The 228,897-nt window shown below is 42.5% G+C and overlaps 19 protein-coding genes across 25 annotated transcripts; 8 read left to right on the forward strand and 11 right to left on the reverse strand.

The window, feature by feature from the left end:
- Window positions 1-28,409: 28,409 nt before the first annotated feature.
- Window positions 28,410-49,347, forward strand: LOC121625175 (double C2-like domain-containing protein alpha). Its single transcript, XM_041963246.1, has 11 exons — window positions 28,410-28,441; window positions 32,439-32,806; window positions 33,837-33,916; window positions 34,984-35,058; window positions 35,348-35,457; window positions 38,511-38,637; window positions 40,361-40,420; window positions 44,611-44,810; window positions 46,524-46,605; window positions 46,913-47,009; window positions 49,211-49,347. Exons 1-11 carry the CDS (start codon window positions 28,410-28,412, stop codon window positions 49,345-49,347), a joined length of 1,368 nt encoding a protein of 455 aa, XP_041819180.1.
- Window positions 49,348-58,990: 9,643 nt separating this feature from the next.
- On the reverse strand, window positions 58,991-63,014 carry prrt2 (proline-rich transmembrane protein 2). Its single transcript, XM_041963297.1, has 5 exons — window positions 62,927-63,014; window positions 60,843-61,128; window positions 60,334-60,629; window positions 60,124-60,253; window positions 58,991-59,133 (listed from the first exon to the last, which is right to left on the reverse strand). Exons 2-5 carry the CDS (start codon window positions 61,063-61,065, stop codon window positions 59,117-59,119), a joined length of 666 nt encoding a protein of 221 aa, XP_041819231.1. The 5' UTR covers window positions 61,066-61,128; window positions 62,927-63,014; the 3' UTR covers window positions 58,991-59,116.
- A 613-nt stretch (window positions 63,015-63,627) lies between these two features.
- kif22 (kinesin family member 22) lies at window positions 63,628-71,539 on the reverse strand. 2 transcript variants are annotated; one of them, XM_041963201.1, is made up of 13 exons: window positions 71,282-71,539; window positions 69,874-70,083; window positions 69,644-69,771; window positions 69,179-69,330; window positions 68,574-68,783; window positions 67,695-68,091; window positions 67,051-67,171; window positions 66,539-66,659; window positions 66,115-66,286; window positions 65,455-65,549; window positions 64,958-65,158; window positions 64,810-64,869; window positions 63,628-63,802 (listed from the first exon to the last, which is right to left on the reverse strand). In XM_041963201.1, the coding sequence occupies exons 1-13, from the start codon at window positions 71,341-71,343 to the stop codon at window positions 63,773-63,775; spliced, it is 1,959 nt and encodes a 652-aa protein (XP_041819135.1). In that variant the 5' UTR covers window positions 71,344-71,539; the 3' UTR covers window positions 63,628-63,772. The 2 variants fall into 2 exon arrangements, with proteins under 2 accessions (XP_041819135.1, XP_041819137.1); XM_041963203.1 differs by lacking the exon at window positions 71,282-71,539 and adding an exon at window positions 70,413-70,538.
- On the forward strand, window positions 70,890-73,616 carry pagr1 (PAXIP1 associated glutamate-rich protein 1). The gene is made up of 5 exons (XM_041963204.1): window positions 70,890-71,068; window positions 71,341-71,550; window positions 72,218-72,551; window positions 72,642-72,730; window positions 72,833-73,616. The coding sequence occupies exons 2-5, from the start codon at window positions 71,382-71,384 to the stop codon at window positions 73,066-73,068; spliced, it is 828 nt and encodes a 275-aa protein (XP_041819138.1). The 5' UTR covers window positions 70,890-71,068; window positions 71,341-71,381; the 3' UTR covers window positions 73,069-73,616.
- A 2,378-nt stretch (window positions 73,617-75,994) lies between these two features.
- Window positions 75,995-82,210, reverse strand: tlcd3bb (TLC domain containing 3Bb). The gene is made up of 7 exons (XM_041962578.1): window positions 81,810-82,210; window positions 80,161-80,363; window positions 79,750-79,833; window positions 79,009-79,234; window positions 77,951-78,046; window positions 76,456-76,565; window positions 75,995-76,295 (listed from the first exon to the last, which is right to left on the reverse strand). Exons 2-7 carry the CDS (start codon window positions 80,283-80,285, stop codon window positions 76,028-76,030), a joined length of 909 nt encoding a protein of 302 aa, XP_041818512.1. The 5' UTR covers window positions 80,286-80,363; window positions 81,810-82,210; the 3' UTR covers window positions 75,995-76,027.
- A 2,315-nt stretch (window positions 82,211-84,525) lies between these two features.
- On the reverse strand, window positions 84,526-92,735 carry mazb (MYC-associated zinc finger protein b (purine-binding transcription factor)). 2 transcript variants are annotated; one of them, XM_041962990.1, is made up of 7 exons: window positions 91,710-92,735; window positions 91,359-91,509; window positions 89,805-90,229; window positions 88,993-89,240; window positions 88,354-88,417; window positions 87,671-87,842; window positions 84,526-86,850 (listed from the first exon to the last, which is right to left on the reverse strand). In XM_041962990.1, the coding sequence occupies exons 1-7, from the start codon at window positions 91,740-91,742 to the stop codon at window positions 86,507-86,509; spliced, it is 1,437 nt and encodes a 478-aa protein (XP_041818924.1). In that variant the 5' UTR covers window positions 91,743-92,735; the 3' UTR covers window positions 84,526-86,506. The 2 variants fall into 2 exon arrangements, with proteins under 2 accessions (XP_041818924.1, XP_041818925.1); XM_041962991.1 differs by having other exon boundaries at window positions 90,123-90,229; window positions 91,710-92,731.
- Window positions 92,736-96,214: 3,479 nt separating this feature from the next.
- Window positions 96,215-122,780, reverse strand: taok2b (TAO kinase 2b). 2 transcript variants are annotated; one of them, XM_041962474.1, is made up of 20 exons: window positions 122,239-122,780; window positions 117,678-117,818; window positions 116,417-116,488; window positions 116,211-116,312; window positions 114,633-114,678; window positions 114,452-114,548; window positions 114,059-114,172; window positions 112,483-112,574; window positions 112,218-112,311; window positions 111,524-111,605; window positions 110,520-110,687; window positions 108,921-109,127; window positions 107,471-107,682; window positions 107,076-107,253; window positions 106,866-106,994; window positions 106,545-106,748; window positions 105,823-106,062; window positions 100,285-100,497; window positions 97,836-98,018; window positions 96,215-97,178 (listed from the first exon to the last, which is right to left on the reverse strand). In XM_041962474.1, exons 2-20 carry the CDS (start codon window positions 117,807-117,809, stop codon window positions 96,255-96,257), a joined length of 3,489 nt encoding a protein of 1,162 aa, XP_041818408.1. In that variant the 5' UTR covers window positions 117,810-117,818; window positions 122,239-122,780; the 3' UTR covers window positions 96,215-96,254. The 2 variants fall into 2 exon arrangements, with proteins under 2 accessions (XP_041818408.1, XP_041818407.1); XM_041962473.1 differs by lacking the exons at window positions 96,215-97,178; window positions 97,836-98,018; window positions 100,285-100,497 and having other exon boundaries at window positions 101,871-106,062.
- A 3,056-nt stretch (window positions 122,781-125,836) lies between these two features.
- On the forward strand, window positions 125,837-128,445 carry cabp5a (calcium binding protein 5a). Its single transcript, XM_041962863.1, has 7 exons — window positions 125,837-126,033; window positions 126,437-126,486; window positions 126,814-126,844; window positions 127,033-127,176; window positions 127,335-127,444; window positions 127,564-127,711; window positions 127,864-128,445. The coding sequence occupies exons 2-7, from the start codon at window positions 126,439-126,441 to the stop codon at window positions 127,890-127,892; spliced, it is 510 nt and encodes a 169-aa protein (XP_041818797.1). The 5' UTR covers window positions 125,837-126,033; window positions 126,437-126,438; the 3' UTR covers window positions 127,893-128,445.
- Window positions 128,446-131,841: 3,396 nt separating this feature from the next.
- Window positions 131,842-135,958, forward strand: nif3l1 (NIF3 NGG1 interacting factor 3-like 1 (S. cerevisiae)). 2 transcript variants are annotated; one of them, XM_041963036.1, is made up of 7 exons: window positions 131,842-131,941; window positions 132,673-133,259; window positions 133,436-133,592; window positions 134,613-134,736; window positions 135,033-135,171; window positions 135,396-135,479; window positions 135,574-135,958. In XM_041963036.1, exons 2-7 carry the CDS (start codon window positions 132,683-132,685, stop codon window positions 135,756-135,758), a joined length of 1,266 nt encoding a protein of 421 aa, XP_041818970.1. In that variant the 5' UTR covers window positions 131,842-131,941; window positions 132,673-132,682; the 3' UTR covers window positions 135,759-135,958. The 2 variants fall into 2 exon arrangements, with proteins under 2 accessions (XP_041818970.1, XP_041818971.1); XM_041963037.1 differs by having other exon boundaries at window positions 131,854-131,929.
- Window positions 135,959-139,395: 3,437 nt separating this feature from the next.
- Window positions 139,396-143,697, forward strand: tbx6 (T-box transcription factor 6). Its single transcript, XM_041963256.1, is given in 9 exon segments — window positions 139,396-139,465; window positions 140,179-140,392; window positions 140,767-141,034; window positions 141,127-141,270; window positions 141,495-141,565; window positions 141,650-141,708; window positions 141,833-142,127; window positions 142,496-143,645; window positions 143,647-143,697. Coding segments are annotated over 9 exon segments (2,322 nt in total).
- Window positions 143,698-145,729: 2,032 nt separating this feature from the next.
- On the forward strand, window positions 145,730-149,779 carry prodh2 (proline dehydrogenase 2). The gene is made up of 10 exons (XM_041963307.1): window positions 145,730-145,981; window positions 146,620-146,810; window positions 147,003-147,129; window positions 147,613-147,684; window positions 147,838-147,918; window positions 148,071-148,214; window positions 148,363-148,529; window positions 148,688-148,798; window positions 149,224-149,312; window positions 149,601-149,779. Exons 1-10 carry the CDS (start codon window positions 145,751-145,753, stop codon window positions 149,777-149,779), a joined length of 1,392 nt encoding a protein of 463 aa, XP_041819241.1. The 5' UTR covers window positions 145,730-145,750.
- A 1,208-nt stretch (window positions 149,780-150,987) lies between these two features.
- Window positions 150,988-160,934, reverse strand: eif3c (eukaryotic translation initiation factor 3, subunit C). Of its 2 annotated transcripts, none has more exons than XM_041962610.1 (23): window positions 160,811-160,934; window positions 159,684-159,801; window positions 159,537-159,602; window positions 159,239-159,428; window positions 158,954-159,079; window positions 158,611-158,662; window positions 158,016-158,140; window positions 157,767-157,897; window positions 157,103-157,253; window positions 156,703-156,806; window positions 156,069-156,210; window positions 155,667-155,792; window positions 155,440-155,533; window positions 155,136-155,323; window positions 154,721-154,945; window positions 154,447-154,638; window positions 153,373-153,544; window positions 153,120-153,279; window positions 152,834-152,899; window positions 152,622-152,709; window positions 152,321-152,486; window positions 152,107-152,148; window positions 150,988-151,421 (listed from the first exon to the last, which is right to left on the reverse strand). In XM_041962610.1, the coding sequence occupies exons 2-23, from the start codon at window positions 159,779-159,781 to the stop codon at window positions 151,342-151,344; spliced, it is 2,784 nt and encodes a 927-aa protein (XP_041818544.1). In that variant the 5' UTR covers window positions 159,782-159,801; window positions 160,811-160,934; the 3' UTR covers window positions 150,988-151,341. The 2 variants fall into 2 exon arrangements, with proteins under 2 accessions (XP_041818544.1, XP_041818545.1); XM_041962611.1 differs by having other exon boundaries at window positions 160,815-160,930.
- Window positions 160,935-161,131: 197 nt separating this feature from the next.
- Window positions 161,132-167,688, reverse strand: LOC121624963 (mucin-5AC-like). Its single transcript, XM_041962955.1, has 9 exons — window positions 167,553-167,688; window positions 164,181-166,986; window positions 163,928-163,973; window positions 163,630-163,767; window positions 163,093-163,182; window positions 162,874-162,999; window positions 162,617-162,739; window positions 162,065-162,136; window positions 161,132-161,692 (listed from the first exon to the last, which is right to left on the reverse strand). The coding sequence occupies exons 2-9, from the start codon at window positions 166,845-166,847 to the stop codon at window positions 161,655-161,657; spliced, it is 3,300 nt and encodes a 1,099-aa protein (XP_041818889.1). The 5' UTR covers window positions 166,848-166,986; window positions 167,553-167,688; the 3' UTR covers window positions 161,132-161,654.
- Window positions 167,689-168,552: 864 nt separating this feature from the next.
- si:ch211-136m16.8 lies at window positions 168,553-174,823 on the reverse strand. Its single transcript, XM_041963452.1, has 6 exons — window positions 174,549-174,823; window positions 169,513-173,181; window positions 169,221-169,416; window positions 169,041-169,120; window positions 168,870-168,961; window positions 168,553-168,772 (listed from the first exon to the last, which is right to left on the reverse strand). Exons 1-6 carry the CDS (start codon window positions 174,600-174,602, stop codon window positions 168,712-168,714), a joined length of 4,152 nt encoding a protein of 1,383 aa, XP_041819386.1. The 5' UTR covers window positions 174,603-174,823; the 3' UTR covers window positions 168,553-168,711.
- A 1,597-nt stretch (window positions 174,824-176,420) lies between these two features.
- On the reverse strand, window positions 176,421-184,781 carry si:ch211-180a12.2. The gene is made up of 11 exons (XM_041963453.1): window positions 184,730-184,781; window positions 183,055-183,381; window positions 182,643-182,936; window positions 182,159-182,464; window positions 181,849-181,959; window positions 181,148-181,309; window positions 178,965-179,195; window positions 178,464-178,793; window positions 178,029-178,376; window positions 176,757-177,032; window positions 176,421-176,652 (listed from the first exon to the last, which is right to left on the reverse strand). Exons 1-11 carry the CDS (start codon window positions 184,779-184,781, stop codon window positions 176,621-176,623), a joined length of 2,469 nt encoding a protein of 822 aa, XP_041819387.1. The 3' UTR covers window positions 176,421-176,620.
- A 2,433-nt stretch (window positions 184,782-187,214) lies between these two features.
- zgc:123217 (uncharacterized protein LOC641414 homolog) lies at window positions 187,215-192,816 on the forward strand. Its single transcript, XM_041962773.1, has 6 exons — window positions 187,215-187,305; window positions 188,619-188,633; window positions 188,816-188,984; window positions 191,275-191,543; window positions 191,743-191,891; window positions 192,028-192,816. The coding sequence occupies exons 1-6, from the start codon at window positions 187,251-187,253 to the stop codon at window positions 192,346-192,348; spliced, it is 978 nt and encodes a 325-aa protein (XP_041818707.1). The 5' UTR covers window positions 187,215-187,250; the 3' UTR covers window positions 192,349-192,816.
- A 1,403-nt stretch (window positions 192,817-194,219) lies between these two features.
- Window positions 194,220-198,134, reverse strand: aldoab (aldolase a, fructose-bisphosphate, b). Its single transcript, XM_041962211.1, has 7 exons — window positions 198,038-198,134; window positions 196,682-196,800; window positions 196,138-196,404; window positions 195,878-196,038; window positions 195,200-195,458; window positions 194,831-195,030; window positions 194,220-194,660 (listed from the first exon to the last, which is right to left on the reverse strand). Exons 2-7 carry the CDS (start codon window positions 196,791-196,793, stop codon window positions 194,568-194,570), a joined length of 1,092 nt encoding a protein of 363 aa, XP_041818145.1. The 5' UTR covers window positions 196,794-196,800; window positions 198,038-198,134; the 3' UTR covers window positions 194,220-194,567.
- Window positions 198,135-200,148: 2,014 nt separating this feature from the next.
- Window positions 200,149-214,023, forward strand: LOC121624448 (integrin alpha-M-like). The gene is made up of 30 exons (XM_041962091.1): window positions 200,149-200,312; window positions 202,406-202,508; window positions 202,698-202,795; window positions 203,272-203,342; window positions 203,525-203,639; window positions 203,757-203,884; window positions 204,130-204,272; window positions 205,148-205,298; window positions 206,281-206,431; window positions 206,802-206,875; window positions 207,011-207,131; window positions 207,643-207,779; window positions 207,904-208,050; window positions 208,151-208,363; window positions 208,519-208,652; window positions 208,818-208,960; window positions 209,047-209,201; window positions 209,409-209,534; window positions 209,854-209,927; window positions 210,221-210,362; window positions 210,474-210,572; window positions 210,665-210,744; window positions 210,847-210,933; window positions 211,037-211,106; window positions 211,212-211,310; window positions 211,458-211,538; window positions 212,045-212,155; window positions 212,331-212,444; window positions 212,524-212,634; window positions 212,745-214,023. Exons 1-30 carry the CDS (start codon window positions 200,276-200,278, stop codon window positions 212,841-212,843), a joined length of 3,414 nt encoding a protein of 1,137 aa, XP_041818025.1. The 5' UTR covers window positions 200,149-200,275; the 3' UTR covers window positions 212,844-214,023.
- On the reverse strand, window positions 213,531-226,538 carry LOC121624447. 2 transcript variants are annotated; one of them, XM_041962089.1, is made up of 28 exons: window positions 226,382-226,538; window positions 226,002-226,270; window positions 225,762-225,907; window positions 225,358-225,673; window positions 224,453-224,615; window positions 224,073-224,341; window positions 223,833-223,978; window positions 223,429-223,744; window positions 222,570-222,732; window positions 222,190-222,458; window positions 221,950-222,095; window positions 221,549-221,861; window positions 220,644-220,806; window positions 220,264-220,532; window positions 220,024-220,169; window positions 219,620-219,935; window positions 218,750-218,912; window positions 218,370-218,638; window positions 218,130-218,275; window positions 217,729-218,041; window positions 216,398-216,560; window positions 216,013-216,281; window positions 215,773-215,918; window positions 215,387-215,684; window positions 215,082-215,253; window positions 214,741-215,000; window positions 214,510-214,607; window positions 213,531-214,390 (listed from the first exon to the last, which is right to left on the reverse strand). In XM_041962089.1, exons 1-28 carry the CDS (start codon window positions 226,405-226,407, stop codon window positions 214,133-214,135), a joined length of 5,991 nt encoding a protein of 1,996 aa, XP_041818023.1. In that variant the 5' UTR covers window positions 226,408-226,538; the 3' UTR covers window positions 213,531-214,132. The 2 variants fall into 2 exon arrangements, with proteins under 2 accessions (XP_041818023.1, XP_041818024.1); XM_041962090.1 differs by lacking the exons at window positions 221,549-221,861; window positions 221,950-222,095; window positions 222,190-222,458; window positions 222,570-222,732 and having other exon boundaries at window positions 226,382-226,513.
- Window positions 226,539-228,897: the final 2,359 nt, after the last annotated feature.

Below are 228,897 nucleotides of genomic sequence, written 5' to 3' on the forward strand. Positions count from 1 at the left end.
ACTGGCCATTTCCATCCATGAATGAGCAGTTGAACATGTACATGTATCACTCGCTGTCACTGCCAACAGTACATTTCATTGTGTATATTATTTATTTCCTCACCATTCTTTGTATATATTGCTCATTTTTATGTTTTTGTACTATGAAACTTATAGTACAAAAACTTTGGATTCTTGGATTTCAGGAGGTCCAGGAAGACGGATCAGACCCCCTTCTTATGGAAGGAGAAGTGGTGGAGTGTGTGGACGGGCCGTCCACACCACATCTGACGTCTCCTGGTCCATGAACACCTCCCGCCTGGTGAAGAAGGCACAACAAAGGCTCTTCTTCCTCAGGAAACTGAAACGGGCTGGACTCTCCTCTCGGTTGCTCGTCAATTTCTGCAGGGCCACAATTGAAAGCATCCTCTGCCTTAATGTGACAGTGTGGTATGGCAGCTGCACGGCACAGGAGAGGAAACAACTGGCACGGGTGGTTAAAACTGCACAGGGCATCGTGGGCCGCCCCCTTCCTGACCTAGACTCTATATATGAAGGCAGGGTCAGGAAGAGAGCAAGATCCATCGCCACGGACCCCATCCGGCCCAAAGACTGTTTGTACCGCTTCCATCAGGAAAACGGTACAGGAACATCCGCACCACCACTAACAGACAGAGGGACAGCTTCTTCCCCAGAGCTGTTAGAGCTATCACCCCCAGCAGCCCCTCACTGGAGTGAGAGACTGTGAGAACTGTGAACTTTTACACCTGCACCTCCACCTCCACCTCCACCTGCACCTTCTGTGTACTTAACATTTAAACATTTGAACTGTAGTGATCATAATTTAGTGGCATTTGCTAGAAGAACTAAAATGCCAAAGCCAGGTCAGAAGGTAATTGTAGATAGATCCTACAAGAACTTTGATCAGATTAAATTCAGAGAGGAGGTAAGTGGGCTCTGTTGGTCAGAAGTTTTAATGGAAACCAATCCAGACTTAGCACTGATGAAGTTCAATAATATTTTAATGAAAGTGGTAGAGAAACATGCGCCAATAGAGAAGTTTACAGTCAGAATTATCAGTACACCATGGTTAGGCAATGAATTAAAAGAATATAGGACAGAACGAAATCCAGCTAAATTAATAGCTAATAGATCTAATTTTAAATCAGACTGGCAAGTGTACTGTAAATTAAGAAATTTTGGAACCAAATTAAATAGAAAGAAAAAGAAAGAATATTATGAAAGTCGTCCTATAAGTCTACTGCCTGTGCTAAGTAAAATAATGGAGACTGTGGTCTGTGAACAAATTAGAACTTATTTTTCCTTAAATAATTTAACCACAGATTACCAACATGCATATAGGGAAGGGCACTCCACAGCGACTGCCCTAACTCAGATGACAGATGATTGGTTAATGGATATAGGACAACAGAAATTAATAGGAGCAGTTTTGTTGGCTTTCACAGCAGCTTTTGATGTTAGTGATTATGAATTATTAATTAAAAAGCTGGAATGCTATAGGTTCTCACAATCAGCAATATTATGGTTGAAAAGTTATTTAACAAACAACAGGTTTATTTCAATGGTAGTTATTCTGATGAGAGGGAGGTCAGCTGTGGAGTGCCTCAAGGGAGCTGCTTGGGGCCATATAATTTTCACAAACGATTTACCACTTATATTAAATAAAGCCACTTTATCAATGTATGCAGATGATTCTACAATTTGGCTGTCAGCACCTAAATGCTTTAAAACGTAGATAATTTTGTCAGCTCGAAATGACCCTCGGCAAATTTTGATATCTCTTACAGTTTTCGAGCTATGACCATCTGAAGGCCGACGTAAGACGTGAACAACTGCGAAGACTTTCCCATAAGAAATGAATGGGGAATTTCCTCAAATTTCAGCCTTTTTCAATTGTCCGCTGCTTCGCCATACTTTCTCCTAGAGACTTCATTCAAACTTTAAAACGTAGATAATTTTGTCGGCTCAAACACACACACACACACACATGCACGCACATACAGGTAGCTTGATTACAGAGATACACACACACACAGAAGACTTAATGTGATTACAGCTCCCTAATCATTGCTCAGTGAAAGATGATCATGTCTATGTTGACAGAGATGGTTCCCCCGGCAGTAGCCCCCTATGTCCCTTTCAAAATTCCCCAGAGGGAAAATGCTTAATCACAAACAATAATATTTATTATAATTATTATTGTTTGTGATGAAGCATTTTATGAACAATTATTTTTGCAGTTTTGTTATTATTAATTTTAGTCGATTTTTGACTCACAGTAACTGAATTAAATAAACCTGACATTTATGTTATTTCATTTTATTTTGCTTTATTTCATTTTATTTTATTTATTCATTTGTTTAATTGTTCTCCTACAGTACAACTAACTATAGGAGGAACTGGCTGACCATAGAGTATCCTGTATCAATTCTAGGATCCAATATCTCACTGTAGAAGCCAGTCTTCAGTGATGATTTCTCATTTTTTTAACATTTAAATCGTTTGCTGTCCTCTCCGTCATCGTCCTGCCTTGACCTCTTCCTTGAGCACCCCTGGCCATGGGTCTCCCTCCTCCTGGCCTCATCAGTCTCTTCCACAGCACTGGCATCCTCAGCCACATCAGGATTGCAACTACTACGAGCAAGATTGTGACTAGTTGTGGCCATAACAGTGTCAACAGTTGCTGTCAGGAAACTCCTAAAACTGTCTTGATTTTTTTCTGCTGCTTCTCTCATCTTCATCTACATCAGCATCTCTATATTGTTTTCTGGACCGTTTCCTGGATGGACCAGGCAGAGGGTCTTCATCTGCAGCTTCAGCACTTGCACCTGCATGTCTGACTGGACTTTTTACAGTATTCCTGTATTGTCCTGTATAATTATCTTCACAGTCAGTGCTGTCAGTGTCACTGTCAGAGGAGCAGTCAAACTTCGACCATCTGAATCGTTTGCTGCTTCCATCATCTTCATCTTCATCTGCATCTGTGTCATGCTTTCTTGGCTGTTTCCTGGGTGGACCAGGCAGAGGGTCTTTGTCTGCAGCTTCAGCACTTGCACCTGCATGTCTGACTGGACAATTTGCAGTATTCCTGTATTGTCCTGTGTTATTTTCTGTACAGTCAGTGCTGTCAGTGTCACTGTCAGAGAAGCGGTGAGACTCCCACCATCTGAATCGTTTGCTGCTTCCCTCATCTTCATCTGCATCTCTGTCATGCTTTCTTGGCCGTTTCCTGGGTGGACCAGGCAGAGGGTCTTCATCTGCAGCTTCAGCACTAGGACCTGCATGTCTGACTGGACTTTTTACAGTATTCCTGTATTGTCCTGTATTATTATCTTCACAGTCAGTGCTGTCAGTGTCACTGTCAGAGGAGCAGTCAAACTTCGACTGTCTGAATTGTTTGCTGCTTCCCTCATCTTCATCTTCATCTGCATCTGTAAAATGCTGTCTTGGCCGTTTCCTGGATGGACCAGGCAGAGGGTCTTCACTGGCACCTGCATGTCTGACTGGACAATTTACAGTATTTCTGTATTGTCTTGGATTATTATCTTCACAGTCAGTGCAGTCAGTGTCACTGTCAGAGGAGCAGTCAAACTTCGACCATCTGAATCGTTTGCTGCTTCCATCATCTTCATCTTCATCTGCATCTGTGTCATGCTTTCTTGGCTGTTTCCTGGGTGGACCAGGTAGAGGGTCTTCGTCTGCAGCTTCAGCACTTGCACCTGCATGTCTGACTGGACTTTTTACAGTATTCCTGTATTGTCCTGTATAATTATCTTCACAGTAAGTGCTGTCAGTGTCACTGTCAGAGGAGCAGTCAAACTTCGACTGTCTGAATTGTTTGCTGCTTCCCTCATCTTCATCTTCATCTGCATCTGGAAAATGCTGTCTTGGCCGTTTCCTGGGTGGAGCAGGCAGAGGGTCTTCGTATGCAGCTTCAGCACTTGCACCTGCATGTCTGACTGGACTTTTTACAGTATTCCTGTATTGTCCTGTGTTATTTTCTGTACAGTCAGTGCTGTCAGTGTCACTGTCAGAGAAGCGGTGAGACTCCCACCATCTGAATCGTTTGCTGCTTCCCTCATCTTCATCTGCATCTCTGTCATGCTTTCTTGGCCGTTTCCTGGGTGGACCAGGTAGAGGGTCTTCATCTGCAGCTTCAGCACTAGCACCTGCATGTCTGACTGGACTTTTTACAGTATTCCTGTATTGTCCTGTGTTATTTTCTGTACAGTCAGTGCTGTCAGTGTCACTGTCAGAGAAGCGGTGAGACTCCCACCATCTGAATCGTTTGCTGCTTCCCTCATCTTCATCTGCATCTCTGTCATGCTTTCTTGGCCGTTTCCTGGGTGGACCAGGTAGAGGGTCTTCATCTGCAGCTTCAGCACTAGGACCTGCATGTCTGACTGGACTTTTTACAGTATTCCTGTATTGTCCTGTATAATTATCTTCACAGTAAGTGCTGTCAGTGTCACTGTCAGAGGAGCAGTCAAACTTCGACTGTCTGAATTGTTTGCTGCTTCCCTCATCTTCATCTTCATCTGCATCTGGAAAATGCTGTCTTGGCCGTTTCCTGGGTGGAGCAGGCAGAGGGTCTTCGTATGCAGCTTCAGCACTTGCACCTGCATGTCTGACTGGACTTTTTACAGTATTCCTGTATTGTCCTGTGTTATTTTCTGTACAGTCAGTGCTGTCAGTGTCACTGTCAGAGAAGCGGTCAGACTCCCACCATCTGAATCGTTTGCTGCTTCCCTCATCTTCATCTGCATCTCTGTCATGCTTTCTTGGCCGTTTCCTGGGTGGACCAGGTAGAGGGTCTTCATCTGCAGCTTCAGCACTAGCACCTGCATGTCTGACTGGACTTTTTACAGTATTCCTGTATTGTCCTGTGTTATTTTCTGTACAGTCAGTGCTGTCAGTGTCACTGTCAGAGAAGCGGTGAGACTCCCACCATCTGAATCGTTTGCTGCTTCCCTCATCTTCATCTGCATCTCTGTCATGCTTTCTTGGCCGTTTCCTGGGTGGACCAGGTAGAGGGTCTTCATCTGCAGCTTCAGCACTAGCACCTGCATGTCTGACTGGACTTTTTACAGTATTCCTGTATTGTCCTGTATTATTATCTTCACAGTAAGTGCTGTCAGTGTCGCTGTCAGAGGAGCAGTCAAACTTCGACTGTCTGAATTGTTTGCTGCTTCCCTCATCTTCATCTTCATCTGCATCTGTAAAATGCTGTCTTGGCCGTTTCCTGGATGGACCAGGCAGAGGGTCTTCACTGGCACCTGCATGTCTGACTGGACAATTTACAGTATTTCTGTATTGTCTTGGATTATTATCTTCATAGTCAATGCTCTCATTGTCACTGTCAGAGGAGCACTTAAACTCCCAGCATCTGCTTCTCTTGTCAGTGTCCTGTTCATCCTTCTCTCTCGACGTTGTCCTGGATCCTCCAGGCAGGGGGTCGTCTTCTTCTATTCCCTCTATTACCTGGTTGACTCCATCAGCAACTTCAAGTTCAGCACTAGCAACACGACCAGCACCAGCGACTTGTGCATTTTCATAGTCATTAAACATAACATTGTCATTGTCAATGTTGACAACGTTGTCAATGTCTATATTGTCATCTAAATTGTTGTGGAGCCCGTAATTGTTGTCGAGATTGTCAGCATTGTCGAGGTTGCCATTGTTTTCATCGTTGCCATTGTTTTCATTGTTTTCATCGTTATTGTCATGGTTTACATTGTGGTTACCATTCTCCAATGCTTCTTGGGGCTGAAAATCAATAAAAATACCACCATCATTCATTTCATCAGCCATTAAAAGTTCCATCCAGGCAACATGCCAAGGATCAGGTCCCTCCATTGGTGGCTCATTAATGTTGTAAAAATCAATGAGTCGAAACCACTCGTTTCCACCATTGTGATATCCATCTCCGTTTCCATCCATTTGAACTAATTATGCTTAAAACTAACAATATCAAAAAATCGTCCTGTAATGTGTTTTAACGCTTGCTCTGTTTTGATGTGTATAGTTAGTAAATGTAGAATTCATTGGCTCCAGTCTAATGACATCAGAATAGAGTGCTTTGATCTCACATAGATCAAAGCCAGTGATGAAGATCAAAGGACTCTGTTATGTTGTCATAGTGACACCTGCACCTATCAGATAATTGGTCCTTATAATATTGCTACTAGTACTACTTGCAAACTAAGATGGCGCCGCATGAGTGGCAGCCTAATGAAGGAACTCCGACCTTTCTTCTCTGTTTAAGTGTTTCTCGTCTTTTTTCCTTCACTAGTCTCGGTCGATCGCACGTTCTTCCGGATGTACAACTGGTGAGACTAGTGATTTGCTTTGTACTCTTTTGTGGACTTTAAAAACGACATCAGGTGACCCATTCAGCCACGGATCCAATGTTTACACTCGGGACCAGCTGTTAGCACTGGTAACACCGGCATAGTTTTTGCATAGTTCTGCCGTCTGTTATTAAAAAAGTCATTAAAAATATCAGTCAGTGGAAGTCCATTAGGCACAGTAGGTGGTGACTTTATTTCGCTAACTTTCATCATGATTCAATTGTCAAATTCATTCGTTAACAAAAACAAAACATTATATAAAAACACAATATAACCAATTTTACAATGAAAGGGAGCCACTTAATATTTACTTTACAATGTAAAACATGATCAAAATGAGGTAGCTACCTCCATGAGATCATGCAGAGGTCTTACCTGTTTGAACCATGTTTTTATATTTCAATTTAATTGATTGCACCTAAATGAAATAAATTAATAGGCAACCATTCAAGCAGTTTTGCCCTGTAATATTATTGTGATTTCAAAGGACTACATTTGTACTCACGCATTGACCCCAGCAGCAATGTTCTCCCACGCCGTCTCCCTCTCCTTCGCAGCTGCAGCGGTGTTGGACTTCCTAAAAACGTGTTCATATTCGCTGTATGTGCGCATTAAAATGTCTAATTTCCAGTGGCGTGAAGTAGGCAGCCTTCCGCTTCCCCGTTGCCATGGTGACTCCTCAAATCGGGGTTCCATTGATGCTGTCTTTTTATAGTTGTGGTGCACGCCCTAAACTCGAGGTGAACCTACTCTGAGTTAATCAAACTAACTCAAATCTGCTGTTGTGGAATCGAAAACTCAGAGTTTCTTATCTCAGAGTAGATCAACTCAGAGTTCAGGGTTACACTCAGAGTTTGTTGAAACTGCTTTGTGAAACGGACCCCAGTTCGTTCGATTACGTCACAACACTGGTCACTATGACAACATTACAGAGTCCTTTGATCTTCATCACTGGCTTTGCTCTATGTGAGATCAAAGCACTCTATTTTGATGGCATTAGACTGAAGCCATTAAATGGAGCTACATTTACTTACTACACACATCAAATCAGAGCAAGCGTTAAAACATATCACGTATTAAGTTTTCCTTACATATTTAGTTTTAAATTTATTTAATTCAAATGGATCATAATGGAGATGGACGTCACAATCGTGAAAACCGGCTGTTTCGAGCCGTCAGTTTTCAAAGAGGTAATGCGCCACCAGGAGAGGGACCTCGCCCTTGGTATGTTGCCTGGATAGAATTTCTTGTCGCACATGGAATGGATGAGTTCGTTGGTGCTGCTTTATTGAATTTACACCGAGCAATAGAGAATGATAACGACAATGAAAACCCTGCCGACAATGACAACCATGACAATAACGATGAAAACAATGGCAACCTCGACAACGCTGACAATCTCGACAACAATTATGGAATCAACAACAATGTAGATGACAGTGTTGACATTGACAACGCTGTCAACATTGACAATCACACTGTTAACATTGACAACAATGAAAATGCACAAGTTGCTGGTGCTGGTCGTGTTGCTAGTGCTGAACTTGATGTTGCTGATGGAGTCAACCAGGTAATAGAGGGAATAGAAGAAGAAGACCCCCTGCCTGGAGGATGCAGGACAACGTCGAGAGAGGAGGATGAACAGGACACTGACGAGAGATGCAGATGGTGGGAGTTTAACTGCTCCTCTGACAGTGACACTGAGAGCACTGACTATGAAGATAATAATACAAGACAATACAGAAATACTGTAAATAGACCAGTCAGATGTACTGGTGCCAGTGAAGACCCTCTGCCTGGTCCATCCTGGAAATGGTCAGGACAACACGATAGAGATGAAGATGAGGGAAGCAGCACTCAATTCAGATGGTACAACCTTTACTGCTTCCCTGACAGCAATACTGACAGCACTGACTGTGAAGATAATAATACAGGACAATACAGGAAGATTGTATATTGTCCAGTCAGACATGCAGGTGCTAGTGCTGAAGCTGCAGACAAAGACCCTCTGCCTGCTCCACCCAGGAAACGGCCAAGAAAGCATGATAGAGATGCAGATGAAGATGAGGGAAGCAGAAAACGATTCAGACAGTCAGAGTCTGACCGCTTCTCTGACTGTGACAATGCCAGCACTGACTGTAAAGAAAAGAATACAGGACAATACAGGAATACTGCAAATTGTCCAGTCAGACATGCAGGTGCCAGTGCTGAAGCTGCGGATGAAGACCCTCTGCCTGGTCCATCCAGGAAATGGTCAGGACAACATGATAGAGATGAAGATGAGGGAAGCAGCTTGCAATTCAGATGGTACAAACTTTACTGCTTCCCTGACAGTGACACTGACAGCACTGACTGTGAAGATAATAATTCAGGACAATACAGGAAGATTGTATATTGTCCAGTCAGACATGCAGGTGCTAGTGCTGAAGCTGCAGATGAAGACCCTCTGCCTGCTCCACCCAGGAAACGGTCAAGAAAGCATGATAGAGATGCAGATGAAGATGAGGGAAGCAGCAAAGAATTCAAATGGTGGGAGTTTGACTGCTCCTCTGACAGTGACACTGACAGCACTGACTGTGAAGACGATAATACAAGACAATACAGGAATACTGTAAATAGTCCAGTCAGAAATGCAGGTGCTAGTGCTGAAGCTGCAGACAGAGACCCTCTGCCTGGTCCACCCAGGAAACGGCCAAGAAAGCATGATAGAGATGCAGATGAAGATGAGGGAAGCAGAAAACGATTCAGACAGTCAGAGTCTGACCGCTTCTCTGACTGTGACAATGCCAGCACTGACTGTAAAGAAAAGAATACAGGACAATACAGGAATACTGCAAATTGTCCAGTCAGACATGCAGGTGCCAGTGCTGAAGCTGCGGATGAAGACCCTCTGCCTGGTCCATCCAGGAAATGGTCAGGACAACATGATAGAGAAGAAGATGAGGGAAGCAGCTTGCAATTCAGATGGTACAAACTTTACTGCTTCCCTGACAGTGACACTGACAGCACTGACTGTGAAGATAATAATTCAGGACAATACAGGAAGATTGTATATTGTCCAGTCAGACATGCAGGTGCTAGTGCTGAAGCTGCAGACAAAGACCCTCTGCCTGCTCCACCCAGGAAACGGTCAAGAAAGCATGATAGAGATGCAGATGAAGATGAGGGAAGCAGCAAAGAATTCAAATGGTGGGAGTTTGACTGCTCCTCTGACAGTGACACTGACAGCACTGACTGTGAAGACAATAATACAAGACAATACAGGAATACTGTAAATAGTCCAGTCAGAAATGCAGGTGCAAGTGCTGAAGCTGCAGACAGAGACCCTCTGCCTGGTCCACCCAGGAAACGGCCAAGAAAGCATGATAGAGATGCAGATGAAGATGAGGGAAGCAGAAAACGATTCAGACAGTCAGAGTCTGACCGCTTCTCTGACTGTGACAATGCCAGCACTGACTGTAAAGAAAAGAATACAGGACAATACAGGAATACTGTAGATTGTCTAGTCAGACATGCAGGTGCAAGTGCTGAAACTGCAGACAGAGACCCTCTGCCTGGTCCACCCAGGAAACGGCCAAGAAAGCATGGTAGAGATGCAGTGGAGGATGAGGGAGGCAGCAAAGAATTCAAATGGTGGGAGTTTGACTGCTCCTCTGACAGTGACACTGACAGCACTGACTGTGAAGACAATAATACAAGACAATACAGGAATACTGTAAATAGTCCAGTCAGAAATGCAGGTGCAAGTGCTGAAGCTGCAGACAAAGACCTTCTGCCTGGTCCACCCAGGAAACGGCCAAGAAAGCATGATAGAGATGCAGATGAAGATGAGGGAAGCAGAAAACGATTCAGACAGTCAGAGTCTGACCGCTTCTCTGACTGTGACAATGCCAGCACTGACTGTAAAGAAAAGAATACAGGACAATACAGGAATACTGCAAATTGTCCAGTCAGACATGCAGGTGCCCGTGCTGAAGCTGCGGATGAAGACCCTCTGCCTGGTCCATCCAGGAAATGGTCAGGACAACATGATAGAGATGAAGATGAGGGAAGCAGCTTGCAATTCAGATGGTACACACTTTACTGCTTCCCTGACAGTGACACTGACAGCACTGACTGTGAAGATAATAATTCAGGACAATACAGGAAGATTGTATATTGTCCAGTCAGACATGCAGGTGCTAGTGCTGAAGCTGCAGATGAAGACCCTCTACCTGGTCCACCCAGGAAACGGTCAAGAAAGCATGATAGAGATGCAGATGAAGATGAGGGAAGCAGCAAAGAATTCAAATGGTGGGAGTTTGACTGCTCCTCTGACAGTGACACTGACAACACTGACTGTGAAGATAATAATACAGGAATACTGTAAAAAGTCCAGTCCGACATCTGCAGATGAAATCCCTCCCTGGTCCATCCAGGAAACGGCCAAGACAGCATGATAGAGATGCAGATGAAGGTGAAGACGAGACAAGCAGCAGCAAAAAATCAAGATGGTGTTATGAGTTTCCTGAAAGCAACTCTGACACCGTTACGTCCACAACTAGTCACAATCTTGCTCATAGTAGTTGCAATCTTGATATGGCTGAGGATGCAAGTGCTGTGGAAGAGACTAAGGAGGAAGTCCCATGGCCAGGGTGCTCGAGGAAGAGGTCAAGGGAAGACGGTGAAGGAGAGGACAGCAAAACAAGCAAAGGATTTAAATGTTAAAAAAAATGAGAAATCATCAATGAAGACTGACTTCTACAGTGAGATATTGGATCCTAGAATTGATACAGAATACTCTATGGTCAGCCAGTTCCTCCTATAGTTGTACTGTAGGGGAACAATTAAACAAATAAATAAATACAATACAATAAAATGAAATAACACAAATGTCAGTTTCATTTAATTCAGTTACTGTAAATCAAAAATAGACTAAAAATAATAATAACAAAACTGCAATAATAATTTGGTCATAAAATGCTTCATCACAAACAATAATAATTATAATAAATATTAATGGTTAAACAGAATTAGTCACTGTATTTAATAATCATAAATTGGTAATAGTAATAATGATAATATGTTGTTGGAATAATTACAATAATACTAATAATGAAAATAATTTTAAAAAAGCTAAAACTGAACTTGCCTGCTCATTGTCACTGCTTCAGAATCCAAAGTACTTTAGCATGTCAAACAAGTCCATTTTATAAACCTTTCGGACTATGAAGTATTTTTTTAAAAAAGTAACAGGAAAAGCCTCGGAAACCGTCTCATGGATGCATTTTGTAAACCACATCTCTGTAGATCAGGGGTGGGCAATTCATTTTTGCAAGGGGCCACAGGAGAAACCTGAATTGTGTCAGAGGACCACACCAACATTTTTCATTGTAAAATGCACTAAATTATACATTTTGAATAGCTGGTACTGGTAATCGGTAGAATAAAAATAACCTGTAAATATTTATATAAACAGGCAATGTGAAATTGTGGTGTATAGGTCAAATAATACTCCCAAATTACCCATTTTCCTCCAAAAGTGCAACAAACTGTTATTTAATGCTCTCGCTCTGATGAAGTTAACTATTTTAGTTAAAGCATCAACAACATGGTTCATTTTTAAACACTTCCCAATGTATAATACAATGCAAAAATGTCAATTTCTGCACAGGGTTCATTTCTGTCACTTTATCCAACATTCTCTTCAAAAGTCCAACATTGCTCCCCGTCAGACTTGTCCAAACATGCATTTACCTTTTTGAACAAGTATTACAACAAATAACGTTTCAGACACAAAACCCTGAAATATCCCCAGGTATGGATCTCGTTCTCCTTGTCTGACAGCGAGCTAACTTAGCGTCTATCTCCCTCTTCAGCAGGCTTGGAAAAGAACGTTAACAGCGCAGCCCCGCTGCCAACTAGAGGACGTTACCAACAAGCGTTGTCAACTGCTGTAAAGTGTCGAAAAATAATACCTCAAATGCATACATATGCATATATATATATATATATATATATATATATATATAAAAAGACTCAGCCTGACGATTGGTGTCTGATTACACAGTAAAATGGGAAACCCATTATTTTGATGACTTATTAAATCCTCATTTTATCCGCACTTATTTGTAAATACACAAAATCCTATATATTTAATACTCAGTAGATTACATTATTTATTCAAATGAACTTTTTAAACTTGCACATAACATGTGAATATTTTTATGAATTTCTAGGGAATACAGATTTTTTTTAGACAGCACTTTTTTAAGTGGGTTACATACACATCTTCAAAATCTTTAATTTAGACGGAATAATGCTGTTAATTTTAGATTTTATGGGTTTTGACTGTTGCTATTTGACAGTTGTTTACCGTAATTTCTACAGACTTTTTTTTACAGCGTAGGTCACTATTTTGGGCTCATTCACTGTCTTACAGAGAGTTAGATGGTAAGCTCAATACCACTCATGTCTGTACGCTCAATATGAAGCTACAACCAGTAACCAGTTATCTTAGCAAAGCATAAATACTCTATCCAAAGGTAACAAAATCCACCTTCCAGCACCTTTAAGCTTGCTGAAATAAAATCAATACTAAGTAGACCAAAAAATTAAAATAGACAAAAATTTTCAAATTGCCTGAATTCAAATCTAATATCTCATCTCATAAATCTGAAATGCAAAATCTGCTATCATTCAGGAGCCTGCATATTTAATATTGGGGACTGGCGATCTCAATTTGACATCTTGGGATGATCGGTTTGTTTCAGTTCCTGGCCTGATGGCCCATGAACCCAGATGTCAAGAGCAGTAGTTGAACATCCATGTCTTGGGCAAAGTCATATCATCCACATATTTGTAGTGGGTTGTTAAAACTGTGCTAAGACGACAGGCCCGAGTATGGTTTCCTGCAGAACTTGAGATACTCCCTGTCAGACAGATGTCCCCGTTGGTGTACTTTCTGACAACGGTCAATCTTGAAACTACAGACCAATGGAAACAGGCCCCAATCCCACTTCTAGATCAAGGAGACTCTGTGCTGCCACGGTGTGATCCACAGCATCAAAGGCCTTGAAAAAATGAGTTATAGTGTTAAGTGTGTGCACTAAGATGGCCTGGAAATCATCAGTATTGTTTACAATGAATCTGGGGTTTGCCATCAAGACAGTTGGCAGCATAGCATGGATTCATGGTCTATTACTCACTACACTTGCTTTGAAAAGGTTTTATTGTGATGTCTTCAGAATTTCTAAATCCAAGCAAATGGGATCAGCAGTCCTAATCTAGTACTAATTGTTCCCCTTACACCCTCTTGTCGTCACCATGACATGCTAGTTGACATGTTATATTTCGTTTGTTCAGTGTTTACAGATAACAAAGCTGTTCTCAGTGGCTACTGGCTCTAGCTACATCTTGACCTTATGGGCATGTTGCATCTTCTCACCGCACTCTGAAAGCGAATGTTTCCTGAATTGTTCAACAGGCTATTCATAGCCACTGAAAACAGGAGTGTGCTTGATTGCACATTTTCAAATTTGTTTATCCATTCACTTATAATGTTCTTCTTTGTTGTTTGGATTTGCCCAACATTTCATTTGAAATACTGAGCAATAATCTTTTGTTTTCTTGCATGTGTAAGTACCTCCATTTAACCCATAAATTAGGTCTAAAGACTAGAATTTTAAATACTGTTCAATGGGATTGAACAAAGTTAGTCAAAACATAAATAGTGTTACTACTATTGCACAGAATAATAAAATATACAAAACAGTAAATGATATATAATATTGCACAAAAAGTAAAAGGAAATATGAAGTATTGCACAAAAAGTATGAATATGAGCGTAATTTGTCAAACAACAACACAGTCTGATGTTAAGTGGTGCTGGAGTTGAATAATCTGACAGCTGATGAAATGAAGGACCTGCGGTAGCGTTCCCTCTTACACACTGCGGATTGGATTTGTGTTTTGCAAAAGATGGACCTCATACATGGATGTTGCGCAGGATTAAACCCACTCAGGTGTCTCATCTGTGTGGAATGTTAGACAAAAAACTTGGTGAAGGAAATCCTTTGTGTAGAATATACAGTAGTATCTCACTGATGTATAAGTTGCTTTAAAATATGCCTTTTTAAAAGGGAAAACAGCCGGGAATGACTGACATATTTCACACACAGTGCAGGCTGTACCCACTGCACAGAAGGACTCTGCATATGCTTTACACTCCCCTGGAATCCAGATACGATCTTTGCATGTTTGACATGTAAAAACAGATTCAGATTCATATGAAGACCATCATTCCAACAGAGGACAAGCTGCAGTGTCAGCAAGCATTCATCCCTGTTCACATGTTGTAGCAGTCCTCCATTCTTTGGTACTCGCTGTCATTTCCCTTTTCCCAATTCATTTTAGCTGAATCAAAACCCCTCTGAGTTGATTTGAGAGTTATTCAGATCATCAGTTGCGCAGGGTGTTGAGACTTTCTCCTTAATAATGACTGAGAGCAGTTTAGTGCATTCCCCTCTTGGCCAATCAGGGTCAGGCAATGCCCTTTAATTATGGGAAACTGAACACCCATGTCATCCACATCCTTTCTTGACTTACTGCAGACCTCATCTTCCCAGATATGTCGCTGTGTTTAGCTTTTTTAAATTGAGGGTGACTTTTAGCACTCTGGAGCCCAGTTTGACTTAAAGCATTAAGTCAGCATTAGCATTAGCAAGGTAGCATTAGCAATAGTTAAATGGTAGCATCGGTACTGGCCACTACCTGGAGCATCTCTGGGTCAGTTGAACGTGGTGGTGCTGTTCGGATTGTGTAGGAGCAGTGTGAACTGGAACTAGGGGGGGTGACTCTGGGACGCCGGAGTTCACTGCCTAACCTCCTGGAGGTGTAGTGGGACTAAGTAGGCGAAACACTGTTGAAGGGAGGTTTCCACCTGATGACCCCCAGAGACGTGCTAGGAATCACTGCTCTTTGGCAGGTATAGAGGCAGATTAGAGCTCCAAGGTTCTTCACTGAGAATGAATCCTCTTTTTGAGCACAAGTATCTTGTGTTTAAATTAACTAAAAGTTAGAAAAACACCAGGTTACCTGCATTAGGGCAAATTTTAGTGCTGCTCGTGCAAGAGTTTGGCTTGCCTAACAACAGCCTGGCGCCTGCAGGCTTTGTTTTGTTTACTTTTCTCTCTATTTCATTTGGGGAACTTTAAAGGGAGTTAAAGGGAAAACAATAATTAATTTCCCTTATTATTGAGGAGGCATCTGTTCATTATTACTGATGAGGCAATTGTAAATGCAGCTGTGAGATTTGCACCTCCCAGTAAATATTTGTTCTATTTACATGTGGCTGGGAACTGGTTCTCAGGCTTCTTCCAAATCAGCTGGATTCTGGGGAATCAGTACTGCCACAGTGTCCTCAAGCGAGACACGACTGTTTTGTGTCTCATCCAGTGCTCTAACCTAAAGGTGGAGGGAGACACATGCAAAGAGAATTCTCCTCCAGGGATCAATAAAGCATTACATTACATTAGAATCAAGTTTTGAATCCTCGATCAAGCTTCAGATGGCTCTAGGATCTTCCCTCCACAGGGGGGCATAGTTTCACTACAGCACACAAACAACAGTGGCTTTGAAAGAGACTTGATGATTGATGCTGGCAGCTGGTGGATGCTGACGCCAGACAGTGATTCCCAATGGCTGATACGTAGGGTCAGTCTTTGTTACCAGACGATTATCATCAAAGAAGAGTGCAGAATGTGGAGGGAGCTGAGGTATCAGGAGACAGGTGGCCTGGAGGCTATTTGTCACATGAGTTGTCAGGGGCCATAAATGCAGATGACAAGCTGGGCCGGAGAGAGGCATAGTGGTGAAACAAATGGTCCATGTACAGATATGCCTGGGCACACAGCAGAGCTGCCTCACTATCACTATTGTTGCAGCTGAGGGACCTTGCTGCATTGTGAACACGTGTGTCTGAGTATGTGCACTTAGAGAGAAGAGGAGAAAACATATGACTGCATCAGTAATGTCAAACAGACCTCACACAGAGGCTGTTGACTACTGAATCTCACTCCAGATTCCACAGAGCCATAGTGATGCGCTGCACACAGCACCCGACATTAGAGAAATGGTTAGACATTTTATGAAACAAGCTTATTTCTTACTTAGAGTTAGATGAGAAGATTCATGGCACACTCAGATATCTCTCCAATGAATATACAGCGACAGACCAGCAGCTGGGGAAATAGGGTAGCCTGACTCTGTGAAAAGGTAAAAAGAAATCCACCTACCAGGACCTCTAAAGATGAAGAATTAACACATTATATCTTTTGTTTAGTCTGTACAAAAAGTGTTAAGTGTGAAAATTACACATTACACACACATGTGTTGTGACAGATTACAGATTACAGAATACAGTGGCTGTCAAGTTGTCACTGAGGCTGAAGAAAGAAATAGCCCAGCACATAACTTCCTGTAAAACCACAGCTTGGTGATTTTGCACTTCAGCTATTGAAAATAAACTAGATGTAACTTCTTAATTAGTGAAATTTAGACATGCAGGTAGGTGACCACACCTGCTGGTTCCAGTTATTATGCATAACTAAGCTAACTGTAGCCTTATAGTTAATAGACAGATATGAAATATGTAGCAATCTTCTCATCGACTGTAATTCTTGTCAAGACAGCAAATGAGTGTGTTTCCCAAAATATCAAAATAATTGCAATGAGTGTGTCATTTACTTGAAAACAAAAGTGCTATTATGGATAGTTAGGGTTTATAATCACACCTCCACAAAAGACCATTACCTTAAAAGCTGCATGAATTTTATATGCATGTATTTCCTCACTCCTGAAAGTGCTTGGGAGTGAGCTGGAAAGAGGATAATGAAGAAACCCATTATGCTGGTGCATACAAAACCAAACAGCATTAAAGATATCCCCCATTCGCCACTGCTAATTATCTAGCCAGAGACATTTCTGCTCATGTGATTATAATGTTTTTTAAATTGCTCCCCTTGGCATGGTTGAGCTCCAGTATGCAGCACTGCTTCTCCACTAGGGTGGTTAGTTTAGTTCTGCTTGGCGATAGGCACAAGGTATAGTAGGCTTGACTGAGCTTGACAAACTTGCTCCCAGGTTGCCTCTCAGGGATGAGGGATGGAGTGGGAGAGCATAGCACATGGGTGCCAGGGTGATGTGTTGGCAGCCTCAACTGCCTAAAAGGAGAATCGACAATGGGGCTTTGCTTTCCCTTATTCCTATCGGATAAGACACTCTGTCGCTTTTTCAACAGGTTTTTCCTTACACATTGACCAATTCCGAAAACATCATCAATTTATCTAGTTTTGATTAAAATCTGATAATCGATTCACCATTTTAGTCATTTTTTAGGCAGAAATCCCAAACATTCTCATGTTCTTGCTTCTTTGTCTTTGATGGTCTTCTTCATCATATGATAGCAAACTGAATATGTTGAGGCTTTGGTCTGTTGGTCGGACAAAACAAGGAATTTGAAAACATAAGTGTGGAATCTGGGGAATTATGCTGTGCATTTGCCTTATTTTCTGGCATTTAAAGAACAAATGACTATTTAATCGCGAAGAAGAAAATAATTAGCAGATGAATTTATAAAGAAAATAATCGCTGTATAGACTAGCAATTACAGTGTTCACATTTGAGAGCTGGAGGCTGAGAACTTTTCCTTCTGAAGATGACAAAGGTGATTAATCGAATTAGATGCAGGGAGCTTTTTTTCTGTAGACTGGTTGACTAATTCTTTCAGCTCTAATTTCCTTCGGGATTGTATACCATAACTGCTGTAGCACTGTGTTGCCATTCCTTTTTTTTTGTCTTTATTCATTTTATTCCGCTGTTAGTGACAATGTCCAGTGTGCTTTTGATATTGAGGCTGTTATGTCTTGCTATGTTTCTATTTGTATTTGAAAAATTACTAAAATATCTCAGAAAAAATGCAAAGTAATCGTTAGTTGCAGCCCTTTGGATAAAAAATATTGTTTTCATTATCCCTCATTCCTATTCCTCCCTTCTGCTGTCAGAACATACTGGAAAAGGAAATGGAGGAGACCCCTTGTCATCTCTGTTCTGCTCTTCATCTAACGTCTTGACCCCTCTTTGTAAAACTGCTCATCAGAAATTGCATCAGTGTTGACTGTTGGGTCCCATGATGGTTGAAAGAGATGGTCAGGGGAGGAACCCTTGCAACCTCTTCACCCGGCAACCCTATCCACACTTTCACCCCAACCCCACCCGTGGCGGGCCATGATACCCGAGTGCTATTACAAGTTCCAGTGTTGCCTAGCAACTGGCTGGCGGATTACAATTGGGCTGTACATGGTGGAGATTTAACACTGTGTAAGGGGGTGTCAGCATGTGCATACGTGTGTGTGCATGTATTTGTGTGTTTATGTCGGTGAAGGGAACTTCACTGTGTGTGTGTGTGTGTGTGTGTGTGTGTGTGTGTGTGTGTGTGTGCATATGTGAATGACTGGCGTTAGTGTGTATGGATGTGTCATCGGTAGAACCGTTTCCTCTGCAGCTTCTAAGCAATATACTGTATTGCAAACTTGACCTCAGAGTGGTGATTATAGCATTGTGCATCACCAAGTGTCTACCCTGTAAACCTCTGGACATACACAATTTCACTGCTGCTGGGATAGCAGGATGATTTCATTGACGATAAGCATTAAAGCAGAAGTTTGATATTTTGGGAAAAGCATGTATTTGGTTTCACTCCCATATTTGTCTGAATACGAAGCTACAGCCAGGAGACAGTTATCTTAGCTTTGCAACAAGACTGGAACTGCTGAAGCAACTCACCTGGGTCTGTCCAACACTAATAAATAAATAAAAAAAACTGAAAATATTGAATAAATATTAAAGCTGAGACTCCAGGAAGTTACTGGTCCCAGCCAAGAAATAGTCCGGCACATAGCCCCTATGGAACAATGACTTTTCGTTTTTGTGTTGTTTTGTACAGATTAAACAAACCAGATATATTGTTTAATTAGTGAGATTTAGAGGTTCTAACAGGAGGATGTTGGAAAGTTTGTGCGACTCTAACCAAATGCTGGCTGATATTTAACAGACCAATGGGAGAGTGGTATCAACCTACTCATCTGACTTTCATTTTCCTCAAAACGTTGAACCGTTCTCTCAAGCCGTTTTTCTCACATCTGCCCAGCAATGAACTTTTGTTTTCAGGTCCTTCAACTGCCTTCTTATTCTGACATAAATCTTAATTTGTTAGAGCGTAGCTCTTAATGTCAGTCGGGCTCAGAGATTTGTCCTGCGAGCTTTGCGGTGAAAGCATAAGTGCACTACAGGATAATGAAAGGTCACTCTTGAAGGTAATGTTCCAGGCATCACTTGACTTGGCTGTCATCTGACAGACCTAATCCAGTTGTTTTCAAACAGTCGTTACTCCACAGATTGGAAAATGTTTCACATTAAATAACAGTAAATACTTTCCCCCGACAGAGGCTGATATTTTCCCCAATAAATCCTGAATCTTTGAGGAATTTCTGAAGTGTCCCTGATGTGTAAAATCAATAGAGCTCAACAGAGCCAGAATACCTTCAGTCTCCTCAGTGATACATTTTCTAGGTGATGTGATCATTTGCTGTTTTCTGGTGAAGCCTTTTATCCACTTTTTCAGGAGATAAGAAAAGACAATTTAATTTCTCTGAAACGATCACAATAACTCTCTGCATCAGAAACGCTTATCTGACAGCCCATCTCTTCTTGTTCCAGTCCCTCCATGTTCGTCCTTCATGCCGCTCTGATTCCCTTTTATCGTTTTTTTTGCCACCTCTCCTTCTGTAATCTTTCTGTCTCTTCTTCATAATTCATAAACGCTGCACTTTTCAAACACTTTCAACAGTTTTGCTGTTACAGCCTCAAGCGTATGTCATGTAATAAAGCAGCCAAATAATTAGAAAAAAAACAGAACATCTCATGTCAAAATAACATTTTGTTTATGTTTATTAATTAGGTTTGACATAATAAGGGCCTTGTTTCATGCGTGCTACCCGACAGCCTGTCTGTCACTGTCTAAAGTTAGCGTTTGTCTGATATTTCCATATGAAATTCATCTCATCTGATAACGCCCTCTGATTACAGCTTCAAACTGAAATCTCTTTAAATCCTGAGTCCCTTGTTATCTCAATTCATACAAATGAACTCAGACATAAACGTTTTTTTAATCTCCAGATGAAAATTGCAAGTTGGTGACGTTGGTTGAAACTACAGCCATGTGCCATGTGAAAGTCATGTAAAATGAGATGTCACACTGGTATAAGCATACATGTGGTTATAGCTGTGACGTATATTTCATACTGCTTAAAAGATGATAAAACCTTGTGCGTGGCTTCTTATTATCTATATGTTTTGAATCAGTTCTCACTTTTGTAAGTGAGAAGTGAGTTTGTAAGTTTTCTTCAAGCTGTATCAATGTAAAATGATACAGCTTGAAGTGCAGACTGTCTCAGTTTGAGAGGCTATTTGGTAATGGCAGAAAGCCACTTGTCATATAAAATATTCAATAAAACAGTCATTTTTCTTTTACAGCCAAACACCCTCCTGTACAGTGACTTTATGAAGACTGCAAACCAACATCAGACTGAAAAAATCTTCTTATTTGAATGCCCTTTCAAGCGTTTGTGCATACCATCATACTTTTAATAGAATTCAGTTTTGGATGTGGCTGGCTGCACATCACCTGAGGCTGTGTGTCTGCACTTTTTTTGGGGGGGGCGGCAAGTCGATGCCATGCTCCCGTTTTCAGGGAGCATTTCAGCAGTTTACACTTTAGCTCAGATTTTGACATTGCTGACATAACAGCTTGTCAGCTTGTGTTTTGTGAGTGAATGTATGCATGCTGTGCAATATTTAAATGATGCAGGACTTTAAAAACTTAAGAAATATATGAATATTATGACTGATGAGCTACATACTTTATAATGATACCATAATTTGTAATTTCATAGTTTTTATCATAACCACAGGGACTAAATTAGCTTTAACCAGCACTAACTCTACAACTGCGGCTCGAGGGCATTTGTGATAAAAACGTCTATGCCTTGGTTGAAATCAGCACCAACATGATTATATATTTTTTAAAATGTATATTAAGGATTGGAGAGATGGTTCAGTTAAGGTTTTTTTATCAATTAACTGCTTTTTGCTCTACTTCTCTTCTGAGTAGTTCATACATCCATTTTAAACTGAATCCAGATGTTTTAAGTAACACACACACACATACACAAAACACACACACACCGTTCTGGCCGTCAGTGAACCAGAGAAGCAATAACAGCCAGAGTTGAACAGAAAGACCTCGTTCTCTTCTTCCATGTGAAAATCGAGCCAATTGCAACAGATATTGCAGATGAGTAATAGAATTCTGAACACATCAGTATGCCGCTTCAGTGGATTATTTACAGCTCAGTCACCTCAAATCAAGGAAATTAGTCTGAATGTGAATGTATGCACTCCAAATGGTTCAAGAACAGCTATCATCTTACTTTGAATACGCCATGGCTGTGCATTTTAGGCTAATTTTTAGTGAACTGGTGTGGTTTTAAAATTAGTACTGTTGCATTGCAAGATTATAAGCAGCTGCCACTAGGTAGCTGGCTGGTTCAATCACCACAACTGAACCTGCAGAAGGGAGTCAGCTAATGCTAGCTGAGAATTGACTAAGCCTGTGTTGGAATGAATTCTAAAGTTAGGCTAACTAGCTAGGCTAACTAGCTTGTTGCATGCAATAATACTGTAGGGCTGGCAACCCACAGTAATTTGCTAACAGCTGATAGCTAGCGCTACATGGAGAAAGGAAGAATGCTTGTATCGTGACGTGATGCAGTTGGTAGTGTTCCAGAGATGCTGGCCCTTAAATGTCAGGCAACCCAGTGGCAGACTCCAGCATGCACACAGTCAGGATGCATTTATGGTAGACATGAGTTTAAACCCTTTTCTAGCGTGCAGGGCAGTCTGTATAGCACTGCATCACGTTTTAGCCAGTGGAAGGGCACCCAAGAGGGCATTGCATCACGTTTTCTTGCACATTGGGCCACCATAGAGGGCATGTTATCATAATCTATCTGGTGGGTTTTGAGCTTCAGGTTGGGAACCACTGATACACTGTAAGTAGAAAGGAAACTCACAAACTGACTCCAGAACAATGTTTCCTGGTGACACTTCCAAAAGAGTCTGGCAATGTAATGACTGAACTCCAATCTTCATGTAAGGTCAGAAACCAGGGGAGGGGGCTTTCTTATCTTGCACTTGATTTTATTCTCAGGCAGAGGAATCTGTGCAGTGCATACACATCACATACATAAACCACATTACTACACACACCCACATCCCTTTATCAGGAGCAAACATAAGTACACCGACACACAAACATGCGTCATGTGTGGATGTGCACATTAGGCTGCAGGGTTGATAAGCTGCTGCACACTCATCTGCACATGTCACAGTCAGTCATGAACTCATGTAAACTTGTTCCCTGCCCTCCACGGCTGTTACAGCTGCTTGTCTCCATATGGCAACCAAGGCCACTCGCTGAATGACTCTGCAGTCGAACATTGCCGCCTGTCTATCACCACGCAACGTGTTTTCCTCGAGACAAACTGAAACAGCTTTAAGATACTGTATGTTTGACGTTTCGCTCCTGTCCTTCCTGCACCTGCAGGAGTGGACATCTGATAATGTCTCCCTTAGTCAGAGTCTGTCTTGTCGCTGGATGGTAAGCTCCATAGGAGATGGAGTTGGAAAAATAGAAAAGGTTACTGGCACAGCACAGGATGATTTGCAGTGAGAAAAGGCACATCTTATATGCAGTAATATACTGTAATATGAAGCTCATTTCATCAGTTCGGAGAAGCACATGCTTGAGGCTAGCATTTTCTGCTGTTTTCCTTTATGGTTTCACTCTCTCTTGACTGGACTTGTAAAGTAATAAAATAAATGTTTGTGTATGTTTTGCCTCAAGACTTTGTCATCTAATTACTGGATAATCCATAAAGATCCAAAGGTAGCAAAGCCAGTTCTGTAGGCAGCCGGGACTGTGAATTCTCTGGCGGTTATCCCTATCTACTTACATAGTGACTGGATCGTCTCAAGCGATAACATTTATTTGAAGTGTTTTGGGTTGAACGACTCGTTAATCTTTCAGGGAGTCGTCAGCAATCCACTTTCCTCGGGCTTATTAATTATTCTGCAGATATGGGCCGTGCAAAGAAATAAAATGAATGAACACTACACAAACACTAGCTTTAGACTGAAGATTTTAATTCCCATGTCCTCCCCTTTTCCAGACACCCTTCCCTCCTCTGCAACTTTAATCTTTGTTTTTTGGGTGCAGTTTCCTCTCCTATCTGTCACTCTCTGTTCCCTTGTGCTCCTGGCATCACAACAGCTGCTGTATTTATTTCTTCACTGTTGCTATCAGGCTCTTTCCTTTTCAGTTCGAACATAAAGGCATGCTAGAATTTCCATTTCACACATTTATGGGCCGGTGAATCATGCTATGTATCAGCGTAGCTCATCTCAATGAGTGATAAAAAAGAAGAAGCAATGCGAGAGAGTGCAGTGGGAAGCTTGAGTCTTTTTTTTCAGTTGGTACACAATGTCCTTCACATGGCTGAGAGTCAGACAAAAGAGGACCTTGGATTTCTCTGATTGCTTCTGTTACTCCGCTCGCCTGTGTTTGGCAGACATGCAGTGTAATATGTTTATGTGCCAGAGCACAACTATAACGCGTGGTTTGGTTGTCGCTCATTACCCACTGTTCCTAAGGTGGCAAGTCAGTCAACCATTCCTGACCACGTGGTCAAATGACTGCTCTCATAAACAGATTCACCATGCAGTCAGTCAAACATCTAGCTGAGGAGCATCAGGTTGTAATTACCATGGCACTGAGCAACATAGGCAAATGAACACAAGTAGTTCGTGTTTTAATGATTTCATTTACTTACTTGTGAACGTGAAGCCGCATTCGGAATATCCACTCTGAGGAAAAGTTGCAGTGCAGGCAGAGGTCAAGCTCATCTCGTAGGCTCTGAAAACTTCACTAAATGAGTTTTCATTTCCTGCAGGTGTTGCGAATGCAGCACAGGCTGACCATCTTCATGGTGTTGTAATGTTTCTCTGCCAATGCATCACAAAGGAAAAAACTGCCAGAAGGGTGAATGATGAATGAAAGGATGTTTGCTGCCTTTTCATCTTTATTAGTTAACGTTAGCTACACCATAGGTGTAGTGCTCCACCAGCATTACACCTATGGCGTTATCTTCTTAGTAGTGGAGATGCAGTTATCCCCTATATGCAATCTATGTTTGGATAATATAAAAAGCAAAGAAAACACAGTATCTACAAACAAAAGTTTTCTTGTTCATTTGAAGTCATGGGCTAGTTTGATGGTTTAATCTTTAATCAAAGATTAGTGTGTGCTTTAACTGTAGATTAACAATGTGAAATCAGTGGAATTTTTCCAGAGTGAGAATGGCAAAACAGCAGTTGCTACTCTGCTTAGCTAGGCTAGTTAGCATTTAGCAGGACTGACTGATGTTACTTTTTAATTCCTGTTAGACTATGATTAGATTTAGCAACCGTTTGTGCTAACAAACTAAATTAGTAAGTTGTTGGGGCACCACAGTTGATTGTTCAGTTCCTGGAAGAATAAAATGGTAAATTAGCTACAGCCAAACCATTTTAAATGCTAGCAAAACTGCTAATTCTGGCTAGCAGTCACTACAGTTTGGTTGTAACCTCTGTTTTGTATTTCATTTGAATTTTTCATGCTGTTTTCCCCTAAAATGACACATTCTATACTAAAATAAAATCATTTCCATGTTTGTTTGTTTTTTTTCTGACCATAACTTTCTTGTGTTTTGGCTTGGTAGTAGCTTTGCATAGCAACACCAAATAGTGGGGTGTAGGTTTCACTTCAAGATTCAGCCTGAAATATATTAAGGGAAGTTATAAACATCAAACACTTCAATTCATGCATCCTTGTGATTTTTTATTAGACAATTTGTGCCTTTTCTGCATCAGTTTATCGAGGAAATAGACTAATGCAGAAACACAAAAGTCAGGCGTCTAATATCACCCAATAATTCCTCATTTCGGACCTCCTCCTTTTTCCACCTGGCAGGCTCCTCCATAGTTATCAACCACGCATAGCTGCTTCCTCTGCTTCTGTTTCATGGCACATTGCAGCCATTGCTTTTGAGACTGCACACTGCCACCACCTACTTTACCGGAGGCATTGTTGCACCTATAAGTCGCAGTCTAGCGGTTTGTCAAAAAAAGTCCTTGGGCTACCGTAATGTTTTTATTGAGCAGGACAAATGCATGTTTTTCTGTGTGATTTGTGCATCCTGAGCGAGCATCTTTTTTATGTCTTGTATGTTTGTATTTCTAAACCTGTTCATTGGTTTAAGAACATTGTTTCAAAAGAATGCAGTTGCATGTATGAAATAGGCAAAATCATAAAAGAGAAATATATAATATTACATCATACCACCATATATGTATTGTTTTAACAGAATGCATAAATTGTCTAGTTGTTCAATGTAAGTGAATCCCATTTTATAACTGAGAAAACATTTCTGCCTGTGTTTGTCATCTGCCTGTAACCAGGCCAACTGGCTCGCTGATGTCATTTGTTCTTGTCAGAGCCATTGTGGACTCTGTTGTGGTCAGCTGTTTTCACTGTAGCACTAGCACCCATCCCCAACATAATCGGTGTGGAGAGAGCACGTAACGACTATGCATTTATAATGAGGAGATTTTCTGTTCTCATAAACAGAAGGCAGGCGGGTAGAGATATGACAAGAAGGAGAAGGGAAGAGGGAGGGACGTGGAATCGAGCCCACAAAGGTGAAATAGGGATTGAAAGGTCTTTTGACTGAGTTGGCAGAGAGGGGTGGCTTTAAATTTCATTGTGTGTGTGTGTGTGTGTGTGTGTGTGGATGTGTGATTGGGGAAATGTGTGTCGCATGAGCTGTTTGCATCGAGGAGTGGGAGTCATTCTCCTCTGGAGGCTTTTATTCGTTATATTGCTGTGTTAATGCATCCATGCATGTCTGTGCCATGGCATCAATTTAATAGAAACAGAACATACAGTACATGAGGGTGTGTGTGTGTGTGTGTGTGACAGAACTAGAGTGAGAGGAAGGACTGGAGAGGGAACATGAGATAGCAAAGAAGGGAGACATGAAGAACACCATGGAACAAAAGACAATTTTTGAAGATAACACAAACAAAAAAAGCACCAGTAGGTCTATTCAACAGCCTGTGCTGTGTGACAGCTTCCTGGCTCCTCTTTTTGATAGACGGAGAGTTTCGGAGAGTATGGACATGACACTGAAAGAAAGAAGCAAGGGAAAAAAATTGAGAGGGACAAGTCAGAGAAAAAGCGACAGAGACACAGAGAGAACACCAATTTTGTCCCTTCAATAGACACAAGGGGGAAATAGCATGTTTCCCCTTGTCTATCACTGACTCGAGAACCATTAGCTTAATTATATGGAGGAACTGAGACTGAAGAGACTGTGTGAGAGAGAGACAGAGAGATTTAGACACAGTGTATTAGTTTGGAATTAACATGGACAGAACGATGGAGAGATTTAATGAGATGTCTTTTTTTTATATACCCTTGAAATGAACACAGATCTCACACAGAACAGGCCTGCACAATGAATTATTATAGTTAAGGTTAAACATGTAACATGGTTCAGGATCATTTCAGCATTTGGCGAAATGTGCGTATTCCCTCTTCATAAGAGTGACATGAGATGGTTGGTTCCACTCTCATGCATTAAGTATGGCACTAGAGCCAGGAAGTGATTAGCTGAGTTTATCATAAAGCCCTGGAGCGTGGGGCCTGGCTCTGCCTACAACTGAAAAATACTGGCTTATGAACACATCATTTCTCATTACCTCATTTCTAAATCCCTATGTTAACATAAAGGTAAAAATGTGACTACTTCCTGCAATGACACTGAACGTTATCATTCGTTGTATATCATGATTGCAGGCTGTCCAATATGGCCTTCATTTGTAGGGATACTGGGCTTTTAAAGCGGTAATGGGCTGGTACTCTTTCTAGATGAACGACAGGCACAGCCACAGAGCAGTGGTCTCTTTTTTGGGCTTCATCTCTATACATTTGTTTGCCTGTCAATGGCGTCATATCCCCTCTAGCCCCCCTAGTTGCTATAACTTCTAGAGAAACACAAGATGATACATCAGAGAGTGATGAAGGAAGCAAATGAACACGCTTGCCTGCCACTCTACTACTGTTTGTATTTCTCAGTCGTGATGGAGCAAAATTATTTATTTTCACCAGCAATGGTGAGCGTCTAACAATGAAGACAGCAGCTCCCATGATTCCACGGTACTTTACGATGTCGCCAAGCGCCGTCGTTTGACTGAGAGACCTCTAGCAGCTCCCCATGCGATTAAATTACCTGAATTGATGCCACTTGTGTAAATATTTTTGTAAATGGTCGATTGTACTTTGCCGTGTCAAGCAATGCTTGTTCATAGGGTAAATCCATTGTCGGTTGGGATTTGCTGACGTGAAGAAAAAAAATAGAGACCATCAGCTTTGTCCATTGTGGTTCAATTTGAGTCTTCAAGGAATGAATGCAAGTCAATGCAGCGTCCTCCCCAGTGACAAAAACAAGTGAGTGTGTGTGGGGGGATGGTGGGGGGAGTGAGGCGAAACAGTCACATGCACAACAGAATGTCAAGGAATAACTCCCTGCTGCCTCCCGCTCTCTTCCTTTTGACTCCCTCCATCCTCCCCCTCCTCCTCCAGCATGCCGCTCTCCTCTCTCTTCCCCTCTGCTCCTCATTTTCATCTCAACTTGAACTATTCGTGCATTTAATTTTTAATGATATGCGTAGAGCTCACTCTGTCCCTCTCTCTCTCTCTCTCCCCCTCTCTCTCTCTCTCTCTCTCTCTAGTTTTTGCTCCTCTCTTCGCCACCTGTTAGTTAGTCTCCCTCTCCTCTCCGCGCTGGAATCCCCTCTTTTTTTATGTGGAGTTTCACACTTGCACTATCAGTGAGGTAAGTCAGCATCTTTATTCTTTTATTCTGAAATGCAGACAGGTTGGAATGTTAATTTTGTGATCTATGTGATCTCATTTCTCTGCATGCCATGCACCTTTATATTTCACACCTCCTCTTTTAAAAATATTTTCCTTCCTTCACCCTCACCACATCATCATGTCTTCACTTTTCTCGCCTCTGTGTGTTTTCTTTGCTAACCGCATTAGAGAAATAAAAACTAATGCAGCAAAGCCCAGACTGAGAGACAAACACATTTATCCTGCACTGTTCTCGCACGGCGAGCAGGTGCAACATGTGGCAGCCTGCTTTCCAGTCTTTTTTACCTCATCCGTCACTTTTCTTTTACACCTTCCACCACACACTGACACATGAGACACACATGCTGTCACTCACACACTTTGAAGTTTACTCATCCCTGGCTGTCTGAAAATAACTTGACTCTAATTGACAAGTGCTTCTGTCACTGTGGTTAGCTATAAATGATGCTGACTGTCAAGCTCTAATGAGTAGCTACAATGTGCGGCACTGTACTATACCATCTGCCTGTCAGCCAGCAGCTTGTTATTTAAAGGTGAACGGAGCCCGCCGCAGGGGCCCATTGTATGTAGGACACAAGAGAAGAAGAAGAAGAAAACCAGTTGCAAGATAGGGAGAGAGAGAGACCCTCACATAACTACAGGTGGAATAACAGTGTCTGAGAAAGATTGACGGAGTGATAATGACTGAGTAAAGGGGGGCGGGGTGAAGAGAAGAGGTGGATTATTAAAGTGGAGATGAGAAGATAGAGGTGGGGGATTGAGGGAGAGTGCATCCATGCTGTGATGTGACTCTAATTTAAAGTGAAGGAGCTGAAAGAGGAGGAGGGGAGGTCGCATGTTGCACAGAGATATTCCTGACTGCCGGCTTCTGGCAGCTCCGTTCCTCCCTCTCAGAGCTAGAAACATATGTAACCATACAAATGTATGTAGAAGGGGGCCATGCATGATATACTGCGTACTGCATTTGGTTGCATAACCAACAGCCACAGGGCTACTGTGCGTAGCTGCTGTGGACATGTTGGGCCATTATCTTGTAGCTTCTAGGAATTATGCGAAGTTGTCCGGCCATGTGCTCCAAGGCTGAGAGTCATGTGTGTAAACGAGGTTTAGCGCATGAAAAATCAGTGAAGTGCGAGGGGGAATCTGTACCTTGTTGTTTCGAGCGTGCATTGCCACAAGTCTCAGCAACGAGATGATGATGAAAAGAGGAGATGAGAGAGATTCCAACTGGCAGCGTGAGCGCGATCAATCATGATCTCGCTGTGAGCTTCTGCTTCCCGGCGAGCTGCGAGCCGCCAGGCCTCCCAGGCTGTACGTGTGCTGCTGGTGATGGTGGTGGCGGTGCTGGTGATGGTGCTCCGGCTGCTCCAGCTTACGGCCACCTCTGCCAGGACTGCGAGGCGACTGACTGCACACATTATATCCACAGACACTTGCTCACAAGCCTGCAACAGCTGCCTGGTGTGTGTGTGCGTGTGTGTCTGTCTGTGTGTGTGTGTGTGTGTGTGTGTGTGTATGTGTAGGGATGGATTAATGATCTGATGAAAGTGTATCTGTGCGTATGTTTGCTGGCATGCTTGTGTGAATGTATTGATATATTTGTGTGTGGGTGTGTGTGTGTGCTTTGAGGGATTATGTATTATTCATAGGAACAATCATGGTTATCTCCTCATCCGTGTTAATTAATCTTTTAATCAATTCTGGCCCAAAATCATCATCGTCACAGGGAGTTTCATTAACTTGTTTTCACCTTCTCCTTAATGTCTCGCAATCTACTTAATTTTCGATTATTGCTTTTTTATTGTTGTGCCAGGCTGAAGTGATTTATGGCGCGGTTCATCTTCTCTCTACATTCATCCACCTCACAAGAATCATGGTGTCTTGTCTTGAGGTGCGGGAGTCTGAGATTATCTCTGTGCTTCTTAATTGAGCAGTGATGAACTCTGACCTGTTCTCCAGCTTCAGGAATCATTAGTTTTGCTATTGTGGTCCTGAATGGCACCAAAATGGCTGCTGCTGATTTTCCAAAGGCAAGATGTCCATCATGTTCCACTCCAGAGCCAGTGGTCTGTCAGAGCCCCTTTCAGTTGAATGAGTGGAGGAAGTTCGCAGGCTGGCACACAGCAGCGTGTTTGGAAAGTTTGTTTCATCTCCAGCCAAGGCAAAGCTGGATGAGCCGTGCTGTGTATCGCCTACTGTTGTGCTCACAGCAGAGAGGCTGGACCACACATGACAAATGACCCTCACTGCCTGTATTCTGCTGAAGGTCAGCAGTCAGAGGCAACAGTTCCAGAGCCAGGGCTTCATCAGTCATATCGACTTCATCCCGATGACTGAAGGGCCTGAAATTAATCTGTTTACAGGTTTTGACCCCACAAGCAGAAGTAGGGCAAAATGAGGAATAATTATAGTTCTGAAAAACTTTATATTTACAGTCATTGGAGGAGCAGGTGGGCTAAAATCTACATTCATCATAGAGTAATGGCTTGACATTTTGAGAAGCCTAATACCGCTCTCATGTCTGTACGGTAAACATGAAGCTGCGGCCAGTTAGCTTAGCTTAGCATGAAGACTGGAAACAGGGGGAAACAGCTAGCCGGGCTCTGTCTAACGACAAGGAAATCCACATCCACAACATTAAATCTCACTAATTAACATGCCACGTCTCACGTGTTTTTAGCCTTACTCATACCACTTACATGTGGGACTATTTCTAGACCGGCGCAGTAACTTGATTAGTGTGCTGTAATAACCTGTCAGACATTCACGAGGTGGCGATCGTCTCATCTAACCCATGGCAAGAATGCAGATAAGTGTATGTTGAACTATTGTGGATTCAGGTTTGAGATCATCCACTCTTCTAATGATTGAATAAGGATCATCATAATACTCAGTCCTGATTCTCCATTTACTTCTGTTTGTGGTGATTAATTCCAGGCCTTTCCGTCACCCGAATAATGTCAATATGGCCGCTATCCCCAAGTACTTATTTAAACTTCTCTCTCTGAGTCCTGAGATTCACTCCATTTTGACATTTCTAAACTTCACAGACGGTCAATTTAGGGGAAAGTACAAATATTCACAGAGCAAATATTCACTTCTCAGTTTCAATCGATTAATGCAAAGAGAGCAGAAGGGGGGGATTTGTTCAGCATTGAGGACAGAACGCCCCCTCAAGGCCTGCTGTCTTTAGAAAACAAAAGCTGTGAGATGTTTGTAATCCACCCCCCTCTTTTTATTTCGGGAAGACAGCAGCCACATCAGCCTTGTGGTCAACTCCACTCCCTGCTGCCACAACTTTATGTAATCATCAGGACTCTTGTCTCCAGCTGAGTGTACTGAAGAGGCTCCAGCCTGTGACGACTTCACTCCATAATTACCTATCTGTTATGGAGGATTGTTAAGCACTTTAGATAAAATGCGTGCCTTGGTGGCTCACATGCGATGCAATTTCATCGAGGATGATTAGGATTCGGGGGAGGCCCCTATTGTCAATTATCCTTTATCCTCCCTGATAGGCTTGAGTTTATTCAGATGTATTCAATTGAAATGCAAATTTGTGCCCATCCTCTGCTGTATTTTGTCATCTTATGAGTAATGTCTTTCTTTTTAAGAGTTCTAATTATGTTGAAGGAGGTTTCACTATGAAAGCAGATAAATGCTTCCTATCACAAGTTCCTCTTCTTATGGCAAATGAGACACTCCGATTATGTTGATGATATCTCACACATGGCCAACACAGGAAAAGATCTTATTTATGAGGAACCACCTTACGAAGCTCACCTTGTTCTGCTTGGAATAGGTGAAATTGAGAACAGCAGCTCATATCTGCAGATTAGTGTCTTTGCAGTGGCTCGCTCTGGATGAATGCTTTCCGAAATTCAACTGTTGCTGAAAAGTAATGTGATTTAACTTTGCAGCTCTCTACTCATCTATCGCTGTCTCTTTCCCTCTAGCCCTATGACTGTGCGAAAAGGAAAACGCTTAGCCATCTCCATCCAGGAGCACATGGCCATCGACGTGTGTCCAGGCCCCATCCGCCCCATCCGTCAAATCTCTGCCTACTTCCCTCGCCTATCGCCCACTTCCTCCTTCTCCGAGCCGCTCTCGCCCAATCAGGTTGCAGCTCCCACTGCGCTCAGCCCCAGCAGCGCAGGTCAAGGTGGAGGGGCCGTCGGAGGAGGAGGAGGAGGAGAAGGAGGAGGGAGCAGCAGCCTGTTATCACCGCTGTTACCAGGGGCGGCGGGCGGAGGGGGCTCACTGTCGGCCATGAGTAGCATGGACACCTCCATCGAGATCGACAGCTGTGACAGTGATGATAACAGTGAGTCACCTCAAAGTCATGACTCGGTTTCACGAAAGCTGCTTGAGCCGTAGAATTCAAATGAACTCATCACAGGCGTGGATTCGGAAGAAGACAACAAGAACGTTTCAGAGAAAACAAAACAACCTCTGAAATGACATATATCGCTGGCAGATTTTCCAATCTGTCGCTAACTAGCGCAAGCTAACGCTAACACTGAAACCAGAGATGGTTCAGAAACGAGAAGGCAAACTTAGGAGTCATTTCCTGTGTCTGTGTCACATGGGTGACATGGGGTCACGTTATATTTGTTTTGAATCTAGTGTATTATTGTGTTCTTAATGTGTTGGTTTTAAAAATGCCCAGTGGGGATGGTGAAGAGAGGCGACCGCGCCCACGTAGGAGACAGGAGGTGTAGGTACACCATTTCATACCATTGACGCATCTTGTAATCTAAGATAAAATTTAATACTTTGGTCCAAATCTCTGCCAAACTGATCATAAAAGGAAATAGTCCAATATTCTGGAAATTATTGCTTACTAAATTATTGATTGATTGATCCCACTCACATGTCTGTGCATTGCATATGAAACTGTAGGTCAGCACAGAGACTCAAAACAATGGTAAACAGCTAGCCTAGCCAGATTTCACTAATTAACATGTCACATATTTGTTCAGTCTGTGAACGTTGTGACACGTGGTTTCGACTCTGTGCGGGACTATTTCTCGGCAGGCAAAGTCATTCCCTGCAGTCTTATGATTAAACAAGATAATGTGTGGAGAAAGCTTTAGACGTGCTGGTTTAGCTGTTTCACCCAGTTTGCTGTCTATGCTAAGCTAAGCTAACCAGAAGCTGGCATTACAGCCTTATATTTATCACACATATATAAAGTGTATATATATATATGAATGATTTCAACCAACTCTCAGCATAGTGAGTTATATGAGATCTAATGGAGTACATATGGGTGAGTGCAGACACATCCCTCATGTTTGTATTCCTTCCTGCCATAATTCCCTCTCTCTCTTCTTTCATCAACTGCTTTCCAGCCTCTTTGGGGACGTTAGAGTTCGACCTACTGTATGAGAGAGCCACCAGCTCCCTACGCTGCACAGTCCTGAGAGCGAAGGTAAATACTGTCCTCTGTAAACTCCATTAAAGCCAGATTCATGTATCCAGCCTGTGACACAAAACGCTGCAGCCTGTCAATCAAAGAACAACTCCTGTTTTTAGTCGTGCTATCACCGTGGCTCTGGTGATGGCAATGTCTGTCGGTCCGGCTCTTTAACCCACGCTGTAATATCTCAACAAATATTGGACGGAGCGCCATAACATTTTTTACTTACTAAATTTAATTGACTTTCAGGCCACCATGAGGTTGACAAATGTCAGCTATTGTTCTTTATGTTAAGAGCTAATTAGCAAACTTGGCAACATTATACCTACTACATCAACACGTTAGCATTGTCTTTGTCAGCATGTTAGCATGCTGACGTTAGCATGCACCTCTAAGCGCCATATTGCCTCAGTACAGCCTCAGAGAGCTGCTAGCACAGCTCTAGACTCTTTTCGCCTTTTGCTTTGCAACTCAATTAAATGGCTGCTAAAAGTTTTGTAAATGGGTGCAATCAGCACTTTAAAATAAAAGCGTGCTGTGGTTATGGGTCAGAGAGACTTGCACACTGGTATTTACTGTGACAACATCAAAATGAAGAATTGCACCTGTTCAGGTAAACTTTACATGAAAATTAGTCCCCCATCTGAAGTCACCTCTGTTCAATATATATTCTGCCATTCTGCAATACTTACAGCAGAAACACAGCTGGACAGCTTTTCTTTGTTTCATTAATTAAAGGTCTGAAGTTACACAGACTCAAGGCAAATATATATTACATCTTTTCAGTTCTCATCCTCAATTTTTTCATTGTTTTTAAAATGGGCAGTATGTGCTCTGCATTGGATCACTGGTTAACTGAAACTATATGTCAAATTAAAAGCCCCCCTACATCTTCCCTACCTCTGTACTTTAGATACAATTTGGAAATGAACCCTGAACCTCTCAGTTTGGTAACTGTTTTTTTGTTTGTTTGTTTGTTTGTTTTGTTTTGTTTTACAGGTGTTGGCAGCTTATAAAATGTTCTCCACCAATTAATTAATATCCCCCTCTTATATCCTCTCTCTCTCTGTCTGTGTTAGGGTCTGAAGCCGATGGATTTCAATGGTTTGGCTGATCCTTATGTCAAGCTGCACCTGCTGCCGGGCGCCTGCAAGGTCGGATTTTACTACCAGAACATGGTTATGTCCCTGCATTTTTCTACAACTTAAAAGCCTTTCAGTAACCTGTTGCTCAGGACTTTTGAGTGCATATTTAAGTCTGGGTATAATTTTGAGCTGCAATATGAAAGTACAGGCGCAGACCAGTAAATCTGCACGAAAATAAAATGACCTTCTTGCCAGGAAGAAATTGTTTTTCCTGTTGAGGTTGTTTGCTGTTTGCAGCTCTGAGAAAAAGCTTTGAGTTACATTATTATTTTCCCCTCCTCTCTGCTTTGATGCACAGGCTAATAAATTGAAAACCAAGACTGTTCGCAACACGCTGAACCCTGTGTGGAACGAGACGCTCACCTACTGTGGAATCACAGAGGAAGACATGTACCGCAAAACACTCCGGTAAACGTTTGCTGTAGAAGCTTTCTTGCTATTTCTGTCTCCATCACTTCCTGCCTCTCTGTTCTGTCTTGCCCATCCGAAAGCCGGCTCTTGCTTACAAAGGATTTCTTATCATCTATCTCAATCACAGAATCTTTTGCTTTCGGTTTATAGGCCTTTATCCTATCTCTGTCTCACTTCCCTCTCTCTTCCTACCTCCGCTGATGCTTGATCCCTTGTCACCTCGCCTTCGTTCCTCCCTGTCCTCACATCTCTCCTGTCCGCGAGGATCAGACTCCTTCTCGGGGTGGTCTCTCTTGGTCTTTCTTTCCATCTTTCTCCCTGCCTTTCCCTCTGTTCAAGTTGCAGTGACAGATTGAGGTCAGACTAAGCACCGCGGGGTGTTTTAATTTCATTGACCCCCTCCAGAGGTGACAAAAGCTGCGAATTGTCTCTGCCTGTGACTAAAAGTTTGCCACGACACATGTGGGAGTGGGATTTAAATAGGATCGACGGTTGATGTCTCAGGGGAAATTAGAAAAACTGGCCCTACAACTGGCCTCCGACACTATATTAATTCAGCACATGAGTTTAAAGATCAGGAAGCAGGAAGTTTAACCTGCTGAAAGGTGTAAACATGTCAATGTTTGAATTCTGTTCTTTTATTCAGAGACTGAATTTAATCGCTTTTTTACATCTGGATAAATCTTTATTATGTAAAAGATTCTATTCAAGGGCTGTTAGGGCACATTTTTTAAAGGATTTATCCAACCCAAACCAGTTTAACATCATTTATAAACAGCTACTGTAGATATGCTTGCATTTCTGAGTCTTTTTTTTCTTGTTGTGTGCAGAGAGTAATAGTGAAATGCAGGGCTCCTTCCATTGTGTGTACATGGTTTAACAGCAGAAAATATTTCAGCTATCTCAAATATCAGCAGTCCTTTCAGTCCCTTATAAATTGACTGAAAGGATTTCTTGCCAGACTTGAAATTAATTCTCGAATGCCAACACTTCCAATATAGGAATAAATCCATCACAGACAAGGGAGGTTTTCTGATTTCCTCTCTGAGAGCAGCTTCATTCGACCAGAAATCCAGAAGATTGCGACCACAAGCTATGCCACATTTTGAAAAAGGGCAGTTCATACTTTTTGCAACCTGGAAAAACTGCAGCTCTAATCGAGTTTGCTTCCAACTTCAAACCAGCGTTGACAAAGTGCAGCAAATTTTCTGACAGATCGGTTTCAGAAAATACGACTCACAGCTTGCAGTTGTGTATTTATATGGCTGTGTGATGACAGGAAGTCATGATTTACAATCCTTTTTTATGGCTTTAGTTAATTCACAATCATCTGTACGCTACTGGCCATTTGGCTTTAGCACAGCAAGCACCAGAGTCTCTGGAAGTTCATTCCTGCCATGAAAAGAAAAGCAAAATAGATAAAAAAAGCTTTTTCTGCTAGGAAAAAAAAGTTAGCCATGATGGTCATATATAATCTTGGTAAGTCTTAAAAATTCAATATTTGAGTTAGAGTCAAAACTGAGATCAAAATTATGGCTAGTCAACATTATGTCGTATGTCACGGTGTTGAGTTACCATGAGTATCTTCACTTTATAATGTCTAACTTTTCTTTTTTTCTGGCAGTAATGAGCTTCCATGAGAGCCAGTACAAAAGGTGTCATTATCCACCTGCCCTGCAGCAGCAGAAAGGCCTGTAATGGACTCTTCATACAGCATCAGAACATTTTTACATGACTGACATGGACATTTAAGCTGGTGAAAGCATGTGTGATTAGATTATCACACCGCTTTTTGATATAGAAGGAAATGTGAGCTGTCATAGTCGCAGTAAAATGTGTACATTACCGCATACTGTTTAACTGCAGCCTTGTATCTGTTTCACATAATGACTCTGCACTTCACACTTGACTCTTTGACCTATTGTATGCTCACTCACCGCTCCATCCTCAAGCCCTTTGGATCAGATGTCTGTTACTCATCCATGTATCGCACCATCTTTCCCCTCTCAGCTCAGACTGACTTCATCTCTCTTTATTCTCCTCTTCAATTGTGAAGGGTCCCGGCATCCCTTTGGATAATAAGTTACTAGCCTAGAAATTACCTCTGGGGGAATGCCAGCACATATCTGGTATCCACAGGCAACTGGCCCCTTGCACCATCTACATTTCTCCAATACCATGTTTTATTATGGGGAACTGAAAGCAGAAGGTGACTGTGGTGTTTCATTCCTGCAGTAATGAATTTAGTTAGAAGTTGAATGAAACAACAGGCCAAGAGGCAGCATATTGGACCTCTGACAGATTGCATTCGGAGTTTTCTTTTTCTTGCATGTCTTGCATTCACATTTACATAAAACACAGAAAAAGGCAATCGCACTGGATTTCAGCCAGCTCGTAGCATACTGATTTTTCGCCCCTGCCTATAGACATTCATATACACATGCATGACTCCTCTCACACGCAGATTTAAATAAATTTGCACGTTTTTATCTCTCCCTTTCACCCGTGTCACCCCATCCCTCTGCAGCTTTTATACGCAGCCCCCCTCCATTTCCTTCACTCCTCTCTGCTGCTCGCAGCCACTTATGCATTTCAGCTGCGTGTGTGGCAGGTGTAAAAGTTTTGCCAGACGCATAAATATGGATTGCCTAGCATGATGCACTTTCACACTAAATTGCCACAGGAGGGAAAATGGTAATTCCTTGCACAATGCTCGTACACAGATGCTGGGTTTGTACGTAGGCGTTTTTTCTAACTGTGTGCTCTTTAATTCAGGTCAGGTTTATGTCAACAACTTCCCTCCCCCATTATAAAGTTGCCACAACATTAGGAATAATTAAATGAGTGATAAAATGTACATTTGCTTGACTGCCTCCGTCCCTCACACACACACAAGTAAATTACATCTTTCTACTTACATTTTCTAGCTCTGTCTCAGCCTCATTAATCAGCATCCTTTATTCTTATTCATGTTTGCCTCACTTCCCATCGCTGTCTCTTGCTTTTTCTCATTTGTACCTCCCCCTCCCTTTTCTGCCTCTCACTCCCAGGGTGTCTGTGTGCGACGAAGACAAGCTGACACATAATGAGTTCATCGGGGAGTCGCGGGTGGCCCTCCGCCGCGTGAAGCCTGACCAGACCAAACACTTTAACATCTGTCTGGAGCATCCACCTCCTGTGAGAAGAAGAGAGGGGCGGCAGAAAGAGCTAAAGGGAGGATAGGAAAGAGAGACTAAAAGGAAGGAAAATGAGTGTGTATTAGAGAGATATTTGACTGGAGGGTACGGTAATATTCAATATATTAAGGCTTCCTGTCTGGCTCACAACTTCATTTTTAAAAAAAGATGTGGTGAAAAATACAGAGGGATGGGGGGCTGAGCTGAAGATGGAAGGCTCCCTGCCTCCCTGGTTTACGTGCCAACAGGGAGGTGTTAAAATGTCGATACTTAGTAGACATAACTATCCACTCCAGTGATGACCACACACCTGGGCCTCATACAAAACGCCAGCGTGTCCGTGCCATCACTGCAGCATCGTTGGCAGAAGTGTAGAACAAATGCTGGAGAGTAAGCATGATATCTGAGAGTAAGCAGCAAACAAATAAACACATAATCGTAAACATTTAAAGCAAGAATCCCCTTTATTAGGGTTGTAAGAAAGAAATGTGCTGAGGCAGGCGCTTTACAGTGAAACAGTCTACTTTATTGTTGAAGATGACAATAACACTAAAGATGAAAAGCACATTTAGAACAGAGAACTTGGATAGAAATTGAATTATAAATAGTAAATAAGAACAAATACAGCACACTTGTAACTCAAATAAAACTATTTGCAGTTACATAACATGGCCAAAAGTATGTGGACGCTGGAGCATAACACCCAGATGTGGTTGCTGAACACGCCATTCCCAAACTCCCAAACCATGGGCATTAATCTGGCTCTTCTAGGACGACTTTCTACCAGATTTTAAAGCCTGGCTGAAGGGATTTGCTCACATTCAGCCACAAGCATTAATCAGGTCACTGCTGTTCAGCGATAAGGCCTGGCTGGTAGTTGACGTTCAGGTTTAAAAGGTTTTTGGATGGGGTTGAGGTCAAGGCTCTGTGCAAACCAGTCAAGATCCTCCACACCAAACTGGAAAAACATGTTATGTCTCTCACTGCCATCTTGAAACAGGAAAGGGCCTTCCACAAACTGGGGCCAAGTGTTTTAAGTACACGGTTGTATAAAAGACCTTTGCATGATATCTACCATAAAGATTTCCCTTTCTTCGAACTAAGGGCAGCCCCAGACCAAAACTACCCAAAGGACAGTGGAGTCAATTAGCCTACTGACATACAGCAACTGAGACTGTTCTTCCATGAGAAGAAGTATTAGGTAAACAGAGGAGTGAGTATGGCATCTGTTCTTAGAGCTCACAAATAGCTTTTTGTGCAGGCTAAATGTCATCTGGGTGACACATGGGAAAAGGGTGCATAGAGATTGGGAGAATAAAGGGGAGGGGGGCATCAATAGACAGAGAGCGCAAGTGAGAGAGATGAGAAACAAATGGATTAAAAAATAAAAGTGGTGGAGAGTGGGGGGCATGTGAAAAGGGGTGGGAGGGTGCTGGGTTTTTGTTCTTTATGAGCTGGAAAGGGCTGTTGGTATTAGATTGGTCCTCTGAGGCTGGTGGCCACTCTGCGATCAAACACTGAAGCCCCCCCTGTCATCCTGCGAACCAGACGCTGGGTCAGGCCTGTCATTTTCAAAGTGGTTTCACCCTTTGCCTCGATACATACATCCTTCGTCTCCATCCTTTGCTCCTCTAACCTGCTTCTGCAGCTTTTCTGTCAGTCATATCCCCTTATTATTATTATTTTTTGTCTTCTTCTCCTCTTTTTGCCTTCTCTGCCTCCAGCTGCCTTCACCGACTGCAATGAGCACAGCCCTGAGAGGAATCTCCTGCTACCTGAGAGAGGTGACCACATGACTCTTCTGTTCTGGTCAATATGACCCTCCATCTGTCTGTCTGTGCGTCCTTATAGTCCATCTTTCAACCTGGCTGAGTTTTGTTCCCCTTGACTGATATGAGACGCTATGTCTGACTCCAAAATAATATCATGAAAATTTGAGCATAAACCTTTTATTATTTTAAGATTGCTATCAGTTTTCATGCTCTGGCCTGCATATTCTTGTGGAAAACAAAGTATGAGTCATCTTCGTTCTTCATCTAACATTTATCCGAGCAAAATGTTTTACTGTTTACATCTAACAAGTGAAATGAATCAGATCAAATGTCACATCTTATTTGAGATATATCCTTAATTTTAGCCGGACTTGCAGGTTAAGATGTCTTTATTAATATTCAAATTTATTTATTTAAATTTATTAAAATAATTACAATTTAAAGGTCAACTGTGTAGGATTTAGGGGGATCTATTGGCAGATATGTGATATAATATTCATAGTTACGTTTTCATTCAATTGCCTGGAAAAGTGTTTTCATTACCTTAGACTGAGCTCTTTATATCTACAGAGGGAGCCGGTCCCCCTCCACCATGTTGGACTGCCATGTTAGCCCAGAAAGCACAAACCAAGCATTGACTCCAGAAGGGGCCTTATGCCCATTTAACAGGGAGTGAGAGGAGGGGGTTTCTCACCGCTAGATGCCACTAAATCCTACACACTGGTTCTTTAAAGCAGTGACCACAAATTGTGTGTATTTATCACTACAGACTATTTTACAAACCCTTTGAATGCAAGTTTTCCACTTTTCCAGACATCTGTTAGTTTTCCATTCCTTTCCATAAGACATGGCAATCAATTAGCAGTCTCTCTTGACTCGTCTAATCCATTGAGCCACCATTAATTTATTGGTGTGACTTAATTAAATTGCAGTACATTTCCAACTATACTGTGGTAAAACTGGGTTATTGAGTTTGTATCATGGAATTAAATGAACATTAATGGCTGCTAATGGCTTTTACGAAAAAAGGGAAAATGCATGTCAATATCTAAACCTTTACAGTTTACATTAAAGTGAAACTGTGTAACTTTCATGAACAGCAGCCACTGTGGCAAAAGTGACAATTACATGAGAGATGAGTCATAAAGTTTGTGATCTGACTCCATAATGTCATTATTACAGCAGCATGTATCTTAAGTTTGCTAACATTAGCAAATGAATGTCTGGCATATTGGCCTAAAGAAAGACAAGGGCGACTGATCCAGTGTCAAAGTGGATTCATTGGCCAATCATTACAACTGTGTCTCTTTTTCACATGTTTGTTCGTGTGTGTGTGTGTGTGTGTGTGTGTGTGTGTGTGTGTGTGTGTGCTACTGGTCATACCAGACCGAATAAGTGTAGCAAGGCTGTTTTGTATTGCCTCTAAATTCAACCTTTAATTTCTGATATTATATTATATATATATTATATATGATATAATGCTATTTTTTTCTTCTGCAGGTTACAGAAATGTAAAGCATACATGATTTCTAGTAAACACAAGTCTGGTGGTCTGGTCCATGATCCAGTCTCAGAGCTGCTGCATGGCCCAGTTGTTTCAGACGCAGTAATGATTTTAGAGCCAATCCTCTCATCACATATTGGGTAAATTAATGAAGGGGGTCAAACCAAAAGGCAGATGTAATGCTTTGACCCCACTGACATAACTGGAGTAAAACAGCTGCCTCTGTATTTCTCACCATAGTCAATGTTGTTTAATGGGTCTGCTGTTCATCTTGCAAGTCCTCTAGCCTTGCGAATCCACCCACAAATGAATCTCCTTCTCATCTTCATCTGTCACTGTGTGTAGCTGGCTCCACATTGACGCCTGTTTATTTCCACCTCCCTAATGAGTTGCTCTCTATTGATCTGTGAAGGTCTGAGTTGTTTCAATACCAGATACCTGGTGCAAATTATCCTCACTAATTGCAAGTTTTAAAGTCTCTTACTCAGTCAGAACAGATGGTGAACCGCCTGCTGGCAGTAGTGATGATTCCCCCCCAAAAAAAGAAGGAAAAACAACATACAGACAAGGAGAGTAGAAAAATAAGGAAGAGAGAATTAGGAGAAAGGAAGGGGGCAAGCTGTTGAGACAATTAAAGAAAGGGAGGGAGGAGCATGGAGGAGTGCGGGGTGTGTGGCATATTGATCTTCCTGGCTGTGTCCACCTCACGCCTGAAGATAAGACTTAATGAGAGATGGAGAGATAAAAAGGACAGGAGAGACATTTAGTGAAAGATATAGTGGAGGATTGATGGAATCCGCTTCACATTAAAATTACATTAGAGGCAATAAAACCAAACCTTTTCCATTTTCTGTGGTGGAACATCAAATGTAGCACAATGCAGCTGCAGCGTTGAAAGGCCTGAAATAGCAAACGTGCATCTTTCCTATAAATAACGTACATGTATTGGTGCTGCTGGCGATGAGGGTGAGTCATGGTCCTGTGAGAACATCATCTTCCCCTTCCTCACCCTCTGCTGCTGCTTCCTCGCTTTCTTTCATCTGTCACTTTGAATCTACGCTGTTGTTCGGCTAGTTGTCAAATGCTGTGGTAACAGTTTGATGTCCATGGAAAATACTCAAGCCACGAGCAACAAAGTGCATTAATGCGACTTTAAGGTTAGTCCGAGACGTCGGACCAGCTGCACACCTGACAGCGTCGGCGGTAGCTGGGTTTGTTTCTGAGCTGCAGCAGATGAGCTTAGAGGAAAGTCACTGAGCTCTTTAGGTGTGTCTGCTTATGAGAGAAAGAGGAGAGATGAACTATATTACAGCGAAGGACACGAAGCCCATTTCAAAAGATAGACCACGTAACTACTGAAAGAAGATATTATGAATTTTTCTTCTCACAAATAGAAGGTTGAATCTTTATACAATAAAATTCACCCTTGCTCAGTTCAGTGCACTCAAGTTTTGAAGCTACAGCCTTACTTGTTCTGGTGTGACTGTAGTGTTTAACCTTTAGATAGATATTGCCGTATAATGGAGTTGGGCGATATGTTTACATTTTCCAGTCGGCCACCTCCGTTTATATTTAGGTCTAAATAAACTCCCAAAATGTGTAGAAAGGAAATATTCCTACACCTAATTTCCTTATAAAACAGAAATAAATCAATAAAACACACTTTATGCTAATTTGAAAGAAACAAAATAAAAAACCCAAAAACCATAATGGAGTTCCACTCTTCCAGCAATCACCAGCTCTGGTTTGGTTGAAATAAAACCTTAATTCACCCGCTTAGGTGTGAAAATATTCATACAATATACATACATGCGGTCAGTAACGATTGAAATAAAGAAAGTATATAACCTTGACGTTTAGGTTTTAGGTCTCCAATTTGGCAGTAACAGTTGGATTCAGTCTGGTTCTTGAAAAGGTCTGGGTCTTACAGACATGGTGGGCTTCATCTGGAATCGTGTTGTTAGTCTAAAAGAACTTCACTGTCAAAGTGTCAGTAGTCACTGTTGGTCAGTGCAAGTTAAATGTACTTGCTTTGATTTCTGCTGTGCTGCTGTAGGAATATCTGCACTACATTATTTTCAGTATTCACTCTCCTTTTCGCTCTATTTTCCTTGTTAAGGGAAATATCGGGCTCTTTAGCTGCTAAATGCATGTATAGGTTTGTCTGGGTGCCTGTGTGTGTAGTAAAGCTCTAATCAGAGTGTGAGGATGAATTTCACCCCGGGGGAATTAATAAAGGAAGTCTTTTTGTGAATGTTGTTTGTCATTTGGGCTGAGCAGGTAGCGTGCACTGGGTTTATCAGAGCTTTTTCACTGAAAACAGCTGCCTGCTGCATCTGGAAATGACACTAACATGAGCTGAGGGTGAGCCAAAATGCTAAAGTTTGGGGCCATAAAACCAAACCAATGAGCTTTTAAAAGCGCTGAAGTGCAGAGTTTGATCGTAATTCTGAGAGGGTTCGTCGCTACGAGTGACCCCTTTTACATTACACAGTCTTTTGATCCAATGGTAGTAAAAAAACATCAATTACAGCAGCTTTAAAGAACTTGAACACTGTTGCCTTTTTCATCAGCCCATCTGATGCATCATCTTCAGAATCCTTTATAACACTGAGCCTCAAATCACTAATCTACAAATGCAGCTCACACACCCCCTTCCTGATTTCTCCCTATCTCTCGTATCCCCTCATCCTCTCAGTGGGAGACGGAGCAGCAGAGAAGTCTAGAGGAGAGAGGCCGTTTGCTGCTCTGCCTGCAGTACCTCCCCCCGGCCACTGACGGCGATGTGAAGGGCGAGGCCAAGGAGCGGGCTCGTGGCGGGCTTTGTGTGGGCGTCAAGCGCTGCGCCCATCTGGCAGCCATGGACGTCAACGGCTACTCAGACCCCTACGTTAAAACGTAAGGATGACATCAAACCACTAACTGTGTGCCACCGCCTATTTGATTAAATAAAATTGAATAATGTTGCTATGTGAACAAAATGATTTTTGGCCTCAGTCGTTTTTACATTTAAAATAATTAACCCAGGACATTTCACGACCCTCATTTCCACACAACCTATCCATCTCCCTCGCCACCTTAATATCTGTGTTTGGTTTTCACTGGCTGTGACCTTACATATATTGGCCCCATGAATCACCTTCTGTCCCCAATCATGAGTGATAGATGGCCTGAGTTAACCCCGCATAAGCTGATGGTGACCAATAAGGGGGGGGTTTCACGCAAGTGGATGCAACCGTGAACTGCATCGCTCATACGTCAAGATAATGATAATTCCGTGTGTGTGTGTATTGACAGCCTTCAAAATGGACTGAAAGGCGGCGACATGATCTAATGTTATGGGCGTGCTGTATCATGGAGGAGACAGAGTTGGCTGCTATTGTTAGTGTCATAGAGGTCGTTTGGAGTTTCATTACTCACGATGAAAGAAAAGCAATACTGTGTGTGTCGCCGTGTGTGTGTTTGTGTGTGGCAGGCAGGGCAAGAAGGTCCCTGGGTTGAATGATGCCCCCCGACAGAGAATGGACAAATGAGCTCTAAAATCCCCCTCTTTTCCACTCAGCGCTCTCCTGAGTGCTGGCTCTGGCTTTGAGGTTGTTTGTGGAATGAGTAAGACACTAAACAACCTGTCATCACACACATTCGTGCAAGCCGATCTCCCTTCTCCTTTCCCCGCCATGCCTAAAACTCAAGTTTTCTCCCTCCGTCTTCGCGCCCACATCATCCCTCACACATCCACGAGAATACACCGTGCACCTCGTTCCATTTCGGATGCATGCTCACATCTTCGCCCTTTGGCGGCAGCTTTTTCCCAGATGCTTTGTTGTGTCTGAGAGCGTGTGGGAACATACGCTCTCCGAGCTGTGGGTGGTGGGTGGAAAGCAAATGTGAAGAGAGATTTTGCCACGCTCCTTCCAGCTGGCTTAAAAATATCCTGAGAATTTAATGACACCCAGAGAAGGGATGCTGAGCTTTTTCAATCTGTGCTGTGTTGGTGAAGGAATCACTGCTCTGTCCTCACACTCGGCTAGTTTGACAAATAATAAATCAAAACTTTCAGGTGATTGTTATTGTGTTATAAATATGCAGCTGGCTATCTTAGCTTAGCATAGACACTAAAACCATGGGAAAACAGGCAGCCTGGCTCTGTCCAGAGGTCAGGTTTTAGGCTAGTTTTGTTACCTTTAGACAGATCCAAGCTAGTTGTTTCCCCTTGTTTCCAGTCTTTATGCTAAGCTAAGCTAACAAGCTGCTGGCTATAGCTTTGTATTTACCATGGAGATATGACTATCTGCAAGACAGCAAATAAGTGTATTTCCCAAAATATTGAACTGTTTCTTTAAGTAAATGCTTTTTCTGAATGCTTCATCAGTAAAGATGTCACTAAGAATGAAGTGAGAGTGAAAGGACAGCAAAAAAATCCATTATTGACAGAAATTCCTGAGGGACCATAATGATTTTCTCTACGCATGAACTTACTCTGACCTTAATGTAGTCATCACTGGCATTTGCAGTAATTGTACCATTAGTGCTTTACAGCAATATATTCCTTTTCAGCAGTGCTCTGACCTGTGAGTGATAATGTAATGGCATCACGTTCCTCTGTCTCAGGTACCTCAAGCCAGACGTTCATAAGAAATCCAAGCACAAAACAGCGGTCATAAAAAAGACTCTCAACCCGGAGTTTAATGAGGTACACACTAATGTATGTGTTTGCGTACGTGCATGTGCATAACTGTGGGTGTGAGAAACTCGCTCACAATGTGTGAATGTAAAGATGCAGCTCATTTAGAGCATCCTCCCCCAGGGACGCTACACTGCATGCAAAGTTTCTGCAACAGTTTTTGCTAGACAGCAATTACTGTTTGCGTATCATTATCCGCTGCCTCATTAGTGTGTAGCATGGAGGCTTATAGAGGAAAAGCAACATGTGTGTTAGGTGTGATCTCCTGACCTTTGCTCTCAACCACTCATCCCTCTCCCTATTTGTTTTCACACAGGAGTTCTTCTATGAAATCACCTTCTCGGAGTTAGCCACCAAGACGCTGGAGGTCACAGTGTGGGACTACGACCTGGGAAAGTCCAATGACTTCATTGGTGAGGCGACACAACAAACACGCTGGCAGCTAATCTTTTCCTGCTGGTGCTTTCTGGCATTAATGATGAGCTGGCTGGCTAGTTTATCAGCAGTCTAATAATGTTGTACCCATGGCAGATGTTGCTAAAGATATTTTAGGATGTTCTCCAGTATCTGCTATGATCCGAGTGCAGCACTGTGTGTAATTTGCAGGGTTTGGTTGCCAAAAGGGTGCCAGTGACATTTTGGCTGAAAACGTGCTTTATACTATACTTGCTCTGAGAGTGGGAGTAAGTAATTACTTCTTTATCGTTGTTTTCAACAAATTCTACTGAAGATGTAAATCTTTAAAAACAGGTCACATAAATATAGCTTCATTCCTGAAACAGCTGGGTACCATAGTTTTTTTTTTCTAACTTTACTCACGAGGATATAATGCATTCGTTGGGGACTATTTTCTGCTGTGTGTTCATACATATGTTGTGCTCTAGTGAGTATTTCTAGCTCTAGGTAATGCCCAGGTTCATGTTTGTCATCCCTGGACTGAGAGTTCTGGTCGGAGCGGCTGTAAATCACCTCGGCACTATTTTCAAACTGGCCTCCTTCGGTCTGGGAGGCTGCGTTTGGTCCCGGTTGAGCCCCATGTTCACTGTAAGGTTGCTGAGCCTGGTTCTGTCGTCCCCAGTGTAAACACCAACAATCGCCTGGTGCTCTCTGTTGGGGCAGACTCCAGGCAGCTAATAGGGCCATTAACTGCACAGCTAACTAAGCTAACTATCTGAGGGCAGTAGCTGCAGGCAAATATAGCTACAGCAGGTAGCAACAGTATAGTGAGCAGCAGTTAGTGATTACTCTGGTGATGTGCTGCCCCTATTTGTTTGGAGTGACCTTTGACAGAAGGCCAATTTTTACGGATTGTAAATCAGTTACATTTGAAAAAAGTGACTTATTATCCATCACCCAGGTGGATTTTTAATGACAGTCTTTTCGACAGTTTTAAGCTCACTCTGATGGTCAAACGAGCTTATTTGTATTATTAGACACAGCCAGAATCACATAAACTAAACTGAAAAACTGCTATTCGACACCTTAACATATATTAAAGTTGACTTTTGCTTTTGCAATGAAAGGGAAATAACATTTTAAGCTCTCTAAGCTCGATTTCATTTGAAACTAAAATTGATTTCTGCATGTAAGTAATTGCTCTAACAAATCAAGCAAACAATTAATGCAATTACTGATAATGAAGCAGTATAGCTGAAAACAAAATAACACAATGTGGAAGATTTTCTATAGACCAGGAAGGTGTAGCTTGAAGCTACAGTTAATTACGCCTACTCTTACATGAAACACCGGTTTATATTACAGTGGCATGCAAACCCCTCCCCACAGTCATTGTCAGGAAAGGCCAAGTGATGCAAATCAAAGACCTTTATAGATACCGTGACTCCTCAAACCTTCTCCCAACAATCAGCAGTCCTGGACTCCTCTAGGCAGGAGAAGGCTAAAAAAAAAAGATAGCAAAGCGTTCTCAAAAGTGGTTTCCTCAGTTTGGAATGAAGATGTCTGTTAACAGGAAAGGTGGAGGTCAAGCTGAAGTCTGGACAACTGAGAGAATGGCTTGTTGGATTGTTAGAAAGGCAAATCAAAACCCCTGTCCGGCTGCAAAAGACCATGAAGATTTATCAGACTCCTCTACAGCGGTGCACTGCTCACCACAAAATACAGTGTCAGACATTTGCAAAGGAGCATCACAGCAGGCCTGATGCATTTTGGAAAGGCCACAATTAAGTTATGCTATGAGGAAAAAGGCTGCAGAGTTTGATGAAAAGAAAAACTCTCCGACTGTCAAGCACAGAGGTGGATCGATCATGCTTTGAGCTTGTGTTGCAGCCAGCAGCACGGGGAACACTTCGCTGGTAGGGGGAGGGGGAGAATGGATTCAATTAAATACCAGCAAGTTCTGCATCAAGCACCACACCGCAAACACACCTCAAAATCCACAATGGTCTACCTCAAAAGGTGCAAGCTGAAGGTTTTGCAGTGGCTGTCACAGTTCCCGGTACCCAAACGTTTGCATGCAACTGTGTAGTATTATCTATTTGTTCATCTGCAGAGTGTCGACAGTTCCTCGCAACAAATGTTACATAAATTTACCTCTTCATTTTTACATCAGTCTCCAGGTTATGCTGACTTTGTTTTTCGTCTGTGCACTGGTTAGGGGGTGTGTCCCTAGGGTGTCACTCACAGGGGGACACTCTGCAGCACTGGATAGACTGTCTGAAGAACAAGGGCAAGAAGGTGGAGCGCTGGCACACGCTGACCAACGAGCTGCCCGGATCCACGCTGCAGGAATGAACTGATCCTCATCCACTGTGCTGACACTGGAGGGACTGACCTGAAGACTCGGGATGACAGACGTTTCATCGCATGCTCGAGGGATTTTCTGCATGACCACGAAGGATTCATATCCGACTGACTTTGTGTCATAAATGAGACCATAATTCGCAACAACACACCCAAAGGGGGTCACATTCAGAGATCAATGCTCCAATCTTGGATCTAAATAGACTTGATGCAAATTTGGGAAACCGTCCACACCACAAAGCTGACAGTAGGAGAATTTTCATAATCATATTCATAGAGCTCTACGTCCCCTTTGTGGATTTAATGTCAATCTAAATGCTCCCCTGTGCTGCTCAAATACTTGTCAGATCCCAATCAACAAGAGAAATTGAATTCCTGCGGAAGGAGAATATAATGAGGGAGAAAGTTGAATTATGTCAGGTTTGCTGGCTCTCATTATGTTCGGCCTGCTCTTTTCATTGACTGCTGGCATTAAAAGTCCTCCATTATGACCACCAGTCTCACAGTGCGCATACCTCTCCCTCGCAATAATGTTTTACCTAATGCTTCCGAAGATTTCCAAGTGGTCTTAATACTGTCAGACGTTTTGTAACTATTGATCTGATTGCCATTGGATTGCCAGCACACAGCACAATCTAATAAGATGATTGGTTCTTCCAAGTTGATGGTTTGTGTCAAATACTTGCATGTTTGGTGTCTATGGAGCAAACTAAATATGAGCCAGGCTCTGCAGCAGGATGAAATATTCATCATTGTGTTGTCCCCAATTCTCCTGAGGTGTTTTGCTCTGATTAACTGAAGAGATTTTCTTTTTTTTAATTCAAGAGTGACAGTTTTTTTGTTGTTCACAGTTGTTTAATGTGTCAGCTCTGATATGACTCTGTCAGTTTCTTGTTGATGACACGTTGATGAACCTGATTTTACGTCACAATCCTGAATCTGTATCGGAGAGAGCAGAGATGTAATTAACAGAAGATTCAGGGCAGATCGATCTGTGGAGAGCTGTGCGTTGTCACACGGTGATTCAAACCATCAGCCTTTGTTGCATATCTAAATTACAAATAATGAATGGTGTATAGAGCACGGTGTTGTCTGATAACTCTCCATGGCTGCTGCTGTACTATGGATTGCATTAACCAAAATGCAGGTTTTGTCTGTGCTGGGTCTCGTGGTAAAAGAGGCATGCTGAAAACACCACTGGTGTTCATATGTAAATATATATTGTGTTCACTTGCTTTGGATGTTTGTCTTTTGGAACTTAAAGTGTGCATGATTGTTTCTTTTTTTTCATAAAACATTAATATTGATTGATGGTGTGCATCCCTGAATTTCTTGTCTGCTCAGTGGCCTCGTTGAATCTCTAATGTTTACGAACGGCTCAGTGGCATTTCAATAAAGCCAATACTGCCACCCAGCCTCCAGGATGTGCAACTGCAACCTCGTCCCTGACAGCCACGTGGGCAGAGGGGATCCAGCAGGTGTGTCCAAGGAGCACAGAGGCACAGGTGCAAGAACATCAACACAAGCGTTGGTGTTGGTTTAACACTTAAGACTCTCACTCTTGTGGAAACATGACAACGTCTGATCCTGTGATGGCCTGTGATTGGTCACGTTAAAATAAAGGCTTTTTACCTGCAAACAATATATGGAAGCCAAAAAATAGCTGTAATTTAATCCTTACTGAACAACAAATATTGAAATTTGCATCCCTCTCAGTTTAGAGCATTGAAATATTTTACTATCTTCACTGATGTGGTATGAATTAACCTCTGTGAAAATTTCAGTAGGTCAAGTGGTGCAATTTCACAGAGATCTATTTTATTGCCATCCTTGAATGTTCTATCGATTTTAGCACCCTTTATTAAACTTTATACTTGTTCCATTTGGCAGGGAGGTCAGAGGTCAGCATTAGCATCAGGACATCGGGATGTTTTTGATAAACACACTGCTGCCCAGTGCCCCAGATCATGTATCATGCTGTGAGGCTTACCGCAAGCTGACCTAGGGTCTGACTCAGAAGCAGAGTCGTGGACTCAGGGACGGAGGCCCAGTCTACATTTTAAATAGAAGAAAAAAACAGGAAGTTCTTTGCAGCTGCATAGTTTCTGATTATTGTGCATTTTCTCGTGCATCCTGAGTGGGAAAGGGGCTCTTTGTGAAATCAGAGACGGCGACTACGGTTTCATCTTAGTCACTGTTTGTTCCTCCCTGTGCTCTTGGATAGACTGACAAACACCATCGATGTCTGTCCTCTGCAGGTCCTGTCAGAGGACTTACACTGTCTTAATGTTGGTGATGCTCCTGAATATTATTACTAATACAACCAAACCAAAGCTAGATGACAGTGTCACTCAGTTGCTTTGTTCTAAGTATCCATCCAGCTCTGGTGATCCTCTGACTTCTCCTCTAGCGCCATCATGAGGTTGACATTTGTGGTTTTGAGTGACATGTCTTCAGCTGCTGCATAGATTTCCATGAAATTTGGCACAGACATCCGTGTGCTTGTCAGGACAATCTGAGATAACTTTGGCTATCACTTTTCATGCTTTATGAACAAATCATTTAAAAAAATTCAGCCTCAGCTCTACAGTCTTTACTGCTAATTAGCGAATGTTAGCATACTTAACTATGATTGTGAGCATGTTAGCATTTAGCTCAAAGCTCTACTGTGCCTAAGAACAGCCTGATAGAGTTGCTAGCAGGGCTGTAAACTCAAGTCTACAATTCTTACATTTACGTCTTAAAATCCACACATAGCAAATGCAGAGATGCTAAAACAGGGGTTATACACACACTCTCTGGCTGACACTTGTGCACTTTGTGAAGTAATTTTGAAAGAGTTTGTGCAAACACAGATACAGAACATTGCAACAGTCCAGGTCCAAATGTAATAAAAAGATGAATGAGTCTTTGCACATTAAAAAAAATCTAATTTTATGAAGCTGCAGGAAGGAGGACTGGACTGCTGATTTTCTTCGAACACACCTTCTAGTGATGCAGACAGACTCTTAACACAGCCCTTAAAAAATAATAGTAGTTATTTCTGCTCTGGGAGGATTAATCTAAAATCCAGTGGTTTAGCAGATTTGATGAAACCACAAACATTTATTTAAACCCAGGCTGTATCCTTTCTGCAGGGACCAACGCCAGCACTACTGCTGAGTGCAAAAACACATAAGTTGATAGTGATGAAAGATACCGGTTGCACACCACGTCACAGAATAATGAACTTCCGCACCAGCCATCTGGCTGTCTGATGCCCTGAAGTGGTTTTGATTCTAATAAGCTGAAAAAGCTGAAGTAAGCTTTGCACGGTCATTGCATAACAATAGAACTGGCAGCATAATACAGCAGTCAGTGCAAGAAAAGGCTGCTGGTGGGATGCCACTGAAGATAAACAGAGGAATGTAGATGCAACAGCAAGGTCCTCTTTGATGATGCAAACAAACTACGAGCCTTTACAGAAATATTCTAGTGGTATTTCACCACAGAGGGAAAGAGCCATGAATCCCCCCTGTGATGATGAGTGGGTTTCATTTAATAACGAGCACTGCCACCCAGCCAGGACTGTGATGAAAAGCTAGCAGCTTGCAGAGGACGCTGATGTGTGGCAGTGGGGCTGTGCACTAATAATGGGCCAAACATGAGCCTGAAGCTCACATCACATTTCAATTAAGCTTCATGCAGATATCAGAGAGGTACTCAATTATAACCCAGTTAAGTAGTGGATTTATGAATAGATTTGCATGGATTGCCTAAATTGCCCCTCAGTGGGCAAGGTTTAGCCGTGCCTCAAAAAATGTCTTCAAACAATGAAATAACCAGCCTTTACCAGTGCTTTAAAGCTTCTTCTTGGGGCCAGAGAGAGAACATTTACCCAGCTGACGACACACAAAAAAAGGGACATTAGGGAGAACAGTGCAACAGGTTCCTTTCCTTGCCAAAATTGTGCTGCATGTTCAAGGTTAACACTTGACAGCTCTGTGGCCAAAAAAATGGTAACATGCAGCTCTAGCAATGCAGACAAATTTTGTGCATGTATCCAAATGTAGGAAAAACAAGCAGAGAACTTAGATTTAAAATCAATAAACACAGAAGTGCTTTCTGCAATGCTGATCCTAAATCTGCTGCTGCAAGACCCTTTGCAGATGGCACTCTGTTTCTGTTTGGCATTCTGTGGTACTGACATGATGATTCTAGTCATCGTGGTGGAAATGTAGATCAAATTTTACAGAATTCAGATATATCATCTACTTTAAAAGTCAAATTGGAGTAATTTAGGAGACAACATGCCACATTCAGAGCACGTTTTATGAAGGTTAGAACAGCTTTAAGTAGTCAAGCTCTTTATTTTACACCTCTCAGGTCTCAGGTCTGTCTTGTAAAACAGATAATGTATCAAAATGTTGTAAAGGTGAAATAATATTCAAAAATAAATTGTGACATTTTGCAATTGTGACATATGCAGCTTTCATCGGGTATATGGATAAGCAACTGTTCTTAATAAATGAAATATAAGAATAGAATACTTTTCAGTCACCTGCCCAACTGACCTAATTTTTGTGATTGTATGATTTATTTAGCAGCCTGGTCTGTGTATAAGCAGCTACTGTGATGCTGGTGGAGGGTAAACGGTAGTCAGATGAAGACTGATGGGTTTACATGTACACATGAGGAAAACAAATGATATGTATATGATATAATACAATATATATATGCATATATTATATGAAAACATGTGAGCCAAAGAAGATTAATGAAAACCATATTACACAGCAAGCACATAACACGTGAAGTGAAAATCAGCAGTCAACAGCTGGCCTTTTACACAGAAGGCATGTAGGAAAATCTCAGGTGTAAAAGATAAAATGAACGAGGGCTGAATTCCATTTAGCTGCTTCAGTTTCAGGGTCCTAGTGTTGTGCATGCTGGCTCACTGTCTACGTTTACATGCACAAAACTCCGGGTTTTTGCCCTGATTCCAAAACAGACTATGCCTACTGAACTGTTTACACGGCTAATGCAAATGAATATTCCACTAATATTCACATTTAGAAGAAAAGAAACGGTTGCTATCCAAGTGTTTCCGACCAGCAACATGGACTTATTTTGGGCATGTGTCTCTACACCAGCCCTGAGCGCAGTCAATGCGTCGCATTGCATTTACTGCAACAGCAGTAAAAACCCCAACTGAGATGCATATTGTGAATGTGCTGCATAGATGTTCAAAGAAAGCTCATAAAACCCAAATAATATCACATATTTCACATGTCTTAATTGGAAAATGCTCCATTCAGAATGAGGCCTAATTCCGAATAACCAATGGGGATATGCTGTTTACACGAGCCGTATCAAATTCAGATTATTGTCACATTCAGAATAATAGTGGAACGTTAGTGTGTGTCACTGTTGTGACTTACTGGGGCACTTGATTAGATCAGAGCCATCAATAATGTTATTCGCCAAACCTGTGCTTTGACTGAGTGAAAAAGACCAATCTGCAACAGGCATTTTACCTGAATTCATAGCAGAAAAAGCACTGATGTAACACAAGATTAATTATGGCTCCATTCCTTTTCGGTTTATTACTACGCTCTGCCACTAAGCTGATTCAAAACACATTCCTGGAACTGAAGCGGCTAAATTGAATCCAGCTGTATTTAAAGTTATTACACCTGTGCTTTTTCCTGCATGCTGTGAAAAGGACTACTGCGAACGCATCACACAGTTTTGAGAGTTTTTTGATAACAAACTTGTCAGTAAAAGTTACTGCCACTGGAAAAAATCAGTGGGTTTTTATAACTCACTGTGCTGATGAGGAGTGAACGAGTCTCTGATAGCGGAGCGGTAACTGTGTTTACCAGAGAGCTGTTTGTGCACACAGCCCAGTGGAGTCCCTGTCAAAGTGAGCCTTTAATTCAGACCTGCTCCTTCATGTGGAAACTGTCACTGTGTGAAAAACCGCTTGAGTTTCAATAACAGCTAATCCCTCTCTTCAAATGGAAAAACCCACAATCCATCCAAGCATTAATTCACACTCCTAACGATTTCCTTTCAGCCCTTCTCTCCCCAGATGAAGCAGGCACCAATAGAGCAGCATGGCCACGGGTCGGTATGTCTCATTACGCTGCTACTTGCTATGCAGACTGACAGGATGATCATGATGCATCCAAACGCTGCCAAGTTGACTCGCGGCCTCAGTGTTTATGTGCCCCAGCTGGATAATCCCTGACCCACTTACTGCATCTGGATGTGACACTGTCTGATATGCTGATCCCCGGCCGAGCCGCTCTCCACTGTATACCTCCTGTTAAATTAGCTGAGCACAAAGAAAAATACCTTCCGCTGTCAAAATGTTAACATTGGGGAGGGGGGAATTTGCTGTTGTCAGACGTTGTGAGCGCTGTTATGTTTCTGCTACTGCGGTTGATTTTTTTTCACCGTGAGCTCTGGAAGCTCCCCTTTAAGCAAATACTTCTATACTTTTATAATAAAAGTGTGATATAGTCATGTTTAATTTGTCAGTACAGCATTTTATGTGAGCTTTAATATCTTATATCCATTATTACAGCAGAGCACTCACTTCACTGGATCTATTTATCCTTCATCAAGCCTGCGATGTTGCTTTTATTATAATTTCCACAAAATATATTTAAATATAGCTTCTGGACCCCACTGTGATGATAAATTAGGACGGCAACTAATGATTATTGTCAGTTTTGATTAATCTGCTGACTCTCGACTTTTCTGAGTTACTCCGTGACTCATTTGGTCTGCAAAATGTCAGAAAACATTTGACATTTGAGGGGTTTCTTGTAGCCATGCTGGCAAAATTTGTTAAAAGAAAAAAAAATATCAATCTGTATAAAACTTTGGTTTATGAGCAAAGACCTGCAAACTAATGAATACCTTGAGCCTCAGCTGCACTTTGTGTTGAGCACTAATTAGCAAATTGTAGCATGCTATCATGATAAACATTCTAACCATTTGACATCAGCATCAATGTGAGCATGTTAGCAATTAGCTCCGAGCACTGCTGTGTCTGAGCACAGCCTCACTGAGCCTCTCGGATGGCTGTACACTCTCAGTCCTCTTCATTGATATAAATCAATTTTAACTGCTGCAAATATCCTCTCTTGACTAATCGTTGCAATGCCAGTTGAAATAAATGGTGTGACGTTGTTATCAGGTGGACCAACATGCCACAGTATAACAAAACAACCTTTAAAGGTTCATCACTGTCAGTCTGGATGCAAAAATCCACCAGAAAAAGGGCACTTTTCCGCTTTATGATATTCCAAAAGAAACTGCTCTTGTTCATAATTATGAAAGCCTGCTGTAACAGCCTCTTTAAGGGTTTAAAAAACCTCAGAGGAAATAACGAGGCCTGTGTCGCTTTGATTTCGCTGAAGTCATCTGAGGCTCTAGCTCTCATTACAGCCGATCACATGGCGTATTTCCTCGGCCTGCGGCCTCTCCCTTCGGCAGTTCGCTCTTCCTGCTGTCTCCGCTCCACTGCCTGACAACAGCATGCGCTTTCCGTCCCTGCAGCTTGCACACTATCACAGTACGGACGACTACATTAGTACTTGCCTGCATTTATTTATTTATCTTTTAGCTCTCATTTGCAAAACCCAGTCTCTCCTCAGTGGCTAAGCTCTCTGGACATCTCTCACTTTCTGACACTTGCTCTCTCCCACAGAAACAAAACCTCTTTAATCTCCACCGCTGCTCTTTATCGCTTCGACACGACAATGAAAACACGTTGCATGCATTGTGTCTTTATTATGAATGTGCTGCAGAAGTATAATATTCCAAGTGCCAGCTTATCTTCTATCATCATACATTAATGAAAATGCACAACATGCCAATAACCACAAAGAGTATAGAAGCCCGGTGGTAATACAATGACTGTCGTGAGACAGTTTCTGTGCCTACATTAGATCATAGCTATTTAATGCTAACTCATATCAACTAGAGAAGAAGTATCACAATATTGAGATTTATATCTGCAGAATACACCAACTGTTGATTACAATTAAATGTACATATTAAGTACTAACAGAGGAAGAAATGCCATATTAATCATTACAGAAACTTGTCTGCAGGAGTGAACTCATGATGAGAAACCGTGGCGTTTCTGTACATGTTTCAAAATCCAGGATATAATAAATAAGGAGAGTTTGATCCTTTCTTGATGAAACGCAGTTGTTTCAGATCACAGTGAGAATCACAGGTAGATAAAGATTAGAGGTTAGTAAAGGATACACAGGAAATGTAATAATAATAATAATAATAATAAGCCAGATATTAAAATTACTTCTATTCATATCTCATACCCATAAAACCATGGTCCCCTGAACCAGTTTTACAAATGAATCATCAGAAGACAGCAGCCTACTGTGCATGATAACATAATGGCCGTATATTAAGGTGTTCATTGCTGCGTTAAGGGTATTGTCAAGGGTCAAAAAGGCCAGAATCTGTCTGGTTTGAAAGCACAGGCTCCCTGTGGGTGCACACTGAGGCTCCAGCCACAACTTTGACTGCAATCACAAGCTATTTGATTTGTTAACCAAATAGTGATGCCCATATGCACACAATACTACCGCCATCCATCAACTGTGGCACAGCACTTTAAGAGCATCCCATTACGAAATTGTTTTTCTGTTTCAAAGTGATGTTTTACAAACATTATCAAAAGATAGGTTATAGATGACGTAGCATAATTAGCTTCACTGTAAAATGAATGTCTTAAGTATCTTGCTACAGTGTTTTTTGTTTTGTGAACATGGACCCTTTCCCCCGGCTCACAGTGGTCAGTGGTGTTGAGAGGATAAACAGTAAAGGTGCAGCAGAGTAAAAACACTTTTGATGTCCCTCTCTACAACAGCAATTCTGTGTTGGGTCTTCACAAAGCCAGAAACTTTCATTCTCAATTCTTTTTTTTTGGCACGTATTTTTCCTTGCAGTGATGACTTTGCCTTCTGCGCGAGACTTTCCATAATCCCTTCCATTTTAGCACCCGTAGCTAGTCCTTGGTAAGCCTCTTTGCCACCCGTATGCTCACTCTCAAACACAAGATGCACGACAGGAAGTCATGAGAACCACACAGAGGAGAGTCTGCGACGAAGAGGACACACAGCAGTTCAAAGTGTTTCTTCTCTGCGAGGGAACTGGGTGAATTTCTGCTCTGCGGTTCCGATGCAGCACAAATCCCAGAGCCTCGCCACGTGTCCGGGGGGATTTAATGGCAGGCCGAAACTCTGATGCTGTCCCGCCGTCGCTGCGATGAAGGATGGACTTTTTGTTGCTGACGCTGGGAGGCAATCCAGCCCGTTTCACGTTCTGTAACCACCTCCACGGGTCCCCTCACTTTCCAGTCCACCTTGTCTGAGTCAGCTCCGCGGGTGAGGACGGGATTCTCGAAGAGTTTGTGTCTTTGTCAAGAATCGTTCTGAATGTGTTGACCAGAATACGAAGGGGCTGATTAGACTGTCGACTCCCTTCTCCATCTAACATCAGATGGACAAACCCACCCCCCACCCTCCCACCCCACACTCAGAGCAGCATCACTTGCATATTTTATTTTCTTCCATTAGCAAAAAGGGATTTATATGGATTACAGAAATATAAGTAAGCGCTGTATATCAGGTGCATATTTGTCACACATCCAGGTAATGACTAGGCGGTAAAGACGGTGGTGCAGGTGCGGGCCAGACGGTCAGTTGCCTTATCCAGTTTCATCCTGGGATGAAACTCAGGTTTTCACATTTACTAAAAAAGAAAAGGAAGCATATTAGTTGAAGCTATATATTCCGGCAACTTAATATGGATGTATAAACTTTCACAGACCACAGAGGACAGTTAAATAATGAGAAAAACAAAGATTGCTGAGTCCCAGAGCCCTTAAACTCAACTTGTGTGTACAATTGCTCTTCCAGTCATTAAGTTAATTGGGACATCTCTTGGCTTAATGAGAGCCAACTGTGTGCAGGCAAAAACAAAGTACAGATAAGTATCTGCTTGAACTGCAGGGAAAAGGCGAGGCATCATTTAACTGAATGACCCTTCATGCTCATATTTAAATATGAGACAAATGAGCCACTAAAAAGTAATAATCACTGATCTGTTATCAGAATCCCTTTATTCGCCAGGTGCAATAAATGTACATTTATTTGGCTTGTGAGCACGTCAACAACTCACTAACATACATATATGTATACAAACGGTACAAGGACAACAAGACTTCACATTTTGTACAAGCAAACAGGGCAAGGCGTACAACAGACAGCAGACTACACTTCACGTATCACTCTGCAGATACACACACAGCAGTCTGGGGCATGCAGTCGGTTACAGCTGGCGGCTGGAGGCCACCCATGCAAATGGAAAAACATGTCATAAAATGTAGATCTGACTGATGCAAATGTGATTAATATGTTCTGATCTCTGTGTCGCAGTGATGTAGTCCCTAAAGTGCGGCAGTGTACGAAGACGCGTGCAGGCGTTCTAACTGGTGCAATAGTATGCAAACATGGATGGTAAGAATATCAGTGATTACAGTCAGATTGTGCTAACAGAGCTAAATATTATATTGTGATGGAGTAAACAGTGACAGTAGCAGGTTTTTTTTCTTTTTTGGAGGCAGAAGGATTGAAGAAAAGCAAAAAGGAGGAGTTCAGGGGCACGAATCAGCTGTGCACAGCTACACAGGGGGTAAAAAGGGTGAGGTTAGGGTTTAAAGGTCAGATTTGGGACACTCACTGGCCAGGTTGACAATGCAGGCGATGATAATGACCGTCCCTCCTACTAGTGACACCATGGAGAGCATCTTGGCCACACGACCCAGGCGCACGGCGCCGTCCAGGTTCCCCTGCTCGAGACTGTTCTTGGACTGAAGGAGAAGATTGAACCATCAGTTAGATTGGATTTGACACAAAGGCAAATTCAAAAACAAACAAAAAGCTCATCTACCATGATGGAGTAGACAAATCCCACAATGTTGATAGGCCAGACAGGGCAGAAGCAGGCCAGCACGGACAGGAGGAGGTAGTCTTTAACTTTGGTACGGTCCAAAGGAGGGTTGGTGGCGATGCTAGAGTGGCGAGAAAGCGACGGCCTGGGTGAGAAGGCGGTGTAGCCGATGGAGCTTGCCCTGCTCCCCTTCCTGGTTTTGCCGTGATGGGGGTAAGAGATGGAGTGCTGTCTTCTGGGAGGAGAGGAGATAACTGGGGAGGTGCTCTCTGCAGGCGCCGGGTGGATCCCGTTACCTACGCATGAGGGGCGAAAAGGATGGGCAGATGTTTGAAACACTGGTAAAGGGGAATGTGTGTGCACTCTCCCAGGAGTGCTTTCGTGCTCTGGAATCTGGCTTGCCCTGCGTGAGCTGACTAAGCAGCTGTTTCACCCCCACCCCCCACCCCCAAACACACACACTCCACCCACCCTGCTGCCTTAATATGAGGTCAAACTCAGTCACTTACTGTTCTTCAGCTTCTCGTTGATGACTATGACTAGCTCTCCTTTGGATTTGCTGCGGGGGGGCCTTGTGCCGGCCGGGCTGCTGCAGATGAGTTGTTCACCTCTGACTGGTAGGCAGGGTTCAGAAATGGGGGCTTGGCTCGACAGAGAGCCCTCCTGGTCCAGCAGCGATGGTTGTTCCTCCCCTGGCCAAATGGTGGGACATGGCATCATGTTCACAGCCATGCTGACATCAAAATGAAGCCTCTGTTCGCGGTCCAGTCCTGTGTGTATGGCCTGCAGTTACACCTGGGGGCAGAAAATAGTTTCAACAAGAAGCTGCTCACTCCAGTTGGCTTAGGGACTGTCCAGAAATTATTCACATGGGCTGAAAAAGGAGTGGATTGTGTATTTTTTCATTTTGCTAACAAGGGGTTGTAACGCCCCTCTTATTGTCTTAGATGTAACATGCAATTTGCTGATATTGGAGGCTGATAAAGCTCACCTGGGCCCTTAGGCTATACAGCTGGGATCTACCCTGCATCTTTGTCTTTTGGTTTGTGTTAACCTTAATTTTATAAATTATTTTTGTTTTATGTAAAACCTCTTACATGGACATCATCCTACTCGTCAGATTCCCTAAGCCAGCATGTGACAGGATACTCTAACGGAGAACTTTAACTTTATCTGTGTAACTTTTTTTTCTCCCCTCAAAGTTGCATTCTAAAGAAAAATGTAAAAGATCAAATATTTATATCAAAAATTCTGCCTACGCCATGATAGAAAAGGTGTGTTTTGCCTTATGAGGATGACAATCATGTATCTTCGACATTATTAGTGATTTAACTTGTGATTTTCAAACATGTCATAGAAAGAGAGTTAGCTCTTAGAGCAAAAATAAAAAAAATGGCTTGAGCAAATTAAGTTAAATTGGTGAACCAGGGTCCCAAACATCATTTTGCCAGCGGCTAATTCCATTCCTATTGTTTGATTTGGATGCTATGTGAAAATTATTAGTCCATTAAAGGGAAATTTCACCTATTTTACACGCCAACGTCTGTTTACAGCTCTTGTGAGTACTTCTGCATGCTAACATATTTTATATAGCGCATTTAGTGGCTCCAAATGGAGACACGCTAAATCTACGTTAGCTGCTGCTAGCATAACACACCAGAACCTCTGACAGAACTGTTGGTGCATTGTGGGTAATGGAGGCACCAGGTTTTAAAGGAGGAAGAGGTGAATGTGTGTCATAAAAATGCTGTATTAATTTCTTTTAAATTGTCCATTACAGCATTTCCAAAAACTCTTGTTTTGTAATGTTGTTATTTACAGACACTGGAGGGTGTTGCCTTTTTCTCAGCCCCCGCTTCTCACTCTAATAACTTTCGTACACTCCCTGAATATAGTCGATTTATAGAGTTTAGATCCGGGCTCAATATCACGCTAAACCGCTTTATAATCCCCTCTGACTTCAGATAACATTTATCCTTTCCCTTTTTATCATCACTCCTCGTGTCACGTTGAATTGTTCATAGTCTCGAGGTAAACACAAGAAGAACACGCACACGCATGTCCTGCTGTACATCAGGCCTCAAAGCTCATATTAAAATAGCAGAGCGGTTGTATCAGGTAACAAACGAGAGAGAGAGAAAGCAGGTCACAATGACATGAGGAGTACAAAGGCACGGCTGATGGAGGCAGGTTGCTTTGAAACGATAGTAGCGGCCATGCAGGTGCGCGCAGAGCATTATTTCATCATGTGTACACAGGCTGGCATATGGTCGCCGGTTGATGGGCACAGAACAAAAGGTAAAAGGACAGAGCAGAAAAAGGGACGAGGACAAAGGAAAAACACTCGGATAGACGAGCGAAGGAGGAGGAAGAGGAGGAGGAGGAGGGTGGCTGCTTATTAATTAGCCTGCTGCTGCTTGATTTGGATTCAGTGGATGTGGGCTGCTACATCGCGATGATAAGCAGGGGGGAAAAAAACCACATGCACCTCGCGTTGGATGCTTGCATTTGAAGTGTAACACGGATCACTTAGCATGTTACACCGACACACAGGTTGAGAAGAAAGGTGGGAATGAAGATAAATGAAACTGACCTTTTCTGTTTATTTGTTTTAATTCCAGCGACTGTCTCAACGCAGCCGGAGCGTCCCTAGCTTTGGCATCCTGGTAACGTTATGTTCAGGTGCAAAACAAAGAAATTAAATTAAGAAATAAAAATTCAGCATCAGACGCGACCGAACATCTCAAACGCAGCCACGGAGCATTTGCAAACGTGCGCGGTTTTTGTGTAAAATCCGAGAATATCCTACAAGGAAGGTGGAGACACGGCGGGGTTGTTGTAGCGCCTGCTTCCAGCGCAGTGTGCTGGGATGGATGGGGAGTCTCCTGGATGGCAGGGCGGATCAGGGAGGAGGGGTGTGTGTGAAATGAAAAGTGAAATCAACCAGACTACGTGATGTGAGAGGAAGAGGAGGAGGAGGAGGGAAGGGGATGCTGGATTATAGCATCCTCCTCTTCTGTAAAAAAAAAAAAGAAGCTTCCAACACTGAATATTTAACCAGTGTTGCTGCATCACAGCAGTCTGTGATTAGGGGTGTCCTCCTGTCTCCACCATGCAGAGGACAAGAGTTCACAGACGAGCACGATTTGGTTTTCAAACCAGAAAAGGCGATAACTACTCCGCAGAGACTGCGATTGATCAGAGAAACGATTCGGGGTAGGCGACATTCAGAGCCATATGTGAAACGTGTGCCAGATTCATTTATGTTCATGAAATAAACACTCACACATGCAATGACATCTGAGACGTTTATTTAAAAAAAAGCAATAGTGCGCCATCAGCTGGAACAGAGAGGTAATTACAAAAATATCATAAAACAAAGCAAAAATGACAAAAAGCTTCTGAGTGAATATTACACATGGGATTCAACAAAAAAAAATCATTTCCCCATGGCACTCAAGATGTTTGCCTGAAAAAAATCAAGAAAAGAAACAAACATTAGGACTGAGCAAAAGCAAGATCATTCGTAAAGCTGCATAATAAGATTTACTGATGCCCCAGAGGGGACAATATGTGTAGATAAACAGAGAAAGCAAAAAATAAATTATAGGAGGTATGTCAAACTAAAATAAGAATAGAAGTCAATATAGAAACTATACAAGAGCAACTGAAGACAGAATTATGAGGTAAAGGAACAGTGATGTGATGAATGGCAGCAGTCAGCAAGTCTAGTATGTGTAGGTGTTTATACACTAATGAAAATATACTTATGAATATAATATTTCACTTCTGACAAAAGATCCCTCTAAATCTTACATACTGGGCCTTTAATATAGAAATATAATACAGTCAATATTGTAATAAGACAATCATAATGTAGTATAATATAATACAGTAGAATCTGGTATAGGTTACAAGATACAGTTTAACCTGAAATGTAGTAATATAGAGTGACAATATATATAATAGTACAGCAGTGTAACAGAATATCAAACTTGGTGTTGTATCAGTATAGTATAATATAACTACAGAATAATATATCAACATATAACAAAATATATAAATCAAATGAAATAATAGTGTGTTAATACCAGAAATCCTCTCTAATTTATTAATATGAAATACAGTCTAATGACATGTCAGCAGCTTTTTGAGGCTATACTGAGGCACAACAGGGCTTTAAGCTGAACATGAACATTTTTTAGCATTTGTAAATGTTTACAGTGTTCACAATCTTAGTATGCCAACACTTGTTACTTAGAACAAACCTTTAAGTACAGGTGAGGCTAATGGGAATGTCATTGGCTTTGCAGGTGTTTAGTCATAAATCTAAGATTTTTTTAACCAAATGGTGGCACTATATGAAAAGTCAGGGATCACTAAACATATTACAATTCATTCTTTGGAAGAAATGGGTGTCTGTACCAAATTTCATGGTTACAAAAATACACAAATATTTCAGAGGACTTGGCTTACCGTCATAAAGGAGGAAAATCTCTTTTCTGTCATACCCTCAACTTTTTTTAGATCATCCAACTGCAAAATAACAAATCAGACATAAAGTCACCATGAGGAAATAAAATCTATGCCTATCAAATGCTGAAAAGACATCTTCCCTACCAACCTTTGTGAAGTGACCATTGATTTCCCTCCAGCCAAGGATGAGCTTTGCCTTCTTGTCGCCAATCTGCTGCAGACCCTTCAGCTCTTTGAGGGAGCCCGAATTGAGAACCTGTAGGATTTTCTGTCTGGACAGCTGTAGCACTGATGTGTCCAGTTGGGACTCCCAACCATTTTCCATTAGGTTCTCTTTACCATCTGGAGGCTGAGAGAGAAGAGATAGATACAGTACAAAGACCGTCTTTACAAATTTACAATAGGTTTTTTGCACAATTATAGAAAACATAATACATGAAAATCTATTTTTAAATGTCAACATTTATTTGTCTACATTGGCCTGGAAAGGAAGTTAATTTTGACCTAATAAATCTGAGACTTGCAGAGTCTGCAAGTCAAAAAAAACAAATTGAAGCTAATGCACTACGTCAGCTACTTCCTGATGCTTCCAATTCTGCAGATATGTCAAGCTAAGCACAGCACAGCACGGGCTCGGATGCTGACCTCAACCTGGTCTGAAAGCTTCTTCTCTTTCTTCTTGACGCAGACAGACTGTTTCTTGACCACTGCAAGCTGCTGAAGAGGCTGGAGCTGCGACACTGATTAGGAAGAAACCATGTACACAATTAATGTTAAATTCATTTAATGCTACACATTAGAGCACAATCTGTTTAACAAGGAAATATTCACACCAAGGGGTGATGAAACACGAATTCTGAAACCAAATTTTGAGATTAAACAGTCTGAATCTCATATTTTTTTCAAAGCCAAATGTATGAGACAGGTACCAAGGACAGTAATCTGGCTCACTCTCCGAGCTGCTGTACGGCATAAAAATAATTCCTCCTCATCGTCATTTGATACATTCTCTGGCTCCTAAATAGTGGACAAAGGTCTTGTATCAACTTGCAGCACATCAATAGCTCCAGTGATTAAACATGACAGAATTATTGAGTGACATGAAAAACAGTTTTTCCAAGTTTTTTCCAGTTTTTCCAAAAACACAAGTTTCTCCAAGGTCAATGTCCTCATATAGCACTTCCTCATTCAAAGTAAATTTGAAGATAGTAGTATCCGACACGTTCACAGTCTTAATATGGTGGTTCTCTGCATAAATTCATTTAGTTACAGACGCACCTATGAACTCTATCGTTTCTGACTGACCTTGAAGGGGTTGGACCACAGCCTGCTGCTTATTGGGTTTTGTGGCAGCTGACTGTTTTTTGAGCAGAGGTGCTGTGTTATTCTTGAAGTCAGGCTCCTGTTTGGCACTGGACTTTTCTCCAGCCAATAGCATGGCCTTGTTCTCGAACTCCTTTTGCTTCTCTTTGAGCTCCTGTGTGGGGGCAAGGAGGGGAAGAGCGATCAAACAGCCACGAAGAAGCAAGCTGATCAATCAGTATTAAGATCTGATGGTATCAGCGTGTGGTAAATCACACACTGATGGAAGAGACAAATGTTGCACCAGATGCAGATATAGATGTTCAAAAACCCATATTACAAGCAAGATTTCACATAACACCCACCCCCCACCCCGATATTTCCATCAGTCACCCAGATGTAGGTGTGTGTTATCTGGATGCTGTACCTGGATCTCCTTGCGAGACTGAGCCACATATTTCAGCATGCTAAGTCTATCTTTGTCCTGGCAGCTCAACATTAGCTTCTCCAGGGCTATTAATCTGTCCATCACTGATGGTTCTGACACACTGAAAGAGACAAACAAATCAAGACTGAGAAATAGTAGATAGAGCGGGTGCTGGTGTGGTCAGGGGCTCTGAAATGCACTAGGAAGTCAAAAGGTTGTCACAAGTTGCCAAGATTCATAACTCAGGCTTAAACACCTAATAACAGATGGCAAGAAAGCTTTGCTTGTATCTCTCCTAAAGAGATCCCAGTAGACACAGCAGCTGTAGCCAATGGGAGCACTGCACAGAGAATTGCTTACAGCACAAGCTATAAAATCCTGGCTCAAACTGCTTTGAGGCTTTGGTCTAAGTTGCTGTTGTATGGATTGAATTTGATGTGGTAACAGTCAAACATAACAGTTCTGATTAGCTAGACAAATAAGTCTGCATGTGGGTGTGTGTGGTCTTTAACCTGTGAAAATGTGTGGAGGGTGAGGAGCCGTCTTGTTCGGTTTTCTTCTCATCTTTCTGCCTCTTCTTCTGTGGCTCGGTGCCAGACCCCCGCGCCTCGTGGTCTTCTCTGGGCCGCTTCACTGGAGATGAAGGCAGAAGGGAAATTAACAGTTTAGTATTCCATGCACTCCGGCAACACTGTTTGTGGGCTTCTCTAGAGTGTAAAGCAATTCAGACGAAGATGGCACAGCATCACTCAAGGCTGCACTGCAGTGCCAAAATTAAAGCCGAGGGAAGAACAGCATCAGGAATGTGTTTGAGACAAAGCTTTAGGAGACAAAAATGCAGCAAAAGAGCAAACTTTTAAATTCAGAAAAGGAGATTCATCATGTCAACAAACACCTGGCTGTTTATCAGATTTTGGGATGTTCTGAGATGGGTGCCCCCTATTGGCCTTAGATCAAACTGTCAGAGCATCCTCTTCTTTGCCTATTCTTTGTCTTTCTACACTTAGAAGCCCTCTGAAAGGGGAAAAAGTGCATTTCTCAGGTGCCCCGGGAGCTCACTCCACCAGGGCACCTTACAGTGGTAAGGACAAATACAGCAGAAATGACAAAAATAAACAAAAAAATGTCAGTGCATTTCTCTCTCATTTTCACTCACCTGGCAGCACAGGTACAGCCATAGTTTCACGGGTAAAGGGCTTGTTCACAATGAGCTTGGATTTGGCAGCAAAGTTGAGTGCACTAAAGGTATCAAAATAGTATTTGTATTCGGGCGCAATATTGGTGATCATGACGGAGTGTGCCGAGCCGCCTAGAGAGTCCTGTAGCAGCCGTGTGAGTTTACTGTCTCTGTATGGCACGCGGCCAGTTGTGCCGGAGTTAAGAGAGTCCACCACTTTACTGAGTGTGAAGAGAGACAGGTTGATGGCACCACTCTCTTTCAGACGGATGCCCTGGTTGCCAGTGCGGCGGTTGTCCTCAGATCCAGCCAGGTCTACCAAGTACAACTTGCCTGTCTGTTGTCTGTGGGGCAGGGAGCGCTGAGTCCGCACAACCTAGAGCATTGATAAGATAAAGATTTGAGAAGGAACAATGACACAAAGGTCAAACATGATGGAAAAACAGGGGAGGGAGGAGAAGAGAAATGAAAGGTTAGATGAGACAGGGAAGGAGGCTCACATTTATGATAAAGTGACACATTATGTATTCAGTGAAACACAATATAGGAAGTAAGAATGTAAAAAAGGATACAGTTAGGCAAAGGACAACTGACACCAGTGTTTCTCTCTTAGAATAGTCCTGGAAAGCCCAGAGGTTGCTAGCAGGAGTGTTGCAAGAGAGAATTGATTTTAGCACCAGCTACCAAATCCTGGCCTACCGCTCAGAGGCCACGACCTGTTTAAGATGCTGTTTGACTGTCCACTGACACCCATGCACAGTTCCACCAGTTCAATGAACAAAGCAGAGCAACTCTCAAAGAGAAATATAAGTGAACAAATAGTCTTTTCCCATGAGCTTATCAAGCTATGCATCAAACCTTGATGAGGAGGACAGCGTGACTGCGGCTGGAGCGCTGGTTTAGTTTGGTAGAAGCTGTAGTACGATTGAGGCTGGCGGGGACAAAATGTTTGTCAAAATCTGAGAAGGATGAGATGGTTGTGTGAGTGAGGCCAGGGATGAGGATGTTCTTGTCCTTGTCCTCTCTGATTGGCAAATCCTGGGAGTTTGGCGATAGAAGATCGAGTACCTGAGAGAAAGACGGAAGGAAGTGTTGATGGATGGCACGACGTCAGACATATGAATGATGGATGCTTGAATGGCCCAGTGGTACAATGTAGGGGGATCTATTGGCAGAATAGGGCAGAAGTGGAACATAATATTCATAATTATGTTTGCATCATTATAGAATCGCCTGAAAATAAGAATTGTTGTGTTTTGGTAACCTTGGAACAAGATCTTTATATCAAGTGGGTCTTCTCAACGGTACAAGTTCTAAAATGGGCTCAAATTCTGAACCACTGGCAACAATCTTGTTTCACTCTTTCACTACATTAGACTATTTCACTTTCTAGGCCATGTACAGAAAACAAGACAGAAACTACTGGCTCATGCCATTCTTTGTACACAGGCAATCATTCATACCTTCTCATTGTAAATTTCTAAATAAGACATGCCAGTGCTGTAGTCCCATCCCTCATTCTCATCCTTAGCTTTGACCAGATTGAAGACCTCGCGAACAGCTCGGGGAATCACACCTGGCTGATCTGAGCTGCCCAACATGGTGTGGGTTTTGCCTATAAAAAAGGGTGTTGCGAGTTAGTGGGGAAAAAATTTTAGGAAATTAAGCAAACTATATACGAATGGAGTGAACTTTAAGAGTAAACCATTATAAGAGGACATAAAGAGTGCTTGACAAAACAGATGAATTTAAAGTATTTTGACTGGGGAATTCAGAATATAAAATGGTAAAAGCTAATACAACCTAAGCTTATCTAAAAACCCACTGTTAATATCACATGCATTCATACCTCTGTGCCTTGATTACTGTCTTTTAATATTCAACCGAGTATGCAAGTTACAAGTGAACAAATGCAATATAAGACATACCAGCTCCTGTTGGTCCATAGGCAAAGACACTGGCATTCTGTCCATTCAGTACATGTGGGAGAATGGGCTTCACTGACGAGAGGAAAACCTCTTGCTGAGTCGTTTGCTCACCATGAAAAGCATCAAAGCTGAAAGAACATCACTCTTAGAATTTATTGTTGAATAATAATTAGAGACATTAACAATACACTCAGAGGTGAAAACAGTTAAGTCACACTGAGAACACTGACTGGTATTTGACTGTCTCTGTGGCGTTCCTCCAGTTCACTATTTCCAGGTTTTGAGAGTCCAGGCCTCTTACACACGGTCCCTCATCTTTATCATCTTGAACGCCCATACATGGTCGCAGACGAACCGCGACCCGAACCCTGGTCGTCTTCTTGTTTCCGCCATCTGACAACGCCACACGCTGAGCCATGTTTGACCTTTTTAAAAAACGGCTGGATAATAACATGAACCAAGTTAGCAAAACATAACTTAACGTCACGCTGGCATTACCTGTGGAAAATGGCAGTTAAATAATGCAGATAATTCACAAACGCCTTAGTTAGATTTCAATTAAATGCCGATTCCCCTTAAACAAAGCACGGCAGTATTGAGCAAAGTTTTTCTCTATTAACTAACTTTATGACTTTCGTCGGCTAATAACAAGCTAACCTGCTAAGGTTAGTTAACGGCCATCACCTGACTTTAGATTGCGTCAACGTTAACTTAACCTTGCTTCTTACTCATTTACCAACTGTGTTACTAACGTTTGGTAAGTTCTTACCTTTATTCTTTGCGGTTTCCTTGAATAAAACCTTTATGACGCTCCAAGTTTCAGTTTTAGCAACATACCGAGCACCGTCTTTTAACAATGGCGGTCGACAAAACGAAGTATCTAACCGAACACTTTTCAAATGAAGAGCACTGTAACAGGAAACGGCCATCAGCCAATCAGAAACACTGGCGCCTCATTGACGTCTGCCGTCCTTATTTTCTAAGATTTAACTGTGCCACGAATATAATAGTCGACGCTATACTACAGAGGCATATGTGTACACCATTTAATATAAAAAAGTAACGTGAACAGTGAAGTAAAATATGCTTTATTAAAACATCGCTCAGCATGCTTGCAGCCCTATACGCGGTTGCGCTCTGCACAGGAAGTCGTGACAAAGTAGATCTCAACTGCACGCAACGTAACTGCTGTCGACTCATCGCGCCGTGGATGGACTATCCATGCGATGTTTAATCAGTGGAAATGCGCAGTCTAGCGGAACACTCGGTTCTTCTAATCCAAAATGGCGCTATGTTTACGTCTCTACATAACCGTTCATTATCCCTAGCTAGTCTCATGGAGAGCTTTGGTGGTTTTTTTCACAACATTTAGCTACAACACCAGTGATCCACGATAAACCGGACGTTCGGTAATGTCAATTGAAGGTATGCTACCTAACTGTATTTTGCTATGAAAATATAGCTGGCGGTTAGGCCTGACGTTGGCTAGCTAACTTAGTTAAGTCAAATAATCACGTTTAATTTACAGAATGATAAGCAGTCAACGAAGCCACAAAGTTAACAGTTACCACTCTGCTACCTGTTATAGGCTTGATGTTATTCTCAGTTAGCTTGCTCCTTCAAAGACATCTTACTTACACATTTCTGGTTACTTCCAGTCGTACTGTAATGTCTTTTCCCACAATGCTTCTGTTCAGCATTTCCGTGGCTATAAAGTTGACCAGCAGCAGTTGGAAGGATGCAGGCTGAGGCCGCAAACTCGTCACTGAGCGAGGGCATAGAGGCTCTGGGTGTGAAGGACACAGAAAAACCCGCAGCAGTCCAAGAGGAAGAGGGCAACACAGAGCAACAAGACACAGAGATGACTGCTGCCACGGAGGAGGATACAGCAACCAAGGATGAAAAGGGTATCTCCCCTGAGAATCATACACAGAAACAGGGACATTAAACAACAGCAGCTACACATTTCTAAAGCACACAGAAGTGAGCAACAAGTTTTTTTTCCATTATGGATAAAGTAAACATGTACTGATTAGTATCTAATGTGACAAAAAAAAAACAGTATGAGTAATGTAGGGAGTAATGCAAGTAATTAACAGTAAGGTAAGTTATAACTGCATTAGTTAAAAATATGCAGTATGTAAATATAAATAAGGTTTAACAGATATCAATCATGCAAACATTAAAGATAATTAATTGATCAGTATGTGTAAGTTTAAGAAGTGTTTCTAACTGTAAAAGACACCTGTTGAAATAAACAGAAGAAAACACAGACAACATATAAATGTGTTCAAAACATGTTTAATAACTCTTTGTTTTCTTTCACCAATAGCTTTGAATCACATTCTCTGAGTTTTAGAGAGCAGTTGATATGTAGTATATGTAGTCCTGTATAGTTTTACATACAGTGTCACTGTATCATTTATTTGTAGCATGTATAAATAGTAATCTACATATTATGTGTTTCTGTGCTGTAATTCGGTCTGATGAGGTTGTACTGTTATTCCCAGCATGGATTTTCCTATAACACCTTTTGTTAAACTGCCTTTCTACACATTTCTGCTGCCTTCTCAGACGAAGACACAGATGCCGCGGAAGGTGAGGCACACAAGGATGAACCTCAGGCAGACACCGGGGTGGACGGCGAAGAGGGAAAGCAGTCTGCAGAAGTCGACGGCGAATGGGAGCTTGCATACAGCGACGAGGAAATGGAGGACCCCAAAAACTGGATGCCCCCTCCTGCTGAGATCAAAAGACTCTACGAGCTCCTCGCTAAAGGGGAGATGCTGGAATTGGACTTTGTGCCCCTTCCTAGAAGGCCCCCTACACCTGAACGTACCCCCTCTCCTGAAAGAGATGATGAGGAAGAGGCGGCGTTGGAAAGGGAGAGGGAAGAGAGAGAGCGCAAGTCAGTATTACTCTTTTCATCATTTAATCTCTTAAGAATTTTAATTGGTGTACAGGACCTATAGGGTAACTTCCTTTTCTTTCCCCCTAGGCCTCCAACTCCAACTGAGTTTGATTTTGATGAAGAGCAAATGCAAGCCACTCCGAAAAATGCCTTCATCAACAGACGCAGAACACCAGGTGTGAGAGGCAGAAAAGACTCATTACATTCTGAATGCACAGTGAGAGTGATGGTTTGTCGGTTTTATGGAAATCCAGTTGACATTTTCTCTTCCCTCCCAGGATCCTCAGCCCGCTCCTCTGTGAAAAGGGAAGCTCGGCTGGACAAAGTGCTGTCAGACATGAAGCGGCACCGCAAGATTGAGGAGCACATCATGCGCACGGGTCGAGATCTCTTCCGGACCGAGAAGAAGCTGGAGGAGGCTCTGTCTCCAAACAGCCAGAAGGAGCGCGAGAAGGAGAGGGAACGAGACAGCAACCCCAACACCATCTTTTCCCCGAGACAGAGGAGATACTGAAGCAGTAAGAGATGAGGACTTGCCCAGAGGCAAACGAGGCCAAGAGCTTTCAGAGGCTTTCTCAAAACTTGAATTTTTTAATGTAACGAGTTTTGTATGTTTTCTATATGTGTTTTGTATATTGGCAATAAACATTAAAACCCAGAAAATGTTAACTGATCTGTAATCAGTGTGGACAAGGGTGGATTATTTGGATAAAAATCCTCTGTAACAGCATACGATAGTGTGTAAAATTACAAGTCAGGGACACATTCATCCAGGCATGTTATGGGACATCATCACATTTATGCAAATTTGTATTAAAAAAGCAATATTCTACAGTCCTGCTCATCAATGTATATTGCCCATAATGGCCAACTACCAGTGGTGGAATGCAACTAAGTACAAATTCAATGCACTTGTACCATTTTATGCAATTGTAGTACTTTTTACCCCACTAACATTTGTCTGACAGCTTTAGTTACTAGTTGCTTTACGGATAACAATTTTTCATCTACCTGTCCAGTGAAATCCATGTATCTCCAAATTTGGTGATACTGAATTGTTACAGATAAACTGAAGAATTGTTTCTTTATGGCATGAGGCTTTTTTCTGCAGATTACTTCTACTTTTGATACATTTGAGTAACTTTAACTGGTAATACATTAGTAAGGTTTTGAATGCAAGACTTGTGACATTTTCACAGTGTGATATTAGAACTTTTACTTGAGTAAAGGACATTGATGAGATTTTAAATTTATATCTGTTATACTAGAAGTGATCACTGGTCAAGACAAAACTATATACTGAGACAATATGAAGTAATTTTAAGTCAGTGTGCTGACGTGTTGGGATGGAATTTTATCCCTGTTGACCTCCGTCGTCATTTTCTACCAGTGTTTTCCTCACAATGTGTGATATTTCCTTTGTAAAAAGCCTATTATAAGCCTTTCCATACTGTGGTAAGAGTAAGATCTAGGCTGACGTCAATGCTTACAGTTTCACAGTTGGTAAAGTGCTAAAATCATTATATGAATTCTGGTGCCCTCTAATGGCTCACTGTTACCCTGTGATGGAGCAGCGATGTCCAAATTCTCAAGCTAGGTTAATGATTTTATAAATGGCATTTGATAAATTCTTCTGTTTGACGCTGACAAAACTCGAGGGGAAAAAAAGAGTCGAGGCAGGCTCAGGACAGAGAAGTATATTTTAGCTAAGATTGAGTAACAATACAGCCTTCACATAAGGCTCAGAAGCATATAGTATATGTATGCATAAATATGCATTCAAAACCACAAACCAAATAAATAAATAAATAAATAAATACTTACAAATAAATAACAAGCATTTTGTGGAATATACAGTACATCAGTTGAAATGTTTGAGTATTATCAAGAAGCAGTACCTTATGGACTCATGGAACAGGGGAATGGATGTTCTGTGTTCAACATGCCCACAGTTGTCCAGATGTTTTGGCACACACTGCCCTGTGTTAATAGTTTCTGAGCTTTATTTTTTTTTTTTTAAAGACCTTTTCCCGGGACAGGGAAGCTGTTTTTAACATGATAAAACTAGCCGGTTTGTTCATAGGTTTATGGACCCAGTGGCTCATTGAATCGAAGCAAATCATACAATTTAAAAGGTTCAAGGAATTCATAGGCATGATAATGGTTAAAATAATAATCATTAAAATTAGTTGCCACGGACAAACGTGCTGCATGTCAACCACAAGGGAATGCTTCCCTCCAAGATTATTTTTCACTTTTGTTTCCCTTCAAACTGCAGCATTTGCAGTCCCCAAACTATAAATACTCAAATCTCATGGATCCCTTAATGAACTACTCCAGCCAATCAAATGGATATATTGAGATTCACATCAGCACCAAGCTTAAAAAAATAAAACACATGAAAATTCATTTTAAAAAGTGACTGCTACTGTGCATCACTTCCTTGAATGCAAAAAACACTTGTGTTGTGATACCAGTAAATGGAATGAGGTCATATCTACACTGAGACGAGAAGCGCTGCTGTAACCTTCGCAGGGGAGTTTGCGTACACTAAGCTGTAAAACAGTGAAATGTTTTGTATTAATGCCGAAATTGTTCAAAAATGAGATGCAGAAATGGGACAAAACCTAAAACAAAAAAAAAAAAAGAAAAAGAAAAATCAAGATTGGCCTAATACGGACATGGAAATAAGGACAATTTTACATCTGCTATGTACACCCGTCACATTTTTCTGTCTGAGGGAGCCTCCACTTTTTCCTCTGAGGATACAAATAAATAAAAATGTAAAGAAACTGCAAAGAATGGGGGGGGACGGGATAAGGCAGCAGAATACAGTCTTATGAGATTCTCTCCCTTCTAAAGGTGAGTCAGTCTGCAGGTTGGTTACATTTTGTTAGAGTGACAGTGACTACATAGAGGATACAGATAATAAACACTAACAAGTCAAAATACTGCTTAGCTGGGATTTTTTTTTCTTTTTTGAAGGCCTTCTTCATTACTAAACTGAATCAGGCCTTCCATCTACAGCAAATGTACTAACATACAATATAATACATTCCTATTTTCCTGCTCTTCCTATACCGTGAGGCAGAGAGGACTGAATTTGATCTACATGAGGGAAATAGCCACCTATGCTCGCTATACATCCAGGCAAATTCCTCTCAGGTCAGTGCATGTTCCTATCTGTCACGGTGCCTGATGACATCTTAATATACTGAGTGCACTAACATTCTTGTTTCCTACAAACTGAGCAGCTGAAGTACTTGAAGGCCAGCAACCAAATAATTATCTGTTAAGAGTCTGGCTGCTGGACACAAACACTTCAGCACTATTTGAGGCCATCATCTGTAGCTTTCTTCATATTGCTACTTGTTTCAAGTCTCACTTTTCCCCTCATAAGCTTTTTTTTCCTTTACATACTCATTGGTACATTCGCCCTCCTGTTCCCTCCCCACCCTCCCCCTCCACTCTTCTCAGTGAGTGGCCAGCTCGGGCTCTGTGGAGCGCGCGCTGTAGCCGTTGGAAGGCTGGGGCAGTGTGTTGCCATCCGTCTGCCGCTCCTTGCCGGCGGCTGTGCTCGCATGTGGTCTCTGAGAGCGGGAGGAGCCCATGAATAGTCGCAGGGCGCCCCTGCAAATTAGGGAGAACCAATAGAGCTGGGGGGCCATGAGCAGAGCGGCGCCAAGGTTACAGTGCCAGGGCACCGACAGGGGAACCATGTGGAAGGGAATGGACGCGTACCTGGATTTAAACGCAGGGAGACATAAAGGATTTGTGAGCACATTTTCGGAGTCTTGGTTCCATAATCCATGAGACAGACATCATGAGGCGTGCGAGTTAGCGACCCAAGCTCAGCAAGACAGCAGAACATGAGAAAACAGAGATGGAAAGACAGACATACCTTCCATAGACGTAGTAGAGGTAAGGGAAGAGGAGGACTCGACAGATGAAAAAAGTGATCAGCATAAGAGCCCCATTCACTTTGTGCAGGAGAGTGTGTTGCTGTTTGTACTGAGAGCGGAAAAAAAATAGAGGGAGAGGTAGGTAGAGAGAGAGGGAGAAAGAAAAGCAAGCAGTACAGTTTGGTGAAAGCTGTTAATCTTCTTTGCCATTGTTATATTGTTAATACTAACATTGTTATATGTGTTAAGACTATCTGCACGGACTGATCACGGGCGGCGACGGGAGAGCGCAGGATGCCATGCAGCTGGTTGGACGCTAGTTGATTCCTACAGGAAGCAGTGAAGCAGACCTTTTTCTTTCAATTCTCATTTGTTTACACCGGATGACTTCACTTATCTTTACAGTCGACCTGCGTTGGTGAGATAACGCTGAGGACAAGCTTCCACACATTTCACAAAAAAAACACTTTTCCACTTGTCCATTCACTAGTCTCCTATCTTAGAAGTACATGGCAGCCCACTAATAAATACTCTTTTGTTTCTTGTTATTCATTTTCTTTTTTCCTTGGCAGATGCCATTGTCACCCAGCCAACAATGCCATTTGCACCTAAACTATGATTGTTTCCTACACCTAGTAGTTTTGTTGCCAAAACCTGACCAAACAGCAACTGAAAATATTAAGAAGAACAAGAAAATGAAAGTAATAATTCATCTAAGTCTAAAAAAGAAGAAGTCAGCACTGACTTTCGGTTTAACAGGGGATTGGAACCCCTATCTCCTGGGTCAAAAGTCCTACGTTTGACCCCTTCATCCACCACGACCATGTCCCTATGCGAACTTTGTCACTCTTTATGCTACATCACCTGGTGACGGGTGTAAACAGCTGAATAGCTGTCGTATGACTATTCTCACCCAGGTGCAGACAGACACTCTTCAGGTATAAGACGGCGGCTCTACGAGGTCACAGCTTTTACCCCGCTGTTGTTTATCACATGCACTGTTGTCATGGACGGGAGGGGCAGGGTGTTGAGTGGTAGAGGGGAGAGGGACAAGCCGATATTGTATCTGCTGAATATCCAGTCTAAATACTAGGGGTTATATTCAGAGGCTAACAGCTGAAGGAGTCCCAGATGGGGGACAAGCAGTAAGCAATGGAGGGGCCACGTTCACCCGGACACTGACACAGTGTACACACATCAACACACACTGAAAACAAAAACCACGGGGTGGGGGGTGGGAGTGCGGCTCCTACAATGTACATCCAAGCAAACTGCGTTACCAATTAATGACTGATGTTTCTGACAGTGCGGTTCATGTGAGACACAGTCAACAGGAGCCGACGGGCATGAACAAGCTGCATGCCGGGAGTGACCGGAAATACATTCTCCATTGAGTGAACAGGGGAAGAGAGAAGTGGAGAGTGCAGAGGAACTTTAGTGTGACACATGCACATGCAACAAAACGCCTCCAATCTTTTCTGAGGCTGCACTTACCTGGATGAGTATTTTTCCTAAGCAGACAGACGGAGTGCTGAGCTCAGCCATGAACATTATACCCTGGAAATAATCTCCCTTTCCTTCTCGCCAAAACTAGAGAGAGAAAAAGAGGTTGGTTATTTGTCTAGAATTCAATTACACCTTTGTAAATCCATCTTCTGGAGCCAACAAGTGAAATGTTTTGAGGATCTAATTTCTGCTTTCTCAAGGGTTAGACAAACTTCTGCATGGCTTTTTCATGCCTCCACCAGCAGTCTGAACGTATGGTGAACACTTACTTTTGCAAAAATGTCTGAGATCAAGTTGTAACTTCTCTCATAAATAAGAAGAATACTGGTAAAACTTCTCTGGTTTAACTGGATTGCTTTCATTAGTTTAAGCATAATGAGGTTATATCAAACTTCAAATCCTTGTGCTTACATAAACACATGTCTATGGTACGCTGCCACAGTGATAAATACCTATACAATTCAGAGCTGAAACAATTAGTCAATCACAACTAATTTTCTGCTGATCAACAAATTGGTTGTTATTTTTTAAGCAAACAATGCCAGAGATTCACTGGTTTCATTTTCTCAAATGTGCTTTTTTTCTTTCTTTTTCTTTACTCAACAGTATAGTAACCTGTCTGTGAGTTTTCTGATGTTTTACTGAACCAAGGACTAATTGATAATAAAATAATCACCAGCTGCACCTTTTAAGACTTAATGTGTGCTAACAAAATATTTAATGCAAACATAAGTACCAGGCTAATATGTATAAGGTATTAAAAACTCGGTGTTCAAGTTAATTTCCCAGCTTCTAAGGAGACGTCTTAACACACCGCTCAACATACCTTTATTCTGCACACACAGACATAAAGGTATCCACTTAGTTTGCCTCACTTTGGATAAAAATAGAAAATTGGCATAGTTTCCCCATGACCACAGTCCGTTTAAAACATAATTAAATACAACCTTAGAGTGGGTAGTTGTATATAGTTAATCCAGAGCTATACTTTGCCCTTGTCTCACTCAAATCTCAGCCCAATAGAAAGAGCAATGTGTGACAATTACCACAGAGACGGGGAAGCAAACGGTGACCATGACAACATGGTGCAGCACCATGAGGAACTCGCGACGCAGGTAGCTGGTCAGAGCTGAGCTCATATGCTGGGGTGCTGCCGAGGGCTCCTCGTGCCCTTTGACCTGTAGCTTGTACCAGTAGCACATGAACATTGCGTAGATGTCATACACGAAGTAGGGAACAGCAAACATGATGTAACTGCAAGTCAGCCAGTGCCTGTAGAGAGGAAGAAAGAATTCAGTCAAACAGATCTGTGGCACCAGCAACCACAAAACTTTTCTAATTGCATGTTCGCCGGTTAGGCTGGGAACTATAAAACTCATCTATAAAAATTAGTGCAGCTACTACTCTCAAAAAAGAACAGCATTTCGCCTCTGCAACCAAGAATAATCTCAATGGAACCCCTCTCACCTGAATTTACTACCATCTAAAAAAAGTAATAAAATGCTTGGGGCATTTATTAGGAGAAAAAACTTCAGGGATAGCTGAACTAAAAACTGCTATGCAGCACCTGAAATCACACGTCAAGACATCAATATCCAAACAGATTTTGGGCTTACACTTGTAGCTGATGTATGACGAGAAGTCCAAATGCAAAGTGCCTTTGTATGGTGCATGTTAAAACCTCAGAAATCTGAAATCCTGACAGCTGACATGCTACATCGATTAACAGACAAGACAGGCTGGTGAAATGGGCTGGAAAATATTCTGATGAGCGTTTTCTGACTTACTGGTCCTCGATGATGTCCTTGCAGGAAGAAGCAATGATGTAGCCAGCTGAAGAAGCCATGACTGCCTGAACTGACGACACCAACCTGGGATCAGAGAACAGCAGGTAAACAAAGGTATCTCTCATTAGCCAATGTGGTGAAACCTTTTAGTTAATGCATGGTAAGAAAGCAGTGCCCTTACTCTTGTATGCAGAAACAATACAGCTGAAAACAACAACCGGCCATACAATGTCATGCAAAAACCTGCACAAGTCTAAGACTAAAACAACTTGGAGAGAACTTATGGCAGCACACTGTTGTGCCCCTGTAAAGTATAAGAGGTGTGACAGTGGAGTATCCAGATGCCATGTCTGCATCCATAAGGTGCTCACATGTAAGACCACACAGATGTTTTTTTTTAGGAGGTCTCACCTGGCAGATACAATGACTGCATCTCCTTCACTCCACCTCAGTGCTGGGATTGTCTTCAGGCATTGTTTGGACAGCAGGAAAAGGCCTGGAAAGAACACAGACCCAGCAGCTAGGATGGCCAGCATGGTCCCTGGTGATCTGTCGGAGAGGCAAGAAGTTCAGTGGGCAATCTGGTCCTTGAGATCCGTTGCTCTTTCCCCTCTCTGAAAAACACAAAATATCAACTGGTGAACAAACATGTCAGCATTGATCTTTACAGTGGCAACTCCCATGGGTACACATTTTGCTGCACTTACTGAGATAACAAACAAAGCACATTATCAAAGTCCAACATATGTGGCAATATAGTATTCCAGCTCCACTGAAGGGGGAGAATGATGAAGGGGGGCAGATGGCGGGGGTATCAAAGACAGCCCCGGCACAATGTGGAAACAGCTTTATATCTATGTTGAAAGAGGGCAGTACATGGGATCAAAAGCAGTGGGGACTATATAAATGCTGAGCACAGTGGCAGGGGCAGAATATCAGATAGAAGGCCCTTTTGTGCAGCATGCTGCCCCATCCATATGATGACACTGTAAGCATTATTCACTTTCCCATTTATTCCTAGGGCGACCGTGTGGTAGTTCCATGCGGTTTAGCAGCTTGCTTACACTAAACTAGCTGACTCATTAAAAAGTTGCAGTCCATTAGCAAAATACGCATTGCGCTATTTTAAAATCCTGAACGTCGAAAATATCGACATAGGCATAGGCTGCTGGGGCTCATAGTTCCTGGCAGCAACATTAGCTAATGTTATTTGTCTGGAAAACGAAATACAAGCCGGCTGTGGCAGGTAGCAAACCAAAACAGCCAATTGAGACCGGCTGCAGTTTGACATGTAACGTTAACTAAACTATTCTAGTATTGACGCTAACCTACCGAACTGTTAATGCTAACATTACCTTAAGCAACTTTGTCTAAAATGTGCAATGCTTAGTCCAAGACCACACGCAAAATGTACACGGTATATTAAACTAACGCTAACTTAGCTAACATTATACAGAACGCTTTTCATAAAATATAGCTTAGCTACCTACTAGTTAAACTAAAATAACGGCAGATAGCTACAGGTAACGCAGACTAACTAGATTTGTGGTTTGGTTGACAACTTGTTAGCAAGAAAAACTGGGTCAACGAGGATGCAAGTATGTAGGTGTCGTGGACAGATACAACTATGCTAACACTTAATTTCATCTCTCGCCCTGGTAAGCATGACAAACTGTCTGCGCTGTTGAATTGCCTGCTAACAATGACGCTAAGAACGTTAGCGCACGGTCGCGTCTCCCAAAATGTAGCATTAGCTTGTAGCAGTTAGTCACCGCTGGTTTAGTTAGCAAGCATTTTGTTTTGACCAAATCTAAACAACGGCATTTAGCAAGATGATGACACCCAATTAACAACAACTAATATTTGAATGTGCCACCATCAATGTTTGTCGGTCATTCATGGTAGCGTAATGTTGACGGTAAACTGTTTTGTTAGCGTGTTATTTGTTTGTAGCAGTTAGCAGTAGCAACTAAGCTAACCGACACCGTGATTGCTAACTGGCTAACAGATTGGAGTTTGCACATGTTTAGAATAAATGAGAAATCTCAAGCAACATTTACACAGAGACTCTGCAGACTCCAGTCAGCGGCCAGTCGAAACTCGTGTCCTGCAGAAAGCGTTTAACGTTAGAGATGTCCCAGGGGTCTCCGCCTCGATGATCCGCATGTTTATGTGGCGACTTCAATGTCTGAAGGGTAGCAGCAGCGAGCTAACGCTAGCTTGCAGCAAGTTACATCGACATCTAGGTGAGGGCAGCTCACTAAGAGCATTGGTGACTAGCCTGCGATCTAGCCAGTTTCAGTACACGGCTAATTAAAACACGGGAAACCGACGATAGACAACAATGACACAATCTGATCCAGGTGTCAACGTAACGTTTGCGGATCCCGTCGCTATGTCATTTCATCTGTCTCGCAACAGCAGACTTGTGATGCCGCTGCCTGAGATTCGCAGATGCACCGTTGACTCAACGCTGTGGACTGCTGCGCCAGCTAGTTCCTACAGGTCCAGGCAGCAGATCATGACATGACGCGAAATATGCACCAGTCACCGCATTGCATTTTGTAAACTGGGTTTTTGTTCTGTTGCTTGAAGGGAAACGCTGAATGGATCGCTCTGCAGACCATCTATTCCTGTTGCATTCATAGTTTGCAATATCCAGTCCACTTAAATAATACCATAATTTGCATGAAATCAAAATGACTCCGCATTTATGGATTTAATCAAACAACCATTGTAAATCTGTTGAAAGAAGACAGCCAGATTAGTTGCCCAGCCGTCAGTACCATTTGTCTGCAAACACCCAGTGAAGTGTTTATGTCTGACAGGCTATTAATTTGACCTTTGAATGTACCAGCATGTGCAAGTAAACTGATCAATCATCAATCCTTAGCTGCACTTTATCAGAGATGCCTGGTGTGTTTGGAGGTTCAGGGCCCTGACATTTTGCAGCCTTGCAAACCGTGACATGTTTGGAGATTACATGTCAGTCAATACAACGCTGTTTAGGCTTGTAACACATACTGTGCTTATATCTTAATAGTTTACTGAAATCTTGTGTGGGTAGTAAGTAGTAAGATACATACTGTATATGCAACACATATACATGAAATGCATAAAGCACATGCCAGTTATAGGTGAAAAACATTAAAATAAAAAATCAAGTACATAAATATGGGTGACTTTTATATAGTGAGAGATATTGCCTTTCAAGTAAATCACATGATGGAGAGACTGAAGAAAGTTAGCATACTGTAAGTGGTTCTCTGTTAAAAAAAACAAAAAAACTTATGACTAGGCAGAAATATTGATGAAGACTTTAGAGATCCTATGAAAGGTGGAACTTTTAATAATGTAATTTAAAATTCAGTTAAGTGCAGCCTAGATCAGTGGTATAACACAGACGCTGTACAGAGGCGTTCTCTATTGGCCCCTCCCTGCATCCACAGCTATTTATTCATTCTAGTAAATTCGTGGTCCCTCCCCAGATGAGGGGGGCATAGTCTCAGTCCCCTTTTCCTCCCCAGTCTTATGCCCCTGATTTATGTGTCAAACCAGAATTAAGTCAGGCAAATGAAGAACGTCACAGTTTGTAGGTAGAAGACATCCAGCTCTGAAGTTGGAATGGGAGCAGTCTTGTCTTGAGTGGAAAATTGAATGAAACACCTGGCACATTTGATATGTGGTTTTCCTCTAAATTGCCAAGAAAGAGAGTAGATAGATAGATAGATAGATAGATAGATAGATACTTTATTCATCTCCAAAGAGAATTTTGCAAATAGATGTTAAAGGAAATCAACCCAGCTTTATTTAATGTGTTAGAATGAGCTCTTTTGTGTGTGTGTGTGTACCTACATACAATAGTGTTTTTATGCATTGCCAGATTTACTTTCAACACTAAGTGGGGAATGTGTCTGAACTTGTTGTCTTCTGCTTTATTATGCAGGGATGCTGACAGTGACAACATTGCAAGAGCAAGATAACAAGTTTATCAAGTCCAGTAAGGCCAAGAGAGTTGTGCCCTTACTGAACACATTGCTTGTGTTTCTGATGCCTTTGTTTCTGCTCTATTTTCGCGACTGTTATTGGATGAGTGCAGGATTTTGAAACAATGGATGAAAGTAAGGCATCTAGAAAGACCCCATACAAGAAAAGTGATCTTTGCACACTTGTATTCAGACATGGCCGCAGGGGAATACATAAAAGTGACAAGAATCTGATCCTGCAAACTGTCAGTACATTTACCATTTGTGTTTAAAGTCACTGTTGGCCAGTTATCCGTGTGATTTTTTTCCACTGAAGGTTTTAGTATGTTTATATAGATGGGATTTGTTTTTCATTTATTGTCTATTGCATCATGCATGAACTTGTACAGGTATGCACCTGACTGGCAGTGTGATAAGAACAGCTTCATACAACAGAGAGGACTGAAATGCCCTTTTCTGCGTCACTAGATACCATTTTAGTGGCATATGAATTACCTGTGCTTTAACATTCATGGATGATTCATTTAGCATTAATTAATCAAATACACTCATAGTGACTTGATCATGTCTGCATAGTAACAGGAATCCGTGAGACATGCTGCATTTTTTCATGCATTAAATCATACTTAAGCGAGTGTCTTGTACCCTTTTTGTAAAGTGTGACAAAATCGTCCGTGTTTCATTACACACATACCTGCCAGACATCCAGAATAAACGCCTGTCTCTAAGTGGTGTAAAAGTAATTATCTGCCAAAGTAGGTGAACAGATCAGCACACAAAACAATGCCGGTTTACTCTTTTTACTTTAAATTGTCCAAATTACAAAATAATAACATGATCTCTACTTCATCTACAAAATAACATAATATTTATGACTGTAGTAAGCATCATTGATTTTTTTTTTGCTCTAACAACCTTTTAGACATGCATACTGTTGAGAAATATAAAAATATAAATATAAATACATCCCATTAATATTCTTAATGAATCCATGACTAAGATTTGAAATATTTCATCATAAAAGAATTAAAATGCAGTCGAGTACGATAAGGCATTAAGATGTATCACAAGAGCTGTACAGAATCCTAGAGTAGAGGTATTACTTTTTTTTTCTTAGTGTAATGAAGAAAAACCTAAAATTAACATTTTGATAAATCACTACTTTTCTCAACAGGAAGAACACATTTCCAAACGGAAAAGAAAAGAAAAGAATAGGAAGAAAGAAACAACTCTACAAATTTCAAGGTAACATATTAACACAAAACTGAAAAAGCACTCCAGTACAAAACCAGGATTTGTTTACAGCATACCACGTGGTGTAGTCAAACTCCCATTGTACTTCTCTTGCCTGACTTTTGACTTTATAAGCCCTTTCTCGACACCATGTCACTCACAATATAACTCAAAGCAACCGAAAATATCCAACGGACAAGTGACCATTCTTCACATGATTAATGCAGAACGATAATGACTCGCGTTCAGAGCATTGTGTGCTATACAGAGTTAAATGACTAAATCTAATGCATAATTTCACTCATTGGACTGGTACATAGAGAAAACAAAGGGCTATGGCAATGACAGTTACAATCAAATGAATGGCCAACAATGTTAAATTCTTCTGAATAAAATCAACACGTTTATAAATATTATTGTTTACAGCCAACTAACTTGGTGGAACTGCTAAAGGTTTCTTTTGTCATCATGGCAGCTCCCTAACAATAAGCATGACTGGGCTAGCTTATTTTCATGCAAAAGGTAGTTCTCAGGTGCAAGAATTGCCATGTCAGAAGCTGAAGTGTTGATTAGCGATTATGTTTCCATTTTTTTTCCTGTTTTTCTTTTAATGGCCCGGACCCAGAGAGGAAGACGCAGAGCAAGGAAATCCAAGAAATCTCAAACCTATTTTGATCCTCGCTGAATCAAACAACAATTTAAGGTGCTTGACACTCCTGAACACAACTCTATTCTTATCTCTGTACCAATAGGACACAATTGAACAAGTACATCCCACAGTTCCATACTGACCACAACACGTATGGCCTCCTGTCCTGATCTATAAACAGCCCTCTAGAGACTTAATAAACTGGCATTGCAAAATCAAATGTTGATTTTAGTGTTGTGAACAAACAAGCTAACATGCGAGCGGAGCCCTGACTTAACGCACACCCCGACACACAACTTCCCTTCTAATGTGTTGCTTTGTTACGTTTTCTAAGAGCTATTCTCTCCCTACTGATTCTTAACGCAAAGCCATTTGGATTCTTAGTAAGTGAGCTGCAAAATGGAGGTAAGATCAGAGCTGGTGTGAGATATACAGTACTTGGTGCACTTGCAGAGAGCAGCCAATGCCAGGGAAGAGGGGAGGGACAGAGGGAGAGGGCAGAGAGGGGAGAGTCATACAGTAGATGCTCACAATACCACAGTTTCGTCTGAGTCTTAAATGCATGAGAGCATACGACAACACATCCATGTTTGTCGTCAGTGCTGATGTACCTGCTGCAGCCACAAAAGGTCCCTCTTTGCATGACTTCATTTTTCTATGAATGCAGCTCTTCCTTTTTCTCTGATGCTCCAGCTCTGCAGCTCTGAGGTGATACCGCCCTCGAACGCGGACTGTGTTAATCTCTCCCACGCTTACTCCTAACCTGACCAATAAGTAGTCGGAGACATTACAAAACTGAAACTGGATCAGCATCTATGCGTAACTTTAACCTTCTCTAACCTTGCCCTCTGTTAAGGGACTGAGGTTATTATTGCTGAGCTCTCTACCGCTAACTGTGGGGTTGTGGTGCTGCAATGCTGGAGCAGTCTGTGACGAGTAGGTCCACCACCGTGTTACCGGTGACGTACACAGTAGGCGCAGTCGCCATGTTGCTAAGGGAGACAGAGCTGCTGGCAGCCACATTAGAGGTGATGGGGCTCGGGGCGCCCTGGCTGTTACTGTGAGTGCCCATGTGCCCCTGGAGCTGGGTGGGCGTCTTGCAGTGGACACCGCACAAGTGGCAGACGAGCACGCCGCCTGAGGCTGTGCCGCCAAAGCCCCCCGGACTGTCCTTCCACTCCTGGCCATGGTGCTTCTGGGCGTGGACGCGCAGGTATGTCAGCGTGGTGAAGCCTGATGGATGACATGAGAGGAGAGCCAGAAAGCCAGAGATATAGATGTTAAGGCAAAAGTTCATTCAGCACGAAGCCAAAGACAGATCCAAGCAAACCACGCAGAGGCCAGTATGAAGCCATAAGTGATGGCATCTGATCTTACCTATGCAAAGCAGATCAGCACAAGTGAAAGAGAATTCAAATGTTATGTAAAAAGTAACCCGGAAGTTAAAGACGGAGGATTAATCCACAATAACTGACTTCTAAAAGAAAAGAATAAACTCTCAAATTTTGACTGTAGTAAAATAGCGTCTTGTATCATTAAACAAATAAATACCTTGATTTTTACACAGAGCTACAACAACAGGTTGAAATTAGAGGTTGAACATGATGTGGCTGCTTGCACTGCTTTTACTTACATACACTTAAACCTGCACAAATATGTCTGGCCCCTTTTTAAGCTGATATGGTGAACTTATTAGCAAACATTTGTCCATTGACAGATCCAGTAGATGAATTAGTTTGCATTTGAAAAAGTGTTTCTGACCTCGTGAATGCAAGTCCAATATTCACTCTCCTTTTAGCTCTGTTTTTGGTCTCCACCAACACCTGAAGGAGGTACCTGACTCTTTGGCTGCTAAATGCTCTACTATGTTTGCCAGCTGGTCGCTAACTGTGTCAGTTTGTCGTTTGGTGCTGAGTATGTTGTGTACAGCGGGTTTGTCAGAGCTAACCAAAACAACGATCTGAAAGGTGCTTTAAAGCCCCACAGAGCTGAGGAGAGGTTCATGTTAATATAAAAATACTGTGAACTAGTAAATCCAAGCATCTGTTCTTACTGCGGTTACAGAGATGGCAGGCGTGGTGCTGGGACTGGTTGTGCACCCTCATGTGATCTGTGATGTAAGCAGCAGACAGCAGCTTGCCACAGATGTGGCAGGGGACCTTCTCCTCATGACGAATCATATGCGCCCGCAAACGATCCTTCGTGGCAAAGCTGGACTCACAGGTCTGGAAAGCAATGAGGGTGTTACTATTTGAAAATCTTGTGCAGAAAAAGCAATTCCACTGATAATGTGACATATATATTATGTGATTTATATAGTGTTCAAGACTCAATTTAAGATTTCAATGTTCTACAACCCTATGTGGAAAATAAGATCATATATGTATGTTACACATACACACACAAATATAATGTGAAGTACATGATTAAGTAGGGTCGTCATGCTCGTGTAAATGTCAGGCTTTGAGCAGCTGCATGTAAACAGAGCAATTACAATGAGATACCAGCTGCGTAATCTTCGTTTCTAAAAGGCATGAACTTTACCCAGATCAGTTTCCATGGTAATATTCTCAATGTCAAGGGATATCTATATGAGGCAGCTAAAGACACAGATAAAAGTGCAGTAATGTACAAGACCTCAGCCTGGACTCATCTGGCACGCAATGCAGCTAAACATGGTCATTGTTAACACGGATGGGCTAAAGTGAGTGCTAGGTGAGGGCAAACCTGACGTACCGGACATTTGAAGGGTCGCTCCGAGGAGTGCACCTGTCTGACGTGACTGTTTAGATGGTCGGGCCTTGGAAATGAACGAGAGTCGACAATATTAGGACAATTAGCTTTCACACTCAAATTAAAAAGGGCCCTGCATGATCGTCTGTGTGAAATGTCAGAAAGAACCTTTTCTCTCAGGGACCTGTTCAGTTCCATACGCTCACGGATTTCACTGATTCAGCCTTACTTGGTCTGGTATGACCACTAGCTTTTGGTGGCTAATGTTAGCTTTTAACTTTTAAAGAGATAGTTTCACGTTTCCTCATTCACTTTCTTGCCGAGAGTTACATGGGAAACTCGTTACCACTCTTGTGTCTGTATGCTAAATATGATGCCGCAGCCAGTAGCCGGCTAGCTTAGCTCAGCTGCTGCTTTGAACACTTCAGACCACAGTAAAATGGCAAATTGTCGTTTTCACATCTCATTTTTGTTCAAATTAAATGAAGATTTAATAATTAGTGAGCTTCTGACGTGCTGGTAGGCGAATTTCCCCCCGCTTTTGCAGTCTTTACGCAAAGCTAAGCTAAAAGGTGCCTTACTCTTCAACTATCTCGACGCTGACAGTAATGTTATGAGATCTGAACTGTTCCACCGTGTCACCTGGAGAACGCCTTGCCGCAGTGGGGGCAGACGTAGGGCTTTTCCACGCCGCCCTGGTGGGAGCGCACATGGTGGCTCATGCGGTCCTTCCTCTTGAAGCGCTGCTGGCAGATGGGACAGGAGAACGGCTTCTCGTCTGAGTGGGACAGGCGGTGGCGGTTGAGATGGTAAACGTCGCGGAAGGCCTTGCCGCATGTCTCGCAGGCGTGGTTCTTCCTCACTGGGTTCGGGTTGGGATTTGAGGGCCGCTGAGGCAAAACAGACAAGCAGATAGACAGACACACTGCAGAGTTTAGATGGGAAGTGTTTTCTGAACAGTTACATGCACAAAAAGACTTCTGACATTGTTGTGTCTTTTGTTGAAACCATGCAAATGCACACAGATGTTATCGCCTGACTTTTACCAGAGTTGCATGTCATCCCTTGTGCAAAACATTTCTGACAGCTGACTTGTATGTTAGATGAACTACTTCATGGGGGGGGGGTCTTCATCTGCTTTCACACTGTTTGTGTTACAGAGAACATGCAGGGGAGCGTGTGGGGGGGGGGGCTTCTAGCACACTGTTTCTCAAACTGGGGACCAGTGCCAAACGCTGGGATGGAATTTACTGGTCCCTGAACCGATTACTGCACATGGACACTTTGTCAATACAGAGTTTCAAATACGAAGCAGGTGACACACAGTAACTGCTTGCGAGTCCCCAACAGTAAAACAAGGCGGTTTAACCATCCCCGTGGCCAGGCAGCTTAAGAAACAACATGCTTGAAGGTTTGGGGTTGACGACAGCCATCTCCACAAGGCCCTGACCCACCTGTACTGTCGCCCCTGTGGCCATGACGACAGCAGCAGGAGGCGGAGCATGGGGGTTAACACTAGCCATTACGTTTGGCATGGCAACCCCTTCACCATCCTGACTACCCAGGGGAGGCTGCTGGGCCCCCGCCAGCACGCCGGGAGGGGCGAGAGGGGGAGGTGCGGAGAGGTGTAGCAGGGAGAGGGGAACAGTGGGCCCCTCCGCCCTCCCTCCGGCCCCCACCGCCATCGCCGACGGGGCCGCCACCGCCACCTGGCCGGCTGCTCCCTCCTTTGCCCCCTCCGCCTGCTCTCTGGCCCTGTCCTTCATGCGTACCCCAGTGTGGACCGACTGGTGCCGCCGCAGGTTGTAGTTGTTCTTGAACTGCTTGTTGCAGATGGCACAGATGTGGGGCACGCGGGCCGGCCGGGACACTGGCTTCACTGGACCACGAGGAGGCAGGAGAAAAGACAGACAGGAAGAGAGACAGGTGTTCATTTCAAAGACGGCGATTCTGTGTCTTTAAATAGGTCATTTATAATAACCTCTCATGCAAATTAGGCACACATTCGTATGACATCTACAAGGGAAACTGGTTCAGAAAGTAAACGTTTGGTCCAGTGGTTTCGTTGTCTGTGATTTCTGTCACACTTAATTGTGTATTGTAAACCAAGCAGTTTGAAAACTGGATGTGGGAGCTGTTTACTTGTGACAATAAACAAAAATAAGCATATGGAGGGGTGCCGCTGATTGTTTTCATTACTGATCATTACTAAATTAATCTTTGGTCTATGAAGTCTCTGGAAATAGTGAAAAACTCGTCTAAAAGCCCAAAGCAACGTCTTGACGTTGCTTGTTGTCCAAAATCCAAAGATGCTTAGTTTATTATCATAGAAGGCAAGTTGGAAAACCAGCAAATCTTCACATTTAAGACACTGAAAGCAGTGAATTTTGAGCATTTCTGCTTTAAAAAAATCAACTACCAGAATAGTTACCAGTTCATCTTCTGTTTAGCCAATAATCTTGTTTAGAGTTGCTCCAACCATGAGGTGGAGCTCTACTGGGCATCAAGGCTTCATCTGGTTTGGTTGAAACCTGAAAGCTTCTTCAAGATTGCATCTAACTTTCACATCTAGCACTTCTAAAGTCCTATTTTAATTATGTGGCAAAGCCAAAGTGATTATCACATATTCATTAATGTTTAATAAAGGTAATCACACCATGTGGAGGCCAACGAGGTCAGGAAAACATTGGAGGTCAGTAATAATGATGTTAATTAGTTAACTTTGTTAGAAATGTGTTCAGTGACTTCTTTGCATCTGAGTTTAAAATTCAAATATCCTGGCAACATCAGTGGCGACGAAACTTCACATTCAAGTATTCGGCTGCTTCTAAAACTCAAATCTTCACGGGTCGCCTCAACGCGACCCGTCTTTTCACCTGCAACCCACCAAAATCGTTTTAATCACCTGGCAGACTTCATCACTGCCTCTGAGTGATCCACATTAGAGTTAAGTGTTTTTTGCTTTTTTTTTTTTTTACTCCACAGGTGTGCAGTGCATCATTCCTCACCGGGCAGGGGCTCCTCATTCAGGGCAGCAGTGTCCACAGTTGAAGGAGGCTGTGCTATGTGCTCTGTGGGTGGGGTTTGGGGAGAACTCGTATGCACGGGCATGAGCTCTGATTGGAGGCTCCCCTCCACTTGGTTTTGGGTGGGAGTATTCTGGAGAAGCAAGCAGAAGGCCATCACCAAATGTAAACACAAGTCACAGCATTATCTTGAGGTGCTACGTCTGTAACACAAGATGTGAGGGCTGCAGGACTGCCGGACACACACCAACACACGCACACACACACACTGAAGTGAGAACATGCGCGCCGTAAAATGAGAGCAGAAAGAGACGCCATGCTCAACAAGCCTACCTGGAAGAGAAAATTGCTCCAAGCAGCATCCATTTTGCGCCACAGCGATGGAGATTATAAAGTCAGCTCCTGATTGAGACCGAGGCGAGCGCCCTTCGCATGGTTCAGATCGGCCCAGCGGTGATCGAGGCGCGAACAGTCGCCTGTCCTGCAGCACAAACGACGGGCTTCCGGATCCCCTCGAAAAACGTGAATAAAATCGTCTGCAAAAATATGTTTTTCTCATTGAGGTAGCCTAATGCTGTCCATTAAAATGCACGCAGCTGTTGAGTGAGCAGGCTGCAGCGCACAGGCAGTAAGTGGAGCAGGCCAGGTCCAATAACGGCCTGTTTCTATTTCACTTTGGTTTCTAACTTTAATTCATTAAACACTAATCTCACTGAAGCGCAATGTCACACAAGAAAAATGCCTTCCCCCAAAAAAACCCAAAAACCGCATATTACGGTGTTACATGTTAGCCACAAACATAAACCATTCTACGTGAAACTAATGCGTTTTTACGCAAGATAACAAATATGGGTTGTAACACACGTATCTGGTAGCACAGCAGGTCATGCTTTGTTTTTAATTTATGAATCTATTTTTCCGATTTCCCCCAATAGGCCAATCGGGTGTTTGTCGAAGCCTCGTTGTTGGATTCAAGCCCTGACCCCGGCGAGCGGCGCTCTCGCCGGGCCGCAGCCTATCGCTCCACCTCGGCCGTTCAGCTGCGAGGATGTCATCTTTCTTTTTTTATCGCCCGCTCTCCCTCCTCCCTCCCTGTCTCTTTCTTCCTTTTCTTTTTTAATTCCTCTTTCTTCTCCCCCTCCTCTCCTTTTCTCGCACCGCTATGTCCCACTTGCTCTTAAAGGGACGGCTTTGGACACCCCCCTCTCATTTCCGTCTCCCTCGGCAGAGCCCGTCCTCTCCCCTTCCTTCCTGGGTTAGGTCGGCCGACACAAAATGCGCCACGGTGTTGTTTTTTTTCCCCCTCCTCCTCCTCTTCCTCCTCGGGCCAGCTGGAGCAGATCTTCACCGCAGAAAACAGCCAGAACGACTTTCCATTAACGGAGAGATGACATACGCATCTTAAAGGGAAGTGCGCACAGATCCTCCCAGTCGGCCTATAATAATGATGTCAGAGTCAGATATAGCACACAGGACGAATAGCAGCTCAGGATAAACACACAATAAATTAGAAATAAATGTCAGCGTTACATAAATACAGATTTGTTTAGGAAAATAAATATATTTACATATTGTGTATAGTTTATGGTGAGCTTAACCTATGAATACCTCAAAACAGTTAGAATCTAAATAATAATAAACAAACGAGGGATTAATTGATAGATCTAGACGCAAGATGATCATTAGTTAATTGTTTTATCCAATAAATCCCCCAAAATCACTGTTTTCATCTTCTCAAAGGTGAACATTAGCTTATTTTCTATGATTGTGAACTGAATATCTAGTTTTTGACAATATAAGATATTTTAATATATCAACATGGGTTTCTTCTTCTTTTTCAACTAGTCTGACATTTTATGTGCCTAATGATTAGTTGATTAACCATGAAAATAGTTGGACTGATCAATAATTAAAGTAATCTTTTTCTTATTAGTCTGACGATTATTTTCTCTATCAATAGTTTGGTCCATGAAAATTTAGAAAATAGCAAAAGCCAATCATTCAAAGCTCAAATGTCTTGTTTCGTCTGACCAACCGTCAAGAACTCAAAAATATTCAGTTTAATCTCATAGAAGAAAAAGAAAAGCAGCAAGTTTTTTGCCATGATTAATCGATTTTCAAATGAGTTGCGGACAGTTGACTTATTGGTTAATTGTTGTTCCTGCCCTGGAATAAACATCTGAACAATAATGTCATCAAAGTACATCAAATCAGGACAAGTTAATGTGTTAATATCAATTTATTATCTTTTTTTAAATTACTTTTTAAAGTACCCCATTTCTTTTCCAATACATGTGTTAAGACCCTTCTTCCTTCTCCTCCTCAAGCTTGGAATCGCTTGATTTGAATATTTAATAAGGATTTCAACCCCACCCACCCCCACCCCTACCCCCACCCGAAAACTCTGCAAAACACAGATGAGCCTGCGTTGCTTCTTCGTCTTCATCTTTCATCCGGGGCGTGATGATGCAGGAACTTAGTCTCCCTGCTGTCGCCACAACCTCTGACACTGACAACAACCCGTCTAAAAACACTACCACACTGACTTCCCCAACACAAAGGCCGTCCCGAACCTGCCAGTCTTAGTTTATATAAGGAGTTTATGCATGCACTGAGATTCCAACCAAGCATAAAGTAGTAGGTTATACAGGGAATTGTCTTGAGCTGGTGTTTCTGAGTCATACAAACAGCAGGGTGAGTATCTTTTTTCATTTTTTTTTCAATTAAAATAAAAAACAACAACAACAAAAAGAATCCAGTTATTTCTGATCTCTTTCAAGTAAATGACCCACAAAAAGGGAGAAAGGGCCTTCAGAAACACTGGTTGGTGTCTTTCTCCAAGAGGACGGGCTGCTGCGGTCACTGCTGCTGCGACGGCACCAGAGGGTGCAGGTTCACAGCAGCTCAGTCGACGCCCGCCCTGTCACTTCCTCTTCCTCGTCTTCTTCACACTCCCAGCTTGTTGCGCTGGTCGCATGCTGCACCCTTCAGCAGTCAGATTATCAGCTCGGATTGTGCACGTCTCTCTTCACCTTTTGTTTTTTCCCCTCTCCATGTGTCCTGTGAGAGGTTCTCTGTGAAAACCTAAACTGAAAATAAATAAAAAAGAAAAAAAAGGAAAACCAGCGTTTACATTCCAGTGCCCAATTGTAAAATAGTTTTTTTGTCCTATGAGAGTCCAGAAGAGGAGGTCAGAGTTCACATGGGGGTGTTGCTGTTGTAGGAGTGTCTTTTAAAATTGTTTTTGTCTTAAAAAAAAAGTGGCAATATAACCAGACTTTACCGCTCGACACACATACATAAACCATTAACAATTATTAATAATAGTCCCTTATTAATAATCATTAATACCTTGAACACACACCATACCTGACAATGCAACAGTTTTTTTATCATCCATTTTTTTTTTTTACAGTAAAAGTGGGCCCTTTTCTTCTCGCAAGAAAAAATGTGAACATGAGTACAACAACAATTACATCAGGATTAGTTATGGTAATATTGACACCTATAGAAAATGCAGTTGGAGTCGTCGCTCTAAATCTTGAATTCAATACTCATTTGAATATATCAAAATTACTATCGGTATCTTTGTTACTCTATAAAACCAATGACTTGTTTTTGTTTTTAATATTCCCATAAATATGTACAGTAAAGATCAAAAATGTGGGACGAGTGACCTTAAATGCCGGTGAGACTTGGATGGGTACGGTACATTTCAAATGTGTTTTGTCATGTTTACAAATGCTTTTTTGTACATCTATCTCATGCATCGGAGTGACTCCCGTAGACACCTACAGTATGTTGTTTAGATACTCAATATGTCATGGATGCCGGAAAGCTTTTTTTTTTTCTTTTCTTATCTTCCGTATTTGTACATATCCACACAAATGTTTCTCCTCATCCCAGCTGCGTTTTTAGAACAGAGTCTCTTGCCTTTACAAACATTCTGCGTTCTCAGTTTTAAATCATCTTGCAGTCATCAAATAAAAATTTTGATGGCACGACATCCCTTCAAGAACCCCTTAAAGGCATTGGTGACGTTCCAAGCAACTTGTTTTTGTGTTTTCTTTTTATACACTTAATACAAAAAAAGAAAAAAAACCCAACAAAACATCAACTGTTGTAAATCAATAAAAAGTGTTTTTTTCCAACCCCCCCAGCAGGCTGGAGAATAAAGTAACCCATCTTTTGTGATTCTCCCCTTTTTTCCTCTCTGGAGCAGAAGTTACGAGTGCTTGCTAGATATATCTGGACACTACGGACTACATACAAGTACACACACAATGCAAAAGAAAAAAAAAAGAAACCACATCATTTTCCTGTTTTCCTCCCCCTGTCCTCTCTCTTTCTCCATTCCAGCATAGAACATCATAGAAGAAGACATGGCTGCCATCCCCTCTCTCTGCAGCTCTGGGAGGAAAAAAAGACCAAAATATCCCACCTTTCACACTTCCTGTCTAACTTTTATACAGGCGGCAACAAAGATAAAAACACTGAACACAAACCTCCTCTTTTTTTTTTGATCCACCTTAATCCAGTGGCATTACAGGTGGTTACATTCCTCCCTCCCTCTTTTACACCTGTGAGAATGGGAGAAACCCTCTCTACCCACCCTGAGTCTAAAGAAGCAGGGACCAGCTCAATAATGTCAGTTTGTCCTCTCTTTGCCTTTGATGTTGACTGATCTCTTCGTCTTTCTGGGCATTAAGAGGGAAGGTGAATCCTCTGCATTTCAGCTATTCTGAGAGATCAGTCCAAGAAAGGACACAAGGCAAGGTGGCAAGCTGAGAGTATTGAGATGCAACCTGTGATAGCTACCTTCCTAAATCGCTCCCACCCTTCGTGCTACCACCCTGTCCGTACTCGCCCTCCTGCCGTCTAAGAGTAGGAGAGGTGGGAGCCGTTAGAGATGTGTGAAGTGACTGAAGTGCTTCGGCTCAGGACGCCGTCGCTGCCCCCGGCTCCTCCGGGCCCCCCGCCGGATGCCGTCCTCCGCAGAGGCTGGGGGCTGTTCCTCAGGGCCATCAGGCTGGGGGCGCCGCGCACGGCCAGTCCGCCGCCGCCGTAGATCCCCCCCTGCGAGGAGGAGGAGGAGGAGGAAGAGGAGGACGGGCCGGAGATGGAGGGAGGGGCAGGTGGCGGGGGAGGTAGCATTGCCAGGGACTGGGAGGAGGAGCGTGAGGGCAGGTGATGAGAGAAGGGCAGGGGGTGTGGGTGGGCCAGGTCGCCGCCAGAGCCTCGCACTCCAGCCCACTCCCGCTCCCTCTCCTTCTCCCGCTCCCTATCTCGATCCCGATCCCGCTCCCGCTCACGGTAGAGCTGCGGCGTGCTCTGGTGGTGGTAGTGCTGGGGCAGGTGGTGGCGCTGGTGGTGGGAGGAAGAGGAGGAGGAGGAGGAGGAGGAGGAGGCGGAGGAGCGGGAAGAGTGGTGCACCTCCCTCCCGTCTCGCCCCAGCCCCAGGGCCATTCCCAGGCCATGGGAGGAAGAGGAGGACTCACTCCTGCGGTCCCCCGCTCCACCGCCGCTGCTGTTGTGGCTGCGGCGGGAGTGCTGCTGCGGGGGCACGTTCTGCGGGTGAATGCCGTGGCTCCAGTGGCTGCCGGAGCGGGAGCTGGACGGGGGGGCGTTGGAGTAGCCCTGCATGGGGTAGGCCTCGCTGGGGATGCCCGTCAGTGCCATGTTGCTGAAGCCCAGACGCAAACTCTCCGAATCGAAGGACTCGATCTCGCTGGCCTGCCGTTCCAGGAGGGTGCGGATGCGTTCTGAGCGCTCGTTCTGCAGGGACAGCATCTCTTCCTCGATCTAGGAAAAGAACAGAATACACCTGAAAGGGCAGTCTATAATCTATATTAACAGACTCCCCTGATCCAAGATTCAAGAGGCACTCACTTTAATCCCTCTTTTGGACTCAAAATCTGACTGAATCTTACCACAAGTTAGGGGCTGTTTTGGAGCTCTTGATCAAATACATGATGTATGCAGGCGGAGCTGCACAGTTGTCATGGAAATGATGCAGATGTTCAAAATGTCCTTTTTTTTTCTCCTCTGCGATATGATCGAAAGCTGCTGGAAACACCTTGTGGTGGGATTGTTTTTTTTTCAACTTTTTGTCAAGAATGAGCTTTCAGTCTCAGCTTTTAAGCTAACACGGGAGAGACGTCCTGAAAGAAGGTGCCATGCGACTGAAAGCTCCAGAGCAGCTGCTGAGAGGACCTTGTGGTGAAAAATCACCTTTAAAGACCCTGCTGTTGTTGGAGAAAAGCAAAATGTAGAAGACTCAACATATTAGAGCAAAAAGTTACATCTGAATCTTGCAAAAGCTATCGATGCTATAGCCAACAGCAGTCTGCAGTTACCTGCTTTACCCTCTGCAAGCCTGACTTGGTTCCTCAAACTCAGCAGTGGTTTTTCTACATTTTTAAGAAGCTTTCATAGGAGCCATTGCCAGCGGACACTAACCCTCTGCTCCAGCAGGGCACGACGGATGGACACCCTCTGCTCCAGGTCCTTGACCTCCCTCTCATGCTGCGTGTCGGTGTGGATCTTGATCTTGCTCTGGTAGGCGTTGAGCAGCTCCAGCTCCTGCTGCAGCTGCATCCGCAGCACCTTGTACTCCGCTTCCTGGGTCTCATCCAGTCGAAGCTGAGAGGGATAAAAGAGAGGGAGCGCGATGAAAAAAGGAGTCAGCCGGATTGTACGGGCTCCAAATTGTGCTTCAGTGTTGACAAAGGTAGACGAGGAAAAGCTTTGAAACGTGAAGAAAAGAGAGGGAGATGCACAAGAGAGCAGAGGTGTTGAATCAGTGTTTAGTCTGGTGTAATTTTGATCGGTCTGGGCCTGCTTATGCTGTATTCAATAGAAGACATGAGACATTTAGTGGGAATATAAAAAACTAAAATCACAGACAAGAAGTATTAATTAGAAAGTTTGATGAACTTGAATGCATCAGGCAGAAATACTGTTGGTGGCTTCGTGTGAAGTAATATTACAGACTGTTGCACAGCAGTCGAACTGCTTTGAGCTGTGTGTGTGATGCCTGTCTTAAAGACAGGAAACACATTCAGTCTTATTTCGGAACACATTCTTCATTTCAGACTTTTTTTTTCTGACCTCAGGATGGAGTTTAATCAGAGAGTGGGAAACCTTCCCAAAGAGACTGTAACCACAGTGTGAGGAGACACACGGACAAACAAGGGCAGCAGGGATTTGGCTTACTGGGGCTTACATGGCATGCCGCCATGTGAGGTAATTAAAGTAGCGTTAGGGCGTTATGTCACTGAAGGGAGCGAGATGCTTTGTCACATCCTGTCCTCTTCCTACTATATTTCATTCATTTAAAAGCCTGGGATTTGTGTATGTGTGAGTCTGAGCCTCAGAGGGCAGTGGATGAGTTTAACCGTAAGGGACTGTACAAAAATTATTTGACTTTTTTAAAAGCAAGAGTGGTGGAAAGTGACTCAGGTACTGGACTTGGGTACACAACCGAGGTACTTGTATTTTACTTGAGTATCTTAATGAGAATGTGGCTCCAGCTTCTCTCTCTTCCATTTAATGATTTAAAAAAAATACATTTATTTATCATTTCAGCTTCCTATGTCCAATTATTTGCTGGGCTCTGAATAATTCTGTTGACATTTCTTGCTGAAGTTTTAAACCGAGTAAGACTATTAATCAATTAATCCATAATAAAAACACGCTCATCATTAGTGGCAGCCTTATATAAAATAGTTTAATTAGCTTTATCTTGACCAGCTACAGCAGTAAAATGCTACACATGCTGTAATACGTGCTTTGTTCTGAACCCTCCCCTTAATATCAACTCAGCTCTCATTTCAAGCTTAATGCAAAAATTATCAAAAATGTTTATACAGCTGAAATCACACATTAGAAGAGGAATCAGCCAGTGAAAAGAACACTTTTTACCTGCATTACTGAATAAGCATCAAATTTATATTTTCACTTCACCTGTCAGTAGAACATGGCGGATCATGCTAAACATGCATTATATCACATTTAAATCGATATGATACATTTAACTTTAGTAATTTTGTTATGATGCAGAATAAAGTGAGGGCAACAACGTGCTTTTTAAAGAGATAACACTCCACCTTTGCCAGTCGGACAGTAATTCCTGCACCATCCCTAAGAGCTGAAGACTTCAGCTTGTGGTTTGCTGTAGTAGTACACAGGTCATGTGACATTGGCTTGGAAGATACTTTCGGTCCTATTTAAAGGGGAACTCCACCGATTTTACACATCAAAGTTAAAAAAGTTTAAAAATCTGGCATGTGTGGAGTAAGAAAGAAGTGAGGTCACAGAATAGACTGTTGGCAGTTGCATTGTGGGTAATGTAGGCGCCAGGTTTTGGCAGACGTGTGGAATAAGAAAGAGGTTTTGCTGGGCCAATTTTGATCCTTTTTTAAAACTTGAGCCCGAGAATATGCAAAGGAAAGGAGCACAATGCCAAAGTGGTGGAGTCCTCTTTTCAAGATAAAATAAACATCTGCTACTGAATATCACTGTTCTTAGTCCTGAAATTATGGATGAAGCTCATTTTCATTCTTTTCCAGTCTTCTAATTTTTATCCTCGGAAAAAAAAAGTCACATTTCATCAAAGCTGGTGTCATCTTGCCTCGAGGAAGGCAGATAATGATCATTTCTCCCAGAAATTCAGGGGAAGGGATGTTTTGGAAAAGGACTCATTGCAGGGGGGAAACAGGATGGTGTACATCATTCGTTATACAACTGGGAGATGCGGGTTTAGGTGGAGATTAACACTGGGGGACCAGGAGGAGGCTCGTTGGCGGGCGGGTGGGCAGGCGGGCGGGCAGGGCGGCCCCCGGGCCAGGCACAGCAGTGGTGGTGTGGTGCGAGTGTGAAGTGAACGACGTCTCCTTGCCTTACTCACAGCCTGTGTGGACAGCATATCATTGATGGAGTGGTCATACTGCTCTGCCAGGATGGCCAGCTTACGGGTCTGCTCATCCTTCAGCCGCTTCAGCACGGCCTTGTGGTCCGACTTGGGCGTGTTCTCCAGCAGGTGGTTGCGCAGCGCCTTGTACTGACGGGTCTGGATCTTACAGGTGTCCTGGAACTGACGTTTAATCTGTAGCTCTTTGGACTGGGGGAGAGAGAAGAGAGATGGAGGCAGCTGGGCTAAAGTGCTCCTGTGGCTTCATAAATCAACATGGTGATGGATGTGTTCAATACAGAAAATGAGGAAAAACAACTGTTTTATGCTCAAAGAAAATTTTACATTGACTTGCTATCAGTTTTAGCAAAATGCTGATATGACTGATGTAAATGTGCACCATTAGTAATCACAAGTGAAAGTATAAATACCTGTCAAATGTTGACTCACAGCCACACTGAGAAGGGTTTGTGCACTAATTCTGGCTTTATTTTGTACACGTTGTACTATTGTTTCATGAAGGTTTGTCAAATCAAATCAATGCATGCCGTTTCTTTGCTTTTACATCATGTATCTTAATTATTATTATTATGATTATTTGTAGTTGTGGAATTTTGTAAATGCAGAAGTTTAGGCTGTCAGCAGCAACTTAAGGTATGATACAGTAGACTTGATTTAAGATCACAAGGACTGAGTCTATGGGACAATCCACTTCATCTCCAGTCCTTTGATAAAAAGATGAAAATGTGACAGGCAGTGCTAATTTTAAGAGAGATGGATATATGCATAGATTTCCGTTCACACTTTTGATACAATGAATCCAAGCTGTCTACCGCCATTTATGTCTTTTTCTTGTATTTCTTTCAATTTGTGAGTGATGGACATCGTGCCTGTTTGTCTCAGGTTACTCGACGGGATGGAAATAAATCAGTGTTTACTGATTACTGAAGAGAATGAGTATAAATAGATGCAATAATTTAATGGTAAATACCTTAAACACAATTTCTAATTGTGTAAAACATGTGTTTAAATATTTAAAAGGACTAGTCAATAGGTTTTTTTTGACTCTTTAAGGTATATTCATGCCCTCATATTCTGTGTAATGACTCCGGATTGAATGTCTTGACTGTGAAAGCTTGAAACAAACTTATCTAGAAATAAAACCGAGAGACGATTTGAAACAACTATCCCTTTCTGTCATAATCTGGCACATAGGATGTAGATTAAAATAACATGGCCTACTTGGATCCCTATGAAAGACATCCTCATCCTCGAACAGTCTTCGACCTCATATGCTGATTAGTAATAGCACTTAAATTCAGAGAACCTGCTGACATTATTTTTGGTGGATTTCAGACGAAGGGGAGGGCGTAACAGATGACAACAGAAATAAAATGTGTGATGATACAGGGGGAATGATGATGAACAAAATGGTAAATGGATTTTCCTATGTAAAGAAGACTGGCTGATAAATCAGGGGGAAAAGGAAACAAATGAAGACATGGCAATAATGGAAACGAAAATCATAAAAACAAACAAGACAATGAATTTCACACAAAAGAATTTATTTTTTTTGTGCCGAGAAAAAATCTGAAGGTATGACAAAATATTTTTATCTATGTTTGCGAGCACGCAGCCGTACAGTACGCCAACACTCATGCAGCTAGTATGAGAATAAAGGACAACAAAAATGGCTGCCAAACACAATGCAGTACTGATCTGATAAATACTGCATAAATTAAATATATATATTTATATATATAAAAAAAACAAACAAAAAAAAACTCAAGGTGATAAACTCTGAGACGGTGTCACAACAAAACAGAATACAAACATGTAAACATACACAGAGGAACAGGAAATAACTGATACTGGAACACAAATGCAAATCAATGGCAAATAAAGTTACATTCAAATAAAACAATGGTTGTTGAGAAATGTTTTTTTGTTTTGTTTTTTAAAGCTAGACTTTCCAAACGCAGGTCACCCAAAAGCAGTGCCCTACCTTTGTGCCCTGGGTCACACACAGTTAAGATTGAGTTGTCCTACTCAGTAATATTCCTCCATGTCAATGGCTCAAACGCCGTCCTTCGGTGACACGCAGGGCACTTTTTCTTACATAAAAAGCATTTATAAGCGCTAATGCATTTTCCTCATCTTCATCAGACTTCCCTTGCAAATATGCAAATTTTAAAAGGTATATAATCTCAGATTTCTGCATGTCACAACTGAAACTTTTCACCTACATTTTGTTTTCACTTCATTCTATTGAACGTACACATCACAGCATTTTGGTATTCCCGACAGCGTGAGACAAAACGGCACTATTAGCCAGTCCGTGTCTTTTTGGTCCGACAGGAGAAAAGCCGAAACGATTCATCGGTTGGCTGACAAAAAAATGATCGCAAACTATTCTGATGATTAACCCTGTCAGTCATTTTTCAAGCTTCTTACATCAGAGGATTTGCTTTTCTCTGTTATGTATCAGTGTAAACTGAACATCTCTGTGTTTTGAACAAAAGAAGATATTGGAAGCGATCACATTACGCTGCAGGCATTTCTTCACTATTTTTTGACATTCCGTTGGCTAAGTCGAGCGGATTAATCGTTAATGAAAATAATCGTTAGTTGCAGCCTTAAACTGAAGCGATCTCTCTTCCACATTTGGCTTTTTTTTATTATTTTTTTTAAATAGTCTTTGGGACAGTGCAAAATTAACCAGATGTCTGCTATGACTCAATATCTTCTCTTCACATGATAGTCTCAATCTGAAGTTTCACATTCAGTAGTTACGTCAATCTTTGGACTTATTTCATGATTGCGTGTCTCAAAAGATTGTCTATATGGCTTCATATAAATTAAGCTATATTGAAATATTAAATAGGTTTTCATATATTATACTTTTACTACCTATATCCTGCTTTCTTATGTTTCCACTATAAATTTAGGATACGCCACTTCACAACAGACTATTCATGCATCCGACAGCTGTAACTAGGCACTCAACTGGTGTAAATTTATATGATTATTAAGGGGGAAATATCTAGATGTTTACATGGTAAATCATATAAAGATTATTGCATAAAGTGCAATAAAAATAGTATACAGAACTAGAATCTGAAAGATAATGATTTCACCAGCTGTGAATAATATCTTATGATGTCTGAACATTAAACAACGAACTGGAAAGACTTTAAGTTCTGGCTAAACGGCCCCAAACTTTGTTACTTTAGGTCCCGTAAAGTAAGACCTATTTTCCACTTTTAAACTTTGGAATTACACTTTAACATGATATCAAATGTCTTGCAGTGGTCCCAGATATTTCTACTTTGATGTTTATTGCACTTTTCTACTGACTGAGAGCTAGTGTTCAGGGTGATGTTAGTGACGTTTTCTTTTTTCACAGTATTCATCTTTGGGGAGTGAGATTATAGCCATGAAGCTATGCAACACTGTAATATTTGTTCTAAGCACTGAGATAACAGTGCGAACTATGAAGAAAAGACCACTAATAAAGAAAAACAAAAGATTGCACAAAAACGGTCTTAAAAATAACCATAAAAATCTTTGTCTTACAAATTAAGAGCAAAATAATAAAATTAAAGAAACTTAAAGGAACTTTTACAAAAAGCACAATAATGAAATGTTCAAACTTCACTGGGTTTGGGTACAGGAGCCGTGGGTTTGGCTGCAGGTTTAATGCTGCAGAACCCACTGATTCGACAGTACGGCTTGTGTGCGCTCATGAACGCACGTTTGGATAAGCTGCGTCAGCCAAAATCACTTTCAGCCACAGACGTACAGATGTATGTGTGCTCGGTAAAAAATGTCTCATCTTGAAGAAATGTGACCAAAAACCAGTTTGGGAATTACGCAACAAGAGAGACATGTGGGCCCAAATCAAAGAGACACACAGACGACGGCTAAGCGATGGAACATGATCACGAGCATGCATGCAAACACGCACTCTTTCCTTCCATTTGTCTATTGCTATCTCCACGGTCGAACTTTCCCCCTGACAAACCTTCCGGATGAAGTTCGTCTCAACCCGCACTCCCACCTCGACTCCTCGCGAAACATCCTCTCCCTCTCCACCCTCCTCTGTCTCTCCCTCTCTCTCGCCCTCCTCTCCCTCTGTCTCCTCTCTCTCACGTCCCTGGGCAGCAGTCGCGGCAGCCTGCTCGGGACCTCCTTCTTCAAGAGGCCCAGAGTTTGGAGTCTGATGCTGACTGTGAGCGGCAGCTTTTTAAGTAGCTGTCTGGCTAGTTTTAGCACTATGGAGTTAGCTAGGTCTGCCAGGACCCCGAGGGGGCGTCTGCTGAAACGCTTCACCCAGAGAAAGCCCTTGGCCAGGGGTGAGGTGCTGCTGCAGCGAGCCTGATACTCTAAAGGCAAGCTCTTCAGCAGGACTGGGATTTTGGACTGGCGTACACCCCAGTTGCGCCCCGCTTTGGGAAACATCTCATAGAGGTTACGCTCCGCCATACCGCCCAGGACTGACTGGCACATGGCAAACAGGGGCCGAGGCAGGCGGAAAAGGACGCGCATGCAGAGGCGGTTGACTTTGCGGGGTGCGTGCTGGAGGAAGTCGCGGGCCGGCCTGACAACCAGCACCACCACCAGGTAGAGAGAGAGGAAGAGGGAGGGAGAGCTGAGGAAGGAGGCTGAGATTAAAATCATGGGGATGTAATAAATCCCCAAACTGAAGGAGAGACCTAAACTGAAGAGGCCACTGGCCCAGAGGCTGAGCGACAGGTAGGTGGAGAGAGATAGAGAGCAGCAGGAGCGAAGGAAGAGGTAGGAGAAGAAGAGCGCCAAGAAGGCAAGCTCGGCGGAGAGAAGGATGGAGGCCACGGAGGGCAGAGGAGGTGAGCGACGGAGAGAGAGGAGGAAGATGGAGAGTAGCAGCAAAGTGAGGTTGGAGGGCTGGGCAGCAGCGGAGAGGGAGAGGAGGAGGCAGATGGCGTGAGAAAAGAGTGAGGGGAGGGACGTCTGGGCCGGGGCAGGGGGTGGGGTGGGTATGGGCTCCAGCTCCTCCGGAGCGCTGGGGAAGTAAAACTCGGACAGCTCATCCATGTCTCGCTCACGGAGCCGTCTCTTTTCTGGGGACAGGGATGAGATGAGCTCTGACGGACAACCGTCGGCCACGCCCCTGCCCTCCTCTTCCTCATCATCAGTGTCTACGTGTGCGGCTCTACTGCGGTCATCCTCGTACTCCCACTGCACTCCTTCTACTTCCCTCACCTCTGTGCCTTCTTCACCCATTTTCCACTCCTCTTTCTCCTCCTCTCCGCCATCACTTCCCTTTGGTTTACCACCGTCAACAACCTCATCTTTCCTTTCAACCACCAATTCTGCTCCATCAAGCTCATCCTGGCCATCATAAATCTCCTTAGCTACCACCTCGCTCTCCTTTTCTAACTCGCCACCCCTCCCGTCCTCCACCTCTACTCGCACTACCCCTGCCCCGCTGTCCTCTGTTGTCTGGCTCTCTCCCTCCTCAGGAGACCCCTGGCCCTGGGTGCTCTCACTCACTTTGAGGCTCTTGGGCTGTTGGCGGACCTCCACGGCGTGTTTCTGACGCAGCTCCTGCTCACGCCGCTTGTTATACTCCATCTGGTTGGTGAGCTCCGTCTGGTGCTGCGTGCGGATCAGCTCGGCCCGCGTATGCTGCACCAAGCCCAGCTGGCGGAACTCCAGCTCCTGGGTGGACTCGTGGTGACGCAGAAGCATGGCGCACTCCAAGTCCTTCAGAGTCTGCTTCTTGTTCAGTTCCTAGAGAGGACAAGACAAACTTGTCACACAACATATTTTTTTGTAGACTAAGTCAAAGCATATTTGGCAGTAAGAGGGGCTGATTCAGCGCTCCAGCCATCTTTAAGGCAGTAGTTAGCAGTTTTGTTAGACTGGACTACGATTTTCTAAGATCTTTTTAATGTTGATGTATTCAAAGTTAATACTTTACCTGTGTCAGAGACTGAACCCCATTCCATCTGTCTGCTAAAGTTTCATTCAAAAGTCAAAATAGACCATACAGTGCTGATGGCAACCTGAAACAGGCCTCACTGTGTTATAAAAGCCCAAAAACAGTATATTTTTGCTTTACTATCTGAAGATGATTTGTACTGTTTCTCTGTAAGACCACATCTACGTTTGTTCTTCTTGGTGGATCCTACCGGACTGCTTGCTGCTTAAAATATGTTATGTCATATTATCGTAGTTAGACCGGACATGCTGATCGAATCAAAAAATGGTACCTCTCGCAGCAGATCCTGCTCCAGGTTGTGACGTGCCAGCAGCATCTTCCTCTTGTACTGGCGACACTGTAGCTCATAATACTGCCTCTGCCGTCGGAGCAGGCCCGCCTCTTCCTCCGCCTGCAGCTGCTGCAGACACTCCTTCTGATGCACCAACCACTCTTGCTTCTCCCGCTTTGGAGTTGACTGGTTCTCGTTCAGTTCCTTGGAAACAAAGGACAGAAAGTAGAGAAGTATTAGGTGAACAGGCATGATGGCAAGCTGAAAGATCAAGGTTGTCTGTGTAGTCCTAGTATGATGTAGGCCAAAAGCTAGAAGCACCTCTTTGAGTTGCTCCTTGCGTTGTCGATACTGCCGTTTCTGGGACTCCAGCAGACTGGTCAATTCCTTCTTCTGCTGAGCCAGAATGTGCTGCTGGAACTTCTTCTCCTCAGTCAGGACTGCCTTTGTCTAAAAGAAGAAACAATTCTCTTTAACATCAGGGTTGTGAGAAGCGAACAAATTCACTTCATTCTTCCTCCACCGGCTCACCTCCTTCTCCAGGATAACCTGGTGCTTCTTTGACAGTTTCTCTCCCTCCATTGAGAAGCTGTTCCTTTGATTCTCCAGCTCTTTGTCCAGCCTCAGCTGGTGCTCATCCATCTCCGCTTTCAGCTTGTTCTCCAGGCCCATCAGCTGCTTCTGGTGCTGCCGTCGCATTCGCTTGTACCTGTGAGGAGATGCAGGGCATGAAGTCAGTTAGACAGAAGCAGGTAAGCTCTCGAGAGACGCTGACACATCACGACTGGCTTTTATTTCTGACAAGGTTTTCACTGGAGGTTTTCTTTGAAAACATTAGACGTGTCCATTTTATTTCTACTTTCAAAAGTCCTTTCAAACTGTGACATGGCATGTATACCAGCCCTGAGTCACAATCAGCACCTTACCCTGACATCTGCTCTCTCAGGGCCGAGCCCTGTTCATGTTCCTGGATCTGACGGGTGACGAGCGAGGCTGTCCTGATGGTGGCAAAATGGTCTCTGCCTCGACGGCGCCTCCCTCCTCCTCCGCCCCCTCCGCCGCCGCCACCAGCAGACGAGGCTTCTTGTTGCGAGTCCACCTCTGGCTGATAGGGATCATCGTAGATGTTGTCATGGCTCTACATAGCGGAGACCAGCAGAGGAGGAAAAAGAAGAGAGGCAAAGTGTGTGTTTAAGGATAGGAATCAACTGACTAGATGTTGAAATGTCAACTTAATACCAAAAATGAAATACACCGCCCATTTAACTAAATATGGCTGTGGTCCCCAGAGCCCAACAGGTATTGAAGTTTTGGCAGTCAGTCTGCTGCGTGGTGATTTTCTGCTTCTACTCTGTAGGTGGCAACGCTGACATGTCTACTCTGCATCTGCATCTAAACTGGTGCTGCTGTTACCTTCCATTTCCTGTAGATGGTGCAAGTTTGCATGTGTATAACTGGTCTGATGATCTTAGAACAGCTTCCCCTGTGCACCCCAGGCAGCCAATGTATCGTCAGTCCTCAACAGTTTGGCCAACTTAAGTACTGAAGTAAGACTGATTTGATGCATCTGAACTCCTTCTCTGGTCACATTTTTACTCACTGTGGCTTTGTTTTTTCACAACAATATAAAAGTCCTGCACCTCTATGGAAACAATAGAATCAACAGAAGCAGGAAGAATCAAAGAAACATTTTTCCAAGAACCCACAGGTCTTACCAGAACTGGAAAACAAAAACCGGGGGCTCCACATGCTGTATATACTGAAATATTTTAGTTTTTACACCATCTACAACGGTCTCTCTCGTCATCTACTCCTTGCTGATGTCTCTTCGTCCTTTAGTTCAGTCGACTTTTTGCTGAATTGTTGTCACGTGACTGTAGGTCTCAGCATACTCATTCAAGATTTCCAGTTGCACTGAGGGCTGCAGAATTGTATGTTTTTTACAGGATCTGATTAGTGCAAGCTGTTTATTATTGGAAAAATGTTAAATGAGACACGTAGAACAAAGTGATTTTGATCGAATATCAGTATTTTAAGTTTGGATTTGGTTATTTTATTCTGACGAAAGCATGATTTATCAAGGACTGTCTGAAACTTGAACATCCAACTGCAATTTATTAATTTTTTATTATTTTTACAGTTCCTGGTGATGAAAAACTTTTTGGCGATTCAAACCTGCTGGCGGGTTGTGGCGTTCAGAGGGGATTAAAGCAGCTTTTAGTTCTATTACTATATTCCTCAGAAAAGAAGACCTGTAAGTTCTCTCTATTAATATACATACTAGGCTCTATGTCAGACTGATGGACGCCGTGGGGTTTGTGGGGGACACTCCTCCTCAACATGCCTGCCTACAGACATTTAAACATATGGACTGACCAGGGGCTTGTGCAGGACGGAGCTGTTGGAGGTGACGGTGTGCTCTCCCTCCTGCATCATGGCCATCTCCCCGCTGTCGTCAGAGCCGTCTGCCAGGCTGTTGACCGAGCTGCTCTGGGAGCTGGCACTGATTGACATGGATGGCAGAGAGTGGGAGCTCTCCATGCTGTTGACTGTGCCGGTGCGCAGCATATACTGCTCCACATCCTGGTGCAGGAGGAGGAAGTTTAGTCAAAACGGGGAAAAGGTTCTGGGAAAGACAAGACTTTTAGGATGGTGATTCTTTACTTCATACAGTGATAGTAGCAGTGGTAGTTATGCATGTAAATGTGCTAATCCTATGAAACCTCTGCTGAGCAGACAGTAAAATATGAAACATACTGACAGTGAAACACAGGCCAAGTGCAGCCCCACATTTTCTGAATTCCTTCATTTCCTTTTGGGGGGAACAACCAACTGGAATTAAATGCTGATACAAAGGCCTTTGTATGGGCAGGAAGGGGCCCAAAGTTCACAATACATATTGAGAGGTACAATACAAAGGCAGGATGGATGCTAAAACCAGCTGTTTTCCCTCACAGACCCTGACACATGCTTCTTCTTACTAACTTTGGCACTACAACAGGAACTCAGTTATGAAGTGTGAGTTGCATTTCCAGGTGAACTGTTTAGTAACGAACAAAAGCTCATTATACAGAGTCTTTTCAAGTGCGTTTTCAAATGTTCTTGTTTCATGCTTGCGGTTAGCAGGAAATGCAATAGATGGCAACACACTGCACCACTTTGAGGCAATATAAACTGGTTTCACTTTACAAAAATAAGATCATTTAGAGCAATTTGCAGTAATATGTAGAGCAGAGATGTCCAAGGCTGATCTTAAGGATGAGTGTTGGTGCCGAGTGACTCAGATGTTCTGACACCCAGATTGGCAAAACGCAAAGTGTCACTAAATTCTGACTCCAACTCTCTTTTTTTTAGTGGCATAGAGAAAAAAACATCCAGTAGTAGTAGCTGGATGTTTAGTCGCCCCTGGCAATTACATCCATTATTGCTAATTAACATTTTTTCTGGAGGTAACTAGATGTCCGGCCTAAATAAACTTGAACTGGTTGTCTTCTGGGAGGAAGCTCCACTCTCTACTGCATAATTGTGAATGTTTTTGTTGTTCCCACAACTCAAACAGAGTGACCAGGAGTCACCTTCTCCAGCTAAACACTCATTGATATCATGTCAGTGTTTTGAGCTGATAAACTTTATAGTTTAGAACCACCACCTTCAGTATTTGGATCATGTAGGTCATGAAAAATGAGATGTGTCAGATTAAGGAGGCTTTAGCTGCTATTCAACGTGTCAGACAGATATTTAATCAACATTTATGGACTGGACTCTGCATCAGCAGATGCCCAATGTTAAAAGGCCTCAGATCAGGATCAGGGCCAAAACAACTTGATCAGGACATCCTTTGTTTAGAGTGCACATTAATCAAGAGCTGAAAGCCAGCAGTAGTCCTTATTCATTCAATCAGTCACTGCATCTCTAACCTAACGAACTCTCTGCCTTTTTAACTTCACGTCTCTTGGTTCTCTGTTCCATTCTTACCTCTTCCTCATCGCCTCCTTCTGGTGCGGGGCCATTGTGCGCCTCATGGAAGAGAATTTTCTTCATCTTCCGGTACTGAAGGTTGTCCAGCTCGCGGACAGCATCCTTGGTGCGGGCGATCAGGTCCATCACAACCGTCATGGGACGCTCTCTGCATAGGAAATGGTGCTGGGTGGGCAGAAAGGTTGAGAGAATGGGGGGGAGAAAAGGATAGAGGCAGGCTGAGGAATTCAAAAGTCACAAGATTAAGGTCCCAATGGCCCCAGTTACAGTTAAGATCCCCGTCTTGTTTTCATTTATACTGGGATTCTGCTTATCAACCAGAACAGTAAAGGACCATTACTGTAAAACATTTACTAATACCAGAGAAGAAAGGGGAAGGGGCTCCTGCAACCTCTTGTTTCATGATCACTCCTGGCTGACTGTGACTGTCACGACTGAATTCACTTGTTGTGTAACCACCTCATGCCTATTTTATTCATCTGGGTGATGTGTGCACTTTGGTCTCAGCTTGCAATATTGTGCTAGCGAGTGTATTCTAAGTGGCAAAATCTGTGGTCGACTGTAGCCTCTGGATTTCTTTGTGTGTTTACATTAATTCAATAGATCATCAGAATATATGACACAAATTAGCCCCTATTAGCATCACTGTAGCCCCAAAGTTGCGCATAAACTTAGCTCCTCTGCCTTCTTCCTGATGAAGATCACAGTGATGCTCACATTTCCCTTTGATATTTTCCCTGAAGTCAAGTGCTCAGCAAATGATTTCCTTCCCCAGCAGCAAGGGGCTGGCCTGTTTGCTATGCCAGCAGTACCAACAACTGTAACGAGAGATTACTACAGTGTTTATTAAACACTGAACAGCTGGTGGCATGTGGTTGTTTATTCTACCACTTCAGATTTCCTCACGCATGATCACAAAGGCGCTCTCTAACAAAGAGGTGATCACATGTCTCTCCCTGCCTTCATGTGTAACATCAAACAATCCTTTTGACGCTTTGTACCTTGAGCAGCACATCAGAGGTAGGTCTGTCCTGGGCGATCTTCTGCAAACAGGAGTCCACAAAATTGCGGAAATAATCCGACCTGAAAATGATAAAAATGTCTTTATGAATGCATCATAAAAGGTAGCCTGTAAATGTTCCAACTGCAACACAGATCCATGATTTCAGGTGGTCTAATGTGTACCTTTTCTTAAGTGAGTTTTTCCATTGTAAAATATTAACCTTTAATTGTTTTTTTCAGTGCTGTAGTTTATTTAGGGATGTCATACAGCATTTTGCTTAAGACCCTTTAAAATGAGCCTATTCTGACACATAGCAAGTGTTGTGGATTTTATTTATTTTGAGCAGAAATGATAAAGCCATTGTTGTTACCATTCGGCTTCTTGATTCACTGAGATCTGCAAGCACCAAACGCGAGTCAATTTAATACTGAAATTTTTAATTCTGTCATCAGCACTTTGTCAGCAGCGGTTTTACTAAATTTCATCAAATTCATCTAAAAAAACAAACAAACCACAAATTCGATTCTATATCCTTTGAAACACATTACGTTGACAGAGCCTCAATAACATTGGAAGCTTATTACTAAAAGCAACAGTTATAACATAAACTCAAGCAGCATAACTCAAACTCACAGTGCAACAAAAGTCTTATTTGCCTAAAAGAACACAGACTGGTCAGGACTGACTCTCACCAGTGATTAGACTGCAACACAGGGCTCTCATTCTGGGCGATGTGGTATAAGGCACTCATAGCATTCATGTTGAACAGAGGAGGCTTCCTTTCCGCTAGAGAGTGACAAAGCACGACATAGCGTGACAGAGACAGAGAGTGGCAGATAAAGAGCAAGAACAAAAGAAAAACAAGAGAAGAGAAAGCAAAGAAAAGGGTTGGATGCTTTCAGCTTTGTGAACACATAAAAACACTTTTCTGGACCATTTTTGTTGGCCATCTCTTACCCAGCTCTATGCAGGTAATGCCAAGTGACCACACATCCACCTTCCCATCGTACTGACCCTCGTCCATGGCCAGGATCACCTCAGGGGCCATCCTGCATGGAGGATACAACAAAGCAATTGAGCCATGTCCAGCTCTTTTCCTTTGATCCCGCACCAACAGAGAACCCCACCTCAGGGCTCACTGTCCTTCCCGACGTCTACGCCACATGAATAGACGTGAACATTATGAGGGTTAGGCTGCCTCATTTACAATAACAGTAACCTGTAGCTGATGAATAGTGGAATCTGATGCCCCTTTGAGAAATATACGTGTGGTGCTGAAAGGATTAGCTGACTGACATTAAAACACTAAACTCTTACAAAACCTGTGGAAACATATAGAATTACAGTGTAAATACACATTGTGTCAATGAAAAAAAGGGTTCTCGTAACTAGAAACTCTTGCTCTGCAGATCAACGTTCGACAAAGTTTGAGCTTCACTTTGCTGCATGTTTTGAATTAATTTGAATCCGACTTTGGAGGCCACCACACCTTGTTGGAACCTTTTTGGCTTCAAAAGTGTCACAACACATGAAGCACAGCCAGTCAGTGGTCGGCTATTTCAAGTTTGGTGTATTGCAAATTAAATTGAAGCTACCTGCATGACTGGGTACCATAACAGGTACAAAGAGAAAAGTGGTTCTTTTTGTGATTGGGGTGGAGACGGAGTATTTTCTCTGAAGTGAAGGTAATGAGATTTTAATAGCAAAATATAAGAACATTTAAAAAAATGTAAATTGCAAAAATGTCAATTTGACTTTGGCTATGATTGTTAAGATTTTCATAAAATCACAGCTTTAATTGTTAGTGGCGGAGTCCACCATTCCAGCACTGTTCTGATCGCCTTCACACACATGGACAGGACTCACAGGAAACTTTCCACTATGCAATTCATCATAATTTTACCTCACTGATCAAAACCTCACTGTTTACTGCTCTCTCTCTTTGCACTGCATCGGAGCTGCAGCAAGTCACTGTTACTGTTGCGGCTACACATTAAAAGCATTAAACAGGCGAAACATGGGTTGGCTTTTATTGTGAAGCAGTCACAGGAAATGCAATGTATTTGTCATTCTGATTAGCAACAAAACAGTGGCCAATTCAAAGTAGCTGCTCAAGAAGGGTTTGCTGGCCCCAGAAATCTGAGACCTGTAGTAGTACACATTTGCTGTTACCATGGTAACCACTGTCTCTAAATCAACCTGGTCTGGACTCTTAAGGATAACAAATACAAAAACAGCTTTCAAATACATCATATGGACATACTTGATAGAGAACACTTCATACTGGTCTACAGCTGTTTTTGGTGGGGCTTAAGACAACCCTGAGGGTTGATGACATTTTTTTTATAAGTAGGGCGCATTTTTGGCAAAAGTCTGTTTGGAAAAGCTGATTAACACTGACATGGTTAAGGTGCAAGCTTTGCTGGATCATAATTCGGTGTAATTCTTGCAAATCCACCAGTAGAAACTGTTCTCACACCACCATCTAATGACGAGGATGACAGCGTTGGGAGTAAAAAGCCTGATGTCTTACCAGTAAGGTGTTCCCACAAAGGAGTTGGCAGGGGCAACGATGGAGGCAGAGCCAAAGTCTCCTAGTTTGACCTGGCCTGGCTCTGTCAGCAAGATGTTTCCTGCCTTCACATCCCTGAGAGAGAGAAATGACCACATAAGAGTAAATGACAGGAATGGTAATTGCAAGGACACAGAGACATACCATAAAAATGAATTGTTAGAGGGTGGGGAGCAGTGCGACGCACTAAAATGTGCTGCTGCATAGTTACACAGAGTATACACACCATTGCATAAGCTTATCTTAGGCAGCACAGTTTGTGCTTTCTCCCCTGTATTTGTTTTGTCTCTTGTCAGAAGTGTGGGCGAGGAGAGCAGAATAGATTCAGATAGTGAGAAAAAGAACAGGGGTTACCTGTGAATCATGTTGTGAGAGTGAAGATACACCAATCCCTGCAATGCACCATGGGTTATCGCAGCTATTTCCACTTCCTGGAGGGGTTTCTTGTGGACTGGGGGGAAGAGATATTGTTTACGTGAAAAATACATAATTAACTAATTAGTATTTCTTAATTAGTTGTTAGTCTCCTGTTTACCTTCTAAGAGGTCAGAAGCTGAGCCCAAGCAGTACTCCATCACCAGCTAGAAGAGAAGCACAGGGAGTGTTAAACCACAGGCTATTTTAGGGAGCCTAACCCAGGAGCGCACTTGATGTTGAGGACTTTTTCCACACTTGACCCGAATGCAAAGGGCTTTTTGGACCAGAGGCACCTTTACCTGAGAGTTCAGCACGGCCATTTAAATACGAGAGCTGATGTTGAACTAAAGGCAGAGCCCAGAAAAGTGTTCTCATGTCCACCTCAAAATGGAGGTCTGAAGCAAACTCTTCCACATGGCAGGTTATTAATGTGACTAGCTAAATGTGTTTTTACAATGATGAATACAATACTGTGTTCATCATTGTAAAAACACACTTACACAATACAGCAGATAATTGCAATCATTTTATCTTTAAGGGTGTTTCCACACCCAAGGTATCAAGAACCTTTTGAGGAACTCTGGAACTAAATCTGCGTTTGGAACAGAGGAACCAGGGACTAAATTGGTTTCCGGTGCGGTAGTTCCAGGCTCTGTTGGTCCAGGAAGTTTCAGCGCGGACTGCTCAAACACTAGCACTGGCAACTACAACTTCATCGAAAACACAAGGAAGTATTTGGTGCTACTAGTATCGATATTAGGATGAGGGGTCGACATTTTTTGTTTATAAGCGTTAAAAACAAAGCTTTTTGTTGAGAGAGCGAATGAGAGAGAGGTGAGAGGAAAAAAAGCAACTTGAGGATAGAAATACAACTTGATGTGATAACAGTTTCACAGTGGTTACGTTCTACAGTGGAAACAAATAACCATCAAACCCTGAGTGGATCGTTTACTGTCGAGACAAGCACTGTGGAGTTTAAGGTCGCCTTTTCTTCCATTCATTACATCCAGGGTTCGTACAGCTTTTAACAGTAAAATTCAAGCACTTTGAAAAAAAAATATAGACTCTCAAAGCTTTTATCTGAAGTCTTACTATAAATGCAATTACGACACACAATTCCTTTATGCCCCCAGCAATCAATGTATATTGTCACTCCATTCATTTCACCATCTTACAAATTAACTTTGATTGGATGCTTTGATCAGGATTATTTATTGCTCGCTATTTCTGACGCCAGGAGACAACAAACAAATATGACGATGATGATTTCAATTCAAATGTTAAAAGACTTCTGGTTCACATGAGTGATTGAGTAGATGAAACTGGATCATGTTGAAAATCAAGCATTTTTCAAGGAGTCTATTCAAATTCAAGCATCTTCCTAAACAAACAACAGAACCGTTAAAATGAAGCATTTTCCAAACGTTGAAGACTTTGTGCAAACCCTGTACACCCGACTCAAACATCAGAGTCATGCAACAATACACACAGAGTACAACATGAGGACTCTATTTGCTGTTCCCACGGGTTTTTCATCTTTGTTTTGTGTGCCACCAGGACCAAAGTAACCGCATTAACGTTCTCAGACACACATTCTGTACATACAAAATAATGCTTTTCATGAATGTGACATAGGCAGCGTGCACGACTATTTCACAGTTAGGATTTGAACCCTGTCTAAAAAGTACACACTCACCCATGCTGTGTGCTCTCTCAAGTAGCAGCCACGGTACTCAACAGTGTTGGGGTGGCGCAGCTTCTGGAGGAACTTCACTTCCTTGACGATATCCTGCCATTTCTGGAAGATAAGCAGAGCCACGATCAATGATGAGCAAACCTGACTGATTAACTGATCTCACATCTATGATACAGATGGAGGATCAGATAGTTGCCAGGTCCCACCTCATTGGACTGTTTGCCACTATAGGACATCTTCTTGATGGCCACCACCTCATTGGTGCGGATGTCATGGGCCTAATGTGGAAAGATGAGAGACGACAGATGATTAATTATTATCAATTGTTAAAGTCTTCTTTAAACAGTAGAGATGCCCCTGCTTTGTATTTCTCATAGCAGAATTTTAATTCAACCACTTGATTTCAGTATAGTCTGGGATTAATCAGCCATTTTTATATCAGACCCAACACAGAAATCACTATTACATAAAACATGGATTTCTGCTGAGCCTCCTTCCCTCTTCTCTTCTGCCCTCTCCCGTCGGCCCCTTCATCCATGACTAGCTCCTTTTCACCCTTCATTAAACAGGCCTTTTCATCCACCGCTTACGAGTTTGTCCTTTGTCCTTGACTCGCACTGTGCTTTTACCCTTTTCTTCTCTCCTGCCACCTTTCATCTTCAGCTGATCGGTTTTATCTCCCTTGTGTTCTTATTGACATCCTCATCATCATCACCACCACCACCACCTTCACTCCTGTCTAACAGACACCATCTCTGACCAACAGCATCGCTCTCACCACTGTCAGTCAGCCATTCTCCTTTGTTGTGCTTACTGTTCCATACCATCAATCATTTGTGACTTCATCTCAAATATGGGCTGTGTTTTTTAAGCTCAGAGGAAGAGTTCTTATGAATTATTTTGTCTATATGATAGCTGTCAAAATTAGTCTTCCATCTTGAGTTAGCCCACAGTGATATCTTCAGATTACTTCTTTTATCCAAGAAACAGCCAAAAAGCAACATTTTAGATTAGAATGGCTTTCATTTTTACTTCCATTTGTATTACATTAATTACATCATTCTCTGATCAATTAAGGCAAATTTAAGCTAACAAGTTTTGTCTTCTTGATCTAAAAATAAAAGTAGCTAATAACTTAACAAGATGAATAATCGGGAAAATCCCTAGCTAGCTCATACAGCCGCAGAGTGCGTGATATGATCATGATCAAAACAACACTGTCCTTACATCTCTAACAAGTGCAAACAGTCAGAGAAAATCTTCCCATGATGTCAAAGCAGACCACAATCAAAAGCTTGCTTGTGTGAGTGTATGTATTTTACTTTGTCCTTACTCTAGAATTCAAGTACAGATTTTCAGTGTGTGTAATATACATTTGGGGCTCTGGCACATATGCATGCAAACTGTGGCCACTGCGCCACAAACATCCCACTATCTTTCCTTTTTACACTGAGGAGAGTAACTTACGAAGTAGACCGCTCCGAAGCTCCCATGGCCGATCTCCCTCAGGTCTGTGAAGAGCTTCTCAGGATCCTCCCTGAAGAACAGCTCAGCCACCTCCGGGTCCTTTAGGCTCCCGGCCCGCACACTCGACGGCATGGCCAGCGCCTGGTGAGCGTGGGAGAGACGCACTGGGTGAACGTCAGTTATTTGGGATTACCGACATTTGTGTTGGAAACAAAAACCACCAAGGAAGTATGGACACTACCCTCTCTGTGTGCTTTACATTAGAAACTGCATCTATGTTTATATCTATGAATTTAACACAAGAGTTCTGCTTTCCTTAAAGATTTGTTTAAAAAAAAAAAAAAGGTCTAGTCCACCACATATTATTGACACACTTTATGGCTTTATATCTAGTTCTCTATAGATATCTCGTGGTTTGCTAGTCATAGTCATGCACAGCTAGATCAAGTGTTTTCTTTTCCACTCCACAGGGTCACTTTGAGAGTCACACTGGTTCATGTGTTCAAAGCATATCTTGCACTACATCTGCAACTAAACTACTTACGACTAGAAAAATGAAAATCTGGGTTGGCTCACATGGATGGAAAACATCAAACTGGCCATCAACTTCCAACGACCCTCCATTCATTCATCCATCATCATCATCATCATCATCATCACCCATCTGTCTGTGTCTACCACAAATATATGGCTGAATACTGGCAAACTATTGCTGTACTTTTCATTTGGTGAATTAACGCTGCGATGTTCAAGAACAGTGCATTAGCATAACCTCACCAGATACTGTGTATTCAGTTTTTAGCATCTGTAGATCCAACTGTGGAAGAAATGTGCGCTGCACAATGCTTACCCGCAGCAGCAGCGTGGCGGGTATTGTTCTCACCTTGTGAGTCTGTATGTGCGAGTATATGTGCGTGTCAACGTGATAAAATGTGGTCCTAGAGACACCTATTGTAGCGGGGAGTGCCACAGAAGCGTTTTCAGTCCTTTGCCACGTCCTTTATATGCCTGTGTACAGAGTTTGTCAACACAATAGCTTGACAACCGTGCAAGATGCAGTCATGAAACTGTACAGGTTTGTAGTTGTAGTCCAAGCAAAGGGTGGGGGTTTGGCGGGGGTAGGAAGCAGGGAAGGGGCAATTGGCCCCCCCACTTCACGCCCATGGCCTGAATTAATTTTAATCGCGGATCACTGTATCCCAGCTTCAGCCATTTCGCCGACTCTAAGACAACTGGTAAAACTAGAGACCATCTTAAAATGGGATCACACCAACTGTGACGCCAAATTGGTGTGTGGTGAGCTTTCCGTAAGCCCCAGCTGACAAAGCCAAGGAGCCAACTACTCATTTAAATCCAGCCAGCTACTTCATTATTGCTATTTATTTTTAATTTTAATAAAACAGATTCAGTTAACAAGTTGCAATTCGCTATGACTGTAAATTTTTCAACCACTAACCTCCACTTCTAAACAATGCGAGCACGACGACAGAGAAACGTTCCCATCTGTGTCAGTCCCGCCCCCACATGCGCTATATGAATGTGTATGTGTGTGTGTGTGTGTGTAGGAAGCAGAGAGTCGTCTTCGGTGTTCGAAAAATATTACCGAAGTAATTGCTGACAAAACAAATGACCTTTTTTTTTTTTTTACATTGCGCTCTTTACAGCAGAGCCACCTCTTATACGGATTGTAAACCATTAAAACGTGCTGTCAAAGTAACAGGACTGCGGCATATGAGGATCGTGTAGGCTAAGCCTCAGTCTCCCACTGTAGTTTTACAGTTTAAATGTCCTAGAACGCTTTTGTACTTTCTGCCATTGACCAATTATGCAAAGTAATGTCAGATGCCCCAAATCATGTTTTAAAAATAAAATATGATGTAATGGAAAGTCCCGCAGTAATATATATGATCAAGTATAAATGTTATTCTACATTATACATTCATCTTCATTAAAACAGTTCTGATCAGTCAGGAATAGGTGTGATTTTAGATATAAATAGCTATTTAGGCTGTGTGGGCAAAACTGTGCAAGAGGCCTTATTCTCTTTTCCAATAATTCACTACATGCTCACAATCAGGTAGACAAAGTTATTAACATATGCAATAATTAGATCAGTGTACAGGATGGAGGAGTGGCATTAGAGTGTGCCAGAGGCCACCAAATTTGGGCTTTTACAGGCAAATTGTTTCTCTGGGGGGTGGGGGCATGTAGTTGAGTTCAAACTGAAGGCTTTTGATGGTGGGTGTGGTCTGACCCATGAGTACTAAGTAGTCATATGATAATGTAGTTAATGACTACTGAGGACTCATTGTTTGGAACGTCAACATGCTGACGGGCCATCGCCATCTTAAAATGGCAGAGGCAGCAATTGCTTCCCCTTCCTCTCTCGTGGTAAACCCAGGTTCACAAATCCACATGGAAACGCTTCATATTTTCACTGTATGCTAAACAGAAACAATCCTCTCTGACAATGATTTTGACTGCTCATTCTCTTCTGGTCCTGCACCATCTGCACACTCTGGCGTGGCCATCGCAGTTAGCCAGCGTCCATGTGTCTATGAATGTGTGTGTGTGTGAAATCAGTGAATGAAACATAAAACTAGGCTAAATGACCAGAAGAAGCAGGAACGTTTGTCTCTAAGATCAGTATCAAAAAGCAAACTTTGTTCAAAATTTTTGTCAAGCAACAATACACTGTCCATCCCAACAGTAACACATCAATATAACTTGAACTAAATGTACTGTGCCGAACACAGCCTGACCAGTGTTGGATCTCTTACACTGATACTGACATTTGGGAATTGTAAATGACATGACGATTTATCAGCTGACAGTAATTTTTACTGTATAATATAAACATCAATCTTGATTCGTATCCAATTGGATTTGAGAACTGTGACCAACTTACATACTGAAAAGGACATTTTACAGCATCACTCTGACTCATTTATTGATCTAGCCTCAAGTACAAAAATCTCTGTGAAAAGCAACAGACAGCAGCAGGCCAAATTTGACAAAATTTAAATTTGAAGTTTGATAAAAGTAAACTGCCAACCAGTTTAACAGTACCATAATTTACCTATGGTGTAGGAACAGTGTGACCACAAGTACCTTTGTTTTAAAAGCGTATGAGCCAGTAACCACTACAAAGTGTTATATCTCTGTGAAAAGGTCATCAGAGGTTTCCTGGTCAACTATGGAAATATGGCCGAAGGAGTCGTGTTCACAATCTGATAAAGCATTCAATAATACATGAGTGGCGATTGGAAACTCAGATTTGGACATCAAAGGATGAAACTGATCACTGAGTTGATCAGTTTGGTATCATTCCCCATCGGGTCAGGCGATATGACACTACATACCAGACAAAAGAGATCTGTCATGTGTGGTGTCCGTCAACTTATGAAATATAATAGGAAACATTAAAAAGCATCTTTCAAAAACGCTGAAATTGCTCCTAATCAAATATTCTACTTATCTTGATGAAAAGAATTGATCATGCAGGATCAAAATTATGATGGATTATTAGATTTACTGCCATGATTACCACGCTAGATGTTTGCTACTACAGATGGCCTTCATGAAACCACATCATTTTGCTCATAGTTTCAGCCATTTTAAAACCAACATTATTTTCAAGAGCACAGCAACAGAAATGGTTTTTGCAAAACAGAAAATATAAATACATACGACACACTTGTCATAGTAGTTCCCTGTTTGCTTGTGACGCTTGTATACCAGTCTGCCATTTCAAAAGAGGATACTGAAACTCAAAGTATTTCTAGCGATGGGATACAAGGATTTTCAAAGGGTTAAGATTGAAATGCAGCACATGCTTCATGTTAATGTGGAAATGTAGCATATGCCTCATTTTGTGGTCAGTTATTTGTCAGTTGAACTTTCCTTTCAGTATTTCAAAACACTTCAAAACGAACATGCATCAGATAAAACATTTCTGTCATTGCCATTTTCAAAGAGGAAGCATGTGGTTCCCTCTGAAAATAAGAACTTGCAACCAAACCTAAAGAAAGCTCTCAATCTATTTTTTAAGAGCCCATCCATGCCATACTCCGACAAACACGGGAGGAGCAAAACATCTGCTACAATTATGTGGCTTTATCCAGGTTTTTCTCTCTAACCTACAGCCAATTTTACAACCTTGGAGCATCCTGGGCATATTTTGGAATACAAAATGCAGACTGTCCTTGGCTGCTGAGACAGAGAAGTAATTATCGAGATAGATGCTTGTATCATGTACAGTGTGCATCTCAGCTGAGCATGCTGGGTGGCTCTCGCACTTGGCTGCTCAATTAGGCTATCTTTGCTCTTGCTCACCAAAGAAATGCATGACATATATTCAACAGTAGACAACAACAACTCCAACTGGCTGGGTATTCAGGCTGCAGGCCAACAACAAGCCTGCATGTCAATGTCAACGTCTCCACGATCTGAAAATTAACTTGGGTAGTTAAAAATGCTAGCTGCTCTTTTCCACGCTAACAGAGGCAGAGAGGCGCATTCGGCTGCTTTAGCATGCTGAATGATTTATAACATGTCTTACCGTGGCTTTTGGGATCCACTGTAGCTAGCTCTGAAGCTAGCTAACTGGCCTGGCTGGAAAATATTGGTCTCACTCCCCTTTCCTCGGCACTGCTGTCTATTCAACACGAACAAGCCACATTCTGCCTGTCGATGCTTTTACTCAAACTCCTCTCCATCCTGATGCTCCCAGTCAATTGGACAGTTAGCACGTCTGCACGACTTGACATGAGTAAAGTGCCAGTCAGTTAAAGTGACAGCTAGTTGACTGACGCCTGTCAGCTAAACGAGCCAGCCAGCTAGTAGCAGAGCTGTCTTCCAAAGAAAATCAGAGGCTAGCTCTAGCTGCTGTTAGCTACACCGCTAACTAAATAACGTAACGCCAGGAGCTGCCTGGGACGTTTTCAATGGGAAGTTGATTCATTAATTTCCACGGGTCCGCTCCGTGCTCCACTTTGTACTGTCATTACGTTCGTGTTGTCGGCGGATTTCATCTCCAGCTCGTGTTATCCCCATTTTGCTCGACTCTCATCCGTTTTTGTTCAGGACTTCATGATGGCGGAGCGGGGCGGGAGCCGAAAGGAAAACGGAAATGCTCTTCTTCGACGCTTCAAAAGCGTGCACAAGAGATGCAATTATGCCCCCGCGTGGCCGACGACCCAAAACATCACTGTGGTCAGTTAAAATCAATTAAAGTTGAAAATAGGTGAGCTCTATTAACAGCAACGGTAAAACAGCCACAGCATTATTATCATTATGAAATTTGACATTAAACTCATCAGTAGTCTAGTAGACTAGTAGGCTGTCTTTTTCTTTGCTTTTGTTAAGGTTTCAAACCTTTAATGGTTTCTCGGTAGCACATTGCATTTGTCAAATTAGGATATGTTCAGTTGGGGAAATCTAAGTAAAAACAATCAACAGTTGTGAAGGAAATATTTAGATTATTTACTAAGAATAATTTATAAACATGGGATCTATAGTGTAATATTAATATGTATCCTAATGTAGCACATTTCTTGGAAAACTGAGAAACTTTGCACAGACAAGAAAACCAGAAAGAAATTCTTGTTTTTATCCAGAAAATTAAACAGGCCACCTGACAAAACAAGGTACTTTCTTTCACTTTGCTTAATGGTTTGCAACATTTCCCACAAAACATTTCAAAACAGTATGAAAAAAAACAAAAAAACAAAAAACAAAGCAGTCCATGAGATTGAATGTCTACAGATTTATAATTACTGCTGATGGATCCAACTTTTTATTATGTCCTATGTGTCAGGCACCCATCCATTTCAACAGTGACCCATATTTGGGATGATTATTATGTAATCCTCACTGTGATATAAAGATGCTATAGATTTTTGTTAAGTGTTGCATAATGCGTCAGAAAGTAATGACAGATCTGGCTTGTGTTGTAAAATACTAATCTACCAGCACTTTGCAGCTGTTGCTGGTATTAATTGGCCAGTATTTTTCATAATAGAGATGTGTCTGTATGCTAAATAGCATCATCTTGCAAATTGCAAACCAAGAAATAGGGCCTGTGCTATTTATTACCTGCCATAGATGACTGTATATTATTTGGGTTTGTTGGTTTGTTTGCTGGGCTCATTTGGCCCAGCTTTTGCTCCCATAATCCACTCAGTATAACCCCTGTGTTGTGCACTTTTAGCTGACCCCACATACACAAAACACACACAACATTGACCCTCTGCGTATTACCACTCTCGAAATTATCATCCTCCCTCAGGTGTTCAAGTCAAACTGTCACCAGTCATCTGATTGTAATTTGTACAGTTGTCTTCTTCATTCCTAATCATACAACCTATGAACCCATAACCCAGCCCTCCCTTCTCCTCTTCTCAGTTTTCTCCTTTCCTCACCCACATTCCTCCTGCCCTCCAGTCCACAGACATCTTTTCACAGCCGTGGACGCAGCCTTGCATAACCCTTCAGCTGGCCCTCTCCCACAGAGGGAGGGAAAAAAGAAAGATAATAAAATCATTACTAGTTCCCGCTGCATAGCCCAGCGGATTATGCCTCTTATGCGAACAGATTTTAGATGAATTTACATAACAGGGAAGCAGACAGAGGGGAAAAGGTCAGAGCAGAGGACACGCACGCTATCAAGACCCTGTGCTGAAGTGGTTCAGCTCAGCCAGTTAATTCAATATTTGCTTCCTCGCTGCAGGAAGTGAAGATTGTCTCCGTGGCATTAATCCCAGACATTGTCATTAGGGAATTTCATGGAAAAAATAATCCTTTTTTTCATGTAGATGTAACCAATACTCATACAGATTATCACACACTGGGATACTAGCTGTGATTGGCCTGTGGCTCTTTAATACAATCCTTAATCTGTTTTGCCATCATGTCTTTGAAAACAATAGGAGCTGAAACAACAGAGAGACGATCCAAACGAGCCTCCGTTCTCTGAGAGCGTCACTGCCATATGTCTCCAGCAGGGAGATTACAGCCTGTGATTTTGACTGTTCAAACTCCACATTTAACATATTATCTCGTATAATAAAAATTATGCTTTATTTTTTTAAGTTCACTATTTGGAAAAGCAATGACTTTCCCAGTCCGGGTAATTCAGTTGACCTGATAAGAATTGATATGAGTGTCCTGATCCAGAAAAAACATTGGCGGGATGCAACTATTGATAGAAACATTGGCTGCTGCAGAAAACAAGCCCATTATATTTAACTTTGCCTGTCTGTTTGTGCCTCTAAAAAAAGTTACATAAAGATGAATCATCATTAACCCTCTGTGATAACTAACCACCGTATAAACTGTGCTGGGAACTTCACAAACTTCCATTTTTGGAAGGTGGAAATTAAAGTAAAACATTACAAGATGATAGCTTATAACAATAATAGTTTATAGCTTTATTAGATCATTCTGGGGCATCAGATCAACATGAAGATGAGAGAAGAAAAATATCAAGAAGCAGGCGAAAACATGTCACCAACAAAATCAAGCAAAATAAGACAAAACGCAGCTGAGGAAATCAAAACTGACTCTTTAGAAGGCAGATAAAAACCTGGAAAACAGATTCATTTGAAATGTTACAAATAATGAGCAGTGATCTCCAAAATGCTTTTTGTGTGTGTGTGTGTTAAAATAATAAATGCATTAGTCGAAATGAAGCCTGATTAATTGTTCAGCAAGCAAAAAATGTTAAGGTCCGCTGCTTTTCCCTGCCTTCACATCACGGTAACTTGAGTATCTTTTAAATATCTCACTAAAATGAAGAAAACAGAAAGGAATGACTGATGATAATGCTGATTGATAATGAAAATGATATGCTGTGATCAATGTATTTGACCTTTTAGGTGTTGAATCTGCAGTGAAATGGATATTTACTGTAATTAATTCACAGTAAGCAAAAAAACAGTACTGTAAACAAGCAACTCTACCCCGTGAACTGACAGTCTCCTGTTTCTTATGTCAGCCTCACAAGGCAGGATAACTTACAGTATGATGTCAACGCTCCACAGCTCGCACGCGCACCTGCCGCCCGCTGGCTCCTCCCTGCCCGGGATGCAGCCACACCTCCCCTCATACAAACTCTCAGCATCCCGTCGGGATGGCCAGACAGGGTCGCCACACGCCGAGAGGACAGGGCCGTCCCGCGTGAGGAGGGACACACACACACACACACACACTCACACTCACACAAACACACACAGGAAGACTCAGAGACAGACAGGAGGAAGAGGGCTCTGTGCGCTGCGTGGGCCAGCTGCAGGGTCTCGGCTTCAGAGGTCGTGTATGATGCGATCGGCTGATTTGAAGTAATCACCAGAAGAAGGTGAGCGCCCACGTGGTGACACTTCATTCTAATTTTATTATAATTAGTTCAAGACAAAGTGATAAAAATGTTTTGTTTTGGTTTGTCAGATAATTAATCATTTGAAAAGAAAATGTTTTAGACTTGCTTTTATCTAGTTGACTAGTGTTTTTTTTGTAGTAATAGTGGCATCAAAATGTCAATTTTCATCAGATTACTTCTTTCATTTTTGAGAAATGTTTTTGGAAACATGAACACACACACACACACACACACACACACACAGGACAAAGTGCTCAGACGGCTCAATCTGTCTTAATCCAGACCTTTTGGCTCCGGCCAGCTCTGCTTCAAGTGTAGAAAGATGTTAATCAGTTCATGACTTTTCCTGATCCCGCGCCACGCTCTGTTTTTCCTCTTGCAGAGATGAGTTTTGGGGCAGCGTGCATTTTCTTGCGAGGAGGGAAAAACATTGTGAGTATAGCAGTGATGGACTTGTGACTTTTCCTGTTTGTGATGGCTGATGTTTGCAAACTGTTATGGAAGGCTGATTGGATTATGAATTGAAAGGTGACAGGATTAAATGAAGAATCTGTGCCTGTATTTTTATGATTGCATGCTATTGCGTGCCCTTTAATCCACAGCGTAATCTCTTTAATACAGTGCCATTTAATTCTATATGAATATTCTATATTAAACTGTAGAATTGAGCCATATAATACATCCATTTTGCTATTTGTATGGTAGATGTCACCATCCATGGTACACTGGATTTAACCTCCTGTTTTTTCCTTTTTGCAGTCAAGACAACTGGCTGATGACGAGATTGATGGTGAGTTGAACTCGTACCATCTTTGCATATCCTCATCTTTACATCAGTAAATGCTAACTGAGCTCATTTCTTTGACCTTTTTACACTTTGCATTTTAGACACTCGCTCGTCCATCAAACACTGTTGTTTTTTGTTTTTTGCCAAGCAAGACTTAACTGACTTGAGTGTTTTGCTGCACACCTCTGCAGAACTGCGTGATGCATTCAATGAGTTTGATAAAGACAAGGACGGGCTGATCAGCTGCAAGGACCTGGGGAATCTGATGAGGACGATGGGCTACATGCCCACAGAGATGGAGCTGATTGAGCTGAGCCAGAATATCAACATGAACCGTGAGTCCCGACTGAACAAAATATATGAAATAGGAAACACACTTGGTCAAAAACTTTAAAGATGCACAGCTGCAAGAAATGCAAAAGATGCAGCTACCTAACAAAGAGTGATGGATGTCTCTGAATTCCTGCATCTTTTCTTCTGATTTTGCCTCCAGTTGGCGGCAGAGTCGACTTTGAGGACTTCGTAGAGCTGATGACCCCGAAGCTTCTGGCAGAAACGGCCGGGATGATTGGCGTGAAGGAGCTCAAAGACGCCTTTAAAGAGGTGAGAATCAAGCGCTTCCCCCTTAAAGTTGCAGCCTCTTCACACCTTTTTGAAAAAGGGCAGTTGCTTCACTGCCAAACCTTCCTTTTTCATCCGCCTTCTCTCTTTTCTCTGGTTAGTTCGACATGGACGGAGATGGAGAGATCACAACAGAAGAGCTGCGGTCCGCCATGACCAAGCTGATGGGAGAGCACATGAGCCGAAGAGAGATAGACGCCATAGTAAAAGAAGCGGATGACAACGGAGACGGCACAGTAGACTTTGAAGGTGGGAACTGTCTTTCAGCTGTAGTGAGTTCATGAACTGATGCTCCAGTAAATGTGTTGCTTTGCTCATCAGGTTTAAAGCAAATGCAATGACAGTGATTTTATTAATGATGAGCAAACACAGTAAACTAATTCAGCTCTTTCTCTCTGCAGAGTTCGTCAGAATGATGTCCCATCAATGACAGTCGAGGAGGCCGTCAGTCAAGAAAAGCACCTTCACACCTCCGCGTCAATTGACGTCATCTTTCTGGAAAGCTCTTTGACTCATTAACTTGTACCTATTAACAACAAACACGTAATAATGTTCACATTTAAGTGCTGCGAAGGAAAGTCAAGTCGCTCTCAGAGAGAAGTTTACAGCTATGCAACGATTGACAATCATGTTCTGGGACTTTTTTTTTTTAATGAAACAGTTATTGAACAGAGTTTGAAACAAATGGAACTATATTGGTTTGCTGATATTTATTTATTGTATATACAGGAAGTCATTTTGGATTGTTTCGTTGAATTTGATTGATTTTTTTGAAACGTATGTATCACTAACGGAATATATTTATTCTCTAATTATTCTGACAGTATTGTATCATTCTTATCACTTAAGCAATTTCATAATCAAGCATTTGCTAACAGTTAAGCTATGTATGTTGCTATTTTGTGAGCAATGTTGTTGCACTGAATAATTCATTTGTGGATGGAATCCAACACGTTACATGCTGGTACTTCTAAAATAAAATATATGAGTAAACTTTGCATTGGAGTGTTATTTGAATCAATGCAACTTGATTCCTGTCTGCATGAATTTGACTTTTGGTTTCCCTGCATATGTGATGAGAGACTAGACTGCTGTTTAATTTGGCAAATTCCACAGAAAGTAAAGAGACTTAACAATTTATGTGTGATAGAAAATTTGTGACTTTGTGCATTATAGTTAAGTCGAAAAGTTTGTTCGACTCAAACGTGGAACATGTTCTGAGCATGACTGCCATAATTAATCAACTTGCATAATAATACACAGCGCACTGCTTGTGTAATACATCAAGGCAATGATCTCTGTTTCATGTGCCAAAGAGGGGATTTGGAAAGCAGAAACATCAGTGATGCAGCTGTACTGTGGGCAGAAATGTTGAGGATTGAGTAGCTTCTCTGTCCTGGTTTTGGAAGGACATCAGGATAAAGAGATTGTGTGACCGAAAATGGACTGGCTACTGATTTGATAAGAGCAAAACATCATCTTCTGACATCGGGACATCATGCATAACAGATTTCTAGGTATTAAGTGCAAAAAAAAAAAAAAAAAAAAAAAAAAAAAAAGAGGGATAAGATGTTCACGTCCCTGAATTTAGCTTTTTAAAGAGCCATCCTTGAATTAAATTTGGTAATTCTCAGAACAAGAAATCTGGACACTGAGGTAAAACGTGGGGACATCAGCTGTTTATGAAACACCCAGAATTTTAAACTTTTATATAATACGATTATATAAAAATATGTTCTTCTGTCTCCACCACAGCAAAAAAAAAAGTCGTAGACACACAAAATAGGACAATTTTTTTTTTTTTTTTGGATTTCTTTTCAAATTAATAATCTTCACGCAGTGCTGGTCCTGAAAAGTTACTGCATACACACCAACGCAGGTTGAGGACCAACCTGCGTACAGCCATGGGTCGAAAATCTGATTTTAGATCTGTTTTATTTTATAGTGTCAGTACTTTTGAAGCTATCAAATGTGTAATTAATGGAGATTTTATCATTTTAAACATTTGGTATTGAAAAAGTATCAAAGTATTGACACTTTTGACAACTTTATCCAAAGTGAATTACAAGCCACTGCTACTTACTTAGATACACATATAGTGAAATTCTCCATTGTGAGATCAATAAAGTCTAAAGTCTAAGTCTACACAGTTAGTATTTGATCAATAGCAGCTTTACTAGTCAACACAACAATAAAATACCAAATTTGCACCAGAATTTCTGCAGATTTCACTTCCCACACTGATCAAAAGACCTGTGAGCAGAATTTGTCCTGTGGTTCATCTCCAGTGTCCTGTGTCAATCTGACCCAAAGCCAGCACAGCTGAGATTAAACACCCGTATTGAGGGAATTTAGGGTTGGGGACACACTGCACCCTCACAGCTGGAGCACAACAGCCAGACAGATGTTACTGAATGACAAACTGGACAGAACTTCAAACGGACGGACAGACGGGACACGGTGGCTTATAGTACCAATTAACAAAAGTGAAGCTGACCTAATGACTAAATGCACATCTGTCAGTGGCACTCCACAGATTGGATACAAGGGGGGGTAGCTGTGCCAATAAGCTTAATGAAGAAGCGTTTTCTTGTGTTGCAGATAGCTGCTCTTTTCCACGTGTCAGCACTGAGAGTGAGAATGAGACACAAAGTCTTTTAGGAAGGACTTGACATTGCTTTTATAATGAAAATGTGAGTGTGTTGTTGTGTTTGAAGACGGGGTCCCACGTGAAGTGAGGGGTGCTGTGGACCGGGTGGATGATGAGGCCAAAGGAAGAATTGGATGATGTAATGCTCGTCGCCTTTGCCCTGATCCTTCCCTGATCCCTCTAACATCCAGTAGTGACCTTTATTGCGTTAATCTACAATAATCTCTCTCTCCCTCTTCCCTCTTCCACACTCAGTTCTGTAGCAGCCACTCTGCCCAGCAGTTTGTCGTCGTGCACTCAATGAGAGCTGCGGGTTTTAACCCTAACATTGATAACCATCCATCTTGTTTGCGTGATTGTGCGGATTGCAGTTATTTGTTTTAAAAGTCCTGGTAATCTTTCTGAGAAGGGTCAGACGCAAACTGGGTATCTTCTGCTGCACCACCTGCCCTGTGAGAGTTAATACAGCTTATCAAAGTCAGGGTCTTTTCCTGTTCATTTTAATCTGTGAACCTGTTTTATAACATAGCAACAGTATTACATAACAGCAGCAGCTGTACGTGTTTCCTTCTGGTTTAACATGTTTTTCACCAATTGAGCCGAATCCAAATCAGCTTTGTGGGACTCCGGTGTTTTTTAATTGCAATACAACCATCAACATGTTGATCAGTACGAACATATCAGAAGAGTCAAAGAAAGGAGTGACTGTGATGGGACACATCTGTAATGGGGATAAAGAAACTTTAGTGTGTCACTGGCAGCCTGATTACACTAAAAAGCTCAGTAAATTGCTTCAGCTTCATCTGATTAAATTCACCCTTTTCAAGATCTATTTGCAGAATTTCCGTCTTTACTATAAGATGTAGTATTATACTGTTACGTATAGTGGTCAAGTTTTGCTTGAATTGATTCATTTTTGCACTGTCAATCCGGTTTTCTCTAGTCTGAGGATTTAAGTATATAGAGAATTAAACTACTACTAGAATTTGGATTTAGTGTCATTACAGATCACAAAAAATAGGAGCCTGATCCCTCAGAGTTGGGGGTCTAAGGGTTATAGTCTACCTCTATGTTGTTTCAATAACATCTTCTACCATGAGCTCAAACCAAACATCAAAACAAGCTGGAAACTGACTTTTCCCTCACTCATTTATTTGTGAAATTGTACTGGTTTTGCAGATTATTGTCACTCAGAAGGTCCTCCACCAAGGGAGTTTATAAGTTTTCCCAGCCTGCAAAGAATAAAAATCATACTAAATATGTTTCCACTTTTTTATGCGGAAATGGAAACAAATGATAGAACAGATGTTTTCTCAAAATATTGGAAACAAACATTACTAGAGAAATGCGGGTTACTGGTTGCTCTGGTCTCTTTATCGTCCTTGCTTTTCTTTTGGTTCAAAGCTTTTCAGTTCCTTATTATATGTATACTCACATATGTATGAAGTGTCTGTCAAATGTTTGCCAACATTTTAATCACAGACTGCAGACAGATTATGCAGATTAATTGTCCCATTTCTAAATTAATTTTAGCTGAACATAAGGTATCCACCATAAGGTGAAATACTGCCGATATTAGGGTGGAACAGAACTATTTGAATAGTCTTACTGTCAGTGGTAAGCATTAAAACCACGCTGTTTGCCATTTTCACGCAGAAAGTTTTATAATGACGTTCACGCATGACGTTTCAACTGTCCAATCAAAAGCGCTGCATTCAGATACGGAAGCCGGAAATGGACAATTTGCGCGTCCTCTCTGTCGCTGTGGGAGAAATGTGCGCAGCAGCAGAGCCTTAGTGGTCTTCTGAAGTGGAAAGGCAAGATTTGAAGTATGATGAGTTCACTCACGCGCGTATTGATATGTTGGTAGTGTCTCTTTAAATATAGCGGCGTGGATTTGGTCTTTCTGATGTTTGCTAACTAGCTAGCTTCGCTGTTAGCTTCATGCTGGGCAGCAGCCACTGACAGTGATAACTCATAGCTGTGACAGCTGTGCAGCACAGCACTTTCTTCATATAGCACAACAACTTACTAAATGTACTGAATGCGAAGGTTTTAATTATCTATTGATAACTTTACTGACAACAGTAAAGAGTTCAGGTTGTGTACATCTGTTGCTAAATGCTCAAACTGCTGAAGGGATTTTTTTTCTTGGCATGCTGTGAAGTCTAGACTGGGATGACTGGTAGGGTTTTAGGGTGTCAAGTTTAGGACATTAAACAAAACTAAACCAAAGGGCTGCAACTAATGATTGTTTTGATTAATCGATTAGCTGTCAGATAACGGTGAAAAATGTTGATCAGTGTTTGCTGTCTTAAAGAAATAAGGAAATATTCACATTTAAAAATGTTTGTTTGACATTTTGCTTGAACAGCCAATGATCAAAATAGTCTGCAATTACATTTCTGACTAATTGATTAATCAGTTAATTGTTTCAGCACTAGTTGCACTCGTGGGTTGTGTGTATTCAGTAAAATGATGGTTTTTGTTGTATAATGTACTGTAGTACACTTGTACACTGCGTTTAGTGTTAGGGATTCTTTTTCTTGTGTTCTCACAGGTCTCCACTGATGTTGACTGGGTGTAGAAACCTTCCTCGGACATTTTTTTTACCCACCTATAGAAGACTCTGGACCAGGAGGACCTTGACCTCACAGGCGTCCCCCCCTCCATCTCCCCCATCACCAACTCACAGCTTCTTGACAAGCCAACACACTTCAGTCCCCCTCCACTCATCCGTCCACGTCTCTTCCGCCTGCTGCCTCTCTCATTCAGCTCACTGCCCAGGCCTGATGGAGCTAAAAGACGTTCTGCAGGTGATGGAGCAGCTCGCTCCTCTCTCACTGGCTGAGTCGTGGGACAATGTTGGTCTGCTGGTGGAGCCCAGCAAATCTCGGCCTATTAAAACCATCCTGCTAACCAACGACCTTACAGATGCCGTCATGGAGGAAGCAGAGGCCATGAGCTGTGACCTCATTATTTCGTATCACCCCCCGTTGTTTCGGCCAATCAAGCGTCTGGTTCAAAAGGACTGGAAGCAGCGATTGGCCATCAGGGCTGTGGAGGCCAGGATAGCGATCTTCTCCCCTCACACGTCGTGGGATAGTGTTAAAGGAGGAGTGAATGACTGGCTGGTTGGGGGTCTTGGTAAGAGGTCACTCTGAATGGAAAATGTGTCACACACACCTACAGTACTTACATATTTAATGAAGGTGCAGGCTAAAATGTTGTGACATGACACTGATCCACTGGTCAGATATTCTGACCATCTTCTCCCTCTGTATTTTTTTTTTCCATCTCTGGTGTCTGCCTCTGACTCTCAGGCAGCGGTCAGGTGTCTGTGCTGAGTCAGGCCCCCGGTGGCGCCTCCCACAGTCACAAACTGGAATTCACGGCCAAGAGCATGGAGGAACTAAATGCTGTAATGGAGGAACTGAAGGCTTGTGGCAGTGGAACCACTTTACAACATTCAGTCAACAGGTCTTGTACATTTTTGCGTACACCAGGGGTCCAATACTCATGTTTTCAATAGCCTTTATCTGTGTGAACAGACATGAGATGTCCATATTAACTAGAAACGTAACTAGGAATTGCTCTCAGACCTCCACCAAGGAGGCAGTTCACTGAGGAGTTAATTGAGTTACGGTTCAGTTTAGGTTGGCGTGAGTTTCGGTGTCTGTGAGGTTGGTGCATTTTATGAGTAGGCCTTCTGTGACTTTACCCATCACAGGGGTCAGTGTCATAATAATCATATCAAGTCCATAATCCTAGTAGTCCTAATAACCTATGATTGGGAGTCAGTCCTGTCTGTCTGTGCACAATGCCAGAGGAGAGGGAGAGACGCTGCTGTCAGAAGAGCTGCTGCTGTCTGTGTGCTGTTAGTGTCCTTTTTTCACACATTATCAGTCAGAACTTTGTTTGTCACTGTGTGAGAAAATAGATGAGCAGCGTGGTCAATGTGTGAGAGTTTGCAGCTCTGCATTTTCCGCCTCGCATTTTATAAATTCATTAATATTCCGCGGGCAGGATGGGAAGCCACCAGATGACAATCACTGGTAGGCCAACACGTTTTGTCAAGGATGTGTGAATGAATTTGCAATTATCTTAGTGCTAGTATCTGTGCATGTGTTGCTCTGTTAACTACAAGTGTTCCTAAATATGCAGCAAGTTTTACATTGATTTCCTTTCATTCAAGGACCTTTTACTGTAATTGTCTAAATGTCAGTGCAGCATGAAATCAACCTGCACACACCTGAAAATTAATCCAACATAATTATGTTTTAGTCCACGTTTATTTTAAAGTTGTGAAAACTGCATTTGTGCAAGATTTGAGTGTCCGTTTTAATGAAGAAACAGCTACTGTGTTCACAACATTAAGTATTGTGGAACATGGTCAATGGTAATATATGGTGTACAGTATATGCAGGCAAAAGTTTTAATCTCTAGTTACCACTTTTGTTTGTGCACTGGTGAATAATAGTTGATTTGCAATCATAACAGACCGGACAGCAGTGGGATCCATGCCAGTGTGACCTGCAGTGACTCAGCGCTGACCCCCAGTGTCCAGACGCTGTTACGACACAATGCTCCCAGCCTGTCCCTCAGCATCCTAAAGTTAGAAAAGGTACAGCACGGACACGGTCACTGTTATAGACTATGAACCAAAAAACATAAAGAGTTCAATAAATGCCACATTGTTTAGATTAACGTCCATGTTTTTTTTAAAAACAAACTGGTGACCAATTATGGTATTTCAGCAACACAAGAAGGATCTAAATAAACTGATTCTTTAAGATGGAAACAAAGCTCTATATTGATCCCTTTTAAAAGCTGCAGTTTGTGGATAGTAAAAGTATGATCTGCTGCTGATATCCTGTTTTGTTTTGTTTTCACTAACTGTCCACCTTTAACTCCCTGCAGCCCCCTCTCCCGGGCCACGGCCAAGGGCGACTTAGTGTTTTGGACCATCCAATAACCGTAGCAACAGCCATCCAGAAAATGAAGTCACACTTGGGATTGGGTCACCTCCGTTTGGCTCTGGGATTGGGACAGACGCTTGGTAATGACACCTGATACAAAAAGCTGTACAAACCTTAAATGTGCCATAGAAGTGATGAATAAACTGTCATTAAGAATCTCAACGAAACAGCTGCGGCGCCACTAAAATGAAGCTGAAAGGCAGAAGTAGAGAACTTCATATCATTTATTGTTATCAAACTATGATGAAATTCTCCTGAGATGTAAATGTGTGTGTTAATAAGTCAGTATTTTGCTATTTTCCAGAGTCTTCTGTGTGTACTGTGGCTGTGTGTGCTGGATCTGGGGCCTCAGTACTGAATGGAGTCAGGGCAGACCTCTACATCACAGGTGGACATTTTAAGTCAAAGCATCTATTCCTGATCTGTAGTGTCAGTTTACTTGCTTTATGCCAGTAGATGTAATCATTATATCCATTGTTCAGGTGAGATGTCCCATCATGAGGTGCTGGACGCTGTGGCGAAGGGGACCAGCGTCATCCTCAGTGACCATAGCAACAGCGAGCGGGGTTTCCTGGCTGTGTTTAGGGAGAGGCTGGCTGTGCGTCTTCCGGACAGTGTGACAGTGGTGGTGTCCAAGGCTGACAGAGACCCTCTGGAGGTGGTCTGACCGACCCAAGCCACAGGATGCACTAGTTAGTCTGTTGGATGAATTTTCACTGTTTTGACTGGTTGAAAATGACAACATCACAAAACACTGTTTGCTGTAACTGATCGTGAATGATGTAATGATAAAAAGTCCCTCTTTGGTTCATGTTGGAATATTTATTATGTATTTCTGGCAGGGTCTTAATAAAAATGGGTACTGGTTGATCAAAAAACTGGACTGTGGACATGTTGGATAAGACAAAATATCCTGCAATGCACAATGAGAGAGATAAAAGCATGTAATCTGGAATCCAACGAATGCATGCGTCTTTTGTATGCAGAGGATTTATTTACGGATGACACGTTTTTTAATCCTAATAACCAGTGACATCAAGTGCTCCCTTTGCCGGTGCGGACAGAGATTTTCAGCATCCACTAATAAATTTTTCCTGAAAGGAAGAGTGTTTGCATCGTGCACACAGTTGCAAAAACAAAGTGGTAATCCTCACCAGATTAAAATGCTATTGTCCCATCATAAACATGCTCCTGTTATGCAGGAAGTGTTCAAACAGCAGAAACGTCTGCACCAATCTGAGCCAACAATGAAAAGTTCAAGACAAATACTTACATACTGACGAAGCGTTTTTCAATACCTGACCTTTAGACCTCAGTGAGAAAACAACGCTGAAAATCAAAGCACTTAGCACATACATGTCAAAGAGCAGGCCTATGCTAATGCTTAATGCACTGTAAGCAGCACACAGCACCTGCCCCCGCTCCAGTAATAGTCAAAAACAAAACAAAACGAAAGCAGTAACGCTCCTCATCATCGGCTGTTACAGAGTGTGGTGGCTGCAGCGCCTGCGACACACCTGTCGGTTCGTAAAAACATTAAGAAACATCACACACACCTCGCCGCCCCCATCAAGGTAATGACCTTCTTCTCGGTGTGGTGTTCACACCTCCACTTCCTCTCAGTCGCCGCTTGCTTTTATCCCCCCTGACACACACACGTAGACATACACGCACAAATGGAGAAGGTAAACAACAACTAGAACAACATTTAGACTTCGCTCCTGTAAAGTGACTCCAGCTGTTACTCTTTTTACTGGCAGAAATGTCTGTGAGCAGGTAGATTTGGGCCCTCTTCTTCTTCTTCTTCGGTTCTCTTCTTCCTTTTGATCCTCACTTGAAATAGCCAGACAGATAAAGCCCTGCACAGTCCATCCTATTCATTGAAGCTCTCCTCATGATGTAACAGTAATCCTCTGCTGAAGAGCCTCCGTGGTCTGTTGACGAGTCCTCCAAAAAGCATCAGATTACCGTCCACTTCTTGCATATTAAAGTCTCTCATGACTATTTGTTGTGACCATTGTCACTTCAAGGAATTCAGGTTTATGCAACAAAAGCAGCTTTTGAATTTTGTGCATTGAAGCCATCTCACACCTGATGGTAAATGGTTTGCATGTGTAAGATTCTCATATATATTTTCTCATATTCTCATATTTTTAGTCATATTTTGCACGGATTGGACACTTATTTCCTCAGATGTAGTGCTGGAATGTCACTAAGTACATTTTTTAAATTAATGCACTCATACAACTTCAAGTTGTATCCATATAAGCTACTTTACTCTTCTGCTGTTCCACATATCAGTGGGAAATAATCTGCTTTTTACCATTTTACAGTTTTTGCAAAAAATTGTATAAATTGTGATATATTGCTGTAGGTTAAACTACCAAAGAAGTATATTAAAATTATTAAAATGAGCTCCCTCTGGATCAAACATTAAAAATCCTTCTGAAATGTTAATGCACCAGTAATAATCCACATCAATGGAACACCAAGAAGAGAGGCTCTGCTGCATAATGAGTACTTTTAGTTGAGGTACATATTGCTAATAATACTTAAATGCTTTTGCTAATTTAGCATTTTGATGCAGCTGCTTGCAAAGGTATGTGGTACATTTACTGAGGTATCTCAATATCCACCACCATACTGACTAACTGACTGTCTGGTAGTACCAGCAGAGGTTTGTGTGTGTGGTCTACATTGTGTGTTTTATTATGGTTTAACCAGAAATCCCATCTGCTCACCAAACTTCACTCAGCGCAGCAGAATTTGCATTGAATCGTTCATTCAACAGTGTTAAATTGTGTTAAATGTTCCCCATTGCTTGCCCCGAATCAGCTGTAATACAGAGCTCATATCTGAATTCAAACTTCTCATATAAACTTGTAGACACTCACGTTTGCATTGTGGCCAAACTGCAGCCGTCGGCCAAACTGTCTTCCTCTTCCACCTTCATTGAAGGCCCGACTCCCTGCTGAGAAAGCCTAATAAGCAGAGTGCTGAGAGGAAGAAACATGTCATCAAGTCATCAAGCAGCCACAGGGGACCTGCCAGTAAACTACTGGCTCTCTATGTGTAAGAGCCATTAGAAATTTGAGTAGCATTTCCCAGAATTAAAACAAAATTAATCACAGAAAATCTGGGAAGTAACATTATAAACGGCAGTACACACACTGTACCTCTGACTTAATTCTCTACTAGTCAAACACTAGATTTTGTGTATTGAACTTTTTGGAGGGCTTTTGATTTTTAGCCCTGTATGTACTTTGGTTTAATCCTTTTGTGTGTGAACAATTGATGATATTGTATGTAGTTATGGTGACTAAAAGGTGTCTTTAATTGGAACTACACTTTTGACTTTTTTCAAACAGATTCATTGATGACAACCTGTAATGTTGTACAACAAAGACGTTCCTCCACAGTGTGTGTGGTAGGAGTGAACTTCCTTCCCAGCTGGAAGCATTGCACTCTGAACTCTGGACTGAAAAGGCCTGTCTTTGTGTTCTGTGTTTATGTTTGTTTTAAAATTATTGCAACTTACTTAAAACATCCCTGTATGTCCTTCTCCGTGGTATTCAGACAAACTGGGCTCCCAAACTAGCCTACTGTATCTTCTGTGCATCTCTGGTCTATAAACCCATCTGTAAATTCTAATTTAACTAAACTCAGTTGCTACAAATACATCTCATTTTTTCTATGTTTTCTATGTTTTGTACATAAGATGTTTATCTGCAAAGGATACCACAGCTGTAAAATAACTGTAAAAAGCACAATATTTGCCTCTGAATTGTAGGGAAACAGAATTAAAAAGCACCATAAAATGAAGCATGAAATAACTAAAAACAGTACATGAGTGGAGGTACTTCTTTGACCCCTACTGGCATGAAATAACACAAATCTTTTCCCAGCAGACATTAAAGCACACCCTACATGCTTTGAATCACCTCTCGATGCGTGTGTTTTGTGTTTGTCGAGCAGGAACAGAAGGGAAGATGAGGGCAGAGTGTGGCGAGGCAGGGAGGCAAAAAGAAGGGGCCATTTGGCCTCATGTGTGAAGCTCCACACACCTATTTAACAGGGCAAATCGCTGCTGTGGGCATTTGCGGCAGTGGACAGCAGGGTGAGAGGAGTTGACATACAGGCAACAGAGAGGAGAACATTCTGAATTGGAGGCCTCCGGTGCAACAGAGGACTGATTTCAACCTGTGCGAGGAAACAGAGGAGGCGACAGAAGGAGCTGAGAAGTGAAATGTTGCTTTGCTGCATGTGAAGAGGACGAGTGAAGAGGACAAACACATCCAAGGAACATGCTGAGTGTGGAGATGTACCCCAGTTTGACTCTGGGACCGCAGAGGATCGGAGACTGCTTCTACAGAGGTGAGAGGAAGTGTGTGGCATGTGTTGGACACAGAGACTGGACATACATGAGGAAATGTGACCAAATGCTTTGAAACTGTTTACTTTAAACATTTATTTTATTATAATCTTTTAATGGTGCACCTTTGAAAAAAGAGCCCAAATAGTACAGCTTTTACTATCCACAAGTCATTTTTATTTATAAGCAGGATTTAGTGTATTAGAGTGACTACAGGCCACGCAGCTTTTAATATCACCTGTGTTTATTGTACTGCAGTGTCCTCAAGGCTCTTCCACACATACGTATTTCTGAAATACATCAAATCTCACTTGTTTCTCGTGTGTGATCATTGATTGTCGAGGTTAATTTTTTATCCATGTTTGAACTTTGTTCAGTTGTTGATAACTATGAATTTAGTTTTGGTGGATTTGGCTGTTTCCATGTCCTCGTCACCTGATTCTGGAGTCCACTGGCAGGACGACTTCATACCTTTAAAACTGACATTAATTTAGCTTTAATGAGACATCCATTACATTAAAAGTTTTAAACTGGAGAGAAACTGGATTAAGAGTTTTATTTTTTTGGTTTGTTGGCAGCCAAATTTTTTAAAGTGATTTAAAGCATTGAGGGTCCATCCATTTGTACAACTTGCAGATACACAACTAATGTTTTAGTGTATGCCAGTATTTCCTTTATTCCAACCATTTAAACCTGGGTTTTCATGCTCCCACAGACCGGCAGGCTCCAGCCCACATGCCGCTGTACCCCCCCACCTGCGACGCGGCCGCCAAAGCCCTGCCCCCGAGGCTGCTGGCCCCTCCCCCCGTCCCTAACGAGCCTGCCGCCAAGACCCCAAAAGATGAGGTGAAGATGGAGCTGGAGAATGCGTCTTTGTGGAAACAGTTCAGCTCGGTGGGCACAGAGATGATCATCACAAAGAAGGGCAGGTGAGAGGATGTAGTGCCCTGACCTTTGACCCCACACTCTGCCTTTGTCTTAACTTTACTCCTCCTGTACTTACCATTCAGTTAATGTCCTCTCCACAACTTCTCTAACCCCACCTCCTCATCCCACCTGTTTCTCACATCTTGCACTTCCTCTACTGTCCACTATCCTCTCCCAGTCCCTCTCTCTCAACATTATCTGCTGCTGTGTAGTTTAAAAGGCAGAGCATGGTACTAAATCCCACTAACAATGTAAGTAGTGGATAAAATGCACCCTGAAAGAGCACATGAATTAATACATGGGATGAACAAACTGCCTTTAGGAGAACCTACTGAAAAGTGAGCTAATTTTGTCTGCCGTCCCTCCCTCCTGCTAGACGGATGTTCCCCGGGCTGAGGTTAAAGCTCTCAGGCCTGAACCCATCTCTCCGCTACATCGTCCTCCTGGACATCATCCCTGCCGACAGCTCCCGCTATCGTTTCCAAGGCGGCGGCTGGCAGGCCGTTGGCGGGGCGGAAGCCAGGCTACCAGACCGGGTTTTCATCCACCCAGACTCACCCGCCACGGGTGCCCACTGGCAGAGCCGCACCATCTCCTTTCACTACGCCAAGCTCACCAACAACACGCTAGACACACAGGGACATGTAAGCACTGCAGGCCAACCGACTAAGCGCAGATGCAGTACAGCCACTGGTGGATCTGATCTTTTATACACTGCCTGTTCCTTTATTTCCAGATCATCCTGCACTCGCTGCACCGCTACCAGCCCAGAGTTCACGTAATTGAAGCCAGAGACGTGCTGAGGTGGGGCGGAGGGCAGCACTCCTTTGTTTTCCCCGAGACCCAGTTTATCACAGTCACCGCCTACCAAAACAACAAGGTACCATAACACTGCACATCTATATGAAGAAAGAGGCAAATGATTCTGTACGGAATGACTTGCAATGAGTGCGGTTCAATACCTCAAGCAGCAGCCGTCACATTTCTCTGCATATTATATTTAAGAGATTCAGTGCAACATTAAGGAACCGAGAGCCAAGAGCAGGAGTACAGAGAAGGCAAGATATAAACTGTAAAACTGATTTTTGTTGTTGTTGTTGTCAGATCACAGAGCTGAAGATCAACTCCAACCCCTTCGCTAAAGGCTTCCGAGAGGATGGCATGAACAGTAAAAAGTAATTCCCAACAGATGCCCTGCACAGAAACACAACATTGCATATGAATTGTTGAGGATCTAAACACATTTTTTACCTCTGCAGACAAAGAGATGCAAGACAGAAGCGCAAAATTTCGGCCTTGACAGAAACCTTGGACATTGGTAAGTGGGATAATTACGCTTAGGTCACTTTAAATCATTCAACTGGACATTATTTCTATCAAACTGTTACTTCCTGCATTGCCTTATTCTAAAACACCTCCACTTCTCCATCTGTCTCTCTCAGTGAGCTGTGATCCATGTGACTCAGCTGATCTTCTGCCCCAGCCCACCACCACCACCACCACCAGCAGCACAGACCTGCAGGCTCTCGCCCTAGCCTCTCTGCCGCCACTGCCTGACCCCTCCTGTGGGTTCAGACCAGAGGAGGCCTCCTATCAGGACACGCTGGTCCAGCAGCAGCCACTAGACCTCGGCCAGGCTTTCATGGCGTCCCAGATGTCTGATACTATCAGCATCTCCATGGCCAATGGGATGCAGGACACACCAGGAAGCAGGGTGGCAAATAATATGATTGAAAGGTAGGCGTGCAGAAAGAGAGAAAATTTACCCTTGTGTGTGTGTGTGTGTGTGTGTGTGTGTGTGAGAGAGAGATCCTAAATTGCAAATAACACAATTGAGACATAACGTGATCATTTAAGGTGTTTGGTGTATTTTATTCCCTTTAGACAGAGCCAGGCTAGCTGTTTCTAGTCTTAATGCTAAGCTAAGATAAACGTTTCTTGCCTAATGCATATTTAGCATACAGATCTGAGAGTGGCTCAGTCCTTTATCTAAGCAAGTAAAATAAACTATTCTTTTCAAATTATTATAATCAAAAGTGGTCCTAAATATAGCTGAAATGTGTTATACTAAGTCTGTATCTGCTATTTCTTTGTTTCCTCCCCAGGTCAGAAACTACATCTTACACCTCCACCTTTCCTACTGCTCAGCCCAACTCCTCCGCTTTCCCCTTGGCTCCTCTTCCTCAGTCGTCCGCCCCCTTCTCCTCCCTCCCCGACTCTTCAGACACATCCGATCCTCAGCCCTCCATCCCTCCTATCGACTATCCCTCTATCCTGTCTTCCTCCCCCACGCTCTCCTCCTCCTCCACCACCACCACTCCCTCGCTGCAGCAGACCTCCTTCACCTTCCCCACTCCGCCTCCGTCCAACTCATCTTCGCCACAGCCGCTCCTACCCTCCTCCTCCCCCTCTGCCTATGACACCATCCCAGAGACAATCAGCCCGCATACACCGACAGACACCTCATTTCCTGCACCGCCCTCCACATGTCAAACAGGTCTTCAGGGCCAAATGTCAGCTCAGTCTCTGCTCGACCAACCTGGTGAACCCCTCCAGGGTCAACTGATTACCAGCGGAAATCAAAGTTCAACAGCATTTATCTATCCAAATGTCCTTCCTACTAATCCTGCTCCAGTTACCACTCAGCCCCTCCACAACCAAAACCAACCACCAGCTCCCAGTCTGCAATGCTCCCTTCCGGCTTCTGGTGGCCCCTCATCTTTTGCCTTCCCCTCTGTCCCCCCACACATGCAAAATCTACCTTTTCCAAACATGTCTCCCAGCTCTGCCCACCCTGCCCTGCATCTCCCCAATCTGAGCCACCAAGCCCAAGCTCCCTCCCTGGCTGCTGCCTTCCCTCCCTCTACTTTCCCTCATCCGTCATCCACCCTTCCTCACCCTCCTTTCCAGCCCTCCTCTTGCTTGGCTGTCTCCTCTTCTTTCCAGCAGACCGCCAACTCATTGCCACAAACAGCCCATCCTCAAAACCTGCCCAATCCCTCCACTTGCTCCTCCACCTCCTCGTTCCCTCCGGTTGAAATAGGTGCCCTCCCTCAGTTCAAGCCTGCTGCCCCCTACCGCCCAGAGATGGTACTGCACCACCCTTCTCTTCTCCCTCAGCTGGATCCATCACTTCCATCCAGTCTTCCCTCCTCCACCCCTCCCCCCACACTCTACCCAGCCTTCCCGTCCTACCCTCTCCGGCTTTGCCAGGACCCTCACTCATCCCTCTCCATCCCATTCAGGCATCTGTACAGACAACACCAGCATGGACATGCCCACCCCCAGGGGTCCTACCTGGATATGAGCACAAGAGCTATGTTTTAAAATCAAAATGTTTTGGCTTGGTAGCGCTTTTAGGGGTTTAATCAACATGTAGCATTAGTTCAAGTAGTCCAATGTACAGTGTGTGTGTGTGTGTGTGTGTTTGTGTATGTTTTCCTAAGAATTTAACTGATAAACAGATTCATGAAATTGAACTTAATTTGTAAATAGGTGTTGAACATTTTCTTTTCAAATATCCATTCCAGTGTGAAAAATGAATAAAAAAAGCCCAATTTTCCATGAATTTGTCATTCAACTCTTTTCAGCTGAAACCCTGAACATGCTAGCAGTAGCTGTGCAAAATAAAAATTGAGTTCTCTGTTTTTGCTAACTTCTAGCGCATCTGTTGAACAAATCACTGCTAAAGTCTTCTGTTAAAAGAACAGCTTGTGTTTACACTTTGGTTTTCCGAACGCATTAAAAAAAAAATTAGTTTAGTTAATTAGTGTAACGTGTTACTCATGAGCTTTAGAGATGCTGTAGCCAGGCTAGCTGTGCCCCCTTTATGCTAACCTAAGCTAACTGGCTGCTAGCCCTAGCTTGTATTTGAAAAGTTGGGGATGAGAGTCTATCAAACTTCTCATTTAACTGTCGGCAGGAAAGTGAATATGTGTAAAATGTCGAACTTTTCCTTTGAAGCGCAGAGTAACATCTAGACTATAAAATGTCAACATACGTCAGAGACTTGTGTCGCCTCTCTTTTGCTTAATGGGAGAAAATACTTTGACTCATTATAAAGTCAGTTAGCCCTTTAACCTGCGAGAAGAGTGTGTTTCTTCACCAAACTGCTTCAGATGCACAGTAGTTTTTAACCTGGACCTGGACTGGACCTCCTATCGTTTCTGCATGAATATCCTAAGAGCTCCCGACCCTTTGGTGTTGAGGATGACAGCATAAATCATGCGGTGAACGGCGACTGGTGTTTTCATGCCTGGCTGGTCAGCAGTGCCAGCACAGCAAAGACTTGAGCGGCCCGAGTGTGAACTTACATGACTTTCAGCCTGTCAGAAATACATACAGCAGTTAATCATTCCCTCTGCTTGCTGCTTGGCTTGGCCTATTTACATGTTCACTTCTCTCCCTGGGTCACTTAAGGACTTTAAAGAGTAGCTTTATGTATTGGTTTATTTAACAGGGAGAGTGCAAATCAATTGCTGTAAAAGCACCAGTGAAAAAAGGCAACATTACTGTAGCTATAATTATAAATGCATGGCATGTGTTTGACCCACTTTGACTGGGCTGCCCTCTGATTCCCTCATCCCGTGTAGAGTAGCCTCTTGCAGCCGAGTTTGTTTTAAAGGTTCTGGTATAAAGAAAGAAAACAAAAGGCAGATCAAACCTAACAAATGCCTTTATATACGAGGAAGTGAGCTTTTGATGTCCGTTTGGTCGATGACAAACCGAGGGAACACTCGTGGGTCGATGCTAAGGGTCAACTCGGTGTTTGCTCAAATTTCCAAGTAGTCACATATTAACCAGGTAGTTAGGCAAAAGATGATGAATTTCACTGATCCACACACAAACCCTCAAATCACACCCGCTGAGCTTTTCATCATTTAGGTCTGTTTTAGGGACGAGGGTAAGGTTTCTACTGACTTCTTTTACAATTTCGGCATCAAATTCAGACATGTTTGTTACTTTTGGGGTCACCTAACAGACTCCTAACCTTTACTTATTAATCTCCTTAAAGATGTCATGTTTTTGCTGGTTTTTCTGTCACTGATTGATCATCGTCACTGATCGTTGTTATTAATTACACTCCCAGCACCGTGTAGTAAAGCTGATAACTACATAAACACTGCTGCTCCCCTGTCCTTGTCCTCGCCCAGCAGCTTCGGACATGGGAGGACATCGCGTCTTCCCGGGCTCACCACTCCGGCACTGTGGATCATTGGATTTCCACTGAACACACATGTCAGATACAGCTTCCAGACGGTGCACGCTTCAAAATCAGAGCACAGGAAGATTTGTACAAACACTTTGAATTACTGAGGCTCCAGTAACACACGAACACACACATACACACCTTCCCTGGGATGATGATGTGCTCTCGTTTACGTCCCCCACTCGCTCGCCTGTTGTCGCGGAGGCTGCTGGGCACTGCGGCCTCCAGGACGGTGGAGGTCAAGCGGCCCGACCTTCCCCCAGCGACGCTTGCCTTTGAGGACCCCAGTGCCTTCAGGGTGAAGAGCTGGGCTGAGCTGCTCCGTGCTCTGGGAGTCTTCCGCCTCTGCTCCTTCCCTGTGCTGGTCAACAACTGTGGGACGGTAAGACTCCAGTTTTGTACCATTACTTTTCTTGGCCAGTCACAGATACACTGACTGTGTTGTGTTGTTATGGCACCTTTCCTCCTAGAACTGAATCATCTACTTCAATCACAACAAAAACAAAGTTATAGAGCTTTTGAAATATTGTGAAACTATTTTCCCTGAAACCTCTGACTGAACATCTTTATATTTGTGTATTTGTATAATCATGTTTTTACGTTCACGTAATTGTCTCATTTCATGTTCTTCGCATGTATTTGTGTCATTTAAAATTTATTTGTATGGACGTATGGATTATAAAAAACAGCGAACAAACATGTGAAGGAGTACATACAAGAAAAAAGACGTTTACATGTAATTGTGTGCTGCTGTTTAGACATAAACAAGTAGATTGATTATTTGACAGTTACCTCTCGTTGGTCTGTTAAGTGTCTTGGCTGTAAAGAAAGGGGAAAAAAAGTCAAATAAAAACCCACAATTATGTGTTAGGTCGCAAAGTGCTGCGTCATTCCTATTTGAACCATTTTGGGCCCTTGCAGCCTCAGCGAAGTCCATGAGGGTTCATGTTTAAGGCCTTGGGGCGACATTGGAATTGGGTTCATCACTCTTCTGTCTGCTTCACCTTCTTCTTCTTTCAGCTGATGTCGGTAGCACGCACCATCTTGGGGAGGAGGGCGTTTTCCTTGCTGCTGCGGCCCACTGTGTATGCCCAGTTTGTGGCTGGGGAGAATGAGAGCGAGATCTCTCAGTCCATGGAGAAGATGAGCTCGCTGGGACTGAGGCCCATGCTGGCGGTGCCCATCGAGGAGGATCTGGGAGAAAGCACTGGGTAAGACAACACAGGCTCAGACTCCTTTTCATTAGGTGGATCGGCTTTAAATGAAGGCCAGGAATAAACATTTGTCTAACTTTAGTATTAATTACGTCTGAGCTTGACTTTCACTTGTAATTTATGCACCCACTGAGCCGATTCCCTGTGCTTTGAGCTGCAAAAGAGCGTGTTGCTTTTTGTCGCCACCAGAGAGAAGAGATATGACGACAACCTGGAGTCCATGCTGGAATGTGTGCGAATGCTGCACAGCAACGCCTGGAGCAAAGACCCAATGATGCAGCTGAAGATCACAGCCCTGATCAGCCCGGAGCTGTGTGTAAGGCGACGTCCTCCTCACCATTCATTAGGTTTTTGAGGAAATGACCCCCCAGGCCATTTTCATTGAGCCTGCTACTAACATATTTATGGTAAAGCAGGTGTTCATCATGCAAGAAATGTCAATATTCACTTCCAGATGCTAATCGTCAGAATTCTTCAATAGAATAGAAGAACATTTAATCTTCTGGTTCAGCAAGGCCACTTACCAGGATATTTAAGTAATTTCCTGAGCAGTTTGGTTACAAGGAGTTTCCAGGTTTTCGCGGGCATAGAGGAACCCTGACTTACCCTTAGCCAAACAGTAATGTAGTTCAAATACGTGGGAAACAAAGATAAGAGTGCACATTTTACTGTTTGTGGTGTCCACAGCTGTTCCAGGTTGTGTTTGAATGTCCCCCACCCCTCAGTGTCTCTCTTTAGATTCAGCGTATTATGTGTCTCTTTTCCGTCTCACCGATGAATCCGTGCTGCTCGTATCAAGGTGAAACTCACAACCCTCATCGCAGAGCAACCGTATGACCTGAATGTCCTGGTCAGAGCTATGGATGGAGAGGTACGACCACAGCACCCCAAAATAACCCAGTTTGTCACACATCTGCCTTTTCCCGACTTTTTATAAACATTTACAGTGCTGATGAAGATGATTCCGGATGAATCAAAAGATGTTAAATGACCTCTGACCTTTGCCTGAAACCTCCTCTTTCAGACTATCAGCTTCCCTGGTTTAAGCGAACGTGAAGTTGCCCAGTTCCTCTTTGGCCTGCGGAGACTCAACAAAATAGCAGAGGTACAGATGTGAAGCACCATGGGAAATTTCTATATATCTAACACAATGTAAAACAATCACAAACACTCAAATTATTGCCTTCTTCTTTTTAAGCTCCACTGCAGCCGTCATCTTAATAAGTGCAGTTACAAGTTTAAATTGTGTGTTCTTAGGCAAGTGTGAACAAAGTCCGAGTCCTGGTCGATGCAGAGTACACCTACATGAACCCTGCGCTCTCTCTTGTCACCATGGCGATGATGAAGAAGTTTAACAAAGATGGCGCCTGGATTTGGAACACATATCAGTGTTACCTGAAGGCAAAATATCTTTAATTCCCTTCTCATTGCTAAAAAATATCTAAAGATTTCTTTTAATTGCACTGAACAATAGTTAATAAGGTGAAGCAGGTGGTTTCTTTAAAAAGGAGACTTTATGAAACACCCCTGTGTCCTGTCTGTCTCTCAGGACTCCAGGACTCTCCTGTTAGAGGCTCTGCGGCTGTCAAGGGACGAGGGTTTCTGTCTGGGAGTCAAGCTTGTACGAGGAGCCTACATGGACAAAGAGAGGATGCTGGCAGAGAAACAGGGTCGTCCGGACCCCATCCACCGCAGCTGGGAGGACACCAATGACAGGTGGATAAGACGCAGCGGCCAATAATCACAACCAGACAATGACAAAACAAACTGAATGTATGCATGTAGTGAACTCGGCCTTCTCGAGAACACGCAGCTCCTTTCCGACACTGAACTTGACTCCAACACGTTCAATCTGCTCGCTTGTGCTTGCGCAGTTACAACGGCTCTCTGGATCTCATGCTGGAGGCCATAGCCCAGAAAGCTGAGCGCTACAGGATCATAGTCGCCTCTCACAACGAGGTGTCAGTGAGGCGAGCCGCCAAACGGTAGGACCGCGTGAAGTGAAAATCACATTTCATAGTTCTTCTTTTTATTTGTTAGAAAAACGTCAAATCTTAGAGGGGTCTTTTAATCCAAGGCCACTGTAATTAATGACATATTCATCCCCCTGGTTTGATCGTACCCTCACTTAAATGTCGCTTGATGCCTTCCTTTAACTTGTGAACCCTTAACACGAAACATTGTCTACAAGTTTGAGCAAAGGCTGATTTTTTCCCTGTTTCTCAGAATAATTTAGAGACCTGAGAGAGTGAAATCATTCAGGGAAATAGTGAAAGATTAAAGACAATTCTAAATTAATGGAGCATTCTTAACCGTCTCATGACCCCTCAAATTTATCTTGCAACCCCTAGCAGGGGTCCTGAGCCCCAGTTTGGGTACTAATATGATATTTTTTGTATATCATGTCCAGGATGGAGGAGTTGGGGATAGACAAAGATGGAGGCTCGGTGTGTTTCGGCCAGCTGCTGGGCATGTGTGATCACGTCTCCCTCACGCTGGGTGGGTGTTTTTTCTTTACATTTTCTGCAAGCGAGGGTCCTCTGTCTTACTCAACAGAAGCTTCACATGACACATAGCTGTTGAAGGGACTGAACCTGCACACTTTTAGTTGTAGAAAGAGCAGCTCTGACCGCCTAACCTCTCTTCATTTAACCTTTAAAATGCTAGACTACGCCCACCTCCTCACCCAAAATTGTTCAAGTGGCGCTGTGCTGGAGGAAAGCGCTGCTCTATTAAACTGCATGCTGTCCCTCCACCTCTGACATGTCTCTCTCCTCTTCCCTCCAGCTAAAGAGGGTTATGCCATTTACAAGTCAGTGCCGTACGGCTCAGTGGACGACACGCTCCCCTATCTGGTGCGCCGGGCTCAGGAGAATCGCACCGTGCTGCAGGGAATCCGCAAAGAGCGGGACCTGCTGAGGAAAGAGCTCTGCAGGAGACTGAGTCTGAGGGGAGGCAGCTCGTAGGCCAAGGGGTGGGGCCGCTGGTGCGAGTGAGTTAGTGTTAACTCTAACTGCTGCTGAACCACTGAACATGCCCATGTTAAGCTTCCCAATCAGGAAGTGGTGTGGAATAAGGAAGCCACACAGCAACGCTGGCGGGCAATTGAACAAAAAAGTTCTCTCCATGTACACTTGGATCTTAAGTTTGTAGTCGAGCTCGTGTGAAAGCCATACTGGATGCTGATGAAGAACTGATGTGAATGGAAATTAAGCGTGAAATTTGCAATAGGTACAGTAGCTTTGATCTAAATTACTGTGTGTATGCTGTACATGCAAAACTGACAATATCTTCTATACTGTATGTTTTATTGTAATAAACTACTTAAATGTATGGAAAACTTATTTTAATGTATGCTTGCTGGTCTAGTGAAACAACACTGGCCAAACCACTATTGATTTATGCTACTTTTGATCAGTTATCCATGTGATAAGAAGCACTCAAACAACAACAGCTGGTTTTGATGGTGTTGAAGGTGAAAAGGTTCAGTGTGCATTTTAATTATCATCAGTTGTTGGAAGATCAAACTTCCCTTTGAGCTGGCCAAACTGCTCTGCAGCAACCACTCAGATAACAAGGGAACATGCCGGTGGCTCATGTTTTGCTGGTTTGTCTTTGCCTTTGTCTGCCTGATGTGACCGATTTACCTTTGACCTTGTTTGATGAATATTAGTAAATGCATCTCTAGAGTAGTAAAAACAAGTTCAAGCAAGAGAAAAAAAATCAAGGCTCTCTGAATGCTGAATATAATGAGTGTTTGCGTTTTACCCAAACACCCTGATGAAAAGCCAAAAACACCTTGGCGTCAGCTGTGTCATATTCAAGTTTTTTTTTTTAATTATTATTATACTCAAGACTCAAAGGGAGTTGGATTTTTCCTGTTTGTGATCTTTGTGACTCCAAAGTGCACATTTCTTCATGAAGTTAACAAGTGATCTGTATCATTAACATTCTGAGAAATATTACTCTGAATTGATACTGTCGTGCCCCCCCACCCCTGCATCTTCAATACTGTGATTCATCAAAGGAGTCCATCTTTTGTTTCATGCATATTCATCAGTTAAAGGAGGGGTTTACGTTATTTTATTTTATGTTTTGGTTTTTATCTTCTTTGCATTGTTTTTTTTTTTATCAAAATAAAATTTCCACAAAGACAATTCAAAACATGCTGTTACTGTTAATTACTGTTTATTTGATAAGTGTATATCAACAATACTCGACGTGTCTGTCACCCAACTGTACTGCCACAAGCCAGCCACACTGCAGTGCCTTTATTATACAATTTTCTATCAGCAATAATAACCTTAAAACTCTTCCTACTTCCAAAGTTGGCCGTACTGAAATACCACACAATGCAGTTGCAGTGAGAAAGGCTGTGATAACTTTCAGCTGACCCAGGATCAGCGAAAAGCAGTTTTGAGTCAAATGAAGGAGAACGGCCAAGTGCCGACCACAGAAAAGCCTGGTTGTAGTTACGGAATGAAAAACTAGTTCAGATGGCGAAAACTGAAATCCACGCGATCCAAGCTCAGTAGTTGCTTTGATTTTGATTTCTGTAGCCGCCTCGCTGGTAGCCTCCCTGTTTCTGCTGGTAACCACCTTTCTGATCTGTGAACACGCAAAGAGGAAAACATGATTTATCTATGAGTATTGGCATTTGTTTCAGATGGAAAAGAGCAAATTATATTTACCTGACATTCTTTTAATGGTTTACGCACAATTGGAAAAAATAGCTGCCTAAAGCTGCCAGTATGCTGCGTCAGAACTGCTGGTTGGATGTATCTGACACTCCGGCATTCACACCCACTTTAAGCGGTGACTGGCCAAACAGAGGTGTGCAGTACAGGAGATGAGAAAGCAGTCTGGGTTTGTACTTGTCTTTCCTGCTCCGTTTTTCCAACGACACAACTATTTCTGTCACTTTTCACAAGAACAATTGAGTGCATGTCTGCCAGGAGATACAGTCTGAAAATGTGCAGTGTTATTCCAATATTTAAACAACACTGCATCTCCTACACAAAACCTACACTTCTGATTCACAACAGCAGTACAACACATCGTACAAACTACTTTTGTCTGAGCACAACACAACCTTTCTGCTTTACATAACATTTCAATGTGTTATGAGTTAGTTACTGATTAAGTGCACATACACGCAGTCAGCAACAATGAATAAACAGCAAGCAGCCTCTGCAGAGGATCAGAGGCATGTTGGCTTGGGAAGGTCACCATGTGGTCAGAATGTTTTTTTTATTTTGTACCCAAAGTGCAACCTCTGTGTGTCTAAACATACCTCTCTGGTAGGACTGCTTCTGTTGGTAGCCACCTTTCTGATCTGTAACGCACAGAACAATTTGTTATTATTCTTTCTAACAAGGCTACTATTCAACAGCAATAGAGATGCTGTGGGGATTTGTCCAGATATAGCATTCATAGCCAAGTGCTTTAATTTGTAGGTGAACAACATGCAAACACATATGGTATATTAGCATGTTGTTCAGACTTACCTCTGTTGAAGTAGCCTCCATAGACGCCCTGTTTGAGATCGAAGACGCGCTCGTTATTCTCCACCAAACTGCCCAGTTTCTCAGCCAGCTGCAGGGCCATGTTCTGCAGGGAGGTGGGCTCTGTGCGGTGCATCACCACGGTCTGTGTGGGCTGGTCCAGTGACGCCTGTTGGGAAGCAGGGACACGGATGCAGACAAAATTTACATGTAAAGATGCATTGAAAATCCCATTAGGGACATCAGGCTGCATCCGCAGTGATTGAAACTGACTCTGACAGAACAGAGAGGCCATGAAACTTACCATCAGCTCCTCGTTGATGATCATTTTGCTGATGATGCTGTGAACTGTGGGTATCTCCAACTCAAACATCTCAGATAGCGTCTCCATGCTGGCAGCCAGACAACAATTCTGCATTAACACTTGCAGGCGGAGCAACATCTGATTGGAGCTACTCAAAGTGGATACACACTGGTCTACACAAACTGCTAAAAAATGCTGCATATTGTGCTTACCTGATGGAGTCGTACACACTGCTGTATGTGAACAGGTAAGTCCTGAGTGACTCCTCTTGGATCTTTCTATAAAAACCAAACACAAACAGGACATTCATAAAAACGGAATAATGTAGGGCAGCACAATTAATCTATATTTGTAAATTATAACTGAACTGCCAGATTCAAATTTAAATTCCTCAAATCATTAAGAAATAACTTGTAACATTCTACATAACAGCTACTTGATATGACTGAATAATGAAAATTTGAGGATAATGGATGGATGCCGATGGCGCATGCTCACCTGACAAGCATCTCGCGCACTCGCTGCGTCTCAGGAAACAGATCCCAGACCTTACTGTTCATCTTCTCATTGATGATGAATGAGTGGCAGGTACGCCAGTCTCCCATCTTCATGGCCTTGCTGGCTGCTACCACGTGCTCCCTCATGCTCTCTGGGGGTCCTGAAGCACAAACAGAGCTACAGTTATCCTCTCTGGTTTCTCTGTGGATTAAACATCCTGGGGTAAAGAGATGTTAGATGACATGCTGTGTACCTAACAGTGGCTGTCTCTCTCCCACTCTGAGCTGGTGGTGGAACTGCTTGCTGATCATTCTGCGGCGGGCGTCAAACTCATGGGCAGCCATGTAGGGGATTTCCAGCAGCATGGCTGACACAAGGTACACACACTCCAGCAGCTCCAGGTTGATATGCATATGGAATGGCACCTGCAAGGGAGGTCAAAGCAATGTTATGGTAAACTCATCAGGCTCTGTACAACCTGATATCAAGTCTGTTCTTTACAACCTTACAATGTTTGTTACCTGAGCCAAAAGTGGCCTTCCTAACTGCTGCATCAACAGTGCAACACAACTGAACAAAGAATCTACAGCCCTGCTAGCAGTTCTGTCAGTAACTGAGCTAAATGCTGTCATCATGTTAACATGCTCACAATGACAATGCTAACATGCTGATGTTAAGCGGGTATGTTCACCATGTTCAAAATCATACTGTGTTAACAGTCTAATATTTGGCAATGAAAACAAAACACAAAGTACAGATGAGCCTGATGGGAATGTCATTAGCTTTGCAGGTATCTGGTCATAAACCAGTACTGAAGAATTTTACATTTTGACCTGATGATGGCACTACATAAAAAGGATCAGAAAAGATATTACAATTTATCGCGAGACGACTTGAACGTGTTAAGCGAATTTCAAGGCGATCATCAAACAGTTGTTAAGACATTTCAGTCCAAACCTCATATGCACACCTCATGGTGACATAACTAAAGTCAGTGGGATTCATCCTCTGGGGATCATATGAATGTCTGTACAAATTTTCATGATAATCCATCCAGTAGTAGTCAAGATATTTGAGTCTGGTGGAAAGTGGAGGGCTGACCAAGACGCCAATATTGTCATCCATGGCTGAATTTCAGTCATTCTGGCCCAAACTGCTCCTATGCTTCTGTGTCATGAGAGTGGAACACTACCGGCGTGGTTCTCAAAGAGGTGCTCTGTCGTATCAAACTGAAGTTTCTCATTTATTCAGCCAAGTTAGATTAACATCCAGCAGGTGTAAACTAACGTGATCTTGGACATGGGTTCACTGCTTATGTATGACTTACCTGTCTTCTCTTTTCAATCTTCTCCTGCTCAGCGTTCCTCTCCTGCATGTTCCTCATGAGCAAACCCTGACCGAGGAGCTCCTTGGCACGGCCAGAAGATTGGATGTCCAAAAGGGCATTGTGGGCATCTTTAATCATGCCCTGCCTGAATGCGCAAATGCCAAGTTGGACCATGGTTCTGTTGTACAGGATCTAGATGACAGAAAACAGGGACTTAGTATTCATTTAGGGTTCACTGTTGCTCTCTTGTTTCGCTTTGTCTATGCCTGCCGACCTGTACGGGCGGGTCAGCATGCTGGATGTTGTCCTGCAGGTGGCTCATCAGCATCAGGTCGCGGGCCTGGTACCAGCGAGAGTGCAGAGCGTGGTGGTAGATGTGGCAGAGGATGGCGCATGTGCGGATACGGTCAGTGCGATCCTTGGCGTAGATGAATTTGCAGAGACGGTCCATGATCACGGCGCTGTCCTCTCCCTCGCTCTCCTCCTGGTCCTGCTCGGACTATGGCAGACAGAGACACGTGACTTTAATAAATTTAAGGCAACACCCTCACGTCGAGATACACTTCCACTTTATACCATACTACTTGTCGTCATACTGAAAATCTGTTGATTTCAGAGAAACTCTCACTCTTTCTTGCTAATTAAGTGTCTTTCTCTCTCAGGCTGTACCACTCCTGTGGTTTTCTCACCTTAGACTCTCCCTGGAGGCCCAGGCTGCGCCGGTGGGCCTTGTAGTCAAACTTGTAGTAGGTGTGCATGATTCTGCGAAGGTAGATGCGGCAAATCTCCTCGGTACTGCCCTTGTTCTCCATGTAGGTGAGCAGCCGGTCAATGATGCCACAAACTCGCCCCTCATCTTTCAGGTTGTCAACATATTCTGGAGAAAGAGTGGAGAAGATGAGAACCAGAAAGAGCTGGAAATACTTTTCCAACACTCCACTATTTACTTTCACATCCAAAATGATAATGGCAACAATTACAAATAATTCTCACCTTGTGAGTGGGGATCAGTGTTCTGCATGATTTTGGTAAACTCTTCATCCATCCTCTCTACTAATGTTAAGATGCACCCACGCACCCTCAGTGGCTGACAAACACACACAACAATGCAATAAATACATATTTTCATTGCAAAGTCATCCTCTCTCTGGCGCCAAAATTATGCAGTTTGTCCATGTAAGATGGAGACATAAATGATGATGATAGAGCACAGGTGGTACCTGGTCTGAGTTGGCCAGATTCTCACTGTCCTCTGCAATGTTCTCCCCGATGAAGATGTTGTTGTGTTCAAAGAGGATGTCCAGCAGCTCGTCTATACAGTCCAAGCACTTCTTCCACATATCGGGCTAAAGACAAAAAAAGTCAGAATGATTCAGTCTGAAACACCAGGTATGGAGTCCAGAATTTCAGTTTAACAATTTTGCTGCATTTAAGCACATTTTTCTGCTGATTCAGATTGTGATCATTTCTAACATATGTATTATAAGGACTTTTAATTGGTCTATTAAATTCAATATATAAATATCCATATTGGTTCCTTAGATCCATTTTTCAAACTTTTCCCTGGTAAATACTCTGAATTTATTGGAAATGTTAACATTTAGAAAATCAGTGGCTCCTACCTTCATGAAGGCAGCCAAATTGGGGTTGTAGTCATACAAGGAGGCAACGATGTTGAACTTAATCTTGACCAGGATACCTTGGCCCAAGGTATTCTCAGTAGCAATGGCTGCCAGAGCATGGAGCAGTTCAATCTGGGCAGCCCTGTCAGAGGGAGAAAAAAGGGGAAGTAGTGAGAATTGAATGAGAGAAAGAAAATGTGCCGCTATAAATATCTAACAACAATGACTGCATCTTTGAATGTAATACACAACATATAATAAAACAGGGAAGGGAACTGCTGACAAATTTTGTTGTTGTTCTTTACTGGATTTAACTGGTTAACTGGGATTCTTGTTTTTAATATAAATGATGACTAACTAGTGTTTCATGAGCAAAGCTTTTTCTACACTATTTCTAGCAATTCACAACACTTCGAAAGAAGAAAAACACAGACATGTGAGGGTACATCAGGGGCTCCTACTTAACAGTTGCATCACCATAAAACATTTCTCTATGCAACTTGCTTATAGGACAAAATTTTACATGGCAACTGTTACTGATTTAAACATTAGGAATCAGTGCTTTTTTATTATGAATAACATGCACAGCCATATTTTCTATCAAGTGAAGTTTCTTTGTATGAATTGGTGTTACCTGTCAGTGCCTTTTTTGCCTCTTGCTTGCAGGATCTCGTTCAGCTTCTTTACCACCACTGGTATGTTGATCTCCGTGCCTTTGGCAAACATCTTGGGCTTTTCCTGATAGATTAAATACGTCATGTGATAACATAAATAGTCAGAATTTGCTGATTCACATTTAACATACCGTTCTTAACAAACTCCTCGTCATGATCACAAATGTCTTGGATGGTTTATTATAATGCTTAACTGAAAATTTTTACATTGAGATAAACAAAAACATTTCCTGTGCTCACAGTCACACTGTGCTAACATACATTATATGGCATTAATGCAAGTATAAATATGGGTACCATCTATTGGTTTATCTTATTGCAGTAAATCTAAAAAGGCTTTAATCATAAGATCTTCTTTACCTTGACCAAAGGGGCACCTCCTTTCACCTTCTCCCAGCCTCCCTCAACCTCCTCTCCTCCCTCCTCCTCAGCCTCCTCCTCTAGCCGCTCCTTCTTCTTGGGCTTTTTCTTCTTCCCGAGTTTCTTTTCACCTTTCTCAGTCTCCTGGATCCTGTAGTGTGTACAGTGTGTATGATAGTAAGTATACATTATACCGTAGGAGAGAAAGCAAGTGTTTGACCTTCTTTGACTTGACTTGGCTGTAACTTACCATTAATTTTATTATTACTTCATTCAAGAAAACGTTAATTTCTATTAAATAGTCTGGTCTATAAAATGCAATGATGTGAAAAATACTAAAATCATCACACATCACCAGGGTCCAAAACTATGCTTAGAAATGTACTTTGTCCGACTGCTAAAAGCCCCAGTGTACTCGATTTACACTGGGCAAAAGCAAGACAAGAAAAGCAAAGCAAATCTGCATTTCAGAAGATGCAACAACAAACAAAATTGTAATTAGTTCAGTCATCAAAATTGTATATGATTCATTTTCTGAAAAGGAGATCCATGAAATGCATCTGACACTTTATGCTGCTGTGTCACGTTTTGTTTTCATTCTTGTAAAATTCACACAAATTTTCAGTGGTAAACCAAAAAACGAAATGTGGAGAAGGACACTCACTTCTTGAGGAAGACCACGGCCAGGGAAGCGCTCTTTCCCCCTTCTTCATCAGAGCTCTCGCTGCCACTGTCTACGGTGTCTGAGCCCCAGTCTTCATCATCATCATCATCATCACTAGAAGAGGACCCATCCTGTCAGAGGGCGAAAACTCCTGCACATTAGCTCAGGTGCAATAGTAGTTTTTGAGTAAGACTTAAGGTGTTTTACACCAGGTTTCCTGTGGTTCTTGTCAGTATGCTGGCCTCTTACCCCAGATCCCTTGGCAGATTTGAGGAACTTGCTGGCCTCTGAGGAAGCCTCCGGCTTTTTCTTTAAGAAGGACTTGGCTGACACTCCCTCATCTCCTGCCTCTCCGTCACTGTCAGAAGACGAGCCTTGTAGAACAAAAAACAGAATTAATTTTAGAGAAGATGCTTTTGTTTAATATATACTTGTTCACCTGTGGACTTGATGCAAGCATGTTTGAAACAGAGTTCAGCACAAAATAAAAAGCTGCTATATGGAAAATACTAGTAAAACTTTTCTTTGAGGAAACCCTTTTATCAGTGAGTTTTTGATGTGACAAAACTAAATACTGTTACTATGTAAGCTTTCTCACAATTTATTCATTTATTTCCAGTCTGGAAAATGTCATCTTGGTTCACAAAACTGTATGGCACTAAAAGCAGGCAAGGTGATATACTTGTATGACTAACGTTTTAATGTGTGCATATTCATCACTGAAAGGCATCAAAGTACATTACTCTGTTGTCAGACGGAACACTTTGCAGCTTGTTTATGTTCTTATACATTTTTTAGAGTTCTTATGATTTGACATGAAAACATGTATAAACAGAAAACATACCAGAATCCCCTGGTTCCTTCTCCTCTTCTTCATCTGCAGACTCCTGTGGGTTCTAACAGAGACATAAAACATTGAGGGTTTAGTTTAACCTTCGTTTATCCTGATCCACTTTCATGGTTACACACAGAAGTTTCCCAGTACAGCCACAGTCGAATCTGTTGGCCATTTAGCAGCTAAACTGGCATCTATGTGGCCGTACTATCTCACACAGGTTCAAGTTACACACTGAAACAGCTTCCCACGACAACTGACTTCAATCTAGAAGTGTAGTTAATACATTACAACCGGCCTAGTTTCTATGTCTTGAAGAACATGATAATCGAGAGAAAGTTTCCTAATTTACCTCCTTGTATGCAGCTATTTCCGTTTCGTAATCTCTGTTGTACTTGCGGATCTTCTGGCGGAGCGTGCTGAGGGCTTTTGCGTTGTTTTTGTTCATCTTCTTCTTGCCCTCTTTGTCCTCCCAAAGCTGGAAAGAAAATAATGTTAATTACGTCTATGAACAGGAAAAGTGGAATCTGGGACATAACGTATGTCAGACTACGTAAACAAAAGGTTAATATACTCAATTTGCTGCAGGCAAAGTGTACAAACACATTGTTAAATTACAAAGCTGGTAATTACTGACCTGGTTCAGGTAGTCCTCCAGGTCCGCCAGCAGACGGATGTAGAAAGGCGGAACACCTTCTTTGTCCACTATGTTCTTGCTTTTGAGGAAGGCTCGACATAACTGCTCAAACTCCTCCAGACATTTGGCCATGTCACGAATCTTCATAGCATTGCGGATAGTCTTGATGAGGTTGGTCAACTCCTCAAACCTAAGATATAAGAATGAATAATGAATGCATTCAAAACAAAACTGAATCTGCACAGTTTAAAAGATATGCTGCTACAAAAATACAACATTTTAAAAAAGCCACACCAACCTTTTGTCTTTGGCACTGCGCACCACTCTCTTAGTGTCCTCCTCATCGTCACTAAGAAGCAACGACCTGCGAAAACAGTATACATGTGTGAGATTACTATTAAAAGTGGAGTTTCAGTCTTGAGGATAGAATTTAAGTTGCACTGACTGCTTGAAAGTTGTCCCGGGTGCTTTAGGGGTGATCTCATCGGCAGATGAGGACTCCTCTGACTCACTGTCAGACCCGGTCGCAAAGAAACGAGACATTGCTGAAGGAAGCTGTCAATCTGTAAAGACAAAATTTCATGTGTGAGGAATGACACTGAAGAGATTACAACATCTGTTTATATCTGTGCTTTATGAGAAGTGAACATTTAATGTTGTAGAAGAACAGATTTGCTTCCTACTATTCATCAGACATGAATAAAAACTCTGCTTTCTAGTACTTGAATCTATTAGTTATGCTCATGAAGGCAAGACTCCTTTGATATGTCTCAGTTAAAAGGAAACATTAAGGGGTGAATTTCCACGTATCCATTAACAATAAAGTCACTGCTGCTTGATAAACCTGTAACACAGCTCTGCTAACACACAGCTGGAAAAAGTAACGTTCGTAAAGTGGTTCATGTAGTAAGATTGGGGTGATTTACATGCACGACAATCAGTTTGTTGGTAGCACGATGCGTATAACGGGACGCAAACAAGCTTGACGTTTCATTCAAGCTAGCAATTAATTGGTCAAGCTAACGTTAGCTAACATCTACTCTGTGACTATGCAACAAGGAATTGGTACTTGTTAGGGTTGGCTCAAAATGCGGCGGCAGTGCACCATTTGAAGACTTTGAGAGCTAACGCAACATTGTTTAGAGGTTAACATAGCATAGCATTTGGCATGCTTTCGATGAATGATAGTTTTCCATAAAGAAGCGTACAGACGCTGGTACAGTTAGCAACCTGCGTCTGTACGTGCTATGCAACGACAACCTTCACTTTGCTGACGCTATCTAGCTTTGACAGGCGGATTACAAGTAGCCAGCAAAACCGAACACCAAACCGGAGTTGCAGCTACAAGTCTGACACAGTATATTTTTACAAAATCGACACATTGCAAACACACACCATAGCGAGCTAACGCTAATTCATATCTGATGATACAACGCGAATATTAACGTGGCGCGAGGTTGTTGCTAAGCTAACACTAGCAACAGGCCTCCCCGCATGTGTAGCCAGTAAGTACAATCCACTAAAACGAAGATTGACCGCTCATAGTTTCATCAAATATTGAAATAAACTCACCTACGTCCTTTTGAAAGTTATACTGCGGTGTGTCTGACTGCTTTGAACGGTTATTAAATCCAGTTTTGCTGTACAGCGGCCACAAATAAAGGCGTGCAACAGCCTTGCCGGGTACTTGCGTCAGGAAAGGAAGTGAGGTGTGGATCAACAAAGCATGGGTTGTGTCGGATTATGTCGCCACCCAGCGGGTGTAAACGGAAGTTCCCCAGACGTCAAACCTATCATATTGTGGGGGTCCATAATGACGAGATTTATAACACAAGATAAATCACAATGAACTCTTCCGATTATTCACAGAATATTTATTTAAAATATCCCAAATATATCCATATTCAAACACAGTTCATTTGCAAATGGTTGCATTCTGTTTGTATTTGTTTTACAGTGTCCCAACTTTTTTGGAATCAGGTTTGTGCACTGGCAGTGGAAGTACTGTTTCAGCCTTATTACAAAGCTCATCATCAAATCATATCCTGTCAATAAATGTTCTTATTAGTTAGGTTAGATGACAACCAATTAAAACATTTAAAGCTATGTGTGGTTCATTTTATAACTGGCATCCAATTCAGAGTGTAAGGTTTTCCTGTGAGCATATTATACTGCACCAGACTTCAATAATATAACATACATTCATAACATACAGTACATTGTGTTAAACAACTGGTTTAAATGAGTAAAGGTGTGTTAAATGTTAGCATATTTATTAGTAAAATACATTTATTGAATTCAAAATTATTTACAGTGTGAAACTGTGGCTGCAGACATTTATGAAAGATAGCACATATTCCATTATGCACACTAGCATTCTTCTAGTATTCACACTGGGAATATAATGGAATCAATGTCAACAGTCTTCCTCTTGATTACTGTACTTCAGCAGCTCTGGAAAATAGGAAAATTCCATTAACAACACAATTATATATATCGAACATGCAACAAAAACAACAAGACATTGGGATCTTGATGATGAATTAAATGCTATATCAGCCTAAAACTCATCAAAAACACTTGGAAAGGAGACCGACATAATACTCCAGCTACAAAATGACCTGACACCACCAAATGCAACTGACAGGAACAGACAGCTCTTCCCACATGTAATCATAAACGAGGCTACTATTTGACGAGTCCATATAAAGAAAACTCACCTGAGGGATTGTAAAAAGCACTTTTGTTCCAGAACATTGCAGCATGTTGTTTTCTAACTCACTTGCAATAAATTCTGGGAGATTAAACCACAGAAGCAGGCCATACCTTCTTTCAGTCTCCTTATTTCTTCTGATTTCATTTCAAGTTGCTGTTCAAGGACGACACACTTGGCACAACCTGCAATACAGTTTGAATCATCGCATTACTGAGGACAACGTCTCCGCCAAATCTTTTATCTTCTACTTTTTATTTTCTGAACATCAGATTAGCGAGGGTGATGATCTGATTTCTAATTTTCTTATATAAATTTTGCTTTCTCCAACCGATGCCATGTGGCCATGGAACTGTTAGCACAACAGTTTATTATCTAGACACCCCTTTGCTCTGTCCTATTGTTGCAGTTCATTCAGTGGGACACAGTTTGACTTATGACTGAACATGTAAGCTTGTGTCACTTCTATATGGACAATCATTATTGACTGATTACTATGCAGATGATCAGCCTGCACATGGAGCAGATTAGAGGATATATATATAAAAAACATGTCACAGAGTTGTTGGGGACGCACCTCACATCAGAGGTTTGATTAAATTAGTTCCATAAGACCTCCAGTGGCCTCAGCAGTCTATTTTAACATCTCAGCCCTCCCAACTTACCATGGCCTGGGGGTTTAGGTAGCAGAGATCTATGGCTAGACACAGGCTGCTTCAGGGCTTTGGATCTGCTAACAGCATTGCAAGATGCTGATATTTCAGCAGTACTGGCTGGCACTTCAGCATCTGAAAGCACGTGAAAAAGAGCAGGTAAGTAACTCAACAAAAGTCAGAAAGACCAGCTTGCTAAACCCACTAGACCATAAAACCCTCCAGCAACAGTCGACATAACAGAGCAGCAGGACACAATCCCAACCTACCATCTCTTTGGCTTTTAGCTGGCAAAGCTCTCTGACTGGTGGTGGGCTGTTTTGGCTTTTTGGCTCTGTTTGCAGCAACAGAGGAAGATTTTGGGGCTTCAGCACTACCGGAGGGTAAGGGAGCATCTGAAAGGATAAGATTTTGTGCAAATAACATGTCAGTCTAAAAAATGCTACAGAAAATAGCTGAATGTTCCTTCGTATCAACGCAGTATTTACCCATTCTCTTCCTCTTTGCTATTGGCAATGCTTCGCCTCCAGTGAAGGGGTGCTTCGTTGCTTGCAAAATCTTTGTTGCAGGGTTAGAAGCTGTTTGTGTATAAAGAGGGAGAAAAAACAATTATGCTTCTTCTTCTTTTTCAAGTGGTGGTGATAGTTATTAGTCACTGTGTTGTCACTTAGATGGCATTGTGCGTTTTGCACTTGGTTTACTTTCTTCAAAACCAGACTGAATGTCAGTACAACAGTTAAAAGGAAGGAGAATCAACTGAACCACTGGCACCACCTACTGCTGCATTTTCTTTTATTGATTTTTTAATATTTTTTCTCAAAATTAGGCTGTGTCCTGTCCAGCTTGAGAGTCCTTTTCCCTTTTGTTTACTTGTTTATTGTTGGGGCTCCGAAACACAACTGCATAGGAATACTGTATGTATGTAGAGCAAGACACAATTTAAACTTTACAGTCAAATTTAGGAACTTCTTTCATATTTGCAGAACACACAGTCATAACAGAGAGTCTGACCACTGTATGAGTACCTGTCGGTCCATTGAGCTTGTCAGTCCTCAAAGGAGCTGGTGTGTTGCCTCTTGCTGATGGCGGCCTGAGACCTGGTATGGCTCTCTGGATGCCTGACGGTATGCCACTCGGTTTGCCAGGACTGGGCTGCTTGGATCCTAACATCAGTGCAGAGTGAAGACAGTGTGGATAGTGAATACTGTGCCCGCACATATATCCCATTAAGAGACCATTATACTATACATAACTAAAAGCAAAACTGAATAATAAAAAAAACTAAACTAAAACTTTTATCAAACACAAATACACACAGTATACCTGTTGGTGCAGCACGCAAGTTGTGGGAGGTTGATATTCCTGTGGTCTTAAATAGACAAGAACAGAGGACATCATCAACAGACTGTCATCAATACATGCAGTTAATACTTGTGTTTGGTCGTCTCACTCATAAAAAAAGTGGATTTAACATAAGAAACTGACAAGTTTATTTGATCTATTTCATTAAAGAAAGAAGGTGCTGTCAACATTTTGTACAGTCAGCGAGATTACAGAAAGACATTCAGAATCCTACCTTGTGGGGTGCATCAGAAGCAGCAGATTGGGTTTTCTGTCTCATCATGGCTTGGGTTCTTTGCCTCGTCATGGGCAGGCCTGATGACTGTGGCTCAAACCTTCCTGAAAGTGTGGAGGCCGGCTTGCACTTCAGCAATTTGGATGCAGCTTTCAAGGGAGGCAAAAGGGATACAGCAGCAGGTTGTGTCAAGAATGTTTTTCGATCACAGACGATGTTTGATGGGATGTCTGATGGGGCCTGACCGCCTGGCTTACTGGGACCATCCCCATACAGTTTTTTCTGTGCCCCCATGGCTTTGCCCTCGTCTTGTGCAGTGTAAAAGTTCATTATTTTGCAGCTAGTCATTGGTGTTGAGGTTACCAAACAGTCAGCCCTTAAATCTAGGGTATCATCCAAGTTTAATGTGTTTCCTTTGTTATCCTCTGTATCCATGTTATGATGGCCCAAAGTGTCAGAAAGACCATCTCTCATAGGCAGGCCTGATTGTAAATGATCCTTAGTCTCACAGTGACCAGCTTCAGAAGCTGTGTCTACAGTTGGATTAGTGTCAAACGTGCTCTCAGGCGTGTCAGCCATCTTGGCATCAGGGTCTGTAATAGTTGTTGTGACACTATGTTTTGACTGCTCAGGAGGGTGGACTTCAGAATTGTTGTCTTTGGGGCTACTCGTTGCATTGCAGACCTTAGGAGGAGAGGGCTTGTCCAAAGTGTTGTGGTGACTGTCAGTTGAGCTTGTTTCTGACAAGGTTATTGTGCCATTTTGTTTGGGAGATTTAGTTTCGAAGGTGATGTTCTGAAGACAAAAGGTTGTAGCAACAGCTTCTCCTGGAATTGTATTGCCACTAGATTTTTGAAGAGAATTCTTATCAAAAGTGCTGTTCATAGACCCAGCTCTTTTTGGGCTTGCTTGTGGCACCTTGCTGGTCAACTCAGCATCATGGCTGGTAAGTAGCTCTTCACTGTTAGCTCCCACAGTATTAGAGGTCACCTCAGGCTCACCATGAAGTTCAAGGGTGACATTCTTTGCACTAGTGTTACACTGCACCTCAGAAGTAGACAACTGTGTTGCAGCAACCTGAACAGACATATCACTGGAGGAGCTTATGTCGTGGGTGACATTAGCAGGGTGGGCACCAAGTGTGCCCTCAGTCGATGTTTGAATCTTCTCCATATTTTGTCCACTGGACCCCAATGAAGGCCGACTATCCTCCAAAACACTGCCCATTGAAATATCCCGAGTTGCTTCCAGGAAAGCTTTCGTTGTGTTTTCACCAACGCATTTACCAGACTGCTCACTAAAGGAGCTTATGGTGCGAGTGGCACTGCCATCAAGTGTACTCGACATATCTTCGCTTTGATTGATGTTCAACGAGCCAGGCTCTGTCACAATTTGTCCACTGAGCTCTGAGGAAGGCATGTTGTTTTGCAAACTTTCTACTGGTGAAATGTCCTGTGTGACATCCAAGGAGGGCATTTCGCCTCCTGGTGAAAACTCTGAATCACGTGTAACATCAAGGAGAGTAATTTCTGGGAAGTATCTGTCATCCAGCCAGCGCAGAGGAGCATCTATGCTCCCAGGGATGTCAGCCATCTCGGCACTAGAGTATTTACTAGGTGTTGTCCCATTGTGTTTCGACAGTTCAGGAGGGCAGACTTGGGATTGCTTTTCTTTAGCACTGAAGACCTTGGGAGGAGAGGGCTTGTCCATAGTATTCTGCCAACTGTCACTTGAGCTTGTTTCTGATACAGTTACTGTGCCACTCTGTTTTTGAAGAGAATCCCTATCAAAAGTGACATCCCGCACTTCACACGATCTACCTGTCTTACCAGCTGAACTACTCTGATTCATAACAAGGGACATTTCAGTGGTGTTCTTAGAGACTGAATGAGCCTGATCTGCGGCCTCATGTTCTTTTTTGAGACTGCTAACATCAGATTGCTGAAGACCCAGTGTCTTATTCTGAGGGCAGGGTATTTGAGCAGTGGTTTTCAAATTGGTGGGCGCACTCACCTGGGAGTGCCGGAGAGCGGTATATGTGCTCACAGACTGAGCTGTTACAGGTGTAGAAGGCACACTGTCAGGAAAAGCTGAATCATTTTTGGTCATTTGCATTGTGGAATCACAGGTAACATCAAGGAGAGTCATTTCTGGCAAGTATTCGTCATGCAGCCAGTGCACAGAAGCATTAGTGTCACCAAATGATCGTCCAGAATGGCTACAGGAGAAATCTGAATTGGGATGTTGGCTGGAACCTTCAGTTGATTTTTGACAATTCGCTGTGGTGTTGCTAAAGGAAAAACGGGGAACAGTCAGATGAGAATCGTTTCCATCTTTTAAAGGCTCTGGCAATGGACATTTATTTCCAATATCTAAGTTTTTCAAAATTGGTGTCAGAGCAGACTGGAGACCAGAGATCCGTGACTTTGCCTTGACTCCACCACTGCTGCTTGTTGGCGCTGGGGTTGAAAAGGCGCAAGTGTCGGAGAGAGGCTCATTTTCTCCAGTTGACTGTATGGAAGAATATTTTACCACATCTCCTACTTGAACCTTGAGCTTTGAAGTCACAGCGGCCACAATGGCTCCGGGTGGAATATTTTCCTGGCATTCATCAGCCTCATGATTTTCCTGAATACATGAGGTTTGCACTGTTGTCTCATTGGCCATGCCACACAATTTCTCTTTTTTGCTTTCACAGGAGGAAAATAGGGGGTTCTTTGTTTTTTTTTTTGAGACACGGCACACTAGTCAGACTTCTTGACACATGTCTTTTCAGATGACTTCTCAGATTCTCTGTGCCAGCAGCCTGTAGATTAAAACAATTCAATTAATATAAAACATTACTTTTACATGACACAATACTGTAAACTTGTCTTGAGCGAGTATGCCACAATTATTGCCATCTTTGGGATCAAAATGGCTTTTACAGCTGGATTAGTACAGATTGGTAAGTAAAAATAGCAAGTGGGACACAAAGACAAATCAAAACACAAACACTTAAGGTTAGTTTTTAATTATAAAATGGAGCCAACTGATTACCAATGTCATCCACTTCTGTATTTAGTAGTGACAGTACATGATGATCGTAGTTACACGTTGTATAATGGGGCTGTTGAGTTAACGCTAATGAATATCACTCTGCCTTCAGTTTAGTTCGGCGCTACACATAGTTAACGCTAGCTAGATACAAAAACGTCGCAACTGACCGATGTTGTTTTGCTAAATTTATCTTTACAGCTTACAGCTGCGACATATGTATAGAGTTTATAGTACCCTAGTGATGTTATACTCGAACCATGAGACATTCCCGACACGAGCTAAGCTAACGTTGACTTGGTAACGTTGGTTTATAGAGCGTAAACTTTGACCTACCTATGTCGACAGGCACTTCTGGTGGAGGTTCATGTCTGTGAAAATACTTCAAATATTTTTTTAAGACTAGAGTCTGTTGAATGAAACATTTATCCACTAATGTCAACTGAATGTCAAAGTAACATCAAGAAGTTAATAAAATCGCAACAACTGGAGCGCCGCTCTGGTTCAAACGTCAGGTTTCCTCACGCTCATTGGCTAATTCTAACCAATCACAGCTGAAGGTTTCTTCTTCGTGTATTTTAGAGTGAGTGATGTTGATACATGGGGAAATCCTGCCATCTACTGTCTCGATAGAACTAGTTTTTAAAGATTTAGCAAACTAAACTGTCCTTGTAACGTTTAATATACTCTTCATCATTACGTGTATCTATCTGATTCTACTTTCTTTTTTCCCCAAATGAATTTATATGTATTTTTTCCCCTTTTTGATGTTGTGTAGTAGAGCACTTTGCTATTACTATACTACAGAAAACCTAAACTCAGTATAGATTTATCATATTCTCATGGAGGGCATAATTAAAGGAAAAACCTGTATTATTAAGTGCAAAAGCATAACGAATGCACTTGCTTCTATACAAGGGAACCAAGGCTCACTTGTTTAGTATGAAAATTATGTCAATCATCACAGTCACTAGATGTCAACCAAACTGGACAGGATAGGAGATTTTGGACTGCCATTGCAGACAGCGCTCTCCACCACTATCATCAAAACACAAGTTAAGGATCTTGTTAAACATCATTTTCATCCCTCCGGTAGAGCTCCAGAGACTTTATGGAGCGTTGAAGCTGTTCTGGAGGCTCAGTGTGGCTGAACAAGTTCCTTTGCATCTGTATAAGCATATGACATTAACCTTCCAAAAAGTGTGTTTCTTTTCTCTTTTATTTTGGTCTAGTGTATTTTGTTTAACTGATTTGAGGCTCATGATGATTGTGTGTGCCATAAACTCAGCGAAAGTCACAGTATGAACACTATTCGTGTATGAAAATACCATTCCTTTTACAGTTAAGCTTTATTTACAAAAAGTTAAACATATGACAAGTAACTGACATGATGAACATTTCATCACTGTATTCAGTTTGATAAATACACCAAAAATAAAGCCATTTGTATATTCTGTTCAGATATTCACACAAAGCGTTACAATTCATCCTTTTCTCACTCTTTTGTGGTTTTCTTCAGTTTGGTCTTCAGCTCAGACATAAGTGGACTTCCAAATCTGGGGAGAAATGAGAGAACTAAGAATCAGAAAATGTTTGGGAACAAGATGCCTCTTTTGTGTTGAATATATTAATAGCAACATACTAAGACTTTACCCTGGATGTCTTGGTGGCATCCATTTAGGTTTGTGTTGGGGCTCATCTTGTTTTGGGGTGTCACTCTTCTCCTCTGGCTTTGTCTCAGGATCCTGTTGATATTGTGATGTTTTAATAATGAACACACATCAACATCAGAGAAAATTGGTATTCAAAGATGATTAATAGCACCTGCGAGAGGGTTTGCTGGCTATTTTCATCCCTCACCACCCGTTGTGTCTTTTTTAAAACGGGAAAACCTGCGCCAAGCCCTAAAAAAACAAAAACCAGTGACGTTATTTACAGATTGTGAAAAACAACTGGACATGAAAGCCTCAAGTAGTGGCTTTCCATGTGTTGCAAGTGACCTACCAGGCAGTTTTATTCCAATGCCCAAGCCTCCCAGAGGCACGCCTGCAGGGACTTTGACTGGCAGATGTGAGGAGGGTGTAGGTTCCACTGAGGGCATATGGAGCAGGGAGCGGGGATCTTTGGGTGGCCTCACACGAGGGTTTTTAACAGCAATTCTTGACCTTTGCGCAGTGAAGTCCAGCACAGACGCATCCACCTGCAATGACCAAAACAGCTAAATTCACACCATCTCTGTACTGTCTAATTTTATTTATGATTTATTTGCTTATTATGGTTAAATATAAAACAATACCTCCATCTGATCTGCAGACTCTGTCCTCGGCTGTTCTGTCATCTCAGCCCAGATTAGTTCAGGAAAGGAATCAATAATATCTTCTGACCATCCGGGTTGTGCTTTGTCCAGTGAGGGCAACACTAATAACGTCTTCTCGGATCCAGCGCAGGTGTCGACTTGTGATCCAGATTCTGTCGACATGATCCTCTCCTCTAACGGAGCCTCTGGGCCACTTCTAGGTCGCCCTGAGCCAGTGTGTTCAACAGACGAAGTTATCTTGAGAGGCTCATCTCCGACTTTTGTTTCCTCAACTTCGAAAAGAGCTCCCGCTTCTGTCAGCGACTCAACATCTGCCTCCTCAGCGTCAGTTGTCCTTGCTAGGTCTGTTACCTCAGCGTCAATCTCTTTCTGCGATCCAGCTTCTTCGTCTGTTTTTCCTCGTGATTTATCCAGTTCCTGATGTAGATGCGCAGCCTCTGATGATGTAGCTCCCGAATCAGAGTGAATTTCTGTCTCGGTGGCTGATTCCTCCTCTTTCGGATACAACTGTCCTCTCTCAGCTGTTTCCTCCATCAATATGTCCTCACATTCAGAGTTAGGCTGTTGTGTAGACAGTCCAGAGATGTCTGCTGATTCTGACATATTAGCCAATATGTCGTACATACCTTGAAATGACCCATCGCTGGTTGATTTCAGAAGCTGAGTCCCACTGCTCTGTGTGCCCCACTCACCCAGAGACTGGTCCAAAAATCCAGACTCTGCTGTTGACGAAGACATTTCGATGTCACTCACTGATTCAGATTCCGGTGATTTTGACTCCACAAGCTGCTTTTTAACCTTCTCTGCCTGCTCTGAGGAGATTTTGACTTGTACCTCATTTGATGGCTCGATTTCTGTGTCCACTTGTTGCCCAGGCTCGGGAACTTCTTGCCGTTTTGTGCCACCTGTGTCCTCTGACATGGCCGTCTGTATCCACAAGTCGAGGATTTCTTCGTCAATCACATCTTGACGTCCACTGATCAGGCTTGTTGTTTCTATAGTGTCACAGCTCCCCTCTGATTCTTTCACATGCTTTGCCATTTCTTCTGCTGATATCACAGCCAGATCTTTTGGCTTGGACTCACAGGCGATTGATTCATCAGCTGTTTCAGTCTCCTCGCTGCTTATCTCAAGGGCTTCTTCTGATAGTTGAATTTGTGTCTCTAGTGACTCAGATTCTGCAATCAAATCGTTTTCTTTTTCGTCCCTTCCCGTGATGAGCTCAGCTGCCGTTCCCGCTATCTGCAGATTTAAAACTTCCATCTCATTTTTGTTCTGCGCTTCATCTTCCTCAACTCCATAACCTGTTTCCTCCATGTCTATCCCTGCATCTTGCATTTCTGCGGTACTATCGTCAAGTAATTCAGGTTCAGTCCCATCTGACTGTTTCATGAATCCAGATTCAGTTAAGTCTTCTGGTGAACTAGATGTCTTGTAGCTCTTTTGCTCCGACTTTATGTTGTCTCCGGACTCCTGAAAGAAGCTCATCTCTGTCATCTTCTGCACTTCAGCCTCAAGGAATTTTAAAGTTTCATCTTCCTGCTGTGCTACAGTTCCTGTCATCTCATGCTCATCTCCAGCAGCATCAGCTGCTTTGAAATCACATAACCCCTCGTCTATCTCAGAGTCAACCAAAAGCTCTTCGGCCCCAGCTTGCAGCTCATTTGTTGTCCTGTAAGTCTCACCAGTTAGGCCAACGTGCATCTCAAAATCCTTTCCTGAGTGTTCGATCCCCGTCTTCATGGAGGCAGCCAATAATTTTCCTTCCACTTCCTCAAATAAAAGTCCTGACTCTTGAATTGCTGGTTGAACAAGTGGTGTCTCGGTCTCTTGTGGCAATCCAGCATCAGTGAGGCACAGTACTCCAGCGTGCTCCTCCACAGCCAAATCAAAGCTATTCCTAATGTCTCCTGTGCTCTCTCGATCCTCTTCCATAGGCTCCCTCACCAGTAAATAGCCAGCTCCAGCGCCACGGCCACTGTTTTGAAGGCTCTCCGGCTCTCTGCTCTCCACCTCTTCTGGTAATTGCGCGGTCTGAATTTCCTCGCAATCTCCTACTTCCAGGAACCTTTGTGTTGTATTTTCATCTGGCCCAGGCTCATTGTTGTATCCAGGAACTCCCTCTTGTGTTTCCTCACATGTTGGAGAATTTAGCTCCTCCGACACAACAGGCCGGCCTTCACGTACCCCCATGGGAGTATTTTTAAACCCTCCGCTTATTTCCTGTCCAGTCTCGCCTTCAGGTTTTACTGTAACTGAGGCTTTTGCACATATTGCTCCCATGTAACATTCTTTGTCATCTACAAGTCTTTCCTCTTCTACTTGATATTCATCGAAAAATCTCTCATCTGCACAAATGTCTGTTGTTGTCATGCCAGATTTTCCATTGAGCTCCTCGCCATTGCTTTCTGTCTGAACATCATCTGCCTCTCTTTGCACTTCAGTGTCCTGAGCCACATCCTCTTGCTCTCCATCTGTTAATTCAACTGTGTGCAGCTCTGTTTTAGCATTCTGCACTGCTTCGCTGCATGTAACATGTCCAGTTGAAATGTCTTCCTCTTGACCGTCTTCTGAGTTGACGTGGTCTTCCTGGTCCGGCACTTCATCCATAGTCTGATTGTTTGCAGCCTCATTTGCATTTTCCTCCTCAATGATTTGGTCCCTCTCATCCTCTTTCTCTGTCGCATCCTCAACTTGATCACTTTCACATGTATGAGCCATCATCACATGCTCTTGTCCAACAACAATAGGCTCACCCTCAGACACGATGCCACTCTTGTCGTAGGCTATTTGTGGTTCATCGTCAGGTGAAGTAAAACTTGGGTCTCCCTTGATATCTCTGTTGTCATCTGAGAGCAAATTCTCAACTTGCCTTGCTCCCTCATCTGACTTTTTTTCATTTTCAGAGGCCAGCAGCGATGCAACATCACTGTCCTCCATTTCCTCGTGCATCACAGCAGCATCCGCCTCGTCCCTCTGCACCCTCACCTCTTCTATGTGTTTGTTTTCCTCCTCTCTCAGACTCAAATCTGTGGTAATGCACAATTGTGCCTCAACGTCTTCTGCCTCCAAATTTTGATCATCTTCATGGTGCATTTCTTCATTTTCCTTTACTTGGATCTTTTTCAGTATTTCATGCTTATTTTGCAGATCATCCAGCGTCACTGCCCTCTCAGTCTCCTCCTCAGCACCATCTTTTCCCTTGCTTTCCTCCACATCTTCACTCATTGCATCACCTCTAAGTCCCAGTGACCTGGTGTTAACGTGTTCTTCATACTCATCATTCTCCTGCGTCTGATGAGTGAGGAGCAGCCCTGCATCTCTGTTTACTGTCTGGGTGAACTGCTCCTCTTTCGTGTCCTCACGTTCGTCAAATGCGCTGCTCTCACTGTTTTCTTCATCAGGCCCTAAATCGACGTCGGCGGTGCATAGGTCCCAGGCAACAACTGGCCGAGGTGAGCTAAGCACAGGGACTGTCGCAAGAGGCTGTTCCTCATCGACTTCCCCCCTGCTAGTGTCGCCCTCTGCCTTTCCACAGTTTGCAGGCTCACTGTCAACTGTGGATTCCTGGATGGAGTTTGGATCACTTGTAAAGATGTTATTGGGCTCTGGTCTGAAGAATCTGCTGACAGCTCCAGTTATATAGTTCTGAGAATGAGACGCAGACAAAGAAAGTGAGGCTTTTTGTCTTGGTTATGTTATTGATTAAACTTGTGTTCTTCGTATGTTCTCTTTTCTCATAATTTCTCCCTTTCCTCATCATGCATACCATGTGCATTTGCTGTCTTTGTTTTAAAACAATTCTTAATTTCATATTTGAACTGCATGGACAAGAGTAAACAGACACACCCATTTAAATACCTTTTGGTGTGAGGCTGTTTTGTGTGGTTTGAGATAGGCCCCTTAGTTCTAGTTAAGGGAAATATTAAAGTTACATCATGTGAAGCTATTTACACAATAGTGTCCTTCCAGCTTTGCAGCAGCAGTTTGAGGAAGGTCAGTTCCTGTTTCAGCATGACAATGTCCCCATAGAACAAAGCCCAGCCCATAAGTGGCTTTCTGAGTTTGGTGTGGAGCCAAGACCTGCACAGAACTGAAACCCATCCATCACCTCTTGGGTGGAAGCACCTTTTTTTTTTTTTTTTTTACAGTGGGTGTAACACATGGAGTGAATTGTGGTTCTATTTAAACCTGCAATAATTGTTTGGGTTTTTTTCCATCTAGGCACAGTGCAAAAAGTAGTAAACACAACACTGAGATTTCATAAAGTTAGCATGTAGAAAGTGTGTTATACATCAGAGCAACATTAACCTTTTCTTGGAGTCGTGTTTCAAGCAAACATAGCAATGTAAGTCCAACATTTACTTCCTGTTTCTGTTTATTCTATGAGCCCACAAAATCATTTTCCACAAAGCTTTCTAGAAAGAAGTGTGTAGTAGTTTATTGGTAATTATAACCAAAATGGAGACTCTGTTAAATTGATAAAGACTGTAATTCGGGGTAGGCTACAGCAGGTCAGGTGAACATGCAAAAAAAAAAAAAAAGACAAGTTTGCAAAATCCACATATTGAAAAAACTAAAGTTCACAGTAGTCAGTGAACAATGAATAAATGTTTTCAGAGGTTAAAATGAAATTCCCCTAAACTCGGCTGTCAACTTCGTCTCTGTTGTCCCTAAAATTAATAGGAAATGACAGTTCTTTCTATGAGGAAATAATGGACCTCTGTGTGTGTGTGTGTGTGTGTGTGTGTGTGTGTGTGTGTGTGTGTGTGTGTGTGTGTGTGTGTGTGTGTGTGTGCGTGGGTGTGTGTGTGTGTGTGTGTCTGCGAGGTGCACAACAAAAACACAGAGACGCGGAGGGAGGGGGCGATGTGGAGAGGGACAGAGGGAGAGACGTTCACGGAGCAGTGAGAAGGAGGACTGCACGGACGCAGGAAGACAGAGACTTTCCATCCGCACTGCACTGCCTCTAATAAGAGTTAAACCATCTTATGTCAGATGCTGCAGCGGCTCACCCAAACTGTCCAGAAAGTCCTCTCCGCCCTGGAAGTGACACTGTCGTCGTCCATCTCCAAACCTCGTGCTCCCTGACTCCCTGGATTGATTTCCTCTGGGTATTTTGACAAATCAAATCTAATGGTCTTAATCAAGGTTGATCAGAAGCCCGACAGCGAGGTCCATCCAAACGCGACCAGGTTTTCAACACACCCCGCTGACGCTCACGGTTCAGTTCCTGATGCTGACAGACGTCCGCTGTCTCATTATGAGGAAGCAGCTGATTATCACAGCTGAGCTGCGCCGCATCGAGCCGACGTGTCGCACAGTTTGCGGATGTGCGCAGAGTTTCTGATAAGTCAAAACCACAGAAGTGTGAGTGATGGCACTAAAATATGTCTGCTTGTTCACACCACACTCCCCGTAATAATAACAATCATGGTGGATAAACACCAGGGGTTCATGTGTATCAGTCTGTATCTGACCTCTCTACATGAATAAACAGATCTTAACCCCGTGGAAGACCAAAGACCCTTGAACGCAACAGTATACACTGCAGAACAGAGCAAACTTAATGACTAAAATGAAATAAAGACTGACAGATACTGCCAGCCTCCTCTACTTCTGCTCCTGTCAGACTCCATGAAGTCAAACTCCACTGATTCTCTATTCACATGTGCTGAGAAGTACTGCTGCAAAACAATTTGTACAAAGCCTTTGTGGCTCCAGAGGAAGCTGCGCTAAACCCGGTGAACTGCTTAAAGTGATGTCATCTGAGTCAGCCTGTATGTTTAAAAAGCTAAATAAAATAAAATAAAATAAAATAAATAACTGGGGTGTTGAAAAAACAAGTTCTGCAGCCCACTCCTCAATTCGCTTGAGGCTAGTGGTTACATTCTCTGCTAGGAGCGTGACACACGTGAGCCTGTGCAGGTGAGTGAATCTCACAGAGCTGCATTGTGGGTCAGGCAGGCGTCAGGCTTTGACAAGAGGAAGAATGCATCTATTTTGTTCCTTTTTTTTTTTTTTAACTCACCACAGCACTATAGGAATGCAATGCTAAATCAGAGGAGTTCTCACTTCACAGGCACATTTTTAGCATTTACCAGTATTGCACACTGCAGTTGTCTACACATAATCATTTCTGTATTAGTGGATATTTTGATTTTGATGTCTGTTCATTCAGTATTTATCCTCCTATTCATGTAACATAAAATATAGATTAAGAATTATTCACTTTTTATTTGGCCTACAATTTTCTTTTAAATGATACAAGCCACTTGTACAATGTTAAAGTAAGTACTGTAAGTATACTGCATGTTCACTATATGTGGTTTTTATTGGTCATGTGGCCTACAATACAAAATGTACCAAACATATAGAGGAAGTGTAACACTAAGGTAAGAAGTTTTCAATATGTAGGCCGCTAGAACACAAAATACACAAACGTACTTTCACATACAATGGATAAAGAAATTATTTTGCAGCATGTGGACACACACATGTAGTTGTTTAATGTGATGGTATTCTCTGAGAGGAGGAAGTTCTAAGACAGACATCTCAATCACTCGGTTCAACCACGCAGCACCTCCTCTGCTCAGCACAGTGAAGTGACGCTCGTGTGGTCAGAGCGCAGGGGAAAAAAACAGAAGTATATTCTAAAATGAGAACTTTTTTCAGCGGTTGACCAACAACAGCTGTCAGAACGCTGAAGACGTGACAGCCACAGTAACTTTTCCTGTTGCTCGCGAACAAAAGCGAAATCTCTTTAGAAATATTCATGTCGATTTTATTTCCCAGTGCAGATCTAGAAAAAAAAATCCACAGAACTGGAACTTTATTGTAAAATACAAAAATATGAACATGTGTAAAAATCATGCAGTTGGGGAAAAAAAGCAATGTATGAAAGTTTAAGAATATAAAGTAATAAATAAAAGACCAAAAATGTTGGAAGCAAAACCGCACTTGTTGATCACATCAAAGACAGCTGGATATCCTAAAAACATGACTACAGCTTTATATTTACTATAGAGATATATATTAGGTATATGGGACGTGTGAAGTACAGGCAATCTTGCACACATCAGGCCTTTCATGCAGAAGATAAAATTTCCTCATTGGGCTCTGAAAGAGAGGACGCAACAACAACAACAACAAAAACATGAACAAACTCCCTGTTGAGTGTCACTTTTAGGTTTTTTTTCTGTGCAACAAGTCTGCGGTCTTACCTGTCCAGGTTCGATAAACAGGAAGCTTGAGTGCAGGATGTGTGACCTCCACACAGACTCTCAAACGTGACTTCTCATTTTCTCTGGGACCCCTCCTCAAGTTGACTCTGTTGATGTGCAGCGCACCTGGGTCCTCCTCGCCTTCCTTGTCGCTGTCCTCGTCTGCCTCTGACTTCGTTTCCTCATCCCTGTCAATGTTGTTGTTCTCTCCATCCACCTTTTCATCGATGTATTCTATTCCTTCAGCGTCAGGGTCTGTGACAGCAACTTTTGTTTCTGTGAAGTGACACCAGAAAAAAAAAGTGAAGACAGCGCCAATACTCAGGGAATAACAGCTGAGATTAAGCCTAAGACTTGTACTGCATTGGCCATTTTGCACAAGTAAATTTGGATCATACCCCTCTCCTCCAAGATCAGATCAGAGTGGCCACAGTGTTCGGTGTGTGGTAGTTCAACACCAAATTATTTGCATAAAGGTACTTCAAAAATGAGGGCCAACACTGTAGAGGACCTGAGTTAAGTTTCCACTTATAATGCAAATGATATCTTAGATCTCAAACAATTGTAAATCAGGTTAGCAGACGTCATGATTTCAAGGAGGAGAACGTATAAGCGCTGAAAACTAAATGAACCCTAACATGGTCCAAGATCCAATATGCAGTATACACTCTATATGGCTCCTACACTTCCCATAATGCAACAGGAAATGCATGTTTCATTTAATCCTAAAAAGACTTGATGAGAAAATGTATTGTTGGGCTTAGGCTAGTGGAACAGACGCACCTCAGAAAAGGTATTCTGAACTCTTTGCCATTCTTAAATACAAGAAATTTATATATATATTAAGGACAGGTACTTATTGCATGTCCTTTCTTCCGTCTTTCCAGCTGTTTGCTTGTCTGGCTCGGCAGGCCTGTGGACCTCTCCAGGGCGCAAACACTTTTCAGCTCCCTCTGTCCGTCGTCTCCTATCTCCTCTGTCTCACTGGACACCAGCGGCAATAGAACCTGTCCTCCCGCTGCCCACATTAATTTGACCTTAGGATGACCTCCCTTCAACAGGAGAGAGAACACGCCGACCCCTTCACTGCTCCAACAGACCGAGAGCGATGGAGGAATGGAGGGGGCAACTAAGGAAATACAAAGAGGGAGTGTAAGTGAATGAAAAAGCAGATGAGTTTCAATGTTTTCTCTATTGGTTCACATACTGTGGGGATATTCTCCATATTATAGGATAACATCCAAAGATAAAAGTGCCTGTAATGATTCATACCAATGTCAACATTTCTCCAGTGTCTCTCAATGGGCTCAAGCAGGGAACAGTGCTGCACTCTGCAAATAATCCCTCCCCCTTTCTCCTTTTTCTCCTGATTGGTTGCCCATGTCTTCAGAGTGGCTGTGGCCCTGTAGAGTGTGGAATGAGTCTGTATGGGGCCCCACATCTCTCCTCCCTGTATCACCTCCTCCTCTCTGTCATCTCGCTCTCCCTCTCTGAGCTTCAGCCAGGTGACGGATACATTCGAAGGGTAGAAGTCTGCGATTTCGCACCCGAGGGTCAAAGTTTGGTCGGGGGAAGAAGTGGAGGCGACGATTTCGGAAACACACGGCCTCTTGATGAAGCCTATTTGGAAGAAGTAGGGCAATTAATGTATATAATAGTCAATTTTTTTTTACTCAATTTAATTCTCATTCTCCCCTTCTTTGTTACCTCTGGTCTCACGGGTGACTGGCTGTTTCAGGGCGATGTGGTGGACACTGACCCACACTTTTGTGCCTCCCTTTTCCAGTTCACTGCGAGGAAGTTTACACTGGCTGAAGGCTGAGAAGAAGCCTTCAGAATTGGGTCGAGGGGAGGATGAAGCCTGGGAGGCCACAGGGCTCAGCTCTCCCCCCTGGCAGAACCAGCGGAAAGTAATGACGTCTGGATGGAAATGTGATGCCCGTACTGTCATGCTGATGACTTCTGGAAGACAGAAATTATGGGAATGTAGACTCTCACAACCAGGAATGTTTTGTATGTATATAAATTTACATTCAACTACAACAGAAGAATAAACTTGACTTACCAGAGTCATTCTGTGTCTCTGCCAGCTGAATTTCTGATACTTCTGGAGCAGCTAAAAGACAGATTTTACAGTTTCCACACCATAAATTGTAACAATCATACACAGGTAGATGCAAAGTGAATAAGAAAAAAATATTTTCTTACACAGGATTGTGAACTTCTCTGACACCCTCTCCGCCACAATCTTATCTTTGCCCATGTAGAACACCTGACACTTAAACACGGCCCCCTTGTGGACTGAAATCTGGGGAATGAAGGTGAGTGAGGAGATCAGCTGCTGAGTGCCATTTCCAGAGGAGAGCAGCGGCCCCTGGGTGCGCAGCTTGTAGTAACCCATCTCGCCTCTGCGGGGCAGCAGAGGACCTTTCTCTGACACTGGGGAGGTGAGAGTTAGACCGTAGGGTAGATGGATGGTGGTTAGGGGGTTATAGAGGCAGTTAAAGTTAGCTTTGGCGGTCCCTTTGTGCGTAAGGTTGTAAATTGTTAGCAGAATTAAGTGTAAAAGAAAAAAAAAACATAGTATGTTTTAGCAGTAGTTGCAATACAAATAAAAGTTATTCCATGCACCATCATTCACTGTAATGTATTATTTTGCCATCATTCCAACATATTTTTCCTGTTATTTCGTCGATGAACCCTCTAACATTCAGTTTCACACCTTTTATTTTCTTTAAGCTTTTTCTAGTGCTTTTGCACTACTACATTCTCTTAATATGTCATTGTTTAGATTGTACAATTTTTATTCATTTCTTTTTAAAATATAAAAATAAATAGTTTTATGTCTTGTCACAGATGTTGAGAGTAACGTAATTTCAATTCTCTGTTTGTCTTGTAGATACCACAGAATTGACAATAAAGCTGACTTTGACTTTAAAGGTCCAGTGTGTAGGATTTAGTGGCATCTAGTGGTGAGGGAGCAGACTGCACCCAATTGAATAACCTCTCCTCACCTCCCCTCCCTTAGCATGTAGAAGAAACTGGGGTGTCCACTAAAACTGTGAAAAACCCCAAAGGTGTTGGTTTGTCTGTTCTGGGCTACTGTGGAGCCATGGCAGTGGAACATGGTGGACTCTGTGGAAGAGGATCCATTCCCTCTGTAGATATAAAGAGCACATTCAAAAGTAATGAAAACAGTCTATTTTCAATATTATATTGCATTTCTCCCCGAAACCCTGCACACTGGACCTTTAAAGAAATAAGATGGACATTTTGGAAAATATCCTTATTCAAGTTAGATGAGAAGATTGATTCCATTCTCTTGTTGTCTGTTTAATAGGAAGCTACCACCAGCAGTCAGTTAGCTTAGCTTAGCACAAAGAAACTGCTCCTAGCAGCAGTGCTGAAGTGGGCTGGTACTCACTGATAGGCAGTACTGGCACTTCCACGTTTGACTCTTTGGGGTACTGTGACTGTTCCTTGTTGCCTGTACTCTTTTCTGCCCTCTCCATATCAGGTTCTCTCTGCAATTCATAATGGCCCTAAATAAACTGCATTAATGGGGGCCGCTACGTAACGCTCCCACTATTCCCTGTGCATAGAGAGAGGAGAAAGTAACCAGAGATTCACCAGGAATACAAGGACTTTATTGCACCACACACTAAAGCTAGTGCAGGCAACTAGTTTTTACTCTTGTAACTGAAATGGCTGTCCGCTTGGTTCAGTAAATGTTGTGAGCATCAGCAGTATCTCCTTATATCTTATATTGCCCCACTAACAGGCTTCCAATAGCAGGTTATGTGTGTTTGGTTCCATCTGTGTAAAAAACATGTAAAACCTGTGTCTCCTGAAGACACAGCATTTCAGGAAGGTTTGACTCCAGGAAGTGACAGGCCAATCAGTCATTTAACACCTGCAACAAATCACAACGTGCTGCATTCCTGCCTTGATTTTGTTGATTTCTTGACATCAAGAAATTAGATGTCAGTGAGCTTTAAGGTAAGCTGCTGGCTGAAGCCTCATATTTACTGTACAAACACATGAGTAGAAAGGATCCGCTCACCTAACTCTCTGAATAAGATGCTTAACTTTTTCTTTTCTTTTTTCTTTTTTGGATAAATCACCGTTTCATTGAAGCTGCAATTATAATATTTAGGCTGGGTGAAATATTCAAAACCAAGACGAAACCAAGGCTACATAACTACATCTAATTAAAAATATAGTGAGTGTCTAGTGTGCCATTTTATACACATAAATGCCCCAAATTCAACCCGGTAACTTTGTAAACTTTGTGCACAACATGAGTTTGAAGTTGCTAATTAAGATTACTGAGGTCAAAGAATTATTCACCAGTAAACACTGGTTATCTGGATATGCATAAGCTGCCCCACCTGTGAGTGAAGTGTCCGAGATAGGGCTGTCATTGAGGAACCATGCGGTCTGGACTCGGTCCACCCTCCTGCCCTCAATGCTCAGTGTCACCCTGCCCTTTTGACCTACGGTCACGCGTGGAGGGAGGATGATCCCCGACACATTCAGAGACTTCTGTTTCTCTGATTGAGGGGAGAAAGAGTGGAGATAAAGGAGAGTGAGAGAAAAAGGTGTCTGTGATGACAGCAACTATGCAATTATAATGGGGATATTTGTCAGCATTGTTTTGACAGCACATATACCTTGCAAACCTCAAGCTTGTTTAAGTGTTCTGGGAGACCATTGTGCACATGTCTTTGTGCTTACAGCTCAGTGAATTCAGCGTGGTTGTTTATGCAAATGCTGCATATGCCTGTTAAGAGCAGAGTTACGCCACTAAAGGACAGATGCACTGTTGCGGTTTCAAGCTTTTGGTTTGATGACGTTGGTTTAAAGGAATAAGTAAGCTTGAAACTGAAACAGTGCATCTGTTCCTCCTGGAGTAACTACTCCACATATCTTTTAAATGGCAGACTGGCATGTACCAGTGGCTGCCAACATTTATGGACTGATTGACCTTAAATCAAAAAGTTGAACTCACAGCCAACACTAATGACATTCCCTGTGATGAGGGTCAGAAATAGACTTTGATTCATCACAAGCAAAACAGTTTCTGACTCACCATCCCTCCTCCTCCAAGAAAAGCCAAAGCAGAGCAGGAAGACCAATACCAGAGAAATGCACATCAGAGCCACCGATGCTTTGGCTGATTTAGTCAAAACCGGTTGCTCATCTGAGAGGAAACAGAAACAGAAGCTTTATACAAATGTCAAAGACAAGATTAACTAGCTGTGAACAATTGCACAGTCACCTCCAAAACCATCACAACATGTGGTTATGAGGCAGCTCGCTTGTTTTTGCTTGTAAAATTCACTGTGTACTCTACTAATCAGTATCGAATATCTTGTCAAAACAGTCAGGTCAGATCTTACGTTGGGGATCCAGTTTCTCCAGATATGCTGTGTCACTGACTGGGTGCTTAACTCCAGGTTGGTTTACCACACACTCCACCTTCCCGCCTTGATCCCTCTCTTCAGTGCTCAAAGTATAATAACGTCTGGTTCTGTAGGTCCCATCTGGGTTCTGCTCCGTGGCGGGGGGCTCAGGGAGGACTGTGCCATTTTGAAGCCAGGACACAGACACTTCCTTCGGGTAGAAATTCTCCACGTCACAGTAAAGAGTGAGAGGAATGTTGGAAGAGTGCGAGGGCAGATCGGAAAGTCTGACAGAAGGGAGATCTAGGGAGAGGCCAAGAAATATTATCTATTGGCTTTACCCCAGGCTTAAACAAATTTAAAAAAGCAATTCTTTACGTAATGATTGACAGAAGAGGCTATTCTGGTTTTACATGTATGAGAAATGTGGCGAGTCATTGTGGTAATTAACTGTAATGTACTGTGTCTTTGTGTCACTCACAGGTGACATTGAGTTGGAAATCCAGCTCCTGATAGCTGCCGTTGTGTGTCACTTTGCAGCCAAAGGTCACATTCTGGTCCTCACGGGAAGGGTAGAAGGTCAGGTTGCCCACAGCCATGTAGTACCCATTTGGAGTCTGTTCAGCTTCAACAAGGTCGGGAGGCCGAATCACTTGGCCATCTCTGGTCCAAGAGAAAGAGACAGGAGGAGGGTAGAAACCCTCTGCATGGCATTTAAGCTGACTCTCTGTTTCCAACACCACCCACTGCTGAGGGACTGACAGAGTGGGGGCAGCTAAAAACGGGGGCAGAAGAGATTGAGGGAAAGGGAGCAAGAGATCAGCTTTGTTCCTGCTTTTAAGTTCAAATGTGCAAAGCCTAAATCAAATCTGAACAACTGAACAAATACATACCAAGGATGCTAAATGTAACATTACTGGAGTGCAGCATTGTGGCGTTGTAGCTGACTTTGCATTCATATACCCCCTGCAGGCCGAGACTGGCTCTGAGGACAGTCAGTGAAAAGTCCCCATTGACGAAGTCTCTGGTGTCCCAACTGAAGCCTTCCTGGATTTGTGTCACTGCTTTAGTGAACGAGGCGATGTCAGAGCCGTTACTCATCCAGCTGACTTTGAAAAGAGACTTGTCTATTTTGTCCCCCTTTATAGAGACAGGGAAGGTCACATTGCAGGGTAGGGTTGCATTTGTATTTGGGCTGGCCTGTATTTCACTTGGAGACACTGTAAGCAGAGAAACAGTATTATCACAAAATCAATATGGCAAATATAATTGCCACTTGTAGCCACAAGGCTAGCTCTGCTTATGTCAATCTCTTGACTCACTAGAACAATGTGGGAACACACAACAATACAAGTGTAACAACAACTACATGCCTAAGCCTGGGCAAACAGTCCTGTTTGTGTTTTAAATTGCCACATGTCAAAAACCTGAATGAGCAGGGATAAGGACTTTGGTGTCCGGGGTTTTAGTTTCATGAAATGTTCCACTTCACATTCTTTCTTTTCACCCCTAATCGTAAATCAATAATCTCAGTATACCTCTTTGAATCAGAGTAAATACCAAGCCTTTCAGTCAAGTCAAGCCAATCCATTAGTTTAATTAGTAACTAGTACAATAAGCACTCTCAGGCATACAGCCAAGCACTTGTAAACTTGCTTTTGTGTTAAGTGTTTATGTTGCGCCTCTTGTTTGATTGATGGGCTGATTATAGAAAGTTGGCACGAAGGAAAAGAACAAGAGTTTAAAACGACATGACTAATACTTTCATATATTCGTGGGTGAGTTTCAATTTTAGACTACATGAGCTGACATGCCACCACCAACACAGCTACATCTACTCACACTGTGGTCCACATAGATCAGTATTTAAATGAATTCAAGTTGTTTAAAACATTCAGCTCAGTTCAAAGCAGCTGAGTCTAAATTGCTTTAATTTGGAAGAAAAAAATTCTAATTAGAAAGTACTTTTCACCATAGCAATTATCATCCTCAAATCATCAAGTGTGCCAACTGGAAGTGCAGCTCCAAACAACAGCTTTGGTCATTATTCAGCACATGAGAATACTATTAGCATGTAGGACTGGATAATGTTGACAAAATCTTGTATCTCTGCATATATCGTGTGCCAATTGAATACTCTGGCCTAATGCAATGACAGATCAAGCTACATGAAAAAGAATGGCATAGCAAAGCATCGCCAATGTCTCATTCAAGTACTGTCATTTTGTCCAAACCTATGATACTGACATACACTCTCAAGTTTACCAAAAAAAATCAACACAAAATTGAGGTCAGATGCATGTTGACGCATGACTGAGTGTGATCAGCATGCAGCGTCTGTACTTTTGGACTTATTCTAACACTCAACCAGTAAACCACTGTAAGATCTGCACAAACTTATGATTTGCATCGGGACTGTATACTGTAAGTAAACATCTCTGCTACATGACTGTTACAAGATAGTTCAGAATCAAGAGTTCCAGTTTCTCCTGGTCAAACTTGTGCAAACCTGGTCATCAGGTGAAGAAACAACAGTGCAGCCTGTGTGTGCAATGGCACAATACTCACCATGCTTTATGAGAGTCAGGAGGGCGATATGGACGAGGACTTTACACTGCATGGCCGGGCTTGTCTTGAGACCAACTTCTTATCATCAGGTCCTTTTGCTGTCTTATATAGAGCTGACAGTGGGCGGGTTTGTCCAGCCGGATGGGAAATAAGAAATATTGTCCTTGGGCCTCAGAGGAGTGAAGGGAGGCCCTTGATATGTGTATGTCGTCCTAAACAAGCAGGCCCCAGAAGACTGATGGAGCGAGAGGGAGAAGGAGGGAAATGTCCAGGGACACACAAGTGGGCAAACTTAAAATTCAGACGGGCCTGCAGCCAAGGTTTTGGGGCTACTTTACATTGGTGCAGTGTTGCTGTGAACAAACGGAGAGGGAGATCCCACTGAGCTTATGTGGGCAAACACTCAGGCGAGACTACGACTCTTTTCTATGTGGACAAATGTTAGCGTTGTGTTGAATTTGGAGAAAAAATAGGAAAAAAACAGGTCAATGGTTCTCTTTTCCCCTCCTCTGTGCAGGCCCTCTATCTTTCCAGTCGGCTCCTGCTATGATCGCTCCCGCTGAAAGTTAATTTTTAGCCAGAACAAGTGCTTGATGTTCGAAGGAAAAGGTGTCTGTTTCATCGCCCGCTGAATATTCATTAACTTGATTGGCCGTTTCAATTGTTTGACTTTCCACTTTAATTGGTCTTAACACACATCAGTCAGTGACAATGGGTTAATGGTTCCGTGTCACTGAGTTGAAGTGCTGTCCCTTCCTTTCTCTGCTTTGCTTTGCTTTCAGGGAAAACAAAAGTGAGCCTACAAACAATTAAAAGAGGTGATTTCTGTGTTTCATTTTCTTGTCTGTGTTCTCTGACTCTCCCTGAGTGTTTTCTCTTCCTTCTTTTTGTGACACTTTGCTCCTTTCATCAGCTTGAAAGATTGAATGCACTTCAGAATGCTCGTAAAAAAGGAGGGACTAACCTAATCCTAACAGCCAATGAAAGGACTGGAACAACTCCACTATTGTGAAGACGTTTTCATGACTTTGCATACCTTGAATCAGTATGTACAATCAGTGTCAAAATGTTTCGAGGCTCTTTGTCTGTTTCTCGTATAATGTGTACAATGTATATGATGTGAATACTGTGAGATTAGATAAGCATGCCCTTTGCATTTTGTAATGTATACATTGTCAAGGAGAACTAGGCTGCAGTGTTACACAACAATTAGTGTGACAATGTGGCACCATAAACCAGCAACCCAAATGATTTGATTTTCCGTGGAAAATCAGGATGTCACTCTGGTGTTCAGAGTTGGACCGCTGAGTGAAGGCTCATATCGAAACTCAAAATGCTCAGCATCTTTCACTTGACTGGTTAGACTTGCTTTGCTTTACTTAAGCTCACCTGCATCCTTCATGATTCCAGTAAAGCAACAGTGATGATGAGTGATCATGAAGGAGGCTGGGTGGCAAACAAATCATTCTTGTTTTATTAACTATCTTTTATTAACTGTCTGTTTTTTTAAACTATTTAACATAGTTTAAAAAAACAGACAGAATAGACCCATAGAAAGGGCAGTCTCTAAAGGACTTTTTTTTTTAAAAAAATTAAGATTACAGTGATGAATTTATAATGACACTACGTATACAAAATAATCTGACATTTTGGGAGATGTAATTATTATCATTTGTTACTGCCAAGAGTTAGACGAGAAGATGAACACCTCTTTCAAATCTGAAGCCAGTTAACTAAGCTAACTCGCACGTTTCACACATACAGGACAGACATGAGGTTTTGTCAAACTTCCCATCAAGCTGCTGAAGAAAAATGTGGATAGACTTTAGGCTGACTGTTCTTTAAAAGAATGTGAAACAGAGAGAGGTGAAGACATTTTGAGGCAGCGGTCTTTGAAGGAATTTGTGGGAGCGGCAATCGGTTCTTCTCACTGAACATCAGGTGTTACGCTTGCCCTGGGACTATTTAGGAGGCACATAGTAATTTTGAAGCCAAAGGTGTGAAACCTGAAAAATGATGCTTATACACTTGCATCAGTAACTGCAGTATAATTTGTGAACATAATATACAGGCTTTTATTCTTAAACCAAAACACCTTCGGGGGCTTTCCAGATACCAAATAAAACATCACTGACTCTTTGGGGGAAGATATGAACTAAAGTAGCACCATTACAAACAGTCAGGGAGTTCATGACTGTACACCAAGGAGGAAAAAGGACGCAGGCTCTTATAACTATTGCTATCATATGTATGACATAACAGAAGGCCACCAGACATGCTGTCAAGGCACTCTGACCATAATGTGACATATATTGGTGACCAAGACAGACTTGATGATTTATTGTGGGTAAGACAATTACTATTTCAGCATCACACGTGAGCTTGTCCGGTGGATGAAATATTGTTTGTCCAAGGTATCAAGAAAAACAGGTTTGGGGAGTTATTGCTGTATATAGCACTGAGAGACGCTGTACTTGCTGAAGGCAAAGCAGTCGTGACATTGTGACAGTGACAGCACAGTATGGCAGCCTGGAACGTATGGGTGCTTCTGATGTGTGCAGCCCTCAGTCATCAAGGTGAGCTTTTACTATTAGTTTACAGTTTATCATCTATTATAACCTGATAAATCCTCCTTTTAATGTTTAATTTTCAGTATCAATGATAGAGATGTTTTGGTCCAACTTTATTGCCATTTTTGAGGATGTACATAGTTAGTGGTTTTGTTGTACTTGATTGTGTTTTGTTGGTGTCTGATGTCTACATTTTTTTGCTATTCTTTTACACACAGAGGAGACTATTAAAACCACCTGTAAATATGATGTGAATGTGGCTTCATAGCGAGAGCCATCAATTAACGGTGCTCACAGACAGACTGCAATTATATATTGCAGGAACATATTTCTACAATTCGATTGATTGATTTAATGGTGTTAAACTAGATGTAAGATCACTTTCTTATTTATTTTGGTTATATTTTGTTTTCTGTATAACTAGCCATAAATATCGACCGGAAAACCATCAGATTCTTAACATTTTTATTTTTTGTTTTAATGTGAAATTGATCACTTAACAAAATTAGAGGCCATCTTGAGATATCTGTACCAATTTACATTCATCTCCCAGAATAACCACCTGTGCCGGTGCAATATGCTGTAACTGTCCTGATGCAAATCAGCATCATGTATGAAACTGTGACAGTGAATAAAGCCAGTGTGAGTAACTGGGCAGTGCTTCTTCCTGTTGGTTAGCACAGTACTTTGGTGAAGTCTGTCAACACACCTGTTCCAACAGCATTACAATGTCTGGCCATCAAAGGAAAACCTCTTTTTTCATATTGTGGACTTGAATGTTAAGAGGACATAGTGCCACATAACAACTGAAAATAGAAAAAGCTTCAGTTAACCACATAATAAAAGTAAATGCCAGACAAACATGACTGAAATGAATCATTTAAAAACCAGGATGTTTATTTTCATTGTTATTTATTACAATCAATGAAGCATAGCATAGCATTGTTTTTATAAAATGCCAGCATGTGCTTTCATTCGTGTTCACTAATGTGCAGCACCAAAATGCTGTAGTGATGCGCAGTACTTTAAAAAGTCTTGCACCACTCTGGAAATGTCTAAGTAAACTACTAATATAATGTTATTAAGAAAATATGAACAAAATGTTCCTGCAATGTTGAACAGCACTGTATGTCGAGCCATCGCTTCACAACAGAGGCAGGTAAAGGGAGCAGCTGGAACTTTGGGGCCACCTTGTGTCTGTAGTGAGACATGCAGTATCAACTCGACACTACTAATACCTGTAGTATACTGGAAAATTAAACACCCACCCACTGAGGCATTGAGATGTAAGTGTCTTTTTCCATCTCTCTTTCCAACAGGGTCAAAGGCTCAGGGTAAGTGCACTCACAGTTCATATCTTCCATACAGCCATGCAATTGCTCTCGATAATACAACTACTCATGCGCTCAGATGCACTGTAATCACAACGAACTTGAGCAACTTTGAATAAAGATGGCTAGGAATGACCACACAAATCAGCGGAACTGTACTGACACGCTTGCGTGTGCTCCGTCAGATTGTGGATCGGCGCCTCTGAACTCGAAGATCGTGGGTGGTGACAATGCCACAGCAGGGTCATGGCCCTGGCAGGTCAGCATACACTTCAATCCTGTGGGGTATCACATCTGTGGAGGGACTCTCATCAGTGACCAGTGGGTACTCACAGCAGCCCACTGCATCATAACGTAAGAGAAACTCATCAGCTCTTGCAAAAATCACCGTACTGTCCTTCCTGAACTTAAGATGCGTTGATAACAAAACTAACAAATAAACAAGATAGATCTGAACCTAAGTGGACAAAACAACAGAAAAATGTTTCCAGAGGAGCTAAATTCAACTTAATCACAAAGCAACAGAGAGCTATAATAAAAACGGTACCCAGAGATAATGCTCCAAAAAACACACTTGGAGAGAAGGTTGTTAGGCTAGTGTAAAGGAGAGTCCGGACCCAACAGCAGTAGTTCGGAGACGGTTGTTTATTCAACAACAGGGGAAAACAGAAAACCACCTTGCGGTGGAAAAACACTGCAGCTTAGGGGAAAAAACAAATCAATGACTCAGCCACAACGGGAAAAGTAACAACGTAACACAAAATCGCCTGATAACTAGGGGGGGGGGGGGGGGGGGGAACGAGAAGATTAGCTCAAGAGGAATATCTCACGCTGGCGTATAACAAAAGCTCAAAAACAAAACCTGTGAAGCACAAGAGATACCAGAATCACTAGAGGCGGGAGATCGAGTCGTCAGTAAGCACGCATAGGGTAACTAGAGTAATCATCCGGCACAGGAGTGTATCAGGAGGTGCCTTAAGTAGTCAGGCTGATTGGAGTAAATCAAGCAGGTGCGTTTGGGGAAGCCTGCTGTCGAGGAGATCGCCCCGCCTCTTTGTGCTCTGCCTGTGACAGGTGGAGAGAGAGAGAGAGTGAGAGAGGCACAAGATATGAGCACAGGAAAATCAGACCATAACAAAGGTACTGTTAAAGACGTTTGTGGCTTGGTCACAGAGCTCAGGAATGGCTGTGATTTATATAAAGATGTTAGATTAAGCATGATCAGGGTAAACTGATGTTTAAATGTAGACCACTTTTAGTTGTGGTATGTGAGGCCATGTAGGGCCACGTAGGGTCAGATCAGGCAAAGGGAAACCAGAGTTGCTAAAGTTAATAGAGGGGCTATTCGGACGTAAACCTCTCAAAGAGGTAGATATAGATTGTCGCAAAGGAAAACATTCCTTAGTTGGACAATTGACCTGAACATGATCTGGTTTTTGAGTTAGGAAAGATATGGGTGGAGTAAGACAAAACACCATGCTATATATTGTGTTGTCTGTATGTTAAAGGCAGAGTCTTGTGATCTGACCCTGAAGCTCTCTCGGATGGCCGGCATCTGATCTGATACTGCTTGTTAATAAAGGTCTCTTCAACTCAAGCTTGTATCAGCGGATACCACTGCTTGGCGAACCTGGCTGATAAACATCAGCTGCATGTAACATATCGGTTAAACTTTAACCACTATGTGCAACTTCAACACCCATCTGAAAGTGTTGGTGGTAGACTATTAGTCTGACCAAATAAGCAGCGATAATTGCTGTGACTCTTCCTCTTTTTGCTCGAGTCCTGTCGGGTTTGTTCTTCATTTTGCACACACCTGTGGCACTTCATGTTTGACCCAACCTTGAATGGATGTGGACTAGAAAAAGTGCACCCAAGACATGGTGTAAGTCAGCTCAGGCCCTCTGGTTTTCTTATTTTGAGTTTAGTTGTTCTTTCCTTTCTTGGTAACTGATGATTGAGTCAACTGATGGTTAGACTCTTGTTTTTCTTCAAAAAACAATTTTTTTTGCCTTTGCTGATTTGAGGTAATGAAATTTACTGATACGCCGGCAGTCTAATTCTGCTAAAACCTGAGATTTGATGCTGCTTGTTACTAACTTGTCCAGTAAGCGAAATTATCACACAGTACACTATCTCAAAAAACAACTGCCAATTTGTTAAACTTGCGTCTATAACTGTGCTGTGGTGAAACACATACTTCTGCATTTTAAACTGACACAATAAAGGGGCAGTCTAAAAAAAGACTGTGCTGTCACTATACTGTTCATTCTGACTGTGCATCTTACACTCTCTGAAGCAGACAAGGGAGTAAGAAAGCATGCAATCTATAATAATTATAACTGCTTCGGCTGCTTGTGACTACTCCAGCGCTTTTACTCGAAGTTCAACTGAATTCCAGTGCATCACACTTTGTTAGATAACTCACAGAGAATGTGATCGATCATTGAATTGTCTTAGCAGTCACAGCAATAATAAACTGGAACTCAGTGCTCTCCACCAAGTATCTACAAATACAGGAAATATCTTCTTGAAATTATTTAGGAGGCAAAAGATGATGACAAGTCAGGACATCATGCAACACAAGACTGTAATCTGCCTTTGCTGACTGATGTATTTACGCTTTATCTATTCTTTTATCCAGAAAAACCCCTAGTACATATACCCTCTACTTTGGAAGAGAGACTCAGGCTGGCCCCAACGTCCATGAGGAGTCCCGCACTGTGTCCGATGTCATCGTCCATCCTGACTACAACAACACTTTGCTCAACAATGACATTGCTGTAATGAAGCTCAGCAGCCCCGTCACTTTCACTGACTACATCAGACCAATCTGCCTGGCAAGTAGCTCCAGCCAGTTCCACAACTCCACTCTCTGCTGGTCCACTGGCTGGGGCAAACTTGGAAAGAACGGTGAGTATCCTGCAGGCTTTTCATTTGAAGCCATTATTAAGTCAAAGCCTTAATTCACCCATGAACTCAGGTTATGACTAAATACCTGCAAAACTAATCATATTCCCATTAGTCTCAGGTGTACTTCCAGTGTAGTGAAATCCTCTTAAAACTGTGCAAAAGTAGGAAAATAATTCTGATTTCACACTCTCTCTCCCAGATTCCTTGCCAACCTTTTACCCACTGCAGGAGGTTCAGATTCCTGTCATTGGACAAAACCAGTGCAGATGCAACTACCTCTCAGTATCAGAAGCAAACATCACTGACCAAATGATCTGTGGGGGGCAAGAGAACAAAGGAGCATGCCAGGTTAAAATAATAACCCACTGTTGTAATATTTGAAGTAGCTGGACTGGCCAGGATGGAGGCCATTCTAGCCATATTCTGCACATGCCACCAGCAGTATCAATCAACTGGTTTTTGTGTTTTGTCACTCCTTTTTCAGGGTGACTCTGGTGGACCTTTGCAATGCCAACAGGGCTCAGTGTGGATCCAGGCTGGCATTACCAGTTTTGGAATTCCCTGTGCCTTGGCCGGTTATCCTGAAGTTTATGCCCGAGTGTCTGAGTTCCAGAAATGGATCACGGATCAAGTGGCGGGGGCAAATGTTGGCTTTGTGACATTCACCAGCAATGGCAACGATCCAGATGACAACTTTGTGTGTGACAGCTCACCTCCACCTTCCTCAGTATCCACTGTTGGAACTAAGCTTGTGTGCATTGTCATCTCAGTGACAGTGTTCCTGCAGCACAATTTAGCTCTATAAGTTTTGCACTAACAACCTCTGAACTTCTTCTTCTGTTGTGTTGTGTTTGTCTTTTGAATCATTTTATCATTATCAAAGTTTAGATTTTACTTGTGTATAACATCATTGTGATTACAGTTGAGTTTGTATGATCAAAGTGCTGCAGAAAATTGCATTTAGTACATAACCAGTTGTCTCATTTTTATCCAAGTACTTGAGACATTTACACATAAGCATTTGTTTCTCCTAGTAAACAATTGCAATGATTCCTGTTTCTATGCCTCTGATATAATACCCTCATAGGAATTTGCATTAGATTATTAACCAATGAAGAGCATCCCATTCCCTCAGGAGGACCATGGTTCGGAAGAGCATGGATTGATTTTTCAGGAAAGTTGTTGCTCCTCTGCATTCTCAATGCAGACCTGTCATATTCCAGATTTGCATATTTTTTTCCGCAAACCAATGAATAAACCACTTTGCACCGCAGATCTTGAGTATGCTTTTCTGTTTCTCAGTGTTTGGTTCCTATGAGCCTAATTGCAGCAATTTATTGTAAGTTATTGAAGGCCGAATGCAAGAAAAACCACAATGTTTTTTGCATTATGCTCAACTCCATCCTATTGGTCTATTGTTATGTCATACAAACTTCATTTAACACATGCATCTTCTTTGAAAAGCCAGTCAGTTTTGTCTTGAGTTAATGATAAATAACCATAGGATATGGGCTCTATTTACATTTATGGCCATTAACAGCACATATGTACTTCGCTCACAAGCTTCAGAAGCAGCCTTTTAATTCACACTTCAGACTGAGCATATGCGCGCATAGCAGAGACATAGGTTAAACTGCAGGAGTGGTTTGAAATGTGTCTATGTAACTTTTGATGTATTTTTCCAGTATTTCCTAATCATTTAGCTAGAGTATCAGCAGACATTTAGCATGTTAGCATTTGCTGGTAATACACAAGGCACAAAACCTGCATGGGGCATGATGATGTTAGCTATGGAAGACTTTCACCAAATCAAGTGTGAACTAGCTAACGTCAAATGATGGACAAATGGAAATGTTGACCTGTTGGCACTAAGTTAACGCTAGATGAAAAGTTAGAGAACCAGGTTACTAAGTAAATTTTTCCAGTGTGAAAAGTGCAGGTGAGTGTTTTATGAACATTTAGCTCGAGTATCAGCAGACGTTTAGCATGCTAATATACTCCCAGTTAGCAGATGACATCACCCCAGCGTGTGCTGGTTATAGTGGCATAAAACCTGCATGGGGGATGATAGAGTTAGCTTTGGAAGATCATTAGCCGGCTAATTTTAACATTAATGTATTAAAATGTGTAACATTACAACATTAGCCTGCTAACATTTAGTGCGAACTAGCTAACGTTAAATGGTGGACAGGTGGAAATTTTGACCTGTTGGCACTAAGTTAACATTAGATAAAAAGTTAGGGGATGAGGCTACCAACTAAAGTCCTGATTCATTGTCTTGGGTATGTGTATAAATTGCATATTGGCTAGCGGTTGTTTTAATCTGGACAAAGTGTTGGACAAATGGACATAATGTAACTGGCACGGCTATAGGCCATTGCTGTCAGCACAGTTTAACAGATAACTTGTTCAGCTCAACAACTCAGACCAGCAGTTTTATTTCAGTCTGGAAAACATCTTACTGTAATGGAAGTGCAGCTTTAAATTTGAGAATAATTTACACCCATGCACTCATACTTTACTTGCTAATGGGAGACTTATGTGATACTGATCTCCCATGCATTGGTTTTCATATTTTTCTTTTGCTACTAATATTACTTCTCTCACAGTGATATAATCAGGCTACAGTGGCTGCAGCTTCCTACTGTGCAAAGACTCAAAAATTAAAGCAACATGTTAGGGTAAATACTTTATTCCATGGCACCAGTATAAATCATATACTGCACTTGGTGGAATCAGACCATGGGAAAAAAAGTACAAGTTGCGTAAAAAGAGTGTGGGAATCTTCACCTGAGAAAAGGTGTTTAAAAATAAAAGATAAGGGAATGGAGGCAGAACATTCTTTTCAGGATCTCCTAGCTGTAGCAACAACCCAAAGGAAGTTTTTTTTTCCATCTTTCTCTTTCGCTTTCTACCAAGATGCTGTGAAAGTGCAGTAAGGTGGTGCACAAGAGGACATGGCCTTTCCATGGTGATGCAAAATGATGGGAAGAAGGTGGAAAGGGAATTGGTGAGTGTCCATGCTTAATAAGCGTGGTTAGCCACAAACAGTGACTCTCCACCGGCAGTGCTGCTTCCAGAGGAAACATATTTGCCCTGGCAGGCCTGGCTGTTAGCCTGTAAGAGACAAAAAGGACAGTATTATTGAATGCATGATACAGTACTGAAGTTTGACGCTTACAGTTAGTACAGATCTTGGAACAAAACTCTGCTGCGGCATATGTGTAACACAGGACTGAGTATTTCACTTTCTCTTATTAGCATGTTTATTCAATAATCACGCGTACCAGAGCTCTCTTGATGAACTCATCCTGGCATGCCTTTCCATTCTCCTTCTTTCCGCCCCAGGCTTTGAGGGCGGAGGCCTGCAGGGCACGGCCGTATGAGAAAGTCAGAGCCCAGGGCCTGTGCAGAGGGCACATGTTCATGGCATTCAGGTTGATGGAGGCCTCCTCCTCACTCTGGCCACCAGACAGGAAAGTAATGCCTGTACAGGAAGAGCATGAGAGTTTAGCTTTTCTCTCTACCTGAGTGAATGTCAGGCAAACTATCCAATCAAGAATTCACTGTTTGTGGAAATAAGCAAGGTTTTTATCACATTTTGTGTCTGCAACATTTGCACGTCAACAAGAGAGTATCGTGTGCATCTCGCTCACCAGGGACTGCAGGGGGCACAGTGCGGCGCAGGGCAGTCACTGTCGCCATAGCGATCTCCTGGTTGCTGTACTTATGTGAGCAGGAGTGTCCGGCGGTCACCATGTTGGGCTTGAGCAGGGTGCCCTCCAGGTAGACGTGGTGGTCGGACAGGGCCTTGTAGACAGCAGCCAGGACCTTCTCGGTAACGTACTGGCAGCGCTTCAGGTCATGGTCACCATCAGGGAGAATCTCAGGCTCAACTATGGGGACGATGCCGTGCTGAGGAAGGCAGAGACAAAAGGAGTCAAAATGACTGTGTTAGCATGACAGGCATCAAAGGGAAGTTGATAATTTGTAGGCAAAACAGAAGAACCGCTGTGTGGACATACTGTATGTGTTATGCATTCAGAGAGACAATGCAACAGTGCAGAAACATGTTCTGACATGGTATAAATAACTTCTCTGGATTCCACCCAAACATCCATGCAGCAGGTCGGTGATACAATAACATAGAATGCATAACATGATAGAAGGTCATTTAATATGATTAATTTGGTATTAGTACAGACATTTTTGTTGAAAGGGTATGTTTTCTACTGATAACATATATGCTGAAATCTGTCCTGTCCCTGAAGTTTGTAAAATTATGTGCAAGTAAAGTTGGACCCTGATTTCAGCATCTAACTGATGCGTCTTACCATCTGGCAGATGCTGGCATAGCGGGCCAGGACATTGGCGTTTTCTATGATGGCCAGTCTTGAGGGAGTGGTGGGGGTGATCTTCAGCACACAGCGCCACTTGGCAAAGTCGGCACCATCCTTCTTGTACTGGGCACAGCGCTCATACAGTCCATCAAGACCTGTGACACAGAGAGAGGACACACCAAATAAATTGGACAAAGGTATAAAAACACATTCACTCATTACTCTCTTTGTGTCTGAATCTGTTTCTCACTCACCCTGGGTAGTTGTCTCGCCATTGGTTCCGGCCAGGGGGACAACACCTTTATCGACCTTGATGCCCACGACCATGCCTCTTTCTTTGAGGTACTGGGTGAAGGGCTTGCCATCATCGGTCTTCTGGTACATGGTCTCATGGAAGAGGATGACGCCTCCAATGCAAGGGGTGATGCGGTCGTCAGCGGTGAAGAGGAGCTGGCGGTACAGCCTCCTGTTCTCCTCAGTGTTCTCAGCATTGATGCTCTGGAAGCGCTTGGCCACGCTGCCTAGAAGTTGTGGAGATATAAGATAGCTGAAAAGTGGATCCATCTGTGGACGGCACAAGTGTGTGCTTTTGTGAGCATTTATAGATGGTTGCAGAAAATGTTCAGTTTAGTTCACCTATACTCTGCCAGCTCTGTTGTGTGCTTTATATCCTGTTGAAGGTTTAATGAGTCAATGTAATACACTCCTTTTTCAGATGTTGGCTGTCCTAAATGACTGACTTGTGACTGACTTTTTTATTGCTATGTAGAGTAAATACATTTTCTTGAAATGCTTTACCGGTGGACTCATCTGCGGCGAGGATTCCCTTGCCGGTAGCGACAATCTTCTGAGCAATATCGCTGAGCTCCTTCTTCTGCTCAGGAGTGAGGAAAGGGTATGCGTGAGGCATCTTGACTCTGGTTAGGAGACGGAAGACAAAGGATGATATAATGAGGAAGTCGGGGAGACATGGGGCTAAATTTACACAGAGGCGGTGAGGGGAAAAGTTCAACAAAACTCATGCTGCAAAGCTCGACATTTCAGTTTGTGGTTCCTCTTATAAACGTACGGGCAAATGCACGATGAAAGGAGGACAGAGCATAGGGTTGACTACGTGAAGGAAGTGGTCTGTCTTTGTAAGCTGGTGTTTCGACTGTGCAACTGCAGCTGTTGCAGCTATAACCACTCCAGCATCATAAAGCACTTTATGTGCTGGGGTTACACACTATTCCCCAGGCACAACATGCAGCGGCACAGGGGATCCAGTGTCAGAGAGCCCTCCACCCTCCTCTGCCCCACCCTTCACGTAACCACCCTTGAAAATACATGGCAAGCATGTGGATGACCTATTCCATTTTCTAGTCTCTTATCCCTGACCTTTTCCTTCCCCTTCACTGCCCCCTTCCCTTTCCATTCCTCTTCTCTGCTCTACTACCCCACACCTCCTGTACACACCCCTCCCTTACTCCCTGTCTGTGCCTCAACTATCAATAGGCTGAACTAAATATAAACAGTGTAATACCGCAAGGCAATGAACGCATGATGGCTCCGCAAGAAAGCATTACATAACAGACGTTCACAGCTTCATACCCCACTGTTCAGAAGTTATGCACTGAACAGGAAGATTAATAATCACACAGCCCGAACAAATTTAGACAGATTTTAACAAGAACCTACTTGGAAAAATGAATCACCCCTGAGTGACTGGAAACTTTGCATCACATTGTGTGGCAACAACCAGCAATGCACTGACGACAGATGAGCTAAACTGCTCAGTAATGGGAGTCAGTTTGTTGTGTAATAATACAGTATACTGACACAATGCTGAGGGACAACTGGCAAGCATAATGTGAAGTAGAGTGCAAGTGAAGCTGTTCATTAGTGAATATTGAATGTAGTATTGAAAACAGTGAGGTATTCCAGTTAGTTTTAGTTGGCTGGAGGTAAGTGAGAGGACATATGTCTGTGGGTTCAGTGTGACACGTATAGCGCTAGCTGTCACAGTAACCACAAAGGCATTCACAGCTGCATGTGCAAATTTGTGTTGCGCCTCATGCTGTATAAGAAACAAAATGTCCAACAGGTAGCACAAAAAGCCAATCAAAGTAATGCATTCATCTCATAGTTATCAATCAAGCTTTCTGTTCTTTTTACCTTTGAGGTTAGGAGGAGAGCTGAGAGAAGAGAGAGGGAGGAAGATCCGGCCTTCGTCTGCGACACCCCCCCGAGCCTGCTGGCCCTTGTATTTATCCTCCCATTGTGACCCCTCACATTTCAGCTGCCCAGCTATAAAAAGAACAGGACGCAACCAGAGATGGCTCGTGACATTCAGAGGGACTGAGGCTGGAGAAACATAGTGGTGAGCAGCAAGCGAAAGGGCAAAGAGTGTTTCAGTGAATGGCAGAGAAAACGACACTTTGGGTGGAGGTGTAGGGGAAAAAAAGTAGAAATGTGGTATAAAAGTATAGTCCAAATAGTTTTGTAGACAGTTATAAAATACTACCCAGACATATTTGATAAGACTGACAAAGGAGAATTAGTCTCACTTTGATGTCAGTGTTCCCTGCATCCTCTTTTAGCTAAGTTGTGCATCTTCCAAGCACATCCCTGCACCCCGTACATCCTAGTTTAAGTCTTTTTATGGCTGTTGTCATGAATAAAAATGTAAACAAGTGCGGTTAGATTAAGATTTGCTGCCCCAACTGAGAAGAGCATCTCAGCACCCAGAGGTCATTTGAAAGGGTATGTGGAGGATGATAACTTTGGGGTATCGCAGTAATAGCATGCACACACACACACACACACATATACACCCTCGCACACAGAGGCTTGGACAGCATGTGACAACATTGCTAACCTGCCCTTAGAAATCTAATCCAGACACAGCAACACAGTGCACTGATCCTTGACCTTTTAATGACCTTTCTCGATCGTCTTTGCTCGGCAGGAAAGGGCTGGAACTGGTGAGCCTGGCATAGGTTGCACATGCAGACCGTTGTAAGCTGAAACACTTTGTACCTGTTTCATTTTCTCACTCATAAAGGTCCTCAAAAAGCACAAGTCACACATTTGAAGGGATGTGAAATGTTGCACCATGGAGATGGTCAGAGTGTGCTTCGGGTGTGCCGACAGTAGCATCAATAGTGGCAGCAGCAGGAAAAGAGGTTCACTTCCTGAACAGAGGCTGTGGGCTGAATGAGTCAACATGCACAGCTGTGACAAGGGCACAAAATAAGCAGGGTCACTTGGTTTATCATCTAAGGCAGGCAGTGTTAAGAAAGAGAAATGTCTCACTAGCAGAAAACTTTTAATAAGCCAGGCTATTATTATTAAGATTTATCTTAAAATCTAAAATCTACTCATATCCTATTTCCTCTATTTGTTTCCTTAGATAGTTAAGTACCCATGGTACCATACTTTAAGTCTTAGTAAACATTCACAGTAGGCACCTTCACAGAACAACTACAATCTTTTTTCTTTTTCAAAATCATACACAAACAGGAAGCGATAGACATGAAGTCAGACCACATTGCATCCATTATTATCCTGCCAACTCACAGTGCGTGCCTTGTACACATGTAAGATGAGACAATGCAGAGGGGGCCAGGCAAAAAGGAGAAATGGACCTTTTTTATTTTTAGGATTTTTTTTCTCCAGTAGATGCCTGTTAGTGTTTGTTTGAACAGACCTTCTCATCTGTGATGATTATGCATTCATGATATAAATTGCAACTTCATCGCTCCCCAACCGGTTTCACAAGGAGACAACACCAACACCACTTTAAGAAAATAGGAACTATATAACTGTCTCAAGAAAAGCAGGCAATTTGTACTGACATTTCTCTTAATGTGTCTAACATATTACAAGAGATGAACGGTCTAATGGTCAAAATAAAACCACCATCAGCATCTTACATCCACCTTCTTTAACTCCTACCAATGAGAGCGGTGGTCAGGGGTGAAGTTGTATCCTAGAGCAATTTTAAAGCATTATTTATCAGTTCTAGATCGTTTAATCTGTTCGTTCCCAAACTAACTTGTGAATGATTTTTTTTTTTTGAAAGTAGGATTCATCACTAGGTATGAGTTTGAAAAATCTGTGCTTGAGTGATTGAGTGAAAACTAAACAATGGCTGCTCACACACTGTGCTCATTTTAAACAGAAAGGCTGTGAATATTGTAACCCCTCCTACAGAAAAGTTCCTCTAACTGCCCGCCTATGCTTTGCGTTGCTGGGTGATTTCAGCATTTTACTTTTGACATGTCCCTCCTTGACAGCTTCACTAACAGAGACGTTTACTAGGTCGCTAGAGAGAAACAGAACAGTTTTCAAATTGATTTGTATGAGCTCAGAGAATACTTTACACTTAGTATTTTCCATGGGAGTATCACAATGGACTGCATGATTACTACTACAATATTCTTGTCAGGTAAGACAAGTTTATACCTCATGATTTTGTCTTCCATTGGCTCAGTAAAAGTATCCTTTCACTTCATTTCATGACATTTTATTACATTTACAACTCCTTCATTATTTTTTAGGTGTGCTCCTAAACTGGAATAATAGAAATATATAATGTGGAAGAATTATCTGTCTGTAAGCCACCAGAACTGAAAGATTATTAACTGTGACAATATTGTACAGAAAAACTGCTGAGATGACCAATTCCACATTTGTGTTTCACTTCCTCTGAGTCGCACTACAACTAAAACTAGCTTCACAAATGCAGCCTTTATATTAATTGTACAAAACATTTTGATTGAGCTTTGAGGAACAACTAAATACTGTGTGGTAATGTTAAGGTTTTGTACAATTAGTCCAGTTGCAGGTATTGCATGTAATGCCTGCTAATTTTTTGTGCTGCAAGCATTAACCAGTCTAAACTGACAGATGTCTGCACATTTAGATCTGTACACTATTTCACTTCATTTTAAGCTATGAGAAGTCTATGAGACCTTCATACATGATTCAACAATGGACAGGCAGGCACAAATAACCAGTCCTATTCTAATCACTGGCAGTATGCAATACACCGGTGCGCACCCTGGTGGTGGAAGCTCTACCTCCTGGAAAATGCAGTTTTTAAATACTTAATGGAGTACTGTAAGGCATACAGATGCATACAGATTAGGTCAGACTTGTGACTGCTGAGCCAAATTTGGTGAAAATTGGATGAGCGGTGTCATTAAAATGGCCAGGACCTATTACTAAATTGCCTATTAGTAGATTGTCTCGATCCATGAGCTCCAAGACAAATACAAATTTGTTTCTTCTTAGTGTTAAGAAGAAAAAGTTAATAAGTGGCCGCATGATGAACACCTAAAAATATTACTGGTTCTACAGCCCATAATTGTCATGTAAGATCCTAAATTTTGATCATTCTAAGCATTAATTTTGTACAGTATGCATGTTTAGCCTTTGCAGGGCTGCGGGGGCATTGGTCGACAATCTTTAGAGACAGACACCCTCAGTTATTCTTATGTTTGAATTAAAACTGACCCTAAACAAGCAGCAACATACATTACTCAGTCCCTGAATTAACATGATGGCTTTGCTGAACCCACGAAGCTTGCGAGGCAGAAACATCAGCACCCACATGACACATTTGGCTTATACTTAGCCGAAGATAGAGCAGCAGTGATGCATTTCCTGCTGTCAAAAATTGGTCACATAAAACAGATGATGGGTGGTATCTTAGAGCAGGAAAAGATAAGTTGTTATAATCTATAATAGAGTATTTCTGTCTCTCTCTCTGAAGCCATTATGGCTATAGTAGCCTCACAAAGTCTACACTGTTGGTAAGAAAAAGCCGAGCCCGAGTTTCATGGAAGTCGGACTGTTAATTCAAAAACGCTACACGGCAGCATTACAACAAGCGCGTCCGCTATCGCCATTGGCCCCTTCATGCTTTCAGGCTTTAAGTTTAGGCCGCTACATATCTGTCAGAGCTGCCACACCAGCGTCAATCTGAGGTCCAGCAGATATATTAGAGGAAGCTGCTGCTTCTTCTCAGTAACAAATTTTCTAATCTAATCACAACATCTCTTTGTATCCAAATTGCCATTTTTAGAGAACTTCATGTTGTGGCCCAAAGGGAAGTCTTTATTTGCACAATTGTCACTCAAGTTCAGAAAATCTCACATAAAAGCAAATAGAGAAGGTATATGGTGTAGTAGGTATAGTTTTAACATAAAACTGTTGTGTTGCTGTTTTTAAAGAATGGAGTAGAAAAAGAATCAGCAGAGAATCAAAATCAAAAGTAGACAGAGTCATCTTGAGTTTGTCTTTAAAATTAATAATTGGCTAGGGCTGCTATGTTTAGCATACTTATTGATGACTTTGGCGCTCCCTTATGGTGTTATCAAAGAAGACACTGGCAGACATCAATTGACAGCGCTGCACCCTGTAATGAAGGATATGTTTAAGAATCATTTTAAAGTTTCTATAATCACATTAACATTCTACACATACTGGCTTCAAATTATTTAAAAACCATGTGGTTCTTTGTTCTCCATTCCTCAGTGTTAAAAGCTGCACTTTGTTTTAATGTCGATCCTGTGGCTTGGAAGCTCCTGACTAACAGTGCTGCAGGTTTTGGATACCAGGTGGTGCAGAGACGATCAGAGTGAGTCGAAGCATGGATGTTCACAATAGCTAAATGCCTACAATCATAATTTTTTTTCCCAACCACCGTTTCTGTCATGTGGCCATCACACAGTCATAAGCAATTGAGTTTGTGGCATTTTCATTCAGACAATAAGTGGGATTCGTTTCGCCCCGCAGTGCTCTCTCATGTCTGGTCTTGTTTCCTCAGCTTGCTGGTCAGCGCTCCTCTTGCACAGTATTCGGTAAGCGGAAGGGGGCAAATATATAGTTGCTCCCTTGAAACCTGCCGTCAGCTGTCAGTTCCACGTAAGCAGCCTTTCATTTCCATATTTCATATGATCTATTAAAACTTAAATGAGAAAAGTGATTGTAAGCATAAGGATTTTTGTTACCTGTAACCTTTAGCCTTTAACTTTTATACTAAACTAAAAGCATTAGGGGTTGCTTATCGGTTCATTAACAGCAAATTCTGAGGTGTTTTTCAGCAGATTGGCAGCATTAAATGCTGAAAATTGCATCTACAGTTACAACAGTATGTATACTCATGTGATAACTGCCTCGTTCATGAGCGAAGTAGTCACAGGCCAGAAAAGGCTGTGGGACACTGCTCTGCACTTTAGGAGCAGTGAGTGTTGCTAATATTTATCAGATCACTTTCAGGAAGTGCTTTGCTAGTTGCAGGTGTGGTTTGCAGGTTTGCAGTTATTTGGCAGTCACTGAGACTGTTTCTAAAGAATCCTGAAAGACTGTTTTAACATGACTGATGAATGTTGTCAATGCAGTGCCAGATTTTGCAGTCAACACGTCCCTTGGTTTGACAATGACAAGTGATCCCACCACACAAAACACTATGGTGAGCTGGTAAAGTGCAAAGATTCACAGTACACTGATAATATCAATGCTGAGGTCAGAGGAAATCCTCTTTTCTTTGTCTTTCCTTTAGTGAAACAATCTTCTTACAGCCTGACAATGTTTCAGAAGAGGAAATGATGAACATTTTTTTTGTTCACCAGGACTGACTGTGTCTCTTTTCAGGCATGTGGTCCGACCATCCCAAAGGACTGCAACAGTATCACATTGTACAACGGCGTATGCATTCAGATAGACAAACTGAATCGTATTGGAGGCCCTGTGCCTTCTTCTCTTGAAGGTAAGCATGTTGAGTTTTTCAGTCCCTCAAAGGCAGAGGTAAAAACATATCAATAACAAAGGTCTGATAATACTGCAACAGCTATTTAGACGTTAATTCCTCTCTTCTTTCTGACAGAGTGTCGAACCCAAGCAGACATTGCATTTCTGTTGGATGGCTCAGGCAGCGTAGATGCACTAGATTTTCGAACAATGAAGAATTTTGTGAAAAATCTTGTCAGCTCATTCTTGGGAAAAGATACACAGGTATGATATTTATCCTATTTAAACCACAGAATGAGGCAGAATCTGGAAACAGAAAAATCCAGCAATTTTAGGCACTATATGAAATGTGGCTCCAAAGCATAATTAATATTTGCTTTGGACCTTATGAAAACTCAGAACCATAGACTACAACTTGTGTCATCATATGTACAATAATTAATTTGACCGTTGAACACAAATTTTAATTTATATCCACACATGTTTACAGTTTTTTTTCTTTTTTTCAGTTTGCCATTGCCCAGTTCTCCACAGGATCCACCATCCATTATTACTTTAATACATTTGATCTTAACATGTGGAGCACTCAGATTGATAGAGTAAGACAATTAGGTGGATGGACTTACACAGCGGCTGCCATCCAACATGTTGTGTAAGTGCCATCATGACGCTAATGCATTCCCACAGACAGGAAGTGAGCAACATGGTTTTCTCAGATTTCATTGAAGAATCGCTGCTTGAGGCAGGTTGAGCAGGACCTTTTCCAGCTGATTCGAACCTGCATTGACTAAAAATTAGTCCAAAATGAGTCCAGATAGATTTGAAAATGATTTGGCTCTTCCGGGTGAAAATGACAGTAAAGGTACAGAGCAGCTTGTGATCCTGACAGCAGCAATAGATGGAAACTGGCAGCCTTTTAGAATCTGGCATTTATTGGATACTACCAATATTACCACAATCCCTACGTTGAAACTGACATTTGTATGAGTAAATGCTGCCAAAGCTACCTTAGCCTATTTGACTGTAGCATAACATGTACAGTAATTAAGTCAACTAAATAATCTTTTAAGCTTGGACACATCAGGGCCTCTTTTGCCTGTATGTTCTACAGAAGGAATAAGTCAGCAATTTAATGTCAAGGCTGGTGGTGTTTATCCATGCAGAGGTTAGTTGTTTCATTGCTTATGTTTTGACATTTTTTTTGTCTCTGATGTTTCTGCCTCCAACCCAGTACAGCGGAGGTGCTCCCAGCATTAAAAAATATTATCATAACATATGTTTCCAAAAGCAATGTTCATATTACTCATAAATCTCAGATGAATATCTCAGACTCTGTATAAATAAAGGCAAAATGATTTGCATTGGTTAGATACCACTAGAGGTAGGTGGGAAAATATTACTTTTTGGAATTTGGGTGAATCAACACATTAGTTTATTTTCTGCATCTAATAAGACATTCATTTTTTTCTTTACGCTACAAAACTTACTACAAGAATATGTAATGATAACAGATCTTTCTTTTCACAGCAACGATGTCTTCTCACCAAGCAGAGGTTCCAGGTCAAATGTGAAGAAGGTTTTGATCGTCATTACAGATGGACAATCCAATGACCGGAATCAATTGCCAGAGGCAGCAAATTTAGCTGAAAGTAAAAACATTGTTCGATTTGCTATTGGGGTGAGTTATATACATATGTAAGTGTACATGATATCTATACATAACAGACAATACCATTAAAAAGTACAGCCAGGTGGTGTTTTTGAATAGTTTTTAATGCTTTGTGGAGATGTTATCTTTTATGAAGGGTTTGCAAAAAATGTGTGTTTCAGACTGACAACTGAAAGGGCAGAAAGAGACAAAAATACCCCTGAGCTGCAGTTAGATAAAAATACTAGAAACCAAAATCTGTGCAAGTTTAAACAGGAACAGGTTCCTGTTTCAGTGTCAAGTGCACAATGATGAGCCAGTAACAAGGAGGAGTTAGGAGGCGCGTTGCTTTAGCACAGCTAATTCTTGAAACGTCACACTAGAAATAGAGGGTCAGTCTGGGTTTGGCAGTGCTATTGGACTGGCACTGAATCTATATTATATTAATATAATATTTAATCTAACCACTGAGCAGACTGCAGAGGGCTCAAAGAGGAACTGGTTCCCAAGGTATCTGGCACCCAGTGTGGTTTAATAACGATGAAGAGTCTCTTAAAGCTTTTCTGGCCTGGAAATCAATTTCAAAACCATAAAGAGATGTTTTTTTGGGGGAAAAATGGTTACAACAGTATCCTCCCCCCTGATAGAACACTGTGAAGACATCAACTAAATGGAAGTTTTTATTGTTTAATTCTTCTTCCTTTGAGGCCTAAACGATTTCAATTGTAAATAACAAATATTTGCTGTCTGAACTGTTTTTATCTATGTTAAAATGACAATTTTTGAAGAAAAGAATAAAAATATAACAGGAGGTTCAAATGTTTGAACAGGGATGTACATGTACTGTATATATATGTATTTTCAAATATGTAAAATTTTCACATTAGCTATCTAAACTGTTGCTAATTAAAGAATTATTGGTTGAGAGACGGTACCATAAATGGGTTCAGAATTTTACATTTAAACACATTTCTGTTGCAACACCTCCAACACTTTCTCTCAACTTCCCTAGGTTGGGAACGCATTTACTGCAGCTGGAGCAAAACAGGAACTGGACACCATTGCATCTTCTCCCCCAGAAAACCATGTGTTTCAAGTGGAGAGCTTTGATGCACTTGAAATAATAAGACAGAATTTGCAGGACAAGATCTTCGCAATCGAAGGTACGAATGTAAACTAGTAGACCTTGTGATCTTTTTTTGCATTCAGCTGAAATTACTGTTAAAAAAAGATTAAGCGTTTAATAGTTTCATGTTGCTTATTAGACATAGATCATTTTCTGTTTGTGAAATGCACAGTATAAGAAAGTAATTCACCACCTTTAAAAAAAAAATGAAATAATCATTGCCAACTCTGGGGCCATAATTTTAAATCCACTGGCGTTTCACTCTAAACATGAACCACAGTTGAATTTTTAGTCTCCTGCTCCAAATCCACTTTGTGAAGTACTTATGGAGCTGTGGAATCCAACGTAGGCCATGGTGTCGTACTGCATTAAGAAACTTTAACGCTCGTTTAACATTGCTGTTGCAGGATCTCAAGCAGGTGGAGAGTCACTGAAAATGGAAATGGCTCAAGAGGGATTCAGTGCAGCTTTTGTGCCTGGGGTAATTAAAATCACCAGAAATTAGCTGGGAAATGTGGAAACACACACACACAAACTTTGTGCCTGTATGCAGACACAGTTATAGACGTTCACTAACACAGCACAGTGTTGTTCAATAAATCTGTCTAAACTGCAGGGATTTCAGACGGCTATTGTTGGCGCCAACCAGTGGAGGGGAGGCTTCCTGCAATACACAAGCCAAGGCCAGAGGAGTAGCTCTTATGAGCCTGCACAGATGGAGCCTGACAGTTATCTTGGTATGATGGCTTGAACACAAGAGTTTATAGAAGGGACTAGAAAAGGCAAATGAGGAATAAGGAGTCAAAAGTTTGACAGAACGTATGCCAGCATCTTTGTGTTTTATGTCACATGGAAAACACCAAAGAGGACTGTATCTTGGAAAAAGAAGGTGACCCGTCTTCTCTCTCGAAAATGCAGTGAAATAGCTCTTAGATTAAAAAAGACATCAGTTACCAAAGTCGCACTTAAAGGTAAAATTAAGGACCATACAGAAATAAGTACCACATCCACTACTGACCCTGTTGGTAGGTCTTATATGATTCAGAGTTGTGCAGGAGCCTGAAAGATATCAGGGACTCCTGTGAATGCAGCTAATGTGAATGCAGAAAATCAGATCTGAAGACAAAAGCTAGAAGTTATATTTATTCTGTAAATAATAAAACAAATAATCTATTATATGCTACTTGTCCGCAGTTGTGCCAAACCTTTTGGTTACTGTAACATGTGGGTTTGACTCTTGAATTCTAGGTTACTCCATGGCAGTTGCTAAAACAAGGCAAGGCCTGTTGACAATTGTCGGTGCGCCGAGATATCAGCACCGAGGAATTGTGATGACAGTTGACACAAAAGGCAAAAACAAAATCATCGACCCCTCTCAGTGGCAGGTGTGTGTCTGCAATTAAGATGGATACACGGCCCCGAAAGACCATGTGGAGCACATTGAATAACATTTTCTTCAATAAAAGCTGTTGTTTTCTTCTTTTTTTTATGATAATTTGTTGCTGACAGGTTCAGAGTGGTGAATATTTTGGGGCAGAGGTCTGTACCATGGATGTGGATCGTGACACCTACACTGACCTCATCCTCATTTCAGCCCCGATGTACATGGACACTGACAGAGAGGGAAGAGTTTATGTTTGCAGCCTATCTGGTTTGGTAAATGATAGTTTCACCCAGTGGCATCATATGAATCTATTTGTTTTGTTTTTTTTACCGACAATGCAAACACTGACTCTCATCCTTATATATTCATCAGAATGTTGATTGCCACTTTGAGTCTCCATCAGTACTGAGAGGGGACGCATCTGACAAAGGAAGGTTTGGGTCTTCTCTTGCTGTACTGCCCGATCTTAACTCTGATGGTCTCAGTGATTTGGCTGTTGGGGCGCCTCTGGAAAACAGTGGTCAAGGCAGCATCTACATATTCCACGGCGAAGGAAGAGGAAGAATCAGTCTTACTTACTCGCAGGTGAGTAGGGGCCTCTGTCACCTATGTTTCATACACATGCTAACAAAAAAGATTAACAGATCTGGTATGTATGCCATCCTGCTTGTCACTGTACTTAATATAATGTCTATACAACTGTCAATTATCAACTGATTCAAATATTTCCATCTACATAGAGAATTGCTGGCTCTGAGGTCAATTCAGACCTGATGTTCTTCGGCATGTCAATCAGTCAGTCGTCTTTTGACCTTAGTAGTGACAGTCTGCCTGACTTAGCAGTGGGTTCAAAGGGAAAAGTTGTCTTACTCAGGTGAGTCTGAGATGCTTCAATCATAAACATGACTCTTGTGTGTAATTCTACAATTTTTCTGTTGATCTGTAACCTTAATGTCGTCACACAACCAGGTTTACAACCGTGACGTTTACACCTATAAGAGGTTATTCACATGTATTCTCCTGCTCTTTCCATTTCCAGATCAAAGCCTATAGTAATGGTGGAAGCTAAGTTGTCATTCGGTCCAAGCAAAATCCCTACTCAAAACCCCGACTGCAAGACACCATTGACACACCACGTTAAAATCTGCTTTATCATGACCAGACACTCTACAGTAAACACAGGTTCCTGATTCTCCTCTGTCCATCCATTTAAATGCTTTTACATGTGCACAAGAATAACCTCTTAATGAAACTCTTGTCTATTCCAGCTCGAGCACGGGTTAACTTTACTTTCACGCTGGATGCCACCCGCAAGGCCCCAAACAACCGAGCTTACTTCACTGAGAAACAACGAGTGGAGACCAGATCAATTGTTCTTGACTTAGGACTGACATCGTGTACCTCACTGAAATTTTTTGTTGAGGTGAGTTGTTGGACGTACACTAAAAATTACAAAAAAAAAAAAAACCACATTAAAAATCAGTTGTTCTGGGATTTTGAATAACATCAGAAGAGCCTATTTCAACACACAAGTTCAATGTGCCACAGCCTCTCCCATACTGAAAAAGCCCATGTCGAGTTAAAGCGTCCGACCCTCACAGCATTTCACAATAGCGCCCTCTTTGTGCAGGCTTGCCCAGAAGATGCACTCAATGCACTTTCCAATGAACTCAGATTCACCTTTGACGGCTTACCTTCTGACACAAATCTCAGCCCAAGTCTGGCCCAGCAGGCTCAGACAACATCCATCCATCCTGTAAGTAATCTTTAAAGACGGCCTCATTTTTCTGAACTTGCTAATACTTCTTGCATGTGGTCTTTATTGTCTCTCAAATATGCACTCAACAACAAAGCCTGGTCTTTGTGAAAAAAACCAGCAGCACCTTTTTGTGAATAGTCTCCACGTATTTGACGCTAGCTACTGTACGGAGCTCTGCACCGCTGTGACACGCACAGGAATCATCATGACCTCTAAACGATGTAATGATTGTAATACTGTTCATTTGCAAGGTCGCGTCTTTGTTGGTGTCACTCTTTCTGAACAGACGTGGTTTACTTCACGCTCTCTTCCACAGTTAGGCTTCGAAATCAACTGCGGCACTGACAACAAATGTGTGGATAACCTTAAAGTGGATTTTAACTTTACCAGGTAAGTTACAAAGGTGAAGCCTAACTAGGGTGTGTGGTCACATGGTCAGTTTTCTCTTCTCTGCATTACAAAGAGTTTGCACACTCTAACTGCTCGGCACGCTCTTACCTAAATAATGAATAGCTAATAATAATTCCCATCCCATTAGATGGTAAACATGACTAACAGGCTGATGTTAGCATTTAGCTCAAAGCTTTGCTGTGCCTAAGCCTTGCAGAGCTGCTAGTATAGCTTTTAGATTCTTAGTCATGTTTTCCTCTACCTTCATTTTTTCTTTCCTCATACTCTGTTAGATCCTTAGAGGTTAAAGTGGGTATTGATGAATTGTTGGATGTCACCGTGTCAGTGGAGAACAGCGAGGAAAACTCTTACAACAGCCGTGTCATTGTCACGTACCCACCTGGACTCTCCTACAGGAAGTTTACAATTCTGCAGGTAAAGCATCAGGATCAAGACTGCTTCAGTTCATTTCCGGTCAGCTGCTCTCTCAGGTCACACATTCATTCGGACTGGTGTGTGCTTTTTTTTTTGTTTTATTTAATGAAGGGAAGAATTGAGTGCAACTCTTTGGACAGTGAAGGTGCCTTATTGCGAGGAAGGACAGACTGCACCATTGACAAGCCTATTTTCAAGGGCAACACTAAGGTTTGTTGTTTGTAGAGAAGAATCTGTTCTCAGCGCTGCAGAGGCAGCCCTGCAGAAAGAGACGGTAATCTCTCTCCCTCATCTTATTTTAGGCGTTCTTTGTCATCTCCTATGGGATTGAAAGTAATAGTCAACTTGACAGGAAAATTTTCGTCACCGCAAATGCTACCAGGTACTGTTCAGCTGCCTGCCCATAAGCACAGCAGTATGCAAGTGTGTATGTGTGCAATAACCCTATTAGCATTTGTACAATTAATTTCACCTTCTCGTTTAGTGGGAATCAGGAGCACTCCAGCTCAAGCGAACTCTACAAAAAGAAAGAGATTGATGTGAAGTACAGCATTTTTGTGACAATAGAAAGGTTTGTGCTCTATGTGAGGCAAAATAAATGGTTTAAAATGTAAGAATTTTAAGTCAACATGAAATTACCTAATATTCATCGAATGTTCAATGTGTCTGTTTAGCACCCTCAGCTACAACAATTTCACTTTCGGAAAGAATGATTTGCAGAAACCAGTCCAGCAGCCAATTGTGGTAAAAAATCTTATAACACCAGTGATAGTTGATTCAGATTTCACTTAAATGGTCAGTTATACTATACAGTATCTGCCACCCTTTTTTCCTCCTCCTTCCTCTTAGGTAACAAATGACATCAGGGCTTTGAATTTTACCGTGGTGATCAGGGTGCCGGTAAAGCTTGGCGATAAAGACATCTGGGCGGATTCGAGCAGTTTGCAGGTAACGTGGGAACTTGTAGTTACTGAACCCAAAAATGTCTCAAGTTTAGCTGTTTTTATGCAACTACAGCCTCATGGATGGATGTGGTTAAATGAGGAGCACTTCTTGTTCTCTTTTTAACTGACATGAATTGACTGACTGTTTCAGTTTCCAGACTGCGAAAGAGACAAAGATGAAGCACCTACTGTCACAGATTTTGTTGCTCAGATCCAGAAAAATAAGTTAGTGGTACGTATGAGTCTCCCATTCATATTAATTAGAATTTAGCCTAATTACAGTATCTATTCAGAAATGTACATGATGGGACTTAGTGTCTTCTGTTAGATGCAAATTAAAAGAAATTACATAACACTGCATTGCACATAGCTGCAAACTCTTTCAGTAAAATTCATAGATTTCAATGAAAACTATGCACGCTTGTAATTCGTGTAGCTCCGAAGAGTTTTTCAGCTATGATTGGCGCCTGTTCGATTCCCTTTGCTGAGTTCAAAGGGGAGATGAACAGCGGGTGCACTGGTGGTTTATAGTGTGTGGTTTTGCCCTCCTGATTGGTCAGTGACTGCAAAGATCTGTCTCAGGGTGCCAAGGTGGAACTCTGATCGGGTAAATTGTAAACTATGTACTCAGAGAACTGGAGTTATTATTATTCCTTGTAACTATTTTTTCATTCTACTGGAGTTTGCAGGCTTAGCTACAAATTTCTATGGTTTCTGCCCTCTTTAAATCACCAACAGGACTGCTCTGTGGCCAGGTGCTCAGTGTTCAAGTGCAAAAGATTCATGGCAAGCCTGGAGAGTAAAACATACAAAATCTCTGCCAACCTGAGTTCTCGATGGATAGAACAGGTAATTCATGTCTATGTATGTGATTCAGCAAACTGATTTATGAGTTTACATTTTAAGTGCATTTGGAAGTAATTATTACAACTGGTCCTGACTACGTAGCAGTGAAGTATGTAGTTAAAAACATTAATGTCACTAAAATCAAATAAATAGGCTCATACAGTCCCCGTTTTTTCAGATTGGACTTCAGTCTGCCAAATTCATTCTGACCAGCACGGCCAGTCTGGAGTACGACAGAGAACAGTACATCTTCTTTTCAACAGGGTCTAATAACAACCCTCCTGTTCGCAAGGTGATGATACATTATTTTCACTTACTTGTGCTTTAAAAGTGCATGAATTTAACCCGTATTCTGTCATTTCATCTGTCAGATTGAGTCAGTGGTAGAAGTGTATCCTGTACCAGACTTCACCAAAGAGATTGTTGGAGGATCCCTGGGAGGGCTGGCTCTACTGGCTTTACTCACCGCTGGCCTGTATAAGGTGAGACACTGTGCATATGCTGTTCCAGCTATTTTTTCATCTCTTTTACTTCTTGTCATTTATTTCTTTTGCCATGTTTTTATATACAATTCCTTGTTTTGTACTCTCAGGCTGGATTTTTCAAGAGTAAATACAAGGAAATGATGAATGACACTGCAGAAGAAGCAGGAGATCCAGGGCTTGATGGAGACGAACCCACACCAGAATAAAATCAGTTGTTGTCCCACTGGCTGGTTCCAGATCCCATACATCCATACGCTTAACCTGCTGGTTGCAGCTGACCACAAAAAAACGAAGACATGCACCCTGTGACAAAGGCTCATAAGTAAACATTGATTCAGGTCCCAAGTAAAAAATGGATGGGAACAGCTATCCCATATTAGAGATACTCAGGACTTTGTAGTGACCAGTGAATTGAGATGTCAGGTTCTATAAAGAGCATACATTTCTCTCAAAATTTGGACACACAGGTAAAACGATGCAGGGTAAATGTAGCTCACGAGACAGTCAACAGTGATTTCTGACACAGTCTAAGCCAGACGTGTCCAAACTATTCCACAAAGGGCCTTGTGGCTGCAGGTTTACATTTCAACCAAGGAGGAGCACACCAGGCTGGACTCATTTAATCAGCTGATTATTAGGTGACCTCTTGATTGGTTGGAACAAAAACCTGCAGCCACACAGCCCTTCATGGAATAGTTTGGACACGTCTGGTCTAAGTGATCCAGACATGTGATGTAATGTTCCAGGAGTTTCAGAGAGGCTTTACAGAATGACTTTACATTTTTCTTGTATGATTTTTGAACTGGGCCACAATGAAACATTTCTGCGTGTACATTTCTGCAAACTGCGTATGTTCATTTGAACAATTTGTCGGATGGTGAAAAGAAATCAATTCAGTGTGATCAGCTGGATTCTGGTTTTCATCACATATTGTCCTGTGAAACTGCTGAAATGCTATGTTTTATGTGCACTTGCTAAAAATAACTGATACAACTTTTATTGACAACTTGAATTGCTTTGTTTAGGAATAAATTGTAAAATGTGCAATATTGATCTAAGTATTTTGAATTGATTGATGGGACATTTATTTTATGCTTCATCAATATTTATTATATACAAGTGATTAAAATTACATTTCATTTGTCTTACAGTTTAAGGAGATTAAACTTCATACAAGACCCATCATCATATTCTTAAGTGGAAAGACAACAGAGGTTTATGGGAACACAAGAATAAATAACAAAATGTTGTTCTTCATTTAACTGGATTCCATGAATGACATTTTGAAAAAGACATTTCAACGCACAATTCATTTCTATGAAAAAAATCATCGTACAACAGTAAAATTCAGTTTGTTTTTAAAAATTAAAATGCCTCATGAAGCAACGTTTTTATCAGTTTGACCTGAGTATTTTAAGTGCATTTGCAGAACCTGAGAAGTTAAGTGCAGTAATGAACTACTTCAGCCACACTGCTGACAATAGACCGAACATCCTTATAACAGGAACATTGAGGTAATGGGTACAGTGAAAAGGAGGAATAAGGAAATTGCGAAACGTGGCACATTTCCTGTTGCAGTTGTTGAAGGAGATGGCATGTCACCAACAGTTTCCTTTAAGAAGGACCCGAAAGTTGACGTTTTGGTGAAGACCTGAATGTCAGCACGGCCTGATTTACTTCCACTCATTGTTACAACGGCCACCTGGAACCAAGATGAGTCTGACTTGCACAGCAGAGGGCTGCCCTGATCACCCTGCAGATATAAAAACAGAGGATTCATCATCACTGTCACTACCAGTCTAAAAAAATACGCCCAGATGAAAAAACAGGCAGATTCTAGAAACTCTTGTGGATAGGAAAGCTTTATTTTACCTGTTGAAGGTCCATGGTGTAAGTGCAAATGTTCTCCGTATCAGAAATATTCCCACAACTTGCCACTTCAGTTTCAAGGTCACGTAGACTTGAGTCAGCTTTAACAGTGCACAGAAAATCACATTTTCTCAAATGAAAACAAACAGTGTTTGTGAATCATCCATCTATTCAAGACCTACTGAAATTATACTTGTTGTGTTAGCAACAAATAGAAAAGCTTGATAAACTTACCTGCGCTTGCCTGATCCCAGCCTGCCACCCAGCATCGAGTTCCAATGGGGAAGGATCTGGAATTGCTAACATCCATACACACAGGCTGGATATAATCTTGGTAGCTGATGGGCTTAACCAGCCGCACAAGTGCAATATTGAAACTGGTCAGTTGGCTCACTATAATTTTCGCAACACCCACAGACATCTCGAAATCTTCAACGCTGTTGACACTTCGGTGGCCCACAAACACAGTCCACTCACTGACATCTGGATTGGGGCTATCAAGAGGATAAAAAGCACCATGTTTCAATATCCATTACTGAATGTCTTCAAAAAACACAAAATGCTTTTCCACTTACCTCGAGAAGCATCGGGCGGATGTGAGGACAAACTTTTTTGTGATGAGGGTTCCTCCACAAGTGAAGACACCATTTTTGTGGAGACGGACCATCCAGGGCCACATTCCTCCAGGTACAACACCGCTGTCGCCAACAACACGACTGTTCATTGGAGCTTTACCACACACGGGTCCTAAACAAGAACATTTGATACATTGAGAGAAGAACAACTAAATTGTTAAAACAGCAAACACAGCAAAATAATTTGAATTCAAAATTCCGGCAGTTGAAAAAAATTGACGTAGAGGCATTTTCAGGATACTCACTTGCAGGACTGGTTAGAGTTGGGGTAGGAGGACTTGGTCTTGTTGTTGGTGAAATTGTTGGGGAAGTAGGCAGACCAGGACAGGTGAAGCTGCTGTCAGCATCCAGCCCACTGGAGGTGAACTGGACGAAGCCCGGCTTATCAGAGCTGATGTGGGAGTTGATCCAGGACTGGTAACTGGACACTCTGGCATAGACTCCTGGCAGATTGGGCCGAGCACAGCCAAAACCAAAACTGACAATTCCAGACTGGATCCAGATGTTGCCCTGTTTGCTCACCATTGGACCTCCTGAGTCACCCTGAGGAGATGGAGAGGAGACTTGTGAGGATTTCACTAAATCCTAAACTCACTGAGCAACAAGAGACAAATGAAATGAGGCGGCCTACCTGACATGAGTCTTTGCCTCCTGCCAGAACACCAGCACAGATCATGTTGTCTGTGACTGTACCCACTCCATTGAGACAGTTGCATTGTCTGTTTCCCACAACTGGAACCTCCACTTCCTGGAGAGTTTCAGGGAACGGTAATGACACTGAGGGAGCAACAAGAACACAGACAAATCACACATCCAGCGGCTGTTTATGGATCACATGAAGACTGAACTCAGACGAAACCAGCAGACTCACCTCCCTCCTTCACTGCTCCCCAGCCAGTGACCCAGCTATCGGTCCCGTTGTTGAACACACTGTCGCCGGCTGCCAGACACACAGGTCTGATGTAGTCTGTGAATGTGACTGGTGAGGACAGTCTGAGCAGAGCAATGTCGTTGTCGCTGGTGTCGCTGTCGTAGTTTGGATGCAAAATAATTGCGGACACAGTTCTGGACACTTCGTTTGGGTTGTTGCCCTGCAGGTTCTGACGGCCCAGAGAAATCCGCCATCGGAATGTACTTGTGCTGATAGAAGCATGACAACGTGTATTGGATTGATGAAGAACATGGACTTAAAGCAATGCAAAACTACAGAGTGAGACACAGCAACACTCATCCTTTGTTACATCACAGTTACCCACCTGGAGAAGCAGTGAGCAGCAGACATCACCCACTCTTTGTTGACGAGGGAACCACCACAAACATGGCCGCCAAATCTCTGCAGACTAACCTGCCAGGGCCAACTTCCAGGTGGAGCGTCTTCACCTCCAACGATCCTGGTGTTCAGGGGAGTGATGCCGCACACTGCGAACACATGTGATGTAATACGTGCATGTTAAATTAACCCTGCTGACCCACACACAGAAATAACTGACTCTAATTAAACTACATAATGCCTGGAGAAGAGTTGTTAAAAAACATACAAACAAACATCTAATCTGGAAAGGGCAGGGTCTTGTTTTGCTGCCAGGGGTCTCAGGTCTGTTTCTCAATTTGTTGAATACCTGAGTGGTTCCCAGTGAATCAGAGTGGACTCAGTTTCACCTCAGATCAAGTGATTTGTCCTGACCAATGCCAGAGAAAATGCTTCAGAAAAAAAGACATCTGTCTTTAAGGTTTATGATCTTGAAAGAAGTTTTTTGGAATTTGATTTACAGACAGCATCAAATTTACACCAAATTCTCTCATTTTTCAATTAATTAGAAGTCATGCCACCAGAATCGTTAAAGGGACGTTATGAGATGTTCGGAAAAAATCTCCAGACTTCAGTTAAACTCTGTTAAAGCCCCTCAGTGGCACTGCTGTCTGCCACTGTGTTATTCTTCATACTACCACTGGGGGTCCCCAGAGCCGCGAATTGCAACTTTTTCGGAAAAGCGTCTTCAATAATGATTTGAACTCTGACCAATGCAGGATGAAACAGGTGGATGGATGTGAAAGTCTGAGGACTCAGTCTGTTTTGAACAGTTGCTTCAATGTTTATTGATTATTTCCAGTCAAGAAGAAAAGAAATGACATGCTGTGTTCTCTGTACTGCGCTCCACTAAAGTTTTTTTGGAATTTGATTCACAGACAGCATTAAATATACACTAAAATGCCTAATTTTTCAACAAATAAGAAGCTATGACGTCAGAATAGTTAGAGGCACGTTGTGAGATGTTTAGAAAAATTATCCAGACTTCATTAAACTCAGTCAAAGCCCCTCAGTGGCACTGCTGTCTGCCACTGTGTCATTCTTCATACTACCACTGGGGTTCCCCAAAGCTGTGAATTGCAATTTTTTTCTGAAAAGCATCTTTAATGATTTTCGTTGAACTCTGATCAATGCAGGATGAAACAGATCGATGGATGTGAAAGTCTGAGGACTCACTCTGGTTTGAACAGTTGCTTTGATGTTCATTGATTGTTTCCAGTAAAGAAGAAAATAAATGACATGCTGTGTTCTCTGCACTGTGCTTCACTGGATACTTACATTCAGCACTTGAAGCAGTGGATACTGGAGCTGTAGTTGCATCAGGTTCTGCAGGACCAGTAGTAGTAGCAACGACAGGAGGTGGCAGACCAGGACAGGTGAAGCTGCTGTCAGCATCCAGCCCACTGGAGGTGAACTGGACGAAGCCCGGCTTATCAGAGCTGATGTGGGAGTTGATCCAGGACTGGTAACTGGACACTCTGGCGTAGACTCCTGGCAGATTGGGCCGAGCACAGCCAAAACCAAAACTGACAATTCCAGACTGGATCCAGATGTTGCCCTGTTTGCTCACCATTGGACCTCCTGAGTCACCCTGAGGAGATGGAGAGGAGACTTGTGAGGATTTCACTAAATCCTAAACTCACTGAGCAACAAGAGACAAATGAAATGAGGCGGCCTACCTGACATGAGTCTTTGCCTCCTGCCAGAACACCAGCACAGATCATGTTGTCTGTGACTGTACCCACTCCATTGAGACAGTTGCATTGTCTGTTTCCCACAACTGGAACCTCCACTTCCTGGAGAGTTTCAGGGAACGGTAATGACACTGAGGGAGCAACAAGAACACAGACAAATCACACATCCAGCGGCTGTTTATGGATCACATGAAGACTGAACTCAGACGAAACCAGCAGACTCACCTCCCTCCTTCACTGCTCCCCAGCCAGTGACCCAGCTATCGGTCCCGTTGTTGAACACACTGTCGCCGGCTGCCAGACACACAGGTCTGATGTAGTCTGTGAATGTGACTGGTGAGGACAGTCTGAGCAGAGCAATGTCGTTGTCGCTGGTGTCACTGTCGTAGTTTGGATGCAAAATGATTGTGGAAACAGTTCTGGACACTTCGTTTGGGTTGTTGCCCTGCAGGTTCTGACGGCCCAGAGAAATACGCCATCCAGATGTACTTGTGCTGAAGGAAGAATGACAACGTGAATTGGTTTTTGACAAAATGTGGACAGAAAGTCAAACCGTGGACTGAGACACAGCAACACTCATCCTCTGTTACATCACAGTTACCCACCTGGAGAAGCAGTGAGCAGCAGACATCACCCACTCTCTGTTGACGAGGGAACCACCACAAACATGGCCGCCAAATCTCTGCAGACTAACCTGCCAGGGCCAACTTCCAGGTGGAGCGTCTTCACCTCCAACGATCCTGGTGTTCAGGGGAGTGATGCCACACACTGCGAACACATGTGTTGCAAAAAGTGCATGTTAAATTAACCCTGCTGACCCACACACAGAAGTAACTGAATCTATTGAAACATCTAATCTGGAAAGGGCAGGGTCTTGTTTTGCTTCCAGGGGTCTCAGGTCTGTTCATCAATATGTTGAATACCTGAGAGGTTCCCAATAATTCAGAGTGGACACAGTATCACTTCAGATCAAGTGATTTTTCCTGACCAATGCCAGAGAAAATGCTTCAAAAAAACAGATGTCTGTCATCAAGATTAACGCATTTAAAAGACGATTGTTGGGAACTTGATTTACAGACAGCATCAATTTTACACCAAACTGTCTCATGCTTCTACAAATAAGAAGTCATGCCATCAAAATAGTTAGAGGGACGTTGTGAGATGTTTAGAAAAATTCTCCAGACTTCAGTTAAACTCTGTTAAAGACCCTCAGTGGCACTGCTGTCTGCCACTGTGTCATTCTTCATACTACCACTGGGGGTCCCCAAAGCTGTGTATTGAAACATTTTCTAAAAAGCATCTTTAATAATGATTTGAACTCTGATCGATGCAGGATGAAACAGGTGGATGGATGTGAAAGTCTGAGGACTCACTCTGTTTTGAACAGTTACTTCGATGTTCATTGATTGTTTCCAGTAAAGAAGAAAATAAATGACATGCTGTGTTCTCTGCACTGTGCTTCACTGGATACTTACATTCAGCACTTGAAGCAGTGGATTCTGGAGCTGTAGTTGCATCAGGTTCTGCAGGACCGGTAGTAGCAGTAGCAATGACAGGAGGTGGCAGACCAGGACAGGTGAAGCTGCTGTCAGCATCCAGCCCACTGGAGGTGAACTGGACAAAGCCCGGCTTATCAGAGCTGATGTGGGAGTTGATCCAGGACTGGTAACTGGACACTCTGGCGTAGACTCCTGGCAGATTGGGCCGAGCACAGCCAAAACCAAAACTGACAATTCCAGATTGGATCCAGATGTTGCCCTGTTTGCTCACCATTGGACCTCCTGAGTCACCCTGAGGAGATGGAGAGGAGACTTGTGAGGATTTCACTAAATCCTAAACTCACTGAGCAACAAGAGACAAATGAAATGAGGCGGCCTACCTGACATGAGTCTTTGCCTCCTGCCAGAACACCAGCACAGATCATGTTGTCTGTGACTGTACCCACTCCATTGAGACAGTTGCATTGTCTGTTTCCCACAACTGGAACCTCCACTTCCTGGAGAGTTTCAGGGAACGGTAATGACACTGAGGGAGCAACAAGAACACAGACAAATCACACATCCAGCGGCTGTTTATGGATCACATGAAGACTGAACTCAGACGAAACCAGCAGACTCACCTCCCTCCTTCACTGCTCCCCAGCCAGTGACCCAGCTATCGGTCCCGTTGTTGAACACACTGTCGCCGGCTGCCAGACACACAGGTCTGATGTAGTCTGTGAATGTGACAGGTGAGGACAGTCTGAGCAGAGCAATGTCGTTGTCGCTGGTGTCACTGTCGTAGTTTGGATGCAAAATGATTGTGGAAACAGTTCTGGACACTTCGTTTGGGTTGTTGCCCTGCAGGTTCTGACGGCCCAGAGAAATACGCCATCCAGATGTACTTGTGCTGAAGGAAGAATGACAACGTGAATTGGTTTTCGACAAAATGTGGACAGAAAGTCAAACCGTAGACTGAGACACAGCAACACTCATCCTCTGTTACATCACAGTTACCCACCTGGAGAAGCAGTGAGCAGCAGACATCACCCACTCTCTGTTGACGAGGGAACCACCACAAACATGGCCGCCAAATCTCTGCAGACTAACCTGCCAGGGCCAACTTCCAGGTGGAGCGTCTTCACCTCCAACGATCCTGGTGTTCAGCGGAGTGATGCCACACACTGCGAACACATGTGTTGCAATACGTGCATGTTAAATTAACCCTGCTGACCCACACACAGAAGTAACTGAATCAATTTACACTACATAATGCCTGGAGAAGCCTTGTTAAAAAACATACAAACAAATATCTAATCTGGAAAGGGCAGGGTCTTGTTTTGCTTCCAGGGGTCTCAGGTCTGTTTCTCAATATGTTAAATACCTGAGTGATTCCCATTGAATAAAAGCGGACTCAGTATCACCTCAATACAAGTGAGTTGTCCTGACCAATGCCAGAGAAAAGGCTTCAGATAAAGAGACATCTGTCTTTAAGAATTATGATGATGAAAGAAGTTTTTTTTGGAATTTGATTTCCAGACAGCATCAAATTTACACCAAAATGCCCAATGTTTCTACAAATAAGAAGCTATGACATCAGAATAGTTAGAGGCACGTTGTGAGATGTTTAGAAACATTCTCCAGACTTCAGTTAAACTCTGTTAGTGGCACTGCGTCTGCCACTGTGTCATTCTTCATACTACCACTGGGGGTCCCCAAAGCTGTGTATTGAAGCATTTTCTAAAAAGCATCTTTAATAATGATTTGAACTCTGATCAATGCAGGATGAAACAGGTCGATGGATGTGAAAGTCTGAGGACTCACTCTGGTTTGAACAGTTGCTTTGATGTTCATTGATTGTTTCCAGTAAAGAAGAAAATAAATGACATGCTGTGTTCTCTGCACTGTGCTTCACTGGATACTTACATTCAGCACTTGAAGCAGTGGATACTGGAGCTGTAGTTGCATCAGGTTCTGCAGGACCAGTAGTAGTAGCAACGACAGGAGGTGGCAGACCAGGACAGGTGAAGCTGCTGTCAGCATCCAGCCCACTGGAGGTGAACTGGACAAAGCCCGGCTTATCAGAGCTGATGTGGGAGTTGATCCAGGACTGGTAACTGGACACTCTGGCGTAGACTCCTGGCAGATTGGGCCGAGCACAGCCAAAACCAAAACTGACAATTCCAGACTGGATCCAGATGTTGCCCTGTTTGCTCACCATTGGACCTCCTGAGTCACCCTGAGGAGATGGAGAGGAGACTTGTGAGGATTTCACTAAATCCTAAACTCACTGAGCAACAAGAGACAAATGAAATGAGGCGGCCTACCTGACATGAGTCTTTGCCTCCTGCCAGAACACCAGCACAGATCATGTTGTCTGTGACTGTACCCACACCATTGAGACAGTTGCATTGTCTGTTTCCCACAACTGGAACCTCCACTTCCTGGAGAGTTTCAGGGAACGGTAATGACACTGAGCGAGCAACAAGAACACAGACAAATCACACATCCAGCGGCTGTTTATGGATCACATGAAGACTGAACTCAGACGAAACCAGCAGACTCACCTCCCTCCTTCACTGCTCCCCAGCCAGTGACCCAGCTATCGGTCCCGTTGTTGAACACACTGTCGCCGGCTGCCAGACACACAGGTCTGATGTAGTCTGTGAATGTGACTGGTGAGGACAGTCTGAGCAGAGCAATGTCGTTGTCGCTGGTGTCGCTGTCGTAGTTTGGATGCAAAATAATTGTGGAAACAGTTCTGGACACTTCGTTTGGGTTGTTGCCCTGCAGGTTCTGACGGCCCAGAGAAATACGCCATCCAGACGTACTTGTGCTGAAGGAAGAATGACAACGTGAATTGGTTTTTGACAAAATGTGGACAGAAAGTCGAAACGTAGACTGAGACACAGCAACACTCATCCTCTGTTACATTACAGTTACCCACCTGGAGAAGCAGTGAGCAGCAGACATCACCCACTCTCTGTTGACGAGGGAACCACCACAAACATGGCCGCCAAATCTCTGCAGACTAACCTGCCAGGGCCAACTTCCAGGTGGAGCGTCTTCACCTCCAACGATCCTGGTGTTCAGGGGAGTGATGCCACACACTGCGAACACATGTGTTGCAAAAAGTGCATGTTAAATTAACCCTGCTGACCCACACACAGAAGTAACTGAATCTATTGAAACATCTAATCTGGAAAGGGCAGGGTCTTGTTTTGCTTCCAGGGGTCTCAGGTCTGTTCATCAATATGTTGAATACCTGAGAGGTTCCCAATAATTCAGAGTGGACACAGTATCACTTCAGATCAAGTGATTTTTCTTGACCAATGCCAGAGAAAATGCTTCAGAGAAACAGATGTCTGTCTTCAAGATTAACACGTTTAAAAGACGATTGTTGGGAATTTGATTTACAGACAGCATCAATTTTACACCAAACTGTCTCATGTTTCTACAAATAAGAAGTCATGCCATCAAAACAGTTAGACGGACGTGATGAGATGTTTAGAAAAATTCTCCAGACTTCAGTTAAACTCTGTTAGTGGCACTGCGCCTGCCACTGTGTCATTCTTCATACTACCACTGGGGGTCCCCAAAGCTGTGTATTGAAACATTTTCTAAAAAGCATCTTTAATGATGATTTGAACTCTGATCAATGCAGGATGAAACAGGTGGATGGATGTGAAAGTCTGAGGACTCACTTTGTTTTGAACAGTTACTTCGATGTTCATTGATTGTTTCCAGTAAAGAAGAAAATAAATGACATGCTGTGTTCTCTGCACTGTGCTTCACTGGATACTTACATTCAGCACTTGAAGCAGTGGATTCTGGAGCTGTAGTTGCATCAGGTTCTGCAGGACCGGTAGTAGCAGTAGCAATGACAGGAGGTGGCAGACCAGGACAGGTGAAGCCGCTGTCAGCATCCAGCCCACTGGAGGTGAACTGGACGAAGCCCGGCTTATCAGAGCTGATGTGGGAGTTGATCCAGGACTGGTAACTGGACACTCTGGCGTAGACTCCTGGCAGATTGGGCCGAGCACAGCCAAAACCAAAACTGACAATTCCAGACTGGATCCAGATGTTGCCCTGTTTGCTCACCATTGGACCTCCTGAGTCACCCTGAGGAGATGGAGAGGAGACTTGTGAGGATTTCACTAAATCCTAAACTCACTGAGCAACAAGAGACAAATGAAATGAGGCGGCCTACCTGACATGAGTCTTTGCCTCCTGCCAGAACACCAGCACAGATCATGTTGTCTGTGACTGTACCCACTCCATTGAGACAGTTGCATTGTCTGTTTCCCACAACTGGAACCTCCACTTCCTGGAGAGTTTCAGGGAACGGTAATGACACTGAGGGAGCAACAAGAACACAGACAAATCACACATCCAGCGGCTGTTTATGGATCACATGAAGACTGAACTCAGACGAAACCAGCAGACTCACCTCCCTCCTTCACTGCTCCCCAGCCAGTGACCCAGCTATCGGTCCCGTTGTTGAACACACTGTCGCCGGCTGCCAGACACACAGGTCTGATGTAGTCTGTGAATGTGACTGGTGAGGACAGTCTGAGCAGAGCAATGTCGTTGTCGCTGGTGTCACTGACGTAGTTTGGATGCAAAATGATTGTGGAAACAGTTCTGGACACTTCGTTTGGGTTGTTGCCCTGCAGGTTCTGACGGCCCAGAGAAATACGCCATCCAGATGTACTTGTGCTGAAGGAAGAATGACAACGTGAATTGGTTTTCGACAAAATGTGGACAGAAAGTCAAACCGTAGACTGAGACACAGCAACACTCATCCTCTGTTACATCACAGTTACCCACCTGGAGAAGCAGTGAGCAGCAGACATCACCCACTCTCTGTTGACGAGGGAACCACCACAAACATGGCCGCCAAATCTCTGCAGACTAACCTGCCAGGGCCAACTTCCAGGTGGAGCGTCTTCACCTCCAACGATCCTGGTGTTCAGCGGAGTGATGCCACACACTGCGAACACATGTGTTGCAATACGTGCATGTTAAATTAACCCTGCTGACCCACACACAGAAGTAACTGAATCAATTTACACTACATAATGCCTGGAGAAGCCTTGTTAAAAAACATACAAACAAATATCTAATCTGGAAAGGGCAGGGTCTTGTTTTGCTTCCAGGGGTCTCAGGTCTGTTTCTCAATATGTTAAATACCTGAGTGATTCCCATTGAATAAAAGCGGACTCAGTATCACCTCAATACAAGTGAGTTGTCCTGACCAATGCCAGAGAAAAGGCTTCAGATAAAGAGACATCTGTCTTTAAGAATTATGATGATGAAAGAAGTTTTTTTTGGAATTTGATTTCCAGACAGCATCAAATTTACACCAAAATGCCCAATGTTTCTACAAATAAGAAGCTATGACATCAGAATAGTTAGAGGCACGTTGTGAGATGTTTAGAAACATTCTCCAGACTTCAGTTAAACTCTGTTAGTGGCACTGCGTCTGCCACTGTGTCATTCTTCATACTACCACTGGGGGTCCCCAAAGCTGTGTATTGAAGCATTTTCTAAAAAGCATCTTTAATAATGATTTGAACTCTGATCAATGCAGGATGAAACAGGTGGATGGATGTGAAAGTCTGAGGACTCACTCTGTTTTGAACAGTTACTTCGATGTTCATTGATTGTTTCCAGTAAAGAAGAAAATAAATGACATGCTGTGTTCTCTGCACTGTGCTTCACTGGATACTTACATTCAGCACTTGAAGCAGTGGATACTGGAGCTGTAGTTGCATCAGGTTCTGCAGGACCGGTAGTAGCAGTAGCAATGACAGGAGGTGGCAGACCAGGACAGGTGAAGCCGCTGTCAGCATCCAGCCCACTGGAGGTGAACTGGACGAAGCCCGGCTTATCAGAGCTGATGTGGGAGTTGATCCAGGACTGGTAACTGGACACTCTGGCGTAGACTCCTGGCAGATTGGGCCGAGCACAGCCAAAACCAAAACTGACAATTCCAGACTGGATCCAGATGTTGCCCTGTTTGCTCACCATTGGACCTCCTGAGTCACCCTGAGGAGATGGAGAGGAGACTTGTGAGGATTTCACTAAATCCTAAACTCACTGAGCAACAAGAGACAAATGAAATGAGGCGGCCTACCTGACATGAGTCTTTGCCTCCTGCCAGAACACCAGCACAGATCATGTTGTCTGTGACTGTACCCACTCCATTGAGACAGTTGCATTGTCTGTTTCCCACAACTGGAACCTCCACTTCCTGGAGAGTTTCAGGGAACGGTAATGACACTGAGGGAGCAACAAGAACACAGACAAATCACACATCCAGCGGCTGTTTATGGATCACATGAAGACTGAACTCAGACGAAACCAGCAGACTCACCTCCCTCCTTCACTGCTCCCCAGCCAGTGACCCAGCTATCGGTCCCGTTGTTGAACACACTGTCGCCGGCTGCCAGACACACAGGTCTGATGTAGTCTGTGAATGTGACTGGTGAGGACAGTCTGAGCAGAGCAATGTCGTTGTCGCTGGTGTCGCTGTCGTAGTTTGGATGCAAAATGATTGTGGAAACAGTTCTGGACACTTCGTTTGGGTTGTTGCCCTGCAGGTTCTGACGGCCCAGAGAAATACGCCATCCAGATGTACTTGTGCTGAAGGAAGAATGACAACGTGAATTGGTTTTTGACAAAATGTGGACAGAAAGTCAAACCGTAGACTGAGACACAGCAACACTCATCCTCTGTTACATCACAGTTACCCACCTGGAGAAGCAGTGAGCAGCAGACATCACCCACTCTCTGTTGACGAGGGAACCACCACAAACATGGCCGCCAAATCTCTGCAGACTAACCTGCCAGGGCCAACTTCCAGGTGGAGCGTCTTCACCTCCAACGATCCTGGTGTTCAGGGGAGTGATGCCACATACTGGAAAAGAGATTCATCATTGTAGACTTTCATCCTTTAACAAGTCTGGGCTCACTAATTTTTCACTGGGATAAAACGTTGCCTTTTTCCTTTTCAAGTTGAAAAAGATTAATGAAATGTAGGTGCAATATGAAACAGAGATTTGAAGAGATATCAAATCTTTTCAACTCACCATCAAGTTGAGCTTGTAATTCTGGGAGAGAGACAACACAACCAGGTTAGTCATCAGTGTGAGTCGTGTGGGCTAAGAATAGAAACACATTACGTTTCCCTCATTGCACAACAACAAAAATAAAGAGTTTGATTTTTTTTCCCAATCTCCTTCTCATCTTAATGATTGATTGATTGATTTTTTGTGGAGCACTTTTTAACATGTCTCCATCACAACAGCTTTATAAGATGGACGTTAATGGCTTTATTAATGGTTAATAAATCACATGCTCATGTTGACAAAGATGACAAAGATTCAAGAAAAGTCTGAAAATTGAATAAAACATGTTGCAAAACCTTTCCTTCTTTCCACTTACTTCAATCAAGTTATGAACCCTCAGATTTATCTGGGGACCCTTTGGAGGCCCCAACCACTTTAAGAACCACTGGACTAAAGTTGTTAATTGTGTATATGATGTGGTTAAAAGTATCTCCACCTCTAGTAGCTCCAACAGGTTACACATTGATGCATTAATATTAACAATCTAATTATAAAATATGTAAGAATAATTTAGTCATGCGACATTTTACTCAACAACAACAAATGAAAACTTTTATTTTAATGGCAAATAAAACTTTTACTCAAGTAAAAATGGTCTTCTTCCACCACTGATGAGGTACATTTTAGTTCCAATTTGAGTTTTTGTTGTACCATCTATCTTGTTCTGTAGGTAATGTGTTTTACAGTGCAAGAAACAGAAGGGCAGCGTCTACCATGGATGGTGACGGATGTTTCCTGTTTTCAAACCAAATACAGCTATGTTTGAATTAAAGTGATCATGAGATGGATGTCAGTTATGATATGACACATGATCGAAAGTTACATTCAGACAAACACTTAAAGTAAGAGCCTTGAGAAATCAATCTCTATGTACTTACATTTAGCATTAAAAGACAGAACAGAATGTCTGTCTTAATGTCAAAATTTTTACACAAAAACATCAACTATTGATGGCAAATGAAAAGGAAAACGCTTTTTGATGCTGATGTGTTCATTAATAAGAGGAATAGTAGTAAAATTATATCTCTACTATATTGTTTGATCATTATACTAATCTGGCTATTTCAAGCTTTTTTACTTTGACAAGTTTTTTTCATTATTCTGAGTAAATCAAGATATACAGTTAAAAATATGCAGAATCTTCTGCTATTTACCTGCAGGTAAGAGGCTGGTCAGAGCCAACATGCAGATCCACCTTCTCAAAGCCATTGTGTGACTGCACAATCCTTGTTTGACATTCTTTATATACACCTGCCATGAGGTGTGCCTCCCCCACGAGGTGCATAATATCCAATAAGCTGAATGGTTTCCACATCCTTACCTTCTGCTGAAAGGACTACAGCAATCCAGTCATTTCTTACATACACAGAGCAGAGGCCGCAGTCCCTAGTGTAAGTCGTTCAACAGCAACAATTAAAGGACCTGTCCGGGCAGTCGCTGGGTGAACAAACAGACAGCTAGATGAAAACAAATTGTAGAAGTTATATGAGAATTTTAATTTCCCATCGTTTTTGTGATGTCATTGTGACTCATGACAGAGAACTGCCCCTTCCAAAGTCAATAAAACTCAGTTGAGCTCCAGTGTTGCATAAATATTAACACTGGCCTTCGTTTCTTCTTCGTCCCCATCAGAGACGTGGGTGGGACAAACTAGTCGCATATTGGACTTTTGCAAACTCATTGCAAGTGAGAGTGCAAATACCTAACACGTCCCACAGTTGAGAAACAGCCAGCAGTGGAACATTTTGACACAATGTTAGTGACAGAGAAGTGTCTGCTGTCATTGTCTGTAGAACAATTGTGTATTTCCACACCTTGGCTCACTGCGTATCAACCAAACAGTATTTCAGAGAGCCTTCACATCCTTGTTACATCACTCGCTGTTATCAAGTTGATGTGACAGGATGGATACTCACGCTACCCCTGACACTTATTATCTAAAAATACATATATCACTAATGTTGTGCAGATTAGATTAAATAGATAATAAATAAATAATCAGATTAAATAGCATTTATCAGCAGTGTGATGTCAGTTGACTGAATTTGTAATGCACGCTTTAATCTTGATTGCTGAGTCATCCAAAGAAGTCTATGCTTGACTCACAACATGAAACCACTGGAATCATTGTAATGTAATGTA

This window comes from Chelmon rostratus, chromosome 21 (assembly GCF_017976325.1).
Source record: "Chelmon rostratus isolate fCheRos1 chromosome 21, fCheRos1.pri, whole genome shotgun sequence".
In the NCBI taxonomy this organism is placed as follows: Eukaryota; Metazoa; Chordata; class Actinopteri; order Chaetodontiformes; family Chaetodontidae; genus Chelmon; species Chelmon rostratus.

Bases quoted from the DNA above. Each gene is read 5' to 3' on its own strand.
- kif22 (XM_041963201.1), bottom strand. From the start codon at position 71,343: ATGCTGAACAGAAGCATTGTGGGAAAAGACATTACAGTACGACTGGAA. The intron at 69,772-69,873 runs GTCAGTGTTCTC...ATGTTCTTTCAG, and splicing joins ACAGAGACAGTCAAATACCA to CTTTGATGCTTTTCATGGTG. The intron at 68,784-69,178 runs GTATGAATGATT...TCTTTCTCTCAG, and splicing joins TAGAAATTTACAATGAGAAG to GTACTCGATCTTCTATCGCC.
- prrt2 (XM_041963297.1), bottom strand. From the start codon at position 61,065: ATGGCTGTGAACATGATGCCATGTCCCACCATTTGGCCAGGGGAGGAA. The intron at 60,630-60,842 runs GTAAGTGACTGA...CCTCATGCGTAG, and splicing joins CAACGAGAAGCTGAAGAACA to GTAACGGGATCCACCCGGCG. The intron at 60,254-60,333 runs GTAGATGAGCTT...CTTCTCCTTCAG, and splicing joins GATTTGTCTACTCCATCATG to TCCAAGAACAGTCTCGAGCA.
- LOC121624448 (XM_041962091.1), top strand. From the start codon at position 200,276: ATGGACTGCATGATTACTACTACAATATTCTTGTCAG. The intron at 206,432-206,801 runs GTACGAATGTAA...TTGCTGTTGCAG, and splicing joins CAAGATCTTCGCAATCGAAG to GATCTCAAGCAGGTGGAGAG. The intron at 207,780-207,903 runs GTGTGTGTCTGC...TGTTGCTGACAG, and splicing joins TCGACCCCTCTCAGTGGCAG to GTTCAGAGTGGTGAATATTT.
- LOC121625175 (XM_041963246.1), top strand. From the start codon at position 28,410: ATGTGGAGTTTCACACTTGCACTATCAGTGAG. The intron at 40,421-44,610 runs GTGACCACATGA...TCATCCTCTCAG, and splicing joins TCTCCTGCTACCTGAGAGAG to TGGGAGACGGAGCAGCAGAG. The intron at 44,811-46,523 runs GTAAGGATGACA...CCTCTGTCTCAG, and splicing joins TCAGACCCCTACGTTAAAAC to GTACCTCAAGCCAGACGTTC.
- LOC121624963 (XM_041962955.1), bottom strand. From the start codon at position 166,847: ATGGCCAATGAGACAACAGTGCAAACCTCATGTATTCAGGAAAATCAT. The intron at 163,974-164,180 runs GTAGGATTCTGA...TGTCTATTTAAG, and splicing joins CTTCTGATGCACCCCACAAG to ACCACAGGAATATCAACCTC. The intron at 163,183-163,629 runs GTACTCATACAG...ATACACAAACAG, and splicing joins CAAGCTCAATGGACCGACAG to CTTCTAACCCTGCAACAAAG.
- prodh2 (XM_041963307.1), top strand. From the start codon at position 145,751: ATGATGATGTGCTCTCGTTTACGTCCCCCACTCGCTCGCCTGTTGTCG. The intron at 147,130-147,612 runs GTAAGGCGACGT...GCTCGTATCAAG, and splicing joins TGATCAGCCCGGAGCTGTGT to GTGAAACTCACAACCCTCAT. The intron at 147,685-147,837 runs GTACGACCACAG...CTCCTCTTTCAG, and splicing joins TCAGAGCTATGGATGGAGAG to ACTATCAGCTTCCCTGGTTT.
- pagr1 (XM_041963204.1), top strand. From the start codon at position 71,382: ATGCAGGCTGAGGCCGCAAACTCGTCACTGAGCGAGGGCATAGAGGCT. The intron at 72,552-72,641 runs GTCAGTATTACT...CTTTCCCCCTAG, and splicing joins AGGGAAGAGAGAGAGCGCAA to GCCTCCAACTCCAACTGAGT. The intron at 72,731-72,832 runs GTGTGAGAGGCA...CTTCCCTCCCAG, and splicing joins CAACAGACGCAGAACACCAG to GATCCTCAGCCCGCTCCTCT.
- si:ch211-136m16.8 (XM_041963452.1), bottom strand. From the start codon at position 174,602: ATGGACGACGACAGTGTCACTTCCAGGGCGGAGAGGACTTTCTGGACA. The intron at 169,121-169,220 runs GTAGGTCACTTG...TTGTTTTTTTAG, and splicing joins CATTGGAATAAAACTGCCTG to GGCTTGGCGCAGGTTTTCCC. The intron at 168,773-168,869 runs GTAAAGTCTTAG...ATTTCTCCCCAG, and splicing joins ATGCCACCAAGACATCCAGG to ATTTGGAAGTCCACTTATGT.
- zgc:123217 (XM_041962773.1), top strand. From the start codon at position 187,251: ATGGCAGCCTGGAACGTATGGGTGCTTCTGATGTGTGCAGCCCTCAGT. The intron at 188,985-191,274 runs GTAAGAGAAACT...TCTTTTATCCAG, and splicing joins GCAGCCCACTGCATCATAAC to AAAAACCCCTAGTACATATA. The intron at 191,892-192,027 runs GTTAAAATAATA...CTCCTTTTTCAG, and splicing joins AGAACAAAGGAGCATGCCAG to GGTGACTCTGGTGGACCTTT.
- si:ch211-180a12.2 (XM_041963453.1), bottom strand. From the start codon at position 184,781: ATGCAGTGTAAAGTCCTCGTCCATATCGCCCTCCTGACTCTCATAAAG. The intron at 183,382-184,729 runs GTGAGTATTGTG...CTCTGCTTACAG, and splicing joins CCTGACTCTCATAAAGCATG to TGTCTCCAAGTGAAATACAG. The intron at 176,653-176,756 runs GTAAGACCGCAG...CCTCTCTTTCAG, and splicing joins TGTTTATCGAACCTGGACAG to AGCCCAATGAGGAAATTTTA.
- mazb (XM_041962990.1), bottom strand. From the start codon at position 91,742: ATGGATGCTGCTTGGAGCAATTTTCTCTTCCAG. The intron at 89,241-89,804 runs GTGGGTCAGGGC...GTTTTGCCTCAG, and splicing joins CCACAGGGGCGACAGTACAG to CGGCCCTCAAATCCCAACCC. The intron at 88,418-88,992 runs GTGACACGGTGG...TTCATTTCCAAG, and splicing joins TGCGGCAAGGCGTTCTCCAG to GCCCGACCATCTAAACAGTC.
- LOC121624447 (XM_041962089.1), bottom strand. From the start codon at position 226,407: ATGTCTGCTGCTCACTGCTTCTCCAG. The intron at 220,170-220,263 runs GTGAGTCTGCTG...TTGCTCCCTCAG, and splicing joins GGGAGCAGTGAAGGAGGGAG to TGTCATTACCGTTCCCTGAA. The intron at 215,919-216,012 runs GTGAGTCTGCTG...TTGCTCCCTCAG, and splicing joins GGGAGCAGTGAAGGAGGGAG to TGTCATTACCGTTCCCTGAA.
- aldoab (XM_041962211.1), bottom strand. From the start codon at position 196,793: ATGCCTCACGCATACCCTTTCCTCACTCCTGAGCAGAAGAAGGAGCTC. The intron at 195,459-195,877 runs GTAAGACGCATC...TGCCTTCCTCAG, and splicing joins ATGCCAGCATCTGCCAGATG to CACGGCATCGTCCCCATAGT. The intron at 194,661-194,830 runs GTACGCGTGATT...TGTCTCTTACAG, and splicing joins AGTTCATCAAGAGAGCTCTG to GCTAACAGCCAGGCCTGCCA.
- cabp5a (XM_041962863.1), top strand. From the start codon at position 126,439: ATGAGTTTTGGGGCAGCGTGCATTTTCTTGCGAGGAGGGAAAAACATT. The intron at 127,177-127,334 runs GTGAGTCCCGAC...TTTTGCCTCCAG, and splicing joins CCAGAATATCAACATGAACC to TTGGCGGCAGAGTCGACTTT. The intron at 127,712-127,863 runs GTGGGAACTGTC...TTCTCTCTGCAG, and splicing joins CGGCACAGTAGACTTTGAAG to AGTTCGTCAGAATGATGTCC.
- taok2b (XM_041962473.1), bottom strand. From the start codon at position 117,809: ATGCCGTCGAGTGTGCGGGCCGGGAGCCTAAAGGACCCGGAGGTGGCT. The intron at 109,128-110,519 runs GTAAGAATGGAA...CTCCTGCACCAG, and splicing joins AAGGAGGCGATGAGGAAGAG to GATGTGGAGCAGTATATGCT. The intron at 107,683-108,920 runs GTCAGTCCATAT...TCCGCTATGTAG, and splicing joins CCGTCCTGCACAAGCCCCTG to AGCCATGACAACATCTACGA.
- tlcd3bb (XM_041962578.1), bottom strand. From the start codon at position 80,285: ATGCTGGCCATCCTAGCTGCTGGGTCTGTGTTCTTTCCAGGCCTTTTC. The intron at 79,834-80,160 runs GTGAGACCTCCT...CTCTGATCCCAG, and splicing joins GCAGTCATTGTATCTGCCAG to GTTGGTGTCGTCAGTTCAGG. The intron at 76,296-76,455 runs GTATGTCTGTCT...GTTTAAATCCAG, and splicing joins CTCTACTACGTCTATGGAAG to GTACGCGTCCATTCCCTTCC.
- nif3l1 (XM_041963036.1), top strand. From the start codon at position 132,683: ATGTTGACTGGGTGTAGAAACCTTCCTCGGACATTTTTTTTACCCACC. The intron at 133,593-134,612 runs GTCTTGTACATT...CAATCATAACAG, and splicing joins TTACAACATTCAGTCAACAG to ACCGGACAGCAGTGGGATCC. The intron at 135,480-135,573 runs GTGGACATTTTA...TCCATTGTTCAG, and splicing joins GGCAGACCTCTACATCACAG to GTGAGATGTCCCATCATGAG.
- eif3c (XM_041962610.1), bottom strand. From the start codon at position 159,781: ATGTCTCGTTTCTTTGCGACCGGGTCTGACAGTGAGTCAGAGGAGTCC. The intron at 155,534-155,666 runs GTACCACCTGTG...TGTGTTTGTCAG, and splicing joins ATCTGGCCAACTCAGACCAG to CCACTGAGGGTGCGTGGGTG. The intron at 155,324-155,439 runs GTGAGAATTATT...CTCTTTCTCCAG, and splicing joins CACTGATCCCCACTCACAAG to AATATGTTGACAACCTGAAA.